Below are 288,358 nucleotides of genomic sequence, written 5' to 3' on the forward strand. Positions count from 1 at the left end.
CTACAAAGTGATCTAAATTAATTACAAATATAAAACACAAAATAGTTGACTGCATAAGTATTCACCTCCTTTAAAATGCACACCAAATCACCACTGGTGCAGCCAATTGGCTCTAGAAGTCACATAATTAGTTTCAAAGGTACATTTCATGTCAGAGAAATGTATACAGTATACATTTTGAAATGCTTTTTCTTCACAACCATTCACGAAAACAGAGGAGTGCCCCCGATGAATGAATGACAGTTAAATATTAGAACCCCAAAGTCCCCCCCACCACAGCTCCCCTCCCTCCCGCGCGTAAGTAACGATCCCCCCACCCCCAACGGCAAAAAAAAGCATCGGCACCCGCCACTGAGCTCTCGAGTGTGAGCAAAGCAACAACAAAGACACAGGCTTGTAGTACTGCAAAAGACTACTTGTTCACCTGGTATTCGACATACCACAGGCCCTCTCTCCCTAATAAGTTTCACAGCGAGACGGGAGGCAACAAACAACTCACTGGTTTACGATGTTAAAAGTCCATTGCGTCACCTTTTCCGAGCTCTGTGCCCAAAGATCTTGGGTCTCTTGGCACAGAGCCAGAGGTCTTCCATCTTCATGACACACCGGCCTTCTGCTCGGACACCAACCTCCAGTCCCTCCATCTCCAGAGCCGCGAAAACTTGGTCCTCCGAAGGTGAGTGAACCTCTTAGGCTGAGCCCTTGTCATGCTGAACAACTGCCAGTTGTGAAACCCCGAGAGCGGGTCCCATTCGGGCAAAGAACCGTAGTCAGCGTGTAACTCCAGGTCAGGGTCTTCAGGAGAACCCTGAAAAGGGGAAAATAGAGATATTAAGGACGGAAAAAGAGCTGCTTCTGAAGATGCAAGCAAAGGAGTTGCTGTTAAGGTGTTGTTAAGAAGATCCTCCTTCTTTCTTAGTCAAATGCAGGTCTGCTTTTGGAGACCTGTGTGCAGTGAAGGTGTTTCAATTGATTGTAGTAAAAATACACCTGTATCTGGAGGGTACAACTGCTGGTCCAACTTAACCTAGAGGTTAACCTTTAGGGTATCCTGCACAAGGACTCCAAAGTCCCTTTGCATCTCTGCATTTTGAATTCTCTCCCCATCTAAATAATAGTTTACCCATTTATTTCTTCCACCAAAGTGCATGACCATACACATTCCAACATTGTATTTCATTTGCCACTTCTTTGCCCATTCCCCTAAACTATCTAAGCCTCTCCATTTCCTCAACACTACCCGTTCCTACCTATCTTTGTATCATCAGAAATTTAGCCACAGATCCATTAATCCCATAGTCCAAATCATTGACATACATTGTAAAAAGCAGCGGTCCCAAAACCAACTCCTGTGGAACTCCACTGATAACTGGCAGCCATTCAGAATAGGATCTCTTTATTCCCACTCTCTGTTTTCTGCCGATCAGCCAATGCTCCTCCCACGCTAGTAACCTCCCTGTAATTCCATGGTCTCTTATCTTACCAAGCAGCCTCATGTGCAGCACCTTGTCAAAAGTCTTCTGAAAATCCAAGTACACCACATCTACTGCATCTCCTTTGTCTATCCTGCTTATAACTTGCTCAAAAAATCTCTGAGTTTTTTTCAACAATGGCTTTCTCCTTGCCACTTTCCCATAAAGCTGTGACTGGTGAAGCACCTGCTCAACAGTTGCTGTATGCGCAGTCTCTCCCATCTCAGCCACTGAAGCCTGTAACTCTTCCAGAGTTGTCATAGGTCTCTTGGTGGCCTCCCTCACTCGTCCCCTTCTTACATGGTCACTGAGGTTTTTGAGGATGGCCTGCTCTAGGCAGATTTACAGCTGTGTCAAATTCTTCCCATTTATTTGATGACTGACTGAACTATACTCCAAGGGATATTTAGCAACTTGGAAATTTTCTTGTATCCATCTCCTGACGTGCTTCTCAATAACCTTTTTGTAGAGTTGCTTGGGGTGTTCTTTTGTCTTCATGGTGTAGTTTTTGTCAGGATACTGACTCACCAGCAGGGATGTGTTGTTGAGGCTCTGTAAGGCACTCGTGAGACCACACTTGGAGTATTGTGTGCAGTTTTGGGCTCCTTATTTTAGAAAGGATATACTGACACTGGAGAGGGTTCAGAGAAGGTTAACAAGAATGTTTCCAGGAATGAAAGGATACCATATGAGAAATGTCTGGCAGCTCTTGGCCTGTATTCCCTGGAGTTCAGGAAAATGAGGGGGGATCTCATAGAAACATTCCGCATGTTAAAGGCCTGAACAGATTGGATATGGCAAAGTTATTTCCCATGGTAGGGGATTCCAGGACAAGAGGGCACGACTTCAGGATTGAAGGATGTCCATTTAGAACTGAGTTGTGGAGAAATTACTTTATTCATAGGGTGGGAAATCTGTGGAATTTGTTGCCGTGAGTGGCTGTGGAGGTCAAGTCATTGGGTGCATTTAAGACAGAGATAAATAGGTTCTGGATTAGCCAGGGCATCAAAGGGTTTGGGGAGAAGTTAGGGGAGTGGGGATGACTGGAGGAACTGGATCAGCCCATGACTGAATGGCGGAGCAGATTCAATGGGCTGAATGGCCTACTCCTGCTCCTATATCTTATGGTCTTAAATCTCAGCTAGAATTTGCCAACCGGCATGTGGGAGACTCTGAAGATGGAGGAAGAAGGTTCTATGGTCTGATGCCAAAATTGAGCTTTTAGGCTATCGGACTAAACGCTATGCTTGGCGTGAGCCAAACACTGCACATCATCAAAAACACACCATCCCTACCGTGAAGCACGGTGGTGGCTGCGTTATGCTGTGGGGATGCTTCACTGCGGCAGGACCTGGAAGGCTTGGGAAGGTAGAGGGTAAAATGAATGCAGCAAAATACAGGGAAATCCTGGGGAAAACCTGATGTAGTCTGCAAGGAACTGTGACTTGGGAGAAGATTTGTTTTCCAGCAAGACAACATCCTCATGCACAAAGCCAAAGCTGCACGGGAATGGCTTAAAAATAACAAAGTGATTGTCTTGGAATGACCAAGACAGAGTCCAGATCTCAATCTTACATTGATGTGCCTAACTAAGTGGTTCTTAAAAGTCTCTAATGATTCTGCCTCTACCACCACCCCAGGCAGTGCATTCCAGACACCCATCACTTTGTGTAAAAAAAACTTGCCCCTCACATCTCCTTTGAACTTATCCACTCTCTCTTTAATTGCAAACCCTCTGGTATTAGACATTTCAATCCTAGCAAAAAAGATATTGTCTGTATACTCCAACTATGCCTCTCAATCTCATAAGTCTCTGTCAGATCTCTGCTTAATAGTTGTCTTTGAACCTGGTGGTACGTGCTTTGCAGTGAAAAATGCATAAATATTCTAACATTTATCTTGTCTGTGCTGGTTTCTGCTGTTTTGTGAGTCTTGCATCTTTTGAACTGCCGGAATATGTCCAGCCACCAGTGCAGATCAGCATCAGACCTGCTGATTTTGATGAGGTGAAGACGTATCTTCCACCGCAATAGAAGAGCACAACGCATTTGAAAAACAACATTAGCAACTCTACACCAAAGTGTGGCTTATGTTTGCGAGTAAACAACAGCCCCGCTTGAGGAGATGTTGGCAAGCCAACTGACAGTGAACAGACGGCTCTGTAAGCGCAGCTAGCTTCTATACAACTGCAGATGTGGTTTTGGGGGTGGGGGAGGGTAAAGTAGCCCTTACTGGTGTTTGAATTGTGGATTGTGACAGTGGAAAAACAGCTCCCCTAAAATCAGGAAGCTGGAATTGGAATTGGTTTATTATTGTCACATACACTTGAGAGGCAGTGAAAAACTTATCTTGCATACTGTTCATACAGATCAATTCCTCACATAGTGTGCTGAGGTAGAGCAATGTAAAACAATGGCAACATTGCAGATGACCAAACCCCATCTTCCCCAGAACGTCCTGGTGCAAGTCTACACTGCCATCACAGGGAGCATCCTCACATCAGACAGTCCCGTCTGGTTTGGTGTGGCGTCCTCTCACAACGTACAAAAAGGATCTGGTCAGCAGAAGAGGTCGGTCTCCCATCACTGTACGTGTCCAGGACAAAGAAGCAGGCAGGTAGATCCTTGCAGACGTTACCCACCCAGCAAACTGAATTTTCCAAAAGCTCCCTTCCGGAAAGTGCTACGGGGCTATTATAAAAAAATCAGATCATCTTAAAAGTTTATTACAGTTAACCTGATCAGTCATTCTAGTTAACCCACTCCTACCTCTCTATTACCCCCGTCACTTCACCACACTGTAAGCACTTTAAACAAGTTTATAATATTGTTTACATTGTAAATATACGCTTGGATTGTGTACTTTTACACATTTCATTCCATATCCATATTTTAAACTCTAACATTTTATACAATTCTTTATTCTTTATAATTTAATGTTGATTTTTTTTTGCTGCATGTCACACCCTGACCAACACACCACAGCAAATTCCCAAACCACAGAAATGTATATGGGGTCTAAATCTGATCCTTGATGCAGCATAATGTGTAAGTAAATGAGTAGGAACAGGATAAAGATTGGAAAATGGGAACGGGGATTCTTATCCCCGCACTCACTGGAATTCGGAAGAATGAGGGGGATGTCATTGAAACCTATTGAATATTGAAAGGCGTAAACGCGGTGGATGTGGAGAGGATTTTTCCTATCGTGGGGGAGTCCGGGACCAGAGGACACAGCCTCAGAATAAAGGGAGATCCATTTAGAACAGAGATGAGGAGGAATTTCTTTAGCCAGAGGGTGCTGAATCTGTGGAATTCATTGCCCCACACAGCTGTGGAGGCCAAGTCATTGAGTACATTTAAAGTGGAGGTTGATAGGTTCTTGGTTAGTCAGGGAGAAGGCAGGAGAATGGGATTGAGAGGGATAATAGTCAGCCGTGATGGAATGGTGGAACAGACTCGATGGGCCGAAAGGCCTAACTCTGCATGTGTGTCTTGTGGTTTTATGGAATTAAAAAGAGATTCAGAAAATATTTAAGATTAGCTTTATGTATCAAAACATACAATGTTGCTTATGTCAAATCAGGTTAGCGAGGATTTTGCTGAGCAATCAGCAAGTGTCGCAATGGTCCTGGCACCAATGTAGCATGCCCACAACTCCCTATCCTTAAATGTATGTGTTTTCAATGAATATAGAAATTTACCGCATATTACAGGCTCTTCGGCCCACAATGTTGTGCCTCCCTTGTAACCTAGAATTTCCCTAGCACATAGCCATCTATTTTGCTAAGCTCAATGTACCGATCTAAGAGTCTCTTAAAATACCCCATTGGATCTGCCTCCACCACCTTCGCTGGCAGTGCATCCCATGCACCCACCACTCTCTGTGCGGAAAAACTTACCCCTGACGTTCACCCCCCCACCGCCATCCCTACTTTCAAGCACCTTAAAACTATGTCCCCTTATGTTAGCCTTTTCAGCCCTGGGAAAAAGCCTCTGACTATCCACACAATCAATGCCTCTCATCATCTTATACACCTCTATGAGGTCATTTCTCATCCTCTGGCACTCCAAGGAGAAAAGGCCAAGTTCACTGAAACTATTCTCATAAGGCACACTCTCCAATTCAGTAAATTTCCTCTGCACTCTCTCCATAGTATCCACATCCTTCCTGTAGTGAGGTGACCAAAACTGAACACAGTACTCCAAGTGGGGTCTGACTAAGGTCTTACATAGCTGTAACATTACCTCACGGCTCTTGAACTCAATCCCATGGTTGATGAAGGCCATCACACCATACGCCTTCTTAACAACACTGTCAACCTGCACAGCAACTTTGAGTGTTCTATGGACAAGGACCCCAAGATCTCTCAGTTCCTCCACACTTCCAACAATCTTACCATTAATATTATATTGTCTTCAAATTAGACCTACTAAGATGAACCATCACACTTGTCTAGGTTAAACTCTATCTGCCACTTCTCAGCCCAGTTCTGTACCCTATCAATGTCCCACTGTAACCTCTGACAACCCTCCAGGCTACTTACAACACCCCCAACTTTTGTGTCATTGGCAAACTTACTAACCAACCCTTCAAATTCCTCATCCAAGCCATTTATAAAAATCACAGAGGATGGGTCCCAGAACGGATCCCTGCAGAACACCACTGGTCACCGTTCTCCATACAGCCATCTTCAACCACCCTTTGCCTTCTAAGGACAAACCAATTATTGATCCACAAAGTAAGGTCTCCTTGGATCCTATGCCTCACTACTTTCTGAATGAGCCTTGCATGGGGAACCCTATCAAATGTCTTACTGATATCCATATACACTACATCCACTTCTCTACCTTCATCAATGTGTTTTGTTACATCCTCAAAGAATTCAATAGGCTCATAAGATATGACCTGCCATTGACAAAGCCATGCTGACTATCCCTAATCAGATTAGGATTCTCCAAATGCTCATAAATCGTGCCTCTCAGGATCTTCTCCAGCAACTTGCCCACCACTGAAGGAAGACTCACTGGTCTATGACGGCCAGGGAGGAACATGGGAGGAAACTGGAGCAATGCCACATGGTCACAGAGAGAAAGTACAAACAGCAGTGGGACCTGAACGCTGATCAGTGATTACTGATTCTGTAAACCATTACACTAACTGGTATGCTGCTGTGTCACCCTTAGTGCCTGAGAATTTGTGGGAGGCTGACCTTTATATAGCTGTCCTTCCAATATCTGAGAATCTCTACTGAGTTTAAAAAAGTTACAGAGTTAGGCTTAATATCACAGGTATATGTCATGGAATTTGTGGTTTTAGACCACAGGATCTAAATTTGTTATTTTACAGATGCATATTACAATGTATAATAAAAATATAAGTTACAATAAAATAGTTATATTTTTACTAAGAAATGCAAAAGGATAGCAAGAAAAGGGAAAAATATTGGGGTATTACACATGGGTTCAATACCCATTCAGAAATCTAATGGCAGAGGGGAAGAAGCTGTTCCTGAATTGCTGAGTGTGTGTCTTCAGGCTCCTGTATCCCCTCCCTGATGGGAGCAGTGAGAAGAGGGCATGTCCTGGGTGAATGGGGTCCTTAATGAAAGATGACACTTTCACCTTTTGAACCATTAGAATACAGAGTAATTACATGTGATAAAATATGGAATATTACAAAGAACTACACTATCTCATAAAATATTACATGACATGGTGCATTGGGAGAGTCTCTGTGATTTTAGATAAACTTTTAATTCCATCTTTGACTCCAGCTCAGCGTATTAGTGCCGCTGTGAGCTTGAGAGAAGCGGGTTTGAATCTGACTCTGGTGCTGTCCGTGTAGAGTTTGCATGTTCTTGCTATGACTGTAGGATTCCTTCAGGTGCTGTGGCTTCCTGTTCCATCCCAAAGACATACTGGCAAGTGAATCAGCTGCAGAGAATAAACCCTGGTGTAGGTGGTGTCATGGCCATGATTTCCAGGACAGCAGATGAGATGGAAGGGTGTTCCCAGAAAGAGTTAATAGGCATCAAAGATGGCACTGGTGATAAACTGTGACGTTTTTCAAGTAGCTCACAAACCTATTAGATATTCCACTAGATAACAGGGCATCATGATAGCATGGTGTTAACACAGCTCGAGGCATCAGGGTTCCGTGTTCAATTCAGATGCTCTCTGTAAGGAGTTTATACATTCCAACCCCCGGGTTTCCCCCGAGTGTTTCAGTTTCCACCCACATTCCAAAGACATACTAGTCAGTAGGTTAATTGATCACTGATTGAATTGAATTGAATGATCTTTATTGTCATTATACATAGGTACAATGAAATTCTGTTTGGTTTCCTCTCAGGCAATTAAATAAAGTGGTAGATAAAAACAAGACAGCAATGGAAAAACAGTATTAAATAGACAAGTAGCAGAAAATAAGTTGCAGCAGCACCAGAATATCACAGTAATGCACAAAGTGCCGATAGTGCAAGTATTTGAGTCCTTGTGTGTGCTCACAGTTCCAGTCATTGTTCTGAGGGAGTGGTGCGATGGAGGCCACGGCTCTGGGGTAGAAGCTGTTCCTCAGTCTATTTGTTCTGGCTTTTAGTGTCCTGAACCTTTTGCTGGACGGCAGCGGGTCAAACAGGGAGTGGCCGGGGTGTGTGGTGTCTCTGGTTATGCTGATTGCTTTCCTCCTGAGTCTGCTGGAATAGATAGTGTCCAGTCCTGGGAGCCCCATCCTGACAATTCGCTGGGCCGTCTTCACCACGTGATACAGGTCTTGTTGCTCAGCGGCTGGGCAGCTGGCATACCACACGGTGGCGCTGTTGGTCAGGATGGTTTCAATTGTGCTTCTCATGATAGGACTAAGTGGGCTGTCGGGCAGTGTGGCTCGGTGGGCTGGAAGGCTCTGTTCTGAGCAGCATCTCTAAATAAAATGAATATTCTTCTGAACTATGATCACTGCAATCTACAGCCCGTAATTTCCCTTTCAGAAACATGCTTTTTAACCATCTAAATCAAGGGTTCCCAACCTTTTTTTATGCTAGGGACCCCTACCAGTAACCGAGGTGGTCTGTGAATCCCAGGATGGGAACCCTTGGTCTAAATAAACTAGCGGTTCTACAATCTCCTGACGGACTCAGCAAGCTCGACTCTTAGGAACATAGGTGTGGCATCTTGAAGGGGAGGAAGGTCGACCATCACTGGAAGAGAGAGTGCCGGATTAAAGCATCGAGGCCTGGCAGCAGAATATGAATCAGTCCCACCACTCTACCAGCCAAGATCCTCCACCTGAGTCCATGCCATCTGCCTGTGTTTGACCTGCCTCCCTCTCATTTCATTTCTACCATCGGGTAGCGGTATAGGTGTATCGGGCCTTTCGCCATCAGGTTCAGGAACAGTTGCTGTCCAGCAACCATTGGGCACCGGGCTGCGTTGGATGACCTCTCTTGCCTCAACACTGAGTGGACTCCACTGTCTGTAGACTCACTTTCAGGATCTCTGCTTTTGTCATGTGTGATTTTTCATGAGTCTATTGTATGGCTTTATTTTCCTGTGACTACCTGAAAGAAGATGAATCTCAAGTTTGAAAATGTTATACACTCTTTGATAATAAAGTTACTTTGAACTTTGAGTTCATTACTTGTTCACCTCGCACTGCCTCCACCAGTTCACTACATTTCCAGAGACAGCCGAGTCCTTGTAGCTACTCAGGACATGGTCCTGTACTGGTGTCACTGTCTTACGTTGGGATGGAGGTGAACCAGATGGTATTGCTCCTCCAACCTGACTTTGTCTTCATCGTTGCAGCAGACAGAAAGAGCTCAAAGAAGCGACCCGCCAATCTGTACCAGGTCTCACCGATGTAGAGGAGCCATACCAGATACAGTAGGCAACCCCAACAGACATGCAAGTGAAGTGTTGCCTCAACCGGAAGGACTGTTTGGGGACCAAAATGGAGGTGAAGGAGGCGGCATGGGACAAGTGTAGCACTCTGTCAGATTCCCCCTTCTTCAGCCTTTTACCTCTTCCACCTATCACCTCCATCTTTGATTCCCCCTCACCTGGCCAGACCTACCAACTGCTAGCTTGTCTTCCTTTCCTCCCCCACCACTTTATTCTGGCTTCTGCCCAATTCTTTTCCAGTCCTGAAGAAGGGTCTCAGCCCAAAGTGTTGACCGTTTATTCCTCTCCATAGATGCTGCCTTATCTGCTGAATTCACCCAGCATTTTGCGTGCACTCCTCTAGATTTCCAGCATCTGCTTACGTTTAACTCAATTCCACTGCACATGTGTAAATTAGGTCCAATTTATGTGTAGTGTATGTTAACTTACATTTGCTTGGCACTGTAATGTGGTGCTGCTGAAGAAAGCTGATTTCATAGTCCTTATTGAGGACTCTGTTGGTCGGAGTTGACCATGGATGTTGCATCCAAGCCATTGCCCCTGCAGCAGGTTCCCCTCTCTGATGAATCCAAAGGAACGGCAGAGACTGATGCAGTTCAGCACCAGTTGCATCACGGGGGTTGCCAGTCAGCGTTGAACTTAATATATAACTGTCTTGGGGACACACGTTCTGGATTGTTCCCTCGGGATTTACTCCTGAAGCTTTCCCCATGACTGGGTACATTACAGCTGGCTCCTCACCACAGACTCAACCTGCAAATTAACCTTTTGGGAATCCTGCACAAGGACTCCCAAGTGCCTTTGCACCCCAGATTTTTGTGTTTTCCTTCACTTAGAAAATCGTCAACCTTCCTATTACTTCTTTTGAAGTGCATAACCATACTTCCCAAAACTGTATTCCATCTGCCCCATTTCTTTACCCATTCTCCTAATCTAAGTCCTTCTATAGCCTCTCTACTTCCTCAAAACTACCTGCCCCTCCACCTATCCTCATATTGTCTGCAAACTTGACAGAAAAGCCATCAATTCCATCGTCCAAGTCATTGACATACAATGTAAAAACAATCAGTCCCAACAGAGACCCCTGTGGAACACTAGTCAGTAGCAGCTAAACAGAAACGGCTCCTTTTATTCCCACTCTTTGCCCCCTACCAGTCAGCCTCTGCTTTATCCATGCTGGATTCTTTCCTGTAATACCATGGGATCACATCCTCACGTGTGGCACCTTATCAAAGGCCTTCTGAAAATCCAAGTACACAACATCCACCGATTCTCCTTTGTCCAGCCTGCTTGTCATTTCTTCAAAGAATTCCAACAGATTTCCCTTGCTCTATCACATGCTGCCTGGATTAGAGAGCATGTTTTAAGAGGACATATTGAGTAAGCCGGGCCTTTTTTCTCTGGAGTGGAGGAGGATGAGAGCTGACTTGAAAACGGGTGTTCAAGATGATGAAGCACAGATCAAGTGGACAATTGAGAGACTTTCTCCCAGGGCAGAAATGGCTAATATAAGGGGACAAAGTTTTAAGGAGATTGGAGGGAAGTGATGTGTCAGGTGTCAGAGGTAGGTTTTTTTATACCATGTAACCATATAACAATCACAGCACGGAAACAGGTCATCTTGGCCCTCCTAGTCCATGCCGAACTCTTAATCTCACCTAATCCCACCTACCCGCACTCAGCCCATAACCCTCCACTTCTTTCCTGTCCATATACCTATCCAATCTTACCTTAAATGACACAACTGAACTGGCCTCTACTACTTCTACAGGAAGCTCATTCCACACAGCTATCACTCTCTGAGTAAAGAAATACCCCCTCGTGTTTCCCTTAAACTTCTGCCCCCTAACTCTCAAATCATGTCCTCTCGTTTGAATCTCCCCTACTCTCAATGGAAACAGCCTATTCACGTCAACTCTATCTATCCCTCTCAAAATTTTAAATACCTTGATCAAATCCCCCCTCAACCTTCTACACTCCAATGAATAGAGACCTAACTTGTTCAACCTTTCTTTGTAACTTAAGTGCTGAAACCCAGGTAACATCCTAGTAAATCGTCTCTGCACTCTCTCTAATTTATTGATATCTTTCCTATAATTCGGTGACCAGAACTGTACACAATATTCCAAATTTGGCCTTACCAATGCCTTGTACAATTTTAACATTACATCCCAACTTCTGTACTCAATGCTTTGATTTATAAAGGCCAGCGTTCCAAAAGCCTTCTTCACCACCCTATCTACATGAGACTCCACCTTCAGGGAACTAGGCACTGTTATTCCTAGATCTCTCTGTTCCTCTGCATTCCTCAATGCCCTACCATTTACCCTGTATGTTCTATTTGGATTATTCCTGCCAAAATGTAGAACCTCACACTTCTCAGCATTAAACTCCATCTGCCAACGTTCAGCCCATTCTTCTAACCGGCATAAATCTCCCTGCAAGCTTTGAAAACCCACCTCATTATCCACAACACCTCCTACCTTAGTATCATCGGCATACTTACTAATCCAATTTACCACCCCATCATCCAGATCATTTATGTATATTACAAACAACATTGGGCCCAAAACAGATCCCTGAGGCACCCCGCTAGTCACCGGCCTCCATCCCGATAAACAATTATCCACCACTACTCTCTGGCATCTCCCATCTAGACACTGTTGAATCCATTTTATTACTCCAGCATTAATACCTAATGACTGAACCTTCTTAACTAACCTTCCATGTGGAACTTTGTCAAAGGCTTTGCTGAAGTCCATATAGACTACATCAACTGCCTTACCCTCGTCAACATTCCTCGTAACTTCTTCAAAATATTCAATAAGGTTTGTCAAACATGATCTTCCACGCACAAATCCATGCTGGCTACTTCTAATCAGATCCCGTCTATCCAGATAATTATAAATACTATCTCTAAGAATACTTTCCATTAATTTACCCACCACTGATGTCAAACTGACAGGTCTATAATTGCTAGGCTTCCTTCTAGAACCCTTTTTAAACAATGGAACCACATGAGCAATACGCCAATCCTCCGGCACAATCCCCGTTTCTAATGACCTCTTAAAGATCTCCGTCAGAGCTCCTGCTATTTCTACACAAACTTCCCTCAAGGTCCTGGGGAATATCCTGTCAGGACCCGGAGATTTATCCACTTTTAAATTTCTTAAAAGCGCCAGTACTTCCACCTTTTTAATTGTCATAGGTTCCATAACTTCCTTACTTGTTTCCCACACCTTACACAATTCAATATCCTTCTCCTTAGTGAATACCAAAGAGAAGAAATCATTCAAAATCTCTCCCATCTCCCTCGGCTCCACACATAGCTGACCACTCTGATTCTCTAAGGGGCCAATTTTATCCCTCACTATCCTCTTGCTTTTAATATAACTGTAGAAACCTTTCGGATTTACTTTCACCTTATTTGCCAAACCAACCTCGTATCTTCTTTTAGTTTTTCTAATCTCTTTCTTAAGATTCCTTTTACATTCTTTATATTCCTCGAGCAATTCCTTTACTCCATGCTGCCTATATCTATTGTAGACATCCCTCTTTTTCTGAACCAAATTTCTAATATCCCTTGAAAACCATGGTGCTTTCAAACCTTTAAGCTTTCCTTTCAACCTAACAGGAACATAAAGATTCTGTACCCTCATAATTTCACCCTTAAATGACCTCCATTTCTCTATTACATCCTTCCCATAAAACAACTTGACCCAATCCACTCTCTCTAAATCCCTTCACATCTCCTCAAAGTTAGCCTTTCTCCAATCAAAAATCTCAACTCTAGGTCCTGTCCTGTCCTTCTCCATAATTATATTGAAGCTAATGCCATTGTGATCACTTGTGATACGAAGTGTGGTAGATAGAGGCAGATACATTGGGGACTTTTGAGAAACTCTTAGGTACAGGGATGGTAGAAAATGAAGGGCTATTGGAGAGGGAAGGGTTAGATTGATCTTGGAGTTGGTTAAAAAGTCATCACATCATAGGCTAAAAGGCTTGTCATGCGCTGCAGTGTTCTATGTTCTGTGTGGCATGTATCTGCTTCTACCACCTCCTCAGGCAGTGCATTTCAGGTATCCACTGCTCCATGTAAAAACCTTGTCCCTCATATCTCCTTCGAACTTACCCTCCTTACATTAAGTGAACTTGAATGATGCCCATTGGGGAAACCATCCTGAAGCTCGGGAGCTCCCCCTGCTGGAACTTCTGTTTGTGGTCCGGAGGTCAGTGGAAAATGTTTCAGGGGATTCTGAAAGTGTCACCTGCAACAACCACCTTTGATCCTGGAACCCCAGCAGAGGTCCTGTGGGGTCCTGCTAGAGCCTGGAGTTTAGTGATGCAGATCAGCAATGCTCAGACCTGACATAACTCTGCATTCTCCAGCACTCTGTAGTGTGGAGATGAGCTTTATTTGTCACACGAAATGTGTTGTTTGTGTCAATGACCGACACAGTGGGGCAGCCGCAAATGTCACCCTGCTTCTGGTGCCAACATAACTTACTAACCGTAATCCATACGTCTTTGGACTGTGGGAGGAAACCCTCATACTTATGGGAAGAACGTACAAACCCTTCACAGTCAGTGGCAGAAATGAACCCATGTAACTGGCGGTGTAAAGCTGTTCTACCGTCCCAGCCCCTAACAAAGCCCACAGCACCTGGTGTTCACAGGCTGTCTCCCAACCAGGTACTAACCAAACCTGAGCCTGCTTAGCTTCTAAGGTCAGATGACATTGGGTGTTTCCAGGCTGGTCTGGCCATGAGCAGGTCAGCACAGCCTAATCATCAGACTCTCTTCTTACTGTGCACTGGGAGTCACAATCTCTCTCCCTCTAACACAACCCACCCAATGGGTCCCACATTACAGCAATGTCTCAGGACATCATTATTCGTTCTGCAGGAGATACTCTCCACACGACTACCTTCAGCACATCAGATACCGTGAGAGTTGTTCATTGAACCTCAGCCTCTTGCCATTCAATTGCAGCACCTCACTTACACCAGTGAAAACAATGGAGACCTTCCAGCCCATCAGAGCCATGCAGGCCCTGAGAACATTCCCCTCGGTACCTCACCACTGTTCAGCCCCACACCATTTCCCCACTGATGTCCCTTGAATCTCCTTGGAGTCCAGAAACCAATGGACCTCAGTTGGGATCGAAACCAAAAGATTCACAGAATAGGCAGAGTAAGGCATAGATACAGACCTCAATTACACAATTATCAACATTCAAGATTGTTTGAAGTAATTTCCTGTATACAAATGTAAAAACAATTGTTCTCCAGATCTGAAGCAGCACCAGAAAACACAAAATATAAAGAACACAATAATAAAATATGCATAATAAATACAAATGCATAAGGAAAGCTTATACACATTGATTGTATGTCCATAAAGTGACACTAGGTTGTATATAATACAGATAAACAGATTACAGAGGAGGTGGTGTTTGCTGTTCTGAGGCAAATTAGGGTGGATTAATCCCAAGGGCCTGACAAGGTGTTCTCAGACCCTGCGGGAGGCAAGTGTGGAAATTGCCGGGACCCTAGCGGTGATACTTAAATCATCCTTATCGACAGGAGAGATACTGGAGCATTGGAGGATGGCTAATGCTGTTCTACCGTTTAACAAAAGGCTCCAAAACTAAACCAGAAAATTATAGGCCAGTGGGCCTGACATCAGTAGCGGGAAAGTTATTGTAAGATATGAGGGACTGGATATATGAGTACTTGGATAGACGTGGACTGATTTGGGATAGACAGCACGGCTTTATGCATGGTAGATCATGCCTAACCGATCTAATAAAGTTTTTGAGGAGGTTAACAGGAACATTGATGAAGGCAAGGCATTTGACAAGGTCTCACTTGGGAGGTTGGTCAAGTGGTTTGGTGGCTCAGCATTCAAGATGAGGAAGTAAACTGGATGAGACATTGTCTTTTTGGGAGAAGCAGAGTGGTAGTAACTGGTTGCCTCTCTGACTGGAGTGTTGCAGGGATCAGAGCTGGGTCTGTTGTTGCTTCTCATCTATATCAATGATCTGGATAAGAATGTGGCTAACTGGATCAGCAAATCTGTGGATGACACCAAGACTGGGGGTATCGTCTTGGAGGAAGACGATCAAAGCTTGCAGCGGGATCTAAACCAGCTGAAATAATGGCAGATGGAATTTAGTGCAGATAAGTGCGAGGTTTTGCACTTTGGTAGAACTAACCAGGGTAGGTTTTACACAGTGAACGGTCGGGCACTAAATGTGGAAGAACAAAGGGAGCAGGGAATACAGGTCCATAATTCACAGGTAGATAGGGCTGTAAAGAGAGCTTCTGGCACATTGACCTTCATAAATCAATGTACTGAGTACAGGAAATGGGATGTTGTATTAAAGTAGTAGAAGGTGTCAGTGAGGCCCAATTTGAAGCATTGTGTGCAGTTTTGGTCACCTACCTACAGGAAATAAGGTTGAAGGAATACAGAGAAAATTTACAGGTATGTTGACGGGACTGGAGGACCTGAGTTATAAGGAAGGATTAAATAGGTTAAGACTTTAGTCCTTGGAACGTAGAAGATTGATAGATTTGAGAGAGGTATAAAAATTATGAGGGGTATAGATAGGCTTTTTACACTGAGGTTGGATGGGACTACAACTAGAGGTCATGGGTTAAGGGTGAAAGGTGAAAAGCTTAAGGGGAACATGAGGGAAAACTTCTTCACTCGAGGGTCCTGAGAGTATGGAATGAGCTGCCAATGCAAGTGGTGCATGTGAGCTCGATTTCAAAGTTTAAGAGAAGTTTGGACAGGTACATGGATGAGAGGGGTATGGAGGGCTCTGGTCTGGCTGCAGGTCAACGGAAGTAGGCAGTTTAAATGGTTCAGAGTGGACTAGGTGAGCGGACTCATCTGGACTGTACTTTATGACTAAGGTGACCGAAGGGAAATATTGAAATAGTGTTGGAGGTGTTGATCAGTCTTACTACTTGGGGAAAATAAATGTTTTTGAGTCTCGTGGTCTTGGTGTGGATGCTACAGAGCCTCCTTCCTGATGGGAATGGAACAAACAGCTAATTAGAACTACAAAAATGCATTTATTAGAATAGCTGACACTAAAATACTTATCTAGGTATGCACAGGTCTCTTCTCACACCTCTCACTCTGTCTGATCTGTGGCACCGTTCACGACCAGCCCATCGTGAAGCGAAAAGAAAAACTACCGCCAAGCCCCCGACCGCTCTACTTTTATCCCCTATACCGCTGTACATGGACCAATAGCACTGAGCATGTCTACACAGAGCACTATCGCAAGAAAGCAGCCTAAATCATCAGGGACCCCCACCACACAGATCACGCTCTCTTCTCACTGCTGCCATCGGGGAGGAGGTACAGGAGCCTCAGGACTTACACTGCCTGGTTTAGGAACAGTTATTACCCCTTAACCATCAGGCTCCTGAACCAGAGGGGATAACTTCACTCACCCCAACACTGAACCTTTTCCACAACCTATGGACTCACTTTCAAGGACCCTTCATCTCATATTCTTGATGTTTGTTGACTATTTATTTATTATTATTTACTTCTTTTTGTATTTGCAGAGCTTGTTGACTTCTGCACATTGGTTGTTTGTCTTTCCTGTTGGGTGTGGTCTTTCATTGATTATATTGCATTTCTTTGTATTTACTGTGCATGCCTGAAACAAAATGAATCTCGATTGCATATGGTGGCATTTATGAACTCTGAGCATTAGCATCAGCTGAAACCGCTGAAGCAGAACTAATTATCACATGTCAATGCACATACTCTGTCCCTCCCACATACTCTTAAGGATGCAGTGGTGGTGATGATATTAGATGAACTCTTTACTGTACATCATGTACCCCAGTGGGGAGTGGAATCAATGAACATCCATGTCCCATGGGCCAGGGTCAAGGGAGGTTGGTGGAATTAACCAGACTTCAGGAAACACTGAGCTACTTGGTGTAAGGTCTTCTCAGACATGACTGGAGACTGGCCTTAGCTCTGGCTCCCAAAATGTCCTCACTGAAACCTTCTGGCTCCCAGAATTCCAGAATGTCCTCAAGCAAGAGTCATGTAGGTTAGAAATATGTGGAAATTACTTTCCGTAGATGCTGCCTGACCTGCCGAGTTCCTCCAGCATTGTGTGTCTTCTTCTCACCTGCCTATCATGTCTCCCTGATGATCCTCTCCTTCCCTTTCTCCCATTGTTCTCTTTCCTCTCCTATCAGATCTCTTCTTCTCCAGTCAGTTACTTTTTCCAACTATCAATTTCTCACTTCATTCCCCTCCTTCCAACCACCTTCTAGCTAGTCCTCCATCTCTCCCCACCTTCTTATTCTAGATTCTTCCCCCTTCCTTTCCAGTGCTGGTGATGGGTCTTGGCCCAAAACGTTGACTGTTTAATCATTTCCATAGATACTGTTTGACCTACCGTGTTCCTTCAGCATTTTGTGTTATTTTGGAAATCTGCACCTCAGATTGCAGATTCATTTATTTATCATATGTACATTAAAACATTTCAGTGATATGTGTTGTTTACATTAATAACCAACACATCTCAAGGCAGAGCCCACAAGTGTGGCCACACATTCTGGCATGCTCAATGTTCAACCTTCCACCCAGCCACTCATACTTGACTTGCCTGCAGTCAGTCACAAAATCCCATTGAAATACAGAATGAAGATGCAGGGTAGCTGCTGCAGGGATGCGTGGGGACCAAGCAGATCACAGGCTCCCAAGAGACAGCTGATCCCAGAACATAAAACGTAAGTGCAGAATCAGGCCATTTGGTCCATTGAGTCTGCCCTGCTATTCCACCAAGGCTGATAACCCTCTCAATCACCTGCCTTCTCCTTGAAACCTTTGACACCTTGACTAACATGAACCTATCAACCTTCTCTTTAAATACACTTCGCCTCCACAGCCGTCAGTGGCAATGAACTCTACAGAATGACCACCCTCTGGCTAAAGAAATTCCTCCTCAACTCTGTTCTAAAGGGATGTCCTTGTATTCCACGGCTGTGTCCTGTGATCCCAGACTCCCTCACTATAGAAAACATCCTCTCCACATACACTCTATCCAGGGCTTTAAACATTCACTGAGGTCCCCCTCATTCTTCTGAACTCTAGAGAGTATAGACAAGAGCCAAATAGAAACATAGAAAATAGGTACAGGAGTAGGCCATTCGGCCCTTTGAACCTGCACCGTCATTCAGTATGATCGTGGCTGATTATCCAACTCAGAATCCTGTACCTGCTTTCTCTCCATAATCCCCAATCCCTTTAGCCACAAGGGCCATATCTAACTTCCTCTTAAATATAGCCAATGAACCGGCCTCAACTGTTTCCTGTGGCAGAGAATTCCACAGATTCACCACTCTCTGTGTGAAGAAGTTTTTCCTCATCTCGGTCCTAAAAGGCCCCCCTTTATCCTTAAACTGTGACCCCTCATTCTGGACTTCCCCAACATCGGAAACAATCTTCCTGCATCTAGCCTGTCCAATCCCTTTAGAATTTTATACATTTCAATAAGATCTCCCCTCAATCTTCTAAATTCCAGTGAGTATAAGCCTAGTCGATCCAGTCTTTCTTCATATGAAAGTCCTGCCATTCCAGGAATCAATGTGAACCTTCTTTGTATTCCCTCTATGGCAACAATGTCTTTCCTTAGATAAGGGGACCAAAACTGCACACCATGTTCCATTGTCAATGTACATGGTAGTTAAAGTCAAGCAGCATCTATGTCAGGGCGTCCTAGCCTGGGATCCACAGACCCCTCTGTTAACAGTAGGAGTTCGTATCATAAAAAAGGTTGGGAACTCCCGATCTATAGTGAGGAATAAACATTTTCAGGCTGAGACCCTTCATCAGTCCCGATCCAAAGTTTATATACTGAGTCTAAGGAGGAACTAGCTAGCAATTCTGATAAGTTACTACACTGTCTTTATTGTCTTTTACCCTGAATCTAAAGGAATAACAAATGCAACATAACTGAAAGGAGGGAGGAAAAACTCCATTGTTAATTCCAACAATTTCACAAAGCATTGCTAATCATCTACGGGTAAATTTGTTGGCTTGCTTTTCAAAAGAAATGCAATTCTAAAATTAATGCTCCATGATAAGGCAAATAGAAATCTTCATTAAGTACTTCATCTGCACGACTGTGCTCTTTAGTTATTTCTGATTTAATTTCAAATATTTATGGTACTTTAATTGGAACTGTATGATTAGAGAATGGAAAAGTCTGCATCAAATATTGAAGAGCCATTGTAAGTGTTGAAGCTTTGTATTCTCCCAACTCAACGGCTTTAGATTAAATGTCAAATATTTATGGAATTTTAATTGGATTTTTAAAGCTTAAGGACTTTGGAGTTTTTTTCTTTCCCATCTCAGGAGTACTTAATAAAATAATGAAGCACAGAATAAAATTAGTGTCATTTTAAATATAAGATTCAGAAATAATAAAATTGGATTTAGAAAATTGACCTGGACCGAACAATGAATTTCTTCTTTGTCAAAATCAACGCGAAGTGTGGCAATACCAGACCAATATCCTCAGTTCTGTGGAGTCATGACGCAGACGAGGTGCGGTGTCACCGTTTGTGCCTAACACCAAGTGAGGGAGCGAGGAGAACAAGATGGAAAGGGGGCCAAAGACAGACAGATGGAGGAGGAGGGAGGATGAAAGTGTGTGTGTGGGGGGGGGAAGGGTGAAGAGGATGAAGAGAGGGGGAATGAAGCCAATGGGGGACAAAGATGACAGAGGGAGGGGAGGTAAGGTAATAGGATGGAGGGGAGGGGAAAGTTACATGATTTTTCTCTCCTGAGTTATTGATCAAAGGTTATTTCAAAGATGATCGTAGTGGGTTCTTACTGACCTTGCAACAGACACAAAATGCTGGAAGAACTCAGCAGGCCAGGCAGCATCTATGAAAAAGAGTACAGTCAACTTTGCAGGCTGAGACCCACTGACTACCTTCTCTGGCTAATATGCAACAGCATGAGTAACACAGGAGGGAGAACATATAGATAAGTGTGCACTCCAGTGAGACAGTAGCCCATGGAATGACAGTGAACCAGATGTCCAAGGTTGAGGTGTGGGCATTGACCTGTGTTGGAACAGACTTGGTGTTGGGCAGGTTTGGGCTGGGTGAACCCTATCAATAAGGAACACATCCCAATGATCCACATGAAAACACTGAAACACTGCCCCCCTATCTCAGATGCCCCCAAACCCCAGGTACTCCCGGCTCCGAGAGAATGACTGGATTCCGTGCCAAAATGTGGAGACAGCCAAGTTAAGATTAGTTCAGACTGATGCTGCTGCCTTAGAAAAGCCTAAAAATTAATGACCTGATTAATTTTCACCACCCCTTTTCTGGCCTTTCAGCTTTTTTGCAGTTGTGATTTATTATCCTCATACTTGCTTGATAACATGGCAACAGGTCTCATTTCTAATGCAAAATGTTATAGAAAAGATTCAGGCAATAACCCTCCCTCGGTGCTGGCCCTGTCAGTGTTCCCCTCCCTCAGGACCACTCCTCCCATAGTGTGATAAGTAATTGGTATAGAGGACGAGGTGTTCACATTACTCCAGCACCTGTGTCTACAATAAAGCAATTTACATTGAAGTCAGTGATGATAAACCTGATTCTGATTGTAACATATACTTATCCAGAATGTACACTCACTCTCCATCAACCATTCTGCAAACTCCATTTCTGTCAAATAATTAAAATGAACATATAAACACATTCTTTATGCCACAGTTGCATACATTATGCTTAGTAAAAACACATTTTAACTGAGCTGAGAAATAAGAGAAACTTGAGTTCCAAACTAATTAAAGATTAATTATGTATTTACTTATTTTTATTTAGAGATACATAGCATGGTATCAGACCCTTGGAGAGCATGCTAACTGGTTGCATCACCGCCTGATGTGGAGGGGCCACTGCACAGGATTGGAAAAAACTGCAGGAAGTTGTAAACTCAGCCAGCTCCATCATGGGTACCAGTCACTCCAGCATCAAGGACACCTTCAAAAGGTGGTATCTTTGATACGGAGCCCCAGGACGTGCCCTCTTCTCATTGTTACCATCAGTGAGGGTGTGTCACCAGTGATCTAAAGTCTCTTCTCAAGCACAAAAAGAGCCTTTAGATCAGGAGATGGGGAGGTATTGAAATGCACAGAAGGATCTAAACAAGATGATCAAGGTGGCTAAAGAGGAATGAAGGAGAGAGCTGGAGAACAAGCTTGAGCAGAGTAGTACACAGGACTTGTGGCGAGGCATGAAGAACATCACTGGCTTCAATCAGCCTAGCTGGAGAGCCTCCAATTGCACCCGTGAATGGGCTAATGAGTTAAACCAGTTCTTCAATAGGTTTGACAACTGCCCACCTGTTCACATCCCTGAGCAAACCAGTCCAGGTGCCGAAGCACGTATGCTCTCTCAGCATAAACACTTCCCCTCGTCCCTCCTCCAGTTCAACATGTGGATGAAAAACACAAGCTACCACTGTCTACATCCACCCCCTGCCCTGCACCTACCATCCACACCTCCACATACCAACTGCTATTGTCCCAATCTTCACCTCCACCTTCCACCAACTCCATGGACTTGCCTTCCCTACCAAGCAGCTGAGATGGACTCCGGGGAAACTCAGAAACAGCAAAGCATTGGGACTGGATGGTGTGAACCCCATGGTCCTGAAGGAGTGTGCTGAGCAGCTGCGTCGAGTTCTCCAGTGAATTTTTAATCTGAGTCTCAGCCTGGAAAGGGTCCCACCTTTGTGGAAAACGTGTGGTCCCAGTACCCAAGAAAGGCCAGCGTAAGTCTTGAACCTCACACATCATGAAGACCCTAGAGAGGCCTGCTCTGGCTCACCTCTGACCCCTGGTCATGTCAGTCCTTGATCCCCTGCAGTTTGCCTACCTGGAGCACATTGGAGTCAATAATGCGTTATCTTCCTACTGAACAGAGCCTACTCCCATTTGGATGAGCAGGCCAACACTGTGAGGATCATGCTGTTTGATTTCTTGAGTGCCTTCAGTACCATACAGCCCTCGATGAATGTAGCTTTTCCCACAGCAAAGCAGATTGGCACTTGCATTGTATCCTGGATATCGGACTACCTGACTGGCAAACCACAGTATGTGTGGCTTCAAAGATGTGTGTCAGACATGGCTATAAGCAGTACTGGGGCCCCACAAGAGACAAGGTATGTACTGGCTCCCTTCCTGTTTACCCTCAGACTCAGTCACGTCACCTGCAGAAAGTCTCTCATGACTCAGCAATAGCTGGTTGTAAAAAAGGGAGGACAGGGTCCTGGTGGAGAACTCTGATGTTGCAAGCTGAATCATCTGCAGCTCAACCCCATTCTCCTGCCATCTCCCTTTGATACTCTATCAAGAACCCATAAACCTCTGCTATAAATACACCCAATGACTTGGCCTCCACAGCCATTTGTGGCAATGAATTCCACAGATTCACCACCCGCTGCTGACAGAAATTCTTCCTCATATGTTCTAAATAGATGTCCCTCTATTCTACGGCTGTGATTTCTGGTTCTTGACTCCCCACTATTCATTCTCTCCACATCCACTCTAACTAGGCCTTTCAATACGTTTCAATATATCCCCCCCCCCTCATTCTTTTAATCTCCAGTGACTGCAGGCCAAGAGCCATCAAATGCTCCTCATACGTTAATCCTTTCATTCCTGGAATCATTCTCATGAACCTTCTCTGAACATGCTCCAATTCCTTTTCTTAGTCATGGGCTCAAAACTGCTCACTATAATACTGACACATCAGATTTTTGTTTCTCCCTCTCAAACTGCAGGGTGAATTCAGTCAGATTATGACCACAGCCCCTCAACTCATAGCTACTATTCAGAGGCATGTATACAACCCAAATCAGGATCTTTTTAAAACCCTTTCAGTTTTTAAACTCTACACACAAGGATTCCACATCATACAATCCTACATCACCTAAGGTTTTGATTTCATTTTTTACAGGGCCACCCCACCCCTCTGTGCCTACCTGTCTGTCCTTTCAATACATGTATCCTTGGATGTTAAGCAAAGAAAACCCATAAACCAAGTCTGCATTAAGACAAAATGTTGTCCCACGTAAATCATTAAACTTGACAGCTTTTGAAACAATGCATTTTTGTATCTAATGTTTTGAGTTATCTTTTGACATGATGCCCATTAGAGTTAGTTCCAGACAGGATTACAAACTTGAGAAAATCTGCATTTGCTGGAAATCCAAGCAACACAAAATTTAGTTCCACAGATACCTGATCAGTTGTGTGCAAAACAAGGCTGTGTATCAATTAATTTCTGCAGTCTGCAGAATAGTAGAAGGGCTTAAGAATAACAGTTAGGACTAATGGCACATGGATGATAAATAAATGGTTGGAAGGGTTAGAGTGGTTCAACATTGGGGGCTGAAGCGTCTGTACTCTACAACATTCCATTCATGACTTACATTGGAGTTGGTTGTATTGGTAACCAAGGGAACAGGATTATCCACTCAGTGGCTTCTTTATTAGGTACACCTGCTTATTAATGCAGACATGATTAAGAGGTTCAGTTGTTCAGACCAATCATCAGAATGGGGAAGAAATGTGATCTAAGTGACTTTGACCAAGGAATGATTACTAGTGCCAGACAGGGCGATTTGAGTTTCTCAGAAACTGCTGAAGTCCCAGAATTTTCATGTACTGCCTTCGGAGTCTACAGAGGATGGTGCGAAAAACAAAGAACATCCAGTAAGGAGCTGTTCTGTGGGCAAAAACACAGTGTTAATGTGAGAAGTCAGATAAGAAAGGCCAGGCTGGTTCAAGCTGACAGAAAGACAACAGGAACTCAAATAAGCAGGTTAACAGTGGTGTGCAGAAGAGCATCTCTCAACACACAACACATTGAAACTTGAAGCGGATGGGCTACAGCAGCAGAAAACCACACCGGGTTCCAATCTTGTTCAGTGACCAGAGTGTAGAAAGACTCCCACTCACACGGGGGGCAAACAATGCAGCTTCTGAGGTACAGTTGGTACACAGCATGTTCAAAATACAATTGGTTTATTGTTTTAGAGGCTTTAAGGAAACGTTCTTCCCCCTCCTCCCAGGGCTTTTCATATTTAGCTGTTGCTTGAATGTGGTGCTGCAAATCGCCCCACACCTTGCTCGGACAGAGATTTTAGGATGTCACAGGAATCAAGGGAGATTTCATTAGTGTGGGAAAGTTATGGTAAGATTAAACATCTGCCACATACTGAATAGTGGAGTATCACACATAAAATGATGGAGGAAATCAGCAGGTCAGGAAACATCTACAGAGAGGAATAAACAATGTTTTGGGCAAAGATCCCTCATCAGGTCTGGAAAGGGGCAGAAGCCAGAATAAGCAGGTCATGGAAGGGGAGGAGTACAAGGTGACAAGTGATAGCAGCTGATGGGGAAATGTGTTTCGATGTATATTTGACAAAACTAATACCATGTCACCTACAACACTGAAAGGTACGGAGTTGAGTCCCAATGAAGGGCCTCAGCCCTAAACATTAACTGTTTACTCCTCTCCATAGATGCTGCCTGACCAACATTCCTCCATCATTTTGTGCTTTGCTCTGGATTTCTAGCATCTACAGAATCTTTTGTTACTGAATGGTGGAGTTGACACAAGGTACCAAATGCATAACTACTGTTCCATTCCCTCAAGCCTCATGGTTTAAGACTTATTTTGGTGCCCAGCCATGCAACCTTAAGTGGGCTGCTGCTGAATTCTTTACATTCTCCTTAACAGGGGCAGATGTCATTGTGATTACGGAAAATAAGAGTCAGTGGGGATTGAGCTGAGAAGTTTGAGGGCACAGCTGCACTATGTTTTGGGATTTAATGGGTTCCAGGACTAGATACAGCGGTATCCTTCTCCAAGGATCATCATGTTGTGAAGAGGCTAGTGAGTTCTTGGGAACCAGAGAGTGATGCTGTCTGGAATTTAGCCATCTGGTGGTGCTTTGCCATGGTAGTAAGGTCAAGGGGGGAGGTTCATCAAGATCTCAATGATGACATATCACAACAACAGTGAAAGCAGAGGAAGGCTGCAGCTCTAAAGGGATTCCAGTCACTTTGGATGCTATGCCTCTGGACCCTGATCATGGATCATGCAGTGGCTGCCTGTGCATCAGCCTCCCCAGTTAAATAAAATCATGCACAGGCATTCTCCATTAAGGGAATATCCCTTGGGAGAACATTATACTTGAGTGACCATTACAGTAGGAAGTATTTTATTTTGTGAAAATGTTTAAACAATTCAATTCAGGCCAGTAAGTCACCAAGTCTGTTTAATTCATATATACAGGTCAACAAACCTGACCGTCGTAAAAACTGGTGTGCACAGGGTTATTAACATTTCAATGTAAGTGGTGCTCTTTTGAATAATGCCTTTAATTCATACAACCCTAATCAAAGTTAAAACTACACAGTGCTTTACATTGAACAGGATTTTACATATCCTTTATTTTGAGACAGCTGTAACGTTGTCTTGTCAGAATGGTTGGCAGTTAGGAAGTCATAGGATAATTTAGGGGTACGGTGTAATTTGAGCTGAGCAACAGACTAATGTCAGATATCTGTGTATTACATAAACCCAATGACTGAAGGGGGCAGACAGTAACAGAAGTGAAACGGGACATTTGCCACATCAGACCAAGTACATATCTGTACTGTTTACTAGTCTTTTGTAGGCTGCCCATTTGAGTGCTAGTTTTCATACTTAAATGTTGTCAGAGACTCTGGCTCCACCACCCACCCTTCCGTATAGCAGAGTCTAGATTCCAACCACATTCCCCTTCCTCATCTGGGATAAAGTTCTTCCTTAGATCAATTCCAAACCTGTACCCTTTATTACTAGATATCTCTGCTAAGGATAAAGTTTCCTACCCACCTACACCCCTAAATTTTGTACGCCCATATCAGGTCACATTAGCCTCCTCCATTCCAAAAATAAAACCAGCCCACAGATCTCTCCTCAGAACAAAATCATTCCATCTCAAGACAGTACCTTGATGAATTCGCATTGTATCTTGATCATAATCACACATCTCAGAAACAGGCCATTCAGCACAACTTATCTCTGAAAAAAATGTTGACTAGCCAGCTTGTCCTATCTGACCATGTTTGGTCCAAAGCCTTCTAAATGTCTCCTGTATACTATCTAGATGGCTTTTAAGAAAGACCATAAGACATAGGCGCAGAATTAGGCCATTCAGCCATTGAGCCTGCTCTGCCACTCTGTCATGGCTGATTTATTATCCCTCTCAGCCCCATTCTCCTGCCTTCAGCCTGTATCCTTTGACACCCATATTGTTGCTAATGTAACTACCTCAACCACTATTTGTCTCTTTTAAATCTCTCACCTCTGATCTTAAACCCATGTCCTCCCTGGGAAAGACTGTACTTTCACCCTATGCTCCTCATGATCGTATACACCGATCAGGTCACAACTCATTCTCCAATAATATCGCTTCTATGGCATGGAAACTAGAGCTGGACACAGTACTGGTTTATTGAAGATTCAGCATGGTAACAGGCCCTCCCAGCCAAAGATCCCATGGCTGTACCGTTAACCTACTAACCCTCATGTCTTTGGAATGTAGGAGGAAACCCACACTGTCATAGGGAGAACATAGCCAGCAGCGGGAATTGTACCCAGGTCACTGGTGCTGTAAAACATTCTGCCAAACACTACACAGCTGTTCTGCCACAGGATATTTCAGCTCTAACTTAATCAATTTTTTATAATATTGCATCATAACCTCCCTGCTCTTATTCTCCATACGCTCTCAAAGGTTTTCTTCGCTAGCTTATCTTCCTGACTGGTCACTTGTAAGGATCCTTGGACATGTACACAGAGGACCTCGTTATCCAATCCTCCCTAACCACGGGTCCTATCCGTCACTTATCAGGGTTAAATTCCATTTGTCATTGCTTTGGCCATTTTGTCGTGTGTCCAAAACAGTCTATAGCCTTTAACTACTCTCATTATCAACACCTTCAAGAGGATTACAAGCTTGTCATGATTTGGAGGGTTGCATGCCTCAATGACTCAGAGACCCATGCCAAACAGGTCAAAGGATAGCAGCCAGACTAAGAATGCTCCATTGGTCCTCCAGGTTCGAGGATTCAGGTCAGGACAAACAACCCTGACTAATAAAATAAAATTGTCACGGAACCAGAAATTACATGACTGCCAGTAAGAAAGACCAGGCTGTTGACACTATGAAGGAAGCCCTTAACACTTCTAGAGTTGGAGGACCTTCATTGCCGAGTTAAACACAAGCAGCATAACAGGCAGTAGATAGACCACTATCAACAGAAACATGTCATCTGAACATTTAGTAACATCCAAACATTTTTTTAAATTTATATAAAGGACCCCACCATTAACGTCCATAGGCCACAAGCTTAATGACAAAAAAAAAATCCCTCTATTGTTGCCATGGCTTCTTTTACAGAGTCAATTTTGCCCATTTGTCCAAGATCCCAGAGGTCCTGATCTTTTTTTGCCCCATTCTCTTGTGGGAAATTGTCAAAGACCTTATAGAACTCTATGTACACTACAATTGGTCAGACCAATCATAACAAGATGATCCACTGAGCCTTGACTAGACATGGAAAATGGGGAAGTCCCAAATTATTGTTCCACTGGCGTATAGCTTATTGCCAGATGGAAGTGTCACTAGAAAATAAACAAGTCAAACAAAGATTTCTGGATACACAGAAACTGTCTTCCTGGCAATGTTTGAATAGATACAATTTTATTCCCTGGAACTCAATGAGAGAAGATCTTACAGAGGTATACAAAGTTATGAGGGGTATAGACAGGGTAAATACAAGCAGGCTATATCCACTGATGTTGAGTGAGACCAGAACTAGAGGTCATAGGTGAAAGGTGAAATATTTAAGGGGAACTCCTTCACTGTGGGTGGTGAGAGTGTGGAACAAGCTGCCGGCAGAAGTGGTGGATGAGAGTTTGATTTCAACACTGAAGAGAAGTTTGGATAAATACATACCGGTGGGAGGGGTATAGCTGATAGGTCGATGGAACTAGGCAGAGTAACAGTTCAGCACAGATTAGATGGGCCGATTGGCCAGTTTCCCCGCTGTAGTGTTCAATGACTGAAAATACTGAACGATTCCTTATCAAAGTATCAGGTTGACGGGAGGCCATTATGCACTGGAGGAAGAAGACATGTTTCTATGGAAGAACAGACCAGCTCAGTGTCACACTGAGCTGTAAAGAGTACTGCTGGCAGAAGAAGCTGCATCTTGAATTATGCAACTGTATTGTAAATTATTTCAGCCAACTTTAGTACAGATAAACAAGACTAAAAAATTAAAGGAGACTATCTATGCTGGATTGTTTCCTTTGGACCAAAGAGAAAGTGAGATTTAATAGTGGTACATAAAATTGGAGGCTGGACAGATATACTGGAATGACCCCTTTGCTTTAGCTGAGACAATAAGGAAGGGCCATGTATTTAAGTTCATTGGGTTAGACGAGAGGGTGGCTGACAATTATTTTTCCAGAGTCTGGAGTTCACTGTCTGAGAGTGGGGAAGGCAGAAAGCTTCTCACTTTTAAAAAAACACCTTGATGAGGGATTTGAGATCTGTGCTTACAGAGCTATGAGTGTGCCAAGCACTGGGAAATGGTTAAACTGATGTCCATTTATAAAGTCTGCACAGACACAACTCAGTGATAAACAGTGTTAGGATGCTATCCCTCCATCAGCTTTGATATGTGGGTTTACAAACCAGATACAGCATACAAAATGGGAATTACGAGTTGCCCATGTATTGAGTTTTTCTTTGATCAGTTATGCTTTGAATCCAAGATTTTTGGTCTCTTGTTACAGTACCATCACTAGGTTTGAGCCGTTGTATTTTAATACAGTGGATTCCAGTTAATTATGGCAGCTACTTTTTGGAAAAGCTCTCAAAGGACAAAAACTAATCAAGTAAACAACTGGGATTCCCTTTATTTGGGACACTATGCAACTTAATTGGGACAGGAGACAGTTGTCGAATAAGTTCTAACTAGCATCAGTTGCATGTGCTTGTATTATGTTATTCATCTGGGCCGTTTAAAAAAAAAGTGACTTTTGATCATTTTGTTTTTATTTTGGTTTCATGAAGGAAGTCTATTATCTGCATTAGGTGTCTGTACTGATTTTGTTTATTTATATTCACTCAAAAGAACATGCAGCGTACACTGGATGAATCCTTCTGTCGGTAACTATTAGAAACTAATACAACTTCATACTACTGTTAGTGTTCCAATTGGTTCAGTAATTAATTTAAATACATAATTTATTACTCAGTTAAACAGCATTTTTTATATCCCTTTATGGTGCCAGTGACCAACCCACCTAATGTGACATCCTGCAGACAGTTCACAGAATTACTACTACTTCTTTTAAATATACTTCTACTAACCTAGGTGCAATTGGAGTTTGTAAATTACATTTTGATAATGTGTTTTTGGGCTGACTAAACGATCTGCTACTTTTGCTGTTTCCAAGGTAATTCAGTGTGGCTGAAAACAGAATGGCGGAGCATGAACCCATGATCAGCTTTCTCACTGACTAAAGCAGGATTGAAATCAATGAGGATGAGAGTGGAAGGCGAGTTCAGCATGTGCATGCGACTGGTCTCCCTCTTACTTGCTGCCAATGGAGGGTGGGTGCATAGTCTTGGGCCTTGGTCAAGGTGTGATTGGTGTGGTTTGTGGATTAGACCCGTTTGTAGAGAACGGGTCAGTAGCGGGGTATGTGACGAATTCCCACAGAACTGGGGATTTCTGACTGCAATTGGTGGGAGGGGCCCGTCATACTCCATTATCACACTTTTCAGGTGGCTCTGGAAGTCGAGCCCCAATTCGTGACTCGTGACACGGCCGGTAAGCCAGAGGGTCGCCGTGGCTTCTGGGTCGCATACAACAGACATCCGGGGGGTTGTGTATATAACATATAATCATGTTATATCTGATTCTGGTTACTCTTTTTTTTTATTGCTTTTTTGATCGTGGTGAACTGGCTTTGCAGCCTGCAATCAAAGAACAGCAGCGCTAAACTGATTTGAACATTCCTATGCTATTTCACGGACTCTGCAGTTTGATGAATAATATTTTGTTATTTGCTTGCTTTCTGCCATTTGCGTGACTTGTTTTTTCTGGCACATTGGGTATTGGATGTTTTCTTTGAACAAGTGACGTAGTGTTTCTCTCTGTTTCATGACATCCTGCAGGAAGACAAATCTCAGGGTTGTATACTGCATACCTACTTTGATTTCCATGAAACTTTGGTGATTTGGTCAGCTACTTTATTGAGCCGATATGTACTGCTTCTGATGTGTCCCAAATTAACTGGAATCCTCTGTATTTAATTTTAGTGTACGACTTCCTTAGCTTAAAATAAACCCAGTTAAAATACAAAGTTCAACACCCCTTCCTTGTATGTCTCAAAAGGAGGGGTAATTAGGTATAGTTTGCTCCGTACATTGACATAGCAGCTATCTGAAAGTCAAACATACCTTTAGCTGAACTGATAAATATTTAATATTAAACTCTCATCAAGTTCCACATCAATTTGGACATCAAATTTCATCATCTTGGAACTTTGTATTCAGACATGACATTTTAATAACATAAATGACTATCAGATAACCACTTTTGAAATAGCAGACATCTCAGAAGATAATAGTTCCATTAATTTTGACAAGGTGATATATAAAAGCACCATCCACAACACTGCAATTGTAGACAATTGCTCATGTTAAAGGAGGTTCTCAGTACAAAGCTAGAGAAACACAGGCAAAGTGTAAAACTGTGAAGGACTCGAACTTTGGCAGGGAATCGGTCTCATCTCCCATTGACTGCTGTCTTCATAACAGTTTAGACAAACTATTTTATTCCTTGCGTATTTGGTACACAGACAGGCCAGTGGCAGAGAGATTAGAGGATGTGTAGATTTGACCTTGGTGGCTGCTGGAAGCACAATATAAACGGTTACAGATCGTTTCCAGAGCTTAGTGCATGCCCCAGTCCCCGTCCTGATATGGTGACTTCAACTAAAATGTAACTTGTTGCAAACTGTGCAACCGACATTGGCCACATCCTTGGTCCAGGTAACATGTTCAATGAACAACACTAACTATTTATTTAGGTTAATAATAGCACGGCCCAGAAACAGTCCATTGATACCTGTCCCGTCCTGTAATTTCCTCGGTACAGATCAGGGATCAAACCTGGGGTGGATTTCCCAGCCACTCACCGGACTGGCCCAGTGAGCCATAAGGGGCAGCTCACCCAGAATGTCTCAACAAATACGACGTAGATCACAGAAATAAAGACAAAATGATCACAGTAAGAAAGGTTATGTAATAAAACGGACTTCACCACCTGGGTTAAGTTCTGCTTTAGAGCACCAATGTGTCAGACAAGGCAGGGAGTTACTGCAAGTTTGACTTCAGAAACATTAGCTTGTTCATCACCTCTGGTGTCAGCTGTCTCTTCTGCTTTCCTGAAAATGTCTCAAAGTTATTCAGACAGCTACTTCTTGCACCAACTGCTGGCACAGCCAAAAGCCAAAAGGCAAGCTTGGCTAACTTTGGGTGCTTCTGAGTGGCATTTGACCAGTAACCAAACAGATCTGTGGATTTATTGGGCACCGGCTCCTTTAGATACTGAAACACTTCCTCCTTTCGTTCATCCTGATTCGCGTCTTTGTTTGCAGGAGTTTTTGTGTTTTCACTCATTCCACGCACTCTCTTCCTCGCTGGTTGGAATTCAACAACGTCTTCACAGGACTGTCCCATATCTGAAATCATTTCGCACACTCGACTGATTACTTCCTCTTGCTGGTAGTGCGGCACTGACCGCAAGTGCTTCGAATGGGGGTCAAGCACCATTGCTACTTTGTGAGCATTCTCCATTTTGAAGTTTTCTTTCAGGGACTCCAGAAAGAGATGGCAGAGTTTGCTTACGTTGCCTGCGTCATTAGCTTTGGATGTGAAGAGTTTCTCCAATCTGATATAGGTCGGGAGCACGAGCTGCAGAGTTGGTTTGTTTTCACAACTTAGTTCGATAACAGCCTGCTTCACTGGAGCCAAAATAGCTGCAAGATTGTTCAACAAACTTTTATTGCAATTTTGGAAGTGTTTGAGTTCCTTCCTGCCACTGATTAATTCTCGTAACTGTTCATATTTCTCGTGTACAAGGAGGAGAGAGTCTGCAACTGAATTCCAACAACATGGAGCTTGATGTCCTTCAAGAAGGCTGGATAACTCTGGAGTGTCAGTACCTTGCTCCAGTGAACTCATTATCTGGATGCAGTTACTCACAAGTTCAGTAACCTCTGGCATGTTTTGTGCCTGCAATGTTCTTTCATTGAGTACACTCCTTACCATGGAGTTCAATGCACAGGCTGAACACCGCAGACATATCCCAGCTTTCAACAAAGCAGCAGAACTGACTTTGCTATCCGTGACATAAATTGTTCTCATCTCTGACATTACAAATTCAGAAAGGACATTCAACACCCACTGGTGAACCTGGTCACCAGTTTCTTTCCCATCAACCTCTTTAATGCCCAGCACATACCGTTTCATCTGTAACCCTTCCACCTGATGTGCTGTTAGAATGTAGAACGACTCTGACCCCACATTCTGACAATGGCAGGTGACCCCAATTCCCCAGCAAGCATTACTTCCGAGTGCACATGTCACTTTGACCTTCACCTGATTGTACATTCTGGGCAGATGTTTCAGAGCAAGTGCATTCATATCTCCAAGGACGTCAGCTACAGGAAAGGAACCATAACGTGCACCAATGTCTACAAGTGTCTGAGCAAGTTTGACGAAGTCTTTTCCATTAATCACAGCCAGTGCCTTCAGATCAGCGCACATCACCCTGAGTAGCTTCTCAGCAACGTGTTGGCGTTCTTTATCAAGGGCTGAGCTATTCACTGCAAATGAAAGAAATAAATATTAGAAAAATAATTCTGCCCATCAAAATAACAACATTATAATCTATGTTGCTTAAGTAGTATGAATAATTGATATAATTAAAAATACACTCAGTGGCCACTATATTAAGTAGAGAAATGGAACCCGGTGTGGTCTTCTGCTGCTGCAGCATTTAAGGTTCGATGTGTTGTGCATTCAGAGATGCTCTTCTGCACACCACTGTTGTAATGTGTGGTTATTTAAGTTACTGTTGTCTTCCTGTCAGCTTGAACCCAGTCTGCCTATTCTCATTTGACTTCTTCTCATTAACAAGGTATTTTTACCCACAGACCTGCCGCTCACTGGATGATTTTTTTTGTTTTGTACCATTCTCTGTAAACTCGAGATTGTTGTATGTGACGATACCAGATCAGCAGTTTCTGAGATACTCACACCCCACCCACCCCTGGCACCAACATCATCAGAATCAGAATTTAATCGCCAAGTACCTGTGCACATACAAGGAATTTACTTCTGGCAGATGTTGTCTCTCTGCTCATAACAATAATAATGATAAATATAAATGAAAATATAGATTATACATACAAGTAGTGCAATCCAAGTAATAGTTAGCCGACAGTTAACCAGCAGTTAACTGTTCAGCAAAGTGACCTCAGTAGGGAAAAAACTTCTCCAGTGCCTATTAGTCATTCATTCTACAGTTAAAGTCACTAAGATCACATTTCTTGGTCTGAACAACAATTGATCCTATTGACCACATTTGCATCCTTCTGTAACCTGAGTTCCTGATATTTGCATTAATGAGCAGATATACAGGTGCATCTAACAAAGTGGCCACTGGGTTTAAATTTTCATTGTCAACAGTTCAACTCTGAAAAGAGAAGCTGGCAAAATTCCAATGAGTATTTTTGTTTGAATTGCTACGTTTGTCGGTTTAAGCCTTGTGAAACAAAGGACTATAAAAAAAACATGGATTTTCATAGTAGTGAAATAAATTAAAACAGAATGATTTTAGTAAGGAAATGCACATCAATCAGTCCCATAAATTTATTTTCCCCCATAAAAATCAGCCTTATTTTTATTTCTCTCAGCACAGGAACATAGCGGTAATGTTTTACAGCTTCCAGCTGTAAGATCGAGGTTCAATGTTGGGGCCACCTGCAACAAGTTTGTACGTTCTCCTCGTGATAATGTGGGGTTCTTCCAGGTGTTACAGTTTTCTCCTGGTTTCCAAAGACATATGGGCTAGTAAGTTGTGGGCATGCTATGTTGGTGCCAGAAGCGTGGTGACACTTACAGGCTGCCCCCAGCACATGCTCGATGCAAACTATGCATTACACTATGTTTCAATATGTACGTGATAAATACAGCTAACCTTTGCCTTACAACAATTAGTCAAAACTGTCCAATGCATCACTGGCACCAGCCTACCTGCTATCAAGGACATACATGGAATGGTGCCAGAAAAGTGCCAGTAACACATGAAGGATCCCACACACCTTGCTCATGGACTATGTCCCACTCCCATCAGGGAGGAGGTTACACAGCGTCCAAGCAAGGACCACCAGACTAAAAACAGTTAATTTCCCTAAGCAGCAAGACTGATCAACACATCCACCCACTAACCCACTCTCCCACAACCCCAACCACTATAGCTTTATTATTTTCTGTCAATCATCTTGCATAGACACGGACAAACTAGTGGGAAAACTTAAAGATGTGGAAACTCAAGTTACTAAACATGAAGAGGAATTGAAGTTAACTAAGCAAAAATTGTCTGAAACCACAACCCGTTTGGAAAAATATCAAAATAATATTATAGACCTGGAAACTAGGTCTCGCCGAAACAATATACGAATTGTTGGATTGCAAGGAAGAGCTGAAAATGGAGACTTAATGGTTTACTTTGGTAAGCACTTTCATACTCTATTTCCGAGTATTTTATCACAGCCACCTGCTATTGAAAGAGCACATAGAGTGTTTACTTTGAAATTTAAAGATTCAAGCAGACCAAGATTTATTCTGGTTTGTTTTCATCACTTTAAAATTAAAGATCAAATAATGTGACAAGCAAGAAAACAGAGTTTTCAGATTCAACAAGTCTGAGCTCTGTTTTTATGAAGATTATCCGAAAGAAGCAATGGGACAAAGATCAAGATTTGCTTCAGTAATGAAACAAGCATATGATAAGAAACTATTTCTCTCTTTGAGTTACCCGACAAGAATGTAAGTTTTTCTTCGTAATTCTTCTCCACACATTTTCTTTGACCCAAAAGCCACACTGGATTTTGTTCAGGCTATACCTATCACTGATGCTACTACCAAATGAACTATCTGAAAAGCTATTTCGTTATTTGTATATTATTCACATTTTGAATAGATGTATGAAGGCTATCTGAATATTCCATTGAGAGATTAATAAAAGATAAGAAAACCTGCTCATTATTGCATCCTATTGGATTTTTTTTGGAAAGAAGATTTATGGTTCAAGTTTGACTATTTAAATGGCTAATTAGATATTTGACTGAGAAAAAAGGATAAAAGGATTTGTTCCTTTTATCTAATATTTAGCTTGATGTTTCTTTTTGTTGTTTCTTAATTTACTAATTGGTAGTTTGTTTCCTACTAACAGGGTTTCTTTTTATATATATCTGGGAAGGTTTAGTTACTTATGATATTACTAATTAGTATTATTGTAAATTTAGTTCAGTTAAATATATTAACCTCTTTTAATCTGTTTTATTATAGCGTCCAATAACCAAATTTAAAGCTTTCTTAGAGATTTAAAACTAAACTTAAGATGGCGCTGGTTTTTCTCTCTAAGAGATATTATTTTGGTTCTTTTTTAGTTTAATACATGATAGAATGTAAACACTCCTTTGTTGAGACATTACTGTCTTTCTTGCAAGGTCATTTTATTTTTTTGTGTGCTGGCTGGGGGTAGGGAGAGAGGAGACCGACAGAGCAGCCCATGGCTTTGTATTCTATCTCAGTTTGCTTGCCTTTTTTCCGGGCTTTTGGGAGGGTGGGTGGGTGGGTCTAGAGTTAGGAGTTTTTCCCCATTGGGTGGTTCCGGAGAATGCGTGTTTTTTATATGGTTATGCTCATTTTTATATGGTTGTATTCTTCATCACCACCATTTGTTCTGCGCATGTATAAAGTAAATTAGAATAATATTATAGTATGGCAGTTAAACGGATTAATGTAATAAGTTGGAATGTACGTGGTTGGAATCATCCTATTAAATGACAAAAGTCTTTTAAAATTATTAATCAATTCCAACCTGATATAATTTGCGCTCAGGAGACGCATATCAGGGCGGGAGATCAAAACTGATATTTTGGATGGTGGAATGGATTACAGCTTCATGCTACTTCTCAGAGTAAAACTAAAGACGTATCTATCTTTATTAAATCTAATATGTTTACTCGAGGATATTGAATCAGATTCTAATGGTAGATTTTTAATTGTTAAAGGAGTGATTTGTAATAGGAAAGGTTGTTTTGGTCAATTTGTATGGTCCTAATTTAGATGATCCTTTTTTTAAAAAAAGTATTTGCTTTATTGCCAGATTTAAATGAATATATGTTGATAACGTGTGGGGATTTTAACTGTTGTTTAAATCCTATGATTGACAAGAGCCCAACTAATCAGCAGCTTTCAAATCATTCTGCGTCAGTTATTAACTCCTTTTTGACGGATTTTGGGTTGATTGAATTATGGAGGCACTTGCACCCTGATAACAGAGAATATTCCTTTTTTTCACATGTCTATAAAAATATTCGAGGATTGATTATAACTGATCCCCGCCTTTTGCCTAATGTTAAAAACTGAATATGACGCTATTGCTATTTCTGATCATGCGCCTTTGAGTTTGTCCTTTGAATTTGATGATGTCATTTTTGCCCGTCCACCATGGTGCATGTCTTAGACTTTATTGCAAAACTCTGACTTAATCAGTTTTATTGAAAGCAAGATAAAAGAATTTTTTCTTTTTAATGATATAGGAGATATGTCCAAATTGATTATATGGGATACATTTAAAGCATTTTTACGTGGTCAGATTATTTCTTATTCAACTAAACTTAAAAAACAGACTAAAGCAGAATTAGATAAAATTTCAAAACAAATTAAAGATTTAGATAATATTTATGTGACTTCCCCTAATATTGACTTATTTTAAAAAAGGGTGGAACTTCAATCACAATATAACCTATTAACTCATCCAACTGAAGGTTATCTACTTAAGTTAAAGAGCCAATTTTATATGTTTGGAGATAAAAATAAACTACTTGCATCTCAATTAAAATCGGCTGGAGCCAAAAGGCAAATTTTGAAAATTCGTAGAAAGGATGGTACCCTGGTGCGGGACTATAAAGAAATTAGTAAGATTTTTCAAGATTTTTATACTGAACTTTATAAATCTCAATGTCCAGTAGATTCTTCAGATTGCTTTTCCTAAAATTTCTGCTGAGGATCAAAAACTCTTGATGACCAAATTACCGAATCCGAAATTCATCAAGCTATTTTTTCAATGCAATCTGCTATCCTGTAGAATTTTATTAAAAATTTGGAAAATTGCTTTCTCCATGTATGTTGGAGATGTTTAAAGATTCTTTTGTGAAAAGTGATTTACCCTCTACTTTTCATGAGGCTTCTATTTCTTTAATTCTCAAAGAGGATAAAGATCCTACTGATTGTGCCTCATATAGACAGACCACAGAAAAATTTGGTTTTGGTATTAATTTTAATAATTGAATTAAAATGATATATAAAGCTCCTATTGCTACTGTTGTCACTAATAACTAGATCTTTTTTTCAGCTATCACGGGGGACAAGATTGTCCATTAAGTCCTTTGTTATTTAATTTAATATTAGAACCCCTTGCTTTTGCTCTTTGTAAAGCTAAAAATATTCATGGGATTTTTGTGAATGAGACCATGCACAAGATCTCTCTTTACGCTGATGATTTACTGGTGTGTATATATATCTAAGCCTGAAGAATCTATTCCTGCTTTGCTAAAATTATTTGACGAATTTGGAGATTTTTCAGGATATAAGTTTTAGTAAAAGTGAATTACTTCCTTTAAATGAATCTGTCTCTATATATGATAATATTTCTTTTAAAGTTATGGATTCTTTCATATATTTAGGTGTCATAATTACTAAAAAATATAAGGATATTTATGAAGCCAATTTTCCTCCTTTAGTCGACTCTATGAAGTACTCACTTAGTAGATGGAGCCCACTTACGTTTTCACTTGTTGTTCGTATTCATGTAGTTTAAAATGATGATTTTACCAAAATTTTTATATTTATTTCATAACATTCCTGTTTTTTTGACTAAGAAGTTTTTTGATCAGATTGATTCTATTATTCTATTTTTTATTTGGGATAATAAAAGACCAAGAATTAGTAAACTTCATTTACAAAAGTTGAAAAAGGATGGAGGCCTCGCTTTGCCTAATCTGAGAATGTATTATTGGGCTGTTAATTTGCGATAATGTCCTTCTGGTTATATTGGGGTGATAGAAACGATGGGCCAATTTGGGTAGACCTGGAACTGAGAGCTGTGAAACAGTTTTATTTAACTTCGTTATTAGGAGTTGCTCTACCTATACAATTAGCTAAAGTTACTAATTTAAATCTATATCCTGTGGTTAAGCACTCTTTACAAATTTGGCTCCAGTTCTGCAATTCTTTTAAACTAAAAAATTTAAGCTTCGTAGTATAATTTATCGTAATTACTTTTTTAAACCTTCCTGGAGTGATCCAATTTTTTTACTTTGGAAAATAAAGGTATTAATTCTTTTTTGGATTTATTTAAAGGCGGCAGATTGATGTCTTTTGAACAATTAGTTGATAAATAGTCTCTCTCATATTCACACTTTTTACAATACCTTCAAGTTAGACATTTTTTACAAAAAATATTTAAGTAATTTTCCTTACATATTGGAGGCTAACTTGTTAGATACTATTATGAATATGATCCCTTTGATGAAAGGTTCTATTGGAAGAATTTATAATTTATTATTACAATGGGATAAGCGTCCTTTACTTAAGATTAAACAGGATTGGGAGAAGGAACTCAGTTTGACTTTTATATGGGAGGATTGGATGCAGATTCTGAAACTGGTTAACTCTTCTTCTATCTGTGTTAGTCATTCACTGATTCAATTTGAAATTGTATATCGTTACCATTTGATGAAGGAGAGACTTTCTAAAATATTTCCCAATGTTGACAAGTATTGTGATAGATGTAAAACTGATATAACTACACTGACATGTTCTGGTCATGTTCTATATTAAAAGTTTTGGAAGTCAGTCTTTTCAACAATTTCTAAAGCACTCAAAATCAACTTACAACCTAATAAATTGACTGTGCTTTTTGGAATAATTCCTCAAAATATCCACGATATTTCTGTGTCTGACCAACGTTATTGCGTTTGTTACATTAATAGCTAGGAGGGCCATCTTGCTGAAATGGAAGGATATATCAGCTCCTACTTTGTCACAATGGTTCTCTCAAGTGATGCTGTGTCTTAGCTTGGTGAAAATTAGAAGTTGAACCTTTATATGATTTTGAGAAGAGATGGGGCTCATTTGCTTGTTATTATCATTTCAGTTAACTGAAAGATTTCCTCCACGATCTAAATTTAATTTTTTTTGATAGATCTTTCTTCTTGTTGGTGGTTTGATGTTTGTTTTTAGCAGCTTTCTGTATGACGCATGGCTCCGGGGTTGTACCCCCAATGCGTTTCTTTTTTCCCCTCACTTTTCTTGCTTAGTAGGGTTTTTTTAATTCACAAAATTTTCAATCTTGAAGATAATTTCTCTTTTTTAAGGCATTGTAAGTGTTGTTACTTTGATGTACCTGTGTTATTTTTGAATAATAATTATATTAATAATAATAAAAAGATTTGAAAAGAATTTACTATCTCACCATATAATACCTAGCGAGTGAATCTTCCTAACTAACCTCCCATGCGGGACCTTGTCAAAGGCCTTACTGAAGTCCATGCAGACAACATCCACTGCCTTCCCTTCATCCAATTTCCTGGTAACCTCCTCAAAAAACTCTAATAGATTTGTAAAACCTGAACTACCACACACAAAGCCGCGTTGACTCTCCCTTATAAGTCCCTGTCTATTTAAATACTTGTAGATCCTATCTCTTAGCACTCTTTCCAAGAATTTACCTACTACCGATGTCAAATTTACCAGCCTATAATTTCCCGGATTACTTTTAGAGCCTTTTTTAAGCAATGGAACAACATGAACTATCCTCCAATCTTGCAGCACCACACCCGTAGATACTGACATTTTAAATATATCTGCCAGGGCCCTTGCAATTTCAACAGTAGTCTCCTTCAAGGTCCGAGGGAATACCCTGTCAGGTCCTGGGGATTTATCTACTCTGATTTGCCTCAAGATAGCAAGCACCTCCTCCTCTTCAATCTGTATAGGTTCCACGACCACACTACTTGTTTGTCTTATTTCCATTGATTCCATGCCAGTTTCCTTAGTAAATACAGACGCAAAAAACCCATTTAAGATCTCCCCCATTTCTTTTGGTTCCATACATAGCCAACCACTCTGATCTTCAAGAGGACCAATTTTATTCCTTACTATCCTTTTGCTCTTAATATACCTGCAGAAGCTCTTAGGATTATCCTTCACCTTGACTGCCAAAGCTACTGCATGTCTTCTTTTAGCCCTCCTGATTTCTTTCCTATGTATTTCTTTGCACTTTTTATACTCAAGTACCTTATTTGCTCCATTTCCTATACGTGTCATGCATCTCTTTTTTAAAATTAGAGTTCCAATATCCCTCGAGAACCAAGGTTCCTTATTCTTATTCACTTTGCCTTTAATCCTGACAGGAACATACAAACTCTGCACTCTCAAAATTTCTCCTTTGAAGGCCTCCCACTTACCAACGACATCCTTGGCAGAGAACAACCTGTCCCAATCCATGCTTTTTAGATCCTTCCTCATTTCTTCAAATTTGGCCTTTTTCCAGTTTAGAACCTCAACCCGAGGACCAGACCTATCTTTATCCATGATCAAGTTGAAACTAATGGTGTTATTATCACTGGAAACAAAGTGTTCCCCTACACACACTTCCGTCACCTGTCCTAACTCGTTTCCTAATAGGAGATCTAATATTGCATTCTCACTAGTCGGTACCTCTATATATTGATTTAGAAAACTTTCCTGAACACATTTTATAAACTCTAACCCATCTAGACCTTTAACAGTATGGGAGTCCCAATCAATATGTGGAAAATTAAAATCCCCTACTATCACAACTTTGTTTCCTGCAGTTGTCTGCTAGTATAGTAAATGACAGTAAACAATCTGAAATGTTGAATTTTGAATTCATGGGTACATTAGTGAATGCTGGGTAAGACTCATTTACCTTACCAACACTGCTACGGGAAAGCAGCTCCTCCTGGTGGTTGCTATGGAAATTCCACCTTCCCTTTGCACATGCACTATGCCAAGCTTACACCCTTCAGAAACATCTCTATTCCTGGTGCTTATGCTGATGAGTTAATAGTTGGAAAACTGTCCTACAGTGCTGTATGGAGCTGATATGTACAGCATACATTACTGTGTCTCTGGTACAGGCGTGAGTACAGAACTTACTATCATTGGTGCAGTTGGTCTGCCGGTGGGTATTCCTCTTGTCTGGAGATGCAGCTGTAGCAGCAATAGGGGCAGCAGATGTGGTGGCGGTAGCAGCAGTGGTTGCAGTTGTACGTGGCGACTGCACTTGTTTAATTGTTAAGCTGTTTTCGTTATCAGCTGTAAGAAAAGCCATGTCTTAGAGATCAAGAAGAATAACATTTATTTCTTTAGAAATACAGAACAGATAGGCCCTTTGAGCCAAGGCAGCAGCACCTCCCAATTTAAACCTAGTCTAATCACCGACTAACCCCAATCACAATTTACAATGACTACTAACTGGTAATTTTTTGGACTATGGGAGGAAACCAGAGCACCCGGAGGAAACCCACCCATTCCATCAGGAGTCCGTACAGACCTCTTACAGAGGGCAGCGGGATTCAATTCTGAACTCCGATGCCCCGAGTTGTAATAGTGTTGCACTATGTTACCACGACAACCTTAGTGGTCTCACGGTTGTTTATTTCAAATTCCTCATGCACCAAGTCGCAGCGACTACTGAGCCAGAATAAAGCAATTACTTTCCTGAAGAGGTCTGATCATGCTGTCCTTTGGCACCATCTACCACACGAGAGGCATGGTAGTGCAGAGGCCAGCACAATGCTTTACAGTGCCAGTGATCTGGGTTCAATTCAGGTTGCTGACCAAGGAAATTGTACATTTCCACTATGACTGTGTGATTTTCTCCCGATTGCTCTGGTTTGCTCCCACATTCCAAGGAGCTACAGGATAGGATTAGTAAATTGTGGGCATACTATGTCTGCAATAGCACATCCTCGTAATGTGTTGGTTGTTAATGTTACTGCATGTTTCAAAGTACAAAGCTAATCTTCATCTCTACCTTTTCTCATCTATGGCCACCATACTGAAAATCACTCAGAAAGAATGAGCACACCACAGAAGATTGTACAATTCTATCCACTTCATCACCATCTTTCAAGATTTTTTACCAGATTTTCCTGAATGTTAATGGGATTAATTCAGAAGTGCCTGTGAATTGTCTTAACATCCCATTTAATGAGAAGGACACCTGCCATTGAAGTCTAATTATGACTAGATCAAATGAAAAGACTGCCATTGAAAAGTCCAAAATTATATGATTCTGTAAAATATTAATGCAGGGGAATGTTGTTAGTGTTGGCCAGATTAGCACTGATCCCCATTTTAATCAAACTCTAAACAATGGCTTTTATTTTCTATGCATTCTAAGTTCCATAAGAAATAGGAACAGAATTAGTCCATTTGGCCCATCAAGTCTGATTTATTATCCCTCTCAACCCATTCTCTTTCCTACTCCCCATCACCATTGACACCTTAAGAAAGAACCTTTCAACCTCTGCTTTAAGTATACCAAGGCAGGCTGTTCAAGAGTTAGGGCTTCATGTACAAAACATAGGTTTGACCATACAAAGTTATGTACAGCTCTGGTTGCCACCCGGGATTTTTTGGGGGAGGGGGGGGTGGAGATTGAAAACAGAGTGTGGTAGCACTGCCTGGAATGGAGGACAGAATGAATAGGCTGTTTATTCTCACTGGACAGCAAAAGACTGAGGAGTGACATTATGGAAATTTATGACATGAATAGAGGCAGCCAGAAATTGTGGTACATATTGGTACCATCCACACAGATAGAAAAGGGATGAGGCCCTGAAAACAAAATACATTAAGTTAGGAAGGAAGCTGAGAAGCAGGTCTTCAAGTATAGTAACGTTGGGATTACTGCCTCTGCCACGCAACAGTGAGGATAGGAATAGAATGAGGAGGCAGATAAATGGGTGGCTGAAGAATTGGAGCAGGGGGCAGGGATTCAGATTTCTGGATAATGGGGACCCTTTCTGGGGCAGGTGTGACCTGCACAAAAAGAGCGGGTTGCATTTGAATCCGAGGGGGGCCAATATCCTTGTGGTCAGGTTTGCTAAAGCTGTTGGGAGTGATTTAAATTAATATGGCAGGGGCATAAGAACTGGTGTGATAGAGCTGAGGTTTTAGTATTGTGAATGCAAGGATGGACAAGCCAATGATTGTGTACAACTGCAGACAGAACAAAGAATTATGTTGTACCAGAAGCAAAGTTCATAAGGGTGAAGAATGCAGGACTGAAGGTGTGGTACTTAAATGTATGTAGCACTTGGAATAAGACGGACAAACTAGTGGCACAATTAGATTGGTCAGTATGATGTTGTGGGCATCACTGAGTCGTGGCTGAATGAAAGCCATAGTTGGGAGCTTACCGTGAAAGGATATACTTTGTATCAAAAGGACAGGCAAGAAGGCATAGGCGGTGGTGTAGCTCTGTTGGTAAAAGAGGGAATTACATCTTTAGAAAAAGGTAACATAGGGACAGAGAATGTTGAATCTTTATGGGTAGAGTTAAAAAACCACTGGGTAAAAAAAAAACACATTATGGGAATCATATATAGGCCTCCAAATAGTAGCCAAGATGTGGGGTTGAGATTGCAAAGGAAGCTGGAAAGGGCATGTAATAAGGGTAATGTCGCAAATGTGATTGTGGGGGGGGGGGGGGGGGAAGATTTCAATATGCAAGGGGATTGGGAAGATCAGGTTGATGTCGGATTGCAAGAGAGGAAATTTGCTGAATGGCTACGAGATACCTTTCTAAGAACAACTTATGCTTGAGCCTACTTGGGGAAAGGCCATCTTAGATTAGGTATTGTGTAACAACCCCGATTTTGTTAGTCAGTTTAATGCAAAGGAACCCTTAGATGGCAGTGATCATAGTATGATAGAATTTATACTGCAGTGAGAGGGAGAAGCACAAGTTACATGTATCAGTAGCACAGTGAAATAAAGGGAATTGCAGAGGCATGAGAGAGGAGCTTGCCCAGGTGGATTGGAGCAGGGTATCAGCGGAGATGACGGCAGTACAGAGGTGGCTGAAGTTTCCAGAAATAGTTCACAAGGAATAGGTATGTCTCACAGAAGGTGGTTCTCAAATGGAAGAGCTAGGCAACTGTGGCTGACAAGGGAAGGACTGCATAAAAGTCAAAGGGCATATAAGAAGGTAAAAGTGAGTGGGAAATTGGAAGATTGTGAAGTTTTAAAAACCCAAAAGCCAACTGAAAAGCTACAAGTGAAAAGATGGAATACAAGGGCAAACTAGCCAATAATATAAAGCATAGGTGTCAAACTCAAGGCCCGCGGGCCATATCCGGCCCGGCGTACAATTATATCCGGCCTGCGAGATCATTTTAGATAGATCTATTATTTTAATTATTAATGGCCCAGCAATATGAAGCCTATGATTGTAAGTTAATACCAATCATAAAAATAATGCTTGCTCAGCAGTCTTCTTCATAAGAAACGGAATTTGTGAAGTGAAACACTTTGTAGTTACAGCAGAGACTGAGACACATGAGAACAGGCTGAAAAAATGGAGGCAATGAAAGCTGCGTTCGCACGCACCCGACTGATCCGGCCCGCATGAAGCTGCATTTTGCCCAATCCGGCCCGTGACCTAAAATGAGTTTGACACCCCTGATATAAAGCATGATAATTAAAAGTTTTTTCAGTTATGTAAAAAGAAAGAGCTCAGAGTTAATATTGGAGCACTGGAAAATCATGCAGGGAAGGTAGTAATGGGGGGACAAAGGAATGGCAGATAAACTTAATAGGTACATTGCTTCAGTCTTTACTGGGGAAGACATTAGCAGTATGCCAGTCTGTGAGTATCAGGGAGCAGGAGTGAGTGCCATTGCTACTAAAAGGAAAAAAGTGCTAGGCAAACTCAAATGTCTTCAGGTGTTTAAGTCATTTGGGCCAGATGGACTACATCCCGGAGTCCTGAGAGAGGTTGCTGAAGAGGTAACAGATGCATTGGTCATGATCTTTCAAGAATCACTTGATCCTGGCATGGCCCTGGAGGATTGGAAAATTGCAAATGTCACACCACTCTAAGAATGGAGGAAGACAAAACAAAGGAAACCATAGGCCAGTTAGCCTTACCTCAGTGGTTGGGAAAGTGTTGGAGTCCATTATTAAGAACGAGGTTTCAGAGTACTTGGAGACTAATGATAAGTCAGCATGGCTTCTGTAAAGGGAAATCTTGCCTGACAAATCTGTTAGACCTCTTCGAAGAAGTAACAAGCAGGGTGGACAAAGGAGAGGCAGTGGATGTCATTTACTTGGATTTTCAGAATGTACTTGATAAGCTGCCTCACATGAGGTTGCTTAACAAGATAAAATCCTATGGTGTTACAGAAAAGATACTGGCATGGATAGAGGACTGGTTGACAGGCAGGAGGCAGTGAGTGGGAATAAAGGGGGCTTTTTCTGGTTGGCTATCAGTAACTAGTGTTATTCCTCAGGGGTCAGTATTGGAACCGCTACTTTTCACATTGTTTATCAATGATTTAAATAGTCAAATTGATGGCTTTGTGGCAGTTTGCAGATGACACGAAGATAGGGATTGGTAGTGCTAAGGAAACAATGCGATTGCAGCAGGGCTTAGACAAAATGGAAGAATGGGCACAAAAGTGGCAGATAGAATAGCTTTGGGAAATGTATGATAATGCATTTTGGCAAAAGGAACAATAGTGCAGACTATTATCTAAGTGGGGAGAAAATTCAAACATCAGAGGTGCAGAGGGACTTAGGAGTCCTGGTGCAAGACTCCCAGAAGATTAATTCACAGGCTGAGTCTGTGCTAAAGGTGGCAAATACAATGTTAGCATTTATTTCAAGCAGAATAGAATATAAGGACAAGGAGATAATGCTGAAGTTTTATAAGACACTGGTCAGGCCACACTTGGGAATTTTGTCAACAGTTTTGGACCCCATATATATCTCAGAAAGGATATATCATCATTGGAGAGTCCAGAGGAGGTTCACGAGGATGATTCTAGGAATGAAGGAGTTAATACGAGGAGCATCTGGCAACTTCAGTGCCTGTACTCACCGGAATTTGGAAGAATGCGTGGCGATCTCAGTGAAACCAACCAAATGCTGAAAGGACTAGAGGGTACAGCCTCAAAATTGAGGTGCAACCATACAGAAGTAAGGAGGAATTTTTTTTTAGCCGAAGAGTGGTGAATCTGTGGAATGTTCTGCTACAGTGGTTAAGGCCAGGTCTGTGGGTACAGTCAGCCCTCCTTATCTGCAGGTTCCGCATGCATGGGTTCAACCAACCAAGGATCAGGAAAACCCGTAAGTTCGCCCTTCAGCACTCATCTGAGCACTGCTCACCTCACGTCTCATTCGTTCGCTACTTGTGTTGTGAGCGAGAGGAAGGAGTTTAAAGCTAGTAAGAGATGGCTGGCCAGCTATGTAAAGTGCTACGGCCTCAAGAACTTAAAAGATTACTGGAGAACCGGGATCGGCTGATGCCAAGGTGGCATCAGCTTTCCCAGAAGAGCTACGATGGTTGTGTCTGTACTGAACATGTACAGACTTCTTTTTTCTTGTCATTATTCCCTAAACAATACAGCATAACAACTATTTACATTGTATTAGGTATTATAAGTAATCTAAAGATGATTTAAAGTATACTGGAGGATGTGTGTAGGTTATATGCAAATACTACGCCTTTTTATATAAGGGTATATATAATGCATTCGCATTTTTTGGTAGCTATGGGGCGTCCCAGAACCAATCCCCCACGGATAAGGAGGGCCGACTGTATATTTAAAGTGGAAGTTGACAGATCCCTGACTGGCCGAGGCATAATGGAATATGGTGAGGGGGCAGGTACATGGGACTGAATGGGATCTGGGTTTAGCCAGGATGAAATGGCAGAGCTGACTTGATGGGCTGAATGGCCTAATTCTATTCCTATGTCTTATGGTCTTGTATGTCATTGCCTTTTCCCCCATGGCACAGGGAAGTCTAGAACACGAGGGTACAGGTTTAAGACAGGATGGGAGATCTTTAAAGCAAATCTGACGGGCAGGTTTGTCCACACAGGGGAGGTGGTTATGTGTACTGAGTTGCCACAGGAAAGAGTGGAGACAGATACAATGACAATGTTTCAAATGCTGTTGCTGAAGATAGGAAAGGCATTTGGGCTAAACACAAACCAACAGAATGAATATAAAGGCATCAAGTTCGATGTGCATGAAGTGGGCCAACAGGGTCTGTTCCTGTGCATATGCTGGACCCAAGATCCCTTGGTACATGGACATTACACTCACCATGAAATGAGCCTAAAGGGTCTGCTTCTGGGCTGTACTATTCAACATTATGTACTATGGACCCAGACTCCTGAGATCCCTTGGTTCATTGACATTCCACTTCACATTCTGGAAAATCCATTAATACTCAGTACAACTACTTTTGTTTACAGTAAATGGGATTTGGAACTTATTTATAGTAATGTGGATTTATGTGAAAGGAATCAATGTAATAGTTAAGGAAAGAAATTAAACATACCTGCATGGGAGTTCATGTGCTCAATTAGGTTGTTGTAAAACTGGAACTGAATCCCACAGGCCCCACACGTGTACTGCTCTTAAGTGGAACAAAAAAGATAAAAAAATCAAAATGATTATAAGAATATTGTGCTCCCTAGGGTTGTTATCAATTACATGTTCAAGGTATCTCAACTAAAATGAAACATTTGTGCAACTTTAACAAGTGATGCCAACGTTCCTTTACTTCCATGGAGGTAGGGATGGGACAGAGAACCCCCGCTCCCAGTCAACCTATGTACCATGAAAGGAAACAGATTTAAAACAAGAGACTGCAGATGCTGGAAATCCAGACCAACACAAGTAAAATAGTGGAGGAACGCAGCAGGCCAGACAACATCTATGGAGAGGAATAAACAGTCAACGACAGGCCAAACCCTTCATCAGGACTAGAAAGAAGGGAAGATGCCAGAATAAGAAGGTGGAGACAAGGAAGTAGTTACAAGCTGGAAGGTGATAGGTGAGATTAGGTGGTGGGGTGGAAATGAAGTGAGAAGCTGGGAGATGATAAAATGGAAAAGGTAAAGGTCTGGAGAATTGATCTGATTGGGGAGGAGTGTGGGCCATGGGAGAAAGTGGGGTAGGGATGTCACTGGCAGCGATAGCTGGGTGAAGAGAGGAGGAAAGAGGCCAAAGCGGGGAATTGAAGAGGGAAGAAGGATGGGAGAAAAGAAATCAATCTTCAAGCCATCAGGTTGAAGACTACCTAGACCAGGGGTCGGCAACCCGCGGCTCCGGAGCCGCATGCGGCTCTTTCATCTCTGTGCTGCGGCTCCCCGTGGTTTGTTAGTTTTTGAAATGTAATTCGAAATTTGAAGATTATGGTGATCTTGTACAATCTAAATAAAACGTTGAGGCGACCCCATTTCCTGGCACATCCGAACCGGCTCACAATTAGCCACCGTTCCGGCTAAGGGAGATAACCTATGGGGGTTTGAGAGTACCTGTCTTTTGGAGCATCCGCGCCCACGGGGGGCAGGTTGAGGGAGGCTTTAAAGCAAGGCTGTTTAGTTCGAATAGTTATCTTTGACTGCAGTGTTGTTATCTTAGCGCTGTGTGTAGCACATCGCCACAACGTGTTTTTTATCGCTATTAATATACGTCACCACTGCCAATCCCTGACACCCGCCAGTGAGGGATTTTTTTAAATTTTTCGATCGAAGGTAGGCTAACTATGGAGTAACCTTCAACCCAACATCTTTTTTTCGGAGTTCAAAATGTTTTTGTTGCATGCAGAAATGTAATTTCGTTTTCTCTGCAGGAGTTCATCAATTTCATAAATGTAACACATTATAGTTTGTTTATACATAGCATAAAGGCAAAAAAAAAACCGTTGTATGCAGTGTTATTTCATTTTAAATGCCAAACGGGTTTTGTGGCTCCCAGTGTTTTCTTTTCTGTGGGAAATGGGTCCATATGGCTCTTTCAGTGGTAATGGTTGCCGACCCCTGACCTAGACAGAATACGAGATATTGCTCCTCCAACCGGAGAGTGACCTCACTGTGGCAGAAAAGGCAGCTGTGGACTAACATGTCAAAATGGAAATGGGGACATGAATTAAAATACTTGGCTACTGGGAGATCTTGCTTTTTGTGGATGGAGCGAAGGTGTTCAACAAAGCGGTCCCCCAGTCTGTGTCGAGCCTCACCAATGCAGAGGTGGCTGCACCAGGAGCACCAGACACAGCAGACAATTCCAGTGGATTCACTAGTGAAATGTTGCCTCCAATAGAGATTTAAAGACTTTAAAACAATAATGGCTAAATTTTCACATAATTGGAGTTGGGGGTGGGGGAGGGGGCTTGAAAGGGTCAAGTTGCGACTGCAAATGGACAGGACTCTTGTTTAATTATTATTGAAGCCACAACAATATGGGCAACTTTCTTGACTGTGAAGGAATCCATAATTCTCCCTTAAGTGCAAATAATCATATAGTCAACATCCAAATTGCTGAGGAACTCAGAAGGTGAGGCAGCATCGATGGAGGGAAGTGGACTGTCAACTCTTTGGTCAACAGCATTTTGATAGGGCAATTCCTTTCCCTCCATAGATGCTACCTGACCTGCTGAGTTTCTATAACATTTTGCACATGTTGCCTGATCAACACCTCTGCTCATAATATAGACCGTTCTAGATAATTCACAAATACTGTCATTGAGGTGCGTTTCACTTTAAGACTGTGCCTAACATGACAGCGTAAGTAGACCCTTTTTGGTTTGTATGTAATGGAAGTAAAGGGTTGTGGCTTAGTTAAGTACATAAAACGACTATCACATGATTTATTCACAACAATCTACAATGGTGACCCCAACCCACTTGGACCGATTCCAGAATTACTCAACGACATGTTGATAGATGCAGTTGCTTTGAAACTGCTGTAGTTCTGGGAGCACCACGTTAATGTGAGCTTGCATAGGCAGAAGTCCAATTTGTGCTGTGAGAAATCACCACAGACAATATCAAATTTTACTACACTGTAGCATCACTAAGTAGTTCCAGCACAGCCAGTGGTGAGTCTACTAGCCCTAATGTGGTAACTGTCTCTCTGAAAACTCACCAGGGACTGTGTCTTGAGTGTGCCAAACAGTTGCTCTCCTTGCCTGGTCAGTGACTCTAGGCCTTCAGAACAAACTGACCACATGCCATCTCTCCTGGCAATCACTATTCTTGTTTCATTTTTAAAGACCTCTTTAAGCAACAAATGCCTGATCAGGTTCGCACAGCCCTAATACACCATAGAGCATGCTAAAATGGTCAATAGTCTACACTCAGCCAGGCAGACATGCATCTTTCCTCCTCCTTTCTTGGTTAGCAGATCCTCCTAAAGACTCATCCATGGCTCTGAACCAGACAATGCCAGGTCTATGTTTTTACCACAAAGGCTTCAACATGAACGCAAAGTTTTGACTGCTATGCAGCTTCAACAGTGCCAGCGCAATGGGACATCGGAGGTCTGTGAACACTGGGTTCCAGTTGCCAGGGTTGTCTATTCTTCATTAAGGACACCCTTTTAGGGCAATGCTTCCTGTGTGACACAAGTGCTCCACTGAGTGTGAAGCCAGCATTGCCCATGTCAGACCCTCATAGGATTTGGTCTTCTGGGATATGATGTGTGACACTCTGCTTCAATGGACGGCGCTACAAATGGGACTTGGCTACAGTTGCTAGACCTCTGTTTGGCTTCACCAAAGGGACCATTAGTAGATCTAACTGCCAGACGCAAAAGACGTACCCCTGTAAATTGCCCAAGATGATGCTGTCTAGCACATGGCTCATGTGAATTCACTTGCCTGCTGCCACATTTTCTGCTACAGTCACAAAGCATGAGGTTGAGCACTACATTGCCAGTCCACTATTAGTTCTCCATTTCACATGGTCCCTAAGCCGGATGGTAGTTGTAACCCATGCAGTGAATACTGCTGCCTTAAATGAAGCCACCACCCCCAATGGTTACCCAGCCCCACGTACTCAAAACTTTCTAGCACATTTAGCCAGGAAGATATTCTTTTATAAATTGAACTACCATCAGGTGCCAGTGTGCCAAAACTGCTGTTGTAACTCCATCTGGCTTATTTTTAGTTTCTGTGTATGATATTGGGGGCTGAAAAATGCAGCACTTCCAGCAACTAGTGGACTGTGTTTAACTGAAAGACATACTTGTCACCAGCACATTCAAACCAAACTCTTATCACATCTCTGCACCGCATCTTTGCGGAAGGTGCAACACCTCTGCGGTCAGAAGTTGCACTATGATGGACTTTCCACTGCCCCACGTTACAAAAACACAACAATAGTTTTTAGGTATGGCGAATTTCGATCACTGTTTCGACTCCCTGAGCTGCTGGAACTAATGCTCCCCTTGTGTACTGCTCTTAAAGACAGTACACCCAATAGCATGCTTGAGTGGTCAGCAGAGAGGACCAGATCATTTGATGACACCAGATGAGTCCATTCCAACACAAGCTTCTTGGTCTGGACCTGGCCACCCATCATTTCCAGGATAATATCATCTACAACGTACAAAGCTGCTGCCTTTGACAGCATTACTAAGGATTCACTGAACAGATTGCAAATGTTCTCCACCACCTTAGAGTCATTAGCAGAAGACAAAAAACATTGGTCTAGCTAGCAATGCGCACGTTCCAGGAATGAAAACATGGCCCTGAATTTGTCTTGATATTTAAGCCAACTCTTTGGCAGCTAAGTAATATCTGAGCAAAAACAATTTATAACAACCATACACAAGGTGCTGGAGGAACTCAGCAGGTTAGTCCAGCACCCATGGAGAGGAAAAAACATGTTTATTCTTTTCTATGGATGCTGCCTGACACACTGAGTTCCTCCAGCATTTTGAGTGTTACTTTGGATTTCCAGTATCTACTGACTGTTGTGTCTACAGCTACCACAATTGTGTACAAACATGCAGCAAATAATAAGATTTTACATTACAATTCTTGCTCCACACCAATAACAAGTCCTGAAGAATGCAAGAGGTTTAGTTATAAAATGTAACATTTAAATGATTCACTTTATAAATTACCTCTCGCGCGGCTATTGTGGGTCTGTTGTCTTAAGCAGGTACAGTGTTTGTGTTCACTTCCACAGCTCTGACACGTCGAACCATCTGAAAACACCAAACACACAGCTAGAATCCAACTTGCTGAAATGTTCAGGAGCACTGACTCGGGGTAGAAATGTACTGACTTTCTTTTAATACCTTTTAACAATAACCCCATTATTGACGGCTGTAAAAGGAGGACTGTTTTTCTAAATTTTTTTATTGAATTTTCAAATGGGTTACATAATAGAAGGGAAAAAATATATATAACCGCTCCCCCCTAACATATCCCTATATATAAGAAAAAAAAAGAAAAGAGTGCCTGGATATCGGAAGGTCCCCACATGCTCCATGGAGTACAAATTAGCTTTAATGTGTATATATATGTTTCTTTCCCCAGATGACCAATAATTTTATCTGCGGAGCACCTATTTATTTAATCCTATCTTTTGTAAATAAGGGCACCAAATTTTCAGAAATATATCTATTTCTTAAATTATAAGTATTTTTTTCAAGTGGAATGCAGCTGAAAATTTCATTCTTCCAACAATCTTTACTTAAGTATGAATCCAATTTCCAAGTAACTGCAATAGCCTTTTTGGCTACTGCCAATGCAATTTTTATGAACTCTTCCTGATATTTGTTCAATTTGGGTTTCGGTTTTATCCCTTCAATATCACCTAGAAAGAATAATATTGGATTGTGTGGAAGCTGTGTTCCAATAATTTGTTCCAGTAAATTTATCCAAAAAGGTTGAATTTTAAAACAAGACCAAGTAGAGCGTAAAAAAGTACCAATTTCTTGATTACATCAAAAACATTGATCAGATAAATTTGAGTTTAATCTATTTATTTTGTGGTGTAATATATAATTGATGTAAAGTTATATTGTACTAATCTTATTCGAACATTCATTGTATTTGTCATACTGTCAAGACAATCTTGACCAACTTGTTTCATCAATTTTAATATTCAAATCAGTTTCCCATTTTTGTCTTGACTTATGAATTCCTTGTTTAATTGCCTGTTTTTGAATCAAATTATACATACCAGAAATAATTTTTAAAAATTTTTCCTTTATGAATTAAAGTTTCTATTTCATTAGGTTTCGGCAATAACATTGTTTGACCCAGTTTATCTCTTAAATAAGCCCTTAATTGGAAATAACAGAAAAGAGTGTTATTTGATATTTTATATTTATTCTTTAATTGGTCAAATGACATTAATATACCTCCTTCAAAACAGTCTCCTATATATCTAATCCCTTTGTGAAACCAGTTATATAAAAGTTGATTATCCATTGTAAAAGGGACGTTTATTTTGAACTAAAGGTCTCTTTGCTAATAAAGATTTCTTTATCTCATCATCAACATTTATCTTATTCCATAAATCAATCAAATGTTTTAGTATAGGAGATTCTTTCTTTTCCCATATCCATTTAGATTCCCATTTATATATAAAATCTTCTGGTATATTTTCTCCTATTTTATCTAATTCTATTCTATTCCATGCCAGTTTATCTTCATCAAAAAAAGATGCAATAAATGTAAGTTGATCTGCTTTGTAATAATTCTTAATTTGGTAATTGTAACCCTCCTAGGTCAAATTTCCATGTCAATTTTTCCAACGATATTCTTGACATCTTACCTTTCCAAAGGAATTTCCTCACATTTATTTAACTCTTGAAAAAACTTCAGCGGTAATTGTATTGGTAGTGTTTGGAATAAATATTGTAATCTAGGGAATATATTCATTTTTACAGCATTGACTCTACCTATTAATTATTGGTAACATCATCCATTTATCAAGATCTTCTTGAATTTTTTTCAATAATGGCAAATAATTTAGTTTATATGAATTCTTTATATCATTATCAACTCTTATACCTAAATACTTTATACCATTTATCGGCCATCTAAATTGAGTTATTAATCGACATTGACTATAATCTCCTTTAGTAAGGGGTAGAATTTCACTTTTATCCCAATTTATTTTGTACCCTGATATTTTCCCATATTCTTCCAATCTAGAAGATAATTTACTCAACGAATGCAATGGGTTAGTAAGATAAATCAGAACATCATCAGCAAATAAGTTAATCTTATATTTCTCCTGATTAACTCCGAAACCCATAATATGAGTCAGTTCTAATTAATTCAGCTAATGGTTCTATCGCCAACACAAATAAAGCAGGTGATAATGGACAACCTTGTCTAGTTGACCTTGTTAACTGAAATGATGTTGAAATTTGGCCAGTTGTCAGATTTGGGGTTAGTATTTAAGGTTTTAATCCACCCAATCCATATTTTTCAATACCTTAAATAAAAAATCCCATTCCAATCCATCAAATGTTTTTTCTGCATCCAAAGCAACTGCCACACTCATTTCTTCCCTCTTTTATGCCAAATGAATTATGCTAAGTAACCAAGTAACACTATCTGCCGATTGTCTATTTTTAATAAATCCTGTTTGGTCCATGTGTATTAATTTTGGTAAGTATTTAGATAATCTATTAGATAAAATCTTTGCTATTATTTTATAGTCCGTGTTCAAAAAAGAAATAGGTCTATATGATGTTGGCTTTAAAAGATCTGTCTTTTTTTGGCAATACTATTAAAATAGCTGTCGTAAAAGATTCTGGAAGTTTATGTGTTCTTTCCGCTTAGTGTATTAGCTCCATAAAAGGAGGAATTAATAAATCTTTAAACTTTTTGTAAAATTCAGGCAGAAAACCATCTTCTCCTGGAGATTTATTACTCTGAAGTGATCCTAGAGCTTCTTTGACCTCTTTTAATGTAAAAGGCACATCTAATCCCTTCTGTTCTTCCAAATTCAATTTTGGGAGAGTTATTTGTGATAAAAACCTTTCTATCTCAACAATATCATTTTGTGATTCTGATTGATATAGTTCAGAATAAAAAATTTTAGAAGTTTCATTGATTTCTAAAGGTTTATAAGTAATTTTGTTTACACTTGTTCTAATTGGAACAATTAACTGACAGGAGGGCTGTTGAGCAAGGGGCTAGCAACCACATCCCATAAAATCCACAGCTACAGAAATGCTAACAGAAGCTCCAAAGAGTGGAAGGATAGCACTGTATGGACTCTGGTGAGCTGCTGTCGACGGTCTGTGCCTCAATAGGGGTGCCGGACTTCAGAAGAATTACACAGACTTCCTTAGATCATTCATTTGGTGGTTATGTTCCATTCATAGATATTGGTCAGCCAGAGACTTTTCCCCAGGGCGGAAATGGCTAATACAAGGGGACATAATTTTAAGGTGATTGGAGGAATGTATGGGATATGTCAGAGATGGGTGGATGGAACACGTTGCTGGGGTGACGGTACAGCCAGATACATCAGGGACATTTTGGAGTCTGAGATGACCCTGACTCTTAGATAGGCTCATCTAGGTGAAAGATAAATGCAGGGCTACAGTAAGTGGAAGGAAAGAACTACATTGATTTTGGAGTCTGTAGGTTGAAAGGTCAGCACAACATTGAGGGGCAAAAGGCCTGTACTGCCATGTAGTGTTCTATGATCTAAAATGAGCCTTCTAACCAAATACTAGAATTTTTACTAAATTTTAAGAGAATTTTATTTGAGGGCTAATTGGCTTTGCTTACACTGAAACTTCAATGATCTAATTGATAACAACAGAAAGATAAAACAGACTGCGACCGGATGAGACAGAGGCCTGGAGGAGCATTGATGCGATGTAAGGCAGTGACGTTTGATCAGAGAATGGCAGCAACCAGGAACACCAAACCATTCTGCACAAGAGCTGTTTAAACATCCTAAACTGGCTGCATCCTAAAGAGCTATAACTGAGTCCTGGAGAATTAGATTTTCCAGGAATGTGTTTGGAAGCAGAGAGTGGTGAGTGTATGGAATGAACTGCCAGAGGAAGTGGTCAAGGTTAACTCCCACCTTCAACAATTGTGAACGGCTCAGGAGGGTAGAGTCAGACTGCAGTCTCTGGAGCGTTGGAGGCTTGGTGGGGGGGGGGGGGGGGGTGACCTGACAGAAGTTTACAAGTTTAGGAGATGTATAGATAGGACAGACAGTACGAGTCTCTCCCCACATCACCCCCCCCCCGCCCCCCGGGGTGGAAATGTCAAACCCTAGAATCCACAGATTTAAGGTAATTTAAGGTAAGAGAGGGAGAATTTAAAGGAAATGTGTGAGTCAAGTTTATTTTTGAAAACAGTGTTGGGTGCCTTGAATAAGCTGCAAAGTGGTGGATAGGAGATAGAACAGCAACATTTACAGGCAGGGAATGGAGTGGTTTGGAGCATATGCAGACAAGTTGTTTAAAGCTAAAAGTAAATTTATTATCAAAGTACGTCCATGTCGCCATATACAACCCAGAGATTCACTTTCTTATGGACATTCACAGTAAATGCAAAGAAACAATAATAATAATAATGAAAAAAAGATCTGGTTCTTTCCCAGCAAATATGACAAATAAACTCTCCTCCGTAGGCTTCCAGGTGGGTACAGGGATCGATTAATACCGATGTTTTGATGACAAACTCTGCCATCTGGGCATGACTAGTCCATGGGACTTGGGCTGTCTTGCGTTTACAGGGTTCCTCACGAATGCAGACTAGCTTATATCGGCCAGACAGAATGCACGAAGGAATTCACATCAAGGAGCACAGGTGGTGTATCCATTTTGAGTTACCCGGTAACAGAACACTGCATTCTCAATGACCACAGGATTGACTTCGATGACAGAAAACAACTGAGCTTTTGGGGCCACCTGATAAAAGAAGCCATTGAAATAAAACTAGATGAAAAGAGCTTTAACAAAGAACAAGGTCTTGCTCGAAGAAAGAACCGGAATTCCATTGTAAACAGGGTGGGATAGCAGAAACCTGATTGGATAAGGACTAACCAATCAGGAGGGACAGACTACAGCAGGTATAAATACTACCAGACTAGACGTTTCCAGGCATCATCTCTGATGAAGATGGCAGAGTTTGCCATCAAAACGTCGGTTATCATCGATACCTGTACCCAGCTGGAAACCTGAGAAGAGTATTTGTAACAGTAATAACAAAATAAGCAATGAATATCAAAAGCATGAGATGAAGAGTCCTTAAACTTGAGTTAATTGGTTGTGGAAGCAGTTCAGTGAAGAGGTGAGTGAAGTTGGGTGAAGCTATCTTGTCTGATTCAAGAACCTGATAGTTGAGGGGTAATAACTGCTCCTGAACCTGGTGGTGTGGGTCCTGAGGCTCCTCTGTACCTCCTTCCCTGAAGGAAGCAACAGGAAGAGAACCAGGCCTGGGGGTCCCTACTGATAAATGCTTTCCTGCAACAGTGCTTCATGTAGATGTACTTACTGGAGGGGAGGATGTTACCTGTGATGGACTGGTCTGTATCCAGTACCTTTTCTAGGCTTTTTCTTTCAGGGGCACTGTTGTTTTGATACCGGGCTGTGATATAAATAGGCAATATGGTTAGCACAGTCTTTGTCGGCCAAAGGGCCTATTTCTGTGCTGTGGTCAGTAAAGTTACAAGTGATCAAAGTTTGCTTGTAACAAAGGGTCACTGGCCCTTTGTTACAAGTGGAGAGCAGTACACTGGGCTTGGAGAAGGACAGACTGTGAAGATGGTCTGATGCCTTCTCTGTATGCAGCTAGGAGTAGGAATTAGATCAAAGGGTGTCTGATACTGCAGGAATGTAGTTGCTTACAAACTTCCACTTTCTATGCAGCCTCTTCTCTAAAACTGCCAGGTTTTTACCCTTAAATTGGACAATTTGAGCTGAGACAGATATTGTAAATGTGAAATTTTCACTCAATGACAGAAAGATCAAACTCCCTTTTTACTGACCACAACGTTTTAACACAGTATAAATATACTGATCTCATCAAAGCATCATCCTTGTGGTTTGAAATTCTTGCAGGTCAAAGCACGTTATTTTCCAACACTTGAAATTCTGATTCAGCTTGATAGCACTCTGCAGCTGTTGCCGTGGAAATGCCTAAAGGATTGCATTTCAAATCATTTAAGTTTTCATGAAAATTATTAAAATTCTTTGTTCTGCTGATCTAAACAGGACTCCATTTTTATTAATTTTAAGTGTTTATTGTTGGGCATAGGGCCAGCAAGCCCATAAGGTAAAAACTCAGAACGACAAAAACACCAGAGGTCCCAAAGACTTCATTCCTGGGAGGCAAAAAATGTCTGAAAATAGGCTACATATGGAACAACTTGAAAGAGAAGCTCAGGACAGAGGACTCTGGTGAGCTGCTGTCTGCCACCTGTGCCACAGTAGGGGTGATGAGCTTAGAAAGAAAGATTTTTAATGATAAACCAGAATACAAGCACAATGACAAAGATAATTCAGACTTACTTTTTACAGATGGAGGATCTGATTTGTGTACACTGGCACTTCCTGTAAACATTTAATGAAAAGGAATGCATTTTATACACAATCACCAAAGACTAAATTTCTACAGATTTACCATGGAAAGCATTCTGACTGGTTGAATTACCATCTCATATAGAGTAACCAATGCACAGGATTGGAAAAATTTGGAAAGGGTTGTAAACTAAGCCAGTTCCATTGTGACCACTAGCCCCCCCAGCATCGATGACATCTTCAAAAGATGATGTCTCAAAAAGGTGGCGTCCATCATTACTACAATCAGGAAGGTGCTACAGGAGCCTGAAAGGCACACTCATTCTTCCCATCCACCAGGTTTCTGAACAATCCCTGAATCCATGAACATTCCTTCACCATTTTGATTTATCTTTGAACCCAAGTATGCATTTCATATTATAATTAAAATTTTTTTGTTATCGTACTGTAATACTGCTGCAAAATAAATTTCATGACCTATCAATGATAATAAACCTGATTCTGATTAATACTGTGCTCATGTACCCAGTTTATGAAAGTGAAGGCTTTAAAATTATACTTCTAGTGAGGCATGGTAGCAGAGTGGTTAGCACAGCACTATTACAATGCCAGCTACCCAGGTTCAATTCCCACCGCTGTCTTTAGGGAATATATACTTTCTCCCTCTGACTGCGTGGATTTCCTCTGGGTACTCTCGTTTACCCCCCACATTTCAAAGATGTATGGTAGTTGGTCGTATGGGTGTAATTGGGCAGCATGGGTTCTTTGGGCTGGAAGGGCCTGTTACCACATTGTATCTCTAAATACAATGCCTATATAAAGTATTCACCCTCCTTGGAAGTTTTCATGATTTATTGCTTTACAGCATTGAATCACAGTGGCTATAATATGGTTTTTTGACACTGATCATCAGAAAAGACTTGTGTCAATGTGAAAACAAATTGGTCTAAATGTATTAAATTATTAAACAAAATAATTATTCACCCCCTTCACATCTGTATTTAATAGATTCACTTTGGGTAGCAGTTACAGTATTGAGTCTATGTGGATAGGTCTCAGTTTTACACATCTGCACTAATTTTTCCCCATTCCTCTTTACAAAACTGCTCTGTCAGATTATATGGGAATCATAAGTGAATACCCCTTTTCAAGTCCAGCCACAAATTCTATATTAGATTGAGGTCTGGACTCTGACTTGGCACTCCAGAGCATTAACATTGTTGTTTTTAAGCCATTCCTGTTAAGCTTTGGCTTTATGCTTCAGGTCATTTGTCTTGCTAGAAAACAGAAAAAAAGTTGCAGTTTTCTTGGGAGACTGCATCAGGTTTTGCACCAGGATTCCCTTGTATTTTGCTGCATTCACTTTACCCTCTACCTTCATAAGCTTTCCAGGGCCTGCAGCACTGAAGCATCCCCACAGCATGACGCAGCCACCACCATGCTTCATGGTAGGGATGGTGTGTTTTTGATGATGTGCAGTCTTTGGTTTATGCCAAACATAGCGTTTAGTCTGAAGGCCAAAAAGCTCAATTTTGGTTTCATCAGACCATAGACTTCCAGCTGATTTCAGAGTCTCTCACATGCCTTCTCGCAAACCCTAGCTGAGATTTCATGCGAGTTCTTTTCCCCCTCAACAGTGGCTTTTTCTTTCCCACTCTCCCACAAAGCTGTGACATGCAAAGCACCCAGCAAACAGTTGTTGTATGCGCAGTCTCTCCTATCTCAGCCACTGAAGCTTGTAATTCCTCTAGAGTTGTCAGGAATCTCTCGATAGCCTCCCTCACTGGTCCCTTTCTTTCAGTCACTCAGTCTTTGAGGAACCATATTCTTTCAATTTCTTGACAACTGACTTAACTGTACTCAAGGGATATTCAGTGACGTGACTATTTTCTTGTATCTCCTGATTTGTGGTTTATATTAACCTTTTTGCAGAGTTGCCTGGAGAGTTCTTTTGCCTTCATGGAGTGATTTTTGACAAGATACTGATCACTAGCAGTTGTACCTTCCAGATACAGGTGTATTTCTACAATCAACTGAAACATCTTGACTGTACACAGGTAATCTCCATTTAACTAATTATGTGACTTCTAAATCAAATTGGCCGCACCAGTGATGATTTGGTGTGTCATATTAAAAGGGGCGAATATTTATGCAATCAATTATTTTGAGGTGTTTTATATTTCTAATTAGTTTAGATCACTTTGTTTTCACTTTGACATGAAAGACTTTGTTTTCAGTGTCAGAAAGAAACAAACTACATCCATGGTGATCTAATGTTGTAAAACATGAGAACTTCCAATGGTGGTGAATACTTTTTGTAAGCACTGTAAATACATTGTAACACTCTGTAATGTTTCACTGCTAATGTAATGGTTTCTCTGTAGTAGCAATGTTTGGGTTATGACTGGAGTTAACAGGGCTTGGAATGTGGCGGGGGTGTCCCATTCAATGAGAGAAATGTTGCTTTTTGTGAACCTGGAAGAGAGATTTTCGCAATCCTTTGGTCGGAGAGAGGAGGAGGAAGATGCGTGTGGAGAGAGACCTGGGAGACCACCAGACGGAGTGGACTGGGAGCGAGGGTCCGAATGCCAGGGGTTGATGAATGGTCATATTTGTGATCTCCAACGTACAATTTTGACTTTTCTCTTAAAATGGGCCCCGTTTCTTTTTATTTTCTTTATTAACCTATATTTAGATTAAGATTTATAAAGTTAAATCAGTTAATTGCATACGGGGTACTGTCTGTTATTTTGTGGCGCGGATTTATAACTGGGCAGCATATCGCGCAGCATCCACACAAACGAGATTTCTCAGTTTGGCGGGGCCAGAAGTTGTCTTGCCCTAGATGACCACATGCTGGCTGAGCCTGAGGGCTACACATACAGTTGTCTGTGAAGGCAATCCCGCACTGCTGAAGTGAGGGAAAGTTCTACACAAATTAAATGTTTGGCACTTACCACTTGAATTCTGGGAGCTGTTATTTTCTTCGCATACATTTGGCAGTTTGGTTTCATTTCTTTTGACAAGTGGACTCTCTGCATCTGCACATTGAGAAATATTAAATTGCTTTCATAAAACACATGCCCTGAAACAAAGCTAGTGTATATGGATCATTTGCTGGAAAGCTGCCTAGTTTTGTTTTACTTAAATTATTACAGTAGACGAGACACCAACCACGTGAAATGCAAATCTCCAGTAAAAGCCCCATCCACCTGCTGAAGTGCTTTAAGGAAACCACACAATTCAAACAATTAAGCTCACATACCTTGCAATGAGTCTAGGAAACAGTTCTTTACTTTTCATACTACTGCATGACCTCCATAAAACTCTATTAAACTCCCCCAGAAGTCCAAGAACCAGAACACAAGCTAAAATACTTCTCACTTGCAAGTTCAGGTGCTTTCCAATCAGTCTACTCGTGATCCACGGATGACTTAGACCAGACATAGAATTAGGCCATTCAACTCATTGAGTCTGCTCCACAAATCCATCAAGGCTAATTTATTATCCCTCTCAACCCTATTCTTCTGCCTTCACCCTGTAACCTTTGATGCCCTAACTAACCAAGAACCTATCAACCTCCATTTTAAATATGCCCAATGACTTAGCCCCCACAACAGTCTGTGGCAGTGAATTCTACAGTTTCACCAGCATCTGGCTAAAGAAATTCCTTATCTGTTTCAAGTGGATGTCTCTCTATTCTGAGGTTGTGCCACCTGGTCCTAGACTCCCCCCTTTATAGGAAATATTTTCTCTATGTCCACTCTCTCTAGGCTTTTCAATATTCAATAAATTTCAATGAGACCACCCCACGTTCCCAATCTCTTTTAACAGCAGAGTACAGGCCCAGAGGTATCAAACACCCCTCATGGTACACAGTACTCCCTTGCAAGTGCAGAGCTGAAATGATGTTCTGTGGATAGATGAGAGAAACCTTGATAAAATACATAAAGACCTCTTACTTTTTAAGCTGGGTGATACAAGTTACATGATGGACGTCAAATTAACGAGATTTACCAACTTACAAAGGACTACAAGACCATGAGACATAGGAGCAGAACTAGGCCATTCAGCCTATAGTCTGCTCTGCCATTCCATCACAGCTGATCCCAGATCCCACAATCCCATACACCTGCACTCTCGCCATATCCTTTGATGTCCTGACCAAACAGGAAATGATCAACTTCTGCATTAAATATACCCACAGACTTGGCCTCCACCACACTCCGCAGCAGAGCATTCCAGATTCATTACTCTTCTGGCTAAAAAAAATTCCTCCTCATCTCTGTTCTAAAAGGCCGCCTCTCAGTTTTGAGGCCGTGTCTTTTGGTTCTAGACACCCCCACCATAGGAAACATCCTCTCTACATCCACCTTTAGTCCTTTCAACATTCAGGACGTTTTAATGAGATCCCCTGCGCATTCTTCTGAATTCCAGTGAGTACAGGCGCAAAGCTGCCAAATGCTCCTCACATGTTAACCCCTTCATTCCTGGAGTCATCCTCATGAACCTCCTCTGGACTCTCTCCAATGACATCATATCACTTAATTCAAACAATAGGACATGAGTTGAGAGCTAAGGGGCAAAAGTTTAGGGGTAACATGAAGGGGAACTTCTTTACTCAAGAGTGGTAGCTGTGTGGAACGAGCTTCCAGTAGAAGTGGTAGAGGCAGTTTCGTTTTTGTCATTAAAAAAAATTAGATTGGTATATGGACAGGAAAGGAATGGTGTGTTATGGGCTGAGTGCAGGTTGGTGGGACTAGGTGAGAGTAAGCGTTCGGCACGGACTAGAAGGACCGAGATGGCCTGTTTCCGTGCTGTAATTGTTATATATGGTTATATCACTTCTAAGATATGGGGCCCAAAACAGTTGACAATATGTGTGACCTGACTAGTGTCTTATAAAGGCTCAGCATTATCCCCTTGCTTTCATATTCTATTTCCCTTAAAATAAATAACAACATTGCATTTGCCTTCCTTACCACAGACTCAACCTGTAAATTAACCTTCTGGGAGTCTTACACGAGGACTCCGAAGTCCCTCTGCACCTCTGATATTTGAAACTGCTCCCCATTTAGATAATAGTCTGCACTATTGTTCCTTTTATCAAAACGTATCACACATTTTCCAACACTGTATTCCATCTGCCACTTTTTTGCCCATTCTTCCAATCTGTCTAAGCTCTGCTGCAATCGCATTGCTTCCTTCGCACTTACCCCTCCCACCTACTTTCATAACATCTGCAAACTTTGCCAAAAGCCATCAATTTCATTATCTAAATCACTGACGATATGAAAAAGTAGTGGTCAATACTGATCCCAGAGGAACACCACTAGTCACTGGCAGCCAAACAGAAAAAGCCCCCTTTATTCCCACTCACTGCCTCCTGCCTGTCGGCCATTCCTCTATCCATGCCAGTATCTTTCCTGTAATGCCATCTTACTTTATCTTGTTAAGCAGCCTCATGTTTGGCACCGTATCAAATGCCTTCTAAACATCCAAGTAAATTACATCCATTGCTTTTGTCCACTCTGCTGGTTACTACCTTGAAGAACTAACAGATATGTCAGGCAAGATTTCCCTTTGCAGAAACCATGCTGACCTGGACATACTTTATCATTAATCTCCAAGTACCCCGATACCTCAGCCTTAATATCCAACTCCAACACTTTCCTCAAGTTAGGCTAACTGGCCTATAATTTCCTTTTTTTTGGCTTAAATACAGAGGGCCATTGGAATCTTCCAGTTCACCCAGACTATTGCCAGAATCAAATGATTCTTGAAAGATCATGACCAATGTATCTGTTATCTCTTCTGCAACATCTCTCAGGACTCTGGGATGTAGTCTATGTGGTCCAGGTGACTTATCCACCTTACGACCTTTCAGTTTGCCTAGCACTTTTCCCTTTGTAATAGCAATGGCACTCACGAACCTCTAGCACACTGCTAGTGTCTTCCACAGACTGATGCAAAGTACTCATTAAGTTCATCTGCCATAACTTTGGCCCCCATTACCACCACACCAGCATAATTTTCTAGTGTTCTAATATTAACTCACATCCCTTTTACTCTTTTATATAACTGAAAAATCTTTTAGTAACCTGGGTTTATATTTTTGGCTTGTTTGCCCTCATATTTCATCTTTTCCCTTCCTATAGTTTTTTAGTTGCCTGCTGTTGGATTTTAAGAACTTCACAGTCATCCAACTTTCCACTCACTTTTGCTACTTTTAATGCCCTTACCCTGGCTAATATGCATTCCTTAACTTCCCTTGTCAGTCACGGTTACCTACCCCTGCCATTTGAGAATAACAACATCTGTCGGATATACCTATCCTGCGCCTTGTGAACTATTCCCTGAAACTTCAGGCATCCCTGCTCTGTTGTCATCCCCACCAGTATCCTTCTCTAATCCACCCAGGCAAATTCCTCTCTCATGCCTCTAATTACACCATTGTGACACTAATATGTGTGACTTGTGTTTCTCTCTCACAAGTTGATTCCTTAGTTCATTGATATTATGGATTCACTCATATTATGACTATCAATTAACTAAGGAACCACTCCTCCCCACCAACAGCCCCAGATTAATGAAACTTAAATTTGCTAAAAATGAACCAGTTGCCTCCAGGTTCTAACGGCTCCACCGGAAACAGGGTAATACTGGCATTTACAACTTTTTATTTTAGATTCAATTCCTGCCACACTAACAAGTCTGTACATTCTCCCAGTGATTGCATGGCGTGTGCTCTGGTTTCCTCACATATTCCAAAGACAGTTAAGGTTAGTGAGTTGTGGACATGCTAGGTTGGCATCAGAGGAATAGCAGCAGATGCGCGCTCCTCCAGCACATCTGACCGTGCTGCTTGCTGACGTACAATGACACTGTTTCGACGTATATGTGACAAACAAAAGGTAATCAAATCTGATTTGGAATACATACCAGAGGATGCATGCAGAGCCACATGTTCCTGATAAGGAGTGTAATACTTGTACCTCTTGCCACAGTATTCACAGATGTAGCTACCCGTCTCTGCAACAGCAAAACACAAGTTAAACAAATAATTAGCAAGTTCTCAGTTCCTGTGCTTGAACATTTTGAAAATCAAATGATAAACTGTTTAGCCATATAATCAGACTTAAAATGATGTTGCAACCTCAGATGTTTTGTACGTCAGCCAGGAAAAAAGAAAACTGTGCTTTCCTTGGGAATGGAGGTGGCTTTGTAAAGAACTCCAGGCAGAATAGCAGTGCAATCACTGGAGTTGAGTATGTTGGTCTCCAAAGGGGTTGTTTCCTTAATGGGCGTCACGGGAAAATAGTGGTTATTGTGATGCTATTACAGCTCAGGGCAGTTTGGAGTTCAAACCCAGATTCCGCCAAATCCTCACAGTGGAATGCGTGGGTTTTCCCCAGGCGCCGGGTTTCCTCCCACAGTCCAAAGATTGGTCATTGTAAATTGCTCCATGATTGGGTTAGCGTTCTTTTGGGATTGTCGGTGCTTGCTGAGCAGTGTGGCTTGAAGAGTTCAAAGGGTTGTTCCACACTGTATCTCTAAATAAGTAAGTAATGCAGAATACCTGTGCGCGGGGAGGCTGATGCACAGGCAGCCACCACATGGTCTTTGATAGATCAGAGTGCAGGTACAGTGGCATGGAATGCAAGATGACCGGGGACCCTTCACCGCAGCAGCCTTCCTTTGCCTTCAGGCCGTTGTTATGTGTCATCTTCCACCAGCTCCACCACTGAGGTCTTGGTTGGATCACTCCTAGTCTGAAATCTCTCCCTTAACCTTACCTCCATGAGAGACCCTACTAGGAGCTAAACTCCAGATGGCATCACTCTTATAATCTAAGGAAGTCACAAACCTTTCCACCACAAGGCGATGATCCTTGAAGTTCAGGCAGAATATGTTCCATCCATACCACCCTCTGCCTTCAAAAGGCAAGCCAATTCTGAATGCACACAGCCAGGTTTCCCTGAATCCTACACCCCCTGACTTTCCAAATGAGATCCTGGTTAATACTACCAAATTAGCCTGAACAGCATCTGATTAACTGTACAAAATCTTAATACACTTGGAAAGTACTACATAGTGAAGCAGTATTGACACCCACCAAATCACGTGCACTACCACGAAGTAAAAAGAAATCATACTTGATCCAGGGCTGCGGACAGTTTCTTCTACCTGCTCGGTTTTCACCTCTGCTGGTGCCTCAACTGCATGATCGTATGGATCTATAATTAAAGAGATATATAAATTAGCTATAATTAACAAATGTACAAGAAATATTTATGGTGTAGCTTCCCTACACAGCATTAATTAGTTTAAAGTGGGTTTTGGAAGTTACCCTTGGGACTTGCCCTCGTGTATCAATATGGACGCATTCACAACTGAACAGAGGAAATTAAAGAGTCTTTAAAGAGAGTGAACCCTCGCAAGCCAGAAGGTCCTGATGGAGCACCTGGTAGGTTCTGAAAACTTGTGCCAACCAACTGACAGGAGTATTCAAGGACATTTTCAACCTCTCATTGCTATGGGCGGAAGTTCCCACTTGCTTCAAAAAGGCAACAATCATACCAGTCCTCAAGAATAACAACCATATAACAATTACAGCATGGAGACAGGCCATCTCGGTCCTTCTAGTCCGTGCCGAACGCTTACTCTCAACTAGTCCCACCGCCCTGCACTCAACTCATAACCCTCCATTCCTTTCCTGTCCATATACCTACCCAATTTTTATTTTAAAACGACAAAATCGAACCTGCCTCCACCACTTCTACTGGAAGCTCGTTCCACACAGCTGCCACTGAGTAAAAAAGTTCCCTCTCGTGTTACCCCTAAACTTTTGCCCCCTAACTCTCAACCCATGTCCTCTTGTTTGAATCTCCCCTACTCTCAATGGAAAAATCCTATCCACATCAACTCTAACCCCCTCATAATCTTAAATACCTCTATCAAGTCCCCCCTCAACCTTCTACGCTCCTAAGAATAAAGACCTAACTTATTCAACCTTTCTCTGTAACTTAGATGCAGAAACCCAGGTAACATTCTAATAAATCTCCTCTGTTCTCTCTCTACATTGTTGACATCTTTCCTATAATCCGGTGGCCAGAACTGTATACAATACTCCAAATTTGGGCTCACCAATGCTTGTACAATTTTTACATTACATCCCAACTCCTATACTCCTTTATAAAGGCCAGCATACCAAAAGCTTTCTTCACCACCCTATCCACATGAGATTCCACCTTCAGGGAACTATGCACCATTATTCCTAGATCACTCTGTTCTACTGCATTCCTCAATGCCCTACCATTTACCATGCATGTCCTATTTTGATTATTCCTAACAAAATATAGCACCTCACACTTATCAGCATTAAACTCCATCTGCCATCTTTCAGCCCACTCTTAACAGGCTTAAATCTCTCCTCAAGCTTTGAAAACATACTTCATTATCCACAACGCCACCTTAGTATCATCTACATACTTACTAATCCAATTTACCACCCCATCATCCAGATCATTAATGTATATGACAAACAACATTGGACCCAGTACAGATCCCTGAGGCACACCACTAGTCACCGGCCTCCAACCTGAAAAACAGTTATCCACCACTACTCTCTGGCATCTCCCATCCAGCCACTGTTGAACCCATTTTACTACTTCAATATTAATACCTAACAATTGAACTTTCCTAACTAAACTTCCGTGTGGAACCTTGTCAAAGGCCTTACTGAAATCCATACATACATCCACTACTCAACCCTTATCAATTTTCCTAGTAACCTCGTCAAAAAATTCAATAAGATCTGTCAATAATGTGGGCTGCCTTAATGACCATTGCCCTGTAGCACTCACATCGACAGTGATGAAATGCTTTGAGAGGTTGGTTATGACTAGACTGAATGCCTGCCTCAACAAGGACCTGGACCCATTGCAATTTGCCTATCGCCACCATAGGCAGACGCAATCTCAATGGCTCTCCACATGGCTTTAGACCACCTAGACAACACAAACATCTATGTTAGGATGCTGTTCAGCAATTAAAACCATCATTCCTGCAATCCTGATTGAGAAGTTGAAGAACTTCGGCCTCTGTACCTCGTTCTGCAATTGGATCCTCGATTTCCTAACCGGAAGACCACAATCTGTGCGAATTGGTGATAACATATCCTCCTCACTGACAATCAAAACTAGTCCACCTCAGAGGTGTGTGCTTAGCCCACTGCTCTACTCTCTATATTCATTGACTGTACAGCTTGGCAGAGCTCAAATACTATCTATAAATTTGCTGATGATACACCCGTTGTTAGTAGCTCAGGTGGTGACAAGAGGGTGTACAGGGTGAGATATGCCAACTAGTGGAATGGTGCTGCAGCAACAACCTGGCACTTTCCGTCAGTAAGATGAAAGAACTGATTGTGGACTTCAGGAAGGGTAAGGCAAAGGAGCACATATCAATCCTCAGAAGGATCACAAGTGGAGAGGGTGAGGAGCTTCAAGTTCCTGGGTGTCAAGAACCCTGAGGAGTTCTGAGCCTGGTCCCACCATATCCAGTTAGTTATAAAGAAGGCAAGAAAGCAGCTATACTTTATTAGGAGTTTGAAGATATTTGGCATGTCAGCAAATACATTTAAAAACTTCTATAGCTGTACTGTGGAGAGCATTCTGACAGGCTGCATCACTGTCTGGTATGGAAGGGCTACTGCACAGGACTCTGAGAAGCTGCAGAAGGTTGTAAATCTAGACAGCTCCATCTTGGGCACTAGCCGACAAAGTACCTGGACATCTTTAGGGAGCGGTGTCTCAGAAAAGCAGTGTCCATTATTAAGGACCTCCAGCACCCAGGGCATGCCCTTTTCTCACAGTTACCATCAGGTAGGAGGTAAAGAAGCCTGAAGGCACACAGTCAGCAATTCAGGAACAGCTTCTTCCCCTCTGCCATCCGATTCCTAAATGGACATTGAGGCTTTGGACACTACCTCACTTTTTTTAATATACACTATTTCTGTTTTTGCACATTCTTTTAAATCTATTCAATATACGTAATTGATTTACTTGTTTATTTATTATTATTTTTTCTCCCTCTGCTAGATTATGTATTGCATTGAACTGCTGCTGCTAAGTTAATAAGTTACACGTCACAGGCCAGTGAGAATAAACCTGATTCTGAAATTGGAAAAGGAGCAATGGTTACTCCTCAGTCTCAGGAATGGAAGATTTCTGTGGTAACCCCATTACAAGTCTCGTTTAAACAGCCTGGATCATCTCTTTGAAATGGAGGATGAGGACAGGAGGCTTGATAGAGGTGTACAAGATAAAAGGTATAGATTGAGTGGACAGCCAGCACCTTTGTCCAAGACATAATAGTTAATGTGAGGACTTAATTTTAAGATGTTTGGAGGACGGTATAGGGGAAATGGCAGAGGTAGATTGTTTTTAAAAACAGAGGTGGGTGCATGGAACACCCTACCAGGGAGGTGGTAGAGGCAGACACTTTAAGGACTTTAAAGAAACTTAGGTAGGCACCTTAGAGGGCAACGTGAGAGGGAAGGGCCTGTTGAATACTGTTCCATGTTCTTAAAGTTTAGATGTGATTTACAGAACGGCTTCTGGATTTTTCCGCCAATATGTTATTTGAAGTGTACAGCAAATTTAAGCAATCTGTAAATACATACCATCGACTGCATGCAAATCCCGATGTTCTTGGAAACAACTGTAATATTTATACTTCTTGCCACAAATGTCACACATATACCTAAAATTCTCTGGAAATAAAAAGGTAGAGGAAATTCAAGGTCAGTAAACTGTTTGTATTCCCTTTTATTTTTACTTATTTAGCGATGCAGCACGAAACAACAAGCCCAACGGCCCATCTATTTAACCCTAGCCTAATCACAGGATAAGTTACAATGACCAAATTAACCTACAAATCAGTATGTCTTTAGAAATAGGAGGAAACAAAAGCACCCAGAGAAATCCCACTCGCTCAGGGAAAGAATGCACAAACTTCGTACAGACAATTATGGAACTGAATTCTGAACTCAAGACACTGAGCTGTATGAGCATTGTGCTAACTTCTTTGTTATTGTGGCACCCCTCTCAAGTACAAACCACTGACAAGCTTAAATCCTTATTGCACACTGTAGACTTTAATTTTCAAACTCCTAGTGCCTTTTCCCCCAGATCTTTCCACCAGTTTGTTCATTGACATTTTGCATAGGTGTTCAGAGCTGCCATCTTTGACTGCCTCTGATGAGGGCGAGTAGTTTCATGTTCCTGGATGTCAGCATCTCTGAAGATCTATCCTGGGCCCAATGTATTGATGCAATTACAAAGAAGGCACAACAGTGGATTATTATTCATTATGACATCTCATTACCAAGACCTCATTGTCATCAAGGACACTTGCAAATTTCTACAGATGTACCATGGAGAGTATTTTGACTGGTTGGATCACCATCTGGTACTGGATTGGAAAAAGCTGCAGAAAGTTGACGACTCAGCTAGTTCCATCATGGGCACTAGCCTACCCAGCATTGAAGACATCTTCAAAAGGCAGCATCCATCATTAAGGACCCCCATCACCCAGGACATGCCCTCTTTCCATTGCTACCATTAAGGAGGTGGGTACAGGAGCATGAAGACACTCAATGATTGCGGAAGAGATTCTTCCCCTCCGCCATTAGATTTCTGAATTTCCTAATGATGTTTGTCACCATTTTGAAGCATTGCCTTTTGAAAGTATCCTTGATGCTTGGGAGGCTTGTGCCCATGATGGAGGTGGCTGAATTTACAACATTCTGCGGCTTTCTTTACAACCGCATTAAAGCTATCTGCTTTATTCATGCAGATAAGAGAATACGAGGGAAGGTATGGTACGGTAAAGGCGCAATGGGAGAGCCAGAATGGGATATGGAAAAAGAGAGGAGGGAGGAATAAATTACTGGCTGTTACAGAAATAAATATTCATACCATCGAAGTAGAGGCTACGTGGACAGAATAGGCTTTCAACCTGAGTTTGGTCTCATCAAGGTAGCAGAGGCAGCCATGGACCAACATGTCCAAATGGGAAGTCAAATTGAAATGAGTGGCCACCTTTTGTGGCAGACAGATTGAAGGAGCTTGAAGCAGCAAGATTCTTGTACACTCTGTCCTTGGACTCATCACTGGCTCCTCTCACCCGCAAGCCACCATGCTCAAATGGTGATTACCAAACAATTAAGGAAGATTAGGCAGACTACTCACTTGCCTGTGGAGAATTTTCAGCTGATGCAGAGGTTTCATTTTCTGTGAAAAGAAGTAAGTTGCTCATTAACTCAGAACAACCTGTAACAGTGCATGCCCACTTACTTATAACACAAAACTGCATTTACAAAATGATGCAAAACCCTGCACAATCTGGGAATCTGTAATAAAAAGACAATGCTGGAAATGCTCAAGAGGCTAGGCAGATTTCTGGAGAGAGAATTAAGAGTCACTGTCTCAAGTTGATCACCTTTCCACAGAATTGGGTAATGTTAGAAATCTTGCATTAGGAGATACCAGGAGGGATTGATTGACCCAGGAATTATGGATGAAGCCTGCTAAAGGCCAGTGAATAACAAAGCTTTGCGTGGAGAGATGCAAACATGAATATGTTAAGTGAACGCTGAAATTAAGTACCTTGTGTTATTCACTATCTTTTTCCACTTTCCTTCAGCCAACACCACTGCCTTCTGCTCTGTATGAAGGGACCATTGCACAGGATTAGAAAAGGCTGCAGAGAATTGCAAACTCTGCCAGCTCCATCATGGGCATTAGCCTCCCCAACACGGAGGATACCTTCAAAAGGCAGCATCCATCATTAAGGACCTCCACCAACCAGGATTTGCCCACCTCATTATTACCATCAAGGAAGGGGTACAGGAGCCTGAAGAGAGACACTCAATGTTTCAGGAACAGCCTCTTCACCTCTGCCATCAGATTTCTGAATTGACAAAGAACCCACAAATGCTATCTTATTCTTTTTTGCACTACTTATTAAATTATATATATTTGTTGCTGTAATTTAGTTTTTTTTAAACTGAGGAATTGCAAAGTACTGCTACCAGAAAACGTATTTCACATGTGATGATATTAAACCTCACCCTATTTCACTTTTTTCTGATATCCACTAACTTGTACCCTCTTTTATCACTTTAAAATTTTGCTCCTAACTTTTCCCAGCTACATAAAAACAGAATAGGAAGTAGTTATGTCTTCTCATGCACATCATGATTTACCTATATCCCATATTGTGTGATTTGCTCCACTGCTCAAGATTGATCTCAGCTTTGTTGCTGCACTGACCAATGTCCCTTAATTTCTCTAATTTCCAAAAACAAATCCATTGATGTTTTAATGGCAATAAATGAGCTGACACAGTCTTGATGAGTAGACAATTCCAAAGATTCATCCACAAAGAAAATTCTTATGTCAGTCTAAAGTAGCCGGCACCATACTCCTCAGTTCAGGAAAGCATAGTACACGAATTATGCATGCATCAATGATTTCCTTGCCATTCTTGTAAAACTCTGGGGATATAAGTCTGGTCTACCCACATCCCCCTCAGACAGAACACCCACCATGTCATGAATTGGTCTAGTGAACCTTTATTGTACTTCCTTAATGGCAACAAAGCTAAAACTTCAGGGTGTGGCCTCATCTAGTTCTCATGTAATTGCAGTAAGACATCTTTACAGCTGTACTCCAACGTGCTTCCAATCACCAACCTGCAACACTAAATCTAACTCTCTCCACAGATGTTGCCTGACCCCATTTTTATTTGGATGTTATCACACTTGCTACTAACATCTACTTAAACAGCGGATATTCACAGTCATTGTAGTTCTGTATCATGTCATTTTGATGAGGTCAGAAGTACACCATTACTCCTGAAGGGTCTCAGCCAGTAACATTGACTCTTCACTCCCCTCCATAGATGCTTGCCGACCTGCTGAGTTCCTCCAGCATTTTGTGTGTTGCTCAAGATTTCCAGCATCTGCAGAATCCTGTTTACTATTACTGCAGTTAACCCTTTGAGTACTAGAGGAGCAGATTAGCTCCAAAAAGAATAACAAGCTTTCAACTTTTTGGATTTTATTCAAGAAACACTGCAAATGAAGAAATGCTGTCAAATTCCAGAGATGATTCTAATTCTATCTTAGTACACTTAGGATTTGAAGGTAGTTTTGGAGGTGTTAGATGTATGCATAAGTTGTAAAAAGGGAAGTCGCTACTCAAAGGGTTAAGCCAATAATTGCATTGAAAACAAAAGCGTGTACCTAGGTGTGCTCTCACATGTGCCCGGAAGCAGCTGTAGTACTTGTATTTCTTTCCACAGGCACCACATATATAGGCCCCTGAAACAAAGAAGGAGTCAGACTATAGACAGGGGCTTTTCACTGCTCAGATTCAGTATCTCACATTGAGACAGGAATACCAGCCACTAATTTCTCAACAAACATTAAGTTTATCTTAAGCCATGTACACTAGTCTCTTGTTAAGACTACCCACGATTTTCCCTTGCCTAGTATACACAAGCTCAATGTAATGGAGAGAGTTCAAAGATCAAATGCCAGAGCAGCGAGGACAGCAAGCGGTGCAGTAACAATATGTGACAACGCAGTAGAAATGAACAGGCAACTTACTGGCAGCAACTTCCCCCAACCATCAGGCTCCTGAACCCGGGGGGATAACTTCACTCAACTGCACTCACCTCAACACTGAACTGTTCCCACAACTAAAGACTCACTTTGAAGGACTCTTCTCAGGTTCTCGATCTTTATTGCTTATTTATTACATTTTTATATGCAGTTTGTCTTTTGAACATTAGTTGCTTGTCCATCTTGCTATGCGTGGTCTTTCATTCATTCTATGGTTTTTACTTATATTTGCTGTGAATGCTCGCAAGAAAATGAATCTCAGGTTTATAAATGTTGACATACATGTACTTCAATAATAAATTTACTTTAAGCTTTTCTATTACTTTAAATCATTCTCAATTCAGAGAGACTGCTAAAGACTATTTGACTCTGCTTTATATGCGTGGTTCTGTCACTCAGGTTGTAAGTCAATTAAAACTGAACAGCATCAAATGAAAACATGGTAGCCTAACTAAAACTGGTGAAAATTAACTAACAAGCCAGGAAAAGCCTGGAAGTCACCAAACAGCAGCACAGATAATGCTGAAAACAGACTGGATCCATTCTGAAGCTGAACTGGAAAACATGCCCATTAGAAGCGGAGCAAAGAGTTCACGGCTGAGGTGACGGGAGCTTCTCACAATCATGGTGTCTGCTACAGGCAATGCAATGGCGTGCAATAAGGAATTCATGGCACAAGAAATGCAAATGCAAAAAGCTGAAGCACTGCATCACATGGTACAAAAACCTGGCAAAATGACAGAAGAGAGCTCATAGCAGCAATGCAATCTGAGTGTTAATCATCCCCCAGACCTGTCAAACTATTCCCACCACAGAATCAGGTACAACTAGTGCCTGGATTTATTAAAGTGAACACTCACTGTGTTTGCACTAGGCTCCCATCATACAAGTCTGTAACATCAATTTGAACAAAGAGTTCAAGCAACAGGTGAGAGAGAAATTAAGGTGCCATCTGCAAAATGGTTACCTAATGGACAGTTATCCCGTAGTGCACAGTGACCAGGATGGAGAAGGTAATTCCTCTACTGGCTCAGTGTGCTGACTGCATCGCATTGCAGGATCATTGAAGGCTGGGGAAAATGGCCTCTTATTTCTGCACTGCATGTGTATGCATCCGGCTGTAGGACTGCTTCTCAGTTTGACATACCTTACCTTGATTTACCTAATAACCATAAGACACAGGAGCAGGATTAGGCCAATTGGCCAATTGAGTCTGCTCCGCCATTCCATCATGGCTGATTTATTATCCCTCTCAGCCCCATTCTGATTTCTCCCTGTAACCTCTGACACCCATACTAATCAAGAACATATCAACCTCCACTTTAAATATACCCAACGACTCTGCCACTATTGGAAACATTCACTCTAAGCCTTATAACGAGATCTCATTCTTCAAACCCTAGCAATAGGCTCAGAGCCAAACTTTAAACCATAGTGTGTATCATAGGCATAAGTCTATGCATTTTTCTTGCAATCTTCTCATCTCCACAACCTCAATCTCCCAAAATCATCCTGATATAATTCTATTTTCTAACCCTGGCTTTTGTTTCCGATGATGCTTTGCCCTGAACTGCAGATCCCTTGTGCTGAAATTCACTGTACCAGTGCCACACTTCAAACATAGTCTTAACCAGTCTTAACAAGTACAAAAATCACGATGTGGCAACTTGAACCCACTCCTAAATATCACAGTCACATCTCTGCTTCTCCTGACATTAAATTCTACAATGATACTTGATGGATGAATCAAACAAAGCAACATCACTCGTGGTTACCCTTTCCAAAAAAAAAGTTTAATCTTTGAGGAATATACCAGCATTTCTGCATCAAATAAAAATACAATTCTTTGTTCAAATATACATTTTAAAGTTTCCTTCTAATGATAATTTGACAAAAATGATAAAATTCGATGCAATCTTACAGTTTTGGACAGTCAGTACTCAGAGGGTTAACTATCCATGGTCATACCATGACCAAATTCTTGCAGACCTAAATAACCAATCATCAACTACAAAGTTATTAACACTAAAATCCTGATCAAAGCACCAACAGTAAAAGATTGTTCAAAACACACTTTGCTTTTTTTCATATAAAAAAGTTGCTGATATTTTGATGTTACTTGGTGCTGAGAATACAGAATGCAGCTGAAATAATATTTCAAAACTGAAGATATTTTTGAAGGAATCTAGGACCTGAATATTGCTTGTTTAGAAAAAACTATTTATGAAACACTTACCACATCACTTCCAGTAAAGGGACTTCAGTTTAGGAACAGATCAATCCATACCTGCATTCTGTTCCCATGGAGTCTTGGCTTTGAATAGGATGACAGAGCAGTATACTTTTCCACAATCTCTATATTAATTACGTTCTATACTGGTGAACAGATCTGTGATATGAGGAAAGTAATTTGTTTTCTTTTCAAGGTTTATAATTCAATTGTAGAAGGTATAAAAATCAACTGCTAGAATGGGAATAAATTCATGCTGTATATGGAGGGTTTTAAATTCTAATGAACCACAGAAAATACTGATTATGTACCCCAATAGTTCTGCTCATCCAACATCGATAGACAGAAACACACAAAATTGACAAATTATTAGAAGCAACAGTACTGCCTCATTTCCAGCTCCCCACTCCAAATTAAGCCCTACCTAGATGAACATTGCTTATTCAATATGCAATGGTGATGGATTATAGATATTGTAGGCTTACAACAGTTCAGATATTTGTTAAAAAAATACCAACTGTCAGGCAGGCTTCAGTACTGCTAGGTAGATTCAAAATTATTCAAACAGGATTGAGCATGCCCCAGCTAAACAGACTGCACTTCCAACTGCTGCAATGCTCAATTGAGTAAGCCAGCTGATCTTCAAAATTTATTAAATGTCTGTACACATCTACACCCTTTTCTCAAAAAAGAAAAATTGTTAACAGTGAATTTGCTGATTAGAGTCCTGACTAAGGAGCAGTCTTAATAGCTGCAAACCTGTCTTAAAAGTGGATGTATCACCAAATATTTCCAGTATAGTACTTCACTGTAATACAACTGATGCTATAGTATGGCAAACACTTCATGTCTAGATTGATTATCTAATTAATTCGAGAACCAGAAGGCTATTGCAAACACAAAATGAGTGCTAACCAAACAGTATAAATCTTATTAACAGGATAATTACCGGAGGAACACTTTAGTGCTCTTTATAGCCTTCAGAGGAATTAACATCAGATTGAATAAAATCTTAAAGATTTGTAAACTGGACACAAAATTATATGGAATAAATGTTAATTTGTTATGATGCTAAAACACCAAGCGCTCCAAGATCTCATGTCTCCACTGCACCTACATCTTTTGAATCTAACATTACAAAATTTAGTGCAGAATTTTCCTTTTCTAGAACTTGTTAATGGATGAGTAAAAAAATCAAAACAGCTTGTTCAGGACATAGAAAACTGCATTTACACAAGTTATTAAGTGATAACTGGATATTTAAAACACAGTAAGATTGGGCAGAGTCAACATAAGATTATCAAGGGACATTTTGCCTGGTAAATACTAGCTTTCTGAGAGTAACGAACAGCATTAATGATGGGGAGCAAGTCAACGTGATATACTTGTACATCTTGCACACAAAGGGTTATTGAAGCACGAGATCGGGAGCAATGTACAGGTATGGGGGGGAGTATTAGTTCACAAACAGAAAACAATGAGAAAAACTGTTATCCTAGAGCGCAGAGATTGCAATGAATGTGAGCCCATCTACAAGGAACGCTGTTGCAGGAAAGCAACATCCAAAGACCACCCCACCATCTAGGCAATGCTGTCATCTCACTGCTGCCATCGAGGTACAGGAGGTTCAAGCCCCACACCACCAGTCTGAGGAAGTTATTACCCCTCTTGAACCAGAGTGGTTTACTTCAAAACTGAACTGATTCCACAACTTATGGACTCACTTTTAAGGACTACAACTTAAACGCCCAATATTTTGTATTTGCAGTTTGTCGTCTTTTGCACATTAGTTGTTTGTCCATCTGTTGTGTGTGGTTTCTCACTGATCCTAGTGTTTCTTTCTACTTACTGCAAATACCCACAAGGATATGGATCTAAATATATAGTGACATATATACTTGGATAACAGACCTACTTTGAACTTCGAAGATTACAATCTACAGTATATTAATATTTGGATGAGAGGATCAAGTGTAATCTCATAAATTTGCTGATGGTACAGAAGTCGAGTGTCAGTGTGGGCTATGAGAAGGATGCAGATGGAACAGAGTGCAAAAAAATACTTTACTTTGGAAACATACAAGTTTGTTTTATTTCACAAAGAGATTGAAAGCCCCTTGTATTTGGAGAGACTGGATGCACTTGTACACTCACTGTATGTGGGTACAGCTAACAATGTGAAAGGCAAACGAGATTTCACCCTCCCCCTGTAAAAGGATTGAGTACAAAGCGAAGGCACCTTTCTGAAAATCAGGGTCATGCTAAGTCTCTAACTGGAATTCAATATACAGATCTAGTCTCCATAACTAAACAAAGGGTGTGCTTGCTCAAGGAGGACCAATGAAAGTTCACCAAGTTGGATTTTATTTTTAGTTTAGAGATGCAGCACTGTAACAGATTCTTCTGGTCCAATAAGCACACACTGCCCAATAACACCCAAGTGACCAATTAACTACTAACCCGTATGGAAAAAACAGAGCAACCTAAGCAAATCCGAGCAGTCATGGGGAGAACGCATAAGCTCCTTACAGTGACAAAAAATGAATCTGGGTTGCTGGTGCATTAATGCACCATGCTAACCACTGAACTACGATGCTGCTCCATTCCTAACATGTGAAGAAAGGTTTAATAGACTGGCCTTATAGAAACCTACATATTCTTATGACTTCACAGTAATGGTTCCCCCACTAGGGTATCCAAATCCAGTCATCAGAGTCAAACAGGAGGTCAACCATTCAGGACTGAAGCAAAGAAATAACCAAACAGAGTAAAATTTAGGAAGTATCTAGCCATGATGGCTGTCATCAAGTTTAGAGATTTTTGGACTTTAACAGTGACATTTGTTGCATATTATAGGTACCAATCTGCTTCCTTGCAGCATGCTGATAAACTTTAATTACTCTTACTCACTGAGTGAGGCCTGTTGCTGTGGCTTCCACTCCATGCTTTCCTCCTGGTCATTCATTTGGTTTGATTTCCCAGGGCTTTCAACAAGATCTGTTGGAAGGAATGAAGAAATCAGTATCCACAACATTGGTGAAAGAATACAGAAAGGCCATAGCTAACCCTCATCTAGTACATTTTAAGTAACTCAAACAGAACACTGGCGAGGACAAATGATGAATGCCATCCTTAAAGAATGGATATAGCGAATCTTCCAGAAATGAAAAGGTAAACACACAAGGTGCATTTGATAGCTCTGGGCCTGTATTCACTGGAGTTAAGAATGTTGGGGGGGGGGGGAAGAGCGCGAAATCTCACTGAAACCTCTCAAATATTGAAAGGCCTAGATAGGGAGCATGTAGAGAGGTTTCCTAAAGTGGGGGGTCCAGGACCAGGGAGCACAGCCTTGGAATAGAGAAACGCCCCTTTAGAACACAGATAAGGAATTTCTTTAGCCAGTGGGTGGTGAATCTATGGAATTCATTGCCACACACAGCTGTGGAGGATATCAATGAGTATATTTAAAGATGAAGCTGATAGGTGCTCGATCAGTAAGGATGTCAAAGGTTACGAGAAGGCGGCAAAAGAATGGGGCTGAATGGACTAATTCTGCTCCTAGGTCTTATGATAGCTCAGGTTGATCCAAGGACAAAATTTCATTCCAAGGAAAAATTCTTAACAACCTGCCAAGACAGGTTTGACAGAAAAGGTGATTTTTGACTTGCAGTTTTGTTTATATTTCAAATCACAAAATCATCTTTACAAGACAGGTTAATACATTCAGATTTATTTATCACATGTACACCAAAACACTGAAATGTCATTTGCGTAACACCCAACACACAAGTGTGTGCTGGAGACACCCTGCAAGTGTTTCCACACATTCACACATCAGCATAGCATGCTCACGATGCTCTCAAATTAGAATGGAGAGAGCAGGCATAAAAATGGGGAAACAGGAGCCATTGAAAAAAAGTTAGACATTAGGTTGGAAAGGCTCTAGGTTCTTCCCTTCACTCCTACGAGTTTCTGAACTTCTGCTCATGTGGTCCTTACTTTATGCCTATTCTTAAGCAGGTCATTATCCTGGCTGAGTAGCAGAAAATGGTATGAGCTAAAAACAGTTCATTCAGACTCTTCACAACAGTGCAAATGGGGCCATACTGGATTTATCTTTAATTTTACACCTTTGATGAATATTATTTCTTTCACTTTGTTGATGACAGTGAGGACAATTATTCTGTCATTTCTGTGCACCTGCTGAAGTATTTCTTAAGGTCAGGGCTGCCTCAGAAAGGAACTTACATTGATACAATTTTTGGTGCCCAAGGATAACTACAGTGAGACATGCTAGGCTTAGGGTTACACAGAAACTACTTCTCACACTGTACAAAACGACCTTTTTTTCCAAAACTCAGTGCAAGTACCCAAATATAGTGACTTACATGTACTTTAATAAATTTACTTTGAATTTTGAAATTATCAAGAGCTATTCTGAAATAATTTAAATCAGACATTTCTTAGAAACATAGAAAACCTACAGCACAAAGCAGGCCCTTCGGCCCACAAAGTTGTGCTGAACATGTCCCTACTTTAGAAATTACTAGGCTCACTCAGCTAATATCATGTATTCTTCATGATACACAAAGAAACTAATCAACCAGGACAGAAAAAGATGTTTTTAACAACTATATTGGGATTTTACCACTTTCAACTTGTGGAACAATAATGTTTAATAAACTGAAAAAAACAATGACATCTGGGGATTATTCAGATTCAGGTATTCCCTGTGGGTAGAGTGTTAGTGCTGGAATTAATCAGGCAATAATGACAAATCACTACTAATAAGCTTCACGCTGTTGGTGCAGCCAGGAGTTTCCGATCTGTTGAGACACTGATTTCAGCGTGGTTGTTCTTAGAAAAATATAAAAATCCCAGTGGCAATGGGTTTAATTCCAACATAGACAGTCCCAAGTCTGGCTGCAACAGGAGGAAGGTTGGACATGGGGCGAGTAATCCCATCCCATAAAAAAAACAAACACAGGGCTACAGAAAAACCAACAGAAACTCCAAAGACCCTGGGAAAGGAAGGATCTTTGAAAATGGACTATACCTGGGGTCTAACTCAGGACAGAGGACTCTGGAGAGCTGCTGTCAGCGGCCTACGCTGCAGTAAGAGTGATGGCTGCAAGCAGCAATGGGTCCACTCAGCTAATGATCAACACTGCTTAGAGTCCTGCTGACACCAACTCAGACTGCCAAATCCAATCTGGTTCCAATCCTATAGAACACAAAGCAGCACAGCACAGGAATAGGCCCTTCACCCCATGAAGTTGTGCTCAACTAATTAAATGGCTAATTAGACCGATCTCTTCTGTCTACCTCCCCTGATAACATGAATCCAGGCAGCATCCTGGTGAACCTCTTCTGCACCCTCTCCAAAGCCTTCACATCTTTCGTGTAGAGAAATACAATACTCCAGATGTGGCCTAATCAGAGTTTCATAAAGCTGAAGCATTACTTCTGACTCGATCTCAGTGTCTCAACTAAAAAGGATTGTGTGATGAAGATGGCAGAGTTTGTCATCAAAATGCTGGTTATAATCGATACCTGTATTCAGCTGGAAGCCCAAGAGTTTATTTGTTAAGTTGTAGAAATTAGCTACTTGGATCTAATGGAGTTCTTGTAGTTTGCATCTACTTTCTGGTATTTTCAGTTAACACTAATTTTTTGCAAATTAATGTGGACTCCTGTTTCCTTCCATACTTCTTTTTAAATTAATACTGTTTTGTGAGTAAAATTTCCAACCACTCCATATTAAAAAAAACATCAATTTAGCTTCTTGATGCTTTTCGACCATTAATGCATTTAGACATTAGAACAGATAGAAATAAGATTAGCGTGCTTGCAAACTTTAAAAGCATGCAAATGCACAATCATGCAATAAAGCATAAGGGACTCAATTTCTCAGTTTTCACTATAAATTATATTTCATCTGAATTCTGTCAATTCCAACATGCTAGCAATGGATGGTTTCAAGCCTAGCTGCGAACGGAGAAGAGTCGGGCATAGGACTAGCAACCCTGCCCTGTAAAAACCCAAAGCTATAGAAACACAAATAGAACTTCCAAAGATCTCATCCCTGGGAGAGGAAGGAAACACCAAGATGAGTTGCTGTCAGACCCTATGCCACAGTAGCAAAGATGGGCTTAAGAATATGCTAGCAAAATGTTAGTCTTAACAATATTTCCTTAATTCACAGTATATTTTGGATTAACACTGCCTAATGGCACAAAATCTCAAAGTCTGAAGTGATCCAGCTACCGATGTCTGCAATATTGTTTGACCTTTTCAGTGGCAAAAATAGAAGGAAGCTTCAGTTTCACAAAGGCCAATCAGCAGATTTGCTTATCAATTGCCACATATCTGTCTTATGTCACTTTCATAAATTGTACATGTAGGCCTTAAGATGTTGTTGCTATGTCCTTTGCTTTACCCAGCAACCAGCAAGAATGTCAATAACCAAAAGCAACTAGTTACATTACACCCAGAATGAACAGAATTTCAGAATTATTTTTATCATCTTTGGTAGGTACAGTATTCAAGTAGCAAGCAGGATAATGTGAAAGAAAAAATGTGTAAAAATTGTATACCTTACACTTAAACAAGTTCAAATGATAAAAAAATGTATTTTTGCAAAAATCATTACAGTGAGAGGAAACCAATAAAATTTTAAAATACAAAACTTAAAGTCGCTATTAGCAGAATTATACATGTTGAACTAAATACCTGGACATATAAACTGAGAAGTTTGCTTTGGAGATGTCAGTCAAAGATGTTAAGAAAACAATGAACTGATCCTAAGCCAACTGGCTGCTTTTCTCTTTAGTCAGAAGCTTAAAAAGATTAACGTCCATTTCTGCTGTTGATAGCTTCAGGCTATTTTTGTAAGCTTTTCTAATATGTCTTAGACTTTAATTATGTAATAATTAAATAAAAATGAAGATATCTACCTCACCTTAAAAAGGATTCCAAATCGCTAATTCAGACTTGGTACAACTAATATGTAGACACAGACTTAGAAATTAATTTTATTTGGAGGTACAGCACAGGACAAGCCCCTTTGGCCCAGTGAGCAGCACTGCCCAGCAACTCACCTATTTAACCCTAGCTTAATCACAGGACAATTTACAATAACAGTTAACCTACTAACCAGTACACCTTTGGACTGTGGGGTGAAACTCACGTGGTCACAATGAGGAAGGAATAAACTCCTCAGAGGACGTTGAAAATGAACTCTGGATCGCCTGGAGCCTGGAGCATGGTAATAGTATCATGCAAACCGTCACACCACTGTATGTTCACTAATTTTGAGCTTTAAATTCTCACCAATATGCACCACCATTTTAAGCAAGACTACAGTAGCAGTCGATCACTTAGCTAGCAAAACGTTAAAGCTTTGTGAGAATTCCCTGCTAGGACAGCAAGGTTTCTTCCATATATAAACCGTTTAGTAGGTTGAATGGTCACATGGGTGCAATTGGGCACCCATGGAGAGATTGGGCTTGTACACGCTGGAATTGAGGAGATTGAGAGGGGATCTGATTGAAACGTTTAAGATAATTAAAGGATTTGATAGGATTGAGGCAGGAAATATGTTCCAGATGTTGGGAGAGTCCAGTACCAGAGGGCATGGATTGAGAATAAGAGGTCAGTTATTTAAAACAGAGTTGAGGAAGAGCTTCTTCTCCCAGAGAGTTGTGGAGGTGTGGAATGCACTGCCTCGGAAGATGGTGGAGGCCAATTCTCTGGATGCTTTCAAGGAGGAGCTGGATAAATATCTGATGGATAGGGGAATCAAGGGATATGGGGACAAGGCAGGGACTGGATATTGATAGTGAATGATCAGCCATGATCTCAGAATGGCGGTGCAGACTCGAGGGGCCGAATGGTCTACTTCTGCACCTATTGTCTATTGTCTATTGTGTCACAGAAAAGTCTTTGTGTAGATTGTGGAAAGGCAAAGATTAAAGACAACAAACAGGCTTACATTAGGAAAAAGGAGACCTTACATTAGGGGTTCCAGAGACAGACTAGATAGGAATAAAAGAAAGTGAAATACACCCAACTAAGGTACAATTGTCTTAACTAACTTCATTGGCTGTCTGCTTGAAGTTTTGATGCACTTTCAACACCTCTATTGCATACGGCAAGTAGCTGTAACAGATAATCCAATTTTGTATAAAATAGCTATTTTCTGTCCTGGCTTCAGAACAGTGTTGGTGACAGAAGCCATACTGTTCTCCTTATGCACAAGTAAATAAAGCAGGGGCAGGGGTTCCCAATCTTTTTTTACACTATGAACTAATATCCCTAAGCAAGGAGTCCTCGACTCCAGGTTGGGAACCACTGAAATAATGAGATGTAAGAGTGCATGTTCTAGGCTCAGTTATTTTTGTCTTCATATTTTATTATCAGCAACAACACCTTTTTCATTGAATCAGCTTGGCTTCTGAGGATATCAGAACATACAGAAATTTTGTTGGATGGCAGAAAAAATAACAGGTACATTCCACATTGTTGGCCCTGCCACCATGAGTAGCTCTCATACCTCAGAAATATGAAGGTTCAAGTTTATTTTGAGCACCAAGAATTAGGTTAGTTCATGAGTGTATTGAGAAATACTGCAGCAGGTCTTTAGTTGTGATGTTAATACCTAGTCCTCTTTTACACATTCTGGAGGATACAAAAGCCCTATTAGCACGAGGAGTCATCCACTATCCTGGCCAATACTTACCTCTTGCTATTCTATGATCACAAACAGGTGGCATGATAGATCTTACGCCAGCACCTCGGCTTCAATTCCAGTAGCATCAGGAAGTTTTCATGTTCATGTGGTCTTATGACTTTCCTTTGGGTGCTCCGGTTTCCTCGCACATTCCAAAGATGAAATGGTTTAGTAGGTTGAATGGTCACATGGGTGCAATTGGGCAGCATGGACTTGTTGGACCAGGAGGGCCTCTTACTGAGCTGTATCTCTAAATAAATATGGCTCTCAATGGGAGCTTGCTGGATGCAAATTGGCCGGTATATTTCCCAGTTACAAAAGTTTACCATTAACTGAAGTGCATCTTTAGATATTCTTGTGATGAAATCCCCAAAAGAAATGATACTGAGCCCAGAGGAGGTAATGACTTAATTAAAGAGAATTGTACAAGGAAGCAATATACTGAAAGATCACATGAGAGCAACAGGTTGGAAGAAGTTTACAAAAAACAACACAAAATCATGCAAGTGCAGGCCAGCTGGCACAGTTAACTGGAGGTTTAAATTACTGATATGCTAAGGTGAGAAAAACTTTAAAAAATGCCAGAGGAAGCAAGAATCGCTTTGCAGAAAATAACATCAGACACAACATAGTGTTATTCATGCTCACATTATTATTTCTTTAGTATTTACAGTTTGTTGGTCCATTTTTTTTGCACACTGGCTGTTTGTCTGCCCTGCTGGGTGAGGTCTTTCATCAATTCTTTTGTGTTTCTTGTATTTACTGTGAATGCCCATCAGAAAATAAATCACAGGCTTGTATATGGTGATATATATGTACTTTGACAATTTTGAACAAGGTTAGCTGCTGTAACCTCATCTTGAATCAGGTCAAGCAGATCAGAATCAGGCTTACTAAGGCTGGCATATGTCATAAAATTGGTTATCTTATGGCAGCAGTACATTACAATACATAATAAAAACTACAAATATATATAAATATAGTGAAAAGCAAGGAAAGCAATTCAGGGGTTCATTGTCCATTCAGAAATCTAAAGACAGAGGGGAGGTACAGAGACCCAGGATTTGGAGCTTATTGATTAGAACTGAGAATATGATTGTGTTGATCACCTCTGAAATCAACAAACAGCTTGACTATTACTATTTTTATTACAATAGTGTTACTATTGTCCAGGTGATCCAAGGCCGAGTAGAGAGCTAGTGAGATTACATCTGCTGAGACCTATTATGACAATAAGCAAATTGCAGCGAGTCCAGATTCTTGCTTAGGCAGAGTTGATTCTGGCCATAACCAACCTCTCAAAGCACTTCATCACATCAGATGAGAGTGCCACTGGGGGGACAGTCGTTGAGTTGATCACCCTGCTCATCTTGGGCACTGGTATGGTTATCACCCTTTTGAAACAGGTGGGAACCTCCAACTGCTGCAAAGATTGACGATGTCCTTGAACAGTCCTAACTAGTTGGCACAGGTTTTAGTGTCCTACCAGGTACAACATTGGGGCTTGTCGTCTTGCAAGGGTTCACCCTCTTGAAAGATGTTCTAATGTCAGTCTCTGAGACAGACCACGGCGTCATCAGATCTGCAGGGATTTGCAGCTGTTTTATCTTCCATTTCAAAGTGTGAAAGGTAAGGAACTGTTGACCCTTCAGGTGAAAACCCTGAGAGGAATGAACTATCAATATTTCAGGTCGAAATGCCGCACCAGAAATGTAAAGTTTAACTGAAAGCTCAGAGCCTTTCCTCCCTTGGATGCTGCCTGACCTGCCAAATTCCTCCAGTCTTGTTTGATCAAGATTCTAACATCTCAGTCTCATGCTTCTATTATATTGCTGACTTGCTTTTGATTTGATGGAGTGAAATGGTACTGCCAAATCCCACAGCTTTATATTTTATAGCTGGCTAAATTACACACTCCAAACTTTTATTACGGCTTCATTAGAGTTTTTCCAATTTTATTGGTCTTCTGTCGGCAAATATGCTTGTGGACGTCGAAGCTTCTCGATATCTGCCCTATTATTTACTTCGTCTCTCAAAGCATTCTCTGGAATGCTTTGGAATAATTTGCTAGCTTAAAACAAAAAAAGGTATTCATCCCAAATGGTGTTTGTCATTAGAGGAAGCAGGCACAACACATATAGATATACAGATAGACTTGCATGTTAATATTTACCACTGTTTTGACTATTAGGTTGATTCTGCTCAGAGCAGCGTTGAGCCCCATCCTCACCAATCACAACACAGATCTCCGCTACCTCACGTGCGTTTTCATTAACGTTATTGTTGCTCTTGTGATCTTTGGATTCATCTTGCCACAACTCAGTATTCACTCCAATTTCATCATCTCTTTTCTCAGTCTTTATTGTTGCTTCAAGGGAACTCATTGTGTTGGCTTTATCCAGCACTTTTGGCCAGAATCAGATGGAGTCACTGCAACAATCCTTTCACACTCTGTCAGGGGAGAAATATACATTAATGTCTGTATTTGCTTCCCTAGCTAATTTTATATTTTAGTGATCAATATACAAAATAAACAACCACAATTTTAAAATTCTGTTATGATGCCATCAATTTCTAATTAGTTTATTTTTCATTTGACTACAGTGCACTCCAATTTGCTTGACTTTTATTATGTGCCAATAATATTTTAAAAATCATTTCCAAATACTTTCCACATATCCAAGATGATCCTTTCCAAAGCATTTCCTGTAGACACATGCATAAAATGGACACTACAGTTTGCAGCAGCATTAAGGGAAATTTGGCTTTTTTATGTGAGACATTCAATAAAGTCCTTCAGGAAAAAATAAAAGTAGACGGTCAAACTGCAGCTGTGAGCAGCTTTGGGCCCCTTATGCAAGAAAAGATGTGCTGCCATTGGAGAGAGATCAGAGGTGGTTCACAAGAATGATCCCAGCAATGAAAGGGCTAAAGTAAGGGGAGCATTTGATGGCTCTGAGTTTGTACTTGCTGGAGTTAAGAATAATAAGGGGGGGGGGCAGGGGGGATAGAGACATGAGACTGAGAATCTTGAACAACAAACAAGACTAGAGGAATTCAGCAGGTCAATATTCCAAAACTACTGGAACTACTATTGAAAGGCCATAAAACCATAAGAGCACAATTAGGCTATTCAGCCCCTTGAGTTTAGTCTGCCATTTCATCACAGCCAATTCACTTTCCCTCCCAGACCAATTCTCTTGCCTTCTCCCTGAAACCTTTGACTCCCTTACTTATCAGAAACTTATCAACCTCCACTTTGAATATACCCAATGACTTGGCCTCCACAGCCAACTGTGGCAATGAACTCCACAGATTCATCATGCTCTGGCTAACGAAATTCCTCATCTCTGTTCTAAAGAGACACACTTCTATATGAGACTGCACCTCTGGTCCTAGATACCCTCACTGTAGAAAACTTCCTTTCCACATCCACTCTTAGATATTCAGTAGGTTTCAAAACTCCACCCCCCCACCCCCCAATCCTCTAAGCTATTAAACCCTCTATGTTAACATTTTCATTCCTGGAATAATTCCCATGAACACACCCTGGACTCTTACCCATGTCAGCAAAGCTCTCTTAGGTATGGGGCCAGAACTGCTGACAATACTCCAAATGCAGTTTGATCAATGCCTCCAAGCCTCAGCATCACATTTCTTCATTTCATAATTAAGTCATGTCAAAATGAATGCTAACATAACATCTATCTTCCATACTTCTGACTCAATCAGCAAGTTAAACTTTCGGGAATACTGCAAATCCTTTTGCGTCTCTGATCTCTGAATTTGCTTCCTATTTAGAAAATAAATCCTTAGTATGCCAGGCAACGAAAATTGAGACTGAAACTGTAAGAAATTTTTATCTCCGACTCTTCTCTCCACCTCACCTCAAAAAATGCTGGAGGCTCTGCTGTGTATCATCAGTTGAGGTGTTCTGGATTCAAACACCCAGGAAATGTTTCATCCAATGTGCATTAATAAATTAGTGCATTAAATATAAACTAGCTACATTAAAAATTGCACTAAAAATAGCTTAGCCCACAGAACAGCTAAGAGCCAATAAAGAACTCGCTATCTCAAGTTATCCAATCAGCACAGTAATTTTTACTTGCAAATTTTCCAGATATAACGGAAAGAACATTACAGCATTCAAAAATATTGATGCGTCAAGGATGAATTAAGAGCCAACAGATAAAGCTGCATGCTGAGTTTAGAAAAAGAAATTGTTATCATCACAGCTTCCAGACATGCCAAATTGAGGGAAGAATTACTTTTCATGTGACCATAGCTATCAAAATAAAATGCAGGTTTACAGTAAGATCTCACAATACAATCACTTTTTGAAGAATTAAGAAATACTCAAAAAAATGAGGAAGGGTCCCCTATTCTACCAGAAAATGCAATTCTTGTTTACCGTCACATGTAGCCCAAGGGACAATACTGTGATTAAATGCTCTCTTGGTATTACACTGGAGAATCAGCTTTGATTAAGATACTAGTCAAGCTGATATTAGACAAGTCAATTATTAAAGTACATTGAATATTAAGACCATGAGACCTAGCAAATTTAGGCCATTCCTCCTCAAAACCTCTATTTCCATTCTAATGGATGTCTCTCTATTCCAGAGGTCCATGGATCCTTTATGTTAATGGTAGAAGTCCATGGCATAAAAATAGGTTGGGAACAGTCTATTCTGGGGCTGTCTCCTCTTATCCTAAACTCCCATCCCAAAGGAACCATCCTCCCCCACATCCACTCTGAGAGGTCTTTTAACATTCAACAGGTTTCAACCAGATCCCCTTCATTCTTTTGAATTCCAGTGAGTACAGACCTAGAGCCCAATTGTCCTCATATGGTAACCCTTTCATTTCCAGAACCATTCTTGTAAGCTTCCCCTGAACCCTCTCCAATGTCAGCACATTAGATAAGGGGCTCAAAACTGTTCACAATACTACAAAGTGAGGCCTCACCAATGCCTTATAAAGCATCAGCATTACATCCTTTTTATATTCTAGTGCTCTCAAAATGAATGCTAACATTCAATTTCCCTTCCTCAGTAAGTTAACCTTTAGGGAATCCTGCATGAGGACTCCCAAGTCCCTTTGCGCATGGATTTTTGAATTTTCTCCCCATTTAGAAAACAATATGCTTTTATTCCTTCTAACAAAATGCATATCCATACACTTCCCAACACTGACAAACTGACCAATATACATTTTGGTGCAATTCTCAGAAGGCATTTTCTTTAGTTCCTATTTACTTAATTTTTTTTCAAAAATCAGAGACATCTCACATTTGTGTCACTTCTCCGAACACCAAAGAATTTATTTTATATATACAGACACACACACACATTCAACTTATCACATTTGCCATTTCTTTATTGAAAAGTATTTCAAATATGCACCACTTTGATACTTAACATTGTCAGAAATTTGGGGAGCTTTTACAGTCCGTGCAATGGTGGGATTCCTTCCTGTATCACAAGTTGATTTTGTATCTCACCGTGAGAATTGGTACCAGGGCAGTCATGCAAGCTGATTTGTTCAGAAATGTCCAACTAATTTAAAATACTTAAATTCAAAGTGAATATACATTTTCTTTTACAAAATAATGTATATGATGAGGGATTTCTGGGATGTTGTGATGTCTATCAAAACTTCTATGGAATGGGAACTAGAAAAAGAGCTCTCTTAGATAATGGCAATAATCAAGCAATCTTGGACTAAGGCCATTTGAGTGAAAATTCTTCATTTTAAGGAAAATTTTCAAGGAACATGGCTGCTCACCTGTTGAATACATTCAAAACTGAGGAAGATTACTAAGACACAGAATATGGTCGATAGTGAACAAAGTTTATAATCATACCTTGCACAAGTAAATACACAGAAATGAGAACTTTGGAGCCTACTGAGAAGGTTGAGCTGTAGGCTTTCAGCAATTCCAATAACACACCCCCACCACACCACACAATGAACTCTTGACAATAATAGTTCTAAAACTAGCATCTCAAAAATAGCTCATGAACATGAGTGCCTTGGCAGCTTTGGTAGAGAATCCATGCAATAATACCCCATACACCACCACTCACTGACCAGACTCAAATGTTGCCATGTACCATCAAGGAGGTACAGAAGCCTGAAAGCGTACATACACTCAACATTTCAGACATACAGCATCTTCCCCTCCATCAGATTTCTGAATGGACAATGAACTCATGAACACTACCTCACTAATTTTTTTCTGTTTTTGCACTACTTATTTAATATATATATTTCTTATTGTAATTTACAAAGTTTTTATGTATTGCACTGCACTGCTGTCAGAAAACCATAAATGTCGCAATATATGCTAGTGATATTAAACCTGGTTCTGAGTAATCATAATTTTGTATAGTTTTAAATTTTTATCCTCATATTTCCATGTGCTTTATAATTTGTCACCATCTGATCCTCATGCACTTGCTTGACAAGAAAACACCGTCTAGGCTGAATTACTTACTAGCTCCTTTCCCTAACAAAAGAAATGTTAAAAACAAAGTGTAACTGCAGTCAACTTCATATCAATGGAAGGTATAGTGATATTTAGTGAGGCATCTTTAGTAAAAATGACACTTTGAATTAAGCAACTTCAAGCTTGCTCATGAATATCTGCACACTTTGCATCAAAGATGGAATAACCCACTTGCTTTTCGCTGGCCTTCATTGAATAGTAGTAGTACCGCGATCATTTAAGCTGATTATGGTGTTCTCCCAAGGGGTCAGCTGTGAATGGAGAATGTCTGTGTGTGATTTTGTTTAACATGGGGAGGTTGATTGATGGTCCTTGATAGACTGATGTTGGGGCCTAATGGCATGGAACGCAACTTGACCTGGGACCCTTCTCTGCTGCAGCCTTCCTCTACCCTCATTACTGCTCTGATGTGTCATCAACTTCCTGCAGCTCCACCGTTGAGGTCTTGGTTGGAGCGCTCTTTGTCCTTAACCATATGGCCATGTATAGATTTCACAGAAATTCAGCCCAAAGCAACAGTCATTTCAAAATTCAAGGTAAATTATCGAAGTACACCATATACACCCAAGATTAATTTTCCTGTGGCCATTTACAGTAAATAAATGCAAATGTTAGAGTGGTCTTCATGTTGCAATGGAAAAATTGGGTGCATCTGGACCTTGAAAGTGAGTCCAGAGGTTGTAGGGACAGTTCAGTGTTGGGTAAGTGAAGTTATCCCCCTAGTTCAAGAGCTTGATGGCTGATGTCCAACCCCATTGCAACTGTGAAGCATGGTGGAAGGAGCATCATGGTTTGGGGCTCCTTTGCTGCCTCAGTGTCTGCACAGCTTGCAATCATTGAGGGAACAATGAATATAAAATTGTATTAGGACATTTTACATGAGCATGTCAGGGTAGTGGTACATCACCTGAAGCTTAACAAAAAGTTAGATGATGCAACAAGACAATGAATGAAACACAAGAATACACAACATTACCTCAAGGCCCTTGAACTCAATCCCACAGTTGATGAATGCCACCATATGCTTTCTTAACACTCTCAACCTGTGCAGCAGCTTTGAGTATCCTATGGACACGAACCCCAAGATCTCTCAGCTCTTCCCCAATGCCAGAAGTCTTGCCATTAATAATATATTCTGTATTCAAATTTGACCTATCAAAACGAACCTTATCTGAGTTTAAGTCCATCTGCCACTTCTCATCCCAGTCTTGCATTCTATCAATGTCCCACTGTAACCTCTGACAATCTAGGCTGTGCAGTGTAATCAGCAAACTTACTAACTCACCATGCTACTTCTTCATCCAGGTAACTTATATATAAAAAATAGCAAGGAGAAAAAAAATCAATAAATGAGCAGACACGAGGAAATCTGCAGATGCTGGAAATTCAAGCAACACACACAAAATACTGGTGGAACATAGCAGGCCAGGCAGCATCTATAATCACAGTCCTGACGAAGGGTCTCAGCCTGAAACGTCGACAGTGCTTCTCTCCATAGATGCTGCCTGGCCTGCTGTGTTCCACCAGCATTTTGTGTGTGTTGAGTAAATGAGCGGAATGGTTTAAAAAGAAGAAAATTTGTGTTTTGGAATGGAAAGTCAGACCTTAACCCAATTAATATGGTGTGACAAGATCTGAAGAGGGGTGTCCATGCAAGGTATCCCAGAAATATTGATGAACTGATACAGTTTTGTATGGAGGGATGGTCCAAAATTCCTTCTCATGATTGGGCAAGTCTGATCAACAGCTACAGAAAATGTTTGGTGGAGGTTATTGCTACTAAAGGAGGTTCTCCCAGTTATTAAATACAAAGGTTCACTTTTTTTGCATCCTGGACTGTGAATAATTAAACATTTTCAATAAAGACATAAGTACAACTGTTGTGTTATTATTTTAGGCAGATTGCGTTTGTCTATTATTGTGATTTAGATGAACATCAGACCACATTTTAGTAATTACTGCAGAAAACCAAGGAAAAACATACAGCTTTTTCTTGCATCTGTACCTCCATCACAAACAGAATAACACATTCACCACTACCCTGTATTCTACAAGCAATCCTATTCCGAGTCCAAACAGCTAAGTCACTATGGAACTCAAGCATGTAAAATCTCTTGTACTGGTCTACTACAAAGGACCTTATCAATGTCTTACCATGTAAACAACATTCATTGCCCTACTATCAGCATTGTCATCTCCTCAAAGAAACTAAACACTTGACCTGCTCTGCATGAAGCCACACTGCCCCTAATCAGTCCAAGTGTGCAAATTCCATCTCCAAAGATTCCCTCCGTAAGCTTCCCACCATTAATGAGGGGCCCACTGGCCTCCAATTTACTGAATCATACCCATTTCTCTCCTTGAATAATGTAACATTAGCTACTTCTCAATCCTGAGAAGTACACAATTAATAAAGCTGAAGAAAACAAAAACTGATTGTAATATATAAAAATGAAAGAAAAATTTTATATATAAGGAAAAGGAGGAAAAAAAGAACCCCATCTAATTAAGAAAAAAACCAACCAACTACAAAAGAAAGGGGGGAAAACCCATTAGGAATCAACCCCGGAGCAATACATTTACCATCATATATATCATATATATATATATAAAAAGAATGATCAACCGCCAATTCATATTTATATAGAATAAGTAGAATAAGACTTATTAAATGATAATATTTAACTATATTTGGTAAAAGAGCCCCATCTTCTCTCAAAATTGAATAAGGGATCAAAAGTTCTACTAATTTTTTTCCAAACTGAGACATTACTTGAGAAAGCCATTCAATTAATGTAGGGACAGGTGTATCTTTCCATTTTAATAAAATAGCCCTTCTTGCCAATAACGTAACAAATGCATTTATACACAAAATGCTGCCTGGCCTCCTGTGTTCCACCAGCATTTTGTGTGTGTTGTTGTTTGAATTTCCAGCATCTGCAGATTTCCTCGTGTTTACTCTTTAAATGCATTTATATGCTGATGTGAAGATGAAATACCCTGAATGTGATGCGGAACTATTCCAAATAGAACAGTCAATCTGTTAGGTTGTAAAATAATTTTCAGAGCTTTAGAAAATGGAGAAAATAAAGATTTCCAAAACAGTTTTAATAAAGAACACGACCAGAACATATGTGACAAAGTTGCTACTTCAGTTTTACACCTATCGCATTAGTTGTCTATACTAGGAAATATTTTAGATAGTCTCTCCTTTATTAAATAATAACAATGAATAATTTTAAACTGAATTAAACAGTGATTGGCATATATAGAAGAATTTACGTTTTTCAAAACTCACAACCAATCTTCATTAACAAAGGTCATATTAAATTCTCTCTCCCAATCTTGTTTAATCTTTAGTGAGAGGTTCTCTTTTTGTAACAAAAGTAAATCATAAATTCTGCTAATGGAATCTCTCACTAAAGGATTCAACTTCAAAATGGTATCCCCCCAAAAAAAAATCGGCTTCTTGCAAAGATGGAAACTTAGATAAATATTGTTGTAAAAAATGTCTAACCTGAAGATATTGCAGAAAATGTGTATGAGCGAGAGAATATTTGTTAATTAACTCTTCAAAAGTCATCAATCGACCATCATAAAATAAATCTGTAAAAGAATGGATCCCTTTATTTCCCCATAGGAGAAAAATGGGATCGGTTATTGAAGGTTTAAATAAAAACTTTTCGATATAAAAAAACTAGACAACTTCAGTTGTTTAAAATTTTAAAAAATTGCAGAACTGAAACCAAATCCGTAAGGACTGCTTAATAACAGGGTAAAGATTTAAATTTGGAATTTTGGAGAGTTGTAAAGGGAAAGGAGCTCTTAATATTGAAGTTAAATCAAATTGTTCTACAGCTTTTAATTCCAAATCAACCCATAGTGGTTTTTGGCTCTTGTTGAGCCAATACAGCCAAAAACATAATTGTCTGGTATTAACAGCCTACTAATACAGTCTTAAATTAGGAAGTGCAAGTCCACCCTCTTTTTTTAGATTTTTGTAAATGATACTTATTAATTCTTGGTCTCTTATTCTTCTAAATAAAGGAAGAAATGAGAGTCAGTTTGATCAAAAAAACTTTTAGTTAAAAAGATGGGTATATTTTGGATAATATATAAAAATCTAGGTAAAATCATCATTTTCACAGCAGGGATAGGACCTTTTAAAGAGAGAGTAAGTGGATTCCATCTAGAAAATAGTTGTTTCATGGAGTCCATTAAAGGAACTATATTAGCTTTATAAAGATCTTTATATTTTTTAGTAATTATAATATCTAAATATTTAAAAGTATTAACAATTCTAAAAAGAATATCATTATATATAAAAACAGGGGTATTTAATGGAAACAATTCCCTTTTATTCAAGTTAATTTTATATCCTGAAAATTTACCAAAATCTTTTAGTGTTTCCAAAAGATTAGGAATTGATTCCTCATGATTCAAAATAAAAACCAAAAGATCATCTGCATAAAGAAAAATCTTATGTACGGTTCCATTGATAAGAGATACCATGAATATTTTTAGCTTCACGTAATGTTATTGCCAAAGGATCCAACACAAGATTAAATAAAGGGCTTAATGGACATCCCTGTCCAGTACCACGAGAAAGTGAAAAAAAAGGAGCTGAAATTATTAGTAATAACCGAGGCAATAGGATTTTCTGCGTCAAGAGAGATAACACATTCAGGTTGCTTAGATATTGGTGAATATATATCATGTTCATCAATCTCCGAACATTACAGAAAGAGTAACGGCCTTTAATAAAGCCTGTTTGATCCATAGATGATTTTAGTTAAAACATTTTCCAAGTGGTTAGCCACTATCTTAGAGAGAATTTTTGCATCCACATTTAATAGTGAAATAGGTCTATATGATGAACATTCAGTAGGATCTTTATCTTTCTTAAGGATTAAGGAAATAGATGCTTCATTAAAAAAAAGGTAAGCTACCTTTTTCAAAGGATTCATGAAATATTTCCAAAAGATAAGGAGAAAGTAATCTTTCAAACTTATTGTAAAATCCTACCAAATAACCATCCGGTCAAGGAGCTTTACCTGATTTCATTAATAAAATAGCTTTCTGAATTTCATGCTCGGTAATTGGAGCATCAAGCATCTGTTGATCTTCAGCAGAAATTTGAGGAAATTTAATCTTATGTAACAAAGCCTTCATTTTGGAGGAATCTGCAGGAAATTGAGATCTATAAAGATCCAAATAAAAATCTTGAAAAAAATTATTAATATCTTCATGGTTACTTGCTATGTCTCCATTATTTTTACGAATCTTTAAAATTTGTCTTTTAGCTCTAGCTGCTCTAATTGGGAAGCTAAGAGCTTATTATTTTTATCCCCGAAAATATAAAATTGACTTTTCAATTTAAGCAAATACCCTTCAATAGTATACGTTAATAATAAATTAAATTGTGATTGTATTCACTCTTTTAAATGTAACAACATTTAGAGAGATTGCATTGCTGTTATCTAATTTTTTAATTTGTTTAGAGATTTTATCTAATTCCATTCTCGTTTGTTTCTTCAGTTTAGCTATATACGAAATAATCTGACCACGTAAATAGGCTTTTAATGTATCCCAAATTACTAACTTTGAGACGTTTCCTATATTATTAAAGAGAAAAAACTCTTATCTGAGTTTCAATAAACTCAACAAATTCTGAATTTTGTAACAAGTGTTCTGGAAAACCCCAAAATGGTCTGGTAGAAGCAACATCTTTCAGTTCAAATATTAGGTTTAAAGGAGCATGATCGCAGACAACAATTGCATCACACTCACATTTCCGAACATTAAATAGAAGGCGAAAGTCAACTATAAAAAAGTCAATTCTTGAATATATATTATGAACATGTGAGAAAAAAGTATTCTCTATCACTAGGATGCATATGCCTCCATACTTCAATTAGACAATAATCAATTTAAAAGGAATTAATAAATGATGCAGAACGATTAGGGAGTTGATGTTTGGGTGATGACTTAACCATTAAAGGATTTAAGTATTAAAATCACCACCCATTAATAACATATTAATTTAAATCAGTTAATAGAGCAAAGACAGCTTTAAAAGAGGGATCAGCTACATTTGGTCCATAAATATTAACCAAAACCATTTTCCTATTACAAAATTAATCCTTTAAAAGTCAAAAACCTACCATTAATATCGGCTACAATATCCTCTCGATTAAAAGGGATATTGGAATCAATAAAAATAGAAACACCTCTAATTTTACTTTGAGAATTTGCATTAAACTGAGGACCATTCCAAGATTTAAAAAATCGATTTTTATCAAAACCTGATATGCGTCTCTTGAGCAAAGATTATATCAGGTTGGAATCGGTTAATAATTTTAAATGTTTTCTTACGCTTAATAGGATGATTCCAACCACGAACATTCCCCAGCTTAAAACATTTAACTGTTTAGATATCATCATGAGACTTTGTATCTAAAAAGAGTAGTTAGACGCATGTCAGGATAAGATAGTCGAAAATGGCGGAGATGAACAACAACAACAAAAGTTTGCATATGCTCCAGGATTCCATAATGGGAATAAAAAAGGAACAAAAACACACCCAAACTACAAAGCCAGGAAATAGGTTGATATCAATCGATGCAAGCCCCAAGAAAAGCATAGAGGCGAATATAAACTCCCACCTACCTAAATAAAAAAGATGAAAAAAGTAATCTGTCTCCCTCTACCGAACATAAAACTCGTTACAGTTGACATGCATCTCAACACAATAAAATTGGAAGGAACAAGTGTTTTTTTTTGTAAAACAAAACAACCTTCAATTTTGAATGTAACCTTCATAATATTAGATAAGGGAAGAAAAACACGTCCAAAACAATTTTTGAAATATTTGCACAAAAGAAAAACAATCGCCATCTTTAAATTATCTAATCTATCTTTAGAACGTAAAGAAATCCAAATAATTACTTGGAAGTTCTTTACAAAAGCATACGGAACAAAAAAGTTCATTTAAATGCTGCAGAAAAAAAATTCTAGATGGTTCAAAATTATCTGTCTTTCAAAAGTTCTCCAGCTATGTCTTCTGAGGTTAAAACCATCTAAACCAGTCTTTTTCAGAGATAAAAATACACTTTAAGGTAAAGACATTCTCCAACCATCAAATCTTCCAATTTCATCACTCTTTATGCCATGAGACAATCAAACTGTTGTAAATAATTCAAACTGTAGGCTTCAGACTCGTCAGGCAAAGAGTTAATAAAAACGCAATGCTTTGGCTGGGTCATCAAAAATATGAGCCCCAGAATTTTTGACAAAAAGCCTTAATTTAGCTGGATATTGTAATGATGGAAGGATCTTTTTTAGGTAAGCTAATTTCATGGCCGAGGCAAATCCAGCACACTTAACAATTTTACGTGGAAAATCTTCAAAAAAGAGAATCTCCGAAACTTGAAATTGAAACAAACTTTGTTTTCTTGCAAATTTAATAATGTGGTCTTTTGTCTCTAAAACGGAGAAAACAAATAACAATATGCCGGTTTTTAATTTGGTCCAAAAGTTTTAAAGCACCAGTTCTGTGAGCCATTTCAACATCTGGAGGTAGCAAACAAACCTCCGGAAATAAAGACTGAAACATTTTAGCAAAATAATCCAGTGTGTCGGCAGATTCTGATTTCTCTTTTAATCCAACAATTTGAATATTATTCCGACGCGACTGAGCTTCCAGAACCACGATTCGTTGTTGAGCCTTTTTTGAACAAGAAAGGTCAGCTGCATTTCAACTAACTTCTTTAAGATCGAGGCTGAGAGAGTCAATTTTTTCTTCAAATTTCTCTTTGAGTTATTTCAGTGCCGATACTGCTGATTTGAGACTCTAATCTCCACCCAAGGGGGCTCCTCCAAGAACTCGTTAGCTTTTTTAGACTTTCCATTGCCTGGGTCTGGGTTCCTTTTGGTGCTTCTTAAAGTAGCCATAATTATAACTGTTGCTCTACAGATCCGACTGAATAAAGTTGAAATTTCAAAGTTTAAGTCAGAAAAGGGAGAGATTAAAGGCGGATAGAAAGAAACTGTGTTTTACATGTCCGTGAGCAGAAGGTGGAGTTGATACTAAATTCTTTAAGATTCCAATTTCCATTCTAGCTTCTTTCAATAAACCCATCCAATCAGGCCCTAAGAGGATTATCCAGCTTGACGCTCTTCAAAAACAGCACCATGCCCTTAACATCCCAATGCCCCAGCACGTACTATGTTCTTCAAAGTTCTCCTTAACGCCCAACTACTTCACCTAGGTGAATAGTGATAAAAAGGATTTAGGAGCTTGCCCACATCTACTGACTCTCTTCTTCAAGCTTAAATGTTCTCTTTTATCCTTGAGTAGTCCTAACCTCTTCCTGGTTATCCTGTTATTTTTCATGCAGATATAACATGCCTAAAAACAGTTTTGAGTACCAGCAGTGGGAGAAAGGAATTCAACTACAGAAAATTACTATTTCTGTTACAACATGAACAAAAAGAATTTATAATGAAAAGGTCACTGTCCAAATAAAATCCATATGTTGCTTTTCCTTCTTTAATAACAATGCTAAACTGCTCTAATACATTTTATGGTGTTAAGCAGAAGTCTCAACAGTTCAAAGATACTGAAAACACAAAAACTGTACAATTAGAACAGCATAAATTCTTTCAAAGCTCTCATTGCAGATGGCTTGCTAAAACATTTCACAACCAACAACAGTATCAACTGGACATAATCACTTGCATCTAAGTACTTTTCATTAGCTAGCCTTAAAGAGAAAGCATACTTCAACCAGCTTGCCAAAGGCAAATTGCACCAAAATTCTACAGGTAACAACAGATACTTCCACAAAAAATTGCAAACTGGACAATTCAGCAAGGCAATCATTTTCTGCACTTTTCATCAGCGAAACCAGAGCCCAATGTTTTCTGTAACTAAAAAAACATAAGACAGAAATACTTTCAAAAGGGTAACTGTAATTCAGGAAAACACCACCATCTTACAAAGCAATAAGGGACAGACAGTAAGTGGGTCTTCAAATGAATTTGTTCTCCAAATGTTCAAGTACACAGAATATAAATGTTCTTATCTGTATAATTCCATTCTCATGGTCACAGCATAACTTCAAATTTAAAAACAACTCACTTTGAAACTGGCCATATTCTGATGCGCATACTGCATGCCACAAAGTCTTCTTCCAAGACATTCAGACATTAACAATTAGATAAATTGCATATGTTTCAATTTCTTACTTGCAAGATCGATTTACCCAATTATTAATACCTGAAACTGATAAGTCAATACTATATTAAAAATAGTTTTCTGTTCAGACTTCAGCACAGTATGGGTGACAGGCCATACTGTTCTCTCTGTGCACAAGTAAAATAAAAAATGTTGGAGTTATAAGAATGCGTGAGTTCTGCGCCATTTTATTATCAGTGATGGCATAAGATCAACTACACAAGCTTTATGGGTTAATGGAAGAATTTGCTAATTGATCAATGAAGATCCAAGTCTTATAAACTTGAGAACCACTTTTAATTACTTTCAGAAAATTATGATCAATTCAAAATTGTGTATCCATAGCACAAAATGATACATTCAGCCCTAAGTGTTTGCTAATGTTTATCTTTCATGGGTACTTCCTGTTCAGCTACATGGATGGGAAAGGTCTTTAGAGGAAGGGCTCCCAACCTGGGGTCCATTGATCTTAGTTAATAGCAGGAGTCCACAGCATAAAAAAAGTTGGGAACTCCTTGTTTAGAAGGATATAAACCAGTACAGGCCCCTTTCAGCCCACAATGTTGTGCTGACCTTTTAACCTATTCAAATATAGCATAGACTTCCATTTTTCTATCACCCATGTGCCAATCTCAAAGGCCAACATGAATGAATGGGACTAACCATTCTAACTGAACTCGTGTCTAGGTCAACATGGATGAGTCGGGCTGAAGGGCATTTTGCAACGCTATCTAGCTGTGACATTAATCGGCTCTCATTACTAAATTCCCATTATGCTCTCGCCATTGCTGCTTTTTTTTTTATTCTTGGCTATTAGGATGAATCAAGGAGTTTGGGTTTAATCCAGAAAGGTGGTACTGAGACTGATGGCAGTGGAATGGTCAACAGGCTGATCTGCTGATTAACCAAACCTGCTCTCATTCAGTAGCCTCCCTGCTATACGGAAGCTTCTGAACCAAGATTGGATCCTTTACTGGTTGTGAGGCAATTGCTGCTATTGAGTCCAATTTCATGTGGCAGTGCTTTCTCATTCAATTATCAATTCCAAGTGTTATAGTGTCTTGCATCAGTTTTCACATTAGATTGAAAAAAGCACAACCTGCTCAATACTCTCAAAATCCTCTAGTTTCATTGTTCTTTTCATCATGAAGGAAGAATCTGTACTTCATTTGTGTTTTGTTTTTGGTTTTCTACATTTTAAAACTTCCTTCGACTCTTGGCATTTTGTTTGCACTCCATGAAAACATTCTGTTGCTACATTTTGTACATCTTTTGCAACACTTGCTACATATTATATCTTTCCAGGAAGGAGCGATCTACCAAGTTATCTTCCACTTGAGGAGATAACAAACATTGCAGTAGTCAGCCTGTAACAGCTTCACTAGGTGTTCCTGGCAATTTCAAGTGAAAGAGAGAATTAAAGATTCATGCTTGCAAATTTAACAAGTGTGAGCAGATAAAACGCAGCAGACTCCTGTCTAAAAACATATGCACTGCAGAGACATGTATTTGTTAAGGCTAACAGTATTGCACAAATAAGATTTGACAGCCTAACATAAATAACCTTTTGAGCAAACAGAAACAAAACTAAGATGCTGAACAGTTTATTACTTGGAGCATTTTTCAAATATCCCACATCAGAATGCAAGTTTTTACAGATGGAACACGTGTGTATGCATAACTAATTAACTTGCATTACTGAGGAAACGTTTCTCTATTTTGACAACCCTACTCCAATAGCCCACTGTACTGCCAGCAGACATGCCTTATTGAACATACAATTTTTCAGCACCAGCACTTTTCGAAATCAGGCACTCAATAAAAAAATGAAAATAGGCAATATATTGAAAAATGATTTTAAGCCTTAAGCCACTGTTAGACTCATGTACCAAAACACTTTATAATGTCTGTATCATGTTTTATCCTATGTTCATTAATCATTAAGACTGCTCAGTTATACCCAGAATTCACACTTATCCAACAGGAAAGTCTACAACTTAAAACATCTTTTATAAATCACAAATCATTAGTTTACATGACAAAACAGCACAATTGTTAAGGAAATATCCCAGCCAAAATGGAGTATACAATTATGCAGTAATTTCATTTTAGAACCAAACAGTCCACCACAATGATATCAACACTATGTGTAACAACTGAAAGGCAAGTTGGATTACAAGCAGTTTTGAAAATGCAACTTTATTTAAAACTCAACTACTGGTATGATGCTTCTTACTATCTTTCCTTTTGGTTAGTCCTGACGAAGGGTCTCGGCCCGAAAAGTCGACAATGCTTCTCCCTATAGACGCTGCCTGGCCTGCTGTGTTCCACCAGCATTTTGAGTGTTGTTGGTATGATGATTCTCTCTTTTTACTTACAAGGCAAAACTGACTCATGGAAATAGCCTTGGGCTGAAGTATCAACATTAAAAGGCCTTGTATTCCAATGGAACCCGTCGCAGCCACACTAATACCTGAAGAGTTAAATTAAGGAGCGAAAATTGAACCAATTTGTGGGAAGAATCTGAATTAATCTTCTCAAATCCTAAAGGAAACAACACATTCCCCAAGGGAATGGATAACAGGGACTGTTGCTCACCATCCAGAGACTAAGTGAATGTAATTACAATGTCTTTTTATCACTTTTTTTTTGTAATAAAAGTGCAATAAACTTAAATACAGAAAATATTCAATGATTTCAAAGAAATTCAAGAACTGGCCTAATTACAAGGTTGTTATGTACATTGTCTAAAAATTTTAAATGTATAGTGCCTATAAAATGTATTCACTCTCCCTGCCCTTGGAAGTTTTCATGTTTTATTGTTTTACAACAGTGAATCATGGTAGATTTAATTTGACTTTTTTCAGCACTGATCAACAAAGATAGATTCTTTCATGTCAAAGTGAAAACAGATCTCTACAAAGTGATCTAAATTAATTACAAATATTCCACACGAAACAATTGACTGCATAATATTCATCCCCTTTATTACCCATCATCACTGATACAGCTAATTGGCTTTAGAAGTCACATAATTGGTTAAAGGAGATCACCATGTGCAAAGGGTTTCAACTAATTGTAATAAAAATACTCCTGCATCTCGAAGGTCCAACTGCTGACGAGTCGGTATCCTGGCAAAAACTACACCAAGACAAAAGAACACTCCAAGCAACTCCACAAAAAGGTTATTGAAAAGCACAAGTCAGGAGATGGATACAAGAAAATTTCCAAGTCAATGAATATCCCTTGGAGTACAGTTCAGTCAGTCATTAAATAAATGGAAAGAATTTGGCACAGCTATAAATCTGCCTAGAGCAGAATGCCCTCAAAATCTGAGTGACCATGCAAGAAAGGGATTAATAAGGGAGGCCACCGGGAGACCCATGACAACTGGAGGAGCTACAAGCTTCAGTAGCTGAGATGGGAAAGACTGCACATACAACTGTTTCCCGGGAGCTTCACTAGTCACAACTTTATGGGAAAGTGGCAAAGAGAAAGTCACTGTTGAAAAAAACTCATGAAATCTCAGCTAGGGTTTGCTGGAAGGCACATGAAAGACTCTGAAATCAGCTGGAAGGTTCTATGGTCTGATGAAACCAAAATTGAACATTTTGGCCATCAGACTAAATGCAAAGTTTGGTTTAAGCCAAACACCACCCATCATCAAAAACACACCATCCCTACCTTGAAGCATGGTAATGGCTACATCATGCTGTGGGGATATTTCACTGCAGCAGGCACTGAAAGGCTTGTGAAGATAGAGGGTAAAATGAATGCAGCAAAATATAGGGAAATCCTAGAGGAAAAGCTGATGCAATCTCCAAGTGAACTGCAACTTGGGAGATGAGTTTTCCAGCAAGACAACGAACCCACGCACAAAGCCAAAACTACACGGGAATGGCTTAAAAACAAAGGTAATGTCCTAGAGTGACTAAGTCAGAATCCAGACCTCAATCAAATTGAGAAATTCTGGCTGGACTTAAAAAGAGCTTTTCACTCACGATCCCCATGCAATCTGACAGAACTTTGAACAGTTTTGTAAAGAAGAATGGAGAAAAATTGCAGTGTCCAAATGTACAAAACTGATAGCGACTGATCCACACAGACTCAAAGCTGTAATTGGTGCCAAAGGTGCATCTGTTAAATACTCACTTGGGGGGGGGGGGGTGGTGAATACTTAATTGCAATCAATTATTGTGTGTTTTATATTTTATATTTGTAAATAATTTAGATCCCTTTGTAGAAAACAGCTTTCACTTTGACATGAAAGAGTCTTTCTGTCAAAAAAAGCCAAATTAAATCCACTGTGATTCAATGTTGTAAAACAATAAAACATGAAAACTTCCAAGGAGGGTGAATACTTTTTTAAGATAGGCATTGTATGTAGAAATTTAGAACAAAAGATTGAGCAGAAAATGTCACAAAAGTTGAAGATGTGCAAACTGAGTTACACAGCTGTCCCATTTATTTATTTGGAGATGCAGCAAGAACAGACCCTTCTGGCCAAATGGGCTGCACTGACCAACAAAACACCTATTTAACCATAGTCTAATCACTAGACAATTTACAGTGACCAATTTACCTACCTGGAATGTCTTTGGACTTTGGGTGGAAACTGCAGCACCCGGAGGAAATCCATGTGCTCATGGGAAGAAACATACCAACTCCTTACAGAGGATGCCAGAATTGAACTCTAAACTTTGACAGTGCAGGGTGCATTGTAATAGTGTTGCACTAACTGTTACATTACTGCAGTGCCCACCTACAATGGTGCAAATTGATGAACTGCACCATGGTAGATCAAGGTTGGCCCATTTTGAAATCTGTCAATAACTTGGATTTATTTTCCAAGTTATTAAATGAACTGCTGCCAAATATTTTTATTCTTCCACCTGATCTTTTCAGCTTATTACTAAGAGAATTGGCTAAGGAGTATTGTTGGGTCATTTCAACCACGTGACACAAGTACCAGCTAAATTAGAGCAATGCCGAACAAACTTATGGGGCATCCATCTGTTCTAAATAGACAGTAGACAGTAGGTGCAGGAGTAGGCCATTCTGCCCTTCTAGCCAGCAACGCCATTCACTGTGATCATGGCTGATCATACACAATCAGTTCCTGCCCTCTCCCCATATCCCTTGACCCCACCATCTATAAGAGCTCTATCTAACTCTCTCTTGAATGCATTCAGAGACTTGGCCTCCACTGCCTTCTGGGGCAGAGCATTCCACATATCCATCACTCTCTGGGTGAAAAAGCTTCATTATTGTTAAAAAAAAAAAATAATCCTCAGGTGTTGTAGTACAAAACTGAAGTAACTATCAAAAGTATAAAAACTCAATGTTATGGGACTTGCTTTATCAGTAAGATTGCTAAGAAATAACTGAATTCAGTAAAATTCTGCCAACCTGCTCTTTCATTGTCTGGATATCCTGACTGTCCTACATTTAACGCACTGCACACTGATTCCCACGCTCCCGTCAAACTCACTGGACAACTGATTACTTACTCTGTTACATCTCAAAAAGTGAATTCAATGTGTTCAACTAATTAAAAAAAAAATCCCAATAACCCAGAGAAGCTGCCAGAAGGCACTGAAGTCCAAAGTGCACATATTAATGGAGTTTTGGTGCAGCATGACTACTTTAATGGATTTTTGTAAGAAGAGCAGGAAATATAGAAGTATGGAGAGATAAGAAATAACAAGATTAAGTTATTTGGCCCATCATGCCTTTTCCAGCATTCAATATAATGGCTGATTTGGCCTGTTACATCTCAACACCACTTTCCTGCATTAATCCACGTTTGTTCCACTACAAACTAAAATTATATCATGCCCATGGTATGTATGTGTGCGTAGGGAGGGTCACTACACTGAGTCGGAAAACACTGTAGAAATGAATTCCACAGATTTATCATCCTTTAGCTAAAGAAAATGTTCCTCATCTGTTCTAAATGGAGATCCCTCTATTGAAGCTGTGCTCTCTGGTCCTAAACATCCACACCTTCTCTGAGAGCTTTCAATACTCAATAGGTTTCAATGAAATTCCTGCTCATTCTTCTAAACTCCAGGAAGTACAAACCCAGAGCCAACATATGCTCCCTTTCATTCCCAGAATCATTCTTGTGAACATCCTCTAGAACCTTTCCAAAGCCAGCAGATCTTTTTCTTTAAGGGGCCCAAAACTGCTCATAATAATCCAAATGCAGCCAGACCAATGCCTTATAAATCCAAAGCATTACTATCCTTACTTCTGTATTCTAGCCCTTTTGAAATGGACGCTAACATTGCTTTTGCCTTCCTCACCACTGACTCAGCCTGCAATTCAACCTTTAGGGAATTCTGCATTAGGACTCAGACCCTCTGTACCTGATTTTTTGAATTTTCTGCCTTTTAAAAAATAGTCCACGTCTTTATTCGTTCTATCAAAGTGCATGACTATGCACTTCCCTACATTCCATTCCATCTGGAACATCTGTGCTCATCCACCACACCCTGCTTCCTCAACTCTACCTGCCCCTCCACCTACAATCTCCAAACGTAGTCACAAAGCCATCAATTCCTTCACCCAAATTATTAACAAACTGCACAACATAAAAAGCAGCCCTAACAGCAACCCTTGCGGAACACTACCAGTCACCCGCAGCCAACCAGAAGAGGTCACCTTTATTCCAGATCTGATTCCTACCAATAAGCCACTCTTCTATACGTGCTAGTTATTTTCCCATGGTATTAAAGGAATTTATCTTGTTAAGCAGCCTCACTGCAGCATCTTCTAAAAGGCCTTCTCAAAATACAAACAAACATCCACACTCTTGTCTACCCTACCTGTTATTGCCTCAAAGAATTCCAACAGAATTGTCAGGCAAGATTTCCCCTTTAGAAAACTATGCTGGCTTTAGCCTACTTTATCACGAGCCTAAATCTCATCCTTAATAATTGACCCCATTTTTCTGACCAGTGAGGTCACACTAACTGGCCTATAATTTTCTTTCTTCTGCCTCCCTCCCTTCTTAAAGAGTGGAATGCCATTTGCAGTTTTTCAGTCCTCAGGAACCATTTTGGAATCTAGTGATTTTTGTAAGATTATTAACGCCTTAAGGCACACACCATATCCCTTTTTAACCACCCTATCAACTTTCATGGCAACTTTGAGGAACCTATAGACAAGGACCCCAAGATCCCTGTTTGTCCAGATTAAGAATCCTACAGTTAGTCTTATACTTAGTCTTCTATTTCAACCTTCCAAAGTGAATCACTTCACACTTATACAGATTGAACTCCATCTGCCATTTCTCAGCTCAGCTTTGCATCCTGTCAATGTCCTGTTGTAACAGGGCTATATAACACAATTATTCACCTCCCCTCCCCTTAACATTGATCAATAACTGGCAAGCCCAACTCCCAATTCCTTTGCTCCTCGCCCACTAGTCAGTGTCCTAAGCAGAAGGTGGTCATTTAACACTGGCAAGATCATAAGACAATACAAAAGAGAATTAGGCCATATGGCACATCTAATCAGCTCTGCCATTCCATCATGGCCAATCCAATTTTGCTCTCATTCCCAATCTCCTGCCTTCTCCCCATAACCCTTCATGCACTGTCCAGTCAAGAATATCAATCTTGGGGAGACGTCACGTGATGATGTAGGATCGAGAGGTGGAAATCCAGCTCTCCCATAAGTGAAGAAAAATTAGGAAATATTTCCTAAAAACTACGTCTAAACTGCTCAGGATTTTCTTTAGATATGCCTCCTAAACAGACGCAGAAGAAAACTACTACTTTGAAGACAGTACAAGCTGGGCCGGCCACCATGAAGACGCCTCGGACTCAAGTGCATCTTACCTCTGGCGATACAGAACAGGAATCGGCGGCAACATCAACAGTCTCCAAGAAGGAACAACAGGAACTGTGCGTGCGCGAAGGAAGGGGCATGCGCAAACATGAGCAATTTGAACTACAAGTCCCAGCTACGACTGGAAGTGGAAGTGAAAATGAACCCGAGGTGGATTCGGATTCTCTGGAACATACAGATGAAGATGAGAAGAACAACAAGAAGAGGTTGGAGGTGGAAGATATTCTGGAGACTTACGAGAAGCTTTGGCACAAATAATGCATGAATTAAAAGAATTAAAAACATTAAAAATAATAAAAGATGATATTAAAAATATGAAGAATATGTTTGATAAAATGGTGAAAAAACAGGAGAAAATGGACAAGAAGTTAAAAACTTGGAAGAAATAACGGGAGACACTATTGATAAGAGAGAATAAAATGGAAGATAATATTCTTGCCTGGACATAAGAAAATGACTGTTGGAAAAAATAGACGTACTTGAAAATTTTAGTAGACAAAATAATATTAAAATTGTTGGTCTTAAAGAAGGGATAGAGGGAGAGGATCCAATAAAATTTTTTCAAAAATGGATCCTGGAAAATTTGGAAATGGAAGAGGGAACCCAGTTGATTGAAATCGAAAGGGTCCACAGAGCCTTAAGATCAAAACCCCAACCTGATCAAAAACCACGACCAATCTTGATAAAATGCTTAAGATATCAAGATAAAGAAAAGATCCTGAAGGCGGCTGCCCAATGTGCCAGAAAGAGAAATGAGCCATTGATGATAGAAGGGAAAGCAGTTCTTTTCTATCCTGATATAAGTTATGACCTTTTGAAGGAAAAGAAGGAATTTAATCCAGCGAAAAAAGTTTTATGGGAAAAGGGTTTTAGATTTATATTGTGCCACCCAGCAACACTGATAATTTTTTTGGATGACGGAAAAAGAAGATTTTTTACTGATCATCGAGATGCAGAGGAGGTTGCACAAGAACTCCAAAATATTCGCTAGACACAGTAAAGATTTAAAAGTGAAACAGATTAAAGATGAAGACGGGACAGTGAAGTGAGTTGATGGGACATTAAGGACAGAAGAATATTTAAATATACTTTTAATTATATGATACAGGGGGAGAAAGGTAAAAATTTGAGAAATATTAATCGAGAGTAGTGATATTATTTTTTGTTCTGTTACATATACTTTTTTCACGTTACAGGGGAGCTGGGGGAACTTCGGATAGATCACTACGGGATTCACGTGTGTAATCATGGTGTTTGCCATAACCCGCACAACAGAGGGGGGTAATGTTTTTTTTTCCCATTAACATTTGTGCGGGGGGGGGGGTTTGTTGTTTTTTTCTTTATAATCTATTTTTCTTTTATCTTTCTTTCTTTGCCTGGATGATTGGGGGAAGACACTCAGCAACATTGAGAATTTTAAAATAATTCCCCAAGGTACTACGAAAGTTGAAATATTATGTATTATCATAGATTGGAGTAACCCCATTAAAAATAATGACTAATTTACTGAATTTTAAGTTTTAATGTTCATGTGCTTAATGGACCAGTGATAAGAAAAAGAATTTTAACATACATTAAGAAAAAAAAATAGATATAGCTTTTATACAAGAAACACATTTAACACAGATAGAACATCAGAAATTAAAGAGAGATTGGGTTGGAAATGTTATTGCAGCTTCAGTTAATTCAAAAGCGAGGGGAGTTGCAATTTTGGTCAACAAAACTTTATCAATTAAAATACAAAATGTATTAATTGATTCTGCGGGAAGATATGTAATTATACATTGTCAAATCTTTACAGAACTATGGACTCTTAAGAATATTTATGCACCAAATGAAAACGATGTAAAATTAATACAAGAGGCTTTTTTGAATTTGGCTGACTCACACAATAAAATATTAACAGGTGGAGACTAACTTTTGTCTAGACCCAGTTTTAGATAGGTCAACAAAGGTTATTACAAAAGCAAAAGTAGCAAAATTAACTATCATTGATGAAAGATTTAAATTTGATTGATATATGGAGAAGAATTAACCCAAGAGAAAGAGATTATTCATTTTATTCAAATAGACATAAAACTTATTCAAGCATAGATTTTTTCTTTCCTATCAGCGAATATTCAAGACGGAGTGAAAAATATGGAATATAAAGCAAGAATATTGTCAGATCATTCCCCCTTGATAATGACAATGATAATGATGGATAAGGAGGAATCGATTTACAGATGGAGATTTAATTCAATATTATTAAAACATTAAGATTTTTGTGATTTTATGATAAAACAGATTCAGTTTTTTTTAAATACAAACTCACATTCAGTTGATGATAAATTTATATTATGGGATGCGATGAAGGCATATTTGAGAGGCTAGATAATAAGTTATACTTCTAAAATTAAGAAGGAATATATGGTAGAAATAGATCAATTTGGAAAAAGAGATTACAAAATTAGAAAAGGAATCTCAAAGATATATGACAGAAGAAAAAGAAAGACAACGTGTTAATAAGAAGCTACAATATAATGCACTTCAGACATACCGAACAGAAAAAGCAATTATGAGAACTAAACAGAGATATTATGAACTAGGTGAAAGATCACACAAGATTCTTGCTTGGCAGTTAAAAACAGACCAGGCTTCCAAAACGGTAAATGCAATTAGAACAAGTGTAAATAAAATTACTTATAAACCTTTAGAAATCAATGAAACTTTAAAATTTTTTATTCTGAGCTATATCAATCAGAGACACCAAATAAGATTGCTGAGATAGAAAGGTTTTTATCACAAATAACTCTCCCAAAATTGAATTCGGAAGAATAGAAGGGATTAGATGTGCCTTTTACATTAAAAGAGGTCGAAGAAGCTCTAGGATCACTTCAGAGTAATAAATCTCCAGGAGAAGATGGTTTTCCGCCTGAATTTTACAAAAAGTTTAAAGATTTATTAATTCCTCCTTTTATGGAGCTAATACATCAAGCGGAAAGAACGCATAAACTTCCAGAATCTTTTTCGACAGCTATTTTAATAGTATTGCCAAAAAAAGACAGATCTTTTAAAGCCAACATCATATAGACCTATTTCTTTATTGAACACGGACTATAAAATAATAGCAAAGATTTTATCTAATAGATTATCTAAATACTTACCAAAATTAATACACATGGACCAAACAGGATTTATTAAAAATAGACAATCGGCAGATAGTGTAACTTGGTTACTTAGAATAATTCATTTGGCATAAAAGTGGGAAGAATTGAGTGTGGCAGTTGCTTTGGATGCAGAAAAAGCATTTGATAGATTGGAATGGGATTTTTTATTTAAGGTATTGAAAAATATGGATTGGGTGGATTAAAACCTTAAATACTAACCCCAAAGCTAAAGTGATGACAAATGGCCAAATTTCAACATCATTTCAGTTAACAAGGTCAACTAGACAAAGTTGTCCATTATCACCTGCTTTATTTGTGTTGGCGATAGAACCATTAGCTGAATTAATTAGAACTGACTCAGATATTATGGGTTTCAGGGTTAATCAGGAAGAATATAAGATTAATTTATTTGCTGATGATGCTCTGATTTATCTTACTAACCCATTGCATTCGTTGCATAAATTATCTTCTAGATTGGAAGAATATGGGAAAATATCAGGGTACAAAATAAATTGGGATAAAAGTGAAATTCTACCCCTTACTAAAGGAGATTATAGTCAATGTCGATTAATAACTCAATTTAGATGGCCGATAAATGGTATAAAGTATTTAGGTATAAGAGTTGATAATGATATAAAGAATTCATATAAACTAAATTATTTGCCATTATTGAAAAAAATTCAAGAAGATCTTGATAAATGGATGATGTTACCAATAATTAATAGGTAGAGTCAATGCTGTAAAAATGAATATATTCCCTAGATTACAATATTTATTCCAAACACTACCAATAAAATCACCGCTGAAGTTTTTCCAAGAGTTAAATAAATGTGTGAGGAAATTCCTTTGGAAAGGTAAGATGTCAAGAATATCATTGGAAAAATTGACATGGAAATTTGACCTAGGAAGGTAACAATTACCAAATTTTAAGAATTATTACAAAACAAATCAACTTAGATTTATTGCATCTATTTTTGAAGAAGATAAACTGGCATGGATTAGAATAGAATTAGATAAAATAGGAGAAAATATACCAGAAGATTTTATATATAAATGGGAATCTAAATGGATATGGGAAAAGAAAGAATCTCCTATACTAAAACATTTGATTGATTTATGGAACAAGATAAATATTGATGATGAGATAAAGAAATCTTTATTAGCAAAGAGACCTTTAATTCAAAATAAACTTATCCCTTTTACAATGGATAACCAACTTTTATATAACTGGTTTCACAAAGGGATTAGATTTAAAGGAGACTGTTTTGAAGGAGGTATATTAATGTCATTTGACTAATTAAAGAATAAATATAAAATATCAAATAACACTCTTTTCTGTTATTTCCAATTAAGGGCTTATTTAAGAGATAAACTGGGTTAAACAATGTTATTGCCAAAACCTAATGAAATAGAAACTTTAATTCATAAAGGAAAAATTTTTAAAAATTATTTCTGGTATGTATAATTCGATTCAAAAACAGGCAATTAACCAAGGAATTCATAAGTCAAGACAAAAATGGGAAGCTGATTTGAATATTAAAATTGATGAAACAAGTTGGTCAAGATTATGTCTTGACAGTATGACAAATACAATAAATGTTCCACTAAGATTAGTACAATATAACTTTTTATATCAATTATAAATTACACCACAAAAAATAAATAGATTAAACTCAAATTTATCTGATCAATTTTTTCGATGTAATCAAGAAATTGGTACTTTTTTTACACTCTATATAACCATGTAACAATCACAGCACGGAAACAGGCCATCTTGGCCCTCCTAGTCCGTGCCGAACCCTTAATCTCACCTAGTCCCACCTACCCGCACTCAGCCCATAACCCTCCACTCCTTTCCTGTCCATATACCTATCCAATTTTACCTTAAATGACACAACTGAACTGGCCTCTACTACTTCTACAGGAAGCTCATTCCACACAGCTATCACTCGGAGTAAAGAAATACCCCCTCGTGTTTCCCTTAAACTTCTGCCCCCTAACTCTCAAATCATGTCCTCTAGTCTGAATCTCCACTACTCTCAATGGAAACAGCCTGTTCACATCAACTCTATCTATCCCTCTCAAAATTTTAAATATCTCGATCAAATCCCCCCTCAACCTTCTACGCTCCAATGAATAGAGACCTAACTTGTTCAACCTTTCTCTGTAACTTAATTGCTGAAACCCAGGTAACATCATAGTAAATCGTCTCTGCACTCTCTCTAATTTATTGATATCTTTCCTATAATTCGGTGACCAGAACTGCACACAATATTCCAAATTTACCAATGCCTTGTACAACTTTAGCATTACATCCCAACTTCTGTACTCAATGCTTTGATTTATAAAGGCCAGCGTTCCAAAAGCCTTCTTCACCACCCTATCTACATGAGACTCCACCTTCAGGGAACTAGGCACTGTTATTCCTAGATCTCTCTGTTCCTCTGCATTCCTCAATGCCCTACCATTTACTCTGTATGTTCTATTTGGATTATTCCTGCCAAAATGTAGAACCTCACACTTCTCAGCATTAAACTCCATCTGCCAACGTTCAGCCCATTCTTCTAACCGGCATAAATCTCCCTGCAAGCTTTGAAAATCCACCTCATTATCCACAACACCTCCTACCTTAGTATCATCGGCATACTTACTAATCCAATTTACCACCCCATCATCCAGATCATTTATGTATATTACAAACAACATTGGGCGCAAAACAGATCCCTGAGGCACCCCGCTAGTCACCGGCCTCCATCCCGATAAACAATTATCCACCACTACTCTCTGGCATCTCCCATCTAGCCACTGTTGAATCCATTTTATTACTCCAGCATTAATACCTAACGACTGAACCTTCTTAACTAACCTTCCATGTGGAACTTTGTCAAAGGCTTTGCTGAAGTCCATATAGACTACATCCACTGCCTTACCCTCGTCAACATTCCTCGTAACTTCTTCAAAAAATTCAATAAGGTTTGTCAAACATGACCTTCCACGCACAAATCCATGCTGGCTACTTCTAATCAGATCCCGTCTATCCAGATAATTATAAATACTATCTCTAAGAATACTTTCCATTAATTTACCCACCACTGATGTCAAACTGACAGGTCTATAATTGCTAGGCTTCCTTCTAGAACCCTTTTTAAACAATGGAACCACATGAGCAATACGCCAATCCTCCGGCACAATCCCCGTTTCTAATGACCTCTTAAAGATCTCCGTCAGAGCTCCTGCTATTTCTACACAAACTTCCCTCAAGGTCCTGGGGAATATCTTGTCAGGACCTGGAGATTTATCCACTTTTAAATTTCTTAAAAGCGCCAGTACCGCCACCTCTTTATTTGTCATAGGTTCCATAACTTCCTTACTTGTTTCCCACACCTTAGACAATTCAATATCCTTCTCCTTAGTGAATACCGAAGAGAAGAAATCATTCAAAATCTCTCCCATCTCCTTCGGTTCCACACATAGCTGACCACTCTGATTCTCTAAGGGGCCAATTTTATCCCTCACTATCCTCGTTTTTAATTTAACTGTAGAAACCTTTCGGATTTACTTTCACCTTATTTGCCAAACCAACCTCGTATCTTCTTTTAGCTTTTCTAATCTCTTTCTTAAGATTCCTTTTACATTCTTTATATTCCTCGAGCAATTCCTTTACTCCATGCTGCCTATATCTATTGTAGACATCCCTCTTTTTCTGAACCAAATTTCTAATATCCCTTGAAAACCATGGTGCTCTCAAACCTTTAACCTTTCCTTTCACCCTAACAGGAACATAAAGATTCTGTACCCTCATAATTTCACCCTTAAGTGACCTCCATTTCTCTATTACATCCTTCCCATAAAACAACTTGACCCAATCCACTCTCTCTAAATCCCTTCGCATCCCCTCAAAGTTAGCCTTTCTCCAATCAAAAATCTCAACTCTAGGTCCAGTCCTGTCCTTCTCCATAATTATATTGAAGCTAATGCTATTGTGATCACTGGACCCGAAGTGCTCCCCAACACATACATCTGTCAGCTGACCTATCGCATTCCCTAACAGGAGATCCAACACTGCCCCATCTCTAGTCGGTACTTCTATGTATTGTTGCAAAAAACTATCCTGCACACATTTCACAAACTCTAAACCATCCAGCCCTTTTACAGAATGAGCTTCCCAGTCTACGTGTGGAAAATTAAAATCTCCCACAATCACCACCTTGTGTTTACTACAAATATCTGCTATCTCCTTACACATTTGCTCTTCCAACTCACGCGCCCCATTAGGTGGCCTATAATACACTCCTATCAGTGTTACTGCACCTTTCTCATTCTTCAATTCCACCCAAATGGCCTCCCTAGAGGAGCTCTCTAATCTATCCTTCCAAAGCACTGCCATAAGATTTTCTCGGACAAGCAATGCAACACCTCCTCCTCTGGCCCCTCCTACTCTATAACACCTGAAGCAACTAAATCCAGGAATATTTAGTTGCCAATCACACCCTTCCTGCAACCATGTTTCACTAATAGCTACAACATCATAATTCCAGGTATCAATCCACGCTTTAAGCTCATCCACCTTTCTTACAATGCTCCTAGCATTAAAATAGATACATTTAAGATTCTCTCCATCTCCTCCTCTCTTTCCATCCCTAACAATGCATTCAAATTTATTATCCTTTTCTTTCTTCTCCCCTACAGCTTCGGGCTGAGCGCATCCCTTCTCCATCACCTGCCTTTCCTCCCTCACACACCGTCTATTTACTTGCTCCACTGGTGAACTAACCTCCTCTCCCATAGTCTCCTGCCCCCCCCCATCTTACTAGTTTAAAGTCCGCCCTGTAGCCCTAGCAAACCTCCCCGCTAGGATATTGGTCCCCCCACGATTCAAGTGTAACCCGTCCTTCTTGAACAGGTCACTCCTGCCCCAGAAGAGGTCCCAATGATCCAGAAACTTGAATCCCTGCCCCCTGCTCCAATCCTACAGCCACGCATTCATCCTCCACCTAATTCTATTCCTACTCTCACTGTCGCGTGGCACAGGCAGTAATCCCGAGATTACTACCTTTGCGGTCCTTCTTCTTAACTGCCTTCCTAACTCCCTATACTCTCGTTTCAGGACCTCTTCCCCTTTCCTTCCTATGTCATTGGTACCTACATGTACCACGACCTCTGGCTCTTCACCCTCCCACTTCAGGATATCTTGGACGCGATCAGAAACGTCCTGAACCCTGGCACCAGGGAGGCAAATTACCATCCGGGACTCCCGGTCACCTCCACAGAAACGCCTGTCTGAGCCCCTGACTATTGAGTCCCCTATTACTATGGACCTCTTACTTCTAACCCTACCCTTCTGAGCTACAGGGCCGTCCTCTGTGCCGGAGGCTCGGCCACTGTCACTCCCACCAGGTAGGCTGTCCCCCCCAACAGTACTCAAACATGAGTACTTATTGTCAAGGGGTACAGCCACTGGGGTACTCTCTAGTACCTGCCTCTTCCCCTTCCTGACTGTAACCCACCTATCTGCCTCCCGTGGTCCCGGAGTGACCACCTGCCTGTAACTCCTCTCTATCACCTCCTCACTCTCCCTGATCAGGCGAAGGTCATCGAGCTGCAGCTCCAGTTCCCTCAGGAGCTGCAGTTCGGCCCACCTGGCGCAGATGTGGACATCCGGGAGGCTCGGAGACTCCAGGATCTCCCACATCCGACACCGAGAACAACAAGCTGCCCTCACACTCATACCTCCCAAATAACTGAAAATACAAGAACTAAAAGATAAGGCTACTGTGCCCTCTTCCGCCTAAGCCCTCTGAGCCCAAGCCCTACACTCTGCACCCGGCTCACTCCGCTGCCCGCAAACGAAGCTGCCCGCTTCTTAAGGCGGCGTTCTTTATATATCTTCCCTCCTTCCCGGGCCTCCTTCACGCGCCTGCGCAGTCCCGCCTCTCAGAACTCCGATCTGAGAAGCAATTGGACAATTTGAAAATGGCCGCCGCCGCACTTCCTCTCAAGCCTCGCTGTCCTCTTCCAAAAGAGAACTACCTCACTCAGTATCTCCTTTATATATCTTCCCTCCTTCCCGGGCCTCCTTCACGCGCCTGCGCAGTCCCGCCTCTCAGAACTCCGATCTGAGAAGCAATTGGACAATTTGAAAATGGCCGCCACCGCACTTCCTCTCAAGCCTCGCTGTCCTCTTCCAAAAGAGGACACTCTACTTGTTTTAAAATTCAACCTTTTTGGATAAATTTAAGAGTTTTACTGGAACAAATTATTGGAACACAGCTTCCACACAATCCAATATTATTCTTACTAGGTGATATTGAAGGGATAAAACCGAAACCCAAATTGAACAAATATCAGAAAGAGTTCATAAAAATTGCATTGGCAGTAGCCAAAAAGGCTATTACAGTTACTTGGAAATCGGATTCATACTTAAGTATAGATCATTGGAAGAATGAAATTTTCAGCTGCATTCCACTTGAAAAAATTACTTATAATTTAAGAGATAAATATGAAATATTTCTGAAAATTTGGCACCCTTATTTACAAAAGATAGGATTAAATATATAGGTGCTCCGAAGTTAAAATTATTGGTTATTTGGGAAAAGAAATAAATATATATACTAGAGCTATTATGAACTCCGTGGAGCATGTGGGGATCTTCTGATATCCAGGCACTCTTTCGTTCTTTCTTTTTTCTTCTCTCTTTCTACAGGGATATGTTAGGGGGAGGGGTTAAAGGGGGGGGGGAGGGTTGATAATTTTTTTCCTTCTGTAACTATTTGAAAATCCAATACAAATTTTTTTTTTTAATAAGAATATCAATCTCTGCCATAAATATACAGAAAGACTAGGCCTTCACAGCTGCCTGTGGCAACATGTTCCACAGATTCATTGCTCACTGGCTAAAGAAATTCCCCATTTCTGTTCTAAAACGACACCACTCTATTCTGAAGCTGTCCCCTCTGGTCTTAGACTCTCCTACCATAGGAAACATCCTCTCCACATCCACTCTATTAATGCCTTTAACCATTCGATAGGTTTCAATGAGGTCACCCCTCATTCTTTGAGCAGAGAATATAGTCCCAGAGTCATCAAACGTTCTTCCTGGAATCATTTTTGTGAATCTCCTTTGAATCATCTCCAGTTTCAGCACATTCTTTTTAAGATGAGGGGCCTAAAACAGTTCACAATACTCCAAGTGGGGCCTCACCACTGCTTTATAAAGTCTTAACATTACATCCTTTTTATATTCTAGTCTTGAAATGAATGCTAATATTGCATTTGCCTTCCTCACCAGACCAAACTTGCAAATTAACCATTAGGAAATCCTGCACAAGAACTCTGAAGTTCATTCGTACTTCAGTTATTTTGTAAATGCTCCCCATTTAGAAAATTGTTAACCTTTTAATTTTTTCTACCAAAGTGATGGCCATACACTTCTCACTGCACTCCACCTGCCATTTCTTTGCCCATTTTCCTAATCTGCCTTTCTGCAGCTTATTTCCTCAAAACTACCTGCTCCTCCACTCATCTTCATATTGTCTGTAAACCTTTTAACAAAGCCATCAATTCCATCATCTAAATCACTGACATATAACGTAAAAAGAATCAGTCCCAACAGACCCCTATGGAACACCACTGGTCACTGGAAGCCAGTCAGAAAAGGCTCACTTTATTCCCACTCTTTGCCTCATGCCAATCAGCCACTGATTTATCCATGCTAGAATCTTCCCTGTAATACCATGGGCTTATAGCTTGTTAAGCAGTGTCATGTACGGCACCTTGTCAAGATCCAAGTGCACATCAATTGATTCTCCTTTGTTTATCCTGCTTGTTAGTCCTTCAAACAAGTCCAACAGATTTAATAAGCAAGATTCCTTTCTTCAGCCTTGAAGAGTGGACTGACAGTAGCAATTTTTCAGTTTTCCACAACCATTCCAGAATCTAGTGATTCTTAAAGATCATGACTAATGCCTCCATGATCTCTTCAGCCACCTCATTCTGAACTCCGGGCTGTACACCATGTGGTCCAGGTGACTTATCTTCTTTCAGACTTTCTTTTCCCCCACAAACCTTCTCTCTGGTCAAGGTAACTTCACACACTTCATGCCCCCTGACACATCACTGCTTGCCATCACATCATTGGGCAATGGGGTAAAGCTGGAGGAACCCACACTTTCACCAGGGGAAGTATAATCTTTTCAAAGGAAATACTCAAGGTCCAGATTAAACCAGAGACCCTGATGCTGTGAAGCGCTGACTCAAGCCTGTTACCCTTCGCAGAACAATAGCAAAAGGTAAACTTGGGAGTGACAGAATTTTTACTCTAAGTGTTTATTGGATATAGTGTTTTCACGTATTTTGGATTTAGAGTGAACTAACTTTGGTCTGCAGTGAAAGCTGATCAGATTTTTAGTGTCAGTCCTGATGCACAGAAAATCTGCAAACCAAGTGATAAATTTAAGGGAGTTGTAATGGTGTGATATTCTATCTTATTGACTTGGCAAATTAATGTGATTACACTAACTCTCACATAAGAGATTTGCAGATTCTGGAATTCGAGAACACACAAAATACTGGAGGAACTCAGCAGGTCAAGCAACATCTATGGAAATGAATACAGTCGACGTTTCTGGCCAAGGACTCTAATTATTACTCTATAACAAAGATTTTTAATGTTGCTGAGAACATGTGCTCCAGAAATTATAAATGTGCAAAGGCAATGTTTTAATAATATAATTCTTGGAAATTAGATTTTAAGTCTTGGTAGATTCTTCTTTTATGCAATCCCTTGTCCTTTGTCATGAGAAAACTTCCTTTCACAGGCAACAGGAAATTGAATTTCAAAGCTCAGGGCAACTCAAAGTAATAAACAGAGGATAGCTTCACTTATAGCTTAAAGCATTCTGGAAAATGAACAAATGTTCCATTCGAAGCTCGAGATTACAACATGCAAAAATTTCATATTGTGCTGCTATCAAATGATACTGAATTTTAAAAACATATTAATATCCAATCTGATTTTCTCAGTTGATCACAACAGGGATTTATAGTCTGCTAAAATCAGTGGAAGATTTGGAAAGCAGATATTTTAGTTCAATGTAATGCCCAAAGTCTTTAGGTTGCAGATAACATAACAAGTCTGGGGTGCATTGCTTGTAATTAAACTTGTTAATCAATTGGCAATGTACCCCAAAGTTCAAGTAAGGTTATTATCAAAGTACATACATGTTACCTTGTATAACTGAGATTCGAATCTCTTGCAGACATAAACAGTAAATCCAAGAACCATAATAGAATCAATGAAACACCATGCTCAACAAAGCAGATGACCAGTGTGCAAAAGACAAACTGCAAACACAAAAAGAAAATAATAATAAATAAGCAACAGATTAAGAAAATAGGATGAAAAGCCCTTGAAAGTGGGTCAATGCATTGTGGGTACAGTTCAGTGATGAGACGAATGAAGTTGAGTGAAGTTATCCCCTCTGGTTCAAGAGCCTGTTGGTTGAGTGATAATAACTACTCCAAAACCTGGTAGTACGAGTTTTGAGGCTCATGCACCTTCTTCCTGATGGCAGTGTTGAGAAGAGAGCATGTTCTGTGTAGTGGAAGTCCCTGATGGATGCTGCTTTCCTGGGTCAATGCTTTGTGTTCAATGGTGGGGAGGGTTTTTACCTATGATGGACCAGGCCTTATCCACAATTTTTGTAGGATTTTCCATTCAAGGGTATAGGTGTTTCCATACCTGGCTGTGCTGCAACCAGCCAACATACTCTCCACCACACATCTACAGAAGTTTGTCAAAGTATTAGAAGGCATGCAAATCTTTGCAAATTTCTAAGGAAAAAGTGCCACCATGTTTTCTTTGTAATCACCTATGTACTGGGCCCAGGACAGTTGTTCTGAAATTATAACACCAAGAAAGTTAAAGTTGCTGACCCTCTCCACCTTTGATCCCTTGATGAAGACTTACTCATTAACCTCTGGTTTCCTCCTCTAAGTCAATAATCCAGCTCCTTGGTCTTGCCAACACTCCCTATACGTGGACTCAGCCAACAAGAGTGGTGCCATCAGCAAATTTAAATATGGCAATGAAGCTGTGCTTAGCCACAGTCACAAGTATAGAGCAAGGAGAGTAGGGGACTAACCACACAGCCTTGTAGTGCACCTGTGCTGATGAGAGATTGTGGAGGAGATATTGCAAATCTGAACTGACTGGGGTCTGCAAATGAGGAAATGGAAGATCCAATTGTACAAGGAGGTATTGAGGTCAAGATCTTGGAAACTTATTGAATAGTTTTGAGGAGGCGATAGTATTGAATGCCAAGCTGTAGATGATAAAGAGTATCCTGATGCATCTTTGCTGTGCAGATGTTCCAGGGTTAAAGTCTATTTTGGTTAACTGTGTTGTGGGCTGTTGTTCTGAGGAACATTCAGAGATTTCAATGCACTAATATATTCTTACAGCCATACACAGATAAAGTAACTTCAATAAATTGACCAGGAGAAACAGAATTGCAAATACTAATTCAGTTCAAAACCCAAGGAAGAACACTTTTTACAAAAGTGGCAGTGATATTTTGTATTTAAGTAACATTTGCAAGGTAAGTTATTTTCCAGGTATTTCTATTTTTACTCCACCAGACAACTTCACATACTGTATGCAATGGAACCATTCTTCATATATAACTTTTTGCATGTGACAAGGAATTCAGAGCTAAATACTGATTTTTTCTGACTAGCATCATTATGTATTTACTGCCTGGATCACAAAATTAAATTCTGTCACCAACACGCTCCTCCAACTCCGTAGCTACTTCCATCAACTCAATGCCAGTCTGGCTCAAGTTTACCATTCAGATTAAACCACTGATTGAACTGTAGAACTTTGTCAATATCATTTATCCAATTACTGCCTGAACTCACTGAGATGTCAATGAATTTAAGCTGAAAATCTCAAATGAGAATGTTTCCATTTTTCTATCTGACAATGATATGTAATGCAACTGAAAAGTTTTAATAAATGCACAATACATAGTTCAATTCATTCAATTTACACATCAGGTTAGAAAAGACTTTGGCTTGCCTCAGAAATACACAACCTAATGTGATTAAAAACTAATAATATTCAGATTAGAAACATTTCTTAAGCAATAGCACATGTTCACTCAAGTTCAAACACCGCTTTTAAAATTCCCTATTTGCTTAAAATTGCCATCAAGCAGTTTCAAGCTATCCACGACAAACCACCGGTTCATCTTGCATTGCAGATTGTCACAAATAAAATCTTAAAACTGCCTCTATACTAGCTTAGGATAACTCCAGTTTAAGACTTAGAATATTCCTTTTTAGTTTAACAAAATAAAAATTAAAAATAAACACTATTCATCTCAAGCCTTCTGCAAAAAAAGTCACAACTTTCACTTTAAAATACATTGCTTGATCAGAGAACCAAGATGGCATCACATATTTTCAATTATGATATGACACGAGGAATCTGGACTTGTATTTTTGGTCATCAAGATCTCTACACTTGGGAAAATTTTAAAAGGAGAATTTCAAAATATTTTCTCTCTCTGGATTTGACCAGCCTAAGGATATTAACTGACTCTGTGGTCCTAATGTAGTGTACTGTTTTATTCTAATCCAGGCAGTCTGTCCAAATGTATAAACTTCTGAACTATTTCAGTTCTTAAATTGTACATCCTATGCATACATCATTATTCGAAAGCTGAATGTTTCATTTGTGAACAGATCAGTAATTGGTTACGACACGGAAGAAATGTATCCATTGCCAGACATTTTCTTGTATGGCTTGAAGCAAAACTACTTCATACTTATTTTAATATTATACATTTAAACTTAAGGCATGGCCTACAGAAGATGTCATAGTCATTGTCCATTGAATACTCTGGCAGCTCCAGGTAATTACTTTGCAGGATAGAAGGTAAATGAGAATACACCTGAGAACAAGAGGTTGGACAAACTTGAGTTGTTTTCCCTGGAACAGCGGAGGCTGAGGGGAAGATTTGAAAGATTTATATCAGGAGAGGTGTAGGTCGAGAAGGCAGGCAATACTTTTCCCAGGGTTTAAATGTCCAATACCAGACAGCATGCTTTTAAGGCACAAGGAGATACAAGAGGAAAGGATTTTTTTAAAAAAAGTGTGGGTGAACCTCTGAAGTACTTCAGCTCCATCTGCCAAAAACTAAAATTCGCAGTGGCTAACCATTTTAATTTCTATTCCCATTTTCATTCCATGGCCTCCTCTTTTGTTAGAGACCACCCTCAGGGTGGAGGAATAACACCTCATTCCATCTGGATAGCCTCTAACCTGATAGCATGAATGTCAATTTCTCTTTCTACTAATTTATTTTCACCTTCCCTGCCTCTTCTCCCCTGCCTATCACTTACCCCCTTCTCCCATGGTCCACCCTTGTCTATCAGACTCCCCCTTCTCCAGCCCTTCATCTTCTCATCCACTAGGCTTCACCTATCATCTTTTAACTTGACCTCCCTCCCCCACCACCCAACTTTTTATTTTGGCTTCTTCCCCCTTCCTTTTCATTCCTAATGAAGAGCCTGAACCTGAAATACCAATTTATTTATTTCCATAGATGCTGCCTGACCTGTTGAGTTCCTCCAGCATTTTGTGTGTTGCTCTACATTTCAACCATCTGCAGAATCTGTTTGTATGTAAATTACCAGACTTTTCCCAAAATATCTTTCCACAATGCAAACATGAGTAATCAAGAAGAAACAGTATTACATTCAGCTATTTTACAAGTATTTTAACTGAGACTTTAGCATTTCCTTTCCAAATACTGTACAATCACCATTTACAGAATGACATTAATGAGGTAAAATAGAAACAAATGGTTCAATTTCTTGGATTAAAAATAAACAGTGCATAATTTTGGAGTTATTAGAGTGATCATCTATATTCTAAATATAATTTTTCCTTTCTTCAAATTAAACCATTGTAAAATGGGTTTATTAATCGCTGTGGATGGCTCATTACACTAGCCTTTTGCTCACAGCTATCGCAAATATAGGACATTTAAAGCTTGGTTTCAGAAATGTAAGTATTAATAACATTTTTTGACAAATCTGCCTTCGTCATTTTTAGACTTCACAGTACAATTAACTAAATAGTAATACTTGCTGCTGTAAAAAAACTATAAAAATCTAAATCTGTTCTGCTTTTGCAGTATTTTTAAAGGTCCCCATCAAAATCACAAAGGCATATTCATATTATGCGTACCAATAATTCTACCATGGACGGTCTGATCCCAAGCCCAGCTGTGAAAGCAGCAGGGTTGGACAGCAGAATCAGATTTATTATCACTGGCATGAGACATGACATTTGTTAGCTTAGCAGTTCAATGCAATACATAATATAGAAAAATAATTATAAGTAAATCTTATTCCATATACCTTATGCAGTGTACATACATTGAATAGATTAAAAATCGTGCAAAAAATGAAATACTATATATTGGAAAAAAAAAGGTGAGGTAGTGCCCAAGATAGAGCTAACTAGATTTACAACCCTCTGCAGCACTTTCCAGTCCTGTGCAGTAGCCCCCTCCCCCCCCCACCCATACCAGACAGTGATGCAGCCCATCAGAATGCTCTCCATAGTACATCTATAGAAGTTTTTGAGCATATTTGTTGACATATCAAATCTCTTCACACTTCCAATAAAGTACAGCTGCTGTTTTGCCTTCTTTATAACTGTATCGACATGCTGGGACCAGGTTAGATTCTCAGAGATCTTGACACCCAGGAACTTCAAACTGCTCACTCTCTCGACACTTCTGATCCCTCTGAGGATTGATACATGTTTCTTCATCTTACCTTTCCGGAAGTCCACAATCAGCTCTTTCATCTTACTAACATTGGTGCCAGGTTGTTGCTGCGACATCACTCTAGTTGGCATATCTCACTCCTGTATGACCTCTCATCACCATCTGAGATTCTACTAACAATGGTTATATCATCAGCAAATTTATAGATGGTATTTGAGCTATGCCTAGCCATGCAGTCATGGGTATATAGAGAGAGTAGAGCAGTGGGCTAAGCACACATCCCTGAGGTGCACCAGTGGTGACTGTCAGTGAGGAGGGGATGTTTATCACCAATCCACAAAGATTGTGGTCTTCCGGTTAGGAAGTCAAGGATCCAATTGCAGAGGGAGGTGCAGAGGCCCAGGTTCTGCAACTTCTCAATCAGGATTGTGGGAATGACAGTATTAACTGCACATTCAGCTAGCAACCTCATCCAATAAAGTCCCAGACTACAAAAACGCCAGAGGCTCCAAAAACCTCATTCCTGGGAGAGGGAGGATCTTTGAAGATGAGCTACAACCAGGGACAGCTTGAAAGACCGGCCCAGGACAGAGGCCTATGGCAAGCAGCTGTCGGCAGCCTCTACCTCAGGAAGGGTGATGGACTTAAGTATGCATATCAATATGAGCATGAACAAAAACTTTGATCTGGAACCAGCAGATAAAAGTCTATGTAAATGATCCAACAGATTTATAATGGCAATACTGATATCTGGATCAACAAATTGCTAGAGAAACTCCGCAGGTCAGGCAGCATCTATGGAAAAGAGTAAACAGTCGATGTTTTGAGCCGAAACACTCCTTCAGGACTGGATATGCGTATTAGTTTTTCCTCCAAAGTATACCCCAGAAACAAAATGAGACACACTTATGTTTCCTAAATCCAGTACATTACCCATTTATAGTATTCATCCTCCAATTAGTTTGTCAACTTCTCTATACTACACTCTTGAAGTTTAACCTTAAAATATTACAGACCAACTACTATAGTCTTTTAGGGCTACAATTTCTGAACATGGGGAATTCAAAACTAGAGGACAGAGGATCAACGAGAGGGGAAAGATTTAATTAAAAACCCCAAGAGGTAATTTTTCCCATGAAGATGGTTTGTATGTGGAATAAGCTGCCAAAGGAAGTGGTTTGAATTCACATGGAATAGGTACCTAGAAAACAAAGGTTTAGAGGATTTGGTCAAATACAATTAAGCCTAGATGGACACTTGGTGCGTACAGACTGGTTGGTTTGAAGGGCCTGTGTCTGCCTTTAACACTGTATAACTTACTGCAGTAATCTAAGGTTTGTTATTTCAATCGTGATTAAATTCTGGACTAGAAACAATGAATACGTATTTTAAATGATAGAGGAAGTTATGTGAAAGAGAAAAGGCACATTCGGAAAAGCCAAACTATAACAATTCTCAGTTTATAATCTTAATTGCTCCCAACAGTAAAAGACTTGTCATGATCAGTTCTTCACCCAAATTCAAATTACCCTCCAGGCACAAATTTGGGAAGAAAAAAATATCATTAATGTAATGCAGTGTTTGTCACACAATATTTCACAAGCCTACCATTAGTCTTTACTGAACTCCCAGCCACAACACTGCTCATTATTCAGCCCTGAACTAGTTTCTTATCCAGTTACTCCCATGTGAGATTTTAAAATGTTGTACATTTTCTAACCATTCCCCATTTTTTAAATGTACAAAAACACAAATTATATTGCTTTTCAAAACTTCAACAAACCTCGCAATAACAGTTTTCCAGTTTGGATGAGTGTTTTGATGACATGCCCTCTTCTCATTGTTACCATCAGGCAGGAGGTACACAGGAACAGCTTCTTCCCCTCTGCCATCCAATTTCTAAATGGACATTGAACTCATGAACACGACCTCACTACTTTTTCTTAATTTCTGGTTTTGCATTATTTATTTTAAACTTAACTATTTATATACTTACTGCAATTCACTTTTATATACATCATGCATTGCATTGTCCTGCTGCCACAAAGTTAACAAATTTCATTACATATGCCAGTGATTCTGACTTGCACACACGTTGACTTTCACCTGACAATCTAGTGTCAATTGCAATCCTTTCTAATAGTGTCATGGAGCAACATTGCACAGAAACAGGTCCTTTGGCTCAATTAGTCTGTGCCAATTCATTAATATGCCTAGTCTCATCAACCTGCAACCGGACCACAGCCCTTCTTACCCCGCCCAGATATGCCCCATTCAAATTTCTTTTAAATGTTGAAATTGACCCTACATCCACCACTTCTGCTGGCAGATTGTTCCACACTCTCACCATCCTGAGTGAAGAAATTCCCCTTGAATATTTTACCTTTCACCCTTAAACCCATGCATGACCTCTAGCTGTAGTCTTGCACAACTTCAATGGAAAATGCCTGCGTTTATCCATCTATACCTTTTGCATACCTATCAAATCTGCTCTCAATCTTTTACGTTCTAGGGAATAAAGTCCAAACCTATTCAACCATTCCCTATAACTCAGGTCCAGCAACATCTGCAAATATGCTAATCCAGTTTACTACATCATCCAGATCATTACTCTAGATGACAAAGGACCAAGCACAGATCCCTATGGCACAAACCTGACACAGGCGTCTAACCCACTTCTGCCACGTCATTCAATCTAATGTGTTGTTTAAATACTGGGTTTTCGTGACATTTACAACTGAACTCTGCTCTCTTTTTTTTTAAAAAATTACTGACCCAGAGATACTACAATGGATTGCCTTCCACTTCTCCAGCCCAGTAAGGATTAGATTGAATTTTAGGAAAAACACCAAAAATACCTTTCTTTTACAGACTCCACAAAAAGCAGTGTTTCTTTTTATATTTTCTGGATCTGGGTGCCACAGGTAAAGCATCACTTATTACCCATCACTAACTGAATGAGTGATTTCTGTGGTATTTAAGAGGTAAACCACTTTGGTAGGTCAGGGGCCATTCACAGACCTAACTAGCATTAAGGCTGATTTATATTTGTGCGTCGCATCTACGCCGTAGGTATCGCATACCCTACATCATAGGGTGACGTGCACCTCTCCAGAAAAGTTACTCACGCATCGCGGTGACGCAGACCGCAACAACTGTGATCGGTCCGCTTGGTAGCATTGCATTTCCTCCTACGCATTTCCAGTTGCTTCTTCTCCGCCACGTCTGTAGGCTGTGCATACACTGATACGAAATAGATGAACCAAAACGTCAAATCTACCTGCCGACACGCGAAAATGTTGTGAAATGCGTTTCCTTGTCCATGTCTCTCACGAAGAAACTCAACACAGTGACATAGAAAACCCACCACCAACTAGCGTTTTGGCGCACACCAACACATACTGGCTACGGCGTAGCCCATATGCACAAGTATAAATCAGCGTTTAGACATATCCCTCGTTCACAAGTTCAGATGCATAAGGTCCCAGCAAAACTTATCAAATGCAGCAGTGATTGGATTAAAAAAACAAACTCATTTCACTATACAGTATTATAGCACAGAAACAGGCCTGTTAGTTCATCAAATCCATAAAAAACCCTATAAATCTGCTAGTCCCACTGACCTTGCACTCGGACCATAGCCCTCCTATCCAATTCTCTTAACTGTTGAAATCGAACCCATATCCACTACTTCTAGTGGCAGCTTGTTCCACACTTGCACCATCCCAAGATTGCTCCTCATGCCCCCTGCTTTCAATTACCCTACCTATACACTTCATAACTTCATACACTTCTATCAAATCTTCCCTCATTCTCTTACACTCCAGGGAATAAAGTACTAACCTATTCAATCTTTCCCTATAACTCAGGTCCTCAAGTCCGGGCAACACCCTTGTAAATTTTCTTTGTACTCTTTCAATCTTATTGACATCTTTTCTATAGGTAGGTGACCGATTCTGTACACAATACTCTCAATAAACTAGGTCAATTGCTCAGCTCAACTGTTAAAGGATATTATGAGGGGCAAAAACTTCAGAAGGTATACATAAGAGACTTGAGCATTACATCTTCTCAAAGATTTTGTGAAAAGCGTCAATGTTTGATACTTTCTCCGAATTAAACTATTCTCATAAAGTTGATCTGGCAAGCAGTTTGAAGACATTATGCAGCTTGAAGCTATTCTAAAAATACTGTTTCTGTAATGGATATTTGTCTCCAACCTAAATCTCAGCATCCTAAGGGACAAATTCTGCAGTTGCTAGTTATTATGCAAACACTTGTACATAAAAGATTTGAAGAACACATTAGCACATGAAGAGTGGCAGGACATACATTTTCATATTTTTCACTTAGTTGCACCTGCATCTTATTACTTGTATAACTGCTGCCAGTAACAGTGAGCAGTCCTTCAGATTTATGTACTATTTCAAGATCCTCCGCAAGGTATTTAACAAAATTCCAATCAAAATCCAATTAGTTGATTATGTGAAACTGCAAAGACCAGCAAAAATCCAGCAAAAGCACAAGAAATTAGCTAAAATGTAGATAGCTAATAGGCAAGGAGGTGGGGGTAGAGAAGAACAATTCCAAGTTGAGTGGCTGGGTTCTATGTTGGGAATGAATATTCATAGCACTTAGATCCCAAAGCACCAAATTTGAAACATCGAAAATTAAGATGAATTAAATCAGACACAACACAGGATGTCAAACATTCTTCAATCAATTGTGTTATTTACGGACAAATAGGGATCATTGGCCAACTGGAAAGATTATGATTTTTTTCTCTCAAATGTGATTTTTAGCAACTTTCTAATTTTAGCTTTATCTTGTACACTTGCACAAATAGGTCAATGATTTTAGTAACCCATATAATTTACACCCCTCACCAAACTCAAAAGCCTATTTTTCTCTGAAGTTTTGACACACATCAATGTTACCCTAATGTCACTTTGACATGCACACCATTTCATCCATTTTTAAAAACTCAAATTGAGATTCCCAGAGATTTTACTAAAGGGCCAGGACAATAAGTTTCAGTTTTCAATATTAAAAATAGTATAGTAAAAGCTCCAGAAAACATAGCCTACATAATATATGCTAGAGCCTTTTCAACTTCCTTCATAGTCACATAAACACTCAAACATTTGGGTCTATTAGATCAATCAGAACTGACTGAAGTGTGTCCAGTACAATATAGCAGCCATTTTAATTTGCCACAACAATCCTTAGTATAAAACATTTTCAGCATTTAGTCAGGAAGGGGCCTCTCTTTCACTAAACTGAAAGATAATTTCTGTTAACAGGGCTATTCTTCTTCGCTGCGTTTATATATTCAAATTTTACATTTTCTCCCATAACATTTTATCAGCTCCACCCTCATTCAATGAATAAGTGCTGTGCACAAAATCTTCCTGAAACTGTCTGCTATGGAATATACCAAACAGATCTTTTCCTCATAAATTGCAGATTTTATAGCTCACCACTAATCATATAATTCCACTGGAAATTAAATGAAATCAGCACTGTTTCATTTTTTTTTAAAGAGATACAGCACGAAACAGGCCCACCCAGGCCAACAAGCTGCACAACCCAGCAACCTACCGATTTAAGCCCAGCCTAATCACAGGACAACTTAACCTGCTAACTTTGGGCTGCAGAAGGAAACTGGAGCACCCAGAAATCCACCCACACACAGGACAGAACGTACAAACTTGCTTAGAGGATAGTGGAATTGATCGCTGACCCCCCCGAGTTGCAGTAATGTCATGCTAACCATTACTATACCGTGGAACCTCACTTAGTCATGTTCTCTAGATTTAAAGAATATTTTGCACTGGGTGACAAAAGGTCATTGATTCTTGGAGGAAAGGATATTTCCACATAAATATTAAGCAGGCTGGGTCTATTCTAACTGGAGTTTGCAATAAATGATCCTATTGAAAGATAAGATTCGGAGAGGATACTTCCTGCTATGGGGAAGCTTCATGATTTAAGGGAGAAATCTGGTAAAACCTATTTCATGATGAATGATAATCTTTTGAATCCTCTTCCAAGAGAACTGTAGGGATTGAGAATATCGTCTATACTAAGCCAAACAAATATTAGGAATTTTGGAGAGCTAAACCCACAATTCTATTTATAATTAGGATAAAGTGATATAAAATGCAAGTCAAATTTGCATTTTAATTCAGAGAACATTTTTGGGTTACTTTCTGCAAATGCAACCAATTCTCATGTAAACTTAAAGCAACAGGCAGAACAAGCACCCAACATTCCCAAACTGCAGTGGAAAGCACACTGGTTGAGCAGCTCAAATCAAGCATCAAATACAGTTTATAACAAACTCACGTTTGACCAGAACCATGAGCAGTGGATACAAGTGCTGCTACTGCTTTTCAATGTAAGTCAAATGTTTTCCATCTCAGCTCTCATTGAAACACAAGCCCAAAACCGCTACTGATGTTCCTTCATGACAGATTCATTAGCTGTTCTGCACAAGACCCTAGACATTTGACCCTTCCTGCAGTATACTGGTTAACTGCTTACTGGTCATCTTTAGCTTCAGTGTCAGAAAAATCACAATTTGGCACAAAGACAGTGAGCATCTCCAAGTAGAATCTAAAATGTACTCTGGAGCTCTCATTTACAGCATTCTGGGACAGAATAATTGTCAACTGCAAACATTTCTACCTATCGTCTTCAAGTTCAAATTTAATTGTCACTCAACCATTCTTAAATACCCATGAACACAACCAAATGAAACCAAGTTCCTCCGGGAGCAAGGTGCAAAAAACAGCACCAACAGTCACACTCAGCACAAAGCACATACAAGACAGCAGTGAACATACAATCACAGACAAAAAATAATCTAGCCCAAGTCCGGGAGTGTCATGTCCTGCAGATGGATGGTGCATGAATGTTGTCAATAACAACAAGCCCACAGCAGTCCAATCAAGTTATCACAACTAAAAACCAAACACATTCAGACTTGTATTACAATGACACGTTTCAAATGCAAGACTAAGTTACAAGCAATTTAGAACTTTTGAAATTTAATCTCTGATGTATTTAAGAAATGTCAGATTAAACCAACTCCTAAGTCCATGCATTTATATATAAGAGGTCTTCAATTGAACACAAATATCTTTATGTGCTGCTTTGGAAACAGAACTATCCTGATATAGAACATCACTTTTACCTGAGCTTGAATAGTTTGTATTTCACACTCAGATTTACCCACTCACCTTATTCCACAACTTCTTAAAAGCAACAATTCATGAAGTAACTATTACATTATCTTTTCTAACATTCCCACTCAGCTCAGTCATAACCAATGTTAATGAACAAATCAGTGTTTCATCCCCAAATGTGTGTGAAACAAACATCCCACAAACAAGTGCTGGAAGTAGCATCAATGCTGCTTAATTACATTTCCTCATATACACAACTTCTTTGAGACTGTTAATGGATGTACAACACTTATACACTACTACTCACAGCCACACTCAATGAGGGCATAGTAGACTTGACGGCAAAGAAAGGATGTCTAAAGGCAAACAAACAATAGTAGCAGGCAAGTGGTGAGGACAGATGGTTTCAAAGTAAAGCAATGAAAATTTTCACCATTTAGAGCTTTTGGGAAAGCCGCTAGTTTTGGAGAGAAGTGTTTATGTGCTAGGTGGAAAAGCAAATACCACTGAAAGATTTGTGGAGGAAGGCACAGCTCCTAATCTGCTCTACCATTCAAATGATAACCACCTTTACACCATTTTCCCCACATCCCTCCTACATCCAAAAAATGTATTAATGTTTTTGAAAGTAATCACTGATCGAGAATCCAAACATATCTGGAGTATGACATTCCAGAATCCCCACCCCAATTCAAGAAATGTCTCATTTGCCTGAAATGTCCATTGATAATTCCTTCCAAAACGCAGGAGGACATTAAGTTGGGTCTTGAATCACATCTTAACCAAAGGATCACTAATTTCCTTCCCTGAAGGATGTGCAGAAATCAGAACATGCAGTTTAGCTCCAAGATAGGCAACAGCAAGCTGGTGTTGCACACGTCTTCACTGAAACTACCTTCATTTTAAAAATTCATTTAACCACCCAAATTTAAATTCATCAACTGCTTTGATCTGACTCAAACATGTCTTTGGATCAACAGTTTCAACCATTGAGGCTGCCTCTTCAGTTATGACCAACTCCACACATTCACATTTCAAGTAGTGTTTTTATTATATAAAAAATGCTGGCAACCCAGAGGGACTGAAAGGAAGAACAAAAGGTAAAACCAGAAAGGAAGGAAAGATGAACTGATAGAAGTTTCAAAAGCAAAGCAGCAACAGCCACAATACAAGACATCTAAGTATGCATGGGAATTCCTGCTAAATATTTCTGGTGTTTTGTTTTTCTTCCATAGTTATAGCCCCTATTGTTTTGATTTTGAATTAAACACAAATATGAGACATTTGAAACTTGGGGAAGTGCTCTAATAGCTATCTTTCAAAGCGCAATATTATAGCCTCCAGGTTCAAATGAATTAATAAATACAGATAATAGTTGTTGCGCCCATAGATATCCATTTACTTGTCACATTACCATCGTCTTTTGCTTTGCACCACTATCTCTCATCACTTAATCTCTCCTGTCTCCAGCACTAACACCCCTTTGTTTTCTTCCCTTCGCCCGCTCTTCACTTCTTCATCGCTGTTTTGCGATTTGACAAAAAATCATGGACGTTTTCCCATGCTGCCGAACAGTTATTTCTAACATTTTATTTTTATTTCAGACCTTGATCATCTGCAGCATTTCACTTCTTGCGCGCTAACAAGGTGTAAACAGCTTTGAAAAACAATTGTGCATTGCTTTAGGAATTAAATATTTCATTCAACACAATACAGCCTCGAAACAAAAGCAAATGAAAGGCAGCACCAACACAATTCTCCTGCAATCGTTTGCTAGTCTCCCCACTGCAGGAGACACCCTGGTGTAGTAATCCGGAGGATGCGGTAGTTTAATCTGAATTAAACCGTTTAGGGCAGGTTGCCCTTCGGGTTATTGAAGAAAACAGATAAAAAGTGAAGCTCAGTGAGCGGTTGGAAGTGAGGTGTGTGCCCAGGACTACAGCTAGGCCAACCCCCCGCCCCCCAGCCTGTCCCCCCGCCTCCCGTGCTGCAGGCCACACACACCCCTTTGTTGTGGCCGAGTCCCGCCCGTGTCCCCCCCGTCATTACCTCCTCCGCTGCGGGTCGCCGTACAGTGGGGCCCGACTCTGTGCTCCAGGTGCTCGGGGCCGAAGCCACCGTGCTCCGGGGAGCCTCGGCTTTGTGGTGCCGACACACGAGGTGAAGCGGCCGGGAGCACGGCCGCATCCTACGCCGCCAGGCCCCGGGGCGGCGGGAGGCGGCACCCCTCCGAGCGAGGAGTGGGGAGGGGGGAAGGAGCCAGTTACAGGCGTTGTTGGCCTAGGGGAGAGCGCGGTCAGCCGGGCATGATGTGAAGGAAGTGAACGAGGGAGAGCGCGGGTGGGCGAGCACCGTCCCAGGCTCAGATACTAACCATGGGCAAAATGGCCGGCGGACCCACTCCGGAAACGGAAAATGGCCGCCTCGCTCTAACCCCGCCCCTCGTGTTGACGTCTAGGGCGTGGCTGGCCAATCGCAATTCAGTTTGTCGGGCGCACGTGATTACGACCCGGGGTATATATATCGCTTGGAGTATTTGACGATGGGAAAAGTGCCAAAGCGATTTACGGCTGGTATTGAGGGTCGTGACTGGGCATGCGCCGTCTTTACCCGGCTTTTAAATCCGCGCATGCGTCCGGCTGCCGGCTGGATTCGCGGTGGCTGCTGTGGTCCTGAGGATGGAGTCGACGGACGGGCCTCTGGTGACAGGCAGTTGGCCACATCGGGTCTGTGGCGGCTCCGAGTCCAGCAATGTTACCCAGCCCTTTGACTTCCCCTTTAGTATGAGGATGTGACCATTCGGCCCTTTCACACAATTCAAACCCACGGTCGTTTGTACCATGTGTACCACTGAAAGCACCCAATATGGATGTATAATGGCTCAGTCCGGCAACTTAGTCTGTGGCCACAAGGAACTGCAGAGAGTTGTGTACAGGAATTACCACATCACTGGAATCACCTCCATGGACTCTGTCTGCACTCCCCAATGCCTCCATAAGACAGCCAGACCCTCTCATCCCGGGCCTCCCACTTTGCAGGAATCTGTCATTAAGGACCACCATTGTCAAGATCTTACACCCTTCTCATTGCTACCGTCAGGTAAGAGGTACAGAAGCCTGAAGGCACTTCAGGAACAGCTTCTCCTCTGCTATCAGATTTCAAAGCTGATGAGCCCATGATCACCACCTCATTATTTTCCCCTCTATTTTGCATTATTTATAATTTATACTTACTGTAACATAGTTTTGTTTATTATTATGTATTGCTATGTACTGCTGCCACAAAACAACAAATTTCACAACACGAGGAAATCTGCAGATGCTGGAAATTCAAGCAACACACACAAAATGATGGTGGAACGCAGCAGGCAAGGCAGCACCTATAGGGAGAAGCACTGTCAATGTTTTAACAGTGTCAACAGTGTTTCTCCCTATAGGTGCTGCCTGGCCTGCTAAATTTCACAACCTATGCCTGTGATATTAAACTTGATTCTGATTTCCATTTCCCATTGGGAGATACAAAGGCCTGAAAGTATATATCACCAGGGTCAAGGACAGCTTCCATCAGGTTAAATGGCACTTTCACACACTGACTTTCCAATCTACCTCTGTGGCTCTTTAGAAACATAGAAAGCCTACAGCACAATATGGGCCCTTCTGCCCACAAAGCTGTGCTGAGCATGTCCTTATCTAAGAAATTATCTAGGGTTACCCATAGCCCTCTATTTTTCTAAGCTCCATGTACCTATCCAGGAGTCTCTTAAAAGACACTATTGTTTCCACCTCCACCACTGCCACTGGCAGCCCATTCCATACACTAGCCACTCTCTGCATAAAAAAAACTTACCCCATCTCCTCTGTACCTACTTCCAAGCACCTTAAAACTGTTCCCTCTCGTCTTAGCCATTTCGGCACTAGGGAAAAGCTTCTGATTATCCACCCAATCAATGCCTCTCATTATCTTATACACCTCTATCAGGTCACCTCTCATCCTCTATCACTCCAAGGAGAAAAGGCCGAGTTCCCTCAACTTATTCTCATAAGGCATGCTTCCCAATCCAGGCAACATCCTTGTAAATCTCTGCACCCTTTCTATGGTTTCCACATCCTTCCTGTAGTGAGGTGACCAGAACTAAGCACAGTACTCCAAGTAGGGTCTGACCAGGGTCCTATACAGCTGCAACAATACCTCTTGGCTCTTAAACAATCCCACAGTTGATGAAGGCCAATGCACCATATGCCTTCTTAACCACAGAGTCAAACTGCACAGTTGCTTTGAGCGTCCTATGGACTCAGACCCCAAGATCCCTCTGATCCTCAATACTGCCAAGAGTCCTACCATTAATGCTATATCCTGCCGTCATATTTGACCTACCAAAATGAACCACTTCAGACTTATCTGGGTTGAACTCCATCTGCCACTTCTCAGCCCAGTTTTGCATCCTATCAATGTCCCGCTGATCCTCTGACAGCCCTCCACACTATCCACAACACCTCCAACCTTTGTGTCATCAGTAAATTTACTAACCCATCCCTCCATTTCCTCATCCAGGTCATTTGTAGAGTAGCGGATTCTAGAACAGATCCCTGAGGCACACCGCTGGTGACCGACCTCCATGCAGAATATGACCAGTCTACATCCACTCTTTGCCTTCTGTGGGAAAGCCAGTTCTGGATCCACAAAGCAATGTCCCCTTGGATCCTGTACCTCCTTTCACTACACATTCTCTGTAATCGCATACATGTACATTGCACTCAGCATATGTATGTGATGAAAGATAAAGATTAGCTTTATTTATCAAGTGTACATCAAAACATACAGTTAAATGCATCTTTTGTGTCAGTGGCCAATACAGTCCAAGGATGTGCTGGGGGCGGCAAGCTTCACCTCACCTCCAATGCCAACAGCTTACTAACTGTAACTGGTACATCTTTGGAATGTGGGAGGAAGCCAGAGTACCTGGAGGGACCCCATACGGTCCCAGGGAGAATGTACAGAATGTTGGGTATTGAACCCACACTGGTTGCGTTAACCATTACATTACCATGCCTCCCTATTTCGCATATGTCTGTTGTTTTCTCAATCAACTGCTGTGGGCTACAGACCTGTAGAACAGTCATAATTATCTTTAGCAATCCCCTTCTTTGTTACACACATTTGCCTCATGACTTCATCTTCAGGTGTTAGATTCCTCAGAATCAGCCTTCACAGTCCTCTGACAAGAGAAATATCTTCAGATGCTGGAAATCTGAGCAACACACACAAAATGCTGGAGGAACTCAGCAGTCAAGGCAGCACCTATGGAAAGAAGTACAGTTGATGTTTCGGGCCGAAACCCTTTGGCAGGACTGGAGAAAAAAAGCTGAGGGGTAGATTTAAAAGTTGGGGGGTGGGGAGAGAGAAAGACCTGCTGTGACAGTCCATGGATTTGTAATATACAAGTAGTAGGGTGGAATGAGGTGTATTACAAAGCTACTGACTCTCACAGTTACTTGGACTACACCTTGTTCCACCCTGTTACTTGTACAAATGCCACCCCTTTTTCTCAATTCCTCTGTCTCTGCTGCATTTGCTCTCAGGATGAGGCTTTTCATTCTACCACAATGGAAGTGTCCTCATTTTTCAAAGAAAGGGGCTTCCCTTCCTCCACCATTAACACTGTCCTCAACTGCATCTCTTCCATTTCACGCACATCTGCTCTTACCCCATCCCCCCCCACCACCCTACCAGGGATAGAGTTCGTCTTGTCCTCACCTACCACCTCACCAGTCTCCACTTCGAGCACATCATTCTCCAAAACGTCTGTCATCTCCCATGGGATCCCACCACCAATCACATCTTTCGCTCCCTCCACTTTCTGCTGAGATTGCTCCCTATGTGACTTCATTGTCCATTTGTCCCTCCCCACTGAGCTCCCTCCTTGCACTTATCCTTGCAAGCAGAACAAGTGCTACACCTGCCCCTACACCTCCTCCCTCACTACCATTCAGGGCCCCAAACAATTCTTCCTGGTGAGGCAACACTTCACCTGTGTGTCTGTTGGAGTCCTATACTGTGTTCGGTGCTCCTGGTGTGGCTTCCTGTATATCGGTGAGACCCAATGTAGCCGAGCATCTATGCTCCATCCACCAGAAGAAGTGGGATCTCCCAGTGGCCGTCCATTTTAATTTCACTTCCCATTCCCATTCCGTTATGTCAATCCATGTCCTCCTCCACTGTCGCCATGATGCTGCACTCAGGTTGGAGGATCAACACCTTATATTCCGTTTGGGTAGCCTCCAACCTGATGACATGAACGTTAATTTCTCAAACTTCCAGTAGTGCCCCCCACCCCCTCTACTCTTTCATCATTCCCCATCCCCTTTTCCCTTTCTCACCTTTTCTCCTTGCCTGCCCAACGTCTCCCTCTGGAGCTCCTACTCCCATTTTCTTTCTTCCAAGGCCTTTTGTCTCTTTCACCAATCAACTTCCCAGCTCTTTACTTAAACCTTCCCCCTCCAGGTTTCACCTATCACCCAGTGTTTCCTTCTCCCTTCCACCCACCTTTTAAATCTACTCCTCAGCTTTTTTTCTCCAGTCCTGCTGGACCCAAAACATCCACTGTACTTTTTTCCATAGATGCCTGCTGAATTCCTTTCAACACACGCATTTTGTGTGTGTCACTCCATAGTCCTCTGATGGAGCTACAAACCTTTGGCAAGAGAGCATATCCTTGGTCGTGGATCTTTTATTTATTTATTTATCTATCTATCTATCTGTTTATTTATTAAATTTTAGAAAATTATAAGAACAAAAGAGATGATGAAATAGTGAGAGAAATAATATTAACCCTCCCCCCTCCCCTCAACCCTCCCCCTCCCTAACCCTTATCTAAAGAAAGAAAAAAAGAAGAGAAAGATTGCCTGGATATCGGAGGATCTCCACATGCTCCATGGAGTTCAAAATAATTTTAGTATTTATTTTTACTTTCCACAATTACTTTATAATTTTATCTTCAAAGGACCTATGTATTTAATCCTATCTTTTGTAGGTATGGGAGCCAAATTTTCAGAAATATATTCATTTCTTAGATTGTATGTAATTTTTTCAAGTGGAATACAACTATGTATTTCATTATTCCAACAATCCATAGTTAAATATAAATCGGATTTCCAAGTAACTGTGATAACTTTTTTGGCTACTGCCAATGCAATTTTTATAAATTTTTTCTGATACTTACTCAATTTAAGTTTCGGTATTGTCCCTTCAATGTCTCCTAATAAAAATAATACTGGACTATGTGGGAGTTGTACTCCAGTAATTTGTTCCAATAAAAGTCTTAGATTTATCCAAAATGGTTGGATTTTAAAACAAGACCAAGTAGAATGTAAAAAAGTACCAATTTCTTGATTACATCGAAAACATTGGTCAGACATATTTGAATTTAATCTATTTATTTTCTGTGGTGTTATATATAATTGAAGTAAAAAATTATATTGTATTAATCTAAGTCAAACATTTATTGTATTTCTCATACTATCAGAAATTCCATCAATTTTAACATTCAAATCAGATTCCCATTTTTGTCTTGATTTATGAATTCCTGATTTAATTGTCTGTTTTTGAATCAAATTATACATACAAGATGTAAATTTTTAAATTTTTCCATTTTGAATTAATATTTCTATTTCACTAGGTTTTGGCATCAACATTGTTTGTCCCAGCTTTTCTCGTAAATAAGCCTTTAATTGAAAATAACAGAAAAGAGTGTTATTTGATATTTTATATTTATTTTTTAATTGATCAAACGACATCAGTAAACCTCCTTTCAAAACAATCACCTATATATTTAATCCCCTTTTGGAACCAATTACGTAGAAGTTTATTATCCATTGTAAAAGGAATAAGTCTATTTTGAATTAAAGTTCTTTTTGCTAATAACGATTTCTTTATCTCATCGTCCATATTTACCTTATTCCATAAATCAATCAAGTGTCTTAATATAGGAGATTCCTTTTTTTCCCGTATCCATTTGGATTCCCATTTATATATAAAATCTTCTGGTATGTTTTCAACTATCTTATCTATTCTATTCTAATCCATGCCGGTTTTTCTTCATCAAAAAAAGATGCAATAAATCTAAGTTGATTTGCTTTATAATAATTCTTAAAATTTGGAAGTTGTAACCCTCCCAAATCAAATTTACATGTCAATTTTTCCAATGATATTCTTGACATCTTTCCTCTCCAAAGAAATTTCCTTACATATTTATTCAGTTCTTAAAAAAACTTCTGAGGTAATTGTATTGGTAAAGTTTGGAATAAATATTGCAATCTAGTAAATATATTCATTTTTACAGCATTAACTCTACCTATTAATGTTATTGGTAACATCATCCATTTATCAAGATCCTCTTTTATTTTTTTAATAAGGGCAAATAATTTTGTTTATATAAATTTTTTACATCATTATCAACTCTAATACCTAAATATTTTATCCCGTTTATTGACCATCGAAATTGAGTTACTAATCAACATTGATTATAATTTCCTTTGGTTAGGGATAAAATTTCACTTTTATCCCAATTTACTTTATACCCTGATACTTTCCCATATTCTTCCAATCTAAAAGATAATCTTTGCAAAGATTGCAATGGGTTTGTTAAATAAATCAAAACATCATCAGCAAATAAATTAATCTTATATTCTTGATTAACTCTAAAGCCCACAATGTCTGAATCTGTTCTAATTAATTCAGCTAATGGTTCTATTGCCAATACAAATAAAGCAGGTGATAATGGGCAGCCTTGTCTAGTTGACCTCGTTAAGCAAAATGGTGTTGAAATCTGACCATTTGTAACTACTTTAGCTTGAGGATTAGTATTTAAGGTTTTAATCCATTGTATAAAAGATTTTCCTAACTCATATTTTTTCCAATACCTTAAATAAAAAATCCCATTCCAATCTATCAAATGCTTTTTCTGCATCCAAAGCAGCTGCCACACTCATTTCCTCTCTTTTTTGTGCCAAATGAATTATACTAAGTAACCGGGTTATATTATCCATTGATTGTCTGTTTTTAATAAAACCTGTTTGATCCATATGTATTAATTTTGGTAAATATTTAGATATTCTATTAGATAAAATTTTTGCTATTATTTTATAATCTGTATTCAACAAAGAAATAGGCCTATATGATGTTGGTTTTAAAGGATCTCTATCTTTTTTTGGCAATACAGTTATGATCGCTGTTAAAAAAGATTGTGGGAGTTTATGCATTCTTTCCACTTGGTATATTAATTCCATAAAGGAGGAATTAATAAATCTTTAAATTTTTTATAAAATTCAAGAGGAAAGCCATCTTCTCCTGGGGATTTATTACTCTGAAGTGATCCTAAAGCTTCTTCAACCTCTTTTAATGTAAAGGGCATATCTAATCCTTACTGTTCTTCCAAATTTAACTTTGGAAGGGTTATTTCTGATAAAAATTTTTCTATCTCAGCAATCTTATTTTGTGATTCTGATTGATATAGTTCAGTATAAAATTTTTTTAAAGTTTCATTAATTTCTAAAGGTTTATAAGTAACCTTATTTACACTAGTTCTAATTGCATTTATTGTTTTAGAAGCCTGTTCTGTTTTCAACTGCCAAGCAAGAATTTTATGTGATCTTTCACCTAATTCGTAATATTTCTGTTTAGTTCTCATAATTGCTTTTTCTGTACGATATGTCTGGAGTGTATTATATTGTAGTTTTTTATTAACAAGTTGTCTTCGTTTTTCTTCTGTCATATATCTTTGAGATTCTTTTTCTAACTTTATGATATCTTCTTCCAATTGATCTATTTCTGCCATGTATTCCTTCTTAATTTTAGATGTATAACTTATAATCTGACCCCTTAAATATGCTTTCATCGCTTCCCATAATACAATTTTATCCTCAACTGAATGTAAATTTGTATCCAAAAAAAATTGAATCTGTTTTTTCATAAAATCACAAAAATCTTGACGTTTTAATAAAATTGAATTAAATCATCTATAAATCGATTCCTCCTTATCCATCATTATCATTGTCATTATCAAGGGGGAATGATCTGACAGTATTCTTGCTTTATATTCCACACTTTTCACTCTATCTTGAATATTTTTTGATAATAAAAAAAATCAATCCTTGAGTAAGTTTTATATCTATTTGAATAAAATGAATAATCTCTTTCTCTTGGATTAGTTTTTCTCCATATATCAATCAGGTTTAAGTCTTTCATTAATGATAAAGTTAGTTTTATTACTTTTGATTTTGTAGCAAATTTAGTTGACCTGGATCTGAACAAAAATTAAAATCTCCACCTATTAATATTTTATCATGTGCATCAACCAAGTTCAAAAAAACTTCTTGTATGAATTTTGCATCATTTTCATTTGGTACATAAATGTTCATAAAGGTCCATAATTCTGAAAAAAATTGACAATGTATAATCACATATCTCCCCACAATATCAATTATTACATTTTGTATTTTAATTGGTAAAGATTTATTAACCAAAATTGCAACTCCTCTCGATTTTGAATTAAATGAAGCTGCAATGACATTTCCAAGCCAATCCCTCTTTAATTTCTTATGTTCTGTTTCTGTTAAATGTGTTTCTTGTAAAAAAGCTATATCTCCTTTCATTTTCTTAATATATGTTAAAACTCTTTTTCTTTTCACAGGTCCATTCATTCCATTAACATTAAAACTTCAAAAATTAAGTAAGTTAATCATTCATAATACCTTGGAAATTCTTTAAAATTCTCCATGTTGCTATGAGTTTCTCCCCAACCATCCAGGCAAAAACGAAGAAAAATAGAAGAAAGATAACTAATATATAAGAAGGAAAAACAAAGTACCCCCCCCACTAATGTTGTGAATAAAAAAAACGCAACATTTCCCCCCCCCCCCATTTTACGGGTCATGGCAATCGCCGTGATTGTACAGTGAAACTCGCAGCAATCGATCAGGAGCTCCTCCAGCTCCCCCGCAAAAAAAAAAGAAAATATATTAGTGAAGAAAAGAAAGAAAATAATTAATGTCTCTACTACCAATTAATACTCCTCAACTATTTTTTTTATAAATGTCCGTCAAGTCCAACCTTGTTTCAGTCTTCATCATTAGTCCATTTCATTTCTATAATTCTTTACTTCTCTTCGTGAACATCAGGTAATTCTTGTACAAATTTCTCCGCTTCCCGGTAGTCAACGAAAAATCTTCTTTCTTCGTTATCCAGAAAAATTATCAATTTTGCTGGGTAGCTCAATAAAAATTTATAGCCCTTTTCCCATAAAGATTTTTTCACTGGATTGAATTCCTTCCGCCTCTTCAGAAGATTGTAACTTATGTCTGGATAAAAAAAAACTCTTTTCCCTTCTATTGTCGATGGCCCATTTCTCTTTTCAGCACCTTGAGTAGCTGCCTTCAAGATCATTTCTTTATCTTGGTACTGTTACATCTGTGCTCCCCTCCCTCCTTTTTGAGAATCGCAAGATCGTTATTAAGTCAGGTCAGGAGACCCAGGAAATGAGAGAGAGACGTTTAAAATGTCCTGGCCCCAGCGATACAAAGCCACGAAACACGTCATTGTCTTTTGGGGACGGAATTGTGTATTGAATACTGTACGATTCATCGAAGCCCCAAGGCAATGAACCGAGGGGGGCTGGTTGGGGGATTACATCATCCCAACCTGATTGACATCTGAGACCCTGTGAGTCAGGATAAAAGAGGGTCTGGGGAACAGCCCCTTCAGACACACCAGAAGAAATGCTAGAACTCCTGTAACAGCGTAATAGAGAAAGCCGGTGGAAAAGCCCACGTGCGTCCTCTTTCATTTGCCTCAGAATTGGTGGGCCTTTACCACGGAAGCACGGCTTTAGCTAACCACAAAGGGGAAATCAGCCCCCAACGACTCTCGAAGGATTGACATCATAAAAGGAATGGGCAAGTTAAACCTCTGTCTTTCTCTTCAACCAAAAGCTGCAGCTTGAATGAACTAAAGTGACTTTTATATTTCCATCGGACAATACATTATCCCCTAGACAACGATAGAGCTGTTTCTTATTGATTATTATTATACCCGCACTTTTAGATTTAGTATTGACGACGTATATTGTATGTATGTTTGCATTGATATTATTTTTGTGTATTTTTATCAATAAATACCGTTAAAAATAGTACCATCAGACTTCAACAGACCTCTCTATCTTTGCTGGTAAGTGACCCAGTTACGGGGTACGTAACAGTACCTTAAGCATTTTATCAAAATTGAGCTTGGATTTTGATCTTGTTGAGATCTTGGTCTTAAAGCTCTGTGTGCTCTTTCAATTTAAATTACTTGACCTCCTTCTTTCATTTCCAAAATTTTCGGAATCCATTCTTGAAAGAATTTTATTGGATTTTCTCCCTTTGTACCTTCCATAAGACCAACAATTTTGATATTATTTTGTCTACTTGAGTTTTCAAGCGCATCATTTTTTCCAACATCCGTTTTCTATCTGTTGTCCAGGCAAGTGTATTATCTTCCATCTTATCTATTCTTTCAGTATTTTCTTCCACTTTTACTTCCATCTCTTTAACTTTATTATCTATCTTCTTTTGTTTTTCCACCACATTATCGAGTGTATTCTGCATCCTTCTTATAGCTTTTAATTAATTCATAATATATATCAGGATATCTTTTATGTCTCCTTTAATCTCCTCTTTCTTTTCCTCTTCTTCTTCCTCTGAATTTCCCAAAGAGTCTGACTTCACTTCTGATTCACTTCCAGTTTCACTTCCAGCCATAGTTGGGATTTGTAGCTTTATTACTTTTGTTAATATCTGTTCATGCATACTTGTTTCTTCGTGCATGCGTTGTTCTTGCTGTTTCTTCTTAGATATCGCCGACATTGCTGCAACTTCCTGTCCCGCATCATCAGAAGTGCCATGCATTTCGCCGGGAGGAGATCCAACTTGAGTCCGAGGCTTCGCCAATACGGTTAGGCCTTTTTCCCCGCCGATTTGCGCAGTCTTCGAAGTAGTAGCTTTCTTCTGTTTCGGTTTAGGAGCCATATCAAAAGATAATCCTGAGTTACTTATAAATAGTTTCTAGTAGATATTTGTTAACTCTTCTTCATTTAAACCCTATTTCATTACTTTTTACGAGGGTGCTGGATTCCCAACGTCTCGATCCTACGTCATCACGTGACATCCCTCCCTTGGTCGTGGATCTGAAAGTGGCCACCTAAGGCTCTGTAATTCTGTACCTGTGACTCAGGACCCACCATATAATCAGGAAGGTCTGTCCCTGCCTTCATATCAATGTTCCTTCTAGGTGTGCATGCACACTCATCTCTTGCTACTAGTGTACAACGGAATTTAAACTCTACATAAAATGTTGTCACCCTCTACCTTGACAGCATGTTAAGTGTATTTCAGGATCGTACAAAACAACATTTATTGGGAGCACTGCATACACAGGGCCTTTAGTATTATTAAGGGTCCCATCCATCCATCCAGCATCCTTTTTGACTTTCTACCATCAGGCAGGAGACTATGATGCATAAAAACAACAACAGTCAAGATGAGAAACAGTTTCTTCCCCCCAAGGCCATTAGGCTTCTGAACTCCCTGTCATATTAATAATATTAATGCCCTTTAGTTTGTTATTTATGTGTGATATACTCGTAGATTTTATCCTTACCTTCTTAGGTTGTTGTGTGTTATGTGTACTACTGTGCTTTACACCCAGGTTTGAAGAAACATTGTCTTGTTTCTATATACATTATATGATTATATACATAATGCATATGGTTAAATGACAATAACCTTGACTTGACTTTTCCGGGTTCTGATGCGGACAGTGTTGACAGCATGGAGTTTGCAATGATTTGTCTACAGATTTTAGAACTTGCTTATTTTTACTATTTTTATTGAAGAAATTATTCAATGTGCATATGTTGTTGTCACTGGGCAAAAAATTGCACAGCACAATATTTTTGTGCATACTGGTGGTTAACAAAGTAGAGGGAACATTGCTTCATCTGCCTTTTTTTGAGGAAAAGATTGTTGCCTTCCACAGTGCCTTTAAAATTCATTTTGTGCCAGTGAAGTAGTTTGCAGAATGGTGTAAAAACCATACAGCTAATGTTGGGTGGTACGGTAGAGTAGCAGTTAGCATATCACTTTACAGTGCTACCAACATGGGCTTAATTCCCGCCGCTGTCTGTAAGGAGCTTGTATGTCCTCCCTGAAACTATATGGGTTTCCTCCGGGTGCTCTGGTTTCCTCCCACAGTCTAGTTAATTGGTCACTTGTGTATAATTGTGTGGTGCAAGCAGGTTGGACTTTTGCACTGTTTATTATTTCTTTGTAATTTACAGTAATCTTTACCTTGCACTGTACTGCTGCAGCAAAACAGCAAATTTCATGTCATATGACCTGATTCTAAGAATCTCTCTGCCAGAACAACATAATAATAAACAGCTATTCTGTGTCAGGATGCTGATTAAAGCACAAATATTGGCCCAAAGTCCTCTGCTCTTTGAGGGAATATCACAGGATATTAAAACCCCATCTGAGCAATGAGACAGCCTCAAAGTTTGTCTAAAGGAAGTTGTGTCTCTCTTTGCCTACGATGGTTCGTTCATTTCTTTATGTGCCGTGTTGTATGAGATGGGTGATCATGGTCTTACTTTGACCTCACTTGTTCTTGACAGAATTTTTCTGCAGAAGTGGTTTCCCATTGCCTTCTTCTGGGCAGTGTCTTTACAAGAAGAGTGGCTACAGCCATCCTCTTCAGAGACTGCCTGGTATCAATGGTTGCATAACCAAGTGTACACCAGCTGCTCATATGGCCATCCCTTGGCTTCATCAGGGGGCTAAGCAGGTGCTACAGTTTGGCCAAGGGTGACCTAGATGTCAGCTGAGGGAAGGAGCACCTTACACCTCTGAACCCCGCCATCCATTGTACCATGATGGTACAATGCTCAATAGTTCCAATGCTCTTGTTACTCCTTCTTTGTCAGTAGAGTGATCCTCCAGGGCTGTTCCTCTAACAGTTTAATTGGAATTAGTTTAATGTTGTCATGTGTGCTGAGATGTACTCAGTGGACACTTTATTAGGTACAGGAGTTGAGCGTGGTATGGTCTTCTGCTGCTGCAGTCCAAGATTCAACTCAGGGTTGCTCTTCTGCACAGCACTGTCTTTCTTTTTTTCTTTTTCAATCTTTTTATTGAATTTCATATATAAAGAAAACATAACATAATAATGAATAGGTTATAAGTGCAATAGACTTGAGATTACATTAATAATAAGATAACAATATCCTATTAAATATCAACAACAAAAAATAGTATATTAATCAATCAAGTCTATAATAATTATATATGAAAAAAACAAAAATAATCATCAAAAGAAGAAAAAAAAATTTAAAATACAAGAAAAAATATATATTGAAAAAAAAAACACTAAGCTAAACTAACATGGGCAATAATAACAGTTTATATGTATATGATAGTGTCAAAAACTCCGGAACTCCATACCTGAACAAGAATAAGCAGAGAGAAGGTCTGGAAGAGGTCAAATTAATTGATATGAAAATGTCGAATGAACGGTCCCCAAGTTTCTTCAAATATAATTGATGAGTCAAAAATAGTGCTTCTAATTTTTTCCAAGCTCAGATAAGAAATAGTTTGAGAGAACCACTGAAACGTGGTAGGAGGATTTACTTCTTTCCAATTTTGTAATATAGACCTTCTGGCCATTAATGTTACAAAAGCAATCATTTGTCTAATTGAAGGGGAAAACTGATTACCATCCTCATTTGGTATACCAAAAATTGCAGTAATAAAATGAGGTTGTAAATGGATATTCCAAATTGAGGAAATGGTAGCAAATATGTCCTTCCAATAGTTATGTAAAGTGGGACATGACCAAAACATATGGGTCAATGAAGCCACATCTGAATGACATCTGTCACATTGAGGGTTAATATGAGAATAGAATCAAGCAAGCTTATCTTTAGACATATGAGCTCTATGTACAATTTTAAATTGTATTAAAGCATGTTTAGCACATATAGAAGAAGAATTAACCATTTGTAAAATTTTTTCCCATTTTTCTGTTAATATATTCTATTGAAGTTCTTTTTCCCATTCTTGTTTAATTCTACCTGATATTTCTGGTTGTATCTTCATAATCATATTATAAATAAAAGCCACTAATCCCTTCTGACAAGGATTTAAGATAAAAATCAAACCTGAGAAATCCATTGAAGTTGAATTGGGGAAAGATGGTAGAACTTTATGTAAAAAATTTCTGATTTGTAAATATCTAAAGAAATTAGATTTAGGTAACTTAAATTTGTTGGAAAGTTGGTCAAAAGACATCAAACTACCTTAAAAAAAATCATGAAAACTTTTTATACCTTTCCTTTTCCTTATGCTAAAAGCTTGATCTGTCAAAGAAGGTTTGAAAAAAAAAATTAAGTAAGATAGGGCTATCAAGAACAAAGTTTTTCAGAGTAAAAAACTTACGAAATTGAAACCAAATTCGTAATGTATGTTTGACAACAGGATTAGTTTTCTGTTTATTGAATTTAACTAAATCAGTAGGAAGAGAAGAACCAAGAACGGAGAATAGAGAATATCCCTGTACCTCATTGCATTCTAAATTTACCCACTGTGGGCACAATGGTGAATCCAAATCTAATTTCCAATATATTAGGTTACAAATATTATTCGCCCAATAGTAAAATCTAAAGTTAGGTAAAGCTAAACCACCATCTTTTTTAGATTTTTGTAATTGCCTTTTACTTAACCTGGGGTTTTTATTTTGCCACACAAATGAGGAAATTTTTGAATCAATATTATCAAAAAAAGATTTAGGAATAAAAATTGGTAAAGCTTGAAATAAATATAAAAATTTTGGTAAAATCATCATTTTAATAGCATTAATCCGACCAACTAATGATAAGGATAGGGGAGACCATCTTGTAGTAAGTTGTTGAATTTGATGGAGCATAGGTAAAAAGTTCAGTCTAAATAAATCTTTATATTTCTTGGTAATTTTTATACCTAAATAGATAAAGTTATCAGTAACAACTTTAAATGGTATCCTATCATTCAATAAAGTTTGCGCGTTTAAAGGGAATAAATCACTCTTATCCAAGTTTAGTTTATAACCAGAAAGACTACCAAATTGAGCCAACAAGGATAAAATAGCGGGAATAGACCTGTCAGAATCAGTAATATATAACAACAAGTCATCAGCATAAAGTGATAACTTGTATAACTTCTCATTACGGATAATACCAAAAATATTAGGAGATTCACGAATAGCAATGGCTAAAGGTTCTAATGCGATATTAAATAATAAAGGACTTAAGGGACAACCTTGTCTCGTACCACGAGATAATTGAAAAAAAGAGGATCTGTAATTATTTGTAAGAACAGAAGCAACAGGTTTATAATATATTAGTTTGATCCATGATATAAAATTAGGACTAAAATTAAAATATCTCAAAGCGTTAGATAAGTATGTCCATTCCACTCTATCAAAAGCTTTTTCAGCATCTAATGAAATAACACATTCTGGGATTATGGGTGATGAAGTATAAATTATATTAATCAATTTTCTAACATTAAAAAAGGAATACCGATTCCTAATAAAACCAGTTTGGTCTTCTGAAATAATCTGTGATAGTACCTTTTCTAACCTAATGGCTAAAATTTTTGTAAGAATCTTAGAGTCTACATTTAATAGTGATATAGGGCGATAAGATGCACATAAAGTAGGATCCTTATCTTTTTTAAGAATTAGAGAGATAGTAGCTTCATAAAAAGATTGAGGTAATCTCTTCTTAGCAAATGCATCATTAAAGATTTCACATAACCAAGGGGAAAGCGAAGAAGAAAAAGTTTTTAAAAATTCTATAATATAACCATCAGGACCAGGAGCTTTCCCTGAATTCATTAATGAGATAGCCTCTCCTATTTCGGCCATAGAGATAGGAGCATCGAACAAGCTACGATTTTCATCTGTCAGTTTGGGAATATTCAAATTGTTAAACAAATTATCCATCATGGACCAATCGCCATCAAATTCTGATTGATATAAAGATTTATAAAAATCTTGAAAAGTGTTATTGATTTCTTTATGATCAGTAGTTAGATTACCGTCTTGTTTATGAATTTTAATCATTTGTCGCTTAGTCGAAATAGCTTTTAATTGATTAGCTAACAGTTTACCAGTTCGATCACTATGGATATAAAATTGAGCCCTGGTCCTAATTAATTGATTCTCAATTGAAGAAGATAATAATAAGCTATGCTCCATTTGAAGCTCAACTCTCTTCTTATAAAGTTCTTTGGTAGGAGTCAGGGAATAAATCTTATCAATTTCTTTAATTTTATCCACTAATAAAGCAATATCTAAATATCTTTGTTTTCTTTTACCAACGGAATATGAGATAATTTGTCCATGGATAAAAGCCTTAAAAGAGTCCCAAAGTATTCCTCTGTCAATCTCTTCAGTATAGTTTGTTGAGAAAAACAAGTCAATTTGCTGTTTTATGTAGGTGATAAATTCTGGGTCTTGAAGCAAAGTAGCGTTAAGTCTCCAAGATCTAGTATTATTGGAAAAGTCCGAAATCTTGATAGATAACTTCAAAGGTACATGATCCGAAATAGTAATAGAATCATATTTACAATCAGTAACATCCGTTAATAAACGATGATCAATAAGGAAATAATCAATTCTAGAATAACTGTGATATACATGTGAAAAAAATGAAAATTCTTTATCTTTAGGGTTCATAAACCGCCATATTTCAGTAATTCCCGAATCAACCATAAAAGAATTAATAAGTAAAGCTGATCTATTCAGAAGAATTCGGATAGGTTTAGATCTATCCATCAAAGGATTCAGACAACAATTGAAATCTCCACCCATTATCAACATATATTCATTTAGATTAGGAAGGGAAGTAAATAAACGTTTAAAAACTTCAGGGCAGTCAAAGTTTGGAGCATAAATATTAACTAGAACCATTTTTCGATTAAAAAGTGAACCAGTTATCAACAAAAATCTGCCCTGTGGATCAGAAATAATTTCATGATGTGTAAACGAAATTGAGGGGTCTATAAAAATAGACACACCCCTAATTTTGGTGGTACAATTCGAGTGAAATTGTTGACCCTTCCAGAACCTAAAAAAATGTTGATTATCCTCCCTCCTAATATGGGTCTCCTGTGCAAAAATAATATTAGCGTTTAGTCTATGGAATACTTTAAATATTTTTTTACGTTTAATCGGATGATTTAAACCATTAGTATTCCAAGAGATAAAGTTAATAGACTTATCCATCATGCCAATATTAGTTGTGTAGATCATAAAAGGTTAAAAAGACACATAACCCATAATTCAGGAAGAAGGAAAAATAATTCAGGAGCAACCGGAGAACATGACACCTCAACAATATTAATAATTTAAAGTCGGCCCATAAACTAAAAGCAAAAAAATAAAAAGCAAAAGCGTGAAAAAAGATCCCTACCCCTCCCCCCACCCCTCAAAAAAGAGCCAAGCGGCAGGCGCACAAACTAATACTAATATTACCCCCATTTTCAAGATGGCAACTTCATGAAAAGAAAGAAAAGAGAAACTATATAACACCCAGATATAAATACAGGGTTGTAAAAAGAAAGAATATATATCAATCAAAATGAAAAAATAATATAAAAAAGCAAAAAATCATTAATAAAAAAAGGATAACCATTGAAATTTAAAGTAGTGTAATATGCCTTTAAAAAAAGATTCCATATTCAAATATAAGAAAATGGCGTTTCAAAAACAGAGACTTATGGGAAGAAGAAACGACATTTTGAAAGGACAATATTACAGAATATAAATGTAAATTCGCCAATCTTTTTTTTAAAAAAAAGGTCATCAAAATAAGATTAAAAAAGGATTCAATAACCACTACAATATATATAAAAAAAGGTCCAAAAATTCAAGACATTCGTCCCATTCTCAAATACAGGCAAATAAATGCTTAGGGAAAGCAAAGTCTTATGGGAAAAAGAAACGACATCTTAAAAAATAAATCATTATTACAAAATCTTAACTTGTATATCTAATCCAGAGGGAAAAAAACTTAATTAAAAAAAACATTATAGTAAAATTAAAAGAGCATCTGTAAATCATGATAATAAAAAAAAACCAGGTCTACAGACCAAAGTAAAAAGCTATACCGCAGCTTCATAAGTTAAAGCCTAAAAGCGGAATGGCGTCTTCTCTCCAAAAATTCTTCAACATAACACATAGTTCTAGAAGATCGATATGCTTCAGCGAATTTCTTCGCTTCTTCCGGAGTATTAAAGAAGTGCTGACCGTCATCACTCAGCGTAATTCTGAGATTCGCTGGGTATCTTAAAGCTTGTTTAAGTCCAATCGAATGAATCTCTGCCATCACCGGTTTAAAAGCGATTCTCGCCCTCATCACCTCGAATGAATAATCCTCCACAATACGAAACTTGTTGTTTTTGTGAGAAATCATGCCTTTCTGATGAGCTAATCGAATTAAAAGCTCTTTCTCCTGAGGATAATGGAGACGGACAATCACAGCTCGTGGCTTGTGTCTCGCAGCTGAAAATCTCGGAACTCTGTGGGCATGGTCAATAGTAGGTTTAACCCGCAAAGCGTCCTCGCCAAAAATTTCCCACAATAAGTTAGAGAAATATTCAGTTAAGTCACCAGACTCAACATTTTCGGGAAATCCAATAATACGCAAGTTCTGTCTGCGAGATCGGTTTTCAAGATCGGTGATTTTAAACTTATTCTCCTCCACTATTTTAGCTGTCAATCGTACGTATTTTTTCACAAATTATCTTGTCAAGAGCCGCAAACTTTTCTTCATGCCGTTCAATATCTGCTGCCAGCGATTGAAGCTTGGTATCAAATGATCTAACGACATCTTCAAGCTCAGACATTTTCGCAGTGTTTATTTTCCAGACTTGCAAGTTTAGTATCCAGAAGACTGGAGATTGCATCGAGAGATATAGGGTCTTTAGACGATTTCTTAGGTACAGACATTTTAAGTTTGAAAAAATTAAATCAAGTATTATTTTAAAAAAGAAATAAATCGTAAATATCAACCCATGTAGTTAGGTACGAAAAGATTTGATTAAAGGGTGATTATAGCTTAAAAAATGAAGAGCTCCTAAAAAGCAGATGTCTACGTCGCCATCTTGAAACTCCACCCCACAGCACTGTCATAACAGAAAGTTATTTGAGTTACTGTCACCATCCTGTCAGCTTGAACCAGTCTGGCCATTCTCCTCTGACCTCTCTCATTAACAAGGCATTTTTTGCCCACAGAACTACCACTCACTGGATTTTCATGCCATTCTTTGTAAACTCTAAAGACCGTTGTGCGTGAAAACCCCAGAAGATCAGCAGTTACAGAGACACTCAAACCATCCCACCTGGCACCAACAATCATTCCACAGTTAAAGTCACTTAGATCATATTTCTTCTCTATTCTGATATTTGATGTCGATAACAACTGAACCTCTTGACCATGTTTGCATGCTTTTATGCATTAAGATGCTGCGACATGATTAGCTTATTAGATATTTGCATTGACGAGCAGGAGTACTGGTGTACCTAATAAAGTGGCCACAGAGTGTACAATGAAAGGCTTGTTCGTACAAATCACATTACACAGTGGATTTAGGTAAATCAATAATGCGTAACAGCTACAGAGAAAGGGCTGCACAGGTAAAATAAGGTGCAAGATCATAGAGAGGTAGATTGTTAAGTCATCTGTCCAACTTAACATACTAGGTAGCTATTTAATTGTCTGATAACAGCAATGTACAAGTTGTTCTTGAGCCTGGTGGTATGTCCTTTCAGGATTTTGTATCTTCTGTTCAATGGGAGAAGAGAGAATATCTGGGATGGATGGGTTCTTTGAATGTGCTGGCTGCTTCACTGAGGCAGTGAGAGATCATGGTAGTGCAACGGTTAGCGTGGCATTATTACAGCACAGGGTGTTCCGAATTTCATTCAAGTGTCCTCTGTACAGAGTTTGTACATTCTTCTTGTGACCCTCTGGGTGCTCCAGATTTCTTCCACAGTTCAAAGACATCGATTAGTAGGTTAATCATAAATTGGGTTAAATGGGTGGGTTGCTGGGTGATGTGGCTCACTGTATCGGAAGGGTCTGTTCTTTGCTGTATCTCTAAACATATGAGTGCCCAATAAGAACAGGGTGAGCTACCTTAACAGCTACCATCCAATAGCACTCACATCTATAATGATGAAGTGCTTTGAGAGGTTGATTATGGCTGGAATCAACTCAGTAAGTACCTGGACTCACTGCAGTTTGCCTGTTGCCGCAATAGGTCTATGACAGATGCAATCTCATTGGCTCTTCCTGCAGCCTTTGATCACCTGGACAATAAAAATACCTGTGTCAGAATGTTGTTTTATTGACTAGCAATTTTTAACGCAATCATTCCTACCATTCTGATCAAAAAGCTCCAGAACCTGGGCCTCTGTAACTGGACTCTTGACTTCCTAAATAGAAGAACACAATCTATCATCTCCACCTTGCTAACAATCAACACTGGTGCACCTCAGGGATGTGTGCTTAACCCGGCTGTATTTCACTAGGAGTTTGAGGAGATTTGGATATCACCAAAAATATGTGCAAATTTCTATAGATGTACGGTGGAGAGCATTCTAACTGGTTGCATTACCATCTGGTTTGGGTGAGCTACTGCAGAGGATCGATATAAGCTACAGAGAGTTGTAAAGTTAGTCAGCTCTGTCATAAGTTCTACCCTCTGTAATATCCAGGACAGCTTCAAGGAGCAATGCCTCAAAAAGGTGACATCCATCATTAAGACCATAAGATATTAAGGACCCCCATCACTCAGGACATGCTTTCTTCTCATTGTTACCATCAGGAAGGAGGTACAGAAGCCTGAAGACCCACAGCTTCTTCCCCTCTGCAATTCAATTTCTGAATGGACATTGAAGCCATGAACAGTACCTCACTACTTTTTAATTTCTATTTTTGCACTACTTATTTAATTTAAATATTTAATATATATCTGTTTACTGTAATTCACAATCTTAAATTATTATATATTGCACTGTACCTCTGCCAGTGATATTAATTCTGAAATAAATAATAAAAATGGAGACGAGGCTGGTTTCCCTGACGTGCTGTGCTCTGTCACCTCCTCAGTACTGCACAAGCATGTTTCCTCAGAGCTTGTGCTTAATGCTGAAGAGCAGTTTGAACTCCTTGGCCAAGGGATGAGAGAGCTGTCACCGAGCTTCAGGTGGCCCAAAAATTATTCAACACCTTCCACAGACCTAAGAATGTTATAGATAATCATTTGAAAATGTCACATCAGAAGCACAAAGCATTTCTAAACATCTGAGACTTTTACCTGAGACAGAGCTATTACAAGGTTGGGAGTGGACCCAAGTGCAGGAGACAGAATACCCAACTCAGAGTAGTGGCAAGTGGCCGGCAAGTCTTCAGCCGGCCACAAAAATGACAGACTTCATACCTTACTCGGAGCAGCAGCAAAACAGCCAGCAACTCAGCTGGACATGGAAACGACCGAATTTGCTAAACTGCCATTTTTCATCTTTAGAATCCTTTTATTGGTATATAATCTTCTACAGCTATAAAATGATACAAAACTTCAACAAATTAATATATCTACAATTAATAAAGCTGATCATAATATATAAAAATGAAGGAAACCATATAAAATAATTCAAATTAAATGATAATATTTGGTAAAAGAGCCCCATCTTCTCTCAAAATCGAATCGGGGATCAAAGTTCTACTAATTTTTTCCAAACTGAGACATAACATTACTTGAGAAAACCATTCAATTAATGTAGGGATGGAGGTATCTTTCCATTTTAATAAAATAGTCCTTGCCAATAATGTAACAAATGCAATTACATGTTGATGTGAAGATGAAATACCCTGAACGTGATGTGGATCTATTCCAAATAGAACAGTCAATCTATTGGGTTGTAAATTAATTTTCGGAGCTTTAGAAATTGTAGAAAATAAAGATCTCCAAAATGGTTTTAATGAAGAACATCACCAGAACATATGTGACAAAGTAGCTACTTCAGTTTTGCACCTATCGCAGTAGTTGCCTATACTATGAAATATTTTAGATAGTCTCTCCTTTGTTAAATAATAACGGTGAACAATTTTAAACTGAATTAAACAGTGATTGGCACATATAGAAGAAGAATTTATGTTTTTCAAAACTCACAACCAATCTTCATTAACAAAGGTCATATTAAGTTTTCTCTCCCAATCTTGTTTAATCTTTAGTGAGAGGTTCTCTTTTTGTAACAAAAGTAAATTATAAATTCTACTAATGGAACCTCTCACTAAAGGATTCAACCTCAAAATGGTATCCAACAAATCAGATTCTTGCAAATATGGAAACCTAGATAAATATTGTTTAAAATGTCTAACCTGAAGATATTGCAGAAAATGTGTATGAGTGAGAGAATATTTGTTAATTAATTCTTCTAAAATCATCAATCGACCATCACAAAATAAATCTGTAAAAGAACGGATCGCTTTATTTCTCCATAGGAGAAAAATGGGATTGGTTATTGAAGGTTTAAATAAAAAGTTTCGATATAAAAAAACTAGACAACTTAAGTTGTTTAAAATTCAAAAAGTTGTGAAACGGAAACCAAATTCGTAAGGACTGTTTAATAACAGGGTAAAGATTTAAATTTGGAATTTTAGAGAGTTGTAAAAGGAATGCAGCTCCTAAATGAAATGTTAAATGAAGTTAAATGAAATTGTTTAACAACTTTTAATTCTAAATCAACCCATAGTTGTTTTTGGCTCTTGTCAAGCCAATATAGCCAAAAATTGGATATTAACAGCCCAACAATACAGTCTTAAATTAGGAAGTGCAAGTCCACCATCTTTTTTAGATTTTTGTAAATGATACTTATTAATTCTTGGTCTCTTATTCTTCCAAATAAGGGAAGAAATAAGAGTCAGTTTGATCAAAAAAATTTTTAGTTAAAAAGATAGGTATATTTTGGAAAATATATAAAAATCTAGGTAAAATCATCATTTCCACAGCATGGATATGACCTATTAAAGAGAGAGTAAGTGGATTCCATCTAGAAAATAGTTGTTTCATGGAGTCCATTAAAGGAACTATATTAGCTTTATAAAGATCTTTATATTTTTAGTAATTATAATATTTAAATATTTAAAAGTATTAACAATTCTAAAAGGAATATCATTATATATAAAAACAGGGGCATTTAATGGAAACAATTCACTTTTATTCAAATTAAGCTTATATCTTGAAAATTTACCAATCTTTTAGTGTTTCCAAAAGATTAGGAATTGATTCCTCAGGATTCAAAATAAAAACCAAAAGATCATCTGCATAAAGAGAAATCTTACGTATGGTTCCATTCATAGAGATACCATGAATATTTTTAGCTTCACATAGTGTTATGGCCAAAGGCTCCAATACAAAATTAAATAATAAAGGGCTTAATGGACATCCCTGTCCAGTACCACGAGAAAGTGAAAAAAAGAGGACCTGAAACTATTAGGAATAACGGTGGCAATCGGATTCTTATAAATCATTTGAATCCACCTATTGAAATTATTACCAAAACCAAATTTTTCTAATACTTTAAACAAATGTGGTCTCTCAACTCTATCAAATGCCATTTCTGTGTCGAGAGAGATAACACATTGAGGTTGCTCAGATAATGGTGAATATATAATCTTCATCAATCTCTGAACATTAGAGAAAGAGTAACGGCCTTTAATAAAGCCCGTTTGATCCATAGAGATGATTTTAGTTAAAATATTTTCCAAGCGGTTAGCCATAATCTTAGAGAGTATTTTTGCATCCACGTTTAATAGTGAAATAGATCTATAGGATGGACACTCAGTAGGATCTTTATCTTTCTTAAGGATTAAGGAAATAGATGCTTCATAAAAAGAAGGTAAACTATCTTTCTAAAGGATTCATGAAATTTTTCCAAAAGTTACGGAGAAAGTAATCTTTCAATTTTTTTGTAAAATCCTACCAAATAACCATCAAGTCCAAGAGCTTTACCTGATTGCATTAATAAAATAGTTTTCTGAATTTCATGCTCGGTATTTGGAGCATCAAGCATCTGTTGATCTTCAACAGAAATTTGAGAAAATTTAATCTTATGTAAAAAGCCATTTTGGAGGAATCTGCAGGAAATTGATATCTATAAAGATCAGAATAAAAATCTTGAAAAAAATTATTAATGTTTTCATAGCTACTTACTGTATTTCCATTATTTTACGAATCTTTAAAATTTGTCTTTTAGCTCTAGCTGCTCTTAATTGGGAAGCTAAGAGCTTATTATATTTATCCCCAAAAATATAAAATTGACTTTTCAATTTAAGCAAATATCCTTCAAGAGGATATGTTAATAATAAAGTATATTGTGATTGTAATTCTACTCTTCTTTTAAATGAAACGACATTTGGAGAGATTGCATTGATGTTATCTAATTCTTTAATTCGTTTAGAGATTTTATCTAATTCCATTCTCATTTGTTTCTTCCATGTAGCTATATATGAAATAATCTGACCACGTAAATAGGCTTTTAATATATCCCAAATTACTAACTCTGAGATGGTTCCTGTATAATTAAAGAGAAAAAAACTCTTTCATCTGAGTTTCAATAAACTCAACAAATTCTGAACTTTGAAACAAATCCAAAACAATTTTTGAAATATTTGCACAAAAGAAAAACAATGGCCATCTTTAGATTATCCAATCTATCTTTAAAACGTAAAGAAATCCGAATAATTACTTGGAAGATCTTTACAAAAGCATATGGAACAAAAAAAAACAGTTCATTTAAATGCTGCAGAGAAAAAATTCTAAATGGTTCAAAGTTATCTACAGTCTTTCAACAGTTCTCCCGCTATATCTTCTGAGATGAAAATCATCCAAACCAGTCTTTTTCAGAGATAAAAATATATTTTAAGGTAAAGACATTCTACAACCATTAAATCTTCCAATTTCATCACTCTTTACGCCGTGAGACAATCAAACCGTTGTAAATCATTCAAACTTCAGGCTTCAGACTCATCAGGCAAAGTATTAATAAAACGCAATGCTTTGGCTGGGTCATCAAAAATACGAGCCCCAGAATTTTTGACAAAAAGCCTTAATTTAGCTGGATATTGTAAAGATGAAAAGATCTTTCTTAGGTAAGCTAATTTTATGGCCGAGGCAAATCCAGCACACTTCTGAACAATTTCACATGCAAAATCTTCAAAAAAGCAATCTCCGAACCTTGAAATTGAAACAAGCTTTGTTTTCTTGCAAATTTAATAATGCGGTCTTTGTCTCTAAAATGGAGAAAACGCACAGCAATAACCCTGTTTTTAATTTGGTCCAAAAGTTTTAAAGCACCGGTTCTGTGAGCCATTTCAATATCCGGAGGTAGCGAACAAACCTCTGGAAATAAAGACTGAAACAAAATAATCCAGTGTGTCGGCAGAATCTGATTTCTCTTTTAATCCAACAATTCGAATATTATTCCGACACAACCGAGCTTCCAGGTCGACAATTTGTTGTTGAGCCTTTTCCAAGCGAGAAGAAAGGTCAGCCGCATTTCAAATAACTTCTTTAAGATCGAGGCTCAGAGAGTCAATTTTTCTTCAAATTTCTCTTTTAGTTGAGTTATTTCAGTGCCGATACTGCTGATTTGAGACTTTAAACTCTTTACCCAAGGGGGTTCCTCGGAGAACTCATCAGCTTTTTTATGCTTTCCGTTACCTGGGTCTGGGTTCCTTTTGGCGCTTCTTAGAGTAGCCATAATTATAACTGTTGCTCTACAGATCCGAATGAATAAGGTTGAAATTTCAAAGTTTAAGTCGGAAAAGGGAGAGATTAAAGGCGGACAGAAAGAAACTGTGTCTTACATGTCCATGAGCAGAAGGCAGATTCCCTAAACAGCTACAGGCACCGAGGCAACTAGAGTCCACGAATCACAGTGGTCCCGGGATGTGTATAGCCGCAATGGCTACGGTGAGGTGACTGGACACTGGTGACTGGCTTCCATTGATGAACTTCTGGTGACAGTCCAACAATCACTGCTGTAACTTGGAGCCTTTATGTTGCCGGTACAAAATGAAGATCAGGTGTCTTACTGAAGGTGCCCGACAGAGCATGGAGAAAAGAAAATAACTGGAATGAGGAATCCACAGACCGGACCGTGACAGGAGCTATTTCAAAGGAGATGTGAGGGGCTTCTCTTTTACATAGAGAGTGTTGGGTGTCTGAAATACACTGCCTCAGGTGGTGGTAGAAGCAGATACAGTACTTTTAAAACATTTTTTTGAGTTACAGCGTGGAGCCCCTCAAGCTGTGCCGCCCAGTGATCTCCGATTTAACTCTAGCCTTATCACAGTACAATTTAGTATGATCAATTAACCTACCAACCGGTACATCTTTGGACTATGGGAGGAAACTGGGGCTCCTGAAGAAAACCTAGGTGGTTATGGGAAGAATGTACAAGCTCCTTACAGGCAGCAACGAGATATGAACTCTAGTCGCTGGTACTGTAAAGTGTTGTGCTTGCCACTACACTACCAAATGCCATCCATTTGAGACTTTTAAGAGACATTTAGATAGGCCCATGAATGTGAGGAAAATGGAAGGATATAGGCACAGTGTAGGGAGAAGGGATTAGTTTAGTCAACCATTTGATTATTAATTGATTTGGTTCAGCACAACATTGTGGGCTGAAGGGCTTGTTACTGTGCTGTACTGGTCTGTGTTCTATATCATGTTCATTTGTGCATATCTAACCTCAGTTTGATGGAGAAATGAAACCAAAGTCATTTTTCTGTGGTGGGACTGTTACATTCCATTTTTGAGAAATACATCATAATATTGCTGCTGACAGTTAATGTATTGACTCAGTTTTTGTGTAACATTTCAATTGCTGAAAGAGACAAAATCAGGTGATACAGCAGATTGGTACTTAAAATCTTACCTGTTGAAACTGTTAGACTAATTTCTACTGACATTGCACAAGGATACAGAGTCTTTAAAGATTAGTTTTATTTGTCATATGTACATCGAAATATGCAGTGAAATATGTCGTTTGTGTCAACATAGTTTGAGGATGTGCCGGGGATAGCCCGCAAGTGTCATTATACTTCCGGTGCCAACAAAGCATGCCCACTAACCTGTACATTTTGGAACGTGGAAGGAAAATGGAGCACCTGGAGGAATCTCACGTGGTAACAGGGAGAATGTACAAACTTCTTATAGATAGCGTTGGGAATTTAACTCTAATTGATTTTTGCAGCTATTGAGCTACTGTGCCACTCGTATGTTGATGTTGACATTGATGTAAATACTAAATATAAAGAGGATGGACTTTATTGGGAGGCCATGTATATCAGATACATTAACAAATGGATTAGGGCAGCTAGGTGGCTTAGCGGTTAGCATGACACTATTACAGCTCAGAGTGTTCTGGAGTTTGGACTTCAATTTGTGGACCATCTGTAAGGAGTTTGTATGTTCTTCCCATGGCTACGTGGGTTTCCTCCCACAGAACAATGATATACCGGTTAGTAGGTTAATTTGTCATTAGAAACTGTCCTGTGATTGGGCTGGGGTTAGATCGGTGGGTTGCTGGGCAGTGGGCTGGAATGCCCTGTTCTGCACTGTATCTCTAAAATAAATTAGCAGCTGCAGAACAGGAAGGACACTACAGTTCACTGTGTAGGTTCCCTCACCTCTTTAGAAATTCACCTGAAGAACAGTGCAAATGGTAATGGGATTCAATAATCCCTCCTCAAACACCAATTGTAATGAAAAACTGGTTGAATTATGGTGTGCTCCAACAATTGAAATGGGCAGTGAGGTAAGAATTCATCAAGTATATTTAAACAGTGGGTGAAAGGTTCTGGATTAGTAAGGGTGTTCGAGGTTATGGGGAGGAGACAGGAGAATGGTGAGCTGCTGTTGGCAGCCTATGCCCCAGAAGAGGTTACTGACTGATGACTACTGCAGAATGAGATCGAGAGGGATAACAAATCAGCCAAGATGGAATGGCAGAGCAGACCTGATTGGCCAAATGGCCTAATTCTACTCTTGTGTTTTATGGTCTTATGTTTTAAAAAGCTGCAGAGAATAGTGGACTCAGCCCAACACTTTATGCTCTCCTCATCATCTTCAGGAGGCACTTGCTCAAAGCAACAACATAAATCATCAAATCATCAGAAATCCCTGCTACCTGGGCCATGCCATCTTCTTGCAGCTTCCACTGAGAAGCAGTGGAACTTGCTTGAAGTATGAACTTCAACTTCATACAGAAGCATGAAGTTCCATACCACCAGGTTCTAGAACAGCTATTTCCCTTCAAACATTCACTGTTGAACCAACGGGCACAACCATAGAAGAAGGCTGAAGGCGAAAGCCTGTAGATTGTAGACTGGAGGCCTGTCCTGTGGTTGAAGGAGGACTGTTCGTGTGCATGTATGGGTGAGAGGAAGGAACAGGGACTTGTATTAATTTTGTTTTGTTACTTGTTGTGTTCTGCATTGTTCTGCCAAGTACTTTGGGCAGCTATGCTGGTGCCAGAAGCATGGTAACACTTGCGGGCTGCGCCCAATTTATGATTAACAGTAAGTATATATACAAAAGTGTATGTGTATGTACATTGTTAAATAAGCAGTGCAAAAATAGAAATAAAAAAAGTAGTGAGGTGGTGTTCATGGGTTCAATGTCCATTCAGAAATCAGATGGCAAGAGGAAGAAGCTGTTCCTAAAACACTCCGGGACCTCCTCCCTGATGGTAGGATGAGAAGCCGACATGTCCACAATAGAATAATAATTATAACAGAATCAATGAAAGACCGCACCAACTTGCGTATTCAACCAGTGTGCAAATATAAAAAGAAAGAAGTAATAATAATAAACAAACAATAAGTACTGAGAAAATGAGATGTAGAGTCCTTAAAAGTAAATCCATTGGTTGTGAGAACATTTCAATGATGAGGCAAGTGAAGTTATCTCCTTTGGTTCACGAGCCTGATGGTTGAGGGGTAATATCTGTCCCTGAACCTGGTGGTGTGAGTCCTGAGGCTCCTGTACCTCCTTCCTGATGGCAGCAGTGAGAGGAGAGCATGAGAACTTCAGGGTTCTGATGTTTCTGTCATTCATTCTTTCTTTGTTTTTTGTTTTGTGGATGTCTGTGAAGAGTAAAATTTTTAGGTTATATACTATGTACATTCTCTGATATTAAATAAAACTATTTGAACCATTTGGTCTGGGTGGTGGGGATCTCTTATGACAGATGCTGCTTTCTGTGACATGCTGCATATTGGTGTGCTCAATGGTGGGGATGGCTTTACCCATGATGGACTGGCCGTATCCACTACTTTCGTAGGATTTTCCATTTAAGGGCATTGGTGTTTCCATATCAGGTCATGATGCAACCAATCAGTATACTCTCCACCGCACATTGAAGTTTTTCAAAATTTTAGATGTGAATTTTTGCAAACTTCTAAGGAAATAGGGGTACTGCCATAATTTATTTATAATTGCACTTACGTGCTGGGCCCAGGACAGGTCCTCCAAAATAATAACATTGAGGAAGTTATACTTACTGACCCTCTCTACCACTGACCCTTCTTTGAGGACCAGCTCTTGCACCTCTGGTTTCCTTGTCCTGATGTCAATAATCAGCTCATTGATCTTGCTAATGTTGAATAAGAGGTTAGACAACAATACACTGGGGCAGAATTAGGATATTCAGCCCATTGAGTCTGCTCTGCCATTCCACCATGGCTGATCCTGGATCCCACTCAAACCTATACACCTGTCTTTTTGCCATGTCTTTTGATGCCCTGACTGATCAGGAAACTATCAACTTCCACCTTAAATATACACACGATCTTGACCAGCACTGCAGTTTGTGGCAGAGCATTCCACAGATTCACTACCGTCTGGCTAAAAAAAAATCCTCCTTACTTCTGTTCTAAAGGGTCACCCCTCAATTTTGAGGCTGTGCTCTCTAGGTCTGGATACCCCCACTATAGGAAACAACCTTTCCACATCCACTCTATCTAGTTCTTTCAAAATTTGGTAAGTTTCAATAAGATCCCCCTGCATTCTTCTAAAATCCAGTGAGTATGGGCTCAAAGCTGCCAAACGCTCCTCATTCGTTAACCTCTTCATTCTCAAAATCATCCTTGGGAATCTCTACAATGATAGCACATCCTTTCTGAGGTACGGTGCCCAAAACTGTTGACAGTACTCCAAGTGCGGCCTGACTAGTGTCTTATACAGGCTCAGCATTATCTTGGCATCACACACAAAATACTGGAGAAATTCAGCAGGCAGGCAACATATGTGGAAAATAGTACAGTTGACGTTTCGGGCCGAGAACCTTTAGCAGGCCTGGAGAAAAAAAGATGAGAAGTAGATTTAAAAGGTGGGGAGGAGAGGGAGAAACACAAGGTGATAGGTGAAACCAGGAGGGGGAGAGATGAAGTAAAGAGCTGGGAAGTTGATTGGTGAAAGAGATAAAGGGCTGCAGAAGGGGGAGTACAATAGGAGAGAACAGAGGGCCCTGGGAAAAAGAAAAGGTGGGAGGAGTACCAGAGAAAGGTAGTGGGCAGCGATGAGATAAGGTGAGAGAGGGAAAGGGAACTGGTGAAGGAGGGGATTTGAGCCAATACTGGAATTTCAAGAAATCAATATTCATGCTATCAGGTTGGAGGCTACCCAGATGGAATATAAGGTGTTGTTCCTCCAACCAGAGTGTGGCCTCATTGCAACCATAGAGGAGGCCATGGATTGACATATTAGAATGGGAATGGGGGGCCTCTGGGAGATTCTGCTTTCTCTGGTGTACAGAGCGTAGGTGCTTGGCGAAATGGTCTCCCAGTCTATGTCTCTATGATCTCAGCATTATCTCCTCGCTTTTATATTCTATTCCCATTGAAATAAATGTCAACATTGCATTTGCCTGGATATCGGAAGATCCCCACATGCTCCACGGAGTTCATAATAATTTTGATATATATATTTATTTCTTTCCCCAGATAACCAATAATTTTGGAGCACCTACATATTTAATCCTATCTTTTGTAAATAAGGGTGCCAAATTTTCAGAAATATTTCATATTTATCTCTTAAATTATAAGTAATTTTTTCAAGTGGAATGCAGCTGAAAATTTCATTCTTCCAACAATCTATACTTAAGTATGAATCCGATTTCCAAGTAACTGCAATAGCCTTTTTGGCTACTGCCAATGCAATTTTTATGAATTCTTTCTGATATTTATTCAGTTTGGATTTTGGTTTTATCCCTTCAATATCGCCTAGTAAAAATAATGTTGGATTATATGGAAGTTGTGTTCCAATAATTTGTTCCAATAAAACTCTTATATTTGTCCAAAAAGGTTGAATTTTAAAACAAGACCAAGTAGAGTATAAAACAGTACCAATTTCTTGATTACATCAGAAACATTGATCAGATAAATTTGGGTTTAATTTATTTATTTTTTGTGGTGTAATATATAATTGATGTAAAAAATTATATTGCACTAATCTTAACTGGACATTTGTTGTATTTGTCATACTGTCAAGACATAGTCTTGACCAACTTGTTTCTTCAATTTTAATATTCAAATCAGTTTCCCATTTTTGTCTTGACTTATGAATTCCTTGTTTAATTGCCTGTTTTTGAATCAAACTATACATACAAGAAATACATTTTTAAATTTTTGAATTTTTGAATTAAAGTTTCTATTTCATTAGGTTTCGGCAATAACATTGTTTGACCCAATTTATCTCTTAAATAAGCCCTTAATTTGAAATAACAAAAAATATCCAGGCATTCTTTCTTTCTTTCTTTTTTCTTCTCTCTTTTTTTTTTCTTTCTACAGGGATATGTTAGGGGGGAAGGGTTGATAATTTGAAAATTAAAAAAAAAACACATTGCATTTGCCTTCTTTACCAGAGGCTGGACCTGTTAATTAACTTCCAGGGAGTCTTGCTCAAGGACTCCTAAGTCCCTCCACACCTCTGAGATTTGAATCTTCTCCCCATTTAGATAGTGATCTGCAGTATCATTCCTTTTACCAAAGTGCATTATCATACATTTCCCAACACTGTATTCCATCTGCCACTTTTTTGCCTGTTCTTCCAATTTTTCCAAGTCCTGCAGCAATCGCATTGCTTCCTCAACACTACCTACCCCTCCACCTATCTTAATATCATCCTTAAACTTTGCCACAAATCCATCAATTCCATTATCCAAATAGCATTGACAAACAACGTGAAAAATAGCAGTCTCAATACTGACCCCTGTGGAACACCACTAGTCACTGGCAGCCAACCAGAAAAGGCCCCTTTTATTTGCACTTGCTTCCTCCTGGCTCTCTGCCATCACTCTATCTATGCCAGTACCTTTCCTGTAATGCCATAGGATTTGTAACCATGCTGACTTTGACTTATTTTATGTCTTCAAGTACCCTGGAACCTCACCCTTCATAATAGTCTTCAACACTTTCCCAACCACTGTTAGGTTAAGTTAAGTGGCCTATAATTTCCTTTCTTTTGTGTTCCTCCCTTCTTAAAGTGTGGAGTGACATTTGCAATCTTCCAGTCCTCCAGGACCATACCAGAATCAAGTGATTCTTAAAAGATCATGACCAATGCATCCCTTATCTCTTCAGCAACATTTGTCAGGACTCTGAAATGTAGTCCATTTGGTCCAAGTGACTTATCCACCTTAAGACCTTTGAGTTTGCCTGGTGCATTTTCCTTTGTAATAGCAATGGTGCTCACTCCTGCTCCCTGACACTCACGGACCTCTGGCATACTGTTAGTGTCTTCCACAGTGAACACTGATGCAAAGTACCCATAAAGTTCATCTGCCATTTCTTTGTCCCTCATTACTAATTCACCAACATCATTTTCCAGTGGTCCAATATTAACTCTCGCCTCCCTTTTATTCTTTATATAACTGAAAAAAACTTTTAGTATCCTGCTTTATATTATTGGCTAGTTTGCCCTCATGTTTAATCTTTTTCCTTCATATAGCTTTTTTAGATGCCTTTGTTGGATTTTAAAAGCTTCCCAATCATCCAGCTTCCCACCCACTTTTGCTACGTTATATGCCCTTTTCTTGGCTTTTATGCAGTTGCTAACTTCCCTTGTCTGCCACTGTAACCTACACCTGCCATTTGAATACTTCTTCTTCAGTGCAAAATATCTATTCTGTGCCTTATGAAATATTTCCAGAAACTTCAGCCATCTCTGTTCTGCTGTCATCCCCACCATCCTCCAATCTACCTATCTCATGTCTCCGTAATTCCCTTTATCCCATTGTGATAGTTATACATGTGACTTATGCTTTTCCCTCTCAAACCACAGTATGAATTCAATCATATTATGATCACAGTGTTCCTTTACATTAAGCTCCCTAATAAGATCTGGGTTATTATACAACATCCACTCTAAAATGGCCTTTCCTTGAGTAGGCTCAAGCACAAGCTGCTCTAAAAAGTCATCTCATAGGCATTCAACAAATTCCCTCTCTTGTGATCTAACACTAACCTGATTTTCCCAATCCCCTTGCATATTAAAGTCCCCTATTACAGTTGTGTCATTACCCTTATTACAAGTCTTTTCCAGCTCCCTCTGCAATCTCAACCCCACATCTTGGCTACTATTTGGAGGCCTGTACATGATTTCCATAATGGTTTTTTAACCCTTGCAGTTTCTGAACTTCACCCACAAAGGTTCAACATTCCCTGACCCCATGACACCTCTTTCTAAAGATGTAATTTCATCTTGTACCAACAGAGCCACACCACCGCCTATACCTTCCTGCCTGTCCTTTTGTTACAAAGTATATCCTTTGATGTTGAGCTTCCAACTATGGCCTTCTTTCAGCCACAACTCAGTAATGTCCACAATGTCATTCCAACCAATCTCTAATTATGCCATGAGTTCATCCAGCTTATTCTGAATACTATATGCATTTAAATACAACATCTTCAGTCCTGCATTCTTCGCCCTTTAGAATTTTGCCTCTGTGATACAATTTAACTCTTTGCTCTGTCTGCATTTGTACCCAATCATTGGCTTGTCCTTCCTTACATTTATGTTACACCCATCGTCTATTTGTAAACCTGCTGGCTCATCCCCAGCTCTATCATACTGGTTCCCATCCCCCTGCCATATTAGCTTCAAACACTCCCAGGTTGTTGTGGCACCACTCAGCTAGACTTTCAACCTCCCTCCTATATGCTGATTCAACCTATGACAGTCGTGTCATCAGCAAACTTGAATATGGCACTAGAGCTGTGCTTAGCCACACAGTCATGAGTGTGAAGTGAGTAGGGTAGGGGACTAAGCACACAGCCTTGTGGTGCACCTGTGCTGATGAAGATTGTGGAGGAGATGTTGCCAATCCGAACTGAACAGTCTCTGCAAGTGACCCCAGTTAACATACCCTGTTTCTATTATCTCCCATGGGTTTTTGAGAGCACCCTTTTCTAGCTTGCACATCTAGTCTCTGCCGGCCTGTCATTCGATACTGCTGATTATTGATTCAGGGAAGAAAGAGCACAGAGAGGAAAGAATTGTAAACACTAAAGATTCTATAGATGCTGGAAATCCAGAGCAACACACACACAGAATGCTGGAGGAACTCAGCAGGTCAAGCAGCTGCTATGGAAATGAATAAACAGTCAACATTTTGGGCCGAGACCCTCCATCAATAGACAATAGATGCAGAAGTAGACCATTCGGCCCCTCGAGTCTGCACCATCAGGAGTAAAGAATGTAACCCCATTGTATTCATTCCCATTCCCGGTGTGGATCTCCCTTCATCTCCATTCACAGAGAATCAGGAATTATATCCACCCCATTTCTGATGTGGATCTCCTTTCATTTCAACTCTGCAGAGTAGTGTCTGGTGGTCAATGGACCCACAAGCTTAACTGAAGCCGCAATCATTGGCTGAACAAAATGTGCCACGATAGTATAGCAGCCAATACGATGTTATTACGGCACAGGGCGTCACAGTTCTGGGTTTAATTCCAAGCTCATCGGTAAGAAGTTTGTATATGATCCTTGTGAGTGCATGGATATCCTTCGGGTGCTCTGGTTTTCTCCTGCATTCCAAAGATATACCAGATAGTGGGTTAAATTGTCCCATGATTAGGCTAGGATTAAATCAGCGGGTTGCAGGGCAGTGCAGCTTTTGGGCTGGAAGGGCCTGTTCTGTGTTGTATCTCTAAATAAAATAAAATAATCGTCGCAATTAAAATTTAATTTCTTGCATGGCCATGTTGGTCAGTGTAGCAGTCTGTTCAGCTAGCAAGAACATTAGGAACTTTATTTGAAAGCAAAGACTTCTGTATGAAAGCAATTTTATCACCTCTGCTAAAGGAGTCACCTGATAAACTTTACAGACTGAAGCAAGATCTGCATCAGCAAAAATCTTGATTTATTTCTATAGTAATATATGTGGTGAGAAAACTGCTCATGGTAGGAGGATTGTTCATTGCCTCATTTACATCTAATCCCAAAGAAAAGCAACTGGCATCGCTTCCATTATTAATGCTTAAAAATTCCATATTTTATCTTTGTCTAAATTTTCTTCACAGTCATTCTTTTGCAGTATAAATCCATGTACTTATAGTCTGCTAATTAATCATAATATTACAGAATATATAAATTATATGTTAAAGAATATATCCATGCATCAAAAATATTAAGGAATAGGAAAGAAAAAATCCATGTCTCTGTGATGTTATTTCACAGTTTGAAGTTCTACCTATTCATGTTTCACAGTAATGAAATGGATTTCAGGTTCTTAAAGAGAGAGAGAGAAAGAGATTGGCTTTTTTTAATCACATGTACATTGAAACATACAATTAAATTTGTTGTTTGCATCAAATCAAAACAGCGAAGACTGTGCTGGGCAGCCTGCAAATGTCACTATGTTTCCAGTTGCAACATTCCATGACTGTTACAATTATTATTATATTAGTAATTAAGGTCATTTAATGTCATTTCCAGTACACTAGTGTAAAGGAGAATAACATAATTCTTAATCCAAATCAGATGCAGCACAATGAAAACACAGTAAGATAAAGAACACAATAATATAAAAACACAATATAGCTTATATACACAGATTGTGACACTAGGCACAGGAGACTAACAGGAAGTGATAAAGTAGGGGTGGTTGAGATTGTGGAGGGGGTGGGTTAGTGGGTGGAGGTGCTTGGAGGAAGTAACTGATTTTGAGTCTGGTGGTCCTGGTTGTGGGTGCAATGTAGCCCCCTCCCTGATGGGAGAGGGACAAACAGTCCATGAGCAGGGTGAGTGGGATCCTTTCATGATGTTACTGGCCCTTTTCCGGCTAGCGCTAAGTGCAGATGCTGGTGATGTGATGGGCAGTTTAGACTACTCATTGTAGAGCTTTATCAGAATCAGGTTTATTATCACCGGCAAGTGACGTGAAATTTGTTAACTTAGCAGCAGCAGTTCAATGCAATACATAATCTAGCAGAGAAAAAAGTAATAAATAAAATAAAAATAATAATAAATAAACAAGTAAATTACTTACATATATTGAATAGATTAAAAAATGCAAAAACAGAAATACTGTGTATTAAAAAAGGTGAGGTAGCATTCAAGGGTTCAATGTCCATTTAGGAATCGGATGGAAGAGGGGAAGAAGTTATTCCTGAATTGCTGAGTGTGTGTCTTCAGGCTTCTGTACCTCCTACCAGATGGTAACAATGAGAAAAGGGCATATCCTGGGTGCTGGAGGCCCTTAATAATGGATGCTGCCTTTCTGAGACACCGCTCCCTAGAGATGTCCTGGGTACTTTGTAGGCTAGTGCCCAAGATGGAGCTGACTAGATTTATAACCCTGCAGCTTTATTGACAATAAAAGATAAAAAGACAATAAAAATCAGAGCCAAACACTTTGCATGCCCTATTTTAAAAGAAAGATTAGCTTTATTTGTCACATGTATCTCAAAACATCAAAACCTATCATGAAATGCACAGCTTTGTTTCTGAGCATGTGCTGGGGGCAGCTATGAGTCCGACACCAACATTGCATGCCCACAACTTACTAACCCTAGCATGATTGTGGGAGGAAACACGTACAGTCACAGGGAGAGCATAAAAAATCTTTAGAGACAGCGGTGGGAATCGAATCCTAATGAAACCCACACAGCCTGGAGAAAATGTACAAACTCCTTACAGACAGCAGTGGGAATCGAAACCTATCTTACAGCCGTTACAACCGCTTCTCTCCCCTTTGCTACTTCCCTCCCCTTTCCTACTTCCTTCCCCCTTTCCTACTTCCTTCCCCTTCCTGCTTCTCTGCCCCTTGGCACACCTCTGCTTTCCAGTCTTTCTTTAGTGTGGGAAATGGTCAGTTGCAGGAAATTTTGTCACCGGTTTCCACCTGCATCTTCCTCTTTCTGACACCTTCATACTTAGTGCTCCTGTCCGTATTTAAACTCTCCTACTTTCGATCCCTCAGATCCATTATCATTATCAAATAAATAAAAGCTTTTATTTACCACTTACCATCTCCTCCACATCTCCACCTGTACAGGTGCACCACAAGGCTGTGTGCTGAGTCCCCTGCTCTACTCACTTTACACATGATTGTGTGGCTAAGGACAACTCGAATGCCATAGTTAGGTTTGCTGATGACATCACTGTAGTTGACTGAATAAAAGGTGGTGACGAATCAGCATATACTGTAGGAGGAAGATTGAAAATCTGGCTGAGTGGCATCACAACAACTCTCATTCAATGTCAGCAAGACCAAGAGGCTGATTGTTGATGACAGGAGAGGAAACCGAATGTCCACGAGCCAATTCGCATTAGGGACCTGGAAGTGCAGAGGATCGATCAGTGGCTTTAAATTCCTTGCTGTTATTGTATCAGAGGATCTGTCCTGACACCAGCATGTAAGTGCCATCACAAAGAAGGCATGGCAGTGCCTCTACTTTTTTAGAACTTTGTGAAGATAAGGTACATCACCAAAAACTTTGACAAACTTCTATAGCTGTGCAGTGGAAGGTATCCTAACTGTCTGTATGATGGGCTTGTGTGGAAAGCCCTCCCCACCACTGAGCACATTTACACACAGGAAAGCAGTATCCATCACCAAGGACTCCACCATCCAGACCATACTTTCCTCTCACTGCTGACATCAGGTAGGAAGAGCAGAAAGTTTAGGTTCCACACTACCAGGTTCAGGAATAGTTATTACCCCTACAAACCATCAGGATCCTGAACCGGAGTGGAGAAATTCACTTACATCAACTCTGCACTGTTTCATAGACCTATAGACACTTCCAGGGACTCATTATAACTCATGTCCTCAGCTTTTTTATTTGCATAAGTTGTCTTCTTTTGCACATTAGTTGTTTGTCAGTCTTTACATACAGTTTTTTAAATAGATTCCATTGTATTTTTTAATTTTTCTGAAAATGCATCTCATGGTAGTATATGGTAATATATATGTTCTTTGATAATACATTGAACTTTAACTTTGTGGGTTCAGAGGAGATTATAGAATTGGGAAAAACAGTTTGGAGAGCTGGTCAGAGAGTATGTTAGTGAGGATGAGGTGGTCAGTTGCTTCTGGAACTGCTAAATATAGAATGGCAGACTCATCGTGCTCAATATTACTGAACGATACCAGTCATTATTGTTTAGCTGGGTTGGTCATCTGCTGCCAGCTCCTCTCTGAGTGATTGTATGTGGACATACAGTCACCAGTAATGATTTCAATTCCCTCATTTGCTCCTTAACCCCTTCTCACTTTCTATCACCCCAGTAGTCTTCAGCAACATCATATGAGAAGCCAGTGCTCCATTTCACCACTGTTGCTTTGCCTCCTCCAGCCTCTCTACATTAGTGGGCTGGAGTACCAACATCCAGCATGTTGACTTCACTCAGGAGTTTGTTTTTGTTAAAATTGTGTATGATTTGTTCTTACTGCTGCTTATTGGACGCTATGTGCCTGTGATGCTGCTGCAATAATTCTTCTCATTGCATGTGTGCCTATCACAATAAACTTGACTTGACTTTGGAGTCAGCTCTCAGAATGACTGTCCCATGCATTGCTGCAAGTTAAATTCAAACTAAATTTATAGTCAAAGTACTTATACGTTACGATGAACGACCTTGAGATTCATTTTCTTGCAGGCATAAATGCTTGCCCACTCCACCCCCCCACCTTTAAAGTCTACTCAGCTGCTTCTTTCCTCCAGTCCTGCCGAAGGGTCTCGGCCCGAAACGTTGATTGTACTTTTTTCCATAGATGCTGCCTGGCCTGCTGAGTTCCTCCAGCATTTTGTGTGTGTTGCTAACACTTCTAGCATCTACAAATTTTCTCATTTGGGTTTTCAGAGTCGTACCAGGCCACATCAAAAGGAGGAAACGCTGTGGAAAAATTCCATAATTTTCTCCATGGATCATATCAAGCTGGAGAATAGTTCACTTCATGGTCAACAATGCTCTCTGCCAACTCATTTCTGAAGTTTACTTTGAGAATGCTGTATACTGTGTGTAGAATTGCTTGGGCAAATTCTTCCTACACAGAGGGATGCGGGTTCCATTATTTGTAATATGGAAATTAGTTCATTGCCTGTTTACAGTATAAGAAAGAGTTCCAGCTGATCAAAGATTTTGATAAATATCTTCTTTATGATGCAATTACGAAGAATGCACAAAAGCAGCTATATTTCATCTAGAGTTGGGTTGATCTCGCATTTTGCAAAATTTCTATAGATCTACCGTGGAGAGCATTCTGACAAGTAAAGACGTTCCACTGCACAGGCTCAGAAGGCATCTGATAAAGTGCCACACATGAGGCTGCTTAACACGATAAAATCGCAGGGTGTTACAGGAACAATACTGGCATGGACAGAGAAATGGCTGAGAGCCAGGAGGCAGCGAGTGGGAATAAAGAAGACCTTTTCTGCTTGGCTGCCAGCGACTAATGGTGTTCTGCAGGGGTCAGTATTGAGACTGCTACTTTTCACATCAGTGATATGGATAATGGAATTGATGACTTTGTGGCTAAGTTTGTGGATGATACAAAGATAGGTGGAGGGGCAGGTAGTGCTGAGGAAGCAATGCAATTTCTGCAGGTCTTAGATAAATTGGAAGAATGGGCAAAAAAGTGGAAGATGGAATACAGTGTTGGGAAATGTATGATAATGCAGTTTGGAAAAAGGAACAATAGTGCAGACTATTATCTAAATGGAGAGAAAATTCAAACATCAGAGGTGCAGAGGGACTTCAGAGTCCTTATGTAAAACTCCCAGAAGGTTTATCTACAGGTTGAGTCTGTGGTAAAGAAGGCAAATGCAATGTTGGCATTTACTTCTGGGGGAATTAAATCTAAAAGCAAGGAGATAGGTTGTTGTCATTGGAGAGAGTCCAGAGGAGGTTCACGAGGATGATTCTGGGAATGAAAGAATTAACATATGAGGCACTTTTGGCAGCTTTGGGCCTGTACTCACTGGAATTTAGAAGAGTGTGGGGGGGATCTCATTGAAACCTACCAAATATTGAAAGGACGAGATAAAATGGAGGTAGAGAGGATGTTTCCTATGGTGTGGGGTATCCAGAATTAGAGGGCACAGCTTCAAAATTGAGCAGTGACCTTTTAGTCCAGAGGTATGGATGAATTTTTTAAAATCAGAGAGTAGTGAACCTGTGGTGTATTTAAGGCGATGTTGATCATTTCCTAATCGGTCAGGACATCAAAGGATACAGCAAGAAGGCAGGTGCATGGGGTTGAGTGGGATCAGCATCAGCCAAGATGGAATGGCAGAACAGATTTGACAGGCTGAATGGCCTAATTCTCCTGCTATGTCTATGGTCTTAAAAAGCTGCAGAGGATTGTAGATTCAGCCAGCTCCGTCACGGGCACAACCATCCCCACGATCAAGGACATGTTCGAAAGGCAATGCCTTAGGAATGTTGCCTCCATCATGAAGGACTCTTACCACCCAGGATATGCCCTCTTCTCATTACTGTCATCAGGAGGGGCCCAGGAGTCTGAAGACACAGACTGAACATTTGAAGAGCAGTTTCTTCCCCTTCACCATCAGATTTTTGAACACTACCTCGCTATTTTGCTCTCTTTTGGCACTAATTTATTCTTAAAATATTTCTTATTGTAGCTTTGATTATTTTTTTAATGCAATGGCTTGCTGATGCAAAACAATAAATTTCACAGCATATATCAGTGATAATAAACCTGATACTGATATTGCAAGGGGCATTATGTTAATTTTTAAAAAATCAGAATAGAATTTGGAAGGGTGTGGTGAGCAGGAGATTGAGAACTGCAGCAACAGTACATTACTTACAGCGTGTGTTTAGTGATGTTCAGTAAATTACACTGGACTTCAATGCCATGTGCCCTGAGCTCAAGGGCCCCACATGAAGAATTAACATCTCCTCAGTCTGGCTCAGGGTGTCAGATTTGATGATGTGACCATGAAAATCCAGCCACCACCCAGCTCAAGAGCCAAGTCAGGCAATCAAAAATCTCTGGAGAATTCCACTCATGATTAACATTCATGGAGTTGGACAGATTTGCACAGATGACATAAAATACATTACTTTATGTGTTATCTGTGTGAGCTGCAATTCTGAACTCCTGACGTTCAATGCTTGAAGATCCTCAGCCCTCAACCTCCACAGTTCTTGACTTAAGTATTACTGAGCCTCCTCCAAAGTGTCCTTATTCCCTAAACAAGACAGTGTAACAACTACTGTACAGGTATTACAAGTTTTACTTGTTGTTTGATCATTGTTCGCCTCGCGTCTCATTCGTTCGCTGCCTGTGTTGTGAGCGAGAGGAACATGTAGTTTTTTTCTTGTCAATATTCCCTAAACATTACAGTATAACAACTATTTACATAGTATTAGGTATTATAAGTAATCTAGCGATGATTTAAAGTATATGGGAGGATGTGTGTAGGTTATATGCAAATACTATGCCATTTTATATAAGGGACTTGAGCATCTGTGTTTTGTGGTATCTGCAGGAGGTCCTGGAACCAATCCCTCGCGGATGAGGAGGGCCAACTGTATTATTGTGTTTTGCATCTTTGTCTGGAGGATTGTTGCTTTGTTTGGTTGAAGGACAACAAACTGAACTCGAACATGAACTTGAGGTAGTCCCAAACACACTGATATCTTCACAGTCAGGTTATCTCTGCTATGTTCATCTGGGCTATGTTGTAGTCTGCGTAACTGTAAGGGCCTCTGTACAGGTCACCTATTAGCAGAACTTCAACTTGAAGCATCGATAATTCTAAAACCGGCAAATGTTAATGGTTAGATCGATCTTAGATGAGGTTAAAAGATGAGCACAACATTGTGTGCCGAAGAGCCTGGACTGTGCTATAATGCTTCATGTACATTACTTCCATAGTTCAAAGTTCAAAATAAATTTATATCAGGGTACGTATATGCCACTATATTCAAGCCTGAGATTCGTTATCTTGTGGGCATTCACAGTAGAACAAAGAAATACAATAGAATCAATGAAAAAATACACACTAAGACAAACAACCAGTGTGAAAAAGAAGACAAACTGTGCAAGTACAAATAAATAATACTGAGAAGATGAGATGATGAATCTGTGAAAGTGTGTCCATAAGTTGTGAAAACAGTTCAGTGCTAGGGTGAGTGAAATTATCCCCACCAGTTCAAGAGCTTGATGGTTGAGGGTAATAACTGTTCTTGAACCTTGTATGTTCTGGGCAGGTTCTACCCCTTGTGCTGCCCATTCCAGCACAGAGAGAGCAAAACTAACAGTGTTCAGTGAAAGCTACAGCAGGATTTCAATGCTAGCTTAGTGGTTTCTCTTTACACTTACCCCCCCCCCCCCCCCACCACCACTTCTCTCCCCTCTCCTCCCTCTCCTAATGCTTTGAATTCCAGCATCTGCTGTGATTGGTGTCTTTGTAGATGCTGTGACATGGCAATTGTGATGGCAGTGTCATGGTTACAACTCCAAACAGGCTCAGTCTTTCACAAGACAAGGAAATCATCAGAATTAGCATGAATTTCAGATGTCTGCAAATGAGTTTTACTGTAAAGTACCTTGAATATTTAATAATATGGTGTACTTCATCAATGTAAGATTTTAATGGAATCCCAAGCCACAGTTAGCAAACTTCCTACCATTAAGTGCTAATTTTACGTTTGTGGGTTGTAATTCCTTCCCAACAATTTTAAAATGGATTTTAAATTTAGGTTTATTTACAATATTTCAGCTCAAGCCTTCATCATGTGTTTATGTTTCCATGTTTATTTTATGCTCTACACATTTTAAAACATTTTGCACCCAGATTATCTCTCAATCAGAGTTATCATTTGGCTATTACACTGATCAACTTTGCCATAGAGGGTCCCAATCCTGGCTGTGAAAGGAGGAAGGTTGGACATGAATTGAGTTATGGACAGATTAATCCCAGCTGTGAAAGGAGAAAGTTTGGACATGAATTGAGTTATGGACAGATTAATCCCGGCTGTGAAAGGAAGAAGGTTGGATATGGGGCCAACAACTCCTTCAGCTCAGTAAAAACAGAGCTACAGAAACATCAAGAGAAGCTCTGGGTTCCTCATCCCTGGGAGAAGAGAGATCTTCACCTGCAAGGTGTGAAGTCTTATGGTGAAAGTGAAGCCATAGCAATCTTCTAGCATCCAAGATGTGGATGGATAGGACACAGGCTGCATAAGCGAGGAACCAGGCAAACACTAATGTGGAATTCCCAGAGAAAATGGAAGAGAAGCTGGCCAAAGAACACCTGGTGACACCGCCTTGAAGCTGACACCAAGAAGATGGGCTACACCTGGGAGCAAACAAGAGAAAATCTGCAGATGCTGGAAATCCAAACAACACACACAAAATGCTGGGGGAACTCAGCAGGGCAGGCAGCATCTATGGGAAAAAGTACAGTCAACGTTTCGGGCTGAAACCCTTCAGTAGGACTACACCTGGGGACAACTTGAACGATTGGCCCAGAACAGAAGAGACTAGCAATCTGCTGCCAGTGGCCTATTCCCCGGTAGGGGCGATGGGATTAACTAACTAACTACTAACTAACTGATGATCCAGAAATCAAAATCAACATCAAGTCGAAGTATATTTATGGTCAAAGTACATTTATGTTACCAGATACTGTACTTCCTTGAGATTCATTTTCTTTCAGGTATTTCCAGTAAAGTGAAGAAATACAACTCAATTTATAAATAAACAAAGACTGATAATTAACCAATGTGCCAAAGAAGACAAATTGTGTAAATAAAAATTAAATAATACTGACAACATGAACTTTAGACTCAAGTTGCAAAAAGACTGTAGGTTGTGCAATCAGTTCAGAGTTGGGGTGAGTGAAGTTATCTACACTGGTTTAGGAGCCTGATGATTGAAGGATAATAACTTCCTGAACCTGCTGCTGTGGGACCTAAGGCTCCTGTACCTCCTGCCCGATAGCAAGAAGAGAACATGGTGGGGATCCTAGATAATGGAAATCCCAGGGAACTAAACGCCCGACATCAACAAGTGTTACAGTCGGGGTGGGGTTGTCAGTAAGATACTGTTCACTTGTTCATCCACACCCTTTCGGGAAGGATGATTACTGTTCCTACAATATCAGGCCTCAACATTGTCACTGGCTCCCACCCGTCCTGCACCCCGAAAACAACTAATGACTAAATCAGTCATGTTGTTGCATTATTCATCAACGTAATTGCTTCTGGTTATTGGCGCACATTAAACAGCTTAATCCTATTCGGTCACACTACAGCTGTTGTCATTCCAGTCTCTATTTTCCATAATTAATCTGGAAATAATTCACTTAAGAAAATCAAGGCTGCAATCAGAACGTTTGATTTGATGTTATTTGTTTGGAGAATGTCCTTGTTAAAGGGCAATCTTGTCATTTGGTTTTAATTTGTCCTGCTCCGTTTATTACACGATGAACAGTATTCAGCCTTTTCTCATAATTAGCCAGTTTGGAGAGGCAAAGCTGTGCGTTAATGAGAAAGAATTGAGTGAAACAAGTGTCTAATTAAAATTTTGTACAGGGGTTACTTCATTGCTCTGCTCCTTATGAATATTACATTTTAAAAATACCCAAAATGTGTATCTAACAGCTTCCATACATATTTTGTTAATAATCTTTCGAAAGAGTTTTTGAGGGCGGTGACTTTCAATGGCATTGTCTGTGGAATCACTCAACTAATGATGTCCCAACAAAGATTTTTGGTCTGCTGTCTGCCTCTACCATCATGCAGGACTTGTAGGTGTCCAGGTAAAAAAAAAGGTCAAAATAAATCTATTATCAAAGTAATTATCTGCCACCATTTTCTGAGATTCGTTTTCTTGCGAGCACTCAGGGTTGAACAAAGAAGCGCAATAGTTGAATTGTAGAGTCCTTGGAAGTGAATCCATAGGTTGTGTTCAGAGGTCAGTTCAGTGTTGAGGTGAGTGAATTTATCCACACTGGTTCACAAGCTTGATAGTTGAAGGGTAATAACTGTTACTGAACCTGGGTGGTTTGGTACCTGAGGCTCCTGAATCTCCTTCCTAATGGCAGCAATGAGAAGAGAACATGGCTTGGATGGTGGGGAAAATAATTGCGGACACTATCCACTCTACAACCTGCCTTTTCCAAAATCTCCCTTCTATAGGGCTATTAAAACAAAACTTCATGCCTTCTTAAAATTTCTTCCCCCGGGCAGTTAATATTATCAACCATTCTAGTTTGATAACCCCCCAGCCCCCTCTCTCTATAACCCCTGTCTCTGCTCTACGCTATGAACACTTTAAATCACTGTTTATAATGCTGTTTACATTGTAAATACATGCTGCTATTTATGTATTTATGGACATTTTATTCCATAATCATATCTTAACCTCTGAATTTATTTTTCTCTAATTCTTTATTCTTTCCAATTGTTGAAAGTTGTAGTGTTTAGTTGCATGTCCCACCCTAACCAACACACCACAGCAAATTCCAAGTCCATGGGAATGTTTCTGGTGAACCATTGAATAAAGTTGATCCTTGGTCCTTGAAGATGTTGCTATGTGCACAGTGTCTATTGGTTTGCCTCAACTGCAGAACATTAATGAGAAGGTTAGATTGGGAAAATGGTAGCATTTTCAACCGAATCCACACTGAAGTAATATTGGTACATAGAACATTATGACACAGTACAGGCTTTTCAGCCCACGGTATTGCGCCAACCCTTTAACCTACTCTAAGATCAATGTAACCCTTCCCTCCAACCTAGCTCTCCATTTTTCTATCATTCATGAGTCTATAAGTTTCTTAAATGCTCCAAATGTTCTTGCCTCTACTGCCACCCCTAGCAGGACATTCCACAAACCCACCATTCTCTATGTAAACAAAAATGTACCTCTGACATCCCCCCCATACTTTCCTCCAATCTTCTTAAAATTATGACCCTCCTTGCGGACAGTAAACTCAATGATATTTAAATAGACAACTCTTCCCCTCTCTTGAAAAATTTAACTAATAGCATCAGATGTTATCATGGTGTCTCTGTGATGTCAGGAGATTATAGTCAAACCCCAAAACTTCAGCTCTCCAGCAGTACTTATTCAGATGTGATCATGGTGTCTCTGTGATGTCTGGAGAATGTGGTCAATCCCCGAGCCTTCAGCTCTCCAGCTTAACTTATTTTATTCATTTACTGCACCGAACAGGCCCATCTACCCCTTTGAGTTGCACTGTCCAGCAACCTTTCGATTTAACCCTGGCCTAATCACAGGACAACTTACAATGACCAAATAATCTACTAACTGGTACATCTTTGGACTGTGGGAGGAAACCAGAGCACCCAGATAAAACCTACATGCACACAGGATGGATGTACAAGTTGTTTACAGAGGACACTGAAATTGAACCCTGAACTTTGATGCCCAGATCTGTGATAGTGTTGCTCTAGCTACAGCACTGCTGTGACACCTCTGTTTCTTAATCCCAAGCAACCTTAAATCAGTTTTGAAGTATCTGTCAACACAATCTGGCAAAATCTTGACCAAGTTTCTACCATTCCAATTTACTCCAGACACAACTCTTACAAGTCATGCCATCCGTAACTCTTTCAATATCATCAAACCTGTGTAACTACGGTGAACAACTTTCTGTTGCCTCATCTGCCTGTCATTTCCCATCTGTCCTTCTCTGTGGCATCCAGCAACCATCCAGTCATTCTCTCACCTTTCCTACATTGACCACACTCTGAGACTGCATTTTATTTTGGTTGTGTCACTAATTATTCGACTTATTAGAGATACAGTGTGGAACGGGCCCTTCTGGCACCCTGAGCCGCGATGTTCAGGAATCCACCTACTTAAACCTAGACAAATCACAGGACAATTTAGAAGGACTAATTAATCTAGTAGCCTTTGGATGGCGAGAGAAAACTGGAGCACCTGGAGGAAATACAAGGGCTCATGGGAGACCGTATGTACAAACTCCTTCCACGGGACGCTGCGAATGAATGCCCCAAGTGTTGGTGTTCAGAGTGTTGGCGTTACGCTAACTGCTTTGCCGCCTTGGCGGCCTGGATCAGCTTCTCAGCTGAGAAGCTGCCCTAGAATTCTCACATCTCAGTGACTGCTGGGAGAGTCTAGTCCAACTCCCACCTCAGTTAGTGATGGGAGAAGTTATAAGATTAATTGTAGGATTAATTTTAGTTTTTTTTCATATTTTTTCCCATTACGGAGTTCCGGAGCATACATGTTTTGTATATGGTTATATTTATCACCGCCAGTTTTGACTAGCCCGCACTGGTTTGCGTGTATTTACGTGTTAAATAAAATAAAATTTTTTATGGTAACTAATCAGATGAATGTTATAAGTTGGAACATACGTGGTTGGAATCATCCTATTAAGCGCAAGAAGACTTTTAAAATCATTAATCAATTCCAATCTGATATAATTTTTGCTCAAGAAACGCATATCAAAACAGGCAATCAAAATGGATTTTTTAAAATGTGGAAGGGCCTTCAATTTCATGCTACTTGTCAAAATAAAACAAAGGGAATATCTATTTTTATTAAATCTAGTATTTTATTCATCCAAGAAGACATTGTGTCAGATATTAATGGTAGATTTTTAAAGGGACAATTGTTTAACAATTGTTAAAGGAACAATTTGTAATAGAAAAAATGTCTCAGTTAATCTATATTGACCTAATGTGGATGATCCTTTTTTTAAAATGTATTTTGCTTTATTGCCGGATTTAAATATATGTGTTGTTAATGGGTGTTGATTTCAACTGTTGTTTAAATCCTTTGATTGACAAGAGTGGCTTCCAAGTTGTTCTGCATACTTATAAACTCTTTTTTAATTGATTTTGGCCTGGTTGAAATTTGGAGACATTTACATCCTAATGATAAAGATTATTCTTATTTTCACATGTTCACAAAAAATATTCGAGAATCAATTATTTTATAGCTGATCCCCAATTTTTGTCCAACGTCCAGAAATGTGAATATGATGCTATTGTTCTCTCGGATCATGCACCTTTAGGCTAAGCTTTTGAAGCTTTTTGCGGTTATTGCAAATTTGCCTTGGCGTTTTCCAGAAAATTGATTACAAAGTTCAGACATTGTCAAATTTATTGAGACTCGCATAAAAGATTTTTTTCTTTTTAATAATACAGGAGATGTGTCGAAATTGATTATATGGGATACATTTAAAACATTTTGCGTGGTCAGAAAATCTCCTATTTAGTGAAGTTTAAGAAACAGACAAAAACAGAGTTAGATAAGATTTCCAAACAAATTAAAGACTTGGATAATATTTATGCAATCTATCCTAACATTGATTTATTCAAACAAAGAGTTGAACTCCAATTACAATGATAATTTGTTATTAACTTATCCTATTGAAAGAAATTTGCTTAATTTGAAAAGTCAATTTTATGTGTTTGGGGATAAAAATAAGCTATTAGCATCTCAATTAAAAGCAGCTACAGCTAAAAGACAAATTTAAAAAAATTGTAAGGGAGATGGTAGTTTAGCATGTAATTATGAAGATATTAATAAAATTTTTCAAGACTTTTACATTGAACTTTATAAATCTCAGTTTCCAGTTGATTCTTCTAAAATGAATGCCTTTTTACAAAAGTTCGATTTTCCTCGAATTTCTGTTGAAGATCAACATACTCTTGATGCTTCTATTACTGAAAATGAAATTCAGAAAACTTACTTTTCAATGCAATCTGGTAAAGCTCCTGGAGTAGATGGTTATTCTGTAGGAGTTCATAAAAAATGTGAAAAAATTGCTTTCTCCATATATATTGGAAATGCTTAAAGATTCTTTTTTGATAGGAGAGTTACCTCCCACATTTTATGAAGCTTCTATTTCTTTAATTCTTAAGAAAGGTAAAGACCCTACTGACTGTGCTTCATATAGACCCATTTCATTATTAAATGTGGATGCTAAAATTCTTTCAAACATAATGGCCAATCAGCTGGACAACATTATAGCTAAAATTATCTCTCAAGACCAAACAAGTTTTGTAAAGGGCCGTTATTCCTTCTCTAATGTTCAGAGACTGTTAAATGTAATATATCCATCCTTTTCTAAGACTCCCCAATGTGTTGTTTCTCTTGATGCTGAAAAGGCATTTGAAAGAGTTGAATGGAAATACTTATTTAACATTTTAGAGAAATTTGGCTTTGGTATTAATTTTAATAAGTGGATCAGAATGATACATAAAAGCCCTATTGCTACTGTTATTACTGTTATTACTAATAATTGTAGATCTCCTTTTCCTCTTGCTTTTGCAGGGTATGAGACAAGGATGTCCATTAAGTTATTTAATTTGGTGTTGGATCCCTTGGCTACTGCATTTCGTGAAGCTAAAGATATTCATGGAATTTTCATAAGTGAGACTATTCTGTGAGACTGGTTCTTTTATGCTGATGTTCTCTTACTTTATATTTCAAATCCGGAAGAATCCATTCCTAGTTTATTGAAACTATTAAACGAATTTGGAAAGTTTTTGGTATATAGACTAAACCTTCATAAAAGTGAATTATTTCCCCTAAATGATTCTGCTTCTATATATGATGACATTCCTTTTAGAGTTATGGACTCTTTTAAATATTTAGGTATCATTATTACTAAAATCATAAAGACCTTTATAAAGCTAATTTGGTTCCTTTAGTGGATTTTATGAAGCAATTATTTTGTAGATGGAATCCACTTACACTTTCATTAGCCGGCTGAATTCATGCAGTTAAAATGATGATTTTACCAAAATTTTTATATGTATTTCAAAATATCCCTTTTTTTTAACTAAGAAGTTTTTTGATTAGGTTGACTCTATTATTTCATCTTTTGTTTGGAATAATAAAGGACCAAGAATTGGTAAATATCATTTACAAAAATTATAAAAGGATGGAGGTCTTGCTTTGCCTAATTTAAGAATGTATTATTGGGCTATTAATATATGTTATATGTGTTTTTGGTTATATTGTGCTGATAAAAATAAACGACCACCTTGGGCTGATTAGGAATTGAATGCTGTGAAACAGTTTCACTTAACCTCATTATTAGGAGCTTCTCTACCTGTACAACTGGCCAAAATTACTCATTTAAATTTATACCCTGTGATTAAGCAGTCATTACAAATTTGGTTCCAGTTCTGTAATTTTTTCAATCTTAAAAATTTAAAACTTTTTGGTTTAATTTATCAAATTTATTTATTTAAACATTCATTAAGTGATCCTACCTTTCTTCTCTGGTTTATTCCTTCATAGATCTGTTCCAAGATGGCCGATTGATGTCTTTTGAGAAATTAGTAACTAAATACTCTCTCTTGTATTCATATTTCCTGCAATATCTTCAGGTCAGACACTTATTACAAGAATATTTAAGTAATTTTCCATATATACAGGATTCTGACCTGTTAGATATCATTTTAAAAATGAACCCTTTAGTGAAAGGTTTTATTGGGAAAATTTCTAATTTATTGTTACAACAGCACAATTACCCTTCACTTAAGATTAAGCAAGATTGGGAGAGAGTGTTTAACATGACCTTGATAACAGAGGGTTGGTTGCGGATTTTGGTTAACTCTTCTTCGAACTGTGCTAGTCACTCTTTAATTCAATTTAAAATTGTATGTTGTTATTATTTGACAAAGGAGAGACAGTCTAAAATGCTTTCTAATGTTGATAGTCAGAGTGATAGATGTAAAACCGAGACAGCCACGTTGACACATAAGTTTTGGTTGTGTTCTGTATTGAAACATTTTTGGAAATCTATTTTCTCTATAAGTTCTAAAGATTTAAAAATTAATTTACAACCTAATAAATTGACAGTTTTGCTTGGTATAATCCCTGAATATATTCATGGCATTTATCTATCAGACCAACATGCAATTGCATTCATTACATTATTGGCCAGAAGGGCTATTTTGTTGAAATGGAAAGATGCTTCTGCTCCTACTTTGATACAATGGTTTTCTCAGGTGATGCTATGTCTTAGTTTGGAGAAAAGCAGAAGTCGAACTTTTGATCCTCGATTTGATTTTGAGAAAAGGTGGGGTTCATTTGCCCACTGCTATCATCTGATTTGAGTTAATTAATATGGTTTCCATCTGATTTTTGTTTGAATGGATTTAAATTGGCGGATTGATGTTTTTCTTCTATGGAAGCTTATATGATGTATAGCTCCAGGGTTGTGCTCCCAATGGGGGTTTTAAATTTTTTTTTCATTAGTAGGGTTTTTTTTCCCTTAGTTGGTAGGGGTTCTTTTTTCTTTCAAAAAATATCCTTAGTACTTTATTTTTTCTTCTTCTTATTGATGTATTGCTTAGCTTTGTTAACCAGTAATTTGCTAATTTAATTCTTCATTGTACATAATGACATATTGACTTGATTACCTTAATGTATATTTTTTGTTGATCTTCAATAATAATTAATATAAAAAACTTTAAAAATGAAAATGAAAAATGATGGAAGAGCCTAGTCCAACTCCCCCCTCACTTAGTGATGGGAGAGCCTAGTCCAACACCCACTTCACTTAGTGGTGGGAGAACCTAGTCCAACAGCCACTTCATGTAGTGATGGGAGAGCCTAGTCCAACTCCCACCTCAGTTAGTGATAGGAGAGCCCAGTTCAACTCCCACCTCATTTAGGACATAGGAGCAGTATTAGGCCATTCAGCCCATCAAGTCTTCTCTGTCATTCTATCATTGCTGATTCTGGATCCCAATCAACCCTATACAAAGGCCTTCTCACCATATAAGAACATATAAACATAAGAAGCAGGGACAGGAATTGGCCGTCTGACCTACTGAGCATCCTCCACCATTCAATATCATGGCTGATCTGACCATGTTGTGTTGGTGCATGCCCTAGTGGGCAAGGCATCAGACTAATAACTGGAAGGTCACTGGTTCGAGCCTCAGCTGTCCTTTGTGTCCTTGAGCAAGGCACTTAACAACACATTGCTCTGCGATGTCACCAGTGCCAAGCTGCGTGGGTCCTAGTGCCCTTTCCTTGGACAACATTGGTGGCGTGGAGAGGGGAAGGCCTGCTGCTTGGGCAACTGCCAGTCTCCCATACAACCCTGCCCAACCTGTGCCCTGGAAACTCCAGGCGCAGATCCATGGTCTCTCGAGACCGACGGATGCCACCACGATCTGACCATGGACACATCTCCACCAACCTGCCTTTACCCATAACCCTTAATCCCCTTGCTATACAAAATCTATCCAACCGTGTCTTAAATATATTTACTGAGGTAGCCTCCACTGTTTTATTAGGCAGAGAATTCCACAGATTCACCACTCTCACTTCACTCACTGATGTAAGAGTTGGATGTTCCCCCATTACTAACTGAGGTTAGAGTTGGATGCTCTCCTCACACACACTGAGGTAGGAGAAGGACTAGGCACTCCCATCACTAACTGAATGATGTTGCAGGACTCACTAGGTGGGAGGAGGACGAGGCTCTGCCGTCACCCACTCATGTAGTTGGACTAGGCTCTCGCAGAGCTCAATGCGGTAGGATCTGGATATGGCACTCTCAGCACTCACTCAGATGGGAGTTGAAATAGGCTTTTCCATCAATCACAGAGGTGGTATTTGGAATAGGCTCTTCCATCAGTCACTGAGGTTCTGGGAGAGCTCAGTCCAACAGCCACCTCCATGATTGGTGGAGAGTTTACTCTAACTCCTACATCAGTGAGTGCAGGGAGAGCCGAGACCAATTTCCACGTCAGTGAATGAAGGGAGTGCCTTCTTGAACTCTCATGTCAGTGAGTTCAGGGACAGCCTAGACCCACTCCCACCTCAGTGAATGTTGGGACAGCCTAGACCAACTCTTACATCATTGAATGTTTGGTGAGTCTACTCCAATTCCCACCTTAGTGAGTTGCCTGAGAGCTTGGTCCAACCACCTGAGTGAGTGCTGCAGGAGCCTAGTTCAAACACCACTGAGTGCTGGAGAGCCTAATCCAACTCCTACCTCAGTGAGTGATGGGAGAGCCTAATCCAACTCCTACCACAGTGACTGATGGGAGAGCCTACCAACTCCAACCTCAGTGAGTGATGGGAGAGCCTAATACAACTCCTACCTCAGTGAGTGATGGGAGAGTCTAGTCCAACTCCTACCACAGTGTGTGATGGGAGAGCCTAGTCGAACTCCTACCTCAGTGAGAGATGGGAGAGCCTAATACAACTCCTACCTCAGTGAGAGATGGGAGAGTCTATTCCAATTTCTACCTCAATGAGTGATGGGAGAGCCTAGTCCAACTCCAGTGATGGGAGAGCCTAGTCCAACTCCTACCTCAGTGAGTGATGGGAGAGCCTAGTCCAATTTCTACCTCAGTGAGTGATGGGAGAGCCTAGTCCAACTCCTACCTCAGTGTGTGATGGGAGATCCTAGACCAATTCCAGTGATGGGAGAGCCTAGTCCAACTCCTACCTCAGTGAGTGATGGGAGAGCCTAGTCCAACTCCAGTGTTGGGAAGGCATAGTCCAACTCCTACCTCAGTGAGTGATGGGAGAGCCTAGTCCAACTGCAGTGATGGGAGAGCCTCGTCCAACTCCTACCTCAGTGAGTGATGGGAGAGCCTAGTCCAATTTCTACCTCAGTGAGTGATGGGAGAGCCGAGACCAACTCCAGTGATGGGAGAGCCTAGTCCAACTCCAGTGATGGGAGAGCCTAGTCCAACTCCAGTGATGGGAGAGTCTAGTCCAACTCCTACCTCAGTGAGTGATGGGGAGCCTAGACCAATCCTACCTCATTGAGTGATGGGAGAGCCTCGTCCAAATCCAGTGATGGGAGAGCCTAGTCCAACTCCTACCTCAGTGAGTGATGGGAGAGCCTAGTCCAATTTCTACCTCAGTGAGTGATGGGAGAGCCTAGTCTAAATCCTACCATAGTGTTTGATGAGAGAGTCTAGTCCAACTCCTACCACAGTGTGTGATGGGAGAGTCTAGTCCAACTCCCACCTTAGTGAGTGATGGGAGAGCCTAGTCCAACTCCTTCCACAGTGTGTGATGGGAGAGTCTAGTCCAACTCCTACCTCAGTGTGTGATGGGAGATCCTAGACCAACTCCAGTGATGGGAGAGCCTGGTCCAACTCCAGTGATGGGAGAGCCTTATCCAACTCCTTCCACAGTGTGTGATGGGAGAGTCTAGTCCTACTCCTACCACAGTGTGTGATGGGAGAGTCCAGTCCAACTCCTACCTCAGTGTGTGATGGGAGATCCTAGTCCAACTCCAGTGATGGGAGAGCCTAGTCCAACTCCGACCTCAGTGAGTGATGGGAGAGTCTAGTCCAACTCCGACCACAGTGTGTGATGGCAGAGTCTAGTCCAATTCCTACCTCAGTGAGTGATGGGAGAGCCTAGTCCAACTCTTAGCACAGTGTGTGATGGGAGAGTCTAGTCCAACTCCTACCACAGTCTGTGATGGGACAGTCTAGTCCAACTCCTACCTCAGTGAGTGATGGGAGAGCCGAGACCAACTCCAGTGATGGGAGAGCCTAGTCCAACTGCAGTGATGGGAGAGCCTAGTCCAACTCCAGTGATGGGAGAGTATAGTCCAACTCCTACCTCAGTGAGTGATGGGAGAGCCTAGACCAACTCCAGTGATGGGAGAGTCGAGTCCAACTCCTACTTCAGTGAGTGATGGGAGAGCCTAGTCCAACTCCAGTGTTGGGAAGGCATAGTCCAACTCCTACCTCAGTGAGTGACGGGAGAGCCTAGTCCAACTCCAGTGATGGGAGAGCCTCGTCCAACTCCTACCTCAGTGAGTGATGGGAGAGCCTAGTCCAATTTCTACCTCAGTGAGTGATGGGAGAGCCGAGACCAACTCCAGTGATGGGAGAGCCTAGTCCAACTCCAGTGATGGGAGAGCCTAGTCCAACTCCAGTGATGGGAGAGTCTAGTCCAACTCCTACCTCAGTGAGTGATGGGAGAGCCTAGACCAACTCCAGTGATGGGAGAGTCGAGTCCAACTCCTACTTCAGTGAGTGATTGGAGAGCCTAGTCCAACTCCAGTGTTGGGAAGGCATAGTCCAACTCCTACCTCAGTGAGTGATGGGAGAGCCTAGTCCAACTCCAGTGATGGGAGACCCTTGTGATGGGAGAGCCTAATCAAACTCCTACCTCAGTGAGTGATGGGAGAGTCTACTCCAACTCCTACCACAGTGAGTGATGGGAGAGTCTACTCCAACTCCTACCACAGTGTGTGATGGGAGAGTCTAGTCCAACTCCTCCCTCAATGAGTGATGGGAGAGTCTAGTCCAACTCCTACCTCAGTGAGTGATGGGAGAGCCTAGTACAACTCCTACTTCAGTGAGTGATGGGAGAGTCCAATCCAACTCCTACCTCAGTGTGTGATGGGAGAGCCTAGTCCAACTCCTACTTCAGTGAATGATGGGAGAGCCTAGTCCAACTCCAGTGATGGGAGAGCCTAGTCCAATCCTACCTCATTGAGTGATGGGAGAGCCTAGTCCAAATCCAGTGATGGGAGAGCCTAGTCCAACTCCTACCTCAGTGAGTGATGGGAGAGCCTAGTCCAACTCCTACCTCAGTGTGTGATGGGAGATCCTAGACCAATTCCAGTGATGGGACAGCCTAGTCCAACTCCTTCCTCAGTGAGTGATGGGAGAGCCTAGTCCAATTTCTACCTCAGTGAGTGATGAGAGAGCCTAGTCCAACTCCTACCTCAGTGTGTGATGGGAGAGCCTAATCCAACTCCTACCACAGTGAGTGATGGGAGAGCCTAGTCCAACTCCTACCTCAGTGAGTGATGGGAGAGCCTAATCCAACTCCTACCTCAGTGAGTGATGGGAGAGGCTAGTCCAACTCATACCTCAGTGAGTGATGGGAGAGCCTAATCCAACTCCTACCACAGTGAGTGATGGGAGAGCCTAGTCCAACACCTACCTCAGTGAGTGATGGGAGAGCCTAGTCCAATTTCAACCTCAGTGAGAGATGGGAGAGCCTAGACCAACTCCAGTGATGGGAGAGCCTAGTCCAACTCCAGTGATGGGAGAGCCTAGTCCAACTCCAGTGATGGGAGAGTCTAGTCCAACTCCTACCTCAGTGAGTGATGGGAGAGCCTAGGCCAACTCCAGTGATGGGAGAGTCGAGTCCAACTCCTACTTCAGTGACTGATGGGAGAGCCTAGTCCAACTCCAGTGTTGGGAAGGCATAGTCCAACTCCTAACTCAGTGAGTGATGGGAGAGCCTGGTCCAACTCCAGTGATGGGAGAGCCTCGTCCAACTCCTATCTCAGTGAGTGATGGGAGAGCCTAGTCCAATTTCTACCTCAGTGAGTGATGGGAGAGCCTAGTCCAACTCCCTCCTCAGTGTGTGATGGGCGATCCTAGTCCAATTCCAGTGATGGGAGAGCCTAGTCCAATTCCTACCTCAGTGGGTGATGGGAGAGCCTAATCCAACTCCTACCTCAGTGAGTGATGGGAGAGTCTACTCCAACTCCTACCACAGTGTGTGATGGGAGAGCCTGGTCCAACTCCTACCTCATTGAGTGATGGGAGAGCCTAGTCCAACTCCTACCACAGTGTGTGATGGGAGAGTCTAGTCCAACTCCTACCACAGTGTGTGATGTGAGAGTCTAGTCCAATTCCTACCTCAGTGAGTGATGGGAGAGCCTAGTCCAACTGCTACCACAGTGTGTGATGGGAGAGTCCAGTCCAACTCCTACCTCAGTGTGTGATGGGAGAGCCTAGTCCACCTCCTACTTCAGTGAATGATGGGAGAGCCTAGTCCAACTCCAGTGGTGGGAGAGCCTAGTCCAATCCTACCTCATTGAGTGATGGGAGAGCCTAGTCCAACTCCAGTGATGGGAGAGCCTAGTACAACTCCTACCTCAGTGAGTGATGGGAGAGCCTAGTCCAATTTCTACCTCAGTGAGTGATGGGAGAGCCTAGTCCAACTCCTACCTCAGTGTGTGATGGGAGATCCTAGACCAATTCCAGTGATGGGAGAGCCTAGTCCAACTCCTACCTCAGTGAGTGATGGGAGAGCCTAATCCAACTGCTACCTCAGTGAGTGATGGGAGAGTCTAGTCCAACTCCTACCACAGTGAGTGATGGGAGAGTCTAGTCCAACTCCTACCACACTGTGTGATGGGAGAGTCTAGTCCAACTCCTACCACAGTGAGTGATGGGAGATCATAGTCCAGCTCCTGCCTCAGTGAGTCATGGGAGTGCCTAGTCCAACTCCTACCACAGTGTGTGATGGGAATCTTAGTCCAACTCCTACCACAGTGTGTGATGGGTGAGTCTAGTCCAACTCCTACCACAGTGAGTGATGAGAGAGCATAATCCAATTTCTACCTCAGTGAGTGATGGGAGAGCCTAGTCTAACTCCTACCACAGTGTGTGAGGGGAGAGTCTAGTCCACCTCCTACCACAGTGTGTGATGGGAGTCTAGTCCAACTCCCACCTTAGTGAGTGATGGGAGAGCCTAGTCCAACTCCAACCACAGCGTGTGATGGGAGAGTCTAGTCCAACTCCTACCACAGTGTGTGATGGGAGAGTGTAGTCCAACTCCCACCTTAGTGAGTTATGGGAGAGCCTAGTCCAACTCCTTCCACAGTGTGTGATGGGAGAGTCTAGTCCAACTCCTACCTCAGTGTGTGATGGGAGATCCTAGACCAACTCCAGTGATGGGAGAGCCTGGTCCAACTCCAGTGATGGGAGAGCCTTATCCAACTCCTTCCACAGTGTGTGATGGGAGAGTCTAGTCCTACTCCTACCACAGTGTGCGATGGGAGAGTCCAGTCCAACTCCTAACTCAGTGTGTGATGGGAGATCCAAGTCCAACTCCAGTGATGGGAGAGCCTAGTCCAACTCTTACCACAGTGTGTGATGGGAGAGTCTACTCCAACTCCTACCACAGTGTGTGATGGGAGAGCCTAGTCCAACTCCTACCACAGTGTGTGATGGGAGAGCCTAGTACAACTCCTACTTCAGTGAGTGATGGGAGAGTCCAATCCAACTCCTACCTCAGTGTGTGATGGGAGAGCCTAGTCCTACTCCTACTTCAGTGAATGATGGGAGAGCCTAGTCCAACTCCAGTGATGGGAGAGCCTAGTCCAATCCTACCTCATTGAGTGATGGGAGAGCCTAGTCCAAATCCAGTGATGGGAGATCCTAGTCCAACTCCTTCCTCAGTGAGTGATGGGAGAGCCTTGTCCAATTTCTACCTCAGTGAGTGATGAGAGAGCCTAGTCCAACTCCTACCTCAGTGTGTGATGGGAGAGCCTAATCCAACTCCTACCACAGTGAGTGATGGGAGAGCCTAGTCCAACTCCTACCTCAGTGAGTGATGGGAGAGCCTAATCCAACTCCTACCTCAGTGAGTGATGGGAGAGGCTAGTCCAACTCCTACCTCAGTGAGTGATGGGAGAGCCTAATCCAACTCCTACCACAGTGAGTGATGGGAGAGCCTAGTCCAACACCTACCTCAGGGAGTGATGGGAGAGCCTAGTCCAATTTCAAACTCAGTGAGAGATGGGAGAGCCTAGACCAACTCCAGTGATGGGAGAGCCTAGTCCAACTCCAGTGATGGGAGAGTCTAGTCCAACTCCTACCTCAGTGAGTGATGGGAGAGCCTAGGCCAACTCCAATGATGGGAGAGTCGAGTCCAACTCCTACTTCAGTGAGTGATGGGAGAGCCTAGTCCAACTCCAGTGTTGGGAAGGCATAGTCCAACTCCTACCTCAGTGAGTGATGGGAGAGCCTAGTCCAACTCCAGTGATGGGAGAGCCTCGTCCAACTCCTATCTCAGTGAGTGATGGGAGAGCCTAGTCCAATTTCTACCTCAGTGAGTGATGGGAGAGCCTAGTCCAACTCCCTCCTCAGTGTGTGATGGGAGATCCTAGTCCAATTCCAGTGATGGGCGAGCCTAGTCCAATTCCTACCTCAGTGGGTGATGGGAGAGCCTAATCCAACTCCTACCTCAGTGAGTGATGGGAGAGTCTACTCCAACTCCTACCACAGTGTGTGATGGGAGAGCCTGGTCCAACTCCTACCTCAATGAGTGATGGGAGAGCCTAGTCCAACTCCTACCACAGTGTGTGATGGGAGAGTCTAGTCCAACTCCTACCACAGTGTGTGATGTGAGAGTCTAGTCCAACTCCTACATCAGTGAGTGATGGGAGAGCCTAGTCCAACTCCTACCACAGTGTGTGATGGGAGAGTCCAGTCCAACTCCTACCTCAGTGTGTGATGGGAGAGCCTAGTCCAACTCCTACTTCAGTGAATGATGGGAGAGGCTAGTCCAACTCCAGTGGTGGGAGAGCCTAGTCCAATCCTACCTCATTGAGTGATGGGAGAGCCTAGTCCAACTCCAGTGATGGGAGAGCCTAGTCCAACTCCTACCTCAGTGAGTGATGGGAGAGCCTAGTCCAATTTCTACCTCAGTGAGTGATGGGAGAGCCTAGTCCAACTCCTACCTCAGTGTGTGATGGGAGATCCTAGACCAATTCCAGTGATGGGAGAGCCTAGTCCAACTCCTACCTCAGTGAGTGATGGGAGAGCCTAATCCAACTGCTACCTCAGTGAGTGATGGGAGAGTCTAGTCCAACTCCTACCACAGTGAGTGATGGGAGAGTCTAGTCCAACTCCTACCACTCTGTGTGATGGGACAGTCTAGTCCAACTCCTACCACAGTGAGAGATGGGAGATCATAGTCCAGCTCCTGCCTCAGTGAGTCATGGGAGTGCCTAGTCCAACTCCTACCACAGTGTGTGATGGGAATCTTAGTCCAACTCCTACCACAGTGTGTGATGGGTGAGCCTAGTCCACCTCCTACCACAGTGAGTGATGGGAGAGCCTAGTCTAACTCCTACCACAGTGTGTGAGGGGAGAGTCTAGTCCACCTCCTACCACAGTGTGTGATGGGAGATGATAGTCCAACTCCAGTGATGGGAGAGCCTAGTCCATCTCCTACCACAGTGAGTGATGGGAGAGCCTAGTCCAACTCCCACCTTAGTGAGTGATGGGAGAGCCTAGTCCAACTCCAACCACAGCGTGTGATGGGAGAGTCTAGTCCAACTCCTACCACAGTGTGTGATGGGAGAGTCTAGTCCAACTCCCACCTTAGTGAGTTATGGGAGAGCCTAGTCCAACTCCTTCCACAGTGTGTGATGGGAGAGTCTAGTCCAACTCCTACCTCAGTGTGTGATGGGAGATCCTAGACCAACTCCAGTGATGGGAGAGCCTGGTCCAACTCCAGTGATGGAAGAGCCTTATCCAACTCCTTCCACAGTGTGTGATGGGAGAGTCTAGACCTACTCCTACCACAGTGTGTGATGGGAGAGCCTAGTCCAACTCCTACCACAGTGTGTGATGGGAGAGTCTAGTCCAACTCCGACCACAGTGTGTGATGGGAGAGTCTAGTCCAATTCCTACCTCAGTGAGTGATGGGAGAGCCTAGTCCAACTCTTACCACAGTGTGTGATGGGAGAGTCTAGTCCAACTCCTACCACAGTCTGTGATGGGACAGTCTAGTCCAACTCCTACCTCAGTGAGTGATGGGAGAGCCTAATCCAACTCCTACCTCAGTGAGTGATGGGAGAGCCGAATCCAACTCCTACCACAGTGAGTGATGGGAGAGCCTAGTCCAACACCTACCTCAGTGAGTGATGGGAGAGCCTAGTCCAATTTCAACCTCAGTGAGTGATGGGAGAGTCTACTCCAACTCCTACCACAGTGTGTGATGGGAGAGTCTAGTCCAACTCCTACATCAATGAGTGATGGGAGAGCCTAGTCCAACTCCTACCACAGTGTGTGATGGGAGAGTCTAGTCCAACTCCTACCACAGTGTGTGATGGGAGAGTCTAGTCCAACTCCTACCTCAGTGAGTGATGGAAGAGCCGAGTCCAACTCCTACCACAGTGTGTGATGGGAGAGTCCAATCCAACTCCTACCTCAGTGTGTGATGGGAGAGCCTAGTCCAACTCCTACTTCAGTGAATGATGGGAGAGCCTAGTCCAACTCCAGTGATGGGAGAGCCTAGTCCAATCCTACCTCATTGAGTGATGGGAGAGCCTAGTCCAAATCCAGTGATGGGAGAGCCTAGTCCAACTCCTACCTCAGTGAGTGATGGGAGAGCCTAGTCCAATTTCTACCTCAGTGAGTGATGAGAGAGCCTAGTCCAACTCCTACCTCAGTGTGTGATGGGAGAGCCTAATCCAACTCCTACCACAGTGAGTGATGGGAGAGCCTAGTCCAACTCCTACCTCAGTGAGTGATGGGAGAGCCTAATCCAACTCCTACCTCAGTGAGTGATGGGAGAGGCTAGTCCAACTCCTACCTCAGTGAGTGATGGGAGAGCCTAATCCAACTCCTACCACAGTGAGTGATGGGAGAGCCTAGTCCAACACCTACCTCAGTGAGCGATGGGAGAGCCTAGTCCAATTTCAACCTCAGTGAGTGATGGGAGAGCCTAGACCAACTCCAGTGATGGGAGAGCCTAGTCCAACTCCAGTGATGGGAGAGCCTAGTCCAACTCCAGTGATGGGAGAGTCTAGTCCAACTCCTACCTCAGTGAGTGATGGGAGAGCCTAGTCCAACTCCAGTGATGGGAGAGCCTCGTCCAACTCCTACCTCATTGAGTGATGGGAGAGCCTCGTCCAATTTCTTCCTCAGTGAGTGATGGGAGAGCCTAGTCCAACTCCTACTTCAGTGAATGATGGGAGAGCCTAGTCCAACTCCAGTGATGGGAGAGCCGAGTCCAACTCCAGTGATGGGAGAGCCTATTCCAATCCTACCTCATTGAGTGATGGGAGAGCCTAGTCCAAATCCAGTGATGGGAGAGCCTAGTCCAACTCCTACCTCAGTGAGTGATGGGAGAGCCTAGTCCAATTTCTACCTCAGTGAGTGATGAGAGAGCCTAGTCCAACTCCTACCTCAGTGTGTGATGGGAGAGCCTAATCCAACTCCTACCACAGTGAGTGATGGGAGAGCCTAGTCCAACTCCTACCTCAGTGAGTGATGGGAGAGGCTAGTCCAACTCCTACCTCAGTGAGTGATGGGAGAGCCTAATCCAACTCCTACCACAGTGAGTGATGGGAGAGCCTAGTCCAACACCTACCTCAGTGAGCGATGGGAGAGCCTAGTCCAATTTCAACCTCAGTGAGTGATGGGAGAGCCTAGACCAACTCCAGTGATGGGAGAGCCTAGTCCAACTCCAGTGATGGGAGAACCTAGTCCAACTCCAGTGATGGGAGAGTCTAGTCCAACTCCTACCTCAGTGAGTGATGGGAGAGCCTAGTCCAACTCCAGTGATGGGAGAGCCTCGTCCAACTCCTACCTCAGTGAGTGATGGGAGAGCCTAGTCCAATTTCTTCCTCAGTGAGTGATGGGAGAGCCTAGTCCAACTCCTACCTCAGTGTGTGATGGGAGATCCTAGTCCATTTCCAGTGATGGGAGAGCCTAGTCCAACTCCTACCTCAGTGGGTGATGGGAGAGCCTAATCCAACTCCTACCTCAGTGAGTGATGGGAGAGTCTACTCCAACTCCTACCACAGTGTGTGATGGGAGAGTCTAGTCCAACTCCTACATCAATGAGTGATGGGAGAGCCTAGTCCAACTCCTACCACAGTGTGTGATGGGAGAGTCTAGTCCAACTCCTACCACAGTGTGTGATGGGAGAGTCTAGTCCAACTCCTACCTCAGTGAGTGATGGAAGAGCCGAGTCCAACTCCTACCACAGTGTGTGATGGGAGAGTCCAATCCAACTCCTACCTCAGTGTGTGATGGGCTAGCCTAGTCCAACTCCTACTTCAGTGAATGATGGGAGAGCCTAGTCCAACTCCAGTGATGGGAGAGCCTAGTCCAATCCTACCTCATTGAGTGATGGGAGAGCCTAGTCCAAATCCAGTGATGGGAGAGCCTAGTCCAACTCCTACCACAGTGAGTGATGGGAGAGCCTAGTCCAATTTCTACCTCAGTGAGTGATGAGAGAGCCTAGTCCAACTCCTACCTCAGTGTGTGATGGGAGAGCATAATCCAATTTCTACCTCAGTGAGTGATGGGTGAGCCTAGTCCACCTCCTACCACAGTGAGTGATGGGAGAGCCTAATCTAACTCCTACCACAGTGTGTGAGGGGAGAGTCTAGTCCAACTCCTACCACAGTGTGTGATGGGAGATGCTAGTCCAACTCTAGTGATGGGAGAGCCTAGTCCATCTCCTACCACAGTGAGTGATGGGAGAGCCTAGTCTAACTCCTATCACAGTGTGTGATGGGAGAGTCTAGTCCAACTCCTACCACAGTGTGTGATGGGAGAGTCTAGTTCAACTCCTGCCACAGTGTGTGATGGGAGAGTCTAGTCCAACTCCCACCTTAGTGAGTGATGGGAGAGCCTAGTCCAACTCCTTCCACAGTGTGTGATGGGAGAGTCTAGTCCAACTCCTACCTCAGTGTGTGATGGGAGATCCTAGTCCAACTCCAGTGATGGGAGAGCCTGGTCCAACTCCAGTGATGGGAGAGCCTTATCCAACTCCTTCCACAGTGTGTGATGGGAGAGTCTAGTCCTACTCCTACCACAGTGTGTGATGGGAGAGTCCAGTCCAACTCCTACCTCAGTGAGTGATTGGAGAGTCTAGTCCAACTCCTACCACAGTGTGTGATCGGAGAGTCTAGTCCAACTCCTACCTCAGTGAGTGATTGGAGAGCCTAGTCCAATTTCTACCTCAGTGAGTGATGAGAGAGCCTAGTCCAACTCCTACCTCAGTGTGTGATGGGAGAGCCTAATCCAACTCCTACCACAGTGAGTGATGGGAGAGCCTAGTCCAACTCCTACCTCAGTGAGTGATGGGAGAGGCTAGTCCAACTCCTACCTCAGTGAGTGATGGGAGAGCCTAATCCAACTCCTACCACAGTGAGTGATGGGAGAGCCTAGTCCAACACCTACCTCAGTGAGCGATGGGAGAGCCTAGTCCAACTCCAGTGATGGGAGAGCCTAGTCCAACTCCAGTGATGGGAGAGCCTAGTCCAACTCCAGTGATGGGAGAGTCTAGTCCAACTCCTACCTCAGTGAGTGATGGGAGAGCCTAGTCCAACTCCAGTGATGGGAGAGCCTCGTCCAACTCCTACCTCAGTGAGTGATGGGAGAGCCTAGTCCAATTTCTTCCTCAGTGAGTGATGGGAGAGCCTAGTCCAACTCCTACCTCAGTGTGTGATGGGAGATCCTAGTCCATTTCCAGTGATGGGAGAGCCTAGTCCAACTCCTACCTCAGTGGGTGATGGGAGAGCCTAATGCAACTCCTACCTCAGTGAGTGATGGGAGAGTCTACTCCAACTCCTACCACAGTGTGTGATGGGAGAGTCTAGTCCAACTCCTACATCAATGAGTGATGGGAGAGCCTAGTCCAACTCCTACCACAGTGTGTGATGGGAGAGTCTAGTCCAACTCCTACCACAGTGTGTGATGGGAGAGTCTAGTCCAACTCCTACCTCAGTGAGTGATGGAAGAGCCGAGTCCAACTCCTACCACAGTGTGTGATGGGAGAGTCCAATCCAACTCCTACCTCAGTGTGTGATGGACTAGCCTAGTCCAACTCCTACTTCAGTGAATGATGGGAGAGCCTAGTCCAACTCCAGTGATGGGAGAGCCTAGTCCAATCCTACCTCATTGAGTGATGGGAGAGCCTAGTCCAAATCCAGTGATGGGAGAGCCTAGTCCAACTCCTACCACAGTGAGTGATGGGAGAGCCTAGTCCAATTTCTACCTCAGTGAGTGATGAGAGAGCCTAGTCCAACTCCTACCTCAGTGTGTGATGGGAGAGCATAATCCAATTTCTACCTCAGTGAGTGATGGGTGAGCCTAGTCCACCTCCTACCACAGTGAGTGATGGGAGAGCCTAATCTAACTCCTACCACAGTGTGTGAGGGGAGAGTCTAGTCCAACTCCTACCACAGTGTGTGATGGGAGATGCTAGTCCAACTCTAGTGATGGGAGAGCCTAGTCCATCTCCTACCACAGTGAGTGATGGGAGAGCCTAGTCCAACTCCCACCTTAGTGAGTGATGGGAGAGCCTAGTCCAACTCCAACCACAGCGTGTGATGGGAGAGTCTAGTCCAACTCCTACCACAGTGTGTGATGGGAGAGTCTAGTCCAACTCCCACCTTAGTGAGTTATGGGAGAGCCTAGTCCAACTCCTTCCACAGTGTGTGATGGGAGAGTCTAGTCCAACTCCTACCTCAGTGTGTGATGGGAGATCCTAGACCAACTCCAGTGATGGGAGAGCCTGGTCCAACTCCAGTGATGGAAGAGCCTTATCCAACTCCTTCCACAGTGTGTGATGGGAGAGTCTAGACCTACTCCTACCACAGTGTGTGATGGGAGAGCCTAGTCCAACTCCTACCACAGTGTGTGATGGGAGAGTCTAGTCCAACTCCGACCACAGTGTGTGATGGGAGAGTCTAGTCCAATTCCTACCTCAGTGAGTGATGGGAGAGCTTAGTCCAACTCTTACCACAGTGTGTGATGGGAGAGTCTAGTCCAACTCCTACCACAGTCTGTGATGGGACAGTCTAGTCCAACTCCTACCTCAGTGAGTGATGGGAGAGCCTAATCCAACTCCTACCTCAGTGAGTGATGGGAGAGCCGAATCCAACTCCTACCACAGTGAGTGATGGGAGAGCCTAGTCCAACACCTACCTCAGTGAGTGATGGGAGAGCCTAGTCCAATTTCAACCTCAGTGAGTGATGGGAGAGTCTACTCCAACTCCTACCACAGTGTGTGATGGGAGAGTCTAGTCCAACTCCTACATCAATGAGTGATGGGAGAGCCTAGTCCAACTCCTACCACAGTGTGTGATGGGAGAGTCTAGTCCAACTCCTACCACAGTGTGTGATGGGAGAGTCTAGTCCAACTCCTACCTCAGTGAGTGATGGAAGAGCCGAGTCCAACTCCTACCACAGTGTGTGATGGGAGAGTCCAATCCAACTCCTACCTCAGTGTGTGATGGGAGAGCCTAGTCCAACTCCTACTTCAGTGAATGATGGGAGAGCCTAGTCCAACTCCAGTGATGGGAGAGCCTAGTCCAATCCTACCTCATTGAGTGATGGGAGAGCCTAGTCCAAATCCAGTGATGGGAGAGCCTAGTCCAACTCCTACCTCAGTGAGTGATGGGAGAGCCTAGTCCAATTTCTACCTCAGTGAGTGATGAGAGAGCCTAGTCCAACTCCTACCTCAGTGTGTGATGGGAGAGCCTAATCCAACTCCTACCACAGTGAGTGATGGGAGAGCCTAGTCCAACTCCTACCTCAGTGAGTGATGGGAGAGCCTAATCCAACTCCTACCTCAGTGAGTGATGGGAGAGGCTAGTCCAACTCCTACCTCAGTGAGTGATGGGAGAGCCTAATCCAACTCCTACCACAGTGAGTGATGGGAGAGCCTAGTCCAACACCTACCTCAGTGAGCGATGGGAGAGCCTAGTCCAATTTCAACCTCAGTGAGTGATGGGAGAGCCTAGACCAACTCCAGTGATGGGAGAGTCTAGTCCAACTCCTACCTCAGTGAGTGATGGGAGAGCCTAGTCCAACTCCAGTGATGGGAGAGCCTCGTCCAACTCCTACCTCAGTGAGTGATGGGAGAGCCTCGTCCAATTTCTTCCTCAGTGAGTGATGGGAGAGCCTAGTCCAACTCCTACTTCAGTGAATGATGGGAGAGCCTAGTCCAACTCCAGTGATGGGAGAGCCGAGTCCAACTCCAGTGATGGGAGAGCCTATTCCAATCCTACCTCATTGAGTGATGGGAGAGCCTAGTCCAAATCCAGTGATGGGAGAGCCTAGTCCAACTCCTACCTCAGTGAGTGATGGGAGAGCCTAGTCCAATTTCTACCTCAGTGAGTGATGAGAGAGCCTAGTCCAACTCCTACCTCAGTGTGTGATGGGAGAGCCTAATCCAACTCCTACCACAGTGAGTGATGGGAGAGCCTAGTCCAACTCCTACCTCAGTGAGTGATGGGAGAGGCTAGTCCAACTCCTACCTCAGTGAGTGATGGGAGAGCCTAATCCAACTCCTACCACAGTGAGTGATGGGAGAGCCTAGTCCAACACCTACCTCAGTGAGCGATGGGAGAGCCTAGTCCAATTTCAACCTCAGTGAGTGATGGGAGAGCCTAGACCAACTCCAGTGATGGGAGAGCCTAGTCCAACTCCAGTGATGGGAGAGCCTAGTCCAACTCCAGTGATGGGAGAGTCTAGTCCAACTCCTACCTCAGTGAGTGATGGGAGAGCCTAGTCCAACTCCAGTGATGGGAGAGCCTCGTCCAACTCCTACCTCAGTGAGTGATGGGAGAGCCTAGTCCAATTTCTTCCTCAGTGAGTGATGGGAGAGCCTAGTCCAACTCCTACCTCAGTGTGTGATGGGAGATCCTAGTCCATTTCCAGTGATGGGAGAGCCTAGTCCAACTCCTACCTCAGTGGGTGATGGGAGAGCCTAATCCAACTCCTACCTCAGTGAGTGATGGGAGAGTCTACTCCAACTCCTACCACAGTGTGTGATGGGAGAGTCTAGTCCAACTCCTACATCAATGAGTGATGGGAGAGCCTAGTCCAACTCCTACCACAGTGTGTGATGGGAGAGTCTAGTCCAACTCCTACCACAGTGTGTGATGGGAGAGTCTAGTCCAACTCCTACCTCAGTGAGTGATGGAAGAGCCGAGTCCAACTCCTACCACAGTGTGTGATGGGAGAGTCCAATCCAACTCCTACCTCAGTGTGTGATGGGCTAGCCTAGTCCAACTCCTACTTCAGTGAATGATGGGAGAGCCTAGTCCAACTCCAGTGATGGGAGAGCCTAGTCCAATCCTACCTCATTGAGTGATGGGAGAGCCTAGTCCAAATCCAGTGATGGGAGAGCCTAGTCCAACTCCTACCACAGTGAGTGATGGGAGAGCCTAGTCCAATTTCTACCTCAGTGAGTGATGAGAGAGCCTAGTCCAACTCCTACCTCAGTGTGTGATGGGAGAGCATAATCCAATTTCTACCTCAGTGAGTGATGGGTGAGCCTAGTCCACCTCCTACCACAGTGAGTGATGGGAGAGCCTAATCTAACTCCTACCACAGTGTGTGAGGGGAGAGTCTAGTCCAACTCCTACCACAGTGTGTGATGGGAGATGCTAGTCCAACTCTAGTGATGGGAGAGCCTAGTCCATCTCCTACCACAGTGAGTGATGGGAGAGCCTAGTCTAACTCCTATCACAGTGTGTGATGGGAGAGTCTAGTCCAACTCCTACCACAGTGTGTGATGGGAGAGTCTAGTTCAACTCCTGCCACAGTGTGTGATGGGAGAGTCTAGTCCAACTCCCACCTTAGTGAGTGATGGGAGAGCCTAGTCCAACTCCTTCCACAGTGTGTGATGGGAGAGTCTAGTCCAACTCCTACCTCAGTGTGTGATGGGAGATCCTAGTCCAACTCCAGTGATGGGAGAGCCTGGTCCAACTCCAGTGATGGGAGAGCCTTATCCAACTCCTTCCACAGTGTGTGATGGGAGAGTCTAGTCCTACTCCTACCACAGTGTGTGATGGGAGAGTCCAGTCCAACTCCTACCTCAGTGAGTGATTGGAGAGTCTAGTCCAACTCCTACCACAGTGTGTGATCGGAGAGTCTAGTCCAACTCCTACCTCAGTGAGTGATTGGAGAGCCTAGTCCAATTTCTACCTCAGTGAGTGATGAGAGAGCCTAGTCCAACTCCTACCTCAGTGTGTGATGGGAGAGCCTAATCCAACTCCTACCACAGTGAGTGATGGGAGAGCCTAGTCCAACTCCTACCTCAGTGAGTGATGGGAGAGGCTAGTCCAACTCCTACCTCAGTGAGTGATGGGAGAGCCTAATCCAACTCCTACCACAGTGAGTGATGGGAGAGCCTAGTCCAACACCTACCTCAGTGAGCGATGGGAGAGCCTAGTCCAACTCCAGTGATGGGAGAGCCTAGTCCAACTCCAGTGATGGGAGAGCCTAGTCCAACTCCAGTGATGGGAGAGTCTAGTCCAACTCCTACCTCAGTGAGTGATGGGAGAGCCTAGTCCAACTCCAGTGATGGGAGAGCCTCGTCCAACTCCTACCTCAGTGAGTGATGGGAGAGCCTAGTCCAATTTCTTCCTCAGTGAGTGATGGGAGAGCCTAGTCCAACTCCTACCTCAGTGTGTGATGGGAGATCCTAGTCCATTTCCAGTGATGGGAGAGCCTAGTCCAACTCCTACCTCAGTGGGTGATGGGAGAGCCTAATGCAACTCCTACCTCAGTGAGTGATGGGAGAGTCTACTCCAACTCCTACCACAGTGTGTGATGGGAGAGTCTAGTCCAACTCCTACATCAATGAGTGATGGGAGAGCCTAGTCCAACTCCTACCACAGTGTGTGATGGGAGAGTCTAGTCCAACTCCTACCACAGTGTGTGATGGGAGAGTCTAGTCCAACTCCTACCTCAGTGAGTGATGGAAGAGCCGAGTCCAACTCCTACCACAGTGTGTGATGGGAGAGTCCAATCCAACTCCTACCTCAGTGTGTGATGGACTAGCCTAGTCCAACTCCTACTTCAGTGAATGATGGGAGAGCCTAGTCCAACTCCAGTGATGGGAGAGCCTAGTCCAATCCTACCTTATTGAGTGATGGGAGAGCCTAGTCCAAATCCAGTGATGGGAGAGCCTAGTCCAACTCCTACCACAGTGAGTGATGGGAGAGCCTAGTCCAATTTCTACCTCAGTGAGTGATGAGAGAGCCTAGTCCAACTCCTACCTCAGTGTGTGATGGGAGAGCATAATCCAATTTCTACCTCAGTGAGTGATGGGTGAGCCTAGTCCACCTCCTACCACAGTGAGTGATGGGAGAGCCTAATCTAACTCCTACCACAGTGTGTGAGGGGAGAGTCTAGTCCAACTCCTACCACAGTGTGTGATGGGAGATGCTAGTCCAACTCTAGTGATGGGAGAGCCTAGTCCATCTCCTACCACAGTGAGTGATGGGAGAGCCTAGTCTAACTCCTATCACAGTGTGTGATGGGAGAGTCTAGTCCAACTCCTACCACAGTGTGTGATGGGAGAGTCTAGTTCAACTCCTGCCACAGTGTGTGATGGGAGAGTCTAGTCCAACTCCCACCTTAGTGAGTGATGGGAGAGCCTAGTCCAACTCCTTCCACAGTGTGTGATGGGAGAGTCTAGTCCAACTCCTACCTCAGTGTGTGATGGGAGATCCTAGTCCAACTCCAGTGATGGGAGAGCCTGGTCCAACTCCAGTGATGGGAGAGCCTTATCCAACTCCTTCCACAGTGTGTGATGGGAGAGTCTAGTCCTACTCCTACCACAGTGTGTGATGGGAGAGTCCAGTCCAACTCCTACCTCAGTGAGTGATTGGAGAGTCTAGTCCAACTCCTACCACAGTGTGTGATCGGAGAGTCTAGTCCAACTCCTACCTCAGTGAGTGATTGGAGAGCCTAGTCCAACTCCTACCTCATTGAGTGATCGGAGAGCCTAGTCCAACTCCTACCACAGTGTGTGATTGGAGAGTCAAGTCCAACTCTTACCTCAGTGAGTGATGGGAGAGCCTAGTCCAACTCCTACCACAGTGTGTGATGGGAGAGTCTAGTCCAACTCCTTCCACAGTGTGTGATGGGAGAGTCTAGTCCAACTCCTACCTCAGTGAGTGATGGGAGTGCCTAGTCCAACTCCTACCTCAGTGAGTGATGGGAGAGCCTAATCCAACTCCTACCACAGTGAGTGATGGGAGAGCCTAGTCCAATTTCTACCTCAGAGTGTGATGGGAGAGCCTAGTCCAATTTCTACCTCAGTGATTGATGGGAGAGCCTAGTCCAACTCCAGTGATGGGAGAGCCTAGTCCAACTCCTACCTCAGTGAGTGATGGGAGAGCCTAGTCCAACTCCTACCGCAGTGTGTGATTGGAGAGTCAAGTCCAACTCTTACCTCAGTGAGTGATGGGAGAGCCTATTCCAACTCCTACCACAGTGTGTGATGGGAGAGTCTAGTCCAACTCCTTCCACAGTGTGTGATGGGAGAGTCTAGTCCAACTCCTACCTCAGTGAGTGATGGGAGTGCCTAGTCCAACTCCTACCTCAGTGAGTGATGGGAGAGCCTAATCCAACTCCTACCACAGTGAGTGATGGGAGAGCCTAGTCCAATTTCTACCTCAGAGAGTGATGGGAGAGCCTAGTCCAATTTCTACCTCAGTGAGTGATGGGAGAGCCTAGTCCAACTCCAGTGATGGGAGAGCCTAGTCCAACTCCTACCTCAGTGAGTGATGGGAGAGCCTAGTCCAACTCCTACCGCAGTGTGTGATGGGAGATCCTAGTCCAACTCCAGTAATGGGAGAGCCTAGTCCAACTCCTCCTCAGTGAGTGATGGGAGAGTCTAGCCCAACTCCTTCCACAGTGTGTGATGTGAGAGTCTAGTCCAACTCCTACCTCAGTGAGTGATTGGAGAGCCTAGTCCAACTCCTACCTCAGTGAGTGATGGGAGAGCCTAGTCCAACTCCTATCATAGTGTGTGATTGGAGAGTCAAGTCCAACTCCTACCTCAGTGAGTGATGGGAGATAATAGTCCAGCTCCTGCCTCAGTGAGTCATGGGAGTGCCTAGTCCAACTCATACCTCAGTGTGTGATGGGAATCCTAGTCCAACTCCTACCACAGTGAGTGATGAGAGAGCATAATCCAATTTCTACCTCAGTGAGTGATGGGAGAGCCTAGTCCACCTCCTACCACAGTGAGTGATGGGAGAGCCTAATCTAACTCCTACCACAGTGTGTGAGGGGAGAGTCTAGTCCAACTCCTACCACAGTGTGTGATGGGAGATGCTAGTCCAACTCCAGTGATGGGAGAGCCTAGTCCATCTCCTACCACAGTGAGTGATGGGAGAGCCTAGTCCAACTCCCACCTTAGTGAGTGATGGGAGAGCCTAGTCCAACTCCTTCCACAGTGTGTGATGGGAGAGTCTAGTCCAACTCCTACCTCAGTGTGTGATGGGAAATCCTAGTCCAACTCCAGTGATGGGAGAGCCTGGTCCAACTCCAGTGATGGGAGAGCCTTATCCAACTCCTTCCACAGTGTGTGATGGGAGAGTCTAGTCCTACTCCTACCACAGTGTGTGATGGGAGAGTCCAGTCCAACTCCTACCTCAGTGTGTGATGGGAGATCCTAGTCCAACTCCAGTGATGGGAGAGCCTAGTCCAACTCCTACCTCAGTGAGTGATGGGAGAGTCTAGTCCAACTCCTAAAACAGTGTGTGATGGGAGAGTCTAGTCCAACTCCTACCTCAGTGAGTGATTGGAGAGCCTAGTCCAACTGCTACCTCATTGAGTGATCGGAGAGCCTAGTCCAACTCCTACCACAGTGTGTGATTGGAGAGTCTAGTCAAACTCTTACCTCAGTGAGTGATGGGAGAGCCTTGTCCAACTCCTACCACAGTGTGTGATGGGAGAGTCTAGTCCAACTCCTACCACAGTGTGTGATGGGAGAGTCTAGTCCAACTCCTACCTCAGTGAGTGATGGGAGAGCCTAGTCCAACTCCTACCTCAGTGAGTGATGGGAGAGCCTAATCCAACTCCTACCACAGTGAGTGATGTGATAGCCTAGTCCAACACCTACCTCAGTGAGTGATGGGAGAGCCTAGTCCAATTTCTACCTCAGTGAGTGATGGGAGAGCCTAGTCCAACACCTACCTCAGTGAGTGATGGGAGAGCCTAGTCCAACTCCAGTGTTGGGAGAGCCTAGTCCAACTCCTACCTCAGTGAGTGATGGGAGAGCCTACTCCAACTCCTACCTCAGTGTGTGATGGGAGATCCTAGTCCAACTCCAGTGATGGGAGAGCATAGTCCAACTCCTACCTCAGTGAGTGATGGGAGAGCCTAGTCCAACTCCAGTGATGGGAGAGCCTAGTCCAACTCCTACCTCAGTGAGTGATGGGAGAGCCTAGTCCAGCTCCTACCTCAGTGAGTGATGGGATATGCTCGTCCAACTCCAGTGATGGGAGAGCCTAGTCCATCTCCTACCTCAGTGAGTGATGAGAGAGCATAATTCAATTCCTACCTCAGTGACTGATGGGAGAGCCTAGTCCACCTCCTACCACAGTTAGTGATGGGAGAGCCTAGTCTAACTCCTACCACAGTGTGTGGTGGGTGAGTCTAGTCCAACTCCTACCACAGTGAGTGATTGGAGAGCCTAGTCCAACTCCTACCTCATTGAGTGATCGGAGAGCCTAGTCCAACTCCTACCTCAGTGAGTGATGGGAGAGCCTAGTCCAACTACCACAGTGTGCGATGGGAGAGTCTAGTCCAACTCCTACCACAGTGTGTGATGGGAGAGTCTAGTCCAACTCCTACCTCAGTGAGTGATGGGAGAGCCTAGTCCAACTCCTACCTCAGTGAGTGATGGGAGAGCCAAATCCAACTCCTACCACAGTGAGTGATGGGAGAGCCTAGTCCAACACCTACCTCAGTGAGTGATGGGAGATGCTCGTCCAACTCCAGTGATGGGAGAGCCTAGTCCATCTCCTACCTCAGTGAGTGATGAGAGAGCATAATTCAATTTCTACCTCAGTGAGTGATGGGAGAGCCTAGTCCACCTCCTACCACAGTGAGTGATGGGAGAGCCTAGTCTAACTCCTACCACAGTGAGTGATGGGAGAGTCTAGTCCAGCTCCTACCACGGTGTGTGATGGGAGAGTCTAGTCCAACTCCTACCTCAGTGAGTGATGGGAGAATCTAGTCCAACTCCTACCTCTGTGTGCGATGGAGATCCTAGTCCAACTGCATTGATGGGAGAGCGTAGTCCAACTCCCACCTTAGTGAGTGATGGGAGAGCCTAGTCCAACTCCTTCCACAGTGTGTGATGGGAGAGTCTAGTCCAACTCCTACCTCAGTGTGTGATGGGAGATCCTAGTCCAACTCCAGTGATGGGAGAGCCTGGTCGAACTCCAGTGATGGGAGAACCTTATCCAACTCCTTCCACAGTGTGTGATGGGAGAGTCTAGTCCTACTCCTACCACAGTGTGTGATGGGAGAGTCCAGTCCAACTCCTACCTCAGTGTGTGATGGGAGAGTCTAGTCCAACTTCTACCACATTGTGTGATGGGAGAGCCTAGTCCAACTCCTACCTCATTGAGTGATGGGAGAGCCTAGTCCAACTCCTACCACAGTGTGTGATTGGTGAGCCTAGTCCAACTCCTACCTCAGTGAGTGATGGGAGAGCCTAGTCCAACTACTACCACAGTGTGTGATGGGAGAGTCTAGACCAACTCCTACCACAGTGTGTGATGGGAGAGTCTAGTCCAACTCCTACCTCAGTGAGTGATGGGAGAGCCTAGTCCAACTCCTACCTCAGTGAGTGATGGGAGAGCCTAATCCAACGCCTACCACAGTGAGTGATGGGAGAGCCTAGTCCAACACCTTCCTCAGTGAGTGATGGGAGAGCCGAGTCCAATTTCTACCTCAGTGAGTGATGGGAGAGTCTATTCCAATTTCTACCTCAATGAGTGATGGGAGAGCCTAGTCCAACTCCAGTGATGGGAGAGCCTAGTCCAACTCCTACCTCAGTGAGTGATGGGAGAGCCTAGTCCAACTCCTACCTCTGTGTGTGATGGGAGATCCTAGTCCAACTCCAGTGATGGGAGAGCATAGTCGAACTCATACCTCAGTGAGTGATGGGAGAGCCTGGTCCAACTCCAGTGATGGGAGAGCCTAGTCCAACTCCTACCTCAGTGAGTGATGGGAGAGCCTAGTCCAAATCCTACCTCAGTGAGTGATGGGAGAGCCTAGTCCAATTCCAGTGATGGGAGAGCCTAGTCCAACTCCTACCACAGTGTGTGATGGGAGATGCTAGTCCAACTCCAGTGATGGGAGAGCCTAGTCCATCTCCTACCACAGTGAGTGATGGGAGAGCCTAGTCTAACTCCTACCACAGTGTGTGATGGGAGAGTCTAGTCCAACTCCTACCACTGTGTGTGATGGGAGAGTCTAGTCCAACTCCCACCTTAGTGAGTGATGGGAGAGCCTAGTCCTACTCCTTCCACAGTGTGTGATGGGAGAGTCTAGTCCAACTCCTACCTCAGTGTGTGATGGGAGATCCTAGTCCAACTCCAGTGATGGGAGAGCCTGGTCCAACTCCAGTGATGGGAGAGCCTTATCCAACTCCTTCCACAGTGTGTGATGGGAGAGTCTAGTCGAACTCCTACCACAGTGTGTGATGGGAGAGTCTAGTCCAACTCCTACCTCAGTGAGTGATTGGAGAGCCTAGTCCAACTCCTACCTCAGTGTGTGATGGGAGATCCTAGTCCAACTCCAGTGATGGGAGAGCCTAGTCCAACTCCTACCTCAGTGAGTGATGGGAGAGTCTAGTCGAACTCCTACCACAGTGTGTGATGGGAGAGTCTAGTCCAACTCCTACCACAGTGTGTGATTGGAGAGTCTAGACCAACTCTTACCTCAGTGAGTGATGGGAGAGCCTAGTCCAACTCCTACCACAGTGTGTGATGGGAGAGTCTAGTCCAACTCCTACCTCAGTGAGTGATGGGAGAGCCTAGTCCAACTCCTACCTCAGTGAGTGATGGGAGAGCCTAGTCCACCTCCTACCACAGTGAGTGATGGGAGAGCCTAGTCTAACTCCTACCACAGTGTGTGGTGGGTGAGTCTAGTCCAACTCCTACCACAGTGAGTGATTGGAGAGCCTAGTCCAACTCCTACCTCATTGAGTGATCGGAGAGCCTAGTCCAACTCCTACCTCAGTGAGTGATGGGAGAGCCTAGTCCAACTCCTACCACAGTGTGCGATGGGAGAGTCTAGTCCAACTCCTACCACAGTGTGTGATGGGAGAGTCTAGTCCAACTCCTACCTCAGTGAGTGATGGGAGAGCCTAGTCCAACTCCTACCTCAGTGAGTGATGGGAGAGCCAAATCCAACTCCTACCACAGTGAGTGATGGGAGAGCCTAGTCCAACACCTACCTCAGTGAGTGATGGGAGATGCTCGTCCAACTCCAGTGATGGGAGAGCCTAGTCCATCTCCTACCTCAGTGAGTGATGAGAGAGCATAATTCAATTTCTACCTCAGTGAGTGATGGGAGAGCCTAGTCCACCTCCTACCACAGTGAGTGATGGGAGAGCCTAGTCTAACTCCTACCTCAGTGAGTGATGGGAGAATCTAGTCCAACTCCTACCTCTGTGTGCGATGGAGATCCTAGTCCAACTGCATTGATGGGAGAGCGTAGTCCAACTCCCACCTTAGTGAGTGTTGGGAGAGCCTAGTCCAACTCCTTCCACAGTGTGTGATGGGAGAGTCTAGTCCAACTCCTACCTCAGTGTGTGATGGGAGATCCTAGTCCAACTCCAGTGATGGGAGAGCCTGGTCGAACTCCAGTGATGGGAGAACCTTATCCAACTCCTTCCACAGTGTGTGATGGGAGAGTCTAGTCCTACTCCTACCACAGTGTGTGATGGGAGAGTCCAGTCCAACTCCTACCTCAGTGTGTGATGGGAGAGTCTAGTCCAACTTCTACCACATTGTGTGATGGGAGAGCCTAGTCCAACTCCTACCTCATTGAGTGATGGGAGAGCCTAGTCCAACTCCTACCACAGTGTGTGATTGGTGAGCCTAGTCCAACTCCTACCTCAGTGAGTGATGGGAGAGCCTAGTCCAACTACTACCACAGTGTGTGATGGGAGAGTCTAGACCAACTCCTACCACAGTGTGTGATGGGAGAGTCTAGTCCAACTCCTACCTCAGTGAGTGATGGGAGAGCCTAGTCCAACTCCTACCTCAGTGAGTGATGGGAGAGCCTAATCCAACGCCTACCACAGTGAGTGATGGGAGAGCCTAGTCCAACACCTACCTCAGTGAGTGATGGGAGAGCCGAGTCCAATTTCTACCTCAGTGAGTGATGGGAGAGCCTATTCCAATTTCTACCTCAATGAGTGATGGGAGAGCCTAGTCCAACTCCAGTGATGGGAGAGCCTAGTCCAACTCCTACCTCAGTGAGTGATGGGAGAGCCTAGTCCAACTCCTACCTCTGTGTGTGATGGGAGATCCTAGTCCAACTCCAGTGATGGGAGAGCATAGTCGAACTCCTACCTCAGTGAGTGATGGGAGAGCCTGGTCCAACTCCAGTGATGGGAGAGCCTAGTCCAACTCCTACCTCAGTGAGTGATGGGAGAGCCTAGTCCAAATCCTACCTCAGTGAGTGATGGGAGAGCCTAGTCCAATTCCAGTGATGGGAGAGCCTAGTCCAACTCCTACCACAGTGTGTGATGGGAGATGCTAGTCCAACTCCAGTGATGGGAGAGCCTAGTCCATCTCCTACCACAGTGAGTGATGGGAGAGCCTAGTCTAACTCCTACCACAGTGTGTGATGGGAGAGTCTAGTCCAACTCCTACCACTGTGTGTGATGGGAGAGTCTAGTCCAACTCCCACCTTAGTGAGTGATGGGAGAGCCTAGTCCTACTCCTTCCACAGTGTGTGATGGGAGAGTCTAGTCCAACTCCTACCTCAGTGTGTGATGGGAGATCCTAGTCCAACTCCAGTGATGGGAGAGCCTGGTCCAACTCCAGTGATGGGAGAGCCTTATCCAACTCCTTCCACAGTGTGTGATGGGAGAGTCTAGTCCAACTCCTACCTCAGTGAGTGATGGGAGAATCTAGTCCAACTCCTACCTCTGTGTGCGATGGAGATCCTAGTCCAACTGCATTGATGGGAGAGCGTAGTCCAACTCCCACCTTAGTGAGTGATGGGAGAGCCTAGTCCAACTCCTTCCACAGTGTGTGATGGGAGAGTCTAGTCCAACTCCTACCTCAGTGTGTGATGGGAGATCCTAGTCCAACTCCAGTGATGGGAGAGCCTGGTCGAACTCCAGTGATGGGAGAACCTTATCCAACTCCTTCCACAGTGTGTGATGGGAGAGTCTAGTCCTACTCCTACCACAGTGTGTGATGGGAGAGTCCAGTCCAACTCCTACCTCAGTGTGTGATGGGAGAGTCTAGTCCAACTTCTACCACATTGTGTGATGGGAGAGCCTAGTCCAACTCCTACCTCTGTGTGTGATGGGAGATCCTAGTCCAACTCCTACCACAGTGTGTGATTGGTGAGCCTAGTCCAACTCCTACCTCAGTGAGTGATGGGAGAGCCTAGTCCAACTACTACCACAGTGTGTGATGGGAGAGTCTAGACCAACTCCTACCACAGTGTGTGATGGGAGAGTCTAGTCCAACTCCTACCTCAGTGAGTGATGGGAGAGCCTAGTCCAACTCCTACCTCAGTGAGTGATGGGAGAGCCTAATCCAACGCCTACCACAGTGAGTGATGGGAGAGCCTAGTCCAACACCTTCCTCAGTGAGTGATGGGAGAGCCGAGTCCAATTTCTACCTCAGTGAGTGATGGGAGAGTCTATTCCAATTTCTACCTCAATGAGTGATGGGAGAGCCTAGTCCAACTCCAGTGATGGGAGAGCCTAGTCCAACTCCTACCTCAGTGAGTGATGGGAGAGCCTAGTCCAACTCCTACCTCTGTGTGTGATGGGAGATCCTAGTCCAACTCCAGTGATGGGAGAGCATAGTCGAACTCATACCTCAGTGAGTGATGGGAGAGCCTGGTCCAACTCCAGTGATGGGAGAGCCTAGTCCAACTCCTACCTCAGTGAGTGATGGGAGAGCCTAGTCCAAATCCTACCTCAGTGAGTGATGGGAGAGCCTAGTCCAATTCCAGTGATGGGAGAGCCTAGTCCAACTCCTACCACAGTGTGTGATGGGAGATGCTAGTCCAACTCCAGTGATGGGAGAGCCTAGTCCATCTCCTACCACAGTGAGTGATGGGAGAGCCTAGTCTAACTCCTACCACAGTGTGTGATGGGAGAGTCTAGTCCAACTCCTACCACTGTGTGTGATGGGAGAGTCTAGTCCAACTCCCACCTTAGTGAGTGATGGGAGAGCCTAGTCCTACTCCTTCCACAGTGTGTGATGGGAGAGTCTAGTCCAACTCCTACCTCAGTGTGTGATGGGAGATCCTAGTCCAACTCCAGTGATGGGAGAGCCTGGTCCAACTCCAGTGATGGGAGAGCCTTATCCAACTCCTTCCACAGTGTGTGATGGGAGAGTCTAGTCGAACTCCTACCACAGTGTGTGATGGGAGAGTCTAGTCCAACTCCTACCTCAGTGAGTGATTGGAGAGCCTAGTCCAACTCCTACCTCAGTGTGTGATGGGAGATCCTAGTCCAACTCCAGTGATGGGAGAGCCTAGTCCAACTCCTACCTCAGTGAGTGATGGGAGAGTCTAGTCGAACTCCTACCACAGTGTGTGATGGGAGAGTCTAGTCCAACTCCTACCACAGTGTGTGATTGGAGAGTCTAGACCAACTCTTACCTCAGTGAGTGATGGGAGAGCCTAGTCCAACTCCTACCACAGTGTGTGATGGGAGAGTCTAGTCCAACTCCTACCTCAGTGAGTGATGGGAGAGCCTAGTCCAACTCCTACCTCAGTGAGTGATGGGAGAGCCTAGTCCACCTCCTACCACAGTGAGTGATGGGAGAGCCTAGTCTAACTCCTACCACAGTGTGTGGTGGGTGAGTCTAGTCCAACTCCTACCACAGTGAGTGATTGGAGAGCCTAGTCCAACTCCTACCTCATTGAGTGATCGGAGAGCCTAGTCCAACTCCTACCTCAGTGAGTGATGGGAGAGCCTAGTCCAACTCCTACCACAGTGTGCGATGGGAGAGTCTAGTCCAACTCCTACCACAGTGTGTGATGGGAGAGTCTAGTCCAACTCCTACCTCAGTGAGTGATGGGAGAGCCTAGTCCAACTCCTACCTCAGTGAGTGATGGGAGAGCCAAATCCAACTCCTACCACAGTGAGTGATGGGAGAGCCTAGTCCAACACCTACCTCAGTGAGTGATGGGAGATGCTCGTCCAACTCCAGTGATGGGAGAGCCTAGTCCATCTCCTACCTCAGTGAGTGATGAGAGAGCATAATTCAATTTCTACCTCAGTGAGTGATGGGAGAGCCTAGTCCACCTCCTACCACAGTGAGTGATGGGAGAGCCTAGTCTAACTCCTACCTCAGTGAGTGATGGGAGAATCTAGTCCAACTCCTACCTCTGTGTGCGATGGAGATCCTAGTCCAACTGCATTGATGGGAGAGCGTAGTCCAACTCCCACCTTAGTGAGTGTTGGGAGAGCCTAGTCCAACTCCTTCCACAGTGTGTGATGGGAGAGTCTAGTCCAACTCCTACCTCAGTGTGTGATGGGAGATCCTAGTCCAACTCCAGTGATGGGAGAGCCTGGTCGAACTCCAGTGATGGGAGAACCTTATCCAACTCCTTCCACAGTGTGTGATGGGAGAGTCTAGTCCTACTCCTACCACAGTGTGTGATGGGAGAGTCCAGTCCAACTCCTACCTCAGTGTGTGATGGGAGAGTCTAGTCCAACTTCTACCACATTGTGTGATGGGAGAGCCTAGTCCAACTCCTACCTCATTGAGTGATGGGAGAGCCTAGTCCAACTCCTACCACAGTGTGTGATTGGTGAGCCTAGTCCAACTCCTACCTCAGTGAGTGATGGGAGAGCCTAGTCCAACTACTACCACAGTGTGTGATGGGAGAGTCTAGACCAACTCCTACCACAGTGTGTGATGGGAGAGTCTAGTCCAACTCCTACCTCAGTGAGTGATGGGAGAGCCTAGTCCAACTCCTACCTCAGTGAGTGATGGGAGAGCCTAATCCAACGCCTACCACAGTGAGTGATGGGAGAGCCTAGTCCAACACCTACCTCAGTGAGTGATGGGAGAGCCGAGTCCAATTTCTACCTCAGTGAGTGATGGGAGAGCCTATTCCAATTTCTACCTCAATGAGTGATGGGAGAGCCTAGTCCAACTCCAGTGATGGGAGAGCCTAGTCCAACTCCTACCTCAGTGAGTGATGGGAGAGCCTAGTCCAACTCCTACCTCTGTGTGTGATGGGAGATCCTAGTCCAACTCCAGTGATGGGAGAGCATAGTCGAACTCCTACCTCAGTGAGTGATGGGAGAGCCTGGTCCAACTCCAGTGATGGGAGAGCCTAGTCCAACTCCTACCTCAGTGAGTGATGGGAGAGCCTAGTCCAAATCCTACCTCAGTGAGTGATGGGAGAGCCTAGTCCAATTCCAGTGATGGGAGAGCCTAGTCCAACTCCTACCACAGTGTGTGATGGGAGATGCTAGTCCAACTCCAGTGATGGGAGAGCCTAGTCCATCTCCTACCACAGTGAGTGATGGGAGAGCCTAGTCTAACTCCTACCACAGTGTGTGATGGGAGAGTCTAGTCCAACTCCTACCACTGTGTGTGATGGGAGAGTCTAGTCCAACTCCCACCTTAGTGAGTGATGGGAGAGCCTAGTCCTACTCCTTCCACAGTGTGTGATGGGAGAGTCTAGTCCAACTCCTACCTCAGTGTGTGATGGGAGATCCTAGTCCAACTCCAGTGATGGGAGAGCCTGGTCCAACTCCAGTGATGGGAGAGCCTTATCCAACTCCTTCCACAGTGTGTGATGGGAGAGTCTAGTCCTACTCCTACCACAGTGTGTGATGGGAGAGTCCAGTCCAACTCCTAACTCAGTGTGTGATGGGAGATCCTAGTCCAACTCCAGTGATGGGAGAGCCTAGTCCAACTCCTACCTCAGTGAGTGATGGGAGAGTCTAGTCGAACTCCTACCACAGTGTGTGATGGGAGAGTCTAGTCCAACTCCTACCTCAGTGAGTGATTGGAGAGCCTAGTCCAACTCCTACCTCAGTGTGTGATGGGAGATCCTAGTCCAACTCCAGTGATGGGAGAGCCTAGTCCAACTCCTACCTCAGTGAGTGATGGGAGAGTCTAGTCGAACTCCTACCACAGTGTGTGATGGGAGAGTCTAGTCCAACTCCTACCACAGTGTGTGATTGGAGAGTCTAGACCAACTCTTACCTCAGTGAGTGATGGGAGAGCCTAGTCCAACTCCTACCACAGTGTGTGATGGGAGAGTCTAGTCCAACTCCTACCTCAGTGAGTGATGGGAGAGCCTAGTCCAACTCCTACCTCAGTGAGTGATGGGAGAGCCTAATCCAACTCCTACCACAGTGAGTGATGGGACCGCCTAGTCCAACACCTACCTCAGTGAGTGATGGGAGAGCCTAGTCCAATTTCTACCTCAGTGAGTGATGGGAGAGCCTAGTCCAACTACAGTGATGGGAGAGCCTAGTCCAACTCCTACCTCAGTGAGTGATGGGAGAGCCTACTCCAACTCCTACCTCAGTGAGTGATGGCAGTGCCTACTCCAACTCCTACCTCTGTGTGTGATGGGAGATCCTAGTCCAACTCCAGTGATGGGAGAGCCTAGTCCATCTCCTACCACAGTGAGTGATGGGAGAGCCTAGTCTAACTCCTACCACAGTGTGTGATGGGAGAGTCTAGTCCAACTCCTACCACAGTGTGTGATGGGAAATCCTAGTCCAACTCCAGTGATGGGAGAGCCTGGTCCAACTCCAGTGATGGGAGAGCCTTATCCAACTCCTTCCACAGTGTGTGATGGGAGAGTCTAGTCCTACTCCTACCACAGTGTGTGATGGGAGAGTCCAGTCCAACTCCTACCTCAGTGTGTGATGGGAGATCCTAGTCTAACTCCAGTGATGGGAGAGCCTAGTCCAACTCCTACCTCAGTGAGTGATGGGAGAGTCTAGTCCAACTCCTACCACAGTGTGTGATGGGAGAGTCTAGTCCAACTCCTACCTCAGTGAGTGATTGGAGAGCCTAGTCCAACTGCTACCTCATTGAGTGATCGGAGAGCCTAGTCCAACTCCTACCACAGTGTGTGATTGGAGAGTCTAGTCAAACTCTTACCTCAGTGAGTGATGGGAGAGCCTTGTCCAACTCCTACCACAGTGTGTGATGGGAGAGTCTAGTCCAACTCCTACCACAGTGTGTGATGGGAGAATCTAGTCCAACTCCTACCTCAGTGAGTGATGGGAGAGCCTAGTCCAACTCCTACCACAGTGTGTGATTGGTGAGCCTAGTCCAACTCCTACCTCAGTGAGTGATGGGAGAGCCTAGTCCAACTACTACCACAGTGTGTGATGGGAGAGTCTAGACCAACTCCTACCACAGTGTGTGATGGGAGAGTCTAGTCCAACTCCTACCTCAGTGAGTGATGGGAGAGCCTAGTCCAACTCCTACCTCAGTGAGTGATGGGAGAGCCTAATCCAACGCCTACCACAGTGAGTGATGGGAGAGCCTAGTCCAACACCTACCTCAGTGAGTGATGGGAGAGCCGAGTCCAATTTCTACCTCAGTGAGTGATGGGAGAGCCTATTCCAATTTCTACCTCAATGAGTGATGGGAGAGCCTAGTCCAACTCCAGTGATGGGAGAGCCTAGTCCAACTCCTACCTCAGTGAGTGATGGGAGAGCCTAGTCCAACTCCTACCTCTGTGTGTGATGGGAGATCCTAGTCCAACTCCAGTGATGGGAGAGCATAGTCGAACTCCTACCTCAGTGAGTGATGGGAGAGCCTGGTCCAACTCCAGTGATGGGAGAGCCTAGTCCAACTCCTACCTCAGTGAGTGATGGGAGAGCCTAGTCCAAATCCTACCTCAGTGAGTGATGGGAGAGCCTAGTCCAATTCCAGTGATGGGAGAGCCTAGTCCAACTCCTACCACAGTGTGTGATGGGAGATGCTAGTCCAACTCCAGTGATGGGAGAGCCTAGTCCATCTCCTACCACAGTGAGTGATGGGAGAGCCTAGTCTAACTCCTACCACAGTGTGTGATGGGAGAGTCTAGTCCAACTCCTACCACTGTGTGTGATGGGAGAGTCTAGTCCAACTCCCACCTTAGTGAGTGATGGGAGAGCCTAGTCCTACTCCTTCCACAGTGTGTGATGGGAGAGTCTAGTCCAACTCCTACCTCAGTGTGTGATGGGAGATCCTAGTCCAACTCCAGTGATGGGAGAGCCTGGTCCAACTCCAGTGATGGGAGAGCCTTATCCAACTCCTTCCACAGTGTGTGATGGGAGAGTCTAGTCCTACTCCTACCACAGTGTGTGATGGGAGAGTCCAGTCCAACTCCTAACTCAGTGTGTGATGGGAGATCCTAGTCCAACTCCAGTGATGGGAGAGCCTAGTCCAACTCCTACCTCAGTGAGTGATGGGAGAGTCTAGTCGAACTCCTACCACAGTGTGTGATGGGAGAGTCTAGTCCAACTCCTACCTCAGTGAGTGATTGGAGAGCCTAGTCCAACTCCTACCTCAGTGTGTGATGGGAGATCCTAGTCCAACTCCAGTGATGGGAGAGCCTAGTCCAACTCCTACCTCAGTGAGTGATGGGAGAGTCTAGTCGAACTCCTACCACAGTGTGTGATGGGAGAGTCTAGTCCAACTCCTACCACAGTGTGTGATTGGAGAGTCTAGACCAACTCTTACCTCAGTGAGTGATGGGAGAGCCTAGTCCAACTCCTACCACAGTGTGTGATGGGAGAGTCTAGTCCAACTCCTACCTCAGTGAGTGATGGGAGAGCCTAGTCCAACTCCTACCTCAGTGAGTGATGGGAGAGCCTAATCCAACTCCTACCACAGTGAGTGATGGGACCGCCTAGTCCAACACCTACCTCAGTGAGTGATGGGAGAGCCTAGTCCAATTTCTACCTCAGTGAGTGATGGGAGAGCCTAGTCCAACTACAGTGATGGGAGAGCCTAGTCCAACTCCTACCTCAGTGAGTGATGGGAGAGCCTACTCCAACTCCTACCTCAGTGAGTGATGGCAGTGCCTACTCCAACTCCTACCTCTGTGTGTGATGGGAGATCCTAGTCCAACTCCAGTGATGGGAGAGCCTAGTCCATCTCCTACCACAGTGAGTGATGGGAGAGCCTAGTCTAACTCCTACCACAGTGTGTGATGGGAGAGTCTAGTCCAACTCCTACCACAGTGTGTGATGGGAAATCCTAGTCCAACTCCAGTGATGGGAGAGCCTGGTCCAACTCCAGTGATGGGAGAGCCTTATCCAACTCCTTCCACAGTGTGTGATGGGAGAGTCTAGTCCTACTCCTACCACAGTGTGTGATGGGAGAGTCCAGTCCAACTCCTACCTCAGTGTGTGATGGGAGATCCTAGTCTAACTCCAGTGATGGGAGAGCCTAGTCCAACTCCTACCTCAGTGAGTGATGGGAGAGTCTAGTCCAACTCCTACCACAGTGTGTGATGGGAGAGTCTAGTCCAACTCCTACCTCAGTGAGTGATTGGAGAGCCTAGTCCAACTGCTACCTCATTGAGTGATCGGAGAGCCTAGTCCAACTCCTACCACAGTGTGTGATTGGAGAGTCTAGTCAAACTCTTACCTCAGTGAGTGATGGGAGAGCCTTGTCCAACTCCTACCACAGTGTGTGATGGGAGAGTCTAGTCCAACTCCTACCACAGTGTGTGATGGGAGAATCTAGTCCAACTCCTACCTCAGTGAGTGATGGGAGAGCCTAGTCCAACTCCTACCTCAGTGAGTGATGGGAGAGCCTAATCCAACTCCTACCACAGTGAGTGATGTGATAGCCTAGTCCAACACCTACCTCAGTGAGTGATGGGAGAGCCTAGTCCAATTTCTACCTCAGTGAGTGATGGGAGAGCCTAGTCCAACACCTACCTCAGTGAGTGATGGGAGAGCCTAGTCCAACTCCAGTGTTGGGAGAGCCTAGTCCAACTCCTACCTCAGTGAGTGATGGGAGAGCCTACTCCAACTCCTACCTCAGTGTGTGATGGGAGATCCTAGTCCAACTCCAGTGATGGGAGAGCATAGTCCAACTCATACCTCAGTGAGTGATGGGAGAGCCTAGTCCAACTCCAGTGATGGGAGAGCCTAGTCCAACTCCTACCTCAGTGAGTGATGAGAGAGCATAATTCAATTCCTACCTCAGTGACTGATGGGACAGCCTAGTCCACCTCCTACCACAGTGAGTGATGGGAGAGCCTAGTCTAACTCCTACCACAGTGTGTGGTGGGTGAGTCTAGTCCAACTCCTACCACAGTGAGTGATTGGAGAGCCTAGTCCAACTCCTTCCTCATTGAGTGATCGGAGAGCCTAGTCCAACTCCTACCTCAGTGAGTGATGGGAGAGCCTAGTCCAACTCCTACCACAGTGTGCGATGGGAGAGTCTAGTCCAACTCCTACCACAGTGTGTGATGGGAGAGTCTAGTCCAACTCCTACCTCAGTGAGTGATGGGAGAGCCTAGTCCAACTCCTACCTCAGTGAGTGATGGGAGAGCCAAATCCAACTCCTACCACAGTGAGTGATGGGAGAGCCTAGTCCAACACCTACCTCAGTGAGTGATGGGAGATGCTCGTCCAACTCCAGTGATGGGAGAGCCTAGTCCATCTCCTACCTCAGTGAGTGATGAGAGAGCATAATTCAATTTCTACCTCAGTGAGTGATGGGAGAGCCTAGTCCACCTCCTACCACAGTGAGTGATGGGAGAGCCTAGTCTAACTCCTACCACAGTGTGTGGTGGGTGAGTCTAGTCCAACTCCTACCACAGTGAGTGATGGGAGAGTCTAGTCCAGCTCCTACCACGGTGTGTGATGGGAGAGTCTAGTCCAACTCCTACCTCAGTGAGTGATGGGAGAATCTAGTCCAACTCCTACCTCTGTGTGCGATGGAGATCCTAGTCCAACTGCATTGATGGGAGAGCGTAGTCCAACTCCTACCTCAGTGAGTGATGGGAGAGCCTAGTCCAAATCCTACCTCAGTGAGTGATGGGAGAGCCTAGTCCAATTCCAGTGATGGGAGAGCCTAGTCCAACTCCTACCACAGTGTGTGATGGGAGATGCTAGTCCAACTCCAGTGATGGGAGAGCCTAGTCCATCTCCTACCACAGTGAGTGATGGGAGAGCCTAGTCTAACTCCTACCACAGTGTGTGATGGGAGAGTCTAGTCCAACTCCTACCACTGTGTGTGATGGGAGAGTCTAGTCCAACTCCCACCTTAGTGAGTGATGGGAGAGCCTAGTCCTACTCCTTCCACAGTGTGTGATGGGAGAGTCTAGTCCAACTCCTATCTCAGTGTGTGATGGGAGATCCTAGTCCAACTCCAGTGATGGGAGAGCCTGGTCCAACTCCAGTGATGGGAGAGCCTTATCCAACTCCTTCCACAGTGTGTGATGGGAGAGTCTAGTCCTACTCCTACCACAGTGTGTGATGGGAGAGTCCAGTCCAACTCCTAACTCAGTGTGTGATGGGAGATCCTAGTCCAACTCCAGTGATGGGAGAGCCTAGTCCAACTCCTACCTCAGTGAGTGATGGGAGAGTCTAGTCGAACTCCTACCACAGTGTGTGATGGGAGAGTCTAGTCCAACTCCTACCTCAGTGAGTGATTGGAGAGCCTAGTCCAACTCCTACCTCAGTGTGTGATGGGAGATCCTAGTCCAACTCCAGTGATGGGAGAGCCTAGTCCAACTCCTACCTCAGTGAGTGATGGGAGAGTCTAGTCGAACTCCTACCACAGTGTGTGATGGGAGAGTCTAGTCCAACTCCTACCACAGTGTGTGATTGGAGAGTCTAGACCAACTCTTACCTCAGTGAGTGATGGGAGAGCCTAGTCCAACTCCTACCACAGTGTGTGATGGGAGAGTCTAGTCCAACTCCTACCTCAGTGAGTGATGGGAGAGCCTAGTCCAACTCCTACCTCAGTGAGTGATGGGAGAGCCTAGTCCACCTCCTACCACAGTGAGTGATGGGAGAGCCTAGTCTAACTCCTACCACAGTGTGTGGTGGGTGAGTCTAGTCCAACTCCTACCACAGTGAGTGATTGGAGAGCCTAGTCCAACTCCTACCTCATTGAGTGATCGGAGAGCCTAGTCCAACTCCTACCTCAGTGAGTGATGGGAGAGCCTAGTCCAACTGCTACCACAGTGTGCGATGGGAGAGTCTAGTCCAACTCCTACCACAGTGTGTGATGGGAGAGTCTAGTCCAACTCCTACCTCAGTGAGTGATGGGAGAGCCTAGTCCAACTCCTACCTCAGTGAGTGATGGGAGAGCCAAATCCAACTCCTACCACAGTGAGTGATGGGAGAGCCTAGTCCAACACCTACCTCAGTGAGTGATGGGAGATGCTCGTCCAACTCCAGTGATGGGAGAGCCTAGTCCATCTCCTACCTCAGTGAGTGATGAGAGAGCATAATTCAATTTCTACCTCAGTGAGTGATGGGAGAGCCTAGTCCACCTCCTACCACAGTGAGTGATGGGAGAGCCTAGTCTAACTCCTACCACAGTGAGTGATGGGAGAGTCTAGTCCAGCTCCTACCACGGTGTGTGATGGGAGAGTCTAGTCCAACTCCTACCTCAGTGAGTGATGGGAGAATCTAGTCCAACTCCTACCTCTGTGTGCGATGGAGATCCTAGTCCAACTGCATTGATGGGAGAGCGTAGTCCAACTCCCACCTTAGTGAGTGATGGGAGAGCCTAGTCCAACTCCTTCCACAGTGTGTGATGGGAGAGTCTAGTCCAACTCCTACCTCAGTGTGTGATGGGAGATCCTAGTCCAACTCCAGTGATGGGAGAGCCTGGTCGAACTCCAGTGATGGGAGAACCTTATCCAACTCCTTCCACAGTGTGTGATGGGAGAGTCTAGTCCTACTCCTACCACAGTGTGTGATGGGAGAGTCCAGTCCAACTCCTACCTCAGTGTGTGATGGGAGAGTCTAGTCCAACTTCTACCACATTGTGTAATGGGAGAGCCTAGTCCAACTCCTACCTCATTGAGTGATGGGAGAGCCTAGTCCAACTCCTACCACAGTGTGTGATTGGTGAGCCTAGTCCAACTCCTACCTCAGTGAGTGATGGGAGAGCCTAGTCCAACTACTACCACAGTGTGTGATGGGAGAGTCTAGACCAACTCCTACCACAGTGTGTGATGGGAGAGTCTAGTCCAACTCCTACCTCAGTGAGTGATGGGAGAGCCTAGTCCAACTCCTACCTCAGTGAGTGATGGGAGAGCCTAATCCAACGCCTACCACAGTGAGTGATGGGAGAGCCTAGTCCAACACCTACCTCAGTGAGTGATGGGAGAGCCGAGTCCAATTTCTACCTCAGTGAGTGATGGGAGAGCCTATTCCAATTTCTACCTCAATGAGTGATGGGAGAGCCTAGTCCAACTCCAGTGATGGGAGAGCCTAGTCCAACTCCTACCTCAGTGAGTGATGGGAGAGCCTAGTCCAACTCCTACCTCTGTGTGTGATGGGAGATCCTAGTCCAACTCCAGTGATGGGAGATCCTAGTCCAACTCCAGTGATGGGAGAGCATAGTCGAACTCCTACCTCAGTGAGTGATGGGAGAGCCTGGTCCAACTCCAGTGATGGGAGAGCCTAGTCCAACTCCTACCTCAGTGAGTGATGGGAGAGCCTAGTCCAAATCCTACCTCAGTGAGTGATGGGAGAGCCTAGTCCAATTCCAGTGATGGGAGAGCCTAGTCCAACTCCTACCACAGTGTGTGATGTGAGATGCTAGTCCAACTCCAGTGATGGGAGAGCCTAGTCCATCTCCTACCACAGTGAGTGATGGGAGAGCCTAGTCTAACTCCTACCACAGTGTGTGATGGGAGAGTCTAGTCCAACTCCTACCACTGTGTGTGATGGGAGAGTCGAGTCCAACTCCCACCTTAGTGAGTGATGGGAGAGCCTAGTCCTACTCCTTCCACAGTGTGTGATGGGAGAGTCTAGTCCAACTCCTACCTCAGTGTGTGATGGGAGATCCTAGTCCAACTCCAGTGATGGGAGAGCCTGGTCGAACTCCAGTGATGGGAGAACCTTATCCAACTCCTTCCACAGTGTGTGATGGGAGAGTCTAGTCCTACTCCTACCACAGTGTGTGATGGGAGAGTCCAGTCCAACTCCTACCTCAGTGTGTGATGGGAGAGTCTAGTCCAACTTCTACCACATTGTGTGATGGGAGAGCCTAGTCCAACTCCTACCTCATTGAGTGATGGGAGAGCCTAGTCCAACTCCTACCACAGTGTGTGATTGGTGAGCCTAGTCCAACTCCTACCTCAGTGAGTGATGGGAGAGCCTAGTCCAACTACTACCACAGTGTGTGATGGGAGAGTCTAGACCAACTCCTACCACAGTGTGTGATGGGAGAGTCTAGTCCAACTCCTACCTCAGTGAGTGATGGGAGAGCCTAGTCCAACTCCTACCTCAGTGAGTGATGGGAGAGCCTAATCCAACGCCTACCACAGTGAGTGATGGGAGAGCCTAGTCCAACACCTACCTCAGTGAGTGATGGGAGAGCCGAGTCCAATTTCTACCTCAGTGAGTGATGGGAGAGCCTATTCCAATTTCTACCTCAATGAGTGATGGGAGAGCCTAGTCCAACTCCAGTGATGGGAGAGCCTAGTCCAACTCCTACCTCAGTGAGTGATGGGAGAGCCTAGTCCAACTCCTACCTCTGTGTGTGATGGGAGATCCTAGTCCAACTCCAGTGATGGGAGAGCATAGTCGAACTCCTACCTCAGTGAGTGATGGGAGAGCCTGGTCCAACTCCAGTGATGGGAGAGCCTAGTCCAACTCCTACCTCAGTGAGTGATGGGAGAGCCTAGTCCAAATCCTACCTCAGTGAGTGATGGGAGAGCCTAGTCCAATTCCAGTGATGGGAGAGCCTAGTCCAACTCCTACCACAGTGTGTGATGGGAGATGCTAGTCCAACTCCAGTGATGGGAGAGCCTAGTCCATCTCCTACCACAGTGAGTGATGGGAGAGCCTAGTCTAACTCCTACCACAGTGTGTGATGGGAGAGTCTAGTCCAACTCCTACCACTGTGTGTGATGGGAGAGTCTAGTCCAACTCCCACCTTAGTGAGTGATGGGAGAGCCTAGTCCTACTCCTTCCACAGTGTGTGATGGGAGAGTCTAGTCCAACTCCTACCTCAGTGTGTGATGGGAGATCCTAGTCCAACTCCAGTGATGGGAGAGCCTGGTCCAACTCCAGTGATGGGAGAGCCTTATCCAACTCCTTCCACAGTGTGTGATGGGAGAGTCTAGTCCTACTCCTACCACAGTGTGTGATGGGAGAGTCCAGTCCAACTCCTACCTCAGTGTGTGATGGGAGATCCTAGTCCAACTCCAGTGATGGGAGAGCCTAGTCCAACTCCTACCTCAGTGAGTGATGGGAGAGTCTAGTCGAACTCCTACCACAGTGTGTGATGGGAGAGTCTAGTCCAACTCCTACCTCAGTGAGTGATTGGAGAGCCTAGTCCAACTCCTACCTCAGTGTGTGATGGGAGATCCTAGTCCAACTCCAGTGATGGGAGAGCCTAGTCCAACTCCTACCTCAGTGAGTGATGGGAGAGTCTAGTCGAACTCCTACCACAGTGTGTGATGGGAGAGTCTAGTCCAACTCCTACCACAGTGTGTGATTGGAGAGTCTAGACCAACTCTTACCTCAGTGAGTGATGGGAGAGCCTAGTCCAACTCCTACCACAGTGTGTGATGGGAGAGTCTAGTCCAACTCCTACCTCAGTGAGTGATGGGAGAGCCTAGTCCAACTCCTACCACAGTGAGTGATGGGACAGCCTAGTCCAACACCTACCTCAGTGAGTGATGGGAGAGCCTAGTCCAATTTCTACCTCAGTGAGTGATGGGAGAGCCTAGTCCAACTACAGTGATGGGAGAGCCTAGTCCAACTCCTACCTCAGTGAGTGATGGGAGAGCCTACTCCAACTCCTACCTCAGTGAGTGATGGGAGAGCCTACTCCAACTCCTACCTCTGTGTGTGATGGGAGATCCTAGTCCAACTCCAGTGATGGGAGAGCATAGTCCAATTTCTACCTCAGTGAGTGATGGGAGAGTCTAGTCCAACTCCTACCTCAGTGAGTGATTGGAGAGCCTAGTCCAACTCCTACCTCATTGAGTGATCGGAGAGCCTAGTCCAACTCCTACCACAGTGTGTGATTGGAGAGTCTAGTCCAACTCCTACCACAGTGTGTGATGGGAGAGTCTAGTCCAACTCCTACCACAGTGTGGGATGGGAGAGTCTAGTCCAACTCCTACCACAGTGAGTGATGGGAGAGCCTAGTCCAACACCTACCTCAGTGAGTGATGGGAGATGCTCGTCCAACTCCAGTGATGGGAGAGCCTAGTCCATCTCCTACCTCAGTGAGTGATGAGAGAGCATAATTCAATTTCTACCTCAGTGAGTGATGAGAGAGCCTAGTCCACCTCCTACCACAGTGAGTGATGGGAGAGCCTAGTCTAACTCCTACCACAGTGTGTGGTGGGTGAGTCTAGTCCAACTCCTACCACAGTGAGTGATGGGAGAGTCTAGTCCAGCTACTACCACAGTGTGTGATGGGAGAGTCTAGTCCAACTCCTACCTCAGTGAGTGATGGGAGAATCTAGTCCAACTCCTACCTCTGTGTGCGATGGAGATCCTAGTCCAACTGCATTGATGGGCGAGTGTAGTCCAACTCCCAACTTAGTGAGTGATGGGAGAGCCTTATCCAACTCCTTCCACAGTGTGTGATGGGAGAGTCTAGTCCTACTCCTACCACAGTGTGTGATGGGAGAGTCCAGTCCAACTCCTACCTCAGTGTGTGATGGGAGAGTCTAGTCCAACTTCTACCACATTTTGTGATGGGAGAGCCTAGTCCAACTCCTACCTCATTGAGTGATGGGAGAGCCTAGTCCAACTCCTACCTCAGTGAGTGATGGGAGAGTCTAGTCCAACTCCTACCACAGTGTGTGATGGGAGAGTCTAGTCCAACTCCTACCTCAGTGAGTGATTGGAGAGCCTAGTCCAACTCCTACCTCAGTGAGTGATGGGAGAGCCTAGTCCAACTCCTACCTCAGTGAGTGATGGGAGAGCCTAATCCAACTCCTACCACAGTGAGTGATGGGAGAGCCTAGTCCAACACCTACCTCAGTGAGTGATGGGAGAGCCGAGTCCAATTTCTACCTCAGTGAGTGATGGGAGAGCCTATTCCAATTTCTACCTCAATGAGTGATGGGAGAGCCTAGTCCAACTCCAGTGATGGGAGAGCCTAGTCCAACTCCTACCACAGTGAGTGATGGGAGATGCTAGTCCAACTCCAGTGATGGGAGAGCCTAGTCCATCTCCTACCACAGTGAGTGATGGGAGAGCCTAGTCTAACTCCTACCACAGTGTGTGATGGGAGAGTCTAGTCCAACTCCTACCACAGTGTGTGATGGGAGAGTCTAGTCCAACTCCTACCACAGTGTGTGATGGGAGAGTCTAGTCCAACTCCCACCTTAGTGAGTGATGGGAGAGCCTAGTCCTACTCCTTCCACAGTGTGTGATGGGAGAGTCTAGTCCAACTCCTACCTCAGTGTGTGATGGGAGATCCTAGTCCAACTCCAGTGATGGGAGAGCCTGGTCCAACTCCAGTGATGGGAGAGCCTTATCCAACTCCTTCCACAGTGTGTGATGGGAGAGTCCAGGCCAACTCCTACCTCAGTGTGTGATGGGAGATCCTAGTCCAACTCCAGTGATGGGAGAGCCTAGTCCAACTCCTACCTCAGTGAGTGATGGGAGAGTCTAGTCGAACTCCTACCACAGTGTGTGATGGGATAGTCTAGTCCAACTCCTACCTCAGTGAGTGATTGGAGAGCCTAGTCCAACTCCTACCTCAGTGTGTGATCGGAGATCCTAGTCCAACTCCAGTGATGGGAGAGCCTGGTCCAACTCCAGTGATGGGAGAGCCTTATCCAACTCCTTCCACAGTGTGTGATGGGAGAGTCTAGTCCTACTCCTACCACAGTGTGTGATGGGAGAGTCCAGTCCAACTCCTACCTCAGTGTGTGATGGGAGATCCTAGTCCAACTCCAGTGATGGGAGAGCCTAGTCCAACTCCTACCTCAGTGAGTGATGGGAGAGTCTAGTCGAACTCCTACCACAGTGTGTGATGGGATAGTCTAGTCCAACTCCTACCTCAGTGAGTGATTGGAGAGCCTAGTCCAACTCCTACCTCAGTGTGTGATCGGAGATCCTAGTCCAACTCCAGTGATGGGAGAGCCTGGTCCAACTCCAGTGATGGGAGAGCCTTATCCAACTCCTTCCACTGTGTGTGATGGGAGAGTCTAGTCCTACTCCTACCACAGTGTGTGATGGGAGAGTCCAGTCCAACTCCTACCTCAGTGTGTGATGGGAGATCCTAGTCCAACTCCAGTGATGGGAGAGCCTAGTCCAACTCCTACCTCAGTGAGTGATGGGAGAGTCTAGTCGAACTCCTACCACAGTGTGTGATGGGAGAGTCTAGTCCAACTCCTACCTCAGTGAGTGATTGGAGAGCCTAGTCCAACTCCTACCTCATTGAGTGATCGGAGAGCCTAGTCCAACTCCTACCACAGTGTGTGATTGGAGAGTCTAGACCAACTCTTACCTCAGTTAGTGATGGGAGAGCCTAGTCCAACTCCTACCACAGTGTGTGATGGGAGAGTCTAGTCCAACTCCTACCTCAGTGAGTGATGGGAGAGCCTAGTCCAACTCCTACCTCAGTGAGTGATGGGAGAGCCTAGTCCAACTCCTACCACAGTGAGTGATGGAAGAGCCTAATCCAACTCCTACCACAGTGAGTGATGGGAGAGCCTAATCCAACTCCTACCACAGTGAGTGATGGGAGAGCCTAGTCCAATTTCTACCTCAGTGAGTGATGGGAGAGCCTAGTCCAATTTCTACCTCAGTGAGTGATGGGAGAGCCTAGTCCAACTCCAGTGATGGGAGAGCCTAGTCCAACTCCTACCTCAGTGAGTGATGGGAGAGCCTACTCCAACTCCTACCTCAGTGAGTGATGGGAGAGCCTAGTCCAACTCCAGTGATGGGAGAGCCTAGTCCAACTCCTACCTCAGTGAGTGATGGGAGAGCCCAGTCCAACTCCAGTGATGGGAGAGCCTAGTCCAACTCCGACCTCAGTGAGTGATGAGAGAGCATAATCCAATTTCTACCTCAGTGAGTGATGGGAGAGCCTAGTCCACCTCCTACCACAGTGAGTGATGGGAGAGCCTAGTCTAACTCCTACCACAGTGTGTGGTAGGTGAGTGTAGTCCAACTCCTACCACAGTGAGTGATGGGAGAGTCTAGTCCAGCTCCTACCACGATGTGTGATGGGAGAGTCTAGTCCAACTCCTACCTCAGTGAGTGATGGGAGAATCCAGTCCAACTCCTACCTCTGTGTGTGATGGAGATCCTAGTCCAACTGCATTCATGGGAGAGCGTAGTCCACCTCCCACCTTAGTGAGTGATGGGAGAGCCTAGTCCAACTCCTACCACAGTGAGTGATGAGAGAGCATAATCCAATTTCTACCTCAGTGAGTGATGGGAGAGCCTAGTCCACCTCCTACCACAGTGAGTGATGGGAGAGCCTAATCTAACTCCTACCACAGTGTGTGAGGGGAGAGTCTAGTCCAACTCCTACCACAGTGTGTGATGGGAGATGCTAGTCCAACTCCAGTGATGGTAGAGCCTAGTCCATCTCCTACCACAGTGAGTGATGGGAGAGCCTAGTCTAACTCCTACCACAGTGTGTGATGGGAGAGTCTAGTCCAACTCCTACCACAGTGTGTGATGGGAGAGTCTAGTCCAACTCCTACCACAGTGTGTGATGGGAGAGTCTAGTCCAACTCCCACCTTAGTGAGTGATGGGAGAGCCTAGTCCAACTCCTTCCACAGTGTGTGATGGGAGAGCCTAGTCCAACTCCTACCTCAGTGTGTGATGGGAGATCCTAGTCCAACTCCAGTGATGGGAGATCCTAGTCCAACTCCTGTGATTGGTGAGCCTAGTCCAACTCCTACCTCAGTGAGTGATGGGAGAGCCTAGTCCAACTACTACCACAGTGTGTGATGGGAGAGTCTAGACCAACTCCTACCACAGTGTGTGATGGGAGAGTCTAGTCCAACTCCTACCTCAGTGAGTGATGGGAGAGCCTAGTCCAACTCCTACCTCAGTGAGTGATGGGAGAGCCTAATCCAACGCCTACCACAGTGAGTGATGGGAGAGCCTAGTCCAACACCTACCTCAGTGAGTGATGGGAGAGCCGAGTCCAATTTCTACCTCAGTGAGTGATGGGAGAGCCTATTCCAATTTCTACCTCAATGAGTGATGGGAGAGCCTAGTCCAACTCCAGTGATGGGAGAGCCTAGTCCAACTCCTACCTCAGTGAGTGATGGGAGAGCCTAGTCCAACTCCTACCTCTGTGTGTGATGGGAGATCCTAGTCCAACTCCAGTGATGGGAGAGCATAGTCGAACTCCTACCTCAGTGAGTGATGGGAGAGCCTGGTCCAACTCCAGTGATGGGAGAGCCTAGTCCAACTCCTACCTCAGTGAGTGATGGGAGAGCCTAGTCCAAATCCTACCTCAGTGAGTGATGGGAGAGCCTAGTCCAATTCCAGTGATGGGAGAGCCTAGTCCAACTCCTACCACAGTGTGTGATGGGAGATGCTAGTCCAACTCCAGTGATGGGAGAGCCTAGTCCATCTCCTACCACAGTGAGTGATGGGAGAGCCTAGTCTAACTCCTACCACAGTGTGTGATGGGAGAGTCTAGTCCAACTCCTACCACTGTGTGTGATGGGAGAGTCTAGTCCAACTCCCACCTTAGTGAGTGATGGGAGAGCCTAGTCCTACTCCTTCCACAGTGTGTGATGGGAGAGTCTAGTCCAACTCCTACCTCAGTGTGTGATGGGAGATCCTAGTCCAACTCCAGTGATGGGAGAGCCTGGTCCAACTCCAGTGATGGGAGAGCCTTATCCAACTCCTTCCACAGTGTGTGATGGGAGAGTCTAGTCCTACTCCTACCACAGTGTGTGATGGGAGAGTCCAGTCCAACTCCTACCTCAGTGTGTGATGGGAGATCCTAGTCCAACTCCAGTGATGGGAGAGCCTAGTCCAACTCCTACCTCAGTGAGTGATGGGAGAGTCTAGTCGAACTCCTACCACAGTGTGTGATGGGAGAGTCTAGTCCAACTCCTACCTCAGTGAGTGATTGGAGAGCCTAGTCCAACTCCTACCTCAGTGTGTGATGGGAGATCCTAGTCCAACTCCAGTGATGGGAGAGCCTAGTCCAACTCCTACCTCAGTGAGTGATGGGAGAGTCTAGTCGAACTCCTACCACAGTGTGTGATGGGAGAGTCTAGTCCAACTCCTACCACAGTGTGTGATTGGAGAGTCTAGACCAACTCTTACCTCAGTGAGTGATGGGAGAGCCTAGTCCAACTCCTACCACAGTGTGTGATGGGAGAGTCTAGTCCAACTCCTACCTCAGTGAGTGATGGGAGAGCCTAGTCCAACTCCTACCACAGTGAGTGATGGGACAGCCTAGTCCAACACCTACCTCAGTGAGTGATGGGAGAGCCTAGTCCAATTTCTACCTCAGTGAGTGATGGGAGAGCCTAGTCCAACTACAGTGATGGGAGAGCCTAGTCCAACTCCTACCTCAGTGAGTGATGGGAGAGCCTACTCCAACTCCTACCTCAGTGAGTGATGGGAGAGCCTACTCCAACTCCTACCTCTGTGTGTGATGGGAGATCCTAGTCCAACTCCAGTGATGGGAGAGCATAGTCCAATTTCTACCTCAGTGAGTGATGGGAGAGTCTAGTCCAACTCCTACCTCAGTGAGTGATTGGAGAGCCTAGTCCAACTCCTACCTCATTGAGTGATCGGAGAGCCTAGTCCAACTCCTACCACAGTGTGTGATTGGAGAGTCTAGTCCAACTCCTACCACAGTGTGTGATGGGAGAGTCTAGTCCAACTCCTACCACAGTGTGGGATGGGAGAGTCTAGTCCAACTCCTACCACAGTGAGTGATGGGAGAGCCTAGTCCAACACCTACCTCAGTGAGTGATGGGAGATGCTCGTCCAACTCCAGTGATGGGAGAGCCTAGTCCATCTCCTACCTCAGTGAGTGATGAGAGAGCATAATTCAATTTCTACCTCAGTGAGTGATGAGAGAGCCTAGTCCACCTCCTACCACAGTGAGTGATGGGAGAGCCTAGTCTAACTCCTACCACAGTGTGTGGTGGGTGAGTCTAGTCCAACTCCTACCACAGTGAGTGATGGGAGAGTCTAGTCCAGCTACTACCACAGTGTGTGATGGGAGAGTCTAGTCCAACTCCTACCTCAGTGAGTGATGGGAGAATCTAGTCCAACTCCTACCTCTGTGTGCGATGGAGATCCTAGTCCAACTGCATTGATGGGCGAGTGTAGTCCAACTCCCAACTTAGTGAGTGATGGGAGAGCCTTATCCAACTCCTTCCACAGTGTGTGATGGGAGAGTCTAGTCCTACTCCTACCACAGTGTGTGATGGGAGAGTCCAGTCCAACTCCTACCTCAGTGTGTGATGGGAGAGTCTAGTCCAACTTCTACCACATTTTGTGATGGGAGAGCCTAGTCCAACTCCTACCTCATTGAGTGATGGGAGAGCCTAGTCCAACTCCTACCTCAGTGAGTGATGGGAGAGTCTAGTCCAACTCCTACCACAGTGTGTGATGGGAGAGTCTAGTCCAACTCCTACCTCAGTGAGTGATTGGAGAGCCTAGTCCAACTCCTACCTCAGTGAGTGATGGGAGAGCCTAGTCCAACTCCTACCTCAGTGAGTGATGGGAGAGCCTAATCCAACTCCTACCACAGTGAGTGATGGGAGAGCCTAGTCCAACACCTACCTCAGTGAGTGATGGGAGAGCCGAGTCCAATTTCTACCTCAGTGAGTGATGGGAGAGCCTATTCCAATTTCTACCTCAATGAGTGATGGGAGAGCCTAGTCCAACTCCAGTGATGGGAGAGCCTAGTCCAACTCCTACCACAGTGAGTGATGGGAGATGCTAGTCCAACTCCAGTGATGGGAGAGCCTAGTCCATCTCCTACCACAGTGAGTGATGGGAGAGCCTAGTCTAACTCCTACCACAGTGTGTGATGGGAGAGTCTAGTCCAACTCCTACCACAGTGTGTGATGGGAGAGTCTAGTCCAACTCCTACCACAGTGTGTGATGGGAGAGTCTAGTCCAACTCCCACCTTAGTGAGTGATGGGAGAGCCTAGTCCTACTCCTTCCACAGTGTGTGATGGGAGAGTCTAGTCCAACTCCTACCTCAGTGTGTGATGGGAGATCCTAGTCCAACTCCAGTGATGGGAGAGCCTGGTCCAACTCCAGTGATGGGAGAGCCTTATCCAACTCCTTCCACAGTGTGTGATGGGAGAGTCTAGTCCTACTCCTACCACAGTGTGTGATGGGAGAGTCCAGGCCATCTCCTACCTCAGTGTGTGATGGGAGATCCTAGTCCAACTCCAGTGATGGGAGAGCCTAGTCCAACTCCTACCTCAGTGAGTGATGGGAGAGTCTAGTCGAACTCCTACCACAGTGTGTGATGGGATAGTCTAGTCCAACTCCTACCTCAGTGAGTGATTGGAGAGCCTAGTCCAACTCCTACCTCAGTGTGTGATCGGAGATCCTAGTCCAACTCCAGTGATGGGAGAGCCTGGTCCAACTCCAGTGATGGGAGAGCCTTATCCAACTCCTTCCACAGTGTGTGATGGGAGAGTCTAGTCCTACTCCTACCACAGTGTGTGATGGGAGAGTCCAGTCCAACTCCTACCTCAGTGTGTGATGGGAGATCCTAGTCCAACTCCAGTGATGGGAGAGCCTAGTCCAACTCCTACCTCAGTGAGTGATGGGAGAGTCTAGTCGAACTCCTACCACAGTGTGTGATGGGATAGTCTAGTCCAACTCCTACCTCAGTGAGTGATTGGAGAGCCTAGTCCAACTCCTACCTCAGTGTGTGATCGGAGATCCTAGTCCAACTCCAGTGATGGGAGAGCCTGGTCCAACTCCAGTGATGGGAGAGCCTTATCCAACTCCTTCCACTGTGTGTGATGGGAGAGTCTAGTCCTACTCCTACCACAGTGTGTGATGGGAGAGTCCAGTCCAACTCCTACCTCAGTGTGTGATGGGAGATCCTAGTCCAACTCCAGTGATGGGAGAGCCTAGTCCAACTCCTACCTCAGTGAGTGATGGGAGAGTCTAGTCGAACTCCTACCACAGTGTGTGATGGGAGAGTCTAGTCCAACTCCTACCTCAGTGAGTGATTGGAGAGCCTAGTCCAACTCCTACCTCATTGAGTGATCGGAGAGCCTAGTCCAACTCCTACCACAGTGTGTGATTGGAGAGTCTAGACCAACTCTTACCTCAGTTAGTGATGGGAGAGCCTAGTCCAACTCCTACCACAGTGTGTGATGGGAGAGTCTAGTCCAACTCCTACCTCAGTGAGTGATGGGAGAGCCTAGTCCAACTCCTACCTCAGTGAGTGATGGGAGAGCCTAGTCCAACTCCTACCACAGTGAGTGATGGAAGAGCCTAATCCAACTCCTACCACAGTGAGTGATGGGAGAGCCTAATCCAACTCCTACCACAGTGAGTGATGGGAGAGCCTAGTCCAATTTCTACCTCAGTGAGTGATGGGAGAGCCTAGTCCAATTTCTACCTCAGTGAGTGATGGGAGAGCCTAGTCCAACTCCAGTGATGGGAGAGCCTAGTCCAACTCCTACCTCAGTGAGTGATGGGAGAGCCTACTCCAACTCCTACCTCAGTGAGTGATGGGAGAGCCTAGTCCAACTCCAGTGATGGGAGAGCCTAGTCCAACTCCTACCTCAGTGAGTGATGGGAGAGCCCAGTCCAACTCCAGTGATGGGAGAGCCTAGTCCAACTCCGACCTCAGTGAGTGATGAGAGAGCATAATCCAATTTCTACCTCAGTGAGTGATGGGAGAGCCTAGTCCACCTCCTACCACAGTGAGTGATGGGAGAGCCTAGTCTAACTCCTACCACAGTGTGTGGTAGGTGAGTGTAGTCCAACTCCTACCACAGTGAGTGATGGGAGAGTCTAGTCCAGCTCCTACCACGATGTGTGATGGGAGAGTCTAGTCCAACTCCTACCTCAATGAGTGATGGGAGAATCCAGTCCAACTCCTACCTCTGTGTGTGATGGAGATCCTAGTCCAACTGCATTCATGGGAGAGCGTAGTCCACCTCCCACCTTAGTGAGTGATGGGAGAGCCTAGTCCAACTCCTACCACAGTGAGTGATGAGAGAGCATAATCCAATTTCTACCTCAGTGAGTGATGGGAGAGCCTAGTCCACCTCCTACCACAGTGAGTGATGGGAGAGCCTAATCTAACTCCTACCACAGTGTGTGAGGGGAGAGTCTAGTCCAACTCCTACCACAGTGTGTGATGGGAGATGCTAGTCCAACTCCAGTGATGGTAGAGCCTAGTCCATCTCCTACCACAGTGAGTGATGGGAGAGCCTAGTCTAACTCCTACCACAGTGTGTGATGGGAGAGTCTAGTCCAACTCCTACCACAGTGTGTGATGGGAGAGTCTAGTCCAACTCCTACCACAGTGTGTGATGGGAGAGTCTAGTCCAACTCCCACCTTAGTGAGTGATGGGAGAGCCTAGTCCAACTCCTTCCACAGTGTGTGATGGGAGAGCCTAGTCCAACTCCTACCTCAGTGTGTGATGGGAGATCCTAGTCCAACTCCAGTGATGGGAGATCCTAGTCCAACTCCTGTGATGGGAGAGCCTAGTCCAACTCCTACCTCAGTGAGTGATGGGAGAGTCTAGTCCAACTCCTACCACAGTGTGTGATGGGAGAGTCTAGTCCAACTCCTACCTCAGTGAGTGATTGGAGAGCCTAGTCCAACTCCTACCTCATTGAGTGATCGGAGAGCCTAGTCCAACTCCTACCACAGTGTGTGATTGGAGAGTCTAGTCAAACTCTTACCTCAGTGAGTGATGGGAGAGCCTTGTCCAACTCCTACCACAGTGAGTGATGGGAGAGCCTAGTCCAATTTCTACCTCAGTGAGTGATGGGAGAGCCTAGTCCACCTCCTACCACAGTGAGTGATGGGAGATGCTCGTCCAACTCCAGTGATGGGAGAGCCTAGTCCATCTCCTACCTCAGTGAGTGATGAGAGAGCATAATTCAATTTCTACCTCAGTGAGTGATGGGAGAGCCCAGTCCACCTCCTACCACAGTGAGTGATGGGAGAGCCTAGTCTAACTCCTACCAATGTGTGTGGTGGGTGAGTCTAGTCCAACTCCTACCACAGTGAGTGATGGTAGAGTCTAGTCCAGCTCCTACCACGGTGTGTGATGGGAGAGTCTAGTCCAACTCCTACCTCAGTGAGTGATGGGAGAATCTAGTCCAACTCCTACCTCTGTGTGTGATGGAGATCCTAGTCCAACTGCATTGATGGGAGAGCGTAGTCCACACCCACCTTAGTGAGTGATGGGAGAGCCTAGTCCAACTCCTTCCACAGTGTGTGATGGGAGAGTCTATTCCAACTCCTACCTCAGTGTGTGATGGGAGATCCTAGTCCAACTCCAGTGATGGGAGAGCCTAGTCCAACTCCTACCTCAGTGAGTGATGGGAGAGTCTAGTCCAACTCCTACCACAGTGTGTGATGGGAGAGTCTAGTCCAACTCCTACATCAGTGAGTGATTGGAGAGCCTAGTCCAACTCCTACCTCATTGAGTGATCGGAGAGCCTAGTCCAACTCCTACCACAGTGTGTGATTGGAGAGTCTAGTCAAACTCTTACCTCAGTGAGTGATGGGAGAGCCTTGTCCAACTCCTACCACAGTGAGTGATGGGAGAGCCTAGTCCAATTTCTACCTCAGTGAGTGATGGGAGAGCCTAGTCCACCTCCTACCACAGTGAGTGATGGGAGATGCTCGTCCAACTCCAGTGATGGGAGAGCCTAGTCCATCTCCTACCTCAGTGAGTGATGAGAGAGCATAATTCAATTTCTACCTCAGTGAGTGATGGGAGAGCCCAGTCCACCTCCTACCACAGTGAGTGATGGGAGAGCCTAGTCTAACTCCTACCACAGTGTGTGGTGGGTGAGTCTAGTCCAACTCCTACCACAGTGAGTGATTGGAGAGCCTAGTCCAACTCCTACCTCATTGAGTGATCGGAGAGCCTAGTCCAACTCCTACCTCAGTGAGTGATGGGAGAGCCTAGTCCAACTCCTACCACAGTGTGTGATGCGAGAGTCTAGTCCAACTCCTACCACAGTGTGTGATGGGAGAGTCTAGTCCAACTCCTACCTCAGTGAGTGATGGGAGAGCCTAGTCCAACTCCTACCTCAGTGAGTGATGGGAGAGCCTAGTCCAACACCTACCTCAGTGAGTGATGGGAGATGCTCGTCCAACTCCAGTGATGGGAGAGCCTAGTCCATCTCCTACCTCAGTGAGTGATGAGAGAGCATAATTCAATTTCTACCTCAGTGAGTGATGGGAGAGCCTAGTCCACCTCCTACCACAGTGAGTGATGGGAGAGCCTAGTCTAACTCCTACCAATGTGTGTGGTGGGTGAGGCTAGTCCAACTCCTACCACAGTGAGTGATGGTAGAGTCTAGTCCAGCTCCTACCACGTTGTGTGATGGGAGAGTCTAGTCCAACTCCTACCTCAGTGAGTGATGGGAGAATCTAGTCCAACTCCTACCTCTGTGTGTGATGGAGATCCTAGTCCAACTGCATTGATGGGAGAGCGTAGTCCACTCCCACCTTAGTGAGTGATGGGAGAGCCTAGTCCAACTCCTTCCACAGTGTGTGATGGGAGAGTCTAGTCCAACTCCTACCTCAGTGTGTGATGGGAGATCCTAGTCCAACTCCAGTGATGGGAGAGCCTGGTCGAACTCCAGTGATGGGAGAGCCTTATCGAACTCCTTCCACAGTGTGTGATGGGAGAGTCTAGTCCTACTCCTACCACAGTGTGTGATGGGAGAGTCCAGTCCAACTCCTACCTCAGTGTGTGATGGGAGAGTCTAGTCCAACTTCTACCACCGTGTGTGATGGGAGAGCCTAGTCCAACTCCTACCTCATTGAGTGATGGGAGAGCCTAGTCCAACTCCTACCTCAGTGACTGATGGGAGAGTCTAGTCCAACTCCTACCACAGTGAGTGATTGGAGAGCCTAGTCCAACTCCTACCTCATTGAGTGATCGGAGAGCCTAGTCCAACTCCTACCACAGTGTGTGATTGGAGAGTCTAGACCAACTCTTACCTCAGTTAGTGATGGGAGAGCCTAGTCCAACTCCTACCACAGTGTGTGATGGGAGAGTCTAGTCCAACTCCTACCTCAGTGAGTGATGGGAGAGCCTAGTCCAACTCCTACCTCAGTGAGTGATGGGAGAGCCTAGTCCAACTCCTACCACAGTGAGTGATGGAAGAGCCTAATCCAACTCCTACCACAGTGAGTGATGGGAGAGCCTAATCCAACTCCTACCACAGTGAGTGATGGGAGAGCCTAGTCCAATTTCTACCTCAGTGAGTGATGGGAGAGCCTAGTCCAATTTCTACCTCAGTGAGTGATGGGAGAGCCTAGTCCAACTCCAGTGATGGGAGAGCCTAGTCCAACTCCTACCTCAGTGAGTGTTGGGAGAGCCTACTCCAACTCCTAACTCAGTGAGTGATGGGAGAGCCTAGTCCAACTCCAGTGATGGGAGAGCCTAGTCCAACTCCTACCTCAGTGAGTGATGGGAGAGCCTAGTCCAACTCCAGTGATGGGAGAGCCTAGTCCAACTCCGACCTCAGTGAGTGATGAGAGAGCATAATCCAATTTCTACCTCAGTGAGTGATGGGAGAGCCTAGTCCACCTCCTACCACAGTGAGTGATGGGAGTGCCTAGTCTAACTCCTACCACAGTGTGTGGTAGGTGAGTGTAGTCCAACTCCTACCACAGTGAGTGATGGGAGAGTCTAGTCCAGCTCCTACCACGGTGTGTGATGGGAGAGTCTAGTCCAACTCCTACCTCAGTGAGTGATGGGAGAATCCAGTCCAACTCCTACCTCTGTGTGTGATGGAGATCCTAGTCCAACTGCATTCATGGGAGAGCGTAGTCCAACTCCCACCTTAGTGAGTGATGGGAGAGCCTAGTCCACCTCCTACCACAGTGAGTGATGGGAGATGCTCGTCCAACTCCAGTGATGGGAGAGCCTAGTCCATCTCCTACCTCAGTGAGTGATGAGAGAGCATAATTCAATTTCTACCTCAGTGAGTGATGGGAGAGCCCAGTCCACCTCCTACCACAGTGAGTGATGGGAGAGCCTAGTCTAACTCCTACCACAGTGTGTGGTGGGTGAGTCTAGTCCAACTCCTACCACAGTGAGTGATTGGAGAGCCTAGTCCAACTCCTACCTCATTGAGTGATCGGAGAGCCTAGTCCAACTCCTACCTCAGTGAGTGATGGGAGAGCCTAGTCCAACTCCTACCACAGTGTGTGATGCGAGAGTCTAGTCCAACTCCTACCACAGTGTGTGATGGGAGAGTCTAGTCCAACTCCTACCTCAGTGAGTGATGGGGAGAGCCTAGTCCAACTCCTACCTCAGTGAGTGATGGGAGAGCCTAGTCCAACACCTACCTCAGTGAGTGATGGGAGATGCTCGTCCAACTCCAGTGATGGGAGAGCCTAGTCCATCTCCTACCTCAGTGAGTGATGAGAGAGCATAATTCAATTTCTACCTCAGTGAGTGATGGGAGAGCCTAGTCCACCTCCTACCACAGTGAGTGATGGGAGAGCCTAGTCTAACTCCTACCAATGTGTGTGGTGGGTGAGTCTAGTCCAACTCCTACCACAGTGAGTGATGGTAGAGTCTAGTCCAGCTCCTACCACGGTGTGTGATGGGAGAGTCTAGTCCAACTCCTACCTCATTGAGTGATGGGAGAATCTAGTCCAACTCCTACCTCTGTGTGTGATGGAGATCCTAGTCCAACTGCATTGATGGGAGAGCGTAGTCCACTCCCACCTTAGTGAGTGATGGGAGAGCCTAGTCCAACTCCTTCCACAGTGTGTGATGGGAGAGTCTAGTCCAACTCCTACCTCAGTGTGTGATGGGAGATCCTAGTCCAACTCCAGTGATGGGAGAGCCTGGTCGAACTCCAGTGATGGGAGAGCCTTATCGAACTCCTTCCACAGTGTGTGATGGGAGAGTCTAGTCCTACTCCTACCACAGTGTGTGATGGGAGAGTCCAGTCCAACTCCTACCTCAGTGTGTGATGGGAGAGTCTAGTCCAACTTCTACCACCGTGTGTGATGGGAGAGCCTAGTCCAACTCCTACCTCATTGAGTGATGGGAGAGCCTAGTCCAACTCCTACCTCAGTGAGTGATGGGAGAGTCTAGTCCAACTCCTACCACAGTGAGTGATTGGAGAGCCTAGTCCAACTCCTACCTCATTGAGTGATCGGAGAGCCTAGTCCAACTCCTACCACAGTGTGTGATTGGAGAGTCTAGACCAACTCTTACCTCAGTTAGTGATGGGAGAGCCTAGTCCAACTCCTACCACAGTGTGTGATGGGAGAGTCTAGTCCAACTCCTACCTCAGTGAGTGATGGGAGAGCCTAGTCCAACTCCTACCTCAGTGAGTGATGGGAGAGCCTAGTCCAACTCCTACCACAGTGAGTGATGGAAGAGCCTAATCCAACTCCTACCACAGTGAGTGATGGGAGAGCCTAATCCAACTCCTACCACAGTGAGTGATGGGAGAGCCTAGTCCAATTTCTACCTCAGTGAGTGATGGGAGAGCCTAGTCCAATTTCTACCTCAGTGAGTGATGGGAGAGCCTAGTCCAACTCCAGTGATGGGAGAGCCTAGTCCAACTCCTACCTCAGTGAGTGATGGGAGAGCCTACTCCAACTCCTACCTCAGTGAGTGATGGGAGAGCCTAGTCCAACTCCAGTGATGGGAGAGCCTAGTCCAACTCCTACCTCAGTGAGTGATGGGAGAGCCTAGTCCAACTCCAGTGATGGGAGAGCCTAGTCCAACTCCGACCTCAGTGAGTGATGAGAGAGCATAATCCAATTTCTACCTCAGTGAGTGATGGGAGAGCCTAGTCCACCTCCTACCACAGTGAGTGATGGGAGTGCCTAGTCTAACTCCTACCACAGTGTGTGGTAGGTGAGTGTAGTCCAACTCCTACCACAGTGAGTGATGGGAGAGTCTAGTCCAGCTCCTACCACGGTGTGTGATGGGAGAGTCTAGTCCAACTCCTACCTCAGTGAGTGATGGGAGAATCCAGTCCAACTCCTACCTCTGTGTGTGATGGAGATCCTAGTCCAACTGCATTCATGGGAGAGCGTAGTCCAACTCCCACCTTAGTGAGTGATGGGAGAGCCTAGTCCAACTCCTACCACAGTGAGTGATGAGAGAGCATAATCCAATTTCTACCTCAGTGAGTGATGGGAGAGCCTAGTCCACCTCCTACCACAGTGAGTGATGGGAGAGCCTAATCTAACTCCTACCACAGTGTGTGAGGGGAGAGTCTAGTCCAACTCCTACCACAGTGTGTGATGGGAGATGCTAGTCCAACTCCAGTGATGGTAGAGCCTAGTCCATCTCCTACCACAGTGAGTGATGGGAGAGCCTAGTCTAACTCCTACCACAGTGTGTGATGGGAGAGTCTAGTCCAACTCCTACCACAGTGTGTGATGGGAGAGTCTAGTCCAACTCCTACCACAGTGTGTGATGGGAGAGTCTAGTCCAACTCCCACCTTAGTGAGTGATGGGAGAGCCTAGTCCAACTCCTTCCACAGTGTGTGATGGGAGAGCCTAGTCCAACTCCTACCTCAGTGTGTGATGGGAGATCCTAGTCCAACTCCAGTGATGGGAGATCCTAGTCCAACTCCTGTGATGGGAGAGCCTAGTCCAACTCCTACCTCAGTGAGTGATGGGAGAGTCTAGTCCAACTCCTACCACAGTGTGTGATGGGAGAGTCTAGTCCAACTCCTACCTCAGTGAGTGATTGGAGAGCCTAGTCCAACTCCTACCTCATTGAGTGATCGGAGAGCCTAGTCCAACTCCTACCACAGTGTGTGATTGGAGAGTCTAGTCAAACTCTTACCTCAGTGAGTGATGGGAGAGCCTTGTCCACCTCCTACCACAGTGAGTGATGGGAGAGCCTAGTCCAATTTCTACCTCAGTGAGTGATGGGAGAGCCTAGTCCACCTCCTACCACAGTGAGTGATGGGAGATGCTCGTCCAACTCCAGTGATGGGAGAGCCTAGTCCATCTCCTACCTCAGTGAGTGATGAGAGAGCATAATTCAATTTCTACCTCAGTGAGTGATGGGAGAGCCCAGTCCACCTCCTACCACAGTGAGTGATGGGAGAGCCTAGTCTAACTCCTACCAATGTGTGTGGTGGGTGAGTCTAGTCCAACTCCTACCACAGTGAGTGATGGTAGAGTCTAGTCCAGCTCCTACCACGGTGTGTGATGGGAGAGTCTAGTCCAACTCCTACCTCAGTGAGTGATGGGAGAATCTAGTCCAACTCCTACCTCTGTGTGTGATGGAGATCCTAGTCCAACTGCATTGATGGGAGAGCGTAGTCCACTCCCACCTTAGTGAGTGATGGGAGAGCCTAGTCCAACTCCTTCCGCAGTGTGTGATGGGAGAGTCTAGTCCAACTCCTACCTCAGTGTGTGATGGGAGATCCTAGTCCAACTCCTACCTCATTGAGTGATCGGAGAGCCTAGTCCAACTCCTACCACAGTGTGTGATTGGAGAGTCTAGTCAAACTCTTACCTCAGTGAGTGATGGGAGAGCCTTGTCCAACTCCTACCACAGTGTGTGATGGGAGAGTCTAGTCCTACTCCTACCACAGTGTGTGATGGGAGAGTCCAGTCCAACTCCTACCTCAGTGTGTGATGGGAGATCCTAGTCCAACTCCAGTGATGGGAGAGCCTAGTCCAACTCCTACCTCAGTGAGTGATGGGAGAGTCTAGTCCAACTCCTACCACAGTGTGTGATGGGAGAGTCTAGTCCAACTCCTACCTCAGTGAGTGATTGGAGAGCCTAGTCCAACTCCTACCTCATTGAGTGATCGGAGAGCCTAGTCCAACTCCTACCACAGTGTGTGATTGGAGAGTCTAGTCAAACTCTTACCTCAGTGAGTGATGGGAGAGCCTTGTCCAACTCCTACCACAGTGTGTGATGGGAGAGTCTAGTCCAACTCCTACCACAGTGTGTGATGTGAGAGTCTAGTCCAACTCCTACCTCAGTGAGTGATGGGAGAGCCTAGTCCAACTCCTACCTCAGTGTGTGATGGGAGAGCCTAATCCAACTCCTACCACAGTGAGTGATGGGAGAGCCAAGTCCAACCCCTACCTCAGTGAGTGATGGGAGAGCCTAGTCCAATTTCTACCTCAGTGAGTGATGGGAGAGCCTAGTCCACCTCCTACCACAGTGAGTGATGGGAGATGCTTGTCCAACTCCAGTGATTGGAGAGCCTAGTCCATCTCCTACCTCAGTGAGTGATGTTAGAGCATAATTCAATTTCTACCTCAGTGAGTGATGGGAGAGCCCAGTCCACCTCCCACCACAGTGAGTGATGGGAGAGCCTAGTCTAACTCCTACCACAGTGTGTGGTGGGTGAGTCTAGTCCAACTCCTACCACAGTGAGTGATTGGAGAGCCTAGTCCAACTCCTACCTCATTGAGTGATCGGAGAGCCTAGTCCAACTCCTACCTCAGTGAGTGATGGGAGAGCCTAGTCCAACTCCTACCACAGTGTGTGATGGGAGAGTCTAGTCCAACTCCTACCACAGTGTGTGATGGGAGAGTCTAGTCCAACTCCTACCTCAGTGAGTGATGGGAGTGCCTAGTCCAACTCCTACCTCAGTGAGTGATGGGAGAGCCAAATCCAACTCCTACCACAGTGAGTGATGGGAGAGCCTAGTCCAACACCTACCTGAGTGAGTGATGGGAGATGCTCATCCAACTCCAGTGATGGGTGAGCCTAGTCCATCTCCTACCTCAGTGAGTGATGGGAGAATCTAGTCCAACTCCTACCTCTGTGTGTGATGGAGATCCTAGTCCAACTGCATTGATGGGAGAGCGTAGTCCACTCCCACCTTAGTGAGTGATGGGAGAGCCTAGTCCAACTCTTACCACAGTGAGTGATGAGAGAGCATAATCCAATTTCTACCTCAGTGAGTGATGGGAGAGCCTAGTCCACCTCCTACCACAGTGAGTGATGGGAGAGCCTAATCTAACTCCTACCACAGTGTGTGAGGGGAGAGTCTAGTCCATCTCCTACCACAGTGTGTGATGGGAGATGCTAGTCCAACTCCAGTGATGGTAGAGCCTAGTCCATCTCCTACCACAGTGAGTGATGGGAGAGCCTAGTCTAACTCCTACCACAGTGTGTGATGGGAGAGTATAGTCCAACTCCTACCACAGTGTGTGATGGGAGAGTCTAGTCCAACTCCTACCACAGTGTGTAATGGGAGAGTCTAGTCCAACTCCCACCTTAGTGATGGGAGAGCCTAGTCCAACTCCTTCCACATTGTGTGATGGGAGAGTCTAGTCCAACTCCTACCTCAGTGTGTGATGGGAGATCCTAGTCCAACTCCAGTGATGGGAGAGCCTGGTGCAACTCCAGTGATGGGAGAGCCTTATCCAACTCCTTCCACAGTGTATGATCGGAGAGTCTAGTCCTACTCCTACCACAGTGTGTGATGGGAGAGTCCAGTCCAACTCCTACCTCAGTGTGTGATGGGAGATCCTAGTCCAACTCCAGTGATGGGAGAGCCTAGTCCAACTCCTACCTCAGTGAGTGATGGGAGAGTCTAGTCCAACTCCTACCACAGTGTGTGATGGGAGAGTCTAGTCCAACTCCTACCTCAGTGAGTGAATGGAGAGCCTAGTCCAACTCCTACCTCATTGAGTGATCGGAGAGCCTAGTCCAACTCCTACCACAGTGTGTGATTGGAGAGTCTAGTCAAACTCTTACCTCAGTCAGTGATGGGAGAGCCTTGTCCAACTCCTACCACAGTGTGTGATGGGAGAGTCTAGTCCAACTGCTACCACAGTGTGTGATGTGAGAGTCTAGTCCAACTCCTACCTCAGTGAGTGATGGGAGAGCCTAGTCCAACTCCTACCACAGTGTGTGGTGGGTGAGTCTAGTCCAACTCCTACCACAGTGAGTGATTGGAGAGCCTAGTCCAACTCCTACCTCATTGAGTGATCGGAGAGCCTAGTCCAACTCCTACCTCAGTGAGTGATGGGAGAGCCTAGTCCAACTCCTACCACAGTGTGTGATGGGAGAGTCTAGTCCAACTCCTACCACAGTGTGTGATGGGAGAGTCTAGTCCAACTCCTACCTCAGTGAGTGATGGGAGAGCCTAGTCCAACTCCTACCTCAGTGAGTGATGGGAGAGCCAAATCCAACTCCTACCACAGTGAGTGATGGGAGAGCCTCGTCCAACACCTACCTCAGTGAGTGATGGGAGATGCTCGTCCAACTCCAGTGATGGGAGAGCCTAGTCCATCTCCTACCTCAGTGAGTGATGAGAGAGCATAATTCAATTTCTACCTCAGTGAGTGATGGGAGAGCCTAGTCCACCTCCTACCACAGTGAGTGATGGGAGAGCCTAGTCTAACTCCTACCACAGTGTGTGGTGGGTGAGTCTAGTCCAACTCCTACCACAGTGAGTGATGGTAGAGTCTAGTCCAGCTCCTACCACGGTGTGCGATGGGAGAGTCTAGTCCAACTCCTACCGCAGTGAGTGATGGGAGAATCTAGTCCAACTCCTACCTCTGTGTGTGATGGAGATCCTAGTCCAACTGCATTGATGGGAGAGCGTAGTCCACTCCCACCTTAGTGAGTGATGGGAGAGCCTAGTCCAACTCCTTCCACAGTGTGTGATGGGAGAGTCTTGTCCAACTCCTACCTCAGTGTGTGATGGGAGATCCTAGTCCAACTCCAGTGATGGGAGAGCCTGGTCGAACTCCAGTGATGGGAGAGCCTTATCGAACTCCTTCCACAGTGTGTGATGGGAGAGTCTATCCTACTCCTACCACAGTGTGTGATGGGAGAGTCCAGTCCAACTGCTACCTCAGTGTGTGATGGGAGAGTCTAGTCCAACTTCTACCACCGTGTGTGATGGGAGAGCCTAGTCCAACTCCTACCTCATTGAGTGATGGGAGAGCCTAGTCCAACTCCTACCTCAGTGAGTGATGGGAGAGTCTAGTCCAACTCCTACCACAGTGTGTGATGGGAGAGTCTAGTCCAACTCCTACCTCAGTGAGTGATTGGAGAGCCTAGTCCAACTCCTACCTCATTGAGTGATGGGAGAGCCTAGTCCAACTCCTACCACAGTGTGTGATTGGTGAGCCTAGTCCAACTCCTACCTCAGTGAGTGATGGGAGAGCCTAGTCCAACTCCTACCAAAGTGTGTGATGGGAGAGTCTAGTCCAACTCCTACCACAGTGTGTGATGGGAGAGTCTAGTCCAACTCCTACCTCAGTGAGTGATGGGAGAGCCTAGTCCAACTCCTACCTCAGTGAGTGATGGGAGAGCCTAATCCAACTCCTACCACAGTGAGTGATGGGAGAGCCTAGTCCAACACCTACCTCAGTGAGTGATGGGAGAGCCTAGTCCAATTTCTACCTCAGTGAGTGATGGGAGAGCCTATTCCAATTTCTACCTCAATGAGTGATGGGAGAGCCTAGTCCAACTCCAGTGATGGGAGAGCCTAGTCCAACTCCTACCTCAGTGAGTGATGGGAGAGCCTAGTCCAACTCCTACCTCTGTGTGTGATGGGTGATCCTAGTCCAACTCCAGTGATGGGAGAGCATAGTCCAACTCCTACCTCAGTGAGTGATGGGAGAGCCTGGTCCAACTCCAGTGATGGGAGAGCCTAGTCCAACTCCTACCTCAGTGAGTGATGGGAGAGCCTAGTCCAACTCCAGTGATGGGAGAGCATAGTCCAACTCCTACCACAGTGTGTGATGCGAGATGCTAGTCCAACTCCAGTGATGGGAGAGCCTAGTCTAACTCCTACCACAGTGTGTGATGGGAGAGTCTAGTCCAACTCGTACTTAGTGTGTGATGGGAGAGTCTAGTCCTACTCCTACCACAGTGTGTGATGGGAGAGTCCAGTCCAACTCCTACCTCAGTGTGTGATGGGAGATCCTAGTCCAACTCCAGTGATGGGAGAGCCTAGTCCAACTCCTACCTCAGTGAGTGATGGGAGAGTCTAGTCCAACTCCTACCACAGTGTGTGATGGGAGAGTCTAGTCCAACTCCTACCTCAGTGAGTGATGGGAGAGCCTAGTCCAACTCCTACCTCAGTGTGTGATTGGAGAGCCTAGTCCAACTCCTACCTCATTGAGTGATCGGAGAGCCTAGTCCAACTCCTACCACAGTGTGTGATTGGAGAGTCTAGACCAACTCTTACCTCAGTGAGTGATGGGAGAGCCTAGTCCAACTCCTACCACAGTGTGTGATGGGAGAGTCTAGACCAACTCTTACCTCAGTGAGTGATGGGAGAGCCTAGTCCAACTCCTACCACAGTGAGTGATGGGAGAGCCTAGTCCAACACCTACCTCAGTGAGTGATGGGAGAGCCTAATCCAACTCCTACCTCAGTGAGTGATGGGAGAGCCTAGTCCAATTTCTACCTCAGTGAGTGATGGGAGAGCCTAGTCCAATTTCTACCTCAGTGAGTGATGGGAGAGCCTAGTCCAACTCCAGTGATGGGAGAGCATAGTCCAACTCCTACCTCAGTGAGTGATGGGAGAGCCTAGTCCAACTCCTACCTCAGTGAGTGATGGGAGAGCCTAGTCCACCTCCTACCTCAGTGTGTGATGGGAGATCCTAGTCCAACTCCAGTGATGGGAGAGCATAGTCCAACTCCTACCTCAGTGAGTGATGGGAGAGCCTAGTCCAACTCCGACCTCAGTGAGTGATGAGAGAGCATAATCCAATTTCTACCTCAGTGAGTGATGGGAGAGCCTAGTCCACCTCCTACCACAGTGAGTGATGGGAGAGCCTAGTCCAACTCCTACCACAGTGTGTGATGGGAGATGCTTGTCCAACTCCAGTTATGGGAGAGCCTAGTCCATCTCCTACCTCAGTGAGTGATGAGAGAGCATAATTCAATTTCTACCTCAGTGAGTGATGGGAGAGCCTAGTCCACCTCCTACCACAGTGAGTGATGGGAGAGCCTAGTCTAACTCCTACCACAGTGTGTGGTAGGTGAGTCTAGTCCAACTCCTACCACAGTGAGTGATGGGAGAGTCTAGTCCAGCTCCTACCACGGTGTGTGATGGGAGAGTCTAGTCCAACTCCTACCTCAGTGAGTGATGGAAGAATCTAGTCCAACTCCTACCTCTGTGTGTGATGGAGATCCTAGTCCAACTGCATTCATGGGAGAGCGTAGTCCAACTCCCACCTTAGTGAGTGATGGGAGAGCCTAGTCCAACTCCTTCCACAGTGTGTGATGGGAGAGTCTAGTCCAACTCCTACCTCAGTGTGTGCTGGGAGATCCTAGTCCAACTCCAGTGATGGGAGAGCCTGGTCGAACTCCAGTGATGGGAGAGCCTAGTCCAACTCCTTCCACAGTGTGTGATGGGAGAGTCTAGTCCTTCTCCTACCACAGTGTGTGATGGGAGAGTCCAGTCCAACTCCTACCTCAGTGTGTGATGGGACAGTCTAGTCCAACTTCTACCACAGTGTGTGATGGGAGAGTCTAGTCCAACTCCTACCTCAGTGAGTGATTGGAGAGCCTAGTCCAACTCCTACCTCATTGACTGATGGGAGAGCCTAGTCCAACTCCTACCACAGTGTGTGATTGGTGAGCCTAGTCCAACACCTACCTCAGTGAGTGATGGGAGAGCCTAGTCCAATTTCTACCTCAATGAGTGATGGGAGAGCCTAGTCCAACTCCAGTGATGGGAGAGCCTAGTCCAACTCCTACCTCAGTGAGTGATGGGAGAGCCTAGTCCAATTTCTACCTCAGTGAGAGATGGGAGAGCCTAGTCCAACTCCTACCTCAGTGTGTGATGGGAGATCCTAGACCAATTCCAGTGATGGGAGAGCCTAGTCCAACTCCAGTGATGGGAGAGCGTAGTCCAACTCCTACCTCAGTGAGTGATGGGAGAGCCTGGTTCAACTCCAGTGATGGGAGAGCCTAGTCCAACTCCTACCTCAGTGAGTGATGGGAGAGCCTAGTCCAACTCCAGTGATGGGAGAGCCTAGTCCAACTCCTACCTCAGAGAGTGATGGGAGAGCCTAGTCCAACTCCTACCTCAGTGAGTGATGAGAGAGCATAATCCAATTTCTACCTCAGTGAGTGATGGGAGAGCCTAGTCCACCTCCTACCACAGTGAGTAATGGGAGAGCCTAGTCTAAATCCTACCACGGTGTTTGATGGGAGAGTCTAGTCCAACTCCTTCCACAGTGTGTGATGGGAGATGCTCGTCCAACTCCAGTGATGGGAGAGCCTAGTCCATCTCCTACCTCAGTGAGTGATGAGAGAGCATAATTCAATTTCTACCTCAGTGAGTGATGGGAGAGCCTAGTCCACCTCCTACCACAGTGAGTGATGGGAGAGCGTAGTCCAACTCCTTCCTCAGTGAGTGATGGGTGAGTCTAGTCCAACTCCTCCTCAGTGATGGATGGGAGTGTCTAGTCCAACTCCTACTACAGTGTCTGATGGGAGATCCTAGTCCAACTCCAGTGATGGGAGAGCCTAGTCCAACTCCTTCCACAGTGTGTGATTGGAGAGTCTAGTCCTACTCCTACCACAGTATGTGATGGGAGAGTCCAGTCCAACTCCTACCACAGTGTGTGATGGGAGAGTCCAGTCCAACTCCTACGTCAGTGTGTGATGGGAGATCCTAGTCCAACTCCAGTGATGGGAGAGTCTAGTCCAACTCCTACCATAGTGTGTGATGGGAGAGTCTAGTCCACTCCTACCTCAGTGTGTGATTGGAGAGCCTAGGCCAACTCCTACCTCAGTGAGTGATGGGAGAGCCTAGTCCAACTCCTACCACAGTGTGTGATTGGAGAGTCTAGTCCAACTCCTACCTCAGTGTGATGAGAGAGGCTCGTCCAAGTCCTCCCTCAGTGAGTGATGGGAGATCATAGTCCAGCTCCTGCCTCAGTTAGTCATGGGAGTGCCTAGTCCAACTCCTCCTCAGTGTGTGATGGGAGAGTCTAGTCCAACTGCTACCTTAGTGAGTGATGGGAGAGACTTGTCCAACTCCTACCTCAGTGAGTGATGGGAGATCCTAGTCCAACTCCTACCACAATGTGTGATGGGAGAGTCTAGTCCAAGTCCTTCTACAGTGTGTGATGGGAGAGTCTAGTCCTACTCCTACCACAGTGTGTGATGTAGATCCTAGTCCAACTCCACTGATGGGAGAGCCTAGTCCAACTCCTCCCACAGTGAGTGATGGGAGAGCCTAGTCCAACTCCTACCTCAGTGAGTGATTGGAGAGTCTAGTCCAACTCCTACCGCAGTGTGTGATGGGAGAGTCTAGTCCAACTCCTACCACAGTGTGTGATGGGAGAGTCTAGTCCAAGTCCTACCTCAGTGAGTGATGGGAGATCATAGTCCAGCTCCTGCCTCAGTGAGTCACGGGAGTGCCTAGTCCAACTCCTACCTCAGTGTGTGATGGGAGAGCCTAGTCCAACTCCTACCACAGTGTGTGATGGGAGAGCCTAGTCCAACTCCTACCACAGTGTGTGATGGGTGAGTCTAGTCCAACTGTTACCACAGTGAGTGATGGGAGAGTCTAGTCCAGCTCCTACCACAGTGTGTGATGGAGATCCTAGTCCAACTCCAGTGATGGAAGAGCCTAGTCCAACTCCTACCTCAGTGAGTGATGAGAGAGCATAATCCAATTTCTACCTCAGTGAGTGATGGGAGAGCCTAGTCCACCTCCTACCACAGTGAGTGATGGGAGAGCCTAGTCTAACTCCTACCACAGTGTGTGATGGGAGAGTCTAGTCCAACTCCTACCACAGTGTGTGATGGGAGATGCTAGTCCAACTCCAGTGATGGGAGAGCCTAGTCCAACTCCTTCCACAGTGTGTGATGGGAGAGTCTAGTCCTACTCCTACCACAGTGTGTGATGGGAGAGTCCAGTCCAACTCCTACCTCAGTGTGTGATGGGAGAGTCCAGTCCAACTCCTACCTCAGTGTGTGATGGGAGATCCTAGTCCAACTCCTACCTGAGTGAGTGATGGGAGAGCCTAGTCCAACTCCTACCTCAGTGAGTGATGGGAGAGTCTAGTCCAACTCCTCCTCAGTGAGGGATTGGAGAGTCTAGTCCAACTCCTACCACAGTGAGTGATGACAGTGTCTAGTCCAACTCCTTCTACAGTGTGTGATGGGAGAGTCTAGTCCTACTCCTACCACAGTGTGTGATGGAGATCCTAGTCCAACTCCACTGATGGGAGAGCCTAGTCCAACTCCTCCCACAGTGAGTGATGGGAGAGCCTAGTCCAACTCCTACCTCAGTGAATGATGGGACAGTCTAGTCCAACTCCTACCGCAGTGTGTGATGGGAGAGTCTAGTCCAACTCCTACCACAGTGTGTGATGGGAGAGTCTAGTCCAAGTCCTACCTCAGTGAGTGATGGGAGATCATAGTCCAGCTCCTGCCTCAGTGAGTCACGGGAGTGCCTAGTCCAACTCCTACCTCAGTGTGTGATGGGAGAGCCTAGTCCAAATCCTACCACAGTGTGTGATGGGTGAGTCTAGTTCAACTGTTACCACAGTGAGTGATGGGAGAGTCTAGTCCAGCTCCTACCACAGTGTGTGATGGAGATCCTAGTCCAACTCCAGTGATGGGAGAGCCTAGTCCAACTCCTACCTCAGTGAGTGATGAGATAGCATAATCCAATTTCTACCTCAGTGAGTGATGGGAGAGCCTAGTCCACCTCCTACCACAGTGAGTGATGGGAGAGCCTAGTCTAACTCCTCCCACAGTGTGTGATGGGAGAGTCTAGTCCAACTCCTACCACAGTGTGTGATGGGAGAGTCTAGTCCAACTCCTACCTCAGTGAGTGATGGAGAGTCTAGTCCAACTCCTACCACAGTGTGTGATGGGAGAGTCTAGTCCAACTCCTCCTCAGTGAGTGATGGGAGAGACTAGTCCAACTCCTACCTCAGTGAGTGATGGGAGAGCCTAGTCCAACTCCTACCACAGTGTGTGATGGGAGAGTCTAGTCCAAGTCCTACCTCAGTGAGTGATGGGAGATCCTAGTCCAGCTCCTGCCTCAGTGAGTCATGGGAGTGCCTAGTCCAACTCCTACCGCAGTGTGTGATGGGAGAGCCTAGTCCAACTCCTACCACAGTAAGTGATGGGAGAGTCTAGTCCAGCTCCTACCACAGTGTGTAATGGGAGAGTGTAGTCCAACTCCTACCTCAGTGTGTGATGGAGATCTTAGTCCAACTCCAGTGATGGGAGAGCCTAGTCCAACTCCAGTGATTGGAGAGCCTAGTCCAACTCCTACCTCAGTGAGTGATGGGAGAGCCTAGTCCAACTCCTACCACAGTGTGTGATGGGAGAGTCTAGTCCAACTCCTACCTCAGTGAGTGATGGGAGAGCCTAGTCCAACTCCTACCACAGTGTGTGACGAGAGAGTCTAGTCCAACTCCTACCACAGTGTGTGATGGGAGAGTCTACTCCAACTCCTACCTCAGTGTGTGATGGGAGATCCTAGTCCAACTCCAGTGATGGGAGAGCCTAGACCAATTCCTACCTCAGTGAGTGATGGGAGAGTCTAGTCCAACTCCTACCTCAGTGAGTGATGGGTGAGCCTAGTCCAACCCCTACCTCAGTGAGTGATTGGAGAGTCTAGTCCAAGTCCTACCTCAGTGAGTGATGGGAGAGCCTAGTCCAACTGCTACCTTAGTGAGTGATGGGAGAGTTTAGTCCAACTCCTACTACAGTGTGTGATGGGAGAGTCTAGTCAAACTCCTACCACAGTGTGTGATGGGAGAGCCTAGTCCAGCTCCTACCACAGTGTGTAATGGGAGAGTGTAGTCCAACTCCTACCTCAGTGTGTGATGGAGATCTTAGTCCAACTCCAGTGATGGGAGAGCCTAGTCCAACTCCAGTGATGGGAGAGCCTAGTCCAGCTCCTACCACAGTGTGTAATGGGAGAGTGTAGTCCAACTCCTACCTCAGTGTGAGATGGAGATCTTAGTCCAACTCCAGTGATGGGAGAGCCTAGTCCAACTCCAGTGATTGGAGAGCCTAGTCCAACTCCTACCACAGTGTGTGATGGGAGAGCCTAGTCCAACTCCTACCACAGTGTGTGATGAGAGAGTCTAGTCCAACTCCTACCACAGTGTGTGATGGGAGAGTCTACTCCAACTCCTACCTCAGTGTGTGATGGGAGATCCTAGTCCAACTCCAGTGATGGGAGAGCCTAGACCAATTCCTACCTCAGTGTGATGGGAGAGTCTAGTCCAACTCCTACCTCAGTGAGTGATGGGAGAGCCTAGTCCAACTCCTACCTCAGTGAGTGATGGGAGAGCCTAGTCCAACTCCTACCTCAGTGTGTGATGGGAGCGTCTTGTCCAACTCCTACCACAGTGTGTGATTGGAGAGTCTAGTCTAGCTCCTGCCTCAGTGAGTGATGGGAGAGCCTAGTCCAACTCCTACCACAGTGAGTGATGGGAGAGCCTAGTCCAACTGCTACCACAGTGTGTGATGAGAGAGTCTAGTCCAACTCCTACCTCAGTGAGTGATGGGTGAGCCTAGTCCAACTCCAGTGATGGGAGAGCCTAGTCCAACTCCTACCTCAGTGAGCGATTGTAGAGTCTAGTCCAACTCCTACCACATTGTGTGATGGGAGAGTCTAGTCCAAGTCCTACCACAGTGTGTGATGGAGATCTTAGTCCAACTCCAGTGATGGGAGAGCCTAGTCCAACTCCATTGATTGGAGAGCCTAGTCCAACTCCTACCACAGTGTGTGATGAGAGAGTCTAGTCCAACTCCTTCTACAGTGTGTGATGGGAGAGTCTAGTCCTATCCTACCACAGTGTGTGATGGAGATCCTAGTCCAACTCCACTGATGGGAGAGCCTAGTCCAACTCCTCCCACAGTGAGTGATGGGAGAGCCTAGTCCAACTCCTACCTCAGTGAATGATGGGACAGTCTAGTCCAACTCCTACCGCAGTGTGTGATGGGAGAGTCTAGTCCAACTCCTACCACAGTGTGTGATGGGAGAGTCTAGTCCAAGTCCTACCTCAGTGAGTGATGGGAGATCATAGTCCAGCTCCTGCCTCAGTGAGTCACAGGAGTGCCTGGTCCAACTCCTACCTCAGTGAGTGATGGGCGAGCCTAGTCCAACTCCTACCACAGTGTGTGATGTGAGAGCCTAGTCCAACTCCTACCACAGTGTGTGATGGGTGAGTCTAGTTCAACTGTTACCACAGTGAGTGATGGGAGAGTCTAGTCCAGCTCCTACCTCAGTGTGTGATGGAGATCCTAGTCCAACTCCAGTGATGGGAGAGCCTAGTCCAACTCCTACCTCAGTGAGTGATGAGAGAGCATAATCCAATTTCTACCTCAGTGAGTGATGGGAGAGCCTAGTCCACCTCCTACCACAGTGAGTGATGGGAGAGCCTAGTCTAACTCCTACCACAGTGTGTGATGGGAGAGTCTAGTCCAACTCTACCACAGTGTGTGATGGGAGAGTCTCGTCCAACTCCTACCACAGTGTGTGATGGGAGAGTCTAGTCCAACTCCTACCACAGTGTGTGATGGGAGAGTATAGTCCAACTCCTACCACAGTGTGTGATTGGAGAGTCTAGTCCAACTCCTACCTCAGTGAGTGATGGAGAGTCTAGTCCAACTCCTACCACAGTGTGTGATGGGAGAGTCTAGTCCAACTCCTCCTCAGTGAGTGATGGGAGAGACTAGTCCAACTCCTACCTCAGTGAGTGATGGGAGAGCCTAGTCCAACTCCTACCTCAGTGTGTGATGGGAGAGCCTAGTCCAACTCCTACCACAGTGAGTGATGGGAGAGTCTAGTCCAGCTCCTACCACAGTGTGTAATGGGAGAGTGTAGTCCAACTCCTACCTCAGTGTGTGATGGAGATCTTAGTCCAACTCCAGTGATGGGAGAGCCTAGTCCAACTCCAGTGATGGGAGAGCCTAGTCCAACTCCTACCTCAGTGAGTGATAGGAGAGCCTAGTCCAACTCCTACCACAGTGTGTGATGGGAGAGCCTAGTCCAACTCCTACCACAGTGTGTGATAGGAGAGTCTAGTCCAACTCCTACCTCAGTGAGTGATGGGAGATCCTAGTCCAACTCCAGTGATGGGAGAGCCTAGACCAATTCCTACCTCAGTGAGTGATGGGAGAGTCTAGTCCAACTCCTACCTCAGTGAGTGATTGGAGAGTCTAGTCCAAGTCCTACCTCAGTGAGTGATGGGAGAGCCTAGTCCAACTGCTACCTTAGTGAGTGATGGGAGAGTCTAGTCCAACTCCTACTACAGTGTGTGATGGGAGAGTCTAGTCCTACTCCTACCACAGTGTGTGATGGAGATCTTAGTCCAACTCCAGTGATGGGAGAGCCTAGTCCAACTCCAGTGATTGGAGAGCCTAGTCCAACTCCTACCACAGTGTGTGATGAGAGAGTCGAGTCCAACTCCTACCACAGTGTGTGATGGGAGAGTCTACTCCAACTCCTACCTCTGTGTGTGATGGGAGATCCTAGTCCAACTCCAGTGATGGGAGAGCCTAGACCAATTCCTACCTCAGTGTGATGGGAGAGTCTAGTCCAACTCCTACCTCAGTGAGTGATGGGAGAGCCTAGTCCAACTCCTACCTCAGTGAGTGATGGGAGAGCCTAGTCCAACTCCTACCTCAGTGTGTGATGGGAGCGTCTTGTCCAACTCCTACCACAGTGTGTGATTGGAGAGTCTAGTCTAGCTCCTGCCTCAGTGAGTGATGGGAGAGCCTAGTCCAACTCCTACCTCAGTGAGTGATGGGAGAGCCTAGTCCAACTCCTACCACAGTGTGTGATGAGAGAGTCTTGTCCAACACCTACCACAGTGTGTGATGGGAGAGTCTAGTCCAACTGCTACCACAGTGTGTGATGGGAGAGTCTAGTCCAACTCCTACCTCAGTGAGTGATGGGTGAGCCTAGTCCAACTCCAGTGATGGGAGAGCCTAGTCCAACTCCAGTGATGGGAGAGCCTAGTCCAACTCCTACCTCAGTGAGCGATTGGAGAGTCTAGTCCAACTCCTACCACATTGTGTGATGGGAGAGTCTAGTCCAAGTCCTACCTCAGTGAGTGATGGGAGAGCCTAGTCCAACTCCTATCTTAGTGAGTGATGGGAGAGTCTAGTCCACTCCTACTACAGTGTGTGATGGGAGAGTCTAGTCAAACTCCCACCACAGTGTGTGATGGGAGTGTCTAGTCCAACTGCTCCTCAGTGAGTGATGGGAGAGCCTAGTCCAACTCCTACCTCAGTTAGTTTTGGGAGATCCTCGTCAGCTCCTGCCTCAGTGAGTGTCGGTGTGCCTAAACCAATTCCTGCCTCAGTGAGTGATGGAAGAGCCTAGTCCAACTCCTACCTCACGAGTGATGGGGCAGCCCAGTCCACTCAGACATTACAAAATTTAATGACATAGATTATGTTGTTTTGACAGCTGAACTGACTCGGGAAGTTTAAGTTTTAAGGGTATTTGTGTTTGTCGGATGTATATTGAAATGTTCAGTGAAGTGAATTGTTTTGCGTCAATGAGATCATAATCTGAGGATGTGCTGGGGCCAGTCTGCAAGTGTCTCCAAATTTCTGCCTCCAATATAGCACCCCTCAACTTTCTAACACCAATGTACATCTCTGGAAGGTGAGAGGAAACTGGAGCAGCTGGGGGGATCCCACATTGCAAAAGGGAGAATATACAAACTCCTTAGTGGAGTTGAAGTGGTGGGAATTGAACCCCGACTGTTGGACATGTAAAGTGTTACACTAGCTGCTATGCTGCTGTGATAAAACATAATCTATCAAGTGAGAATTTCACTTTTAAGATGGTGTAATTCTGGGAAATAAACATAAATTTTATTTGATAAGTGATTGCTAAATGGGATGTGAAACTAAATTCTTGTGCACTATATTTATATGTCTCTGTGAAGATGATCTGCTCTCAGACAATGATATTGAATTATTTGAAATGCAATCCTTTAAGCATTTCCACAGCAACAGCTGCAGAGTGCTATCAGGCTGAATCAGAATTTCAAATGTTGGAAAATAACGTGTTTTGACCTGCAAGAATTTCAATCCACAAGGCTGATGCTTTGATGAGATCAGTATATTTGTACTGTGTTAAAATGTTGTGGTCAGTAAAAAGGGAGTTTGATCTTTCTTTCACTGAGGGAAAATTTCACATTTACGATATCTGTCTCAGCTCAAATTGTCCAATTTAAGAGTAAAAACCTGGCAGTTTTAGAGAAGAGGCTGCATAGAAAGTGAAAGTCTGTAAGCAACTACATTCCTGCAGTATCAGGCACCCTTTGATCTAATTCCTGCTCCTAGCTACATAACAAGAAGGCATCAAACTATCTTCACAGTCTGTCCTCCAAGACCAGTGTACTGCTCTCTACTTGTTTGGGCCAGTGACCCTTTGGTTACCAGCAAACTTTGATCACTTGTAAATTTATTGACCACAGCACAGAAATTGGCCCTCAAAGACTGTGCTAACCATGTTACTAATTTATATCATGGCCTGGTATAGAAACAACAATGCCCTTGACTGGAAAAGCCTCCAAACAGTGGTGGATACAGACTGGGAGAAGACCTAAAAGCCCTCCCCACCAGTAAGCTCATCTACATGAAGCACTGTTGCAGGACGGCAGCATTTATCAGTCGGGACCCACACCATCCAGGCCTGCTTCTCTTTTCACTGCTGTGAGAAGAGGTACATGAGTCTCTGGACCCACACCATCAGGTTCAAGAGCAGTTATTACCCCTCAACCATCAGGCTCTTGAACTGGATGGGATAATTTCACTCAACTTGACTCCATCACTGAACTGTTTGCAGAACTTATGGACACTTTCAAGGGCTCTCATGGCTTTGACGTTTATTGCTTATTTATTATTATTAATTTTTTCTCTGCTCAAACCAGTAAAAACCTGAGGTACAGCCATGGACAATCACATTCATTTGTCAATTGCGAGGAACTTAAAGATTATTCTACTAGTGTTTAGTATTGTGGCTTTCTGAAAATTTACCTGGATGTTAGTGTGTAGTCATAATTATTTAACGCTATTGTGTAGAGAGTTTGGCATGATATCAGTTTTAGATATTACTATTGGGACAATGTATACCCTGTTCATGTTCCATAATCTTTCAATTTCTTCTTTAATTCAGCATATTTCTAATGTTTGTCACTTATTGATTTCAGTAAGTTATCTGTGTTTGCATTTGGCTATATCTATTAAATAAGTTGTTATTGCTTGTTTATCCTGTATAATATACCCAGATGGTTATTATGGATTGTCCTATCTGTAATAACTGATCAGTCATAATATAATTTGTGGTATTCTGACCCTAAAACTGGATCAGGCTTGTATTTATAGAAAGGTGTGATTTCTTTTATGAGTTTGTATTTTAAAGCAAGATTTTGATGAAGGATATTTGCCACTTGATTGTGCCTGTGTGAGTAATCAGATTGAGTTAAACTGCTACAGGATCCTGTAATGTGTTGGCTTACTTCTGCTTTTTCATGGCACTTTCTACATTTATTATCTTGAATTTGTTGGTCTTTTATTATGAATCTTTGATATTTTTTGTACTAATCACCTGGTCCTGATTTGCCAGAAGGAACCCTTCTGTTTCTGGGAAGAGGTTCCCCAACTCTGAATCAGGCATTCGATGCTTCCTTGTCGACATCTAGTCTGCTCGGATTGTGGGGATGTCTTCCATGGAGGATCATGCTCTTCCATTGTTTAGCTTTTTCTTCAATAGTGATAGTGGTTTCACTTTTCTGAGTCGTGCTCTCGTTTAAGTTTAGTGGTGTATACCTCCAATCAGAATTGCACGCACTTGCGTGGAGTGCTGATTCCTGTTTTCATTGATGGAAGTATATCCTTTGAAGTTTTATCTGACTACTGTGTCACTTTTTTATGTCCGTTATTCCTCTTCCACCTTCTGTCCTATGTAGTATATTTTTGATTATTATCATTGTTTCTTTGCATTTACTGTGAACATCCATAAGGAAGTGAATCTCTGGGTTGTATATGGTGACATGGACGTTCTTTGATAATAAATTTACTTTCAACTTTGAACAATTTGTCTGCATATGCACCATACCACTCCATTTCCTGCCTGTAAATGCTGCTATTCTATCTCCTGTCCACCACTTTGCAGCTTATTCAAGGCACCCAACGCTCTGTTTTCAAAAATAAACTTGCTCCACACATTTCCTTTAAATTCTCCCTCTCTTACCTTAAATCTGTGCCTTCTAGTATTTGACATTTCCACCTGGGGGGGGTGAGGGGAGAGACTTTTTTCAATATTTTTATTGATTACATGCATAGACGAATACAAAATACATTATGATATTATGAAAACAGAAACAAAGTTGAAATGTCCTATATCTGTGTATAGTAAATTAAACGTAAAATTGAAAAGGTATATTTTATTCTAATCTAAAGCAAAATCAAAACCCCATAACAAAAAAAAAGAAAAAGAGAAAAAAAAACAGCTGTTTGGTTAAAAGGAAAGAAAAAAACTCCTGGAAATATAGTCGTAAATTCAAACATATAATAGCCATCATCATTGCTGAACAAATCAAAGATTGTGAAAGTAGTTCCATAAAGGTCCCCATAATGTGAAAAAATCTTGTCTAGGTACAGAAATAGAACACCTAATCTTCTCTAAAGTTAAACATGACGTAACATCAATTGACCAATGGGCATGTGCAGGTGGAGTGGCATCTTTTCATTTAAGCAACAAAACCCTTCTGGCTAAAAGAGAACTTAAAGCATTTGGGTTTAAAGTTTACTTTAAGAAGCTACAAGAAAGTTTGAAATACTTCTTTCCGAAATTCATCAAGCCGTGGGCAGGACCAAAACACATGGATTAGAGAGGCCTCTTCGATATTACACCTATTACAGTTTGGAGAAAAATCTGAGTAAAAACGAGAGAGCTTATCTTTAGTCATATAGATTCTATGAACCACTTTAAATTGTAAATGAGAGTGATGCGCACGTAACGAAGAGGTGTGAACAAGTTTAAAAATTTAATTCCAAGTATCCTCATGAATTGAAATCTGGAGGTCTTGTTCCCAGAGGTTTTTAATTTTGTCTAATGGAATTGCCAACAACATACTATAAATATTAGAAATAGATCCATTTTGAAAAGGTTTCAGAGTAAAAATTGTATCATTTGGATTCTTATCTGGACATTTAGGAAGTGGATGAAGTTGAGAATGCAAGAAGTCTCTAATTTGTAAATATCTAAAAAGTGAGCTTTACGAAGATTATATTTAATAGATAGTTGATCAAATGAGGAAAGACTATCTCCAACAAACAGATCCTGAAAACATTTAATACCTAGTCTATTCCACTCTTTAAAAACTACATCAATCAAAGAAGGTTTAAAAAAATAATTAGAAAAAATGAGACTAGAGAGTGAAAAACCAAATAACCCAAAGAATTTTCTAAATTGTAACCAAATCCTCAAAGAATGTTTAACTACATAATTATCAGTTAAATTACTTAAGGATAGAGGAATTAAAGAACCAAAAAGAGAAATAACAGAAAATTTATTAACAGAATTAACTTCTGAGGAAACCGAGACTGGACAATCTTTACAATTAATATAATATCAAGTCAAGTCAAGTCAAGTCAACTTTTATTGTCATTTCGACCATAACTGCTGGTACAATGCATAGTAAAAATGAGACAATGTTTTTCAGGACCATGGTTTACATGATACAGTACAAAAACTAGACTGAACTACATAATAAAAAAAACACAGAGAAAGCTATACTGGACTACAGATCTACACTGGACTGCATAAAGTGCACAAAAACATTGCCGGCATTACAATAAATAATAAACAGGACTGTAGGGCAAGGTGTCAGTCCAGGCTCCGGGTATTGAGGAGTCTGATAGGGGAAGAAACTGTTACGTAAGAGCCTGAATGCTTCGGAGCCTTTTCCCAGACAGCAGGAGGGAGAAGAGATTGTATGACGGGTGCATGGGGTCCTTCATAATGCTGTTTGCTTTGCGGATGCAGCGTGTAGTGTAAATGTCCGTGATGGCGGGAAGAGAGACCCTGATGATCTTCTCAGCTGACCTCACTATCCGCTGCAAGGTCTTGCGATCCGAGACGGTACAATTTCTGAACCAGGCAGTGATGCAGTTGCTCAGGACGCTCTCAATGCAACCCCTGTAGAATGTGATGAGGATGTGGGGTGGGAGATGGACTTCCCTCAGCCATCGCAAAAAGTAGAGACACTGCTGGGCTTTCTTTGCTATGGAGCTGGTGTTGAGGGACCAGGTGAGAAATTTCTCCTTTAGGTGAACACCAAGAAATTTGGTGCTCTTCACGATCTCTACTGAGGAGCCGTCGATGTTCAGCGGGGAGTGGTTGCTCCGTGCCCTCCTGAAGTCAACAACCATCTCTTCTGTTTTGTTCACATTAAGAGACAGGTTGTTAGCTCTGCACCAGTCTGTTAACCGCTGCACCTCCTCTCTGTAAGCTGACTTATTGTTCCTGCTGATGAGACCCACCACAGTGGTGTCATTGGCAGACTTGATGATGTGGTTCGAGCTGTGTGTTGCAGCGCATTCATGGGTCAGCAGAGTGAACAGCAGTGGACTGAGCACGCAACCCTGGGGGGCCCCCGTGCTCAGTGTGATGGTGTTGGAGATGCTGCTCCCGATCCGGACTGACTGAGGTCTCCCAATCAGGAAGTCTAGGATCCAGTTGCAGAGGGAGGTGTTCAGGCCCAATAGGCTCAGCTTTCCAATCAGTTTCTGAGGGATGATTGTGTTGAATGCTGAACTAAAGTCTATGAACAGCATCCGAACGTATGTGTCTTTTTTGTCCAGGTGGAGGGTGGTGGCAATAGCATTATCTGTTGAGTGGTTGGGACGGTACGCAAACTGCAGGCGGTCCAGTGAGGGGGGCAGCAGGGTCTTGATATGCCTCATGACGAGCCTCTCGAAACACTTCATGATGATGGATGTAAGTGCAACAGGACGGTAGTCATTTAGGCAGGACACTGAAGACTTCTTCGACACGGGGACGATGGGGATAGCCTTGAAGCACGTTGGAATGGTGACGCTGCTCAGTGAGATGTCAGTGATGCTAGCTGGTCTGCACATCCTCTGAACACCAAAACATAAGGTAGCGTATATTAAACACAAAGTACACTGCAGATGCTGTGGTCAAATCAACACGTACAAACAAGCTGGATGAACTCAGCAGGTTGGGCAGCATCCGTTGGAACAAGCAGTTAACGCCTTGGCCCGAAACATTGACTGCTCATTTCAACGGATGCTGCCCGACCTGCTGAGTTCATCCAGCTTGTTTATACGTGTTGAGGTAGCGTATGTTGACTGCCCAGTAGTAAAACCTAAAATTGGGTAGGGCCAATTCCCCATTGTTTTTAGTTTTCTGAAGATGGACTTTGTTTAATCAGGAGGTTTTATTCTTTCATAAATAAAAAGATATAATTGAATCTAAAGAGTCAAAAAAGGATTTAGGAATAACTACAAGGTAGGGCTTGAAATAAATATAAAAGTTTAGGCAAAATATTCATTTTAATAGAATTGATGCGTGCAATCAGCAATAAAGGGTAGACCAGTTTGATAGTACCTTCTTAACATACTCCAAAAGGGTGATAAAGTTTTCTTTAAAATGAGATTTATTAATTCCTAGTAATTGTTATACCCAAATAAGTAGATTGATTTCATACAATTTTAAAAGGAAGGTCAGAGTTGACTGATACCAAATTATTCAAAGGAAAAGGTTCGCTCTTATGAAGATTAAGTTTATATCCTGAGAACTGACTAAATTCAGAAAGTAAAGAAAGTACTGAGGGTAGAGAGGACACCACATTAGAAATGTAAGGCAGAAGGTCATCAGCATAAAGCAACATCTTATGAGTGATACCCCTCCTTAAAATACCCGAGATGTCAACGGATTCACAAAATGCGATGGCTAAAGGCTCTAAGGCCAAATCAAAAAGCAAAGGATTCAAAGGACATCCTTGTCTGGTTCTACTTTGGAGACTAAATGGTTTAGAACTCTTGAGAGTTAGTAAGAACCTGTGCAGTGGGAGATAAATAAAGCAATTGAATAAAATTGGACCCAAAGTTAAATTTTCCTAATATTTTAAATAAATAATTCCATTCAACCTGGTCAAAGGCTTTCTCAGCATCTAAAGAAATCATGCATTCTGAAGTTTCTTTAGAAGGAGAATAAATAACATTGAGTAAACAATGAATGTTAAAATGAGAATAATGATTTTTGATAAATCTGGTCTGGTCATCAGAGATAATAGAAGGCAGAATGTTTTCCATCCAATGAGACAGAAGTTTAGATAAAATTTCAGCGTCAACATTAAGTAAAGAAATAGGTCTGTAGGAAGAGCAATCAGTTGGATCTTTATTCTTTTTGAGAATAAGCAAAATAGAGGTGTCATAAAAGGATTGTGGCAACCTGCCTACTTTAAAAGAGTCTGAAAGTAAGTGAGGAATAAGCAAATGAGCAAAAGCCTTATAGAACTCTCCCAAAAATCCATCAAGACTGGGAGCTTTCCCCGAACTCAAAGAATGGAGAACCTGGGCAATTTCTTCAGAAGAAAAAGGTTGATCTAGCCATTTTTGATTAACCTCAGAAAGTGAGGGAATATTTAAACAATCTAGAAAATTATTCATAGCAAAATTGGCTTTAGAGGAATCAGAGCTATACAGTTTAAATTCTCTAAAAGTATCATTTATTTCTAATTGATCAGAAGTTACATCACCACTGGCTTTGGAGATTTCCTTAATTTGACATTTAACTATTAAAGTTTTAAGTTGATTAGCTAAAAGTTTGTCCATTTTATCACCATGAACATAAAATTGACTTTTATCTTTTAAAAGTTGAGTTTCAACAAGGTAAGTTAAGAACAGATCATATTTAGTTTTAACTTTGGCTCGTCTTTTATATAAGATGGGATCCGGATCGGAAGCATATTTTTGATCTAAATATTTCAGCTGATTGGCTAAATCAGTTCTCTCCTTATTGGCTTTATTCTTAATACTTGCTGTATAGGAAATAATTTGGCCTGTAATACAAGCCTTGAAGGCACCCCAAGTAATAGGGGTAGAATGCCATCTAGTGCATTCTCTTCAAAGGAAAAAGTAATTTGACTCTCTAAATTTTTTTTTAAAACCTTATCCGATAGTAAAATTGGATTAAAATGCCAAAATCTGTTTGATCAAGAAACATCTGGAAGATTTAAAGATAAAAAGACGGGGGTATGATCTGAAACAGCAATTTCTTTATATTCACAGGATCAAACAGATGCTATCAAATGTCTATTGACAAAAAAAAAATCAATCCTGGAGTAGGTATGATGAACATGAGAAAAAAAGGAATATTCTCTACTTGTTGGGTGTAAAAAACACCAATCATCAATAATGTCACATTTCATTAGAAAAGATTGGATAAAGGAGGCAGATCTACCAATATTGAATTGTTTTGAAGATGAACAGTCTAAAACAGGAGCAAGACAACAATTAAAGTCACCTTCCAAGATTAAAGAGTACATATTTAAGTCTGGCAAAAAAAGAAAAAAGAAGTTCAAAAAAGCCGAGATCATCTATATTCAGAGCATATAGATGAGCAAAAACCATTAATTTGTTATCTAATTCCCTGTGACTATAACAAACCACCCATTAGGGTCAGACATTACATCAGGTTGAACAAAGGCAACTGAATTGTCAATCAAAATCGAAGTACCTCTGGCCTTGGCTTGAAAGGAAGAATGAAAAGCTAGACCATTCCAACGCTTAAACAAACACCCACAGTCAGATCTGCGAACATGTGTTTCTCGTAAAAAATTAATTGAGGCATTCAATTTCTTAATATAGGTAAAAAGCTTATTGCATTTCACAGGGTGGTTTAAACCTTTCACATTTAAACTAAGTAAATTAATATTGTGTATCATTTAAATATGCTTAAAACAAAAGTTAGACATATAAGCCACTGGAATATACAAAAACTCCAAACCTTAAAATTCAAAATACTTAACCAAGCAATAGATGAGGTGGGGATAACCAAACAGCTGATAGAAAGGGAAAAAAAAAGAAAACAGCCCACTCCCAGCCACCCCCTCCCAAAGAAAAAAAATCACCCAAGAGAGGATGGAAGCTAATGTACTGATGAATCCCATCCACAACATCCTAATGGTAGAGATCCAAGAGAAGAAAAGATCAGTACAGAATTAATTCCAACCTAGACTAAATAACCTTCAAAAGAACTAAACAAATTGAAAACATGTTTGCAAAGAATAATTTCAAAGAAAACTTACTGAAGTTAAGTCTATTAATCTTCCAAACAGAAAAATAAAAATATGAGAAGAGAAAGAAGGATTATTTATGAAAATTTATTTATAAAAGAAAAAAATGTTCAAAGAAAGAAGTAATAAACAAAAAAACTGCAAAATTGCAACAAATTGTTCAGTCAAACTGAGGGAACAAGGTTATATGAAGCAGAAATAAACAGTTAAATTTCTGGAGTTGATAGACTAAATAATATTCAAAAGAGGTAGAGAAGTGTTCAAAACATCATGTTGAAAAAAATTAACTCAGCAAAGAAAATACCATAAGAACAGAAACTAATTATGAGAGTATACGAGAATAGAAGAGAGAATTGTTCAAAAGAAGGACATATTAAACCATTAGACTACAAAATTCCAACAACAAAGAATTGGTCAAACTAAGGAAGCGTAGTTTATATGGTACTGTATTAAACAATTAATCTTCTGGACTTGATTCAGCCTGAAGAAAATCATGCACTTCCTCAATCGAAAGAAACCACTTAGGAGATCCATTTTTCAAAATCATCCTGAGGTGAGCGGGGTAATTTAGTGAAGGTTTATAGCCTTTGTTATATAACTCTGCCATGACCTTTTTATACTTAAAACATTCATTTAATACCTCAGGTGAATAATCTTCAAAGTTAATCATACCTAACTGACGAGCTTGGCGAATTATAGTAGCCTTTGTTTGGAAGTCATGAAAAGCAATTATCACGGGTTGAGGTTTGGGTTGAGAAGAGGATTTAAACACTGGGGCTCGGTGTGCCTGGTCTATTCTAGGTAGAGTATCCAAAACATCAGAAAACAAATGAGCCAACATCTTTGCAAAAAATTCTGAAGGTCGATTGCCTTCGACTAACTCAGGAAGATCCAAAATTCATATATTTTTCCTTCTTGATCTATTCTCCAAGGTGACAATCTTTTGTCTTAAAGATTCAACAATTTTTGATTGTTTATCTCCAAACTTTTCCAACTCATCCATCTTAGTATGGAGTCTCGTTAAAGCATCTTCATGTTGTTGAATCTGAGTGGAATGTTCCTGTAAAGTTTTTTGAATAGTCCGCAGCAAAATCTCCATTCGTTTAAGCTCTGTGGTAACTTTTAAACACACATCCGAAAGTTGTTCAGACATTTCACTCTGAACTTTCCGAATTAGCTCCACAATAGCCTCCATAGTTGCGGAAAGAAATTTCTGTCAGGTCACCCCTCCCCACCCCCCAGCCTCCAACGCTCCAGAGACTGCAGTCTGACTCTACCCTCCTGAGCCGTTCACAATTGTTGAAGGTGGGAGTTAATCTTGACCACTTCCTCTGGCAGTTCATTCCATACACTCACCACTCTCTGCTTCCAAACACATTCCTGGAAAATCTAATTCTCCAGGACTCAGTTATAGCTCTTTAGGATGCAGCCAGTTTAGGATGTTTAAACAGCTCTTGTGCAGAATGGTTTGATGTTCCTGGTTGCTGCCATTCTCTGATCAAACGTCACTGCCTTACATCACATTGATGCTCCTCCAGGCCTCTGTCTCATCCGGTCGCAGTCTGTTTTATCTTTCTCTCTGTTGTTATCAATTAGATCATTGAAGTTTCAGTGTAAACAAAACCAATTAGCCCTCAAACAAAAATCTCTTAAAATTTAGTAAAAATTCTTGTATTTAGTTAGAAGGCTCATTTTAGATCATAGAACACTACATGGCAGTACAGGCCTTTTGCCCCTCAATGTAGTACTGACCTTTCAACCTACAGACTCCAAAATCACTGTAGTTCTTTCCTCCCACTTACTGTAGCCCTGCATTTATCTTTCACCTAGATGAGCCTATCTAAGAGTCAGGGTCATCTCAGACTCCAAAATGTCCCTGGTGTATCTGGCTGTACCGTCACCCCAGCAACGAGTTCCATGCACCCATCTCTGACATATCCCATATATTCCTCCAATCACCTTAAAATTATGTCCCCTTGTATTAGCCATTTCCGCCCTGGGGGAAAGTCTCTGGCAGACCAATATCTATGAATGGAACATGACCACCAAATGAATGATCTAAGGAAGTCTGTGTAATTCTTCTGAAGCCCAACATCCCTATTGAGGCACAGACTGTCGACAGCAGCTCATCAGTCTTTCAAGACATCCCCAGGTGTAGCCCATCTTCTTGGTGTATCCATCCTCTCCCAGTGATGAGATCTTTGGAGCTTCAGCTGGCATTTCTGTAGCTGTGGATTTTATGGGATGGGGTTGTTAGCCCCTTGTGCAACTCTTCCCTTTTGCAGCTGGGTTTGGAGTTAGTTGAAGTAAATGCCAAGCAATAAACATTGATTAACATTAAAAATGGAACCTTTTCTTGAATATTTTCATAATTCCTGTTTAGATTAAGGGTGCATCCCTCCCTTTTTCCTTTTGCATTTAAGTCCCTTACTTCCAGCTTCTTTCAGTTAAGATTTACAGTTTTTTTTGTTATGTAAACATATTATAGTTTAGGTAGTAGGCAATATACCTTCTTTTTATAAATACAGCTCTGTGGTGATAAATGTTCTGATTAACTTTTTTGTATATCGTAAGGTTGGCTTGGAGTTGGGTAGTGGGAGGGAGGGGTGGTAACTAACTTTATATGATTCTACTATGGGCGCTTGTTCTTAATTGTTATGAACTGTACATTTGTTACGTTTGTTTTTGACTGTATAAACCTCTTTTTTTAGTTTTTTTTTGGTTTTGTCTCATTGTGGAAACTCATGAAAAATTATAACAAAAAATGTAATCCTGTTTATGACCAGTAGAGCAAAGAGAATTCGAATAATTTTAATGCTGGAATAAAATACTGCCATTTCTAAGACTCTTCAATACTTTGCTTTAAGCCACATATTTGATCATTTTCGTAGAGTCATAGAGCATAGAAACAGGCCATTCAGCCCAACTGTTCGATGTTGTCCAAGATTCCCATATAAACTTGTCCCATTGTCCCAGATTTGGTCCATAGCCCTCTAAACCAGGGAGTCCCAACATTTTTATGGCATGGACTGTTACAGAAGGGTCTGTGGACCCCAGGATGGGAACCTCACTCTAACCCTTTCCCATCCATGTAGCTGTCCAAGTACCATTTAAAATGTTAATGTACCTGCTTCAATCATTTCCTCTGCCAGCTTGTTCCCTATATACACCACCTTCTGGGTGAAAATGTTACCCCCCTGCAAAGTCTCTCCCCTCATGTGGACTCCCCTGTTGTGAAGTCTCTCCCCTTTCACCCTCTTGTTCTATTCCCCAATCCTGGAAAATATTGTGTGCATTCACCCTATCTATGCCCCTGATGAATTTATTGAACTGTCTGAGATCTCCCCTCATTCCCTTAAACTCCAATGAAAAGTATTAGCCTGCTCAATTTCTCCATATCTCAGTCCCTCAATACATCCTTGTACACTCAGTGGCCACTTCTTTAGGTACACCAGCTCGTTAATGGAAATATCTAATCAGCCAAACATGTGACAGCAATTCAATGCATGAAAGCATGCAGGCACGGTCAAGAGGTCCAGTTAATTTTCAGACCAAACATCGGAATGGGAAAGAAATGCTATCTAAGTGATTTTGACTGTGGAAGGATTGTTGGTGCCAGACAGGGTGGTTTGAGTATCTCAGAAACTGCTGATATCCTGAGATTTTCACACATAACAGTCTCTAAAGTTTACAGTGATGATGAGAAGAACAAAAAAACAACCAGTGAGTGGCAGGTCTGTAGGTGAAAATACCTTGTTAATGAGAGGGGTCAGAGGAGAACGGCTAGGCTGGTTCAAGCTGGCAGAAAGATGACTGGAGTTCAAATAATAACTGCCAGTAAGATGATGGTGTGTTCGAATGCAGCAGACACTCCAGGTCCAATCAAAGTTGTATTTGTTCATCTTGCACTTTTTTTACAATCGCAATTCACTGCTAGATTTTAAGGACATTAAGTATTGCAGAGCTATCCCATCTGCAAATTGCTCAATATTGATGGAGTTCCACTTATTGTGTACTGTTGTTGTGTTATTGCCTGGACTTGCTATGCACCATTGGCAGTGCGCAATTTAAAAAAAAAGGTGTGGATGATTGTCTTGAACATTTTTATTCTGATCTTAAAATCCTGTTGGTTATTGGTAATGTAGAATACTGAAAGTCTGGTTCACCAGTTCATTGGTGAGATGGATGGCAGGGGAGCTGTGTTGACTCACTTGTTGAGATTGCTCAGCAGATGAGGCACTGAGGAGGTGTGGGAGAGGCCTCTGTGATTGCGCTGGAATCCATTGTGGGTTGGAGGTCGGCTTCTCCCATTGGTGCTGCTCTTTGGTGCTTGCTCAGTGCTGCCCTCCAGTGTTTGCACAGTGGAAGAACAAGCTGGTCGCTCAGGGGCTTGGGCTATTTTTTCTTTGTGACTGTATGTTTTTCCAAAATCGTAACTATTATGTTTTGTAACTCCAGAAGCTAATCAAAAGAAGAATACAGGGTCCAGAATATTTGCCTGGTTAGTTTTTTCCCTTTTTTTAGTGAGGAACTTGCATATGACTTGGTAGCATAATGACATCTACCATTCATGTACTTCTTACACATTGCACATAATGAGTTACAGGAGCAAAGAGAATGCTTTATCAAACAATGTATTTACAATATTACTGAAATATTGAATGAATAACAGGAATGATAGGCTGTTGGTAATGTGTTTTGTATGTTGGCCCCAGAGAAATGCTGTTTTACTTGGCTATAATTCACATTTGGTTGAATAATAATTATGATGAACTTGAACATTACAACAGTGGTGTGCAGAAGGGCATTTCTGAGAGCACAACACGTTGAACCTTGAAATGGATGGGCTACAGCAGCAGGAGACCACACCCAGTTCCACTGCTGTACCTAATATAGGCCAGTGAGGGTAAATCTCCTCTGTACTCTTTCCAGCTTCTCTAGATATCTCAGGGTGACCAAAACTGAACAGAGTATTTCACTTCTGTCCTCACAACTGCATTGTCTTGTACAACTGCACCTCCCACCCCCCCACTCTCCATCTGAAAACTTGCTCATCTACAACCATTCCCAGCTCAGTAGGAAGGGAATGACCAGAAGCATGAACTGTTTCTCGCTCCTTGGATGCCGCTGACCTGCTGAATCTTTCCAGCATTTACCGCAAAGTTTTGCTTAAGGACATCAGTGACACGGCAGTGTAGAAGTTAACACAATGTTATTACAGTGCCAGCGACCCGGGTTCAATCCCCACTGCTGCCTGTAAGGAGTTTGTACGTTCTCCCTGTGACTGCGTGGGCTTCCTCCAGGGGCTCCAGTTCCTTCCCACAGTCCAAAGACGTATGGGTGAGTAGGTTAATGGTCACATTGGTGGAACTGGGCAGCACAGGCTCAAGGACTGGAAGGACCTGTTACTGTGCTGTATCTCTAAATTAAAATTAAATTTCTACATGAGGGATGGGCATTGAGTCGCATTGTGTGAAGGCAGGAGCAGAATCAGGCTACTGATCAGGGTGGGGCTTGGACAATTCCACTCTCCCTGAGATTGCAGCAAATGTTTCCAATGTTACAAGGGCTCAAATCCAATGGGCAGTGAAGTGCCCCATGTCCATTCCATCTGGGACCTTGGCATTCATGACCATACGGGACAGAAGCAGAATCAGGCCATTCAGCCCATCGAGTCCGCTCTGCCATTCCATCATTTATTATCCTTCTCAACCCCATTCTCCTACCTTTACCCTGTAACCTTTGATACCCTGACTAATTAAAAACCTATCAACCTCCACTTTAAATATACCCAAACTTGGCGGCAATCAGCCCATTGTGAGAGGAAAAATTCTACAGCCAGGTACAGCAAGGGTGGCTTGTTACCATTGGTCAGTCCTGGGGGAGTACTTTGTAATGTGGTAGGGGAATTGCTGGTAGCCAGGTCTTATGTCCATCCCTCTTTGTGCCGTCCCTCTCTGTGTCCATCCCTCTCTGTGCCCATCCCTCTCTGTGCCCATCCCTCTCCGTGCCTGTCCCTCTCCATGCCCGTCCCTCTCTGTGTCCGTCCCTCTCTGTGCCTGTCCCTCTCTGTGCCCATCTCTCTCCGTGCCTGTCCCTCTCCATGCCCGTCCCTCTCTGTGTCCGTCCCTCTCTGTGCCTGTCCCTCTCTGTGCCCATCTCTCTCCGTGCCTGTCCCTCTCTGTGTCCGTCCCTCTCTGTGCCCGTCCCTCTCCGTGCCCATTCCTCTCCATGCCCATCCCTCTCTGTGCCCATCCCTCTCTGTGCCCATCCCTCTCTGTGCCTGTCCCTCTCTGTGCCCGTCCCTCTCTGTGCCCATCCCTCTCCGTGCCTGTCCCTCTCTGTGCCCGTCCCTCTCCATGCCCATTCCTCTCTGTGTCCATCCCTCTCCGTGCCCGTCCCTCTCCGTGTCCGTCCCTCTCTGTGCCTGTCCCTCTCTGTGTCCGTCCCTCTCCGTGCCTGTCCCTCTCCGTGCCCGTCCCTCTCCGTGCCCGTCCCTCTCTGTGTCCATCCCTCTCCGTGCCTGTCCCTCTCCGTGCCCGTCCCTCTCCGTGCCCGTCCCTCTCTGTGTCCGTCCCTCACTCTACCTGTGCTCATAGTAACTCAGTTTGAGTGTATTTGCTTTCCACCATTGGTCAAGGGTCAGGCAGTGCTTACAAGGCTCTAAGAGTCAGGGATGTGCCGGGAATGGAGGGATATGATCACTGTGTAGGCAGAAGGGATGAGTTTAATAAATTCAGCACAGTATGGGCTGAAGGACCTGTTTTAGTGCTGTGCAGTTTGGTGTTTTAAATTATATTGAACACAACGACAAATAAATGTATTAATAAAGTATGTGCATGTCTCCATTTACAACCCGGAGATTCACTTTAGAACATAGAACATAAAACATAGAATAGTACAGCACAATACAGGCCCTTCGGCCCACAATGTTGTGCCGACTCTTAAACCCTGCCTCCTATATAACTCCCCCCACGTTAAATTCCTCCATATACCTGTCTAGTAGTCCCTTAAATTTCACTAGTGCCCCCACCACTGACTCAGGCAGTGCATTCCATGCACCAACCACTCTCTAATATCCCCCTTGAACTTCCCACCACTTAACTTAAAGCCACGTCCTCTTGTATTGAGCAAGCTGAGGTGCTAGCTGTCCACTCTATCTATTCCTCTTAATATCTTGTATACCTCTACCATATCTCCTCTCATCCTCCTTCTCTCCAAAGAGTAAGGCCCTAGCTCCCTTAATCTTTGATCATAATGCATACTCTCTAAACCAGGCAGCATCCTGGTAAATCTCCTCTGTCCCCTGTTCAATGTTTTCACATTCTTCCTATAGTGAGGCGACCAGAACTGGACACAGTACTCCAAGTGTGGCCTAACTAGAGTTTTATAGAGCTGCATCATTACCTTGCAACTCCTAAACTCTATCCTTCAACTTATGAAAGCTAACACCCCATAAGCTTTCTTAACTACCTTATCTATCTATGAGGCAACTTTCAGGGTTCTATGGACATATACCCCCAGATCCCTCTGCTCCTCCACACTACCAAGTATCCTGCCATTTACTTTGTACTCTGCCTTGGAGTTTGTCCTTCCAAAGTGTACCACCTCACACTTCTCCGGGTTGAACTCCATCTGCCACATCTCAGCCCACTTCTGCATCCTATCAATGTCTCTCTGCAATCTTCGACAATGCTCTACACTATCTACAACACCACCAACCTTTGTATCATCTGCAAACTTGCCAACCCGCCCTTTCACCCCCACATCCAGGTCGTTAATAAAAATCACAAAAAGTAGAGGTCCCAGAACAGATCCTTGTGGGACACCACTAGTCACAACCCTCCAATCTGAATGTACTCCCTCCACCATAACACTCTGCCTTCTACAGGCAAACCAATTTTGAATCCACCTGGCCAAACTTCCCTGGATCCCATGCCTTCTGACTTTCTGAATAAGCCTACCGTGTGGAACCTTGTCAAATGCCTTACTAAAATCCATGTAGATCACATGTAGATCAATAGTATCCCTGACCCCCCCCCCCCACATCCCTTTTAAAGCACTGAAATCCAGGAATATTCCTGAATCCATTCCTGCCCTAGTGCCAGCCAAGTCTCCGTAATGGCCACTACATCATAATTCCATGTATGTATCCAAGCTCTCAGTTCATCACCTTTGTTCCTGACGCTTCTTGCATTGAAGTACACACACTTTAGCCCTTCTACCTTTACACCCTTTATTCTGCTTCTCTTTCCTCAAAGCCTCTTTATATGTTAGATCTGGCTTTACTCCATGCACTGTACTTGCAGTACTCGCATGACCTTTATCCTCCTCCACCTCACTATCTGCTCTAACACTCTGGTTCCCCTTCCACTGCAAATCTAGTTTAAACCCCCTGGAGCAGCACTAGCAAACCTTCCCGCAAGGATGTTTGACCCCCTCCAGTTCAGGTGCAACTCGTCCCGTCGGAACGGGTTCCACCTTCCCTGGAATAAGGCCCAATTGTCCAGAAACATGAAGCCCTCCCTCCTGCACCAACTCCTTAGCCACGTATTTAGCTGCATTATCTTCCTATTTCTAGCCTCACTAGCACGTGGCACAGGTAGCAATCTGAGATTGCAGCCCTGGAGGTCCTGTCCTTCAACTTTGCGCCTAACTCCCTAAACTCTCTTTTCAGGACTCTTCCTTCTTCTGATCCACATCATAGGTCCCTACATGGACCATAACATCGGGCTGCTCACCCTCCCTCTTGAGAATACTGAGAACTCGATCCAAGATATCGCAGACCCTGCACCAGGGAGGCCACAGACCATCCGGAATTCTCGATCTCTCCCACTGAACCTCTCATCTGTCCCCCTAACTATTGAATCCTCTATCACTACTGCTCTCCTCTTTTCCCTCCTTCCCTTCTGAGCTGAAGGTCCAGACTCAGTGTCAGAGACGCAACCACTGCAACTTGTCCCTGGTAGGCCATCCCCACCAACAGAATCGAAAACGGTATACTTATTATTGATGGAAACGGCCACAGGGGTGCTCTGCTCATTCTGTCTATTCACCTTCCCTCTCCTGACAGTCACCCAGCTATCTGTCTCCTGACTCTTAGGGGTGACTATCTCCCTGAAGCTCCTGTCTATTTCTGCCTCTGCCTCCCGAATGATCCGAAGTTCATCCAGCTCCAGCTCCAGTTCCCTAACATGGTTTGTCAGGAGCTGCAGCTGGATGCATCTTTTACAGGTGTAGTCATCAGGGACAATTGTGCTCGCCCTGACTTCCCATATACTGCAAACGGAGCACTCGACTGCCCCAGCTGCTGCCTCCATTACCTACTCCTAAGTTATTTAGATTAATTAAAGGAACTTACCCAGCCTTACCTCACCTGGAGTGAAGCTCGTCCTCAGCCTCTGCTCGCTGAAGCCTCTCGAGCCAAAGCCTTCCTATTCCATTTCCCACTACTCCGTTGCCCGCTCTATTAACCTGCTCGCTTTTTAAACCTCCTGCTGTTCTCACAGGCCAACCTTCATGTGCTTGTGCAGTCATGCCCTTTTCAAACTGCCAAACTTACAGGAAAAAAGAAATACTATAGAATTTATGAGAAACTGTATTTTAACAATGACTGCCAAGCCACCAATGTGTAAAAGACAAATTGTGTAAATAAAAAATAAATAATACTGAGGGCATGAGTTGTAGTGAGCCTGTAGTTTGTGGAATCAGTTCAGAGTTGAGGTGATTGAAGTTCTCCCTGCCGCTTCAGGAACCTGATGGTTGAGGGGTAATAACTGTTTCTGAACCTGGTGGTGTAGGACCTGAGGCTCCTGTACCTCCCTGGTGGCAGCAGCAAGAGGAGAGCCAGGCCTGGGTGGTCAGTCTCCTTGATGATGGATGCTGCTTTTCTGTGGCAGAACTCCGTGTAGATGCGCTCAGTGGTGGGGAGGGTGCTACCCATGAGAGACTGGGCCATATCCACTACTTTTTGAGCCTTTCCCATTCCTGGACAGTGATGTTTCCATACCAGGCTGTGATGCAGCCAGTTAGGATACTGTCCACTGTTGATCTATAATCAGGACTTTATGTCTGTTCCTTTCTTGAGCTATTTTCCCACACATTGCCCAAAGTTTCCATAAGTGACCTGTCATTTGAGAAAACTAACAGAATGTTTCACTGGGTATGGAAGGGTTAACCAAGACAGATAGCGGGAAGTCAAGGGAGAGGACGTTCCAGGTGAGAATTAAATAAAAGCTGACACTTCCCGGCACGTCCAGCAGGTGTCCTCAGAGCACTGGGAACCAGAGGGACTTGGCCAGTGAATGAGCCCAGCAGCCAAAACGTTAATAACCCGCTTGTTTTTTTTAGGAACAGCTGTCCCATCAGAGCGATTATCGACTGTTTCATAAATAGAGAGCACAGCTGACGAGCCAAAAATATAAACTGCCAGCAAGGCTGGTTGAGAAAAGCTAGCAAAGTGAGTGTTGGTTGGATAAAGTTCAAGTTTATTGTCATCCAGTTGTACACATATATACAGTAAGTGAAACAATGTTCCTCTGGACCAAGGTGCACAACACAGCACATAGAGTAATATTACCACAAATAAATTAGCAAATAATGAGGTGTACATAATACTCTTGGCATTCTACAGATGTGTGGTAGAGAGCATCCTGACAAGTTGCATCACTGCTTGGTATGGAAACTGCACTGAGACGGACTGGAAGACTCTACAACGGGTAGTCAACACTGCCCAATGCATCCACCTTCAGGGGCAGGAAGCTGCACCGCGGGAGACAGGAAACCTCTACAATGGGTAGAATAAGGGCCAGTAATCCCAACCTTGTGGAGATGAAGGTAGGTCAGGGAGGAGGTAATTTGCATCAGGATTCTTCATGGTTTTGGTTTATTACTGTCACATGTAGCAGGATACAGGGAAAAGCTTGTCCTGTGTGTTGCCTGGCAGTGGGCCAGTGGTCCTCTCTGTGACAGACATGTATGAGTTTGGGAAGCACAGCCTGTTTAATCTCCTCTGGGATTTACCCACACTGAGTTCCCTGTTCTGTCATGTTACCCTCTGACCTGCCCGTTGATCTTCACACGAATGGTCAGATGACTGGACTTCTAAACTCAGGCATTGGCTCTGGGTGTTCGGCAGTGACATAATTTGCTCCCCAGGCTCCGGCAACGACCAGTGACTTTACCCACCTGCCCACTGCCCTTCTGACCTGATGCCACGCATACGCTTCTAAGGAGCTCCGAAATTCACCTTCTACCCATGAACGTTGCTTTGTAACTTAAAGACAGAGTGTGGAACAGGCCCTTCCAACCCAACGAGCCTCACACCCAGCACCCCACTGATTTAACCCCAGCCCAATCACAGGCCAATTTACAATGACCAATTCACTTACCCACCGGTACGTCTTTGGGCAGTGAGTGGAAACAGTGAGAGACAGAGACATTATGTAACGATTTTTACACCTCATTTAATTCAAATTCAAATTCCATGGCTCCCCAGTTCAGCTGAATCTAAATTATTGACAAATAGAACAGTTCAGTACAGGCCCTTTGGTCCACTATCATGTGCTAATGTGCTAACGTACTCTAAATTCAATCTAACCCTTCCCTTCCTCCCTCTCACTGTCCTGCCATTGTCAGGGAAGTTAGTGCAGTTTGAGTCCTCAGATCTTTAAACAGATTGTGTTGAGTGAGTTAACTGAATACTCAGTGTGGTAGTCTGTGTGCTCTGTGTCATACACCCTCTGCAACCCCCTCGCATTCAATGGTTGATAGATTTTTAACAGTAAATACTTTGTTTGCCTAATTATTAATGATACGTAATTAGATGTTTGTGAGGAACTCCCGATTTGGCAAACAATGTTGTGCTGATTTAATTTAGTTACTGCTGTCTCAGTCCACTAATCTCATCTGCTTACACAATGTCCATATCTCTCCGTTCTCTGCACAGTCATGTGTCTCTCTATGAGCCTCTTGAATGCCCCTGTCATATCTGCCTCCAATACCACTCCTGGCGGTGCACCAGTCTCCGTGTAAGAAAAAGCTTGCCCCTTACGTCTCCTTTGAACTTTCTCCCTCTCTCCTCAGATTCAGGTTCATTTATTTCTCACAGGTACATAGAAACATGCAGTAAAATGTGTCATTTGTGTTAACAACTAATATACCTGAGGGTGTGCTGGGGGCAGCCCATGAGTGTCACCACACATTCCGGCACTAACATAACTTCAATCTTAGAAAAAAGATACTCCTTGTCCACTCTATCTATGCCTGTCATAATCTTATAAACCTTTATTAGATCTCTCCTCGGCCACCGTCCTCCAGAGAAGACAGCACAAGTTTGTACAACCGTTCGTTGTAGCACATGCCCTCTAATCCAGGCAGCATCCTTGTGAACCTCTTCTGCCCCTCTCCAAAGCCTCAACATCCTTCCTATTGTGGGGTAACTAGAATTGATTGCAATATGCCTGAAGAAAAGCCTTGGTCCAAAACGTTGACTGTTTATTCACTTGCATAGTCGCTGCCTGACCTGACCTGAGCTCCTCCAGCATTTTGTGCGTGTTACATTGAATGCAGTGCTCCAGGTGTGACCTAACCGAAGTTTTATAAAGCTGCAATGTAACTTCTTGACTCAATTCCTTGTTAATAAAGGCCAGCCTGCCACATGCCTTCTTCAACACCTTATTGACCTGTGCAGGGGAATCCCACCCTCCTAGGTCTTTCCAGACTGGTCCGGGTTGTTGTGGTGAGGACATCCCAGCCTGTTTCTGGGGAAGGATCTGAGGAGAGTGATTCCTGTGGGGAATTCCGATCCTTCCCTCACTTTGTCATGGTGAGCAGGGCTGTGTTAGAAAAAAAAGAGAGAGAGAGATACTGCTTCTACCTCTTCCAACGATTCTGAGTGAGGCACAGAGAGATCTGTATTTACTGACAATTACCTTTATTGTTCAAACTAACAAGTACATGGATTCATACACTAAATACCTTGTGCGCACACCTGCTAAGTATCCCTGACTCTCCTGGATAGTCAAAGAATAGCAAAGGTATTACCCGGGCGGAGGAATTTACGCTGGTCAGGCGTTCCTTGTTCCTCGTGGTCCCGATTCACTCTCCACGTGCTTCTTGCAGGGTTCTTCTCGCTTGTATCTGTGATGGTTATTCTTCGAAGTTACCACCACCAGCACCCACAAAGCATCCACTTTTATATCCATTTCTTATCAATTCAAATGTCTCATTAGTGTCATTGGCCGCAGGTCATGTCTGGCCTTTAACACCTGGTCATTGGCTCTGGTCCAAGCCAGCATCCATCTATTGTCCTCTTCCCATCAAGGGACAGTTGCTGACTCATGACTCTTTGTTCTCAGTCAGCAATGCGCTCGAATCACCTCAGGCCTTCACAATCCTGCATGTTATAGCCAACCAAAGAACACCTCACAAATAGTTCCTTATTTGGAAATGATCTCCAGTCCAGCAGATTACCTGAAGAGTCTTTGTGCCTTCTTTAAAACACTAATCAAGTCCAGCATGTCAAGCTCACAAAATGAAGAATAGAGTGTCTTGACAAAATGGCAGCCTCCATCCCCCAAGCACACGGCAAGAACAAAGACCGCTTCCACCGTCCTAGATTCATTTGAATTCACTGATTTGAAGATTGTCATTCTTTCTGGCCAACAGCTGGTTGATCCATTATTGTCACCTATATTGACGTACAGTGAAAAGCTCCCACTGCCATGTCCTCCCGAGGATCTTAAGTGCATCAAGTGCAGTGCAGCTAGATGACAGTCGAGTATGATGTTCTCCCAAGGGGTCTGTATGTGATGTCGTTTAACGTGAGGGGTCATGTGGTCCTTCACAGATCGGGGGCAGTGTCCAGTGGCATGGAATGCAAGACGACTGAAGACCCTTCACCACTCTCACTGCCGTTGTCATGCGTCGCCAACCTCTGCCAGCTCCACCGTTGAGATCTTGGTTAGTCTGAGACCTCCCCCTTGACCTTACCGCCATGGGTGAACGTACCGGGAGCTAAGCACCAAACAGTATGACTCTGGGGATCTCAGAAGCTGACAAGCCTCTCCACCAGGACAAGGTGACAATCTTTGGAGAAGGTAGACAATACGGTTCAAGGGCTAAGATGAGGTAAATTGTGAGATTAAGAGATCGTCTTTAACACGCAAGAGGTCCATTCCAGATCTTGATAATAACGAGGTAGAAGCTGTCCTTCAGCCTGGTGGTACATGTTTTCAGGTTTTTCTATCTTCTGTCTGATGGAAGTAAGGGAAAAGAGAGGACTTCCTGGGTGGGAGGGGTCTTTGATTACCTTGGTTTCTTTCCCAAGGCATTGGGAAGGGTAAATGGAGCCAATGGAGAGAAGGGTGGTTTGTGTAATTGACTGGTGCATGGCCTTGGACAGAGCAGGTGGATGCAGTTTGGTGTGAATAAAGATTGGAGTGTGCAGACTCTGTGGTGTCACCTGGGACACCACTCGCAATGACAGAGACAGCACAACGCGTTTCCAGCACATTGTAAGAGCCTGATCACAGCCAGTTGGTTTTCATTTCTCCCCGCATGTTTGATGGGAGAACATTCCCTCTAATCTCTCTTTCCACATGACTCCTTCACCCATTTCCATGCACTCACTGGAGTTTAGCAGAATGAAGGAGGATCTCATTGAAACCTTCTGAATATTGAAAGGCCCAGATAGAATGGATGTGGAGAGGATGTTTCCTATAGTGGGGGTGTCTAGGACCAGAGGGCACAGCCTCAGAATAGAGGGATGTCCATTTAGAACAGAGATGAGGAGGAATTTCTTTAGCCAGAGAGTAGTGAATCTGTGGAATTCATAGCCAAAGGTGGCTGTGTAAGCAGTCATTTAGTATATTTAAAGCAGAGAGTCTTGATGAGTCAGGGTGTCAGAGGTTATGGGGAGAAGGCAGAAGAATGGGGTTGAGAGGGATAATAAATCAGCCATGATTGAAAGTCAGAGCAGCCTCGATGGGCAGAATAGCCTAATTCTGCTCCTATCTCATATGGTCTTATTTGCCCCTCCACCCCATGGGGGGCAGGCATCTTGACAGGAGCTCAGTGTCAGTCAGCTTGAGAGAGGGGCTTTCTGTGCTCTGCCACCACAGATCAGGGAAGTCAGGACTTGCTCGCAGTATACAGCAGAACCCAGGGCTGTTTACTCTGCAGGCACTCTCCCGAGAGCAAGTGAGTGAGGATTAGGGAAAACCGGCTGCAGCCTGAATAATCCGGATCTCGGCTTCAACATTGGACTTTGTTTATCTAGCTTTTTTCCCCTCTCCAGGATTTCAGAACATTATTTTGGTCAGGAAGTAAATCAATTCCCTGGTGAGCCAGTGCGAGAATTTTAGCAACACTTATTTGCTGTGAGTTTGGAATTTCTTGAGTCAAGAATCCAGGATCGAGAGGTGAGATAGCCTCGTAGTTGAACAATATAGAATGCCAAATTACAGGCATTCCATGGAGTGTGTATATCTCTGGTTTGGCGCTACCCGGTCCATTTAGGCAATTTCAGCTGTGGCTGGGAAAACCAGTCCCTTGTTACTCTCTCGAGGGTATTTGATTTACACATTCATTCAACATGGAGGGAGTGCATTCTGCCCCTTGCTCCTTTTCTCACTCCCCTGAACTTCCTCTGTTGATCTAGATCCCTTTGTAAATGTGGACATCCTTCTACACTGTCCAGAACTGAGTGTTGTCACAGGAAAGCAACACCCATCATCAGAGATCACCACCACACAGGCCATGCTCACTTCTCTCTGCTGCCATCAGGAAGGAGATACAGGAGCCTCAAGACACACTTCTAGGTTCAGGAACAGTTCTTACACCTCAACCATTGGTCTCTTATACCAGAACGGATAACTTCACTCAACTTCTCTTGCCCCATCACTGATATGTTCAAAGACATTATTATTAGTCCTTAGCTCTCCAAGTGCTCTTGACTCCGGTCTCTCAGAACCCCAACCAGGTTATTTTCCACCTCTAATGCCAGACTCACCTATATTTCCCTGGCTTGTCCTTGCAGCCTTTCTTAGAGTATGGCCAAACACCAAACACCCTCCAGTCCTCAGGGAGAAGCATCAATCACCCACCAATCCTCAGGGAGAAGCATCAATCACCCTCCAGTCCTCAGGGAGAAGCATCAATCACCGTCCAGTTCTCAGTGAGAAGCATCAAACACCCTCCAGTCCTCAGGGAGAAGCATCAATCACCCTCCAATCCTCAGGGAGAAGCATCAACCGCCCTCCAGTCCTCAGGGAGAAGCATCAAACACCCTCCAATCCTCAGGGAGAAGCATCAATCACACACCAATCCTCAGGGAGAAGCATCAATCACCCTCCAGTCCTCAGGGAGAAGCATCAATCACCCTCCAATCCTCAGGGAGAAGCATCAATCACCCTCCAGTCCTCAGGGAGAAGCATCAATCACCGTCCAGTCCTTAGGGAGAAGCATCAATCACCCACCAATCCTCAGGGAGAAGCATCAATCACCCTCCAGTCCTCAGGGAGAAGCATCAATCACCCTCCAGTCCTCAGGGAGAAGCATCAATCACCGTCCAGTTCTCAGTGAGAAGCATCAAACAACCTCCAGTCCTCAGCGAGAAGCATCAATCTCCCTCCAGTCCTCAGGGAGAAGCATCAATCACCCTCCAGTCCTCAGGGAGAAGCATCAATCACCGTCCAGTCCTCAGGGAGAAGCATCAATCTCCGTCCAGTCCTCAGTGAGAAGCATCAAACACCCTCCAGTCCTCAGGGAGAAGCATCAATCAGTCCTCAGGGAGAAGCATCAATCACCCTCCAGTCCTCAGGGAGAAGCATCAATCACCGTCCAGTCCTGAGGGAGAAGCATCAATCTCCCTCCAGTCCTCAGCGAGAAGCATCAATCTCCCTCCAGTCCTCAGTGAGAAGCATCAAACACCCTCCAGTCCTCAGGGAGAAGCATCAATCACCCTCCAGTCCTCAGGGAGAAGCATCAATCACCCTCCAGTCCTCAGGGAGAAGCATCAATCACCCTCCAGTCCTCAGGGAGAAGCATCAATCACCGTCCAGTCCTCAGTGAGAAGCATCAAACACACTCCAGTCCTCAGGCAGAAGCATCAATCACCCTCCAGTCCTCAGGGAGAAGCATCAATCACCCTCCAGTCCTCAGTGAGAAGCATCAATCACCCACCAATCCTCAGGGAGAAGCATCAATCATCCTCCGGTCCTCAGGGAGAAGCATCAAACACCCTCCGGTCCTCAGGGAGAAGCATCAATCACCCTCCAGTCCTCAGGGAGAAGCATCAATCACCCTCCAGTCCTCAGGGAGAAGCATTAAACACCTTCCAGTCCTCAGTGAGAAGCATCAAACACCCTCCGGTCCTCAGGGAGAAGCATCAATCACCCAGCAATCCTCAGGGAGAAGCATCAAGCACCCTCCAGTCCTCAGGGAGAAGCATCAATCACCCTCCAGTCCTCAGTGAGAAGCATCAAACACCCTCCAATCCTCAGGGAGAAGCATCAATCACCCTCCAGTCCTCATTGAGAAGCATCAATCACCCTCCAGTCCTCAGTGAGAAGCATCAAACACCCTCCGGTCCTCAGGGAGAAGCATCAAACACCCTCCAGTCCTCAGTGAGAAGCATCAATCACCCTCCAGTCCTCAGGGAAAAGCATCAATCACCCTCCAATCCTCAGGGTGAAGCATCAAACACCCTCCAGTCCTCAGTGAGAAGCATCAAACACCCTCCAGTCCTAAGTGAGAAGCATCAATCACCCTCCAATCCTCAGGGAGAAGCATCAAACACCCTCCAATCCTCAGGGAGAAGCATCAATCACCCACCAATCCTCAGGGAGAAGCATCAAACACCCTCCAATCCTCAGGGAGAAGCATCAATCACACACCAATCCTCAGGGAGAAGCATCAAACTCCCTCCAGTCCTCAGGGAGTAGCATCAAACACCCTCCAATCCTCAGGGAGAAGCATCAATGACCGTCTAGTCCTCAGTGAGAAGCATCAAACACCCTCCAGTCCTCAGTGAGAAGCATCAAACACCCTCCGGTCCTCAGGGAGAAGCATCAAACACCCTCCAGTCCTCAGTGAGAAGCATCAAACACCCTCCGGTCCTCAGGGAGAAGCATCAAACATCCTCCGGTCCTCAGGGAGAAGCATCAAACACCCTCCAGTCCTCAGGGAGAAGCATCAAACACTGTCCTGTCCTCAGGGAGAAGCATCAATCACCCTCCAGGCCTCAGTGAGAAGCATCAAACACCCTCCGGTCCTCAGGGAGAAGCATCAATCACCCTCCAGTCCTCAGGGAGAAGCATCAAATACCCACCAATACTCAGGGAGAAGCATCAATCACCGTCCAGTCCTGAGGGAGAAGCATCAATCTCCCTCCAGTCCTCAGCGAGAAGCATCAATCTCCCTCCAGTCCTCAGGGAGAAGCATCAATCACCCACCAATCCTCAGGGAGAAGCATCAATCACCCTCCAGTCCTCAGGGAGAAGCATCAAACACCCTCCAGTCCTCAGGGAGAAGCATCAATCACCCTCCAATCCTCAGGGAGAAGCATCAATCACCATCCAGTCCTCAGTGAGAAGCATCAAACACCCTCCAGTCCTCAAGGAGAAGCATCAATCACCCTCCAGTCCTCAGGGAGAAGCATCAAACACCCTCCAGTCCTCAGGGAGAAGCATCAAACACCCTCCAGTCTTCAGGGAGAAGCATCAAACACCCTCCAATCCTCAGGGAGAAGCATCATTCACCCTCCAGTCCTCAGGAAGAAGCATCAATCACCCACCAACCCTCAGTGAGAAGCATCAATCACCCTCCAGTCCTCAGGGAGAAGCATCAATCACCCTCCAATCCGCAGGGAGAAGCATTAATCACCCTCCAGTCCTCAGGGAGAAGCATCAAACACCCTCCAATTCTCAGGGAGAAGCATCAATCACCCTCCGGTCCTCAGGGAGAAGCATCAAACACCCTCCGGTCCTTAGTGAGAAGCATCAAACACCCTCCAGTCCTCAGGGAGAAGCATCAATCACCTTCCAGTCCTCAGTGAGAAGTATCAATCACCCACCAATCCTCAGGGAGAAGCATCAATCATCCTCCGGTCCTCAGGGAGAAGCATCAAACACCCTCCGGTCCTCAGGGAGAAGCATCAATCACCCTCCAGTCCTCAGGGAGAAGCATCAATCACCCTCCAGTCCTCAGGGAGAAGCATTAAACACCTTCCAGTGCTCAGTGAGAAGCATCAAACACCCTCCGGTCCTCAGGGAGAAGCATCAATCACCCAGCAATCCTCAGGGAGAAGCATCAAGCACCCTCCAGTCCTCAGGGAGAAGCATCAATCACCCTCCAGTCCTCAGTGAGAAGCATCAAACACACTCCAATCCTCAGGGAGAAGCATCAATCACCCTCCAGTCCTCATTGAGAAGCATCAATCACCCTCCAGTCCTCAGTGAGAAGCATCAAACACCCTCCGGTCCTCAGGGAGAAGCATCAAACACCCTCCGGTCCTCAGGGAGAAGCATCAAACACCCTCCAGTCCTCAGTAAGAAGCATCAATCACCCTCCAGTCCTCAGGGAGAAGCATCAATCACCCTCCAATCCTCAGGGAGAAGCATCAAACACCCTCCAGTCCTCAGTGAGAAGCATCAAACACCCTCCAGTCCTAAGTGAGAAGCATCAATCACCCTCCAATCCTCAGGGAGAAGCATCAAACACCCTCCAATCCTCAGGGAGAAGCATCAATCACCCACCAATCCTCAGGGAGAAACATCAAACACCCTCCAATCCTCAGGGAGAAGCATCAATCACACACCAATCCTCAGGGAGAAGCATCAAACTCCCTCCAGTCCTCAGGGAGTAGCATCAAACACCCTCCAATCCTCAGGGAGAAGCATCAATCACCGTCCAGTCCTCAGTGAGAAGCATCAAACACCCTCCAGTCCTCAGTGAGAAGCATCAAACACCCTCCGGTCCTCAGGGAGAAGCATCAAACACCCTCCAGTCCTCAGTGAGAAGCATCAAACACCCTCTGGTCCTCAGTGAGAAGCATCAAACACCCTCCGGTCCTCAGGGAGAAGCATCAAACATCCTCCGGTCCTCAGGGAGAAGCATCAAATACCCTCCGGTCCTCAGGGAGAAGTATCAATCACCCTCCAGTCCTCAGTGAGAAGCATCAATCACCCTCCAGTCCTCAGGGAGAAGCATCAATCACCCTCCAATCCTCAGGGAGAAGCATCAAACACTGTCCTGTCCTCAGGGAGAAGCATCAATCACCCTCCAGTCCTCAGGGAGAAGCATCAATCACCCTCCAGTACTCAGGGAGAAGCATCAAACACCCTCCAGTCCTCAGTGAGAAGCATCAATCACCCTCCAGTCCTCAGGGAGAAGCATCAATCACTCTCCAATCCTCAGGGAGAAGCATCAAACACTGTCCTGTCCTCAGGGAGAAGCATCAATCTCCCTCCAGTCCTCAGCGAGAAGCATCAAT

The 288,358-nt window shown here is 42.9% G+C and overlaps 1 protein-coding gene, 1 long non-coding RNA gene and 1 pseudogene across 18 annotated transcripts; all 3 read right to left on the reverse strand.

The window, feature by feature from the left end:
- Positions 1–375: 375 nt before the first annotated feature.
- Positions 376–20,302, reverse strand: LOC132377498 (uncharacterized). Its single transcript, XR_009506658.1, has 3 exons — positions 20,266–20,302; positions 19,874–19,993; positions 376–808 (listed from the first exon to the last, which is right to left on the reverse strand). It is a non-coding gene; the product is annotated as an uncharacterized LOC132377498 (long non-coding RNA).
- Positions 14,028–14,146, reverse strand: LOC132377556 (5S ribosomal RNA; annotated as a pseudogene).
- Positions 20,303–25,822: 5,520 nt separating the features above from the next.
- On the reverse strand, positions 25,823–136,315 carry LOC132407464 (zinc finger protein 618-like). Of its 17 annotated transcripts, none has more exons than XM_059994010.1 (15): positions 136,249–136,315; positions 88,295–88,572; positions 80,301–80,387; positions 74,780–74,857; positions 72,723–72,764; positions 71,153–71,242; positions 67,623–67,703; positions 66,409–66,498; positions 62,424–62,507; positions 59,458–59,499; positions 58,460–58,534; positions 53,074–53,157; positions 48,497–48,574; positions 42,074–42,232; positions 25,823–33,420 (listed from the first exon to the last, which is right to left on the reverse strand). In XM_059994010.1, the coding sequence occupies exons 2-15, from the start codon at positions 88,503–88,505 to the stop codon at positions 31,907–31,909; spliced, it is 2,715 nt and encodes a 904-aa protein (XP_059849993.1). In that variant the 5' UTR covers positions 88,506–88,572; positions 136,249–136,315; the 3' UTR covers positions 25,823–31,906. The 17 variants fall into 17 exon arrangements, with proteins under 17 accessions (XP_059849993.1, XP_059849992.1, XP_059850007.1 ...); XM_059994009.1 differs by lacking the exon at positions 136,249–136,315 and adding an exon at positions 135,924–136,246; XM_059994024.1 differs by lacking the exons at positions 88,295–88,572; positions 136,249–136,315 and adding exons at positions 77,448–77,549; positions 135,924–135,976 and having other exon boundaries at positions 72,727–72,764.
- Between the last annotated feature and the right edge of the window lie 152,043 nt (positions 136,316–288,358).

Source organism: Hypanus sabinus, chromosome 18 (genome assembly GCF_030144855.1).
Source record: "Hypanus sabinus isolate sHypSab1 chromosome 18, sHypSab1.hap1, whole genome shotgun sequence".
Lineage (NCBI taxonomy): Eukaryota > Metazoa > Chordata > Chondrichthyes > Myliobatiformes > Dasyatidae > Hypanus > Hypanus sabinus.

Coding starts and splice junctions, on each gene's coding strand:
- LOC132407464 (XM_059994010.1), bottom strand. CDS start 88,505: ATGAGTTCCCTTGAAGCAACAATAAAGACTGAGAAAAGAGATGATGAA. Junction 62,508..66,408: donor GGCTCTGCATGCATCCTCTG/GTATGTATTCCA, acceptor CTCAATGTGCAG/ATGCAGAGAGTCCACTTGTC. Junction 59,500..62,423: donor CAGCTCCCAGAATTCAAGTG/GTAAGTGCCAAA, acceptor AAATGTTTACAG/GAAGTGCCAGTGTACACAAA.